Source organism: Cygnus olor, chromosome 18 (assembly GCF_009769625.2).
Source record: "Cygnus olor isolate bCygOlo1 chromosome 18, bCygOlo1.pri.v2, whole genome shotgun sequence".
Taxonomy (NCBI): domain Eukaryota; kingdom Metazoa; phylum Chordata; class Aves; order Anseriformes; family Anatidae; genus Cygnus; species Cygnus olor.
In genome coordinates, this window is record NC_049186.1 from 2,756,001 (window position 1) to 3,044,358 (window position 288,358).

At 47.5% G+C, this 288,358-nt stretch overlaps 2 protein-coding genes and 4 long non-coding RNA genes across 9 annotated transcripts; 2 read left to right on the plus strand and 4 right to left on the minus strand.

Moving 5' to 3' along the window:
* The first annotated feature begins 31,237 nt into the window (after positions 1 to 31,237).
* On the plus strand, positions 31,238 to 35,158 carry LOC121056958. Its single transcript, XR_005813576.1, has 4 exons — positions 31,238 to 31,997; positions 33,010 to 33,166; positions 34,373 to 34,532; positions 34,728 to 35,158. It is a non-coding gene; the product is annotated as an uncharacterized LOC121056958 (long non-coding RNA).
* Positions 35,159 to 57,408: 22,250 nt separating this feature from the next.
* LOC121056956 lies at positions 57,409 to 59,558 on the minus strand. Of its 2 annotated transcripts, XR_005813572.1 has the most exons (4): positions 59,494 to 59,558; positions 59,270 to 59,427; positions 58,433 to 58,518; positions 57,409 to 58,251 (listed from the first exon to the last, which is right to left on the minus strand). It is a non-coding gene; the product is annotated as an uncharacterized LOC121056956 (long non-coding RNA). The 2 variants fall into 2 exon arrangements; XR_005813571.1 differs by having other exon boundaries at positions 59,270 to 59,545.
* Positions 59,559 to 64,102: 4,544 nt separating this feature from the next.
* Positions 64,103 to 87,586, minus strand: LOC121056960. The gene is made up of 4 exons (XR_005813578.1): positions 85,766 to 87,586; positions 65,884 to 66,204; positions 64,952 to 65,091; positions 64,103 to 64,232 (listed from the first exon to the last, which is right to left on the minus strand). It is a non-coding gene; the product is annotated as an uncharacterized LOC121056960 (long non-coding RNA).
* A 6,901-nt stretch (positions 87,587 to 94,487) lies between these two features.
* Positions 94,488 to 119,624, minus strand: LOC121056951 (heparan sulfate glucosamine 3-O-sulfotransferase 3B1-like). Its single transcript, XM_040530527.1, has 2 exons — positions 119,162 to 119,624; positions 94,488 to 95,184 (listed from the first exon to the last, which is right to left on the minus strand). The coding sequence occupies exons 1-2, from the start codon at positions 119,575 to 119,577 to the stop codon at positions 94,566 to 94,568; spliced, it is 1,035 nt and encodes a 344-aa protein (XP_040386461.1). The 5' UTR covers positions 119,578 to 119,624; the 3' UTR covers positions 94,488 to 94,565.
* Positions 119,625 to 121,613: 1,989 nt separating this feature from the next.
* On the plus strand, positions 121,614 to 130,320 carry LOC121056957. Of its 3 annotated transcripts, none has more exons than XR_005813574.1 (4): positions 121,614 to 125,260; positions 126,558 to 126,627; positions 127,205 to 127,294; positions 127,363 to 130,320. It is a non-coding gene; the product is annotated as an uncharacterized LOC121056957 (long non-coding RNA). The 3 variants fall into 3 exon arrangements; XR_005813575.1 differs by having other exon boundaries at positions 127,455 to 130,320; XR_005813573.1 differs by having other exon boundaries at positions 127,205 to 130,320.
* A 3,353-nt stretch (positions 130,321 to 133,673) lies between these two features.
* On the minus strand, positions 133,674 to 237,167 carry LOC121056950 (protoheme IX farnesyltransferase, mitochondrial). The gene is made up of 7 exons (XM_040530526.1): positions 237,044 to 237,167; positions 236,304 to 236,428; positions 235,182 to 235,506; positions 225,971 to 226,095; positions 167,734 to 167,804; positions 148,643 to 148,875; positions 133,674 to 135,989 (listed from the first exon to the last, which is right to left on the minus strand). Exons 1-7 carry the CDS (start codon positions 237,084 to 237,086, stop codon positions 135,547 to 135,549), a joined length of 1,365 nt encoding a protein of 454 aa, XP_040386460.1. The 5' UTR covers positions 237,087 to 237,167; the 3' UTR covers positions 133,674 to 135,546.
* Positions 237,168 to 288,358: the final 51,191 nt, after the last annotated feature.

The following is a 288,358-nucleotide window of genomic DNA, read 5'->3' on the forward strand; positions in this document are numbered from 1 at the left end:
GGCATTAAAGGACTTTCGGTATATGTGCAGTGAGGGTGACTCAATGAATAATAAATGGCTCTAGGTGACTTGTTGTTATGGCTCTGATATTGCATGATATTAACTTTTAAGGCATGCCTTCAGAACTCGGAAACTTTATGTACTGCCGTGTTTTATGATCTTGTAACCTCAAGTCCTTCATGCTGGAGACAGCACCGTTTCTGTTCCATCTCGTGATTACCAGGTAGCCGCTGGCACTGCTCCCCTGTCTGTGTCTTTCTCTCCAAATCAGCTTCCTTAATCGATGTTAGTTTTACTGGGCTGGAATCGAACCACTTTAGACCATATTTCCTCTGCCATAAAAAGTTATCTAGGGCTTTACCGTTCCTAAGTGATGTATGCACATTAGCTAATTAATTAATCTTGCTGAGTAGCATATTAATTTCTTTTAATTTCCTACCCGACTTGAAAGGTAGTATTTCCCTGAAACTAGTATGGTGGTCTAGAAAGGGATTTGTGGATTCAGACTTTCAAAGTCAGCTTGGGAGTTTTGCTCTGTGTTAAGCAGCAAAACTGCATGCACGCATGTACATTCTTACCTTCAGAGGTAGGGGTGCATCCTTTCTGCCAACAAAACCATCACTCTGCTCTAAAAGGGCCTTTTAGTGCAAGTGAGTGACATGGGAGCTCACCTCCTGTTTCCAAAGATCCTTAAAGCCTCATGCAAAAGAGGACTGAGGTGCCTCAGAGGAATTTAGATGCCGGACGTGGCACCCTGGAGGCTCTGCTTAGCCCTGGCTGGCTCCACAGAGCCCTTTTTGCAGTCCCAGCCCTGTTCCCCGGCACGTACAGAGGTGCCTACTGTGGGGCTGGAAGCAGGTATCTCTTCCAGCCAGGGCCTCCCAAAAACTCAATCCAACAGGCTGGCTGAGGGCACATCCACCCCATAGCTGGACAGGCCTACCTGCCCTTCTCTGTGTTCCTTCCTTCTCTTCCAGGAGGGACCCCAGCCCACCAGGCCCAGGGCTTCTGGAGCTGCCCTGGGGGCTGGGAAAGGGACCCCCACCTTCACGGTCACCCCACTGCAGTCAGCACAACTCTTAACGTGGAGATGGATGCTGCTGCCTCATGGTTTGGGAACTCATTTCCCCTCTGTTCTGCTGTTTTGCTCCAGCAGAAAAAAAATATACAGATGTTTCTGCTTTAATGCCTCAAGCCTGAGCATGCAACAATTCTCTTAGCTGCTCGGTGAGCGGACTATGCCAAATAACTCCCAGCCTTTGAACCCTGAAGATGCTAGTCAAGCTGGATGGTCCCCTCTGAACTGGGGAAACTCTAAGACCTGAAGTATGTTTATAATAAGGTGACAGCTGTCATCCATTTGATTTATCGGGTCATTCATCACAAATCCCATCTTCCAATGTACCACTCAGAACTCGAGGACATGCTTGGAGCTGTTTTCACCCCCAAAAGCTCCTCTGTGAACAGTTATAGAGCTACAGTAAAGGCTTACCTGCCCCAGAATCTGGCTGCACCTAATGCAGAGGCTTTTGTACCTGTTTCATGCATTTGTGCATGGGACAGGGACACACATACAGGTATAAGTATTCCAAAGGATCAAAGCAATGTAATCATACCTACTTCTGGAAATAGGCTGGGACAAGGCCACGGCATGGACACCAGAGGGCCCAGGAGCCACCCAAGGACCAGATGCCACCAACCAGACGCTACTGCTGGAGGTGAGGTTCCCAGCCCTGCAGGTGAGTTCCGCCTCGCCCTGTGTGTAATTACTGCTCCCTGTGCTGGGGCTGCTCCCCCAGCCCTGGTCCTGGTACGAGCAGGAGCTGCTGCTTGTGGGACACGCCATGGGTGCCCACCACAACCACCCAGCTTCACGGGAGGAAAACCAGCGGGGAACCATAGATCATACACCCCACTGGCCAGGCACGGCTTGGATGGCCAGTCCTAAAGCATGATTTGTGAATGTACAGCAAAAAGCACACAGGGGAGCCGCATGATTAAGAAGTCCCCGTGAACATGGGTGGTTCCTTGCCACTGATCTGGGACTGACCCCAAGGCCTTTGATTTCAAGCAGGACCTGAGAGATCCATAACCTTCACACTGGCCTGACCCCTCACGGGGACCAGCACAGATGTGCCCCAAGTTCATCAACACCTTATGCTTTTATTTCCCCCTGGAGGGGTGCGATGGCTCTTCACGGGCAAGGCATGGTCATGAGGCAGCTTCTCCGCCTCACCTCCACCCTCTTCCCAGCACTTTGCTCTCCCAGCACAGCAGTGATCGTACCCTGAAGGTCAGTGACAGCTGCAGCCTTTTTGATTTTTGCATCACTTTTCATGAAGTGTTCTTGGTGCTGCTCCAGCTCTTCCTGCCCAGCCTTCGTCTCTTCCCAAGACCTAATTACATCCGTTCGTCCTTGTCACTTGGACTGCACTAGAAATGGTGACAGGGCTGACATTCCATTGCCAGCCTTCTCAGAAACTTCTTTTTTTCTTCTTTTTTAAAAAGAAAATTCTCAGCAGTTCAGATCAGCTGTTTATATTTAAAGGTTGTCAAACTCGTTTAAGTTAGCAAGAACCTTCCCCTCTCTGAGTGGGCTGGAAGAGGGCAATGCTCCCTCTTGTCTTCCCTGTGATGTTTTTTAATTGCCTTCAGCTCACATATTCTGTAAAAAGAGGAGGAAAATAAACAAAAATACATGTGTAGTCATTTGTTAAAATAAGTTACACAGATTCATGGCTTGCTTGCTTCAGAGCTGGGCTTGATTCTGAATGAATGATCTTTCTGTAAGGGTGGACAAGACTCCTCTTCTACACCTCCAATATGGCCTGAGGCAGTGCTAGCATCATGCTGGAGTCAGTGAAATGAGGTACTCATCCTATAGAAAGTAACATTTACTTTTTCAGTTTCCTGTGGAAAGGAAGTAGTTCAGGACAAGCAAAATATTCCATTTTATTTAGGACCTCTGGGTTCATGGAGTGGGTCTTCTTTAGCTGGGCTGATGGAAGTTTGGAATCAGATCCCACTTTGAACTGAAAAATTGAGCCCTGTTGCACAGAAAGCACATATCTGGAAAAGGCTGTATGGCTTGAGAGCCCAGAAACATGTGCAGGCATAAGGAAAGGGATCTGTAACCAATATATGTTCGTGAAGTTCCTTCAGCATGGATTTGCAGAACATTTTAGCTGACCAGATTTTGCTTTTTTATGGCAAGGGAGATGAAAAAGCCATGCCATAGGAATGTCATCTAAACCTGCTTTAACCTTCCTGCTTCTGTGGTGGCAGAGGTGGGACATGGACCTGCCACAGCTCGCTTTGCTGACATAGAAAAATCCCCCCCGGATGGAGCAAACCTCTTTGATAATAGATGGTGAGGGCACTCAGGGAGAGGTGGAAAACTGGGCTCATGTAAACATGAAAAATCCAGAATTTGTTCAAAACATTTGGATAATTGCATTTTCCATTTTCCAGACAGTTTTGTTAATGGATGGTAGAGATACTTGCATGCAATGCTGTATAAAAGCAACATCTTTCCTTCAGAAAGAATGTGTATGCACATGCACATAGTGGGGGTGCAAAATAAAACAAGAAACCCAAACATGATTTTTTTTATATCGAGCTGTCTGGGTTGTCAGTTAGGGAAATTAGCCCATTTATCATACAACTTTAATTTCCCATCACTTTCCCTGAAACCTGTGGGCTTTTAAAGAAACTTCTTCATTTTTCCATCATTATTGTGTTTCTTTTTTACTTCCTCCAGTTTTTAAGTGGGAAAATCCCAGAGGATTTGCGCCTAAAAGAGAAACTTTGGAGCTTTCTGTTTCTTGCATGAGCTGAACAGGAGTAACAAGGAACATAGATTTGTTCTTTCACTGTCACAGCTTGTGAACAGGGTTGTGATGACCCAATATGATGAAATCTGTCTGGAATGGGAGGCATTTCTGAGCTTGGCTTTGGAGTGAGCAAAAGAGGAGAGAGTCCAGCAGTGAGCAACCACACTGAGGAAAGAACTGAATGCAAAAGAGCCCAAAAGCATCAGTCTCGATGGCAAAGGGATGGGTTGAGATGGACCAAGAACAGAAACTGATCGAGGAAGACCTGATTTGGGGGTCCAGGCTACTGTGATGTGCAAATGCAAGGGATAAGCATGTGCATGGGCTGGGGAGGGGAAGGTGTGATGGAGTGTGCCCAGCCTGGTATTGATGCCTGCTTTGTGTTAGAGGGTGTGCGAACACATTGTGGGATGTTTGTTTGTGCTGTCCGGGGTGTTCCATGGCCCCAGCTCCTCCACACACATTTGTTTGTGTCTGTTGGTGTTCACGGGAGGCTTATTTGTGTCAGGCTGTAGGTGTGCGTGTGCCTCGGGGTGTGTTTGGGTTGTGACCAGTCATGTAACAGATCCCTGTCCAAACCACCTGCGGATGCACGGTCCCTCACCCTCCTGATGTGTTTGCCAGCACATCTTCAGTCTCCTTTATTTGATGTTGTGGCTCCCTAGCAAATCCTTTAAGTTTCTAAATTTATAAAAATGACAGAGTAGAAAGGAAAGCTGGAACAGCTGGGGATGCCTTGGGGACGGCACTTCCTAGCCCCAAAGATTACTGCACTATCGCATTGCACTTAATTGTTCCAATGTTTAGCAAATTGCATTAATTAAAGTGGCACATCTGGCCTTTTTATCAGGGGCTGCGCAGTTCTGGTTTTGATCCTGCAGTGACAGACTCAGCCGGTATCAGCAAGCCCGGGTAAACACTCATTACACCAAGGGAAGCAGCCTTGATGCTGCGGGAGGCCTGGGACCGGCTCCCATGGAAGCGCAGGAGCCTCTCTGGGAAGCCTCCAGTGGGCCCTGGAAAGCAAACCCAGTCATTAGCAGAGTTCAGTCACCATGGCTCCATTGATAGCAACAGCTCCTCTGCCCAGAACAGCTGGAATTTCCCTCTTCCCAGTTAAATCAGCTTCCACCCACACTGTGAGGTTGCTCTCCAAGAAGTAATGGAACCAAGCGAGCAGCCAAACCAAGGTTGTGCTCACCTGGGAGCTCACCTTCCTTTTGCAGCGTGAGCGCCCTGCAGTATGTACTGCGGCCCCTTCATGGCATGGGGGTGCTCGCAAGCAAATGCATTGCTTATCTAGCTACTTCTTTTAGCTTCCTAGAGGCAAGGGAGGGAGCTGAACCTCTCCAGAAAGAATTAATGCACCCTACTTTTTCAGTTCTGAAGGCGGGTGGTGCAAATCTCATCCTATCCACTCTTTTTTTTGGGGGGAAGACCACTATTTTCAGGATAGGCACTTCATCCCTGGGTTCCCAAATCATCACTTATATACTCCCTTCTTTCATGCCAGGCATTTTTAAGAATGCATCACTTTAGTAGCACAGGTAAAAGATACTTTGGCCCCTATAACAGGAGCTATTCTTAAAATAATGGGCCATGAATGGAGCTAAATTACCTAATCGAGCCAATTATCTAAGCAGGTAACTTCTAAGCAGGTAACTTTTGGGTACCTTTTCTGTAACCAGAATCTTCATCTGCTGCTTACTTCAGCCACATTTATATCTCAGTGCATTGGGCATGGTGTTACAAACCTCATAGGTTAGAGAGAGAGGCTGAGCTTAGCAGAGGGCAGGAGAGAAGGGGAGAAAGAACTGAAGTAGCAGCACTCAGCTCAGCATGCAATGTCAAAATCAACTTAAGGAGTGGGCAAACTTGCATACAAACTCAGATAATACAAACAAGCATGTCTGGGTCACAATTAGACTAAAATTTTTAGCTTCCTAGTAAGAGTTGAGGAAAACAGCATATTGAGGGGACTTTCAGAAGACAGCTTCTGAAAACCTGCAATTTGTACGCTAATAGGGTCAGCCCCTCGCTGAGCTCTGCAGCATGGCCTAATGCAGGGCTTAGCCCCTCGCATCCCCGGGTTCCACTCTAATAGGAGAGAAATGACCTTAAATGCTACTTGTGATGGCCTGGATTGGAGAGAATGACACGGTGCCTGGGACAATTACTCCACCCCTCTGATCCCGCACTATGAGGGCAGTTCTTTCTCTGGGATGGTTGCCTTGTGCTCTGGTTCTATTAGTTTATTTATTATTTTATTTTTTCATTTTAAATTTTATTTTTATTTTATTTTTTATTTGCAGGGTGCTGCCAGCAGCAAGGTTGTGTTGTTTTGCCCAGCGCTTTGGGAGCCAATGTGCTGAACCATGGCAGATGCATGAGCATCAATCAGCCTGGGCATCGCTCCTCTGACAAACCCTTATTTGAACCAAACTTTTAGGATCTGAGTGCTTGCTGAGTTTTTTCCCAAGCAGCTGGGACAGATGCTGAGCTGACGCAGAGTGCCGGGACCCCAACGCCTGCAGCAGAGCCATGCCCGGTGCGCAGCACTGCCAGGGAGCCCCTGGCTACAGAGCCAGGAGCTGAGGGAGGCAGCAAGGGAAAACTTCAACACAGGAGCCTCAGAAAGGGTCCACTTGCACATTCAGCCCCAGCCAGGCTCCCACTGGAGGCACCGCACAGACATACCCTTGCACAAGGCTGTAGCAGATTTGCAGTTGTATGGGGTAAGTGTTTGCTTCCCTCTCTGTATAATTACTGTTACTGATATCATTACAGTGCTCCACTTGGCACATCCGTTCACTTGGCAGCTCCAGCTGCGGCACTGGGCTTTCCAGGCTTTAGAAAGCTTTGCAACGCTTCTCCTTGAGCACACGCTCTGCAGCTAAACGAGTAATTATCCAGGGGCTTTAATCAACTTTCATTCTAGATGAATTTGCCACTAAATTCATAGGAAACTCTGAAGACCCTCTGAAGCGTGAATGCCTGCTGGAGTTTTTGTGCGGGGAAGGACTTCAGTTGCTGCCTTGGTTTGAACAGAAACTTTCTGTTTCCTACAACTGCTCTCTCGCCTCGCAGCATTTCAGTGACTGGGTGCTTGGGCGCGCAGGCGACGCTGTCCCAGCAGAGCTCTGTCAGGGAACAGCTCAACATCTCCCCAAGCGTGGACGGTTTTATTTCTGTTCCTCTTGGCAAAAGAAAGGAATCCATGATGAGAAGCTGGTAGAAAAGGTGTTTCCTAACAAAAAAAGCTGAGGAGTTTGACTTCCATCCACAGTCACAGTAAAAGTTGCACAGGTGCAGAAGAACTTTGCAATGTGCGTGGTTTGTAAGGAATACATAAGCCTGCACGGGGATCCCTTCCCTTCAATGAATGGCAAGCCTGCTTAGCAGGGAGAGGAAGAAACCATGCCTGTTCTGTCCAGCCCCAAGCCCAAACCATGCATTCCCAAAACAGAGTCTCTCCTACGCTGCTACTGAGACGTGGTCGGGGCTGATGCTCTGTACACAGATGGACCCGAGCTGGATCCTGCACATTCAGCTGCCTGGCAGAGCGCTCATGCAGACACTTATGCCATCCCATATGACCCTGGTAGAACATGGGTCATAAAACATGTCCATAAAACATAAAACATTACTCAACTTTTAACCTAACGGTACGTGGCTGATCATAATTTCACTTCCAGAATTAGGAAGATTGTGTTTGCAAGCAACAGACTCCATCAGCTCTCCTGATCTCTTGTTCCACTGGTTAATTTTCCTCACTCTTAAAAATGCATGCATTACCTCTTATTTGAATATCTCTAATTTTAATTAGCAGGCATGGCTCTTATTACTAAATTAAACAGTCCTTTGCTATTAAGAGACTTTTCTTTCAGCTAGTACATATTGCACTGAGCTCCCCTTGGTAAACTAAACACACAATGATTTTAAATCTCTTGCAGTACAGTTTCCCGGGTGTTCAATAATCTCCGTGTCCCCTATCAATATAGAGATGAGCAGATTGGAAGAGCAGCACAGTGGGCAGCAGAGCCACAGCTGGGCCAGAGGATAGAGAGGGCTGGAGCCACAGGTGGAAGGACAAGGAGCTGCAGCCACAGGTCCATGGGTGGATGACACCCCACCCTCTGATATTAGTGTGCTCATTGCAGCAGTGAGACGTTTTTCTTACCCCAATACACTCTTACCATGGTGACGCCTGAGCCATCGCTCTGTTGACGAAGCCGTTTGCCTCCAATTTCACCTGGAAGTCACGTCCACGCGCCGATCGCACAGGAAGCAGCCTCCCTTCCCCTCCCCAGGTAGCCTGGCACCACGACTCCTATATTTAGCTGCCACTTCTTCCCACCTCTTGCGAAAAGCGCTCCAGATCCAACACATTCAACTTCGCAGCGCATACTTGCCAACTGGCAGGAGCAAAAGCAACTTTTTTTTTTTTTTTTTTTTGTCCTCATTCGACTCTGGCCCCCGGCCAGTCAGTATCTTCATTTATTGTAATGAATTCGTGTCATTAATATGTTGGCTATGCACAGCAATCGCAAAGTAGTACATTAGTACAAAAGCTATTGCTCTGGATGCCAGCGTTTTATTGCCGCTGCTGATTTACAGGCTGATAAGCAACTTTGCAGCTGTCCTTGAGGATGGGAAAAGGACAGGTAGCCTGGCGGAGGCGAGGAAGCCTGGCATTGTGGCGGCCGAGGGAAAGTCTGAGATTTCCCAGGCCTCGCACAGCCGGGGGTGGACTTGACGATTTCATCTTTTCTCTGGAAAACGTCTTCGCCTTAGTGTGAGCGCTCAGCCGGCCCGCAGAAACACCGCAGACAAAGCCGGTGTGAAAGTCTCAGGCAGTTGGAAAGGAGATTAAATGTGTTACAATACGGTAGGTTTGGGAGCTTCTGTGTGAGCAGCTCATAATAGAGCCATGTCATCACTTTATTGCAAAGATACGATAAAGACAGGCATTATGCGGTGTTAACATTTAACAGCCATAACTTAACTTTCAAAAGACGTCGCAGACCAAGTCACAGTGAATTGTTTCTTTCTCTGCGTTTAATCCTGGGCTCACATGCTATACAGCAAGAGCATTTACAAAAAGAGCGCTGAGCGGAGAGACAGCCAGACCTGTCTGTCTGTCAGCTCCAGAGAGTAATCCCTTGAAGAGCAACCTTAAATAAAATGATTTAGAGGGAAAGCATGAAGCAGGGAGAGCACAGACAACATAGCTGACTGTCAGAAAGAGCTGCCAAGCATCCCCTTGCTGGGAGTGATCCTGTGCCCAGCGGTGTCAGTTGTGATACCCAGGAATTAGCTTCCCTGTGTACTCAGGGCTACAAGCTATGACCGAAAGCAAAATCAGCTGGCCCTATATACAGGGAACCTGGGCACCCGGAGTTATAAAAGAGGGATGACCTGGGAGATGAGCTCTTTAGAATGGGTGCTGGAGTCTCTTGTGCTGGGACATGGCTCAGGAAGTAACTGGTGGAAGGAGGCAGGAAAAATTCCTGGTGGCTGGAGCACGGGGAGGACATTGCTGGTGCTGCAGGGCAGGGCTGGGATGAGCTCCGGACCTGGAGCAGCCCCACGTGCGCCCACCTGGCTGCAGGGGAGGGACGGACCCCCTGGGAAAACAGAGCGGGCAGTCCAGAGCGCTGTCACTCCCTGTCTTAATTAGGCCTGTCAGCTTGCCTTGCATTTAGCTAATTAATTGCTCTGCTTCAGAGCTGCATTTCTAGTTGACACCAGTGCCTGTGGACGGGACGGGGTATCGATTTCGGCAGCCCCCCTGCTCGCCTTGCTGTTTGTTTGTGCTCACAGACAAGACCCCCGCAACAGGAAACGCTGGGGGAGTGCTCAGGAAAATAATCAACAGCGTTATCTGAGAGCCATATCAAATAGGTTTGGGCCAGAAATGGACTCAGCTGCCGCAAACCTATTAGCAGCAGCTCAGGTTTCCTGCGTACCAGCAGGTTAGGGGGCAAGCACTTTAGCATTGCCCACAGCTTGTGGTTAATTACTGTTTGTAGAGTTGCAGTCTGCAGTTATGCTTGACAAAATACCCGTAAATACAAAACCAAAATGCTTGCCCATTTTGGATGGCTGCCACCTGGTCCCCCCGCCTTTCCTCCCCTCCCGGGTGCCAAAAAAATAACTGCCCAGCTTTTGTGCCTTGCCCTGGCACAGCCGTGTGATAGGGAGGGAGCTCAGAGCTGGTGCAGCAAAAAAGAGGGCTTTTCTGGCCCCAAATATTTTCCCCTTTTAGGGGCTACAGTGCAAGATCCCCCTTGGACAGGTCTCTCCTGTTGGCCTGCTCGACAGCAAGCACCAACGAGCAGGGGAAGCTGGGCTGTGCAGGGGCTTTTCAGCATGGGAGGGCCACAGGGGGATTTGGACAGCGCACGGAGCTTGGTGGCTGCTTGCTGCCTCCTCTGCTGATAAAGTCTTCAGCGGACATCAGATAATTTGACCAGGTTGTGAGTTCAGAGTGGGAAGAAGAAAGATGGTGGTGGGAAAACCACGAGGGAGAAGCAGGGTGGTGGCAGATATCTGCTGTCTCTGCATGGATTCCCCGCTCCTTCTGGCACAGACAGACCAGGAGCAGCGAGGTTTTGGGATGCCCCAAGGGGGGGGGCATTGTTTTGGTGAAGGCATCCATCCCTGAGACCTTGCTCAGGACAGCCACACCGGGACCCCAGCATTAGGCTCCTGCCTGGGAAAGGCCGAAAAGACCCAGTGGAGTAATATGTAAAGAAAAGGTGGTGGCGGCTGCAAAGGGGCAGCCAGCCCCACTATCAGCCCCCCCCCACAACACAAATCCGTGGGCCCAGCTGAGGACTTGCAGGGTTTGGGGTGGGTGATGGGCTGAGAATGATGACCTGGGCTGGGGCTGCTGGCCTGCCCTGGGGGCTGTGGCCTGAGGGCTGAGAGCACCTGATGGGGAGATTTATGCCTTGGTAATACCAGACTTGAGCAATCACTGTAATGAAATCCATGCTCTGCATTAATGAGTGGCCGAGGCAGTGGGTCCGAGCCTTGTCTTTTCCCAGAATGGGAAAAAGGAATGATCTGTGCCCAAATTTAATCCCTTCCTCACAAAAAAGGGACCAGGCAGGACTGGTGCCTGGCCATGTTTTGGGTTTGCTCCTGGACCAGCTGCAGCTCAGTGGCTGGGAATGGGAAGATGAATTGAAGTGGTGCAATGTTCATCCTCCCTGTGAGGCTCTGGGTTTTTGCTTCAGAAGGGTGGCACGACTTGTGCAAAAATGCCACCAGAGCCCAGACATAATGCTCCCATCATGTCTAAAATCATCTCAGCAGCACCATCACTTACTGGAATGTGGCTTTAGTGTAATAACTTGACTTGTCACAGTGGGGAAATGGAGGAAAAAAAGCACCTTGAGCTTTGTGTCCAAAGCTCTGCAACAGCATGGCAAGGAGGGAAACGTTGGTGAGAATTGGTTCATGGCAGCATTTTCCCAAGCAATAGGAGGATGAGGAAGCCATTCAAATGCCACTCAGCGACTGCTCCTGCCTGTCACAGGGAAACGAAGCTCTCTGGACAGACCTGCAGAAACCTGGCTGTAAAACACCAGCACTTAACTCGTGCCCGGGGACCCAGCTGAGGTTAATCCGTTGCCACTCAGGATTTAATAAGCAGAGGCGCAGCATGCCCGGGGAGCTGTGCGTGGGCACTAAAACCTGCCCACACCATCACTGCCCTCCCCTCGGTGCAGGAGCAGGAAACATCCCAGCAGCGGGGCCGTGTTTAGTCCTCTTTAACCTCCCACCCCGCTCGCTGCCCGCGTGCAATTAAGCTGGGTTCCCATGGGAGCTGTCGGAGAGGGGAACCAGAGAGGCACTGGAAGCAGAAAGCACCCCCCCCTCCCCCCCCCCCGCATCATTAGTATAAATTGTGTTTGTGCAAGTTATATTTTACGGCAAGCGTGTCAATTAGTGTGTGAAATTTAATAACCCAATTGAGCTTCCCTCGCTCAAAGCTAAATTGAAATCTGTTGCCTGTTTGGGAGGGAAGGGGCTGTCACGGATGGGAGGCTGAGCTAGTGGGTAGGGCAGGGCAGGGTAGGGGCATTTTTCATGTTGATTAAAAAAAAAGGGAAGGTTTTTGTCATCCTTCTTGGCCAGGCAACCAACACCAGCTTTGCTTGGAGAGAGCAGCCGATCTCACCATTTTTATTTATTTTTAAAAGGTGGGGTCTTTTTTGAAACAGAAGGCTTGGGAGGGAGATAGGGAATAATATTTATATTATTATTTTTTATTATGTTTCTAGGTGGGGGGGAATAGCACAACTAATGATTGCAGCACTGAAGTTCCCAGCACCTGAAGCCTGCAGCCTCAGTGTGAGGAGGAGGAGGAGGAGGAGGCACCAGTCCCATCCCATGGCAATGGGTGCCTGCCAAAATCCCACCTGGCACAGGCACCAGAGCTGGAACACACAGGCTGGTGGGGCCAATACTTAGATCGCAAAGCAATCAGCCCCCAGAGATGTTTTCCATCCCTGGAGACTGGAAGGACAAGATCTAAAACATGAGAAACGTAGACATGTAGAAACCAGGTGACAAATCCCCATGGTACAGTGTGAATTACATTAAAGGTGATAAACCTTCCAGGTCTATATTTAACTCATTTTGGGTCTCGTCTGCCTGTTTGGGGTTGGCCAGTCTCATGCAGAAATGGCAATGCCCTTCATACCAAATACATATTTTCCATCTGCAGACAAATCCCTTGTTCTAAGTTGCAGTTACCCAAATACCCTGCTGCTTTTCAAGGTGGGGTAGTAGACGCTGCCTAGAGAGGAGCCACAGCTTTCTTTTGTCTGTCTCACTGCTCTTCCTCCCCCAGCCCAGGACTCCAGCCCCTTACTCCTACCCAACAGTGACGTGAGTTCTTGCATTTCTCCCCTGCATGTCCAAGGAGACAACATCTAGCAGTGAAAATGTCCCTCTCCAGTCTCCTGCCCAGGCTGTTTTGCTGAGATCTCTTCCCTCCTCGTGGCAGATACTCTGCAGCCAGGCTCCGTTTCAAATCTCTCCTGGGCTGCTGGTTTGAAAGCTCTCCAAAGAGACCCTCTATCCAGGAGACATGTCTAGGACTGCTGGGTTTTCCTGGAAGAAAGCAGCACAAAGGATGGTTTTGTGGTAGCATCTTTTAACCAAGCCCTGCTGAAAATGGAGGCAGTGAGCTGGAAGAAGCAAAGAAATGTTTATGAAATTGCTTTCATGGGCACTGCACATGTGGTGATAGGTTTGTAAATTAGGTCATGCCATTTCCTGAAATATATGTGCAATGTTCTGGATATTTAATGACATAAAGATGTAATTAGCTACAGCTTTTTAATGCTTTGGAAAACAACATCACCTTGGTTTGAAGGGAACTGTTAAATAAGATTGAGTTACAACGCTGAGCAACTCAGTGCAAAGATAGAATCTGAGGAGGGAACCTGACCTCACCAGGATTTCCTCTGCAGTGTGTTTGCATTGTATCTGCATCTAATCTGGAGCACATATCTACACTTCTCTGTGTGCCATTCAGACCAAAAAAAAAAAAAAAAAAAAAAAAGCTAAGTAGCTTCACTGAATGCTAAAAAAAAAAAAAAAAAAAGAAATTTGCTACAGGAAGGAAATTTTAAGGTTATGTTCTGCATCATCCAAGGTGCATTTTTAAAGCATGTGAAATGTTAGAGGTCTCCTATGCTCTCTAAAAACCCTGAGAAGAAAGGGAAAATACTGCATATCAAAGGCCTTTAGGAAGGGTTGCAATAGGAAAAAGATTAAACATGAGATTTGGGGTCCCAGTGACCTGTACATGTTTTCCAGTCAACAGCAAAATACCATGAAAGAATTCAGTTCCCTTCATGTCACCAGCCAGTAGCAAAGCCTGAGGTACCCTGAGATACTAAATCCACTCTGCTGCTTCTTAACTAGCCAACTATTTATCCCCAGTTCTTATCTGTTGACCAACAAGGCTTAGTTTTCAGAGGAAGGGAATGCAATATTTTAAAAGGATAAGTCAAGGCTGATGAGAATTTTGTGGGTGATGCGGAAGAGTGGCCCTCAGCCTGAGGTCCTGAGCACCCCAGGTGGGTGCTGAAGACTACACACAATGATGGCTACACACAATACAGATGTGTTTTAAGACATCAAAATCAGCAGAAGTGCTAAGAAACAGGGCAATTCAAGCAGGTAACTCATTGCATTGCCCGCTTCCCAACCCTGGGCTGACAATAACCTTCTACCCTTCCAGGAAATAAAACCTACAACTAAACATCTGAGAAATGAATTTGAAACATAATGAAAGATTGGTTGGTTTGGGGGGGGCATGGGGAGGGAATGTCTTTGAACCCACCACTAGAAAACACGAGGCCTGGCCATGCTCCAGCCTGCTCAAGGCAGACTCTGCCACCTGGTGAGCCAATAAGCACGGGGACCTGGAGAGGACTTACAGCATGGCCTCATCTCCATTTAGGAGCCTCATTTTTTGCTTTTAGAGAGCCTTCAGGCACCTGACTGGAGAAATATTATGTAGCACTATGGGAACGGAGCAGTTTACTATGTGGAGAAAGATGTTGACAAAAAATATTGCCTCCAAAAGAAACATTCACTATATTTTTTCAAGAGAGAAGGAAGCCAGAAAAAAAAAAAAAAAAAAAAAAAAAGGTTCAGAAAAAAAAAAAAAAGAAAAAGAAAAATCTTTGGTTTGTAATATTTGAAAATAACTCCCAGGAGTCAAGGAAAATAACAATAAAAATGAGAAATGTTGAAAATGGGAAGAAGGAGGGACGGTTGCCTGAGCCGCTCGACTTGTGAAGGAGGGAGAGGCCAGGGTGCAGCCTTGCAGGAGGAGCTGCAATTACTTGTCAGAAAATGAGGGGCCTGTAGAATTTGTGGGGTGTTTTGTTTTGTGGTCTTCAGGCCGGAGAACTTCCCCTGAACCACATCCCCACGGTGAAACCTTCTGTCTCCCCCCTACAAAGCACGGGCTCCTGAGAAGCACTGTCTCGTTCTCCCTCTCTCCTTTCCATCCATCTTAATATCAGTGTTCTCAAGCTGCCTGATGTCCCGTTTATGACAGAAATAACCTGTCTTGGCACCGACACTCGAATTTCACTTAAGGTTCGTCGCATTATTAATGGCAAGATCAATATTACCGAAGACGCAAGAAGAGCTCTTACCGTTCATCCACCTCCCGCCCTCCCCTGCCAAGGCACCCCGTGTTTCTCCATCTCTTTTCAAGGATACTGGGCTCAGCTCGGGAAGGAGACTCGCCCACTGCCGGGGACACTTCGTGCAGTCCTTGGCAGCTGCCCTGACGTGTTTCTCTCCAGCCTTGAGAGCTGAGTGATGAGGCTCGGGAGCGGGATAACCCACAGACTCTGTCTAATCAGAGCGGCTGCGGTGGCCTTGCTGAACTCTGCCAGCACAATTAGGTGATCACGCTGGCAGACAAGCCTGATTCATGTCGTTTTACCATCAGCGAAGTGATATCTATCACCCCTGCGACAGACCCGTTATTGCCGCAAACCACTTCAGCCTACCCGGTTAAAAACCCTTTGTAAAAGCAAAAAAAGGGGCTTGGACATATTTTATGGCAAATTAACTTTTAACATATTCTTTCCTGCCTAGCATTAAAATCACATTCGCAGCTGACACTTGCAGTAATGTCTGTGCTCCTCTCCAGCTGCAAGGGTGGCGTGGGCGAGGGCTGCAGCTCTCCGAGGGCACTGGGGGGATTTAGGACGACCTGGCGGGGTGAGTTGTCCTCTCTTGGTGCTCATCGCTCCCCACTGACTCCAGAGGGAGGCAATTGGGGTGAGATTAGTTGAATTAGGGGGCCTGAACGCTACCCCTAGGATGAAAACTTGCCTGAGAATGCCAAGGCAAAGACACCCAAACTCAAACTGAAGCCTCCAGGCTGTCGATACCGAACTCCTTTGGCTCTGCTCCTGCTGGACCTCCTATGGAAGTCATTGAAGACAGCAAGGAAACTTCATCATTTCAAACAAGCTTTGGATCAGACCTTCGGAACACCCTGGAAATTAAGCCACATTCCCTCATTTCTACCCAGCGCAGCCACACAGTCAGGCCAGGAAAGGATGGGGGGTTCAGCATGAGCGCCAGCAGGCAGGAAAGTCTGCCCTGCTCCTCATCCAACAGGCCCTGAAGTCCCGTCCTCTAATTCTTTGTTTTATTGCTATTCTGGAAATGTGGTCTGGCCCTGCAGACTCGCAGTCCTCTGCCCAGTTCGAAGCACATGGAGCTTTCCAGTGGACCCCACAGCCCCCCACGGTGCTGAGCCTTGATGGGGACTTCTCCCACCTGAATGCAGACAGGGCTGCACTCAGGCACTGCGTTTCTGTTGCTTTTCTCTAAGTAAATGTCCCACAAACGCAGAGCAATTGCGATCTGCATCTTTATCATCTGGGAACATACATATTTTCAGTATATTTTCTTTCAATTCTGATTTTTTTCCAGAACCAGCTAATCCATTTCTTCTGGACTTGAACCTTAAGAAAGCCAAGACCTGCCGTAACAAAGTGCAGCCAAGCCATTCCAGAAAAATACCTTCACTACAGAACATGCACTTCCCATTATAGAGGCTGCATATGTGCACTGATTGATCCCTAAACTGGCATTTCAATTTATTTCCCACTGGAGGACTCATTCATTACAGAGAAATAAGACTATTAAATGCATGATAAAGCACATGCATCAATAGACAGGGCTGGTGGTTACTTTACTGTACCTATCTAAACAATAGCTGGTACATAAATCTATTTGTGATCACACAGGACCTTTAAAAATGAATAAAGAAACAGTAATGTCCTCATTATTAAGCAGCTGATTAAAAAAAATAGAACTGCTTGCAAGCATTAACACCACACGCACACACACTTTGCTGTTGCATCCGTGACCGCGGGGCAGAGGCGGCTCGGGTGCACGGACTGCGAGCAAACCCCTGCAGAGCTGCCCCAAGTCCCCATCCAGCTGCACGTGGCTGAGTGTGGGCTGGTGTGCCTACGTGGGGGCAGCACCGGGGAAAGGCACCCAGAGGAGACTGTGCAAGCTGGTTTTGTCAAGAATTTGAATTTCTATCCTCTTTTTCCTTTTTCTTTAACTGGTTTTCCACCCAACCAGCCTTGCAGTGCAGGTGTAGCTTTCTTTTGCAATATATATACATATATATATAATTGTTATTTATATTATTTTTATTGTATACTATAATATTATTTTATATTTATATTTATATATATATAATTTTTATACTGAAGAAAAATCAACAACAAAAAAAAATCTGAGCAGGTCCACAATATTAAAAAGTTCCCTAAATCATGGCCTTTTTCACATGGTCAGTGCCCCTCTGGTCTCTAGCTCCTCATCTTCTCTTCCCCCCGTTGCCTTGCAGGATCTCCCTCCCAGCACCACTGCTTCCTATTGCCCCACCGTCTCCCCCAGTCCTGTTATGGGTGCTCATCGCTGGGTGACTGCAGAGGACCTGGAGCAGCTCAGCACCCCTGCTGGGCTCAGCAGTGCTGCGGAGGGCTTCAACATGGAGACAGGAAGGACAGAGGTGGCAGAGAAAGACAAGACACAGGGAAAGGAAAAGGAAGAGGAAGGGAGAAGTGGAGCTTTGTGAAAATCAAGAAATACATGTCCAAAAAGACTCAGAAATGGGACATACAAAGCATCAGTGGCCAGAGTGGACTTTCTGTGAAGCTGTTGTGCAAACCCAACCAGGCTGGTCCTTTCTCTGCCCATTTCTGAGGACACTGAACAATCCTTCAGCTGCTGCAACAATCCCATAAACATTTATGTCCAGAATCCCCATCCCCCACTTTTTTTTTTTTTTTTTAATAAAAAAGGGAACTAAAAAAAAACAACCACCACACCTCAATTCCCCCTTAGCCATGTTCTTAGACCTCCAAGAATCCAATGCCAGGCTAAATAGACGTGACATAACTCAGCAGATTTTCCCAAGCTCTAATTGAATTATAAGCCATTACTTTATGGCCGCATGTAAAAAGCTTGCATATTCCCTGCCCGGCAGAGCGTGATTTACTGGGCACAGGCAGCCAATGGCAGGGTTGGTGGGCAGGGTGACCTACGGACCCTCCAGGGACCACCTTTGGCTGTGGTGGCCAAGCCACATCTCACCCCTGCAGGCTGGAGCTGCTGGGTCTGGGTCAGCACCCGAGGACAGACTCAGATCTGCAACCAAACGCCCTCACGTGCTGGTTTCAGTGAAACAGAGGGGGGAACCAGTGACACACAAACGGCCGTTTTGGTCTCCATCCCCAGATAAATCACTTATCTGTTTTTTCTCACTGCGCACAGCAATGGCAGTTTATGAAGCAGCTGTCTGAAAGGAAATTTACTGGACAATTAAAAGTGCTGACTTTCAAGCAGTGCTCTCGAGGTGGAGTCTAAAATTATTGGGTGTGAAATGCAAATAGATTTAACAGTTTTACTGCTATTTATATGACATTCACCCATTCCCAGCCATTTTTCCTCCCCCCCCTATTTTTTTCTCTGATTTTACATGGTCCCAACTTTCACAGGTTTTAACACTCTCAGACATGTAGTAAAACCTGAAGCACGTTCCAAGGCTGAACAAACCCAGATCAGTGGTGTGTGCGGCGAAGGAGGATGGGAGAAAGCAAGCTGTATCCCAAACCCTTAACAAAATATTAATTTAGAAATAAGCCGGTAATTACATTCAGCTTTGGGTCTGCCCCACAGTCCTCTGAGGCGGTTCTTATTCAATCAGCTTTTGGCCAGCACCCAACAAACCGCCTACTCGAATAATCACAAATTGACCAAACGAGCTGCTCCCCTGCTCTTAGAAACCCCTCCCCGAGGAGGGATGTGGGAAACTCAGCATGGCCGTGGGTCAAGTCCCAGAGAAATCTCCTTCCCATGGGCATGCCCATGAAGCACCCATGGCCCAGACGTTCCCTGGAGGTTCAGCATGATCTATTGGAGCAAGGATGGAGTTTATATGAGGCTTCATTCCTTCCTGCTACATTACATTAATGACCAAAACAGTCCATAGCTTAATTAAAGATTAACTGTTAAGATCAGTAAAGCAAGATTGCTTCTCCTGCTGTTACTCATCCCGAGGCTCTGCCTGGACAATCTGAGACAACGTGAAGCAACTTCTCCAGAGCCTCCAGCACTGTGCAGACTGAAGGTTTTCGTGCCTTTTGGCTCATCTGATTTCTTCATTTAACTGAGGGCAGGCATCTACTGTTCCTGCTTACCTCCTCCCGGACCTCACGTCATAAAATGTGCCACTGGAAGCTTTGCTACGCTGAGGGATTTCTGGGCTACTGGTTATGGGTTTCTTGTACCTATAGTCTCTGGTGCTGTACGATTTACCAGTGCCGACGAGAAATATTTGCTTCTCAGATATTTTAGGCTGCTGCGTGAGCTCCGTTGTACCAAAACAACTCTAATCTCAGCCTGGTTCAGAGCCAACTCTACACATTTACTGTTTAGCTTACTGTGTCTGTGCTCATGACCTTCACTATCTTTTGTGAAGCAGATCAGCAGCCTCCCCAGCAAACTCTTCCATCCCTGTGTTGTCTGTGAAATGGTATTTGTTGCTGCGTAAAAAATGCCACAGCTGAATTCACAAATTACGTTTGTGGGTGAAGTGACTGTTGTTACCATGGTCAGATAGGCACACCTACCCATCTGTCCACCTGTCCATCTGTCCTGCCATCACCATGACTTCAGTTCTGCACAATTAGCTCCAATAAATAGATGCATCTACCTCCAAGCCTGTGGAAACTCACCCATTTGGTTTGATTTAGTCTCACCAAGGAGTTCACTTACCAGCATCCCTCCTGTGCCCTAGACACCCCCAGCCACGGGAGGACATGAAATACCCTTCTGGGTACCGCAGATACCATGCATCTGAACCAAAAGCAAGTTGTAAGACATACACCCTTAGCCACCTCTCTACGATTACGATACCATATGACCATACAACAGAGACGAGGTGCCTGAGCAGCTACGCTGTGGCCCCAGGCGCTGTCTCAGGATCAACACCTACTTGCCATGGTCAAGGTGGGCTCAGCAACCTCCTCCCAGGCTGGGACTGGGGCTGAGCAGAGAGCACAGCCTTCATTGGGTCTCCATCCCTCTCCTCCTCCTCCTCCAATCCCCCATGCAGGGAACGTGACCCACTACCCTTTGTTCACAGCTGCAGTTATAGGATATGTTCAGGCTTTTCTCCATTTCTCTTTCTACAGAAATTAAATCAGATGTGGAGAAAGTAGAGCACTGTCTTGAATGTCAATGTCTCTCCCTTCACCCTCCCATTCCTGTAACTCACCCATCAAGACAAACCCCCCAAGATCCTTCCTTGCAATCTAATAAATAATAATAACCATTCTACCAACTCATATTTCTGCAAGCTGGCAGTGATTTATTTTTTTGGCTCTTGCATCTGAAATAACTAAAAATATTCAATGGCATAATGAAAAATCTTGCTTTTAATTCTGAAGTGAGGTTTGCCAACCTGGAAGGTCTTTAATAATGATTTTCTGATGAACACATATTCACTGGTTCTCCACTTGGCAGCTACATTATGGTGAAATCCCTCTATATCTGTATATCATGTATGTAAATGTAATTATAATCAGCTGGGGGGGCAAAACCAGTACAAATTCAGGGATCCAGTCAAGAAGCTTTGACTTGGAAGAAATTGTGCTCCCAATACAAATACATAGGGCAGTTCAGGGAAAACCATGCTTGTGTCAAGGCAATTTTGCCCCTGACACAGAGCAGAGTGGGACTGCTCACGTGCAGTGTTATCGAACTTCTGTCTGGGGTTTCCCTGCTGGAAATGTCTGTGCTTGCACCATATAGCTCATGGGCAACAAGCCTGGTTCCTCCAAGAAGCATCACAATCACTACTCTGCCTCTACAGATGGGCTGTAACCTATGTGCATTCGTGCTGTATGGGTGTCTTGCACATGAGCTACTAGCCTTAAAGACCACGTACTGAAGGTCTGATGTTCCCAGCCAAGAGGACGTGTCCAGGAATATCCAGCTGGAGGTGGTGACCTGTCAGTTAAGGATTAAGTTAAATGCTTTCTGCATGCACTGGAGTTCCTGGATTTACCTGTATCTCCTCCAGCACGCACAGGACCCACAAAGGGGTGAAGGACTGGAGCTTGCCCACAATACCTGAGATAACACCCTGGGAGAGGGTCAGCACCATGGGGCTGCAGCTGACAGGCACCATTGGGTGCAGCTCTCAAAATTCAGAGCTTTCCCAGGTCAGTGCAAGCCCTGAGCCAAGCTGCAGAGCTCACCTTGGGCTCCTGAGGTGGTGGGACACAGCTCTGTCTTAGCAATTCACAGTCCCAGGAGCCAAGTGCCTGAACCTCATGCTCCTCAGGTGAGGCTCTGCACATCTTTTGAGTGCTAGACATGATGCAAATGATGCTTTAAGGATGAGTCTAGTGGCATGGAGATTTGGTGGAAATGACTTCAACAGGGACTAAGCAGAGCAGACAGTGTTAAGAGCAATGCTCTTGTTTTCAAGCATGCTCTTACACCCTATTGACCCCACCAAGTAGCAGCTATGGGCCTTTCTGCAGCACTGTGATAACCCCAAATCTTTTGTGGTACGTCCCAAACAGGGCTGCCGTTACCAGATCCCCAAATAAGTCAGGGGAACCTGAAGAATATTTGAAATTACAGGATGGTCAGCATAAATAATTGCCAGGCCTGGAGCCCCTCCTGTACACCACGGAACCTCTGGATTCACTCCCGTGGACACTTGTGGTGGTGCAAAGCCAGTGCAAATGAAGAGAGCTGAGCTCCTGAGGAACACACACGTACATCAACATAGATATAAAAATATATACATATATTATAATTTTGCTATGAAATGGTGATCTTTAATTCCTTGTCTACGTTTCCTAGCCTCCTGCCCAGCAAGACCAGATTGTAATATATCCCCTATTGGTTTATTAAAATAAAATAAAATAACAGTCTTTACTTTATCATTTCCTGTTCTGCATTTCCCAAGAACCATTTGCAAAATAAAATCACTTTTGGGCTGCATGCAATTTTCTATTAACCAGAACAAATGAATACAAACTCCAGGTCACGGTCCAAATAATGAAGAAGGGAAAAGAAAGGAAGGCCTGAGCAGAGCTAAATGGTTGCCTAGGGCAAGTGATTTTGTAGCTGCTAAAATATCAAATGTATGAGGCTGTTCCATGGAGTGGGGAGACGTACTTTAGGATGGGCTTGTAGACTCAGAGGTGATTTCTAGATGGGATTTCATGGAAGATGGAAAATCTAGACCAACATACAAGAAATATTTTTAATAATAATAATAATAATAATAATAATACACATAGAGTTTGGGGGAAGAAAGTAGGGATGGGGGCTCAGGAGGGACAGGAAATAATGCATTAGGTTGTGTTTGAGCTTTCTGGATCAGCATTTACTAGGAAGAAGTCCGGGCACTACCGGCTCTCCAGTCTGAGCTGTGGGCTAGCTGTGCTTCAACATAGAAAACAGAAAAAGAGACAGCTCCTCATCTCTAACCTATTTCTCCAGTAATTTGAGATGAAGTTCAAGAGAGATCCATACATGCTTCTCTAAGGAAAGTGATGTAACTGTGGTCAGTGCTGAGCTGACCTTCTTATCAAATGTGTCCACTGGAGCAAACAAAGTCTGGCCACCACATCTGGAATGAAACCTCTGAAAACCAAGCGAGAGTGGAAGGGGGAGCAGGATGGGTAGAAACTCTTCCATAAGGCTATTTCATTTCAACAATGTCAAAAGATTTTGTTTCAAATGTCATCTTGATTCATTTCATTTTGACTTTTGTATTAAAACACTAATTGTATTATATATAAATGTTGACATTCTATGAATATATTAATACATTAATATTGTGGTATAATATAACAGTACGGACAAAATGAATGGAAATGACAGTGCACATACCAGATGTGTGAGCCCTGTCAAAAACGCAACTTTTCACAGCCCCAAACATTTTCAGATTTTCTTTTTACCTCGTATTTCAAATGTTCCTCCCACACTGGGTCAACCCAGATTGTCTAAGAAGGAGCTGCAAGGAAGACAGAGCTTGCAGATTGGCTTCTAGCAATTTTACAGCCTGTACGGGTTCCTGTGTCCTCACATATCCCACAGCAGGACACCACAGGCAGAGGACCTATGTCCTCAGTCTCATTTTAAACATGTGCCCCTTTTGTCATCCTCTTCCTCTAGATTTTGGCTCCAGGTTCACGTGGGACCTTCTTCCCTGCTCCCTCCAGCCCATCACAGCCAACACAGCTCTGTGAGCACAATGGTCCACGCTCATTCCCCTGCCAACATTGCTGAGAGGAGCAGGAGAAGAGCAACTGCTCAGGTACTGGGATGAGAAACAGGAAATATTTAACCTTCAACAAAGCTCAGTGAATCTGTGAAAAGGTTTGATTTTCGACCAAAATACTTCTGGAAACAGTCACTGTCTTTTCATGTGACGTGACGGAGCTTTGCTGTGGTTTAGTACCCACTGACGCTCGTTTTTTGCGTGCATCCAGAGATGGTTTGGAAAGAGTGTCCCCTCTTTCACAGGGAAAATATGGTCACAAACTATTTTTCCTTAATATTTAAACAAAATTAAAAAGAAAAATAAAAGTATTTGGGCCTCTTGGTTTTTGAAAACAAAAACTTATTTTTTTCAGTTGAATTCTTAAAATCTTTTGCCAAAACCCCAAAGCTTTTGGATTTTTGTCCAAAAAATAATACAATTGGGTTTTGAGGTATTCTTCTGGCAAGAAAACAACATTCTGAGGAGAGCAGATGCTTTCTGTAGAAAAATTTCATCTTGTCAAAAGCACAATCTTCCATCCTAAAGAACGTTCATGCCAGAAAGCATTCAATCAGCTCTCCCAGAATCCCGTATCCCCTTTCAGGGATAAGCGACATGGTGGCTGTCTTTTAACAAGATGAGCCTTCTAAGAATAGTTACTGAGGAATCATGAATTTCTGATCGTATCAGGGCTTGGTACACAGGATTACAAAAGGAGCCACTCTTATGTTCCAAACCATAGGATCCACCTATAGCATGGCGTGCAATTGCTGTTAATAAAATGACTCCATCCTTAAATACAATTCCTCTGTTGTATAAATATATATTTCCTCGGCGGGACATTGTGGTTACTTTAAGAAGCTGGAAGACATCAGAGCATCACGTTCCAAGCTTGGCATTGAACAAGAAGCCACCAGAATTAAATCAAAGTTCTTCTTTCTGGCAAGCAAAGCAAGTGTAATGAAAATTCCAGCCTTGATCCTCTGCCAGTGGTAGGCAGCAAATTGAGTGCATGCCTACCACTCCCAAACTGAAGTCCTTCAGTCTTGCCCAGGATGCCAACTACCAGAAGTACAAAAGATGAAAACAGTCTGCCAGACACAGCAAACCAAAGCACTCTCTTCATTAAGAGGAGCTTATTACTTTCTTCCAGCTCCACCCATGAGCAAATTCACCCTGCTCGATCTTGCTGGGACTGATGAATGGAGGTTGATTGCTTGTGGTGAACTTGGTATTCCAGGAAAGCATTTGAGGTGCCTCCTCCAGTCACCAGCACCTGCCTGGATTCCCACTCAAAAGATGCACATTCTTTCCAATTGCAAAGTGTAACACCAACATGGTTATAAAGGCAATATCGAGTGAGGCAGGCTGGAGAACAGAGTAGATACATCACCAGGAGAGAAGACTGACTTTGGAGAGGAGGCAGGTTTACCTGGCTGGGTTGCTTTCTCTCAAAGATCTGAGTAATATCAATTATTAAGAGGAAGTGAAGCTGCTTTTCTTCAAAGCACAACTATTTCACCCGCGGTATGCGGCACATTCATGGCAGTCGGTGCCGTGGGGCCACGCCAGGCTGTCTGCTGCGCTGACTCGGGCTGGCCTCCACTGATGACAGAGGCAGTCATGGCCCTGCCACTCCAGACAGCAAGGAGCCTGAAACGGCCGCCTTCCTCCTCGGAACAGAGGCATCACAGTAGGCACAGAAATTAAATGAGGAATTTGTGGTTGAGAGCAGCACCCAGATCACCCACCCATTAGCAGTCACACGCTGGGATTTCTTGTCTCACTGGTGAGTGCCCACCACCCTGGCCTCCTCTCATCCTCCATCTGCCTGAAAACCCTTTGTACCCGTGCAGCAGTGCTCGTCCCACCAGCCACTGCTGTGCTGGGCACCTGCACCAAGCTGATGGAAGACGGGTGAAGGCAAAATCTTCAGTTAGAGGATTGTCTTTTGCCTTCCTAAGACTTGTGCTTCCAGAGCACATCCACTGAAGCCACAGAATTGTTTCAAATTAATAGAAATGAGACTATAAAGAGAGCTTTTCCTGCCGGCCTGACGTAGCTGCCCTTAAAAGCCTAGGAATATTGCTACAGTGCTGGATTCAGGGAGCAAGGGAGGGGGATTTTTGAAATGCTCAGCCTATTTTCTTAGGGACTGCAGTGAGAAGAAGGTTAGATCAACACCGATACTTTTGAAGGTGCTGTCCTACACTGAAGAAGAAAGCAAAGCTTTGAAAATATTGAACAAAAAAGAAGCCTTTGAGACTTCTTATTTGAAAGCTGTAAGAACGGTATATCCCGATTAGTGACCGCCTCCTTTAGAAAACACCAGCTGCTGTCTTTATCTATACGTTTATTTCAAGAAACGTGGCCATTTAATAATTAATGTGTATAAGTGCCTAACTATGAAAATACAGAATGAAATATTAAATAGACCTGGTACCAAATGGGAGGACATCTGAAAGAGAAGGAATGAGAGCAATGTCATTCCCTATTCCCAGGGAACAGCCCCAAGCATCTGGAGCAGAATGAATCCAGGTGGATGAATACAAAGCGCTCAGCAGGAGAAGAGCAGGTGGGTTACTGATATTATTGTTGGAAGCCCTGGCCCCTCGCAAAGTGGGACAATCAGGAGACAAATTTCTAACAGCAGCTCCTGCCTTGCTTCCTGAGCCAAACATGGCCCGAATGTGACCAGGCACATGCAGAGCATCTTCTCAGGGCCACAAAATGGTGAGTGCTACAGCTGAGTATGAATAACGGAGAGTGCAGCTCATGGAGCTGGCAGCACAGGCTGAGAAGCATGGTTAAGCTCCCTCCCCATCCTTTGGTAAGCTCCCGATCTACTTCTGGGAGAGAGGATGCTTTGGAGTGACCTGAGGGTAATCAGTTTGAAGTTGGACAGAGCTATTTCTGTTATCACTGCTGGCGAGAGCCAAGGTTATTGATTGTCTCGGGACAGAGAGAACTTGGGTAGGATGTTGATACAGATATCAGCAGTATTTAGTGTAATAAACAGCTTGGAAGTAAAGTTAAACCTCACACTACAGAGCTCAAACAAATCACTGCCAGAAACCAAGCTGAAATGACTGTGGGTTACAGATAACCGCCCTTCTGCCTTCACTGGGAGTTTTATGTCTTTGTCTGGCAGAAGCAGCAGTTTGGGGAAGGCTAATTTGTCCAGGTTTTCCTGGACATTTCTACTCAGATATTTGGGGGTTACCTGTATTTCTGGTTTTCCAGGATTCCTTATTGGAGCAGATGTGTAGCATCTCCAGCCAGGCTGATGAATAGAAAGGCATGTGCAAACCCAACAAACGGTGCATTTGTGGTAGCTCCTACACTTTCGGTAATCACTGACCTTTCCGCAAGTGTTCCTCAGTGGTGCTGGGTGAACATCAGCCTCCAGAAACACTGGGCACAGGCCCCACAGCTCACATCTGTCTAGGAAACCCGCAACAAATACACAGAAATGCTGGGTACTGGCAATCAGATGCAAAATGCTGTGTTTGACAGCTCTGTTCCCATGTCCAGACTTTTCTCCGTGCTCTCACAAAGTGCTGCTCCATGGGATGTGAGTACAGCAGTGTTCCTATCCCACCATGGGGGCACCTTGGTTTCCATCACCCCACGGTAAGACTGTCCCGCCTCCAAGAAGAAGAGGGCCTGCCAGCAAATAATCCCAGCAGATGGGTGCTACAGTGCTGCATGGGGAGGGATGGAGCAAGCAGAGTCGTGCAGAGCCCAAGGAGGAGTCTGCAGAACAGAAAGAGGTGGCTCAGAGGTGGCAAGCGCCGCAGCCATTGACCACAAGCAGAAAAAGGAACCAGCTCCTAGCCCAGGGCACTTCGCCCATATCTGAGCTTTACAGTCCAATTTCAGACGTCAGAAAGTGCTTCCCTGGGAGTAAGAGACTCTGGAATCTCATTGAATAACACAGGGGCACATTTTCAGCTGGCTGAAATCTCCATAAGCCCAACCCAGCAAATTTACAACGAGCTCAGATATGTCCTGTTCAGCCTGAAAACGAGAACCCCCTCCATATGTTTGCCCTCCAATTCCTCACAATGAAGGAAAGCATGAAGACTCTGAATCATCCCCAGCCAACTGTATATTTGTTATTTTCTGTATTTACTTCCAACTCCAGGATTAAGAAAATGACTCCAGCACTATGACATCCATACAATTAAATGTATCATTTTCCCATCTACTGGCTGGCTGTGCCAAGCCGGGCAGCTCGGATGCCGTCGCCATATGGAAAGCATCTCTGCCTGCACAAGACTCAAACGTGACAATTAGAAACGGGCTGGGTTCCGCCCCAGCCACGAGCAACAAAGCACTCTGGAAGCACTTAGTGGGGTTGAGAGGACCTCATCGTGCCAGCAGAGCAAAGGGTATCTGACAGGCCTTTCCACTGCGACCGAGCTGTGAGCTTACACTGGTAGCCCCCAGGGGAGGTGATGTGCTCAAGTTTTCCTGCCCCAGACGGGTCCAACAGCCCTGGGAAATTCAGAGTAGCTCCTAGGACCCTGCCCAATATCTCCCCTCCAGGACATTCTGGCAGAAAACATTATACAAAGACCCAAAACGTGAACAGTTTTGGAGCAGCCAGTCCTCATGGCCACTTGTCTGGGGCTTTCCTAGACACCTACTGGAGGTGAGGGGAATCCTGACTCTTAAAGCACCACAACAGCTCCAATTCAAAGAGTACAACTCCCCAAAACACCAAAACCAGTACCAGCCTTTGCTGCCTATCCCCTCTGTTAAAACAGAAGGTGTTCTCCGGTCTGACAGTACCATGAAGGTCTGGTTGCAGGGCACGTGTTGGCACCATGCACAGCACACCAAGAGACCGCTCCTTTCCAGAGCCGCTGCAGACCCTGCTCGTCTCGTGCCCCTCTCCCAGCGGCAGGTCTTGGGGACTCTGCAGTGCCGTGCTGCCAAGGCTGAGCGATCACAGTTACTTTCACAGACATGGACACGACGGAGGAATTAACCTGAGCTGCTCCGCACTTGCTGAACCAGACCTGACCCTCTCCTCTGCAGCCTCCTGAGATGACCTTGATCTTACTCACGTTCCCTCTGCTCCTGAGGTTGGGTTACACCCATGGTTCTGGACTCTGTTTTAAGTCTCCCATGAATAACAGTGTCAGATCTTCACGCAGCTATCTCAGGAATGTGGCCAGGCTGATCTCCATGCTTACTCAAGGTGACATTGATTCATTTTCCCTCTTACTGGCCAGATTACATTATGGAAATGTGCTCCGTAACATCCTTGCCTATCCACCACCACCACCCAGCTCCCATCCCTGACCTCCACCTTTGGCAGCCCCTGCTCTGGGATTTGGGGTTTTCTCATCAGCAGAACACACACCCAGAGGCACTTAGGGCTTGGAAAAAGGCTGGGAGATCACATTTAGAGAAGCATCAGAGGCCAGGTTTCACATTGAGGTACTGTCCCTAAACCGTAATCATTTCGTATTTACGCAGCAGTGCATAAATCAGGTGTAACTCCAAGAAGGGCAGAAGAGTTGGGGATAGGAAGACCATCCCCAGCTTCAGACCCCAAGATGAAGCCAGACGTAAAGAATTTCACATTAAGTGATTCACAAAAAATTGTTTTCCTTTCCAAACTCCCCATATGGGACTGCACCCCAGTACCTGTTCATGGCCTGGACCCACATCACCTCCCTGACTGTGCTCAAGGCAGTGCTGAAAAAGAGGCATTTCTTCTTGACCACAGAGGTGATCTATCTACGTAACATGTGGCTGAACAATGTTTAGGCAAGGGACTGGGGTTTGTGAATCACATCCAGGTCTTTGTTTTATTCCAGGCTTCTGGGGAGAGTTTAAATAAAGGATTCAGCACTGAGGAAAATAAATAAATAAAAATATAAATAACAAAGAATAAAAAGACAGACAGACATCTGGAGTGTGGCACAGGGCCCTCTGCTCGGGCTGACCTAGTTACTGGGAGAGCATCGCAGGGAGATCCTGTTCAGCAGGAGGAACAAGCAGCCGAGGGCTGAATTCAGGCTCAGGGTAAACAAACCCAGCTCTCACCACGTGAGCGCTGCATGTTTCCACCACGTCTCCGTGTGATCACGATCATCCAGAGCTGCAGCCATCCCATCTGGCACAGAAGTGGCAGCAAGGAGCGAGGACTCCTGCCCACTGCAACGCCGGGATACAGCATCCCCGCAGCTCAGTCCTGTGCCCACGGGGAGGAGGGCAGCTCTGCCCTGTGGCTCCCCATGCACAAACAATGGGGAGGACAAAAAAAAACCCGAAGTGCCTCTGCCAAAGGAAACAGCAGCTGCACCTCTTCATGTTGTGTGTGTGGCCGCAGGGACATGAGGGCCTGGTAGTGCCAAGCCACGCTGCAGCCCATGCTCGAGTCAGAGAGACTGGGGCAAAGCCCTGCTCCCTCCGGCATGTCCAGCTCTTGCCATGGGTACAACACTACTTCACTGTATGGCACTGGTCAGGGAAATGCACCTCCTTCAGCTTGCCCCAGAGAAACCACTCTAACCCCAGCAAAACTTCTAGGGTGGAGCAGAGAAAACACCCCAACACCCCGGGAATGAACTCAAACTCTTGCCCACGTTCTCCCATCTGCTTGCACTGGGGCCCACCTGCAAGTGAAATAACTGCTGAAATGTCTGCCCATCTCCTGCTAATCAATCCTATTTTTCAAGTTTTAAAAATAGGCAGTAAAATGGTGCCCACAGGACTTTCTGTGCAGGTTGAACTCCATGCACAGGTTGCCCTGGACAAGCTGGGGCAAAGTGCAGGTTTGATGAGACATCTCCAAACAAAACCACTGGCAGTTTCTGATACTCGACCTTCTATCTTTCAGCTTGCTATTAATAACCTTTTACCAAAACTGATTTCAATTTAAAACCAGGCTGTTTACAGGAAAAGATGTCAGTGTGAACGTTCCTGAGATCTGGCTTTTGTTCCCCTGAAAACACATTTACTTCTAAAAGACAGCGTTTGGTAAAGCAAGTGGCTCGAGGTGTTTTGGCAGGAAGCCTCCCAGTTCTGACTGAGGGCAATGCAGACAGCACCAAGGCAAGATAAACAAAAAGGGAGGTTTGGAAACGTGGGTTTAAATCAGTGTTTTGGCCATCACACTGGCTCACAGCTGAGTCGTGCAGCTCTTGCCCGAAGCACAACCACCCAGGGAAGCTCAGCTCTGACAAAAAAGTCGGAGCCATGAATTTCCGAACTGAGAGAGAAGCCAAGGTGAAGCCGCTGGATGTTCAGGAGGGGTCAAAGAGGAGAAAGCAGGTTAGCCACAGACAAAACAACCCCAACATCCCTATCAGCAAGGCCAGGGAGAGACGCCGGCCCTGTAAGCGCCCCCCTCCCAGGTCAGCGTCCCTCGGGGCAGGGGAGGCGCCCTCTGGGCCCAGTGCAGCGCCCCTGGGAGCTGCCTCCCCTTCCTGATAAGAGCTGACCTTGGGACCGTCCCATTGGCCTCCCAAACAAAGCAGACCTCCTGCTAGTCCTCACCAGCACCCTGATTATTTTCTGTCATGTCTCAAGGCAGTTCAGAAGCTCCTCTGCTAAAAGACTGCAGCAGAGATGTCATGCCAGACCAAAGCCCCATTTCGATCAGTAATCCCACACTCCAACAACAGCCTCCTCCCCTCCCCAAAACAAAACAACAAGAAAGAAAAAAAAAAAGCTCAATTTTTCTTCATTATAAGCACAGAAAAACCTGGTCTAAGAAACGTAAAGCCTGAGGAACAAAGGCAGGACTTCTCTTCAGATCTGAGCACTCCCCAAGATCCTCCAGAGTCCTTGGCACCCTTCAAACCCTGTCCAGATCTGGTGCTCTTTGGGGTTAGCTCTGCAGCAGCTCCCTGGGATAGTGCAATTTTCAGCAAAGAAAGGAAAAAGAAAAGCTAAAAATCCCAGTTACTCATTGCACCAAAATAAAAACAGATTCCTTCTCTTTTAACAAAACCTCATTATGGTAGACAAAAAATGAAAGTTTGGGGAGAAAATGTGCCGCCTGCTGATAAGAAGGTTTTTTTTTTTTTTTTTTTTTTATTATTAAAACAAATCTACAAGGCTGGATTTAAACTTCCCAGCCTTTGCTGCATTTCCCTTTGCTGCTCCACTCAAGACTGCATCCACACAGTTTGAACTCCCCAGTCTGAGAAGCTGCAGATGATTTGCTAAATAGGCCTTCAAGCTGTGCCCACTCCCCTCTCACCAATGTCCCCACCCCATGTTTGTGGGGCAGTGGAGATCTTAAAGATTCTCCTTCAGAGATGCCCCGTGCTGTGTGCGCTCACGCACTTGGCACCCATGTCATGCTCTGGCAGCACCCACTGTGGGCTCCCCTCTCCCTGCTGCCACCCAGAGCTGGACCCAGATGACTGCTTGCTCTGCCAAAAAGCCACGTCCGCAGCCATGGGGTGGGCAGGGCCCATTTGCTTTCAACGAGGGCCTTAAAGACAACCCCCGGCTGCAGCACAGAGCTGTGGGGTCCTCATGGTGCAGCCTGATGCTGGGGGCTGCGACTGACTTTGGTGTAAGGTCTGAGGTGTGGGTGCCCGCACCCATCACAAGCCCAAGCGCAGATAAAAACAAGGCACAGCAGTGACAGGGGTCAACCAGGTCAACCAGGACAACTTGTGATGTCAAGGGACATCACAAACAACATAACCTTGATGTGCAGCCCCCTTTCTCCTACTGCCTTGAACATGGTGGCCACAACCCAAGCAGCAAACGTCACCCATGAGGCAGCTGTGCTGTGCCAGGGGACTGTGCCTGGGGTATGGCTGTGCTTTCCTGAGAGGGTCCCTGGGAAAGGCAGTTCCTTTCTGCTGGCCACGAACAAGGGGTTCATCCACTCTGTGCTGTCAAAGATAGCTCTGGGAATCAGAAAAGGCTGGGTTTTTGCTTCAGGGTGATCGCTTGGAAAAGGAGAGTCGGCTTTTCTTTAGGCCAAGCGGGAACACGTAACAGAGCCTTTCTCTACTGGGATGCTAAAAGCCGACAGCGACTTTCCCCAGAACAAAACACAGCAATGACCAAAGGCTGCTGCAGACCTGACCCTCACAGGCAGCACAGCACCCACTGGGAGCGAGCCAGCACTGATCTGACTGAGGGAATGGGCACGGAACAACTCACACAGGGGGCACGTGGGCACTTTCTGCTGCAGTCATTGTTTTCTGATGGGAAATTATGTTTCCACAACAGTGAAAAATACATTGTGGAAAACGGTCTTTTTTTCCCAATCAAATTGAATTTTTTCATCTGGTAAATCAAAATGAAACATTTCCTTTTAGACTAGCTTAAGCTGGACAGGAATGTTTCATTTCAGTGGAATTATCTGAACTGCTCTATTTTAGAACAGCTCTCACCATTCCACCCCCATCTCCTTGTCAGCACATGGCCTTACGGGGAGCTCCCTCTCCCCCGTGCTCCATTTTCCCACCTGGGACCGATCCTGCTGGAAAATGACTTTTCCCACCAGACCCCACTCCCATGCCCCTGGGGTTGTTCTGGGGGGGGGGGGGGGGGCACGACCCAGCGCTGCCGATTTCCAAATGAACCCCTCCGCCACTCAGCACAGCAAAACAGAAACCGTGACCCACGTTTCCAGTGTCCTCTGTGCCCCAAACCTACCTTCCCAGTTATATCTAATGTTAGCTTAAAAAGATTTCAGCTTCATTAATAATCAGAACAGATACCGGGAGCATAATTAGCAGGGTAAATGGAGAGCACAGATAGGCACGTGCTCAGGCAAGAATGGCAGCAAATATTTCATCAGCAGGAGAGCAGGAGCAAGCAAAGAAGAAACCCTCATCTGCACCAAGGACCTGGCTTTATCATTGATTTATTGCAAGGCCTCAGCCACACCAACAGAGCCTCAGCAGAGAGCAGCATGCGGCCACAACAAGAAGTAGCCAGGCCAAAGACCACCTAACCCCTCGGCTTCGTGAGCAAGGATTTTATACGCGTATACATTAATGTCACGTCCCACCTGCTGCCTAAAACAATTTTCCAAATGGCTTTCCAATTCCTACGGCACTGGGAGGGGTGGGGGTTAATTATATAAGAGTTTCCAGAAGTTTCAGTTATGTCATGTACGTGTCACACAAATGCAGAGCACAGGAAATAGCTGAATTTCAACACCTAAAATTAAAAATTTTCCAGGGTAGCATTCCCCTTCGCAGCCTGAAGGAAAACATCCCCTTGTTTCACTCCGTGAGGTTAGCGTTAGGTGAGAAATCCTGCTGGAGATGGCAGGGTCCCCGTAGCATGAATCTCCTATGGCATTGAGGGCTCTCTTTGCCACTAAAAACTCATGCACACATACATCTCTATCAGTACCTAATTACAGTTAAAATTATTATTATACTGTAAATATGTTTTGGGCTTTACTAATACTTAAGCGTGCTCAAAAATCAGAATTTCCATTTCACTGCCCATTTTGGCCAGCTCAGCATCTAACTGTGCCCACAGGGGTAGCGATGCCTCCTGCCTGGTGTCCCCTCTGAGCCAGGTGTCCCACCCAGGGCATGTCCCTGCTGTCCTCGTGCAGCCACAACCAGCACAGTCCTTGGGGACGTGTCCTGGGTCAGGGGCCAGTTTGCAGGCACTGGACGTGAATTGCTCTTGAACTGAAGTTTTTCCATTTTGTATGAGAAACAAACTGATTCACTAAACCCAAGCAAGTGCCGGTATATTTTTTTCCCCAGTGCTAATCTGCTTTTTAATCAGTGTTCTGATTTTGTGAGAAGCATGAAGGCCTTTCAGCACAAAACTCCTTAGCAAGCCTCGCTGCTGGCTATTATATCAAGACTATGTTTGACTGATTTAGAAGAGGCCACAGCCTTGGGAACACCACATGGCATTCACGGTACCACGCATGCTGCAGTGTTGTGGAAGGGCTGACAAGCGCCTTGTGCAAAAATGCGTTGCCTTATTAAAAGCTTTATTGAATGCAAGTGCTCTGCCAGACCATGCTCGCTCCTTCTCAGGGGTGTGCATGACTTCCGTGGACCTGCTCTGGGGCTTAAAGGATAATAATTAGCACAACACATCTTCACTGGGTAGTTGAACACATCCTGGCAAAAATATATTTATTTAACAAATACTTTTTTTTTTTTTTTTTGGTACAAACCCCATGTCTGTGATGCAGGCAGTCCAGCTGGTCATAGGTTCACAGCACTTTTGGCTCCGGAGCTGGGCAGTGCCACTCTCCGCTGAGATGCAAAAACCCCCATGCGCTCTGACAGCCCCTCCTGAAGCCCATCAGCATCTCCTCGCCAGGGTTTTGGGCTGCACGGACACAAGTCCAGGTAGGATTTCTGCTGATTCCTCCCATTTACAAACACAGCAAAGGCAGCCCTGCAAAGAGCACTGTAATGTGTCTGCCTCTAGCTGCTGCTCTGGGGGAGCTGAGAAGTGCCCAGCTGTAAATACTGTTAGGTCTTGTGACATTTTCCAGCCCTTTCTAAACAAATCCAGTTTTGTTTTGTTTTGTTTTTTTGCAGAAGTCCTTCCTTGCTGCCCTGGGAGACATTTCCCTCTCCCACATTAGCAAGTTTCCTTTTGCAAGACCAGAGCCATTTCCAGTCCATCCCAGCTCTGCAAGGGTGCTCTGCAGTGTGACAGCTCTTGGCGGGGACAGCCCCGTGGTGGCTTCAGTCCCCCTCACACAGCCCTCTTGTGCCTTCGTGCCCAGCGGTGCTACAGATGTGCAGAGTCTGTTCTGTGTTCCCTGGGCAGGACGGCATGAAAAGAGCCAGATGCTTTGGTTAAAAAAAAAAAATTAAAAAGAAAGAAAAAAAATAATAAAAATCAGTGCCCAATTTCACATCTGCAGCTCCAGAAAGCCAACAAGAAACAATGGTCCAGAGCAGGGCTGGGTGTGTGCTGGTGGAAACCCAGACCTGCTGATCCTCGTGTGAACGGCACCAGCCCCGAAATCCCCAGGCCAGCCCTGCAGGCAGCGGGGCTCAGCCAGAAACAGCCCCTGGCTCTGCGGGTCTGGGGCTGGTCCCCGCAGGCGGCACAGGCACAGCCGGTTCCTGAGCTCGCCCCAGCTCCCCATCAGCACCGGTTGCTGATCTTGTCACCAAAGCAAAGCCAGCAGATGAAGCCTCCAAACTCCCTTTTTGCATTGCTTTGAGCTTGAGATACAGGAAGGGAAATTAATCTGAATGCAGAGCTTACTCTGTGCCTTCCAACAAGAGTGACCTTGACTTTTAACCATTGCTTTTCCTTTCCTACCCCTGAGGCTCTCATGCCCGGAGCAAATCAGCCCCAAGGGAATCAGTCAGCCCTGCCTCTGCCTCAGTCTTGAGGTCTGCTTTCCTGTACATAGTAATGTGCAGCAGCTCTCGGGATTGTGTAAATACGGTCTGAGAAGCACAACTGTGCAACAGCAACAACATTTGGCACAAACACGTTCCTCCGCCACTGAGCTGTGCCATGGCACGCAGAGCCATTAACAGCCATGTGGGTCTTCCCAAAAAACCTTGTCACCGGGAGCTGGGGACCAGGTGAATCCAGGCTGGAAGGCGCAAACACAGTCAGATGGATGCAATCTCAGCTCTCGGGTGACTCTTACAAACAGCTAATTTGCAGCAGAAAGTCAAGAAACGGAGCCACCCGATCTGCTGTCCCCTCTCCCAGCATCTCCTTGTTGCCGGAGGTGAGGGGAGCAGCTCACCGGCTGGAAGGGTGGGGAGCACCCGCACGGTTATTCTCAGTAATAAGATGCCTGTCAACATATAGACCAATTAGGTGCAGCTTTTGTGCTCGTAATAAGGCTGGGCAAAATGCTCTCTCTGAGCAAGTGCTTTCAAGTGAAAAATAGCTTCTGAAAGAATCTGACAGTTTGCACATGAGGTTTCAGTTTGCTCGGGGTTTGGGTTGTTTTAATTCAAGTAATGAAAATTCTCACATTGTTTCAAACCAAGAAGCTGTGTCTAGGTTTTCAAGAGTTTTTTCTACACTCAATTTTAGATTGTCTTCCTTTTTCCTTTTTTTTTTTTTTTCCCATGAGAGGAAGAAAGAAAAGAAAAAGGAAGAAAGTGTTTGAGATGTAAACATTGGAAATAATTATTTTCTGCACTTTAATCAAATAAACTTATTTCAAACCAGTATTTGTGTGTGTTTCCACATACTACCAAGCGAGATCCAAATTTTGGGGTGGGAAACAGTTATCATTTTAGTTCATTTTCCAATTATCTGTAAACCACTGGCATCACAGTTTAGCCCTTATCTTAAAGATAAACCCTGAATTCTGGCTGAAATCAGGAAAAAGGAAATACCGGCACTCTTGTATTTTGCAAGTGACTACAGCTACCCCCCAAAACTGTTTTTGTCCTAGGTGGAAGTGCTGAAGAACAAAAAATTAGTCATATGCATCATATCACTTTTCAGAGGACAGCAAAAACAAGTCCCATTTAGTCTAAATGGAGGCATCAACCAAGTTTTGTATTTGAACTTCAAGCCCGGGGGCTGTAAGTGAGGCTGCGTGACTTATATTAATAAAAAGAAAAAACAAGATGTTCCTCAAAATGAGGTCCCATCAGTCCTGACCCCTGAGAGTGACTTTAGCCTCATCCCAGCCATGCAGCTGCACAGGCTAATTGCTGTTTCTTGCAGATAACATGAGAATCACAAATATTGAGTCATTATCATCTCCCTCTAGCGGTTACCTCGGCTCTCCCGACCCCGGACCCAGGCTCTGCGCTGCAGAAAGGCAGCGGTGCTCGCAGAGAATTGCTAGCAGAAAGGAGGAGCTGCAGAGAAAGCTGAGTTTGCAGCGAGCCGCCTGCACAGAGCCCCGTTTGCACGGCTCGGGGATTAAATGCAGCCTTTCAATCTGGCTGGCTAAGCACCCGAGCTCTCCTCCTCCCTGCGATGCCGCAGGTGACCCTAAACCACCAGGCAGCACCTCTAAATAGCTCGAGTTATTTATTCTTTGCAAGCAGGCTACACAGGAGCCATCGGCACCATGTTACAAAGACGTCAGCAACATCGCCTGTGTCGTCCCCACAGCACCAGCTCTGCCCTGTGACTTGCTGGGGACCCATCGCTGTCCGTGCACATACAGGGCTTGCAGGAAAGGGAGACGGGGGTGGGGTGGCAGAGATCACCTTGAGAAAAACGGGAGTTTTTCTACTACTTTGGAGCAGCTGGCCAGAGGGCTACCAAAGACCTGTTCTGTAATCAAAGGCAAAATCACCCCCCAGCACCCTCAATCCCTGTTCAATAGATTCTGAAGTTGCAGAAGTGCATTTCCTATGGAAAGCTGCTTTTAGAGAGGGAAGAGCCAAGGGACAGAACCGGCAGTGGCAGCTTGCACCAGGATCCGGCCTTGCACACCCCGCAGAGCCATGCTCTGCCCGCAGCCCACCTGCCGCAGCTGGAGGGGCTTTGTTCAACCTTTGTTCCCCTGAGAAACAGGGGGAGGGAGACGTGAAACCTACCCAAACGTTGAAAAGAAAGGAAAACCCTCCGTCACAACAAACAGCCAGCCTCACAACATGTGCAAAAGCGATTTCCAGAAACAAGGGAAGGGAATCCAGTTCCCTTTTGTACAACGGCAACGAGGAGATGCAATAGCAGCAGCACAGGGAGGCACAAGGAGTCAGAACACTCAGGACCAGCTAATTCCCAGGGTGGAAATTGCTCATGCTTTATTTTTACAAAGCAGCCCCAGCTCTGTGGCACATACCTGGAGCCTTCGCCTCCCATCGTAGGAGGCTCCATGCTCAAACACCAGCCCAACAAGCATCACTCAAGCATCAAGCTCACAGTGTCCCTCTACGCAGGACCAGCAAGGCACAATCAGACACAGCAATTCCTGCTCAGGCTTATCTCAGCAAGATTTTTCAACTCTGCATGAAAAAAGAGCAAGTGGGAAGAGAGGAGCCAAAGGGCTGAGAACAATATGTACCTATGTACGGGAACAAAGAGATTCCAATTAAAAAGGGGAATCAGCAAAGCCCTGTGAAGTATGAATTAGCTGGTGCACTCCCAAGGGCTGCTTTGAAATCTGAAGTGTTGTATTTTGAAATGGACACAGACCTTAGCGGGAAGTGGGGGAGCAGACAGTAATGGTTTAATAGACTGTGGAATGGCTATAAAAAAAAAGGGGGGGGAGAAAAAAAGAAAAAGCAGATGGCAGCCCCTTTGCAGGAGCCATAAAATTTCATGGTGTATTTTCTATCCATGGCTTCACTGTAATTCAAGCCTTGGGGGCCAGCTTTCTCTGGCAGTGGTCCCTGAGGGGCCTTGGAGGGCAGCGCCAGAGGAGCAGAGGCTGGGCACATCCTGGGCCCACTGACCACAGGCTCCCGCTGGGGCTGGAATGGGAAATACAGAGAAGTCGTGTAGGAGAAACGCCTGGGAGGCTGCCCAGAGGCAGCTTTGCAGGGGCAGGTCAGAGCCCCAGGAGCAAGAGGCTCAGGGAAGACATGTGGCCAGGGCCGCGTCTGACAAGGAAGCCTCTGCGACCTCCACCTTCCCCTCCTGGCGGAGGCTTTTGTGCTGCCCCAGTCCAGGTACCTGCCTCTGAACCTGATCTAGGCAAGGTTCAGCTCAAAACCACGTCTGGGGTTGACTTTGGCTTTTTGTCATTTGAAGCAAGCTCCCGGATGCGAACACAAATAAAACAGTGCAGAGGTAAATGTGCAGATGTTTCAGTTCCATCGGCAGGCACGAGCAGCGCCCTGCACTTCAATGACTGGGTTTGTGCCAGTTCTGGTGGTATTTCAGGTTCTCACTTTGTCTGTTCCCCAAGTCCACCCTTGATGCTGTTGTTTTTTAGTTTCACACCACGTCACACAGCGCTGTGTGCGCGGAGCACCCAGTGAATGCCCGTACAGGACAGGCCCGCACCACACACTCATCATCTCCGCAGGTACGGAAGCAGAGCGTCACCAAACCCAGAAATGCGATGATCCTTCCACTATTCCATTCTCTCCTGTCCCATGCATGGCCATTTAGGCTATGAACACAAGGCATGAGATGAAGTGAAAATCTATCCATAATATATAAATACAGCAGAACAATTGCTATGCTGGAAGAAAAAAGGAGAGGAATTATTTCAGTTTAACCTTTTTTGACACATTAGTTCAAAGACAAAGCATTCCAAACCCATTAGAGATAAAAAGCAATAACTGGAGATGAATGCAATGAAAACTCAAGTTTTCTTCCACCTGTTCCTCACTTGAACTATTGCTACATTGAGCATAAGGAGGAGAGAAAGGAATGGAAAAATAAGCCTCATGAAGCCGTGTGCTTCACTTCCATTTATTCCAACTATTCCAAGATCTAAGAGGTTTACAAAAGCATTTGTTTCCAAATGATATCAAAACCACTTTGGACAAGAAATACTTTCTCTGGTATTCTTGAAGTTCAAAAATAAAAAGCTTCATCCATGTTATAGAGGGGTATACATTACACATGGACATTATATAGGATATATAACAGCAGAGGGAACACGGGAAGGATGCTGAGGGTGAAGAGTGCAGAAATGCATCAGAGCATGTGTGCTTGGGTACCACTTTCTCCTGCAAAGCAGCCGGCCCTGTGCTCCACCTTGGAGAGCCAGGAACACTGCACTGCCTCCCAGTGCCATGAGATCTGCGTTTTGGTGGGTGGAAATAGAAATAATGGAGACCCAGTGGTGTTGGTGATGATGCAGTTGGAGGGGGGCAGAAACAATTCTCCCTCCACTTGTACAAGGAATGAAAGCAGCTGGAGACACAGCAGGCAAAGACAGAGCAAAACAGGACTTCTGTTCTCTGCTAGGATGGAGATTCCCACACAAATTGGGCAGGAGCAAAAAAAAGCATCATTTTGCTGGTAGCACAGTATAAAAAGATCAATCTTCTCAGAGCAGGAGGAGGGAAGAAGAAGCAAAAGTGGGTTTCCCACTCCCTGAGCATCACCAAGATCCCTTCCATAAAGAAACCCAGAGATGCAATTCCTCACAAAATTACTTATTCCAGCTATTTCTTTAGAAAGCTCTCCCAGGTATACATCACTGCAGGGCACCAAGGGTCTGTTCTTGCTGTTTCAGCACTGTCAGTGTCTGTAGAGTCCTGCCCAGCCACGGGGAAGGTGGCAGCGTCCTCCTGAGTGCACCAGCCAGCAGCACCGCTTCCCACTAATGAGCAATTCCTCAGGAAGGTTAAAGAAGAGTCAAGGTTTTCATTAAGGGCTTGAGCCATTTAACTGGTCTGTTCTGACTAATGCAATAATATTTGTGGAAAGGCCAGGCAGATAAAGGAAAAAGTAAACAAGGTCAGCAGTGCCCACGTGAAACGAACCCTTGACCGCGTGGCTGGAAAACCACTACTGCCACCAAAGGGGATGCTTGACCTTATCCCGCTTGCTAGAGTTGGCACGCGGGGTTAAGCTGCTTCTTGTTTCTATTGAAGAATTTGCCTTAGGAATGAGCAGGTTTGTGCTGAATTAACGCAAGATTTGTGCTGAATTAACACAAGGTTCGCGCACACAGCCTGCATAAATGGTGCCCCAGTGATCCTTTGCCCTGTTTGGATGGGTAGGAGTGGAAACTTGCCTTCAATAAAATAAAATAATAAAAAGCATTGGATGTGTCTCCAGGAAATGAAACTTTCTAAGAAAGTAAAGCCAAAAAAAAAAAAAATCTTTCTACACTTTTGCTTCCGCTAAAGTTTCCTATTTCCACTTCTTTAAGAAAGGAAATTGCCACCAAAAAAAAAAAAAGAGGTGAAAGAAGTGTGGCTATTAGAAATTTTCAGTATAATATGAAGAAGCAGAAAATCTGATGATAGAGTGGAGGACACTATCCTGCCCCATCTCTGGTGAACTTCACCCTGTTACCACCAGCATTTTAGGGCTGTCCCAGTTCCTTCTGGAGCCCCCTCCCCGGTATCATCCCCAAATTGCTCTGCAGTCCACGGGATGCTCGTCAGACACACGGCACCCGGGAAGATGAAACGTGAAATGTTCAAAACAGACCAAAGGAAGCATTTCTAATGTGAGTAATTATCCTGTGGCGCTTCCTGCCATGCGATACAAGAGAAGCAAATAATGCAGAATAATTCCTCAAAGACTCAGTTACCGAGTTGAATAACAGCATCAGCTGCAGTTTTGCTGCCGTGGTCCAGCATTATGAAGACTCCTGGTCCTTGTGCTTCAAGCTAATCCCCTGCTGGGATTAGAAAAGTAAACAATATCTCGGTATCAATGACACTCACAAGTTCAGGTAATGAGCAGGGCTCAAGTGTTGCTTCTGGGGGCTGGCTGGCAGAGGAGATAAAGGATTGGTTTTGCTTCCATCTTCTCTCGTGCACCCGTTTAGTTTTCCTGTATTGTTTTGCAAACAGAGTAGAGGAAGCCTTTCTTTAACGGAGATGCCTCTCCATTGCTTAAAACCGACTACGTAAAAAGTATAAAACACCATACAAGCACAAGGAACCTGCATTTTTCTGCACAAGCCAGCACGTTTGGCTGCAGGGAGAGTCACATTCACGCTCGCCATCTGCCAGCACCTCCCAGGCACATCCAGGTCTACACAGGGTTTGTCACAGTGGCTCCCCACCCCAGCTTTTCAGGTGCTGAGTTCCTGTGTCCCAGCCCAATGCAGGGAACACGTTTCTCAAGAGCCAAGCATCCCATTCACACATGGGATGAGCGGTCATGCTGCGTGCCGGGCTCGGAGGAACCACGGCTTTCACGCTTGGGTTGGCGTGGCCGTGGCTCCCCGGGCAGGTGCCCGTCGGCTCGCGGTGTCATTAGGAAGTGGCTGTTTCATGTCCTTACACAGTAACCTCGGTGCTGCTACATGAGTAAACGATGAAGTTACACATTAGGTCGTAACATTTCAGGACCTATTAGGAACAAAAGTGCCTTTGTGAACACACGGGTTACTGAATAACCTCCTCCATCGCCGTAAAAAGCAGCAAGGGGTTTCAAGCTTTTTTCTTCTTTTTAAGCAAGATCTGGTTTACACGCAAGATGGGATCTTGAGGCTCCTTTTTTCATCTCTACAGCTTGCCTGCCTTGCTCTGAGCCTAACAGCCATCCACAGAGCAGAATTGAAGTAGGACTGAGCTCTAAAACAGCTTTTGGGGCCCCAATACTAAGGGCTCAGTGATCTGCCGTTTTAGGGCAGGACCAACAGTACCTCTGAAACACCCAAAGCCCACCCATCCTTGGGTGCATTACGCCTGCTTCATCTGGCCCTGGAAGGCTAGTGGAAGAACAAAACAGGTTTTTTATTTATATATACACACACACACACATATATATATATATATATAAAAGCAGGGCCACCCTATGGTGAAAGACCCTATGGGGAAAGAGGGAGAAAGAAAACAGTCCACATGCACATGTGCTCATGCTGCAGCTCACCTACAGGCACAAGGTACCAAAGTTAACAACCTCAGCTCTTCCAGCCCCTTGTGCTTGGATACGGGTGCTGCCGGAGCACCTGTAGCTGCTGCCTGGCCCAGCAGCAAGGTGGGAAGCCGTGCAGACCCTCCTGGTGCTTTCCTGCCCTCCACCAGCTGTCTGGCACATCCCTGTTCGGTGACTTGATGTGACTGTTTGTTACAGGAACGTTTCTCAATCACCTTCATACCCACTGGAGAGGGGCCAGAACTGCTGGAAGTGCCAGACCGTGGATGCTGCCCTGCAGGCCTTCCTGGAGCACAGCTGAGTGCAGGAAAGCTGCTCGCCCCCCTGCTGCTTTCCCATCTGCCATCTCCTCTAAGCTACCTCCTATCCAACTTTCTCCATCTCTGCACTAGCCATATTTCTTTTGGGATTGGCCATAATGGAGACAACAGTGTGCACCAAGCCCCATTATTTTTCCAAGCTTTCTGTAGCCCTTCCTAACACAGATCCAGCCCGCAAACTGAGCACGGTGGGAGCCCTGGTCCGACAGGCACTACCTGAGCTCGGGTGGTGTTTTCCCAGAGAAGTTCATCACAGATGCTGAAATGACCCTCTGCTCCCTGCTCCTGCACCAACCCAACCTGTTCTCTTTTCCTACCAACAAGCCCTTCCTTCAGACAGGCCCCTCTGGGTCCTCTCCCTTCCGCCAAGATCTCCTGCTCGAAATCCCCCTGCGTGGACCCCTGGGAACCCAGCAGCTTGGTGCTCTCTGACCTTCATTTCCTCTTCTGAGCCAGAGAACGACTGTCCGACAACCTGATTTCCCAGACCTCACACTCGAAGGAACATTAATGTTGCTGTAACTCTGATTACATTACATGCATTTAAACCAACTGACATTTCCCACCACCTGCAACGGGGAGAGCCCAGGGCAACGCTGGGATGCTCAGGCTGCAACATCCAGCGGTGCTTCTGCCATCGAACACTTGACCAAAACCACAATGGGGCAGCAGCAAAGCCAGCACAGGACCTCTCGTATCACGATTTGCAAACCAGCACCCGAACCACTGGGTAATGCACTTAAAAGCACATCTATAAACAAACTTGTGCTTTATAGAGACCCAATTAGAATACACTGGCAAATTATCCAAGGGGGCTGGCAGACACATACTTTACTTCAGGTGTCAGCCACAGGAGAGTGTTATGGGTTTCACATTACAGGGAATGCATTGTGACTTTGAGTTATATTGCACTTAGCCTGTAAGTGAAACAATAACAGCTTGGTCTATGGAGATAACACCCCAGATCAGCTCCCTACAATAAATTAGTGAAACATTCCACTCCCCAGCACTGCAGTCTCACACCTCTAAATATCAGCTCAAACTCTGAAGGTTTGATGGAAAAAATGGTGTTAAGTCTCATGGTGTTTGAGGAATTTCCCAATATGCACTAAATTAATTTTCTGGCTGCACTAAACAGAGCAGGAGAAAACAGCCCCATCAGAGACAGATGCAAGGCAAGAGATCCAAGCAGCTGTTTTGCACATGAAATCAGATTGAGATTAACACTTAACCTTGGAGTTCTCACTCTGGGGGGACAATATAGCTTCAGGTACCCCCCGTTCAAAAAGACCCTCAGTTTCTTCAGCAGACTAGGATGAATTAGGAATTGGAAATCTCCAGACCACGTCTCCCACAAGAAGTCAAAGGAAGAAAATCTCTCTCCATCAGCAACAGCATCAACTTACGTTCATCCTCTTTGTTTCCTCTAGACTGGCATTTTAAGGATTTGGCCCAAATCTTTGAAGTGCAGTTCATCAGATTCAGCTGGAGAAAACCCCTCATCACAACACACTTTGTATTGTCAGAGGACCAAGGCAGACACAAAGCATGATTAACAACAGACATGAGGTTCTGTACAAAGCAGCAATGTCTCTTCGAGGCGTAAACAGGTGGAAGAAAGGCTTTCATGGATACAACCTCACAAAGACTTGTGCACTGGAGAGCCTGGCTGTGCTTTTTTTTTTTCCTTCACATTTGCTGATATTTACATAAATTCAAAAATCCTGGAGGAGAGAGAGGGAATAGTCCAGGTGCTGACCAGCCTGAACCAAAGCCATTAGAATCTCCTGGATCTTCCCCCTTCCCTGGTTAAAAGAGAGCATCCCCTGGAGCCTGGCTGCACTTCCCAAAGGACGCAGCTCATTTAGGCCACTCTGCAGATAACACGAGTTTGTTTTCAGGGAGGCAAAGCAATCTGTCCATAAGGATTTCTCACGCTTCATACGACAGCCCCGGTCAGGGAAATACAACATTAACTACATTGAAAGAAATCGTTGAATGAATAAATTATAAAAGCATTCAGGGCCCCTATCTGGGGGATTATTTTACACACTGGTGTTGAGCAGGTTAAAGGAGCATGTTTGGCTGTTATTGCATTCCCAGCAGCATTCGCAAGGCCTCAGCATCGCTGTGAAAGTGAGACTATGGACAAGAGCTCAGCAGAGCTGAGGACATAGCACAGCAGGGCAAGATGCTGGGTTTGCTAATGTCACCTCACCTTTAAAAGCAGCCCAAGCACTAATCCTACCAGCATCAAAGAAAAGCCCTCCAGGTCCAGCTGAGCACAAGTCCATCAAAACAAGCCCTCAAACTGCAGTTTTGCAGCGGAGCACAGACCCTGCCCTTTAATTCCCACCCTCCTCCTCCTCACCGCACAGCACATCAGCACCTTGCTTAGCCAGCATCCAGCGCCACCAGACACGCCGTTCGTGCACGTACCTACCACTCCACGTCGGAGGATTTCAAAGAGCTTTGCAAATATTATACAATTAAGTCTCCCAGCCCTTGTGTGGATGGACTGGGTATTATTCATCAGTTTCTCAGCCATTGAAGGAGAGACAGAGCCATTAAGTGATTTATCTAGTATCACACAGAAATCCTACAAGAGAATTAGGATTATCACCTAGATCTCTGGATTACCAAGCCCTTTTTAATGCAATTTACTCCTGATCAAAACCATACAGTCCACTTTGTGGCTTTGCTCATGGGAAGATTCCTAACCAGGCAGAATTTATACAGTTGGATTTTTTAATGCAGGAACTTTCATTTATACAGATGCTTTTTAACTCAAGATGATGAAAAAAAAAAAAAGGAAGAAAAATGAACTAGCTACCATTTCAACCAGCAAACGTGCAAAGTTCATACCTTTGCATTTAAGAACAGTCATCAATGGGCTTTTGATATAAAGTTAGCTGAAAATTATAGGGAGGAGCACTCAGAAGTGTGGGTGCTGATCCCCGCATGACCTTGTCTGCAGACACCCAGCCTCTGCCTGGCAAGCAGAGGGCAAGAGCCTTGCTCCCTGGGAGCAGCAGGACCGCTGCCATCCCAGCCAGTGGGGCCAGGTTCTTGCTCGGGGTGGTTACTGGGTGAACACTGTTGCCTTTGGCATGAAAGACCTCCCCAGGTCATTGTAAATTATAACGAAATGGTATTAATTTTGGCCTTTTACCCAAAGAAATAAATGCCTTTTCGGGAATAAAGCCTACCCACACAGAGGCTACGAGCTTCAGCCAGGGGAGAAAAAGGGCAGCATGGAGCCAGAGGCAAAAGAAGGGATCTGCTGCTGCCTCGTCGATTTCAGACCCACAGCTCATCACAAAAGGTTTTCATTTGGCCCCTGCTGTACACCCACAGTCCCTGTTGGGCTGATCTCCCCAGGCAAGCAGTAAATTACGTGCCCCCACAGCCAGCCCCTCCGCTCCCCTGCCCATATGGTGACCCTCAGCGCTGGTGAGCGGGGCTCAGGTGAGCCCAGGCTCTTGCTCTGAACATCCCCGCGTCAGCTCCGTGGGTGATTTCAAGGTACATCATCACCGTTGCCTCCCAGAAGTGTTATTTGCCATCTGGAGCTGGGCACGCATTTCAGATGAAGACATTAGCCATCAGCAGGAATACTTCTCGGCAGACTCCAGTTGTTTACATTTGAAATGTAGTTTGGTCGCAAAGAGTGCCATAAAATAAAAATAGTGGTGCTTTCAAAACAAAATACTTCAGTTTTCTTTTGAAACAGTGTCCAGAAGTGAGAACAAGCTTCATTTATAGAAGGAATTTGAAAGGATTAAAAACTTAAAGCCAACAGAATATTTTCTGACTGACTCAGGACCAGATGGCTGAATAAGAAAAAATTTTAAATCAAATCAACCCCATGGCCTTCATTTCCTTCTTTTCATATCCAAAACAATTCAGATCGATCCTGTCCAGATTCAGTAAGTCCCACTAAAAACAAAATCCCACCTTCCCACTCCCCCCTTACCAACAGAGCTGTGGATCAGATCCGGTTTGTGTAAGGGACCTCAGCCGAGGTGCTCTCAAATCCCATTTTTCCCTCCCAGGTGCCCCATGGCTGATACTTGCAGAGCAGCGACACAGTTCCCACTGCTTCCATTTCCTTCTGTCTGGTGCTACGTGGTCTAAAACACATTTGGCCCTGAGTTTTGGGGGAAAACCCAGCATTTTACTCCAGGCTAATCTACTCCCTTTGCATGGAACACAACTGCTGTACAAGGGTCTGATATCTATCCTAAAAGCCTTCCTGGCCCATTAGCCCTGATGTTGACCACCCTCTCTCCAAAAATAAGCTTTGCAAGGACCTAGCTTACAGCTGGGCTTCCCTGCAAGCCACTCTAGAGCCTGCAGAAGCCCAGCCCATTGTACCCGCACCCTGAGCAAACCTTCCCAGCACTCAGCAAATCACTGCAGAGCGGGTGCTCCAAGACAGGGAACGCATGCATGTTGCGACTACAGTTTGAGACTTTTTTTCTTCATTTTCTACAAAATGAAATAATTTTGACTCCAGGCTCTTTACAGCTGTCACATCTGAAACATATTTTGCCACTTTTGTGTCCAAAGGCTGCCTTTGCAAAAGGAGACATAACATAAAAATCCCTAATAATGAGGAGGCAAATCATTTGTAAATTGAGCCATAGTATCTTTGGTTGTGTGACATTAATTCAATTTTCTAACTGCCACAATTAGGCAGAAACTTCCCCTACCTAGCTAGTGATCATAGAAAAAATCAGTAATAAACATATAACAGGAAACCCCAGAAACAAATAATACCGGCCTTTTGCAGGGATTGTGTTTTGGAGCATTTGCATTTCAATGGGACAAAAAGCATTATTTCTCAACTGTGCTTTGCCAAACTCTCTAGAGCACCCTTTTCTTTCTGTTTGATTAATCATTTCATGCTCAGAGTCTTTAAAAACACTGCTGCTTCTAGCGACCTGGTAAGTGTACATCTCTTCAGATAAATGCTGAACATTAAGGCTCTACTCTGGCTAGTTCTTTTCCTATTCTAGCTACTTCAGCTCCTAAACCAGCAAACATACAACACATTTTCTACCTGGGTACAAAATGTAGTGGATTTGAAGGACTAAAGCAATGGAGGTCCCCCTGCCTCAACTGGGGCTGGGAAATTATGAAAGCGCATCTAATAAAAAGGTGAATTTTTCCAAGTGTGCAGCATGATTAAAAATCAGCCAATTAAAGTTTTGATTCAATATAAAACCTGAATGTTTCCAAACGCATAAAGCAGTTGACACCAGCCTGACATCTGCCCTTTCCCTGCAGCTCTCCATATGGAAAAGATATCGACCTGCCTTCCCTGTGCTGCTCTATAGCAGAGGAGCTGGGACTAAGCTAAACCAAACTCACCAGCAAAGTCTTTGCCCCAGGCTCGGCTCCAACACGCAGACCTCCTTTGCTTCTGCACAACTTCTGAGGCTGCTTCATAGCACATAAAAATACTGTACTGGGTCAAACCATCTCATCCTATATATTCATCTGTCTCTGACAGTGACAACAGATGTTTGGTAAGAACATGAGCCCGGCCACTTTCTGCAGTCCCTTCTTTTTGTACCAACAAAGTGTCCACAAACACCGAGCATGGGATGCTAGAAGCACACCCATGCCCCATTGTTTTAGTGTCTGTTTATGGTGCTGCTACACATGACTTTAAAATTTTTTCCCCCTTTGAACCTGTTCAATTCACCACTTCCATTAGACTTCCTTTTGTTCTTACAACATGCTGCTTTACTGACCTCCACACTTTGTGAGAAAGGCGATTCTCACACGTCTACTAACCAGATTAACTTGAGTCTGCACAAATATTCATTTGCAAAGCCCACAGGAACTGCTGTTGTTTTTCAGGAAACCCTCTGGGGTTTGCAATTCTCATCAGTTTGGACAGCAGCATGGGAACGTTGCCATCCCAGCAAGTTACCCAGGAGCTGTGCAGAGGAAAAATTTCTGTAGGAAGAGGTCTCTTAACAGACACAACGTGAAACAAACTGCTATTCCATTCCATGTCCTTCTCCAGCAACCCCTTGCAGGTCTTCACCACGCTGGGTAGGTAGGACACGAGGAGCACCTGCACCACCCTGGCACATAATACACCTCTGTCATTCCCAGGGTCTTCCTGCCCTTCCTTTGAGGGGATTCTAGGTCTGTTCTGGCTGAGCAGCATTTCCTGAAGCACCTGAACATCCAAGCACAAGGTCTCACTTCTTACATAACTGAACACACCAATGACTATATTCTTTAAATAGTTAACAGAAAATTCACACTAGGAGAGGAACAAGAGAACACAGATGGAAGGTGTTAGTCCTGCAGCCTAAAGGCAGCCCAGTAGGCATGATTCAGCACTGAGAGCGTCCCCAGGATGGGAGATTGCTGCTGCAGGAGGAAGAGACATGCATGTATTCCTCCACCCTCTTCTGTAGCTCATCCCATAGGAAGCTCTGTAAGTCTGTCCTCCTTGGAAAAGGGAACTGGAGAAACAGGTCCATCTTGATGCTCTTTTATCTTGGACAACCCAAAGAGCTGGTACACCAAAGGCACTACACATCTCATTTTTAATGAGGCCATTGATTCAGCTCCAAAAAGATATGTACGAATTTTATTTTTAAAACTCAGAACTGTTTCTGCCTTCACTTTTGTTGCTTTGATCTTGACTGAAATGTATTACAAGAAGAGCATTTCATAGAGAGCAGTGAGTGAAGCCCAACTCAAGGGAAACCCATATCTCTTTACAAGCAAACACCAACCATCCTCTTTCAAACACACCAGATTCCTTGTGCGGGGATGAGTGCTGGGAGCTGCACTCCTCACCTGCACACGAGCCTTCAGTTGTAAGGAAGTTGGATAACAGGGGCCAAAACTCTGCATAAAGCAGACCTACTCTTCTGGAGCATGCACAATTTATATGTGCAAAGAACTGCTATAATACATGGTAATAACAATTGTATTGCAGTCTGGTATTATTTTCATCATAAGCCTGTTTTATAGTATTTTACATCCAGGTGAGCTCTAATGACCTATTTCTCACGGAGTAGCTATATCCCACTCTTAGTGAAACCTTTTCTGTTTAACATCCATGCTGCAGGTTAATAAATGCCACAGTGTCATTTCCTCTACTTGCTGGTTTTAGCAAATGTCAAAGGGCAACCTCATAGCAAAAAACAAGCATAGAAAAGGGAAACAGGAGCTACCAATAATCTCAGAAAGGTTTACCATTCTTCATCCAAGTTCTTTTAGGTTTACTTTGTGTTTATGTTTACTTTGAAGAAATTAGAATTTATTATCACTGTCCATACCCACCTTGCACTGAACACCCCAGTGGCAACTTGCTGAACTACCAAATCCAGAAGAAATCCCTCATTTTTGACACCCCAAAGAATCAGATAGCCTCCCCCTTTTCTGTAGACATACTATAATAGGAGTAGAAAAGTCAGTTTGATTCAAAGCTTGCCTTGAGAAATTCATAGGTCCGTCTGGCATTTCTTTAAAAAAAAAAAAAGCTACTATTTTCAGTAGCATTAAAAAAAATAAAAAAGAAACTCTTAATTAACCATAATTCTCAGGTTACTGAGAGATTTATATAGGGAACATGAACTGTCCTTCCTCTCCTGCACTTTAGTCAAAACAGTATTATTAAAAAAATACATTACGTGCATTAACGAGGCATTGCATCCAAGGCAACACACTGCAGGGTGACTGGGTTTTTGGAGTGAAAAGTTGAATGGGCAGAGATGTTAGCAAAATTGCATTCATCCTAAAATAATTTAGGCTGAAGTACATCTGGGTGACTAATCACTGCCCCAAACCATACGAGCCCTACACACCGCAGTACATGGCAGGGGTGAGCAGACACAGCATCAGCCCACAGGTCCACGCAGCACCACAAAGGCCTCCATCCTCATGTAGGAGGATCGTACATTTCTGGAAGCATTGCTACTCAGGGAATTGTTCTACACATACTTTCAAAGCAAAAATCCAAACGGACTGTTTGAATCACTCAGCTCCTATTGCAGGGTCCCACTTTGGGGCCATCCCTGCCAAGGACGCAAGTCCATGTACTGACCAACACTGCCTGAACATTTTGTAACTACAATTTCAGTGGGAGATGGCTGGTTGGAAAACAGTAGCAAGTCAGGCAGCACAGAAGGGAGGAGATAAGGCTCCACGGTGATAAACTGGCCCTGAAGCTAGGGCATCCCATGAGGCTGCTCCACCTACGCCCTCTCAGTTGTCCACCCCGCCTGCAGGAAGGCAGCACCAAGACAAATGGGTGCAATGCAATCTCATGCAAGAGATAGGGGTTTTGCCCATTTTCCGTCCTGTATCCATTGTGGCAATGGACTGAGGCGGGTGATGGATGCTGCCCTGACCTAACAGCAGAGAGTCCTCCAGGCCTCGACCCACACAGGTCCCAATTAGCCAAAATTAGCCAGCTGCAGCCAGGATTCATCTTCCCTTAAACCCCTAACTGTGTGAAAGCAACAGCCCCTTTCTCCAAGTTGCCCACTCAAGCCTTTGTGGCTGTACACCCTTCCCAGGCAGCCTCCTCCGCTTTTATTATTATTGTACGAGCCGTGCCAATCATTAAAGTCTTAGCAGCCCCATTATCATCCTGGGCAATTCTTAACTTAACTCATTAAGCTTTAAAGTTGTTGGACTGCAGGAGGAGGAAAAAAAAAAACACAAAAAAACACAAACCAAGCAAATGCTTAAGCACAATAAAAGGATGTTAATGTTTTACCCCACTGACAATGACTGAATCTGTAGGACAATTATTATGGATATTTCCATGGGTTTAGTGTTACTTTTTACTGGCATGAGGTCTGCTGTGCAGCGACTAATTAAAAATGGAGTTTAATCTGCAGCCAATCTCAGAGGTTGATTTGAATTCTCCCACTGTGAACTTTCAAACATGGGAGCACGTCTGTTTGCACCGACAGGATCCAATATCCTGCCTTTGCAATGGACATTTTACATTTTGGCAGGCTGCATGCCTATGATTATGCCAGACTGTGGCATTAATAATTCACCACCTGAACTAATCTTTCAGCATGAAACACAAGTAAAGACGACATTAAGTGCTGCTTGGATTCCCTTCCTCTGCTGTTCCCCTATTGTGTCTTCAGATTGTGCTTAATCTAGTGGGAATTTAGTACTAAATTAACAAAAAAAGACTTCTTAAGGGGTCAAATCCACATCAATTGCTCAAGAGAGAAAGCAGTCTTTCCTGCTGAGTTTACATTAATACCATGATCTTTATTTTTATTTGAATCTCTGCATCAGAAAGAGAAATTGTGTTTAGATTATGATGCAGGACAGGACAGAAAATTTTAACCACTTCCTAGTGTTCAGCTTACTAACATTTTCCCCTTCTTCCCCCTGCTCATGTGAAAAAGCAGGTTACCTGCAGAGATGAGAGGACATCCCCCTCAAGCACAAGAGTAACACTTTCTAGTTCAAAAGTAGTTTCTGCAGTGAAACAGAAGAGAAACCTCCTCTAGGAAACAAAATCATGCTGAAATATTTTTATATGGTTAAAAATAGCCGGGACCATTTCAGCATGCTCAGATAACTGCCAGCCCCATGTTCAGTTGGATGGGCTCAAGCAAAGGAGCCATAGAGCAGGTTCTCCTGAAGGCTTTCTGCAGTAGCACAGCTTCTGACACCCGCGTCCTCTGAATCTCAAGTAATTTAGAAGCTTTAGCAAGCTGCACACATTCCAGGTCTTCCCCTTCTTAGGGATCCTTATTTTCTAATTTTAAGTAAAAAGAAAAAAGTAAGGGAGTAAAGGAAGATACTTTTGTCAAAACCGGTTATCTTTCAGAGCGTTTTGTAGAACATGTAGTTTTTCCACATAGCCCTGCATGCCTCCCCTTGCAGCCTTAATTGTTGCATCCCAAAAGCTATTACAAGGAAGGGAAAATACTGTGCTTTCTATCCCAAAATAGCCTGTGTTGCTATTTTACACATATCCACCGTTCTGGTGCTGTTATCACATTAACACGTTGAGATTCCAAATAAGGTCAGCACCTTCGTCAGCCTTTGTACAGTCAAGAGACAGTCCTTGCCCCAAAGACCTTAAAATATAAATAGATAAGACGGACAAAGGGAGAAAGAAAGAGAACATTTCTGTCGTTGTCACAGATAGGAAAAAGAAAGATAAAATGGTTTGCTGAAGGTTAGTGACACAGAGCTGAGGAAAGAACACTCTCAAGTCTCTGCCAGGCATCTTTACCCATGAAGCTGTCCAAAAAGAAAAAAAAAGGCTCCATTTCCTCCAGTGTTTCATTCAGGTTCTGTAGTGATGCCCAGAAAGGGGAGCTGTAAGGAACCTTTGCAGACTCTCAGAGATGCTGAGTTTTCAAGAACTCCTGGAAGGGGTCCTAGCAGCACTGCCCGAAGTTTGCACAAACCCAGGCCCAGAACCAGAGGCTCAATATCCCAAGTTTGGACCCGGACCCTAGGAACACCAAAACCCAAGGAAAACACAGCCCCAGAGCTGCTCCTCAGTGCCCATCAGCAGAAGAAATGGGATGCAGGGTTCAAGAAGTCATCCTCCAAGCAACGGGGGCAAGAAAATATGAAAGCAGGTTGGAGAGGGTGCAATAGACTAAATTGACCTGCCTTGTGTCAACTACAGCACTATGATGGGGAGAAGGTGCTTAGCTTAGGTTTTAATATATCAGCTTTTCTGGAACATGTAAAAGACAGGCTTTTCCAACAGGAAGGATTAAGTTCACTGCTATCCTTTTCACTTTGATAGACAGTCAGGAAAAAAAAAGCAGACCTTATGGCATAAGCCATTCTGCAGAATAGTTTGTTCTTCAGCCCCATTTAGCGGCTGGTGTATGCCCTGTCATCTTACATTTCCCATCTTTTATTCGTTTTTTCTGGATGTCAGAGAAAAAGCTCTCTCACAAGCTTCACGTCCCTGCATATCCCATGGCAGCTGGCTCTGTGATTAACTGCACTGTGTGGTGGCTCTCATCCCTGGCTAGGACATGCCAAGCAGGTAATATTAGAAGTCTTATGTTGAAAGAGAGTTTAAAAGTGTGTTTAGTTAACCCAGGTTACAGTCTGCAGTTTCTCTCTGCTTTCTCTGCCTCCCCCCAAGCATAACCGGGCACAGAAATTTTCAGGTTTTTGGTTTTCTTTTCTTTTTGAAGCCTTTGTCTTCACATAGCTGTTAGATACACCACAGCAGGGACCTGTGCTGTAACACAAAATAAGCAGCAGTGCAGAAAAAACTTGCAGCTATATCACTAATGGCTTTCCACGTGGGATCTACACAGCATTGTTGCAGGACTGTCTGCTTTGACCCAGGTAAAGAAGCTTCATTGTAGAGTCAGACTGCAGTGAGCATCCTGGCCCACACGGCCATGAGAGCCGGTCCCAGCTCAGGCTCTAGGTTCATCCCTGGCCCATAACACTCACACAGCGATGCTCTGACCTATAACAGCATCTTTAATTGCCACTATACCCCAGGTGACCAGAAGAGCCCATGTTTTATCCAAGCCTCTGACCCTTTCCAGTCCTACAACGCACAAATCACCTTGACTTTGCCCCCAAGCTTCCCTTTGGAAACCAACACCTCCCCTGCTGTCTCACCAAACCCAGTCCTTCCTGTAAACAACTGAGCACTGACTGTTGACGTAGCTCCTGCAACCATCCAGAGCCATTACTAATGTTTAAAGAAAGCTTGAATTACTGACGGATGGGACACTCCAGCTCACAGTTGCCTTTGCTGCTGGTTAGTGCGTGGCTGTAATTCTGCTTGCACAGCCCCTGGAGGGTTGTGCTCAGCTATTCCAGGAAGAATACAGAGCTACAGAGATCCTTGGTCTTTCCAGGGGGAAGGATCCTTCCAACACGCATGTGCGAGACCCAACCAAGACTGAGAAATAAGAAAGCTAAGAGAAACCAGTGCAGAGCCAAGATCAGAAATACAGCCTGCCTAAACAGGACTGATGTGTTGCCTACTACCAAATTGTCCATTCTTTACCCAGGTTTTGGAACACTTCACCTGTTTTCGTTCCTCACATCTATTACTTTCTGCTCCACACTTCCCATAGATAACAATGTCTTCCAGTTCCTTCCTCTCACATTTCTCTCCCCAAACACCCACGGCCAAGCTGGGCAGGTAACAGCAGCCCCACTAATCGGAACAGTCACGGGGATAGCTCATCTTGCAAACCCACAGAGCAGCAGGTTCTTGGCACCCCGTCCTGCCTGCAGACCCACACCTGTCCTTTGTCACAGCTGGGCTGCCCAGACCTGGAATCTAATCCCAGGAGGGAGGTTATTTTATCTTCAGAGAAAGGCAAACAGGATGGGCACTCATCGATCTTGAGAAAGAAACATTAGCCAAGGCAAACACACTGGGGTCTGAAGCAGCAGGATGTCCATGAGGTAATGCCCGGATTCACCTTGCCATCTCCTTTTACACTAAGGTTAGACTTGGAGGGAAAGCAAAGAAGTATGAGCACAGGACACTGAATCACTATACATTGACCAAACCTCTTCTAAATCAGCACTGGTTCCTCACATCACAGAGCTCAGACGTAGTACTGGCAGTCATCACACAGCACTGTCAGACCTAGGAACCTACCACCAGCTGTCCAGGTTGTCTACCCAAACTGGGTCCCCACATATCATGTGCTGTCTTCTACTGCTTTGAGCCATTCAGCCATGCACCAGGGTGCTTTCCCAGGGCCCACTGTAAGAAGGTTTCCCTCTTATTTATTCTGTGGTAGTTTCCCCAGTGAGATGGAGATCTGACTGAGAGAAGAGCCCAGGCATCTCCAGTTGCAGCCAGCTGTGGCTCAGCACGAGCCAAGACAAAGGCACCTTGGCAGGAGAGAGGAACAGCAGGACACCAACTCTCACCCACATCACATGTGATTTTGTTCTAGAACTGATGCAAGAACTCCAGCAGAGAAGCTCCTGCCAACAAGCTTACCTTTATCCAAGGCTGTGAGACTGTATTTTTAGTCATTGGCTCAGACCCTCTCACTTCTGGCCAAAGAGCAAGCAGGAGGCAAACCAGAAAGCCTGTGGTAACCAGCCTCGTGCTGTCCCCTTCTGGAGCCAGCTGACAGCCGTCCCAGATCGGAGTTTGGTCAGAGCAGCAAGAGGATGACACAGGGACAGCAGGAAATGAAGTGCTCCAGGCTCAGCCACAAGGCCATCTATCAGGGGCTGAGAAGTTACTTTGCCCTTAAGAATGTTCTTTAGATAGGTGCTGTTCAAAACAGCCTTTCAACACTGGTCTTGGCTTCCCAGTCCCATATCACAACACGTAGTGGCCAGCACACTCGAACTAAGGAAACCGCTGTGACTGCAAACCCCAGCGTGCAGTGGCCTGGCTTGCAAGTACTCATGGAGAGCCCAGGGGCCTCCGTTAGGATTACAATCAACTGAAGCATTTCTGCCCCTGATGAAGGCTTACACCATTCCAAACCCAGTTGCCTAGCAAAACAAAAGACGACCCATTACTCTTCTGCAAAACATAGCTGCCAAGGGGCAGACAAAGAGCTCTCACGAGCAGTCAGAAGAAAGGCTCTGACGTCTAGGTCACACCGCCCTGGGAGCAGCTTCAGCATTTTGAAGTCTCGGGTGCTTCCCAGGTCTAACTGGCATAGATGGTACCAGGAGGAACCGTGGACCTTCCCCCCTGGAGCCAGTTTCTCTCGTCAGAGAAATGGGAAGAACAGACATAATTAAAGAGCACTGGGGGGAGAACTTAATAGAAAGTCAGTAAAATGGGCGGTGGCTTTGTTTGAGCTGCAAGTCAAAGTTCTGTTTGATCTGCTCATTTACCAGAGCTAGTTCAGAGAGCTAACTACTGGCATGGACCTCAAAAGTTTATTTCCTTGCCAGTATTCCCAGGCTTGTATTACCTCCTTTAACAATAACACCATAAAATTAGAGCTTCATTAATGCCGAATTCCACATTAATCCACAGAAGACAGCAAACAGACCTAATGCGACCATCCAGGCGTTGACTAAAACAAATACCTCAGAGGATGCTGTAAGAAAGACATTTAACAGTGCTCACCATCAGAGACATGTCATTTTGTAATGATTTGCCTCATTAAGCCCAGCACGACAAACCTGCCATCCCTGCTCAGATGCTTCCTGACACCCAAAATGGGTGCAGGTGGGAGGCAGCACGCATCCCACTGAGGCTCCCCTTGACCCAGCCTGCCTCCTGTTTCTGGTTAAGAACTTTCAGCAATTATTTTTTATGCCAAAACACAATGTTTCACAGCTGATAGGAGATCTGAACTATTCCAATGGGAAATTAGAATTTGTTTTAGAGGGCTTTTGCTGGAAGTACGCATTCAGCAAGTGGGGGGTCTTCCCACCTCTCGTCTTTCCTGAAGAAGCAGAAGTTCATATTTCCCTTGGAAGTTTTAATTCTTTCAAGAAAATATAGTTTGTTTTTAAGCTGGAGGTTTCAGCTGATTTGGCTGAAGTAGCATGTTGCTACCTCTTGGGCTTTAATAGTTTAATTTTACTTTTTTGAAAAAAATATTAGAAGAAAGCTTACTTAAATGGGAGCCTTTGTTAGAAAAGGTCATTAAAAGTTTTGGAGAAACTTTTGTCTAATTGCAAATTGTTCTTAATAACACTGCATTCCATTTCAGATTTTATTTCTCACTATTTTATTTACTTTCTGCACCACAATCCCTAGTAGGAAATTTGAGCTAATCCCAACTTTGGAGATATTAACAGCCCCTTTTTTTGAACATGCTATCAGAAATCTGTGAGCATCAGCTTTGATTTAACAGACCTCTGAAGTGCAAGTCTTTTAAATGGAAGAGCTCTCAAAAAAATCTGTTTAGGATCAGCTCCTGGTAAGTCTGCATTATCACTATTGATTCTGACAATTCTTCACATTTCTATTGAAAGTGGAAAGCATTTCTCAGCAATTATCAAGAAATATTTTTAAAAATAAACAAGTTTATGGAAGCGTATCTGATTCTTTTTTGTATATATATTTTTAAACAGGCCCACTTTTCCCTTTAGAGTCCACAGAAGGTGGACTGACACAAAGATTCCCACCCCAAAGCCATCCCATAGTGATTTTCCATTTCTGACCGGCTCTAGCAGCCGCTCAAACCTAGCTGCACAGAGAAAAACAGAAAAGCTGTTCCAAGCCAGTGCCCCGGCCCACCTCTGCACCCCACAGCGCCCGATCCCATTGCTGCCTGGGCTGAGCAAGAAGCCATGGGACTCTGGCTTGGCTTAGCACAGTAGGAAGAAAAAAAAAGTCTTTCCTTTAGAACTTCTGTTTTTTCATAGCCTGCAAAAAAATAAAGACCTGAAATCAACCTAGCAATCCGACAGCAGCCAGCCTTACACTTTATTCACGTGCCACGGTGGAACCAGCCCAAGTGTAGCACCAGAGAGAAGGAGCCAGGAGTAATTCTCTGTGTTTATTTTCCCTTGGTGTGTGAAGCCAGCTGCCAGGCAGAATCACTTACCTCATGGGCATACGGCACCACTGTGAGCTGGGCTGGGGGCAGAGGGGAAGGCTCCAGCCTTTGATGTTCAGGGGTCTTGTGCCTTCCTTATAGTAGGAGGAAAAAAACAACAATTTAGGTTTCCGGCTGAAAAAAAATCATAACAATAGCTACCAAAATCAGTGCTTCTCGCCCCTGTGGCTCTGAAGAGAAGCACGATATCAAGTATAACAAATTTCTCCCACAATGACCTATTTCCACTCAAAACGACATGCCCTATTAGAAGCCCTGGCATATCATCAGGCACTGCAGTGACTACAAAGGCTTCAATTCAGACACAGCTCTGAATAGCAGCCACATTTTGGAGGCCTGCAAAGGCTGTAGCAAGGCTCAGCATGCCATCCTCTTCCCCCTTGGCAGCTCCACGGCAGCCACCTACAGGGCCTGAGCAATGGAGAAGGGCTGCTGACCACCACCCACCTCCCAGCAGGGGAAATCACCCCTCCTGCACAGCTCAGAGCAACCAGCACCAGCCCACAGGAGCAGCAGACATCCACAGGGAGGTCCTGTGCCCCCCCCCCCCAAGTCCTTCCCCAGCCATCACCCACTGACTGCTCTGCAGAGAGGGAAGGCAAATAAACTGCAGTAGCCATTAAGATTTACTTTATTGCCATCAGCTGATTAAAGTGCCCAGCCCCTCAGTCTAGTGCCCCCAGGGAGCATCCTCACCTTACCCCAGCCTCCTCGGGCACCATGCCCCCAGGGGTCAACAGACCCTCCCTTTGCAGGGCCAGGACCCCCCCTCCCCAGGACCTTCTGCAGGGTTTGGCTGCTCAGAGCTCCTTGCTTCATCCTCACCTCCACAAGCTGCTGGTTCTCCCTCCTGGAGGGGCCCAAAAGAGGTTTCTCAAGTGCCTTTTGAAAGGCAGGCTGCTGAAGGGGCTTAGAGGCTCCTACAGCCAGCTCCAGGACATGACACTGGTTGGTTTTTAGCGCAGGTTTTCTGCAAATCCATCCTAGAGAAAGAGATGAAGAATTAGAGGCTGGTAAAGGGGGAAAAAGCCCTTTACCTGACAGAGCACCTCAGCAGAGGCTCAAAAACCTGTTCTGTGCAAGAACTGCAAACCCCAGGTCAGCCCCTCTGGCAGGTGGGCTTTTAGGAATGCAATCGCTGGTGGAAATGGGAACACCTGCATAGAGAGAGGTGCCCTGCAGCTGGGCTGGGGACAGCTCACCAGTGCTAAAGCTCTGTGAAACTCACCTATTTTAATACTCCCACCTTTACCAGTGCCACAGCCCCAGTGGCACTGATGTGCCCCCTGCCACCCTGCAGTGCCCCACAGCTCCTTAGGCACCTGCCTGGCTTTTCCCTCAAACAGCAGAGGCAGAAGCCCTGAAGAAGATGATGACCTGCTAATTCCTTCATCTCACCCGTTGTTTTTTCACTTTTACTGTTATTGCAGAGCTTGCAAGTGCTCTGGGACTTGTGCTCCTAGCAATCGCCTGCACTGTCACATGGATGGGCTTTGGCTCCATGATGAAATGGCTGAAGGGGAGCTGCGGCACTTCTCATCCAGCAGCACCTTCCCCAGTATCACACTGATCCGCCTCCACTTCAGTCTTCTATCAGTGAAAAAAATACATTGTGTGAGTGACATTAAAAACCTCCAGAGCCGATTGAGGCTCCCCCACCTGCTTCCCTGCAGCACGGGGACAGCAGCTGGCCCCAGCCAAAGCAATGCCCCCGTCCTGCAGCAGCGGCGGTTCTGTGGGATGGAGGCTGGACAGAGGTGCTGGGGTGCTGCTGGATGGGGGTCTTGCAGAGGGAAGAGGTGTCCACGTGCCCTTCCTTCCTCTCCAGTCAGCGCTTTTCATCCCAGCCTCTTTTTCAATGTAGAACATCTCACTGTCACAAGAAAACTTTTCTTTTTTTTTTCCCCGACAATGGTACTTGAAAGCCCTCAAAGCTGCCACTTTTCTGTGCTTTGGTTTTGTTCCCTTTCTTCTCCTGCTGGCTCTCTGTCCTGCCCTGCAGATGAGATGCCTGTTCTCCCCCTTTAGCTTCCCCACTTGCCTCTGAAAAAGGAAGAAGAAAAAAGCAGAAGAGAAGAACCCGAGAAAAGAAAAGCAGAAAAAAGACAGGATGATTAAAAAAAAAAAAAAGGGGGACAACTTGGGGCCAGGTTCCTTTTCCTAGTGTTATTCTTCCTCAAAACATTAGTATTTTTTATCACTTTTTTTTTCTTTGACAATTAATTTTGTCAGCTCTATCTAAGTTTGTTAAAGATGTAAATGGGGAACTAAGGCGTGGGCTGGCCAAAAAAAGAAAACCATATTTTTTAAAATTTCCATTTTCAGAACCAATCTCCGTCCTCACAACCAAGCGATGCTTCACAATCCTTTCACTCTGAGATTTCTCCTAGGTGTTGGGGTCTCTGCTACATTTCTGTGACTTTTGTTAACTGCATTTATTTTCCTGTTCACATATGTTAGGGTTCCCTTTACCTGGATGCAGAACTGATCTCACACACAAACCCCAGCCCACGGCCACCCTGCTGACCACAGCCAGGCTGCCAACGATGATCAGAGACCTGGTCTTCAAGAGGGCTGCAAATACTCCCCTAAGCAGCTAAATCACCTGCTCCAAGCCAGAGGAAGCCAGCCAGATTTAGCTCATTGGTTTATTGTGATCATAAGAAACCCTGCAAGGAGGCAGGACAGTGGTAGGATGCAGGGCAGGGCATTTTCAGGCCAGCCCAGGATGCCCACACTGGCTGGGAAGAGGCTCCTGAGCTTCCTGGGCTGCCCACAGAGCCTTCGAGTGCTCTAACCCAGAGTGCTGGGGTATTTGAGATCTCAATTATTTATGTGTTCATGCTGTGGGTTAATGCTGACTGACACTAAAACACTGCCTAGATTTAGCTTCATAAAATTTTTATCCCCACTATGAACTGCAAGTCTTTCTCCAATTTCATTTAAAGGAAACAGACTATTGAAAAGCCTACTGAGGAATTCATGAGCAACCAGCTACAACCTCACTATTCCTCCTAGCCAAATCCTGGGACTTGATTACCATGGCAACATATCATGATTTTAATTCCCTTCCTGATTGACCCTGCACAGAGACTAGTACATCTGCTTGCTTTCCTAGGAGCTTGCCATGCACTTTGGGTGTAAGGTGCATGGTACTTGCTCCTTAGGGCCCGTGAGGGATCCAGAAACAGATGCCTTGTCCTTTTAGGGGTGAAACAACCAGAAAAGGTCAATAAAATTCAGCAAACCCAATGCAGTCAATGCTGTTGATGCGCTGACCTTCGAGCATCACAGACATGCAGGTGTAGCCAGATCAATGGGAGCTCCTGGATGGAACAAGTCTGGGGTATTTTGTGGGGTTTTACTTATTGCAGCAATGAGTGGCAGCTTCCACCACTGTGATGAGAACTGGATGAGGAGTGTCTACAAAGATGCAGCTTCTCCAGGGTTGACAAGTCTTTGCTTTGAGATTTGTCTTATTTCAGCAATCACTGCACTCAAAGGAATTTACAGGATTATTTTCTCCATTTGTCCCACTAGAGCTGGTTGCAAGCACTGGAGATGCCTTTCCCAATCCATTCGCTGTACCTGCATGAATACAGCATCATCGCTGAGAATGGACAAAGCTCGGTGTGTGCCCAAGTCGGTGTCACCCTCCAAAAGATGATTTCAAGCACATAAAATTAATGCCTTGAAGTGGAAAACCCTTGTTCAGACTCAGAGCCCATCAAGGAGCCCTGTTGTCACAGACATTTGAGTGCTCACTTCAATGCACTTCATGCATGGAAAAAAATAATCAGAATTCTGATTCTCGCATTAATACCTCCAAATAATAAAAGAAGTGTGGGCACACACTTCTTATGAAGCAGACACACAAACCCTTGTGATCAGCACTGACAAAGCAGCTTTGTGCATCAGTCACTTGTCACTGCCCATGGAGAGCACTCTCGTAGTTTGGACCTGCCCGCTGAACTCCCTTAACCTGCATTATACATCCACATATTTATTTATTAGTATATTATATGAGATATATATATATATATATAATGCCCAATTTTGTTGCAGACACCCGGAGACTCACAACTCATTTAAGCACAGACAATACACAGGAGATTCACCTTTCTCTAAGCCCAGGAATGAAAGCTCCATTGAAAGGAGCAGATTGAAATCTTAGCAGTCCGGATGTAGCTACCAGACGGTGTGTTCCTCCACCTCGAGAGATCCAGCCCTTCCTCCTGCTGAAGGGTTAAAAATTTGAACAGAAACCACAGTATTTTCCTTCTTTCTCTGAGCTATTTTATTTAGTTACCCTTTCATTATTGTTTTCCTTCTTCTAAAATAAAAATAATCTAGGTAATCAAAATCATAAAATGGATGTGAGCAAAATGGGTACTGCGGGGTTTATAAAATACAAATTTCCCTTTTCTGGGAAATACGGTCTCTTCTGCACTTAAACTTTTCAAGTCCTGCCCAGCTCCTAAGGTGGCACAGACCCCATAAGGCTCGTAAGCCCCCGAAGAGGAAATCACTTAAATATCCAGCCCTCCTCAGGGCCCGCTTCAGCGCATGCAGGGGAGCTGCAGCCTGGTTTAAGCGTGGGCTTCAGCACTGCCTTGAACAGGGATGCTTTCTGCATGGGAGCAGGAAAAGACCATCATTAAGAATAAATTAATGAATGTCTAATAGATGAGCTGGGTACCGCTGAGCCTGCACAGCGATGCTGTCAGCAGGGGCGAATCGTGCAGCTCAGCTAAATGTGCTCGAGCCGAGGGACTGCCACCGGGCTGAAAATCTGACCTGCATGAGGTAACCCAGACACAAGCAGGAATCAGCTCCTTCACCAACAAAGGAGCCCATTGGGTTTGGGTTTTCCTTACCCCTTTTTTTTTTTCCCTTTTTTTTTTTTTTTTTTAAACTCTTCTGAAAATGACCCAAGAAAAACCTTCCTTGATGTCAGCCAAGCAGTTACTGGCAAAATTTCACTGACGTGAAAACAAGGAATCTTTCTTACAGGTTGAATGTATCCAAATTGCTCCAACCCAGTCAAGCCCTCTTTTATTTGTTTCCATTCCTTTATTTATTTTTGAACTGATAACTGTTCTGTGCATTTAAGTCAGCCAGAAAGGGGGAATTCCACTTTGATTTAGGAAAGGAAAACACCAGTTATTAGCCTGAGACATCATGTAATCTCCTTTAGAAATTAACTGCTATTTCCAAATGACTGGAAAATCCTCAGAGAAGGGCAGGTCTGAATTCTGGGTCTCCTAACCCCAGAGAAGCTCCTCGATACCCTGTGTAGTGGCAGGTAAACAGCTCAGAGTCTGCATTTATGTTGAAAAGCTTCTTTCATTGTCTGTTTTCCACATTAGTGCTGGGGCTTGAACTACATAGGAGGTGGCTGTGTTTGCAAATGAGGTATCCCAGATCCTCTTCAGTGTCTGAAATAGAATCCAGTACACCCCAAATAATTACCTTAATGGTTTTTCAGGTGTATGGACCCCAACTTTTGCTGTAGATCCTTCCAGAGCTGTTATTTCGCCCAGAAAAATCAAGATTTTGGGGGGAAGATGCTGCTTTATAACCACTGATTTCATCAACAGCAAGAAGGAAATTCTCATTATTTTAAGTGAATCTAGCTCATTTTAAAAAGTCCCATATTATTTACAAACTGGCAGATCTACCTTTATTTGTCACTGCTTCATAGAAATGGGGAGATGGGCAAAAGTTCAGGTTTTACCCTTCTGATCCTGCCCGGCGTGGGACGCTCTGGTTTCACACAGACAGCCACCTGCGTATGAAGGTAACAAGCTCTGGGTTATATGACGAACTTCCAGCCATAAATACTTACATCTCTGCTGCCTGATGTAGCCTCACAGTGCGATTGTTGGTATCTCCCCATGTGTGTGCAAAGCCACGGAGACGTTGCATGGTGCGTGGTGGGCACCCAGTACATGTACACACGCAAAAACACGTGGGAAGGCATCTGTGCAAGGCCCTGCAGCAACCCAGGCTGAGCCCAGTCCCTAATTTTGCAGGTGTACCCATATCACTGAGGCTTGTGGAAGCTTCCTCTCCCTGTTTTCTTGTGTTCAGAGCAGCTTTGACCGAGCTGCAGAAAGGCAGGCTGATGGAGGGGCTTGGACTCGGTGCCGGTCATGGACAGGGCAGTCACTAACGAACACGCTAACCCATAGGGCTCGGCTTCATCTTCATCTCTGCAGGGCTGCTCCTCCACAGCCCGGCCGTGTGACTGGGGCACATGGCTGGGCTGGGGATCCTCTCAAGAAGCCTCACTGATGCTGCAGAGATGGCAGTGCAAGCCTGAGCTGTCGCCATGGACTCCTTGCAGTCAGGGCAGAGAAACTGCCACTGCCAGAAGATGGTACGGTTCACACTAATGTAGCTGCCCAAAGCAGAAAAATTTCCATCCTACCTTACACACCACTGAAATTCAGAGTCTACATCTACAGAAATCCCACCTTGACCTTTCCCTGTACCTGAGCTCACCTGCTGGCTGCGGGCTTCCCCCCTTGGGTCCCTCCATCCTGGCTCGGGGCGAGGGTCAGCCTTGTCTGACACGGGACAAGTGGCCTCACTGCAGGCAACAGCAGTTCCCTTCCAGGAAAGGATGCAGCCCCCTGCCAGTGCTAGAAGGAAGGTAAGACACATTTCTGTGACCACGGCACCTTGATGGGTCTTTGCTAAATGGATCTGTTATCTGGTTTTCTCCCCATATTGACCCAAATCCACAGCCAAGTGCAGGATCGACTCCTGCACGCGCACTTGTTGCAGACCTTGGTGAAACTCTGGGAAGACAGATGTACTGCTGGCGGCCCTGTACGATGATGTACATTTTTATGCTAAGTCCTTTTTTTTTTTTTTTAATGTGCTGATTTTTTGGCAATGTGACAGCAAAGTTAATCAGACCTTTCATTGCTTTAACCAGTTTTAAAGGATTTGTAATATTATACTCACTTATTAGAGAGCAGAAGGAAATTGTTTGTCTGATTCAGAATCCGTTATTTATTGTGCAGTAAGAGCACAATCACCTAATGCAGTCAACAGCAGGATATTTTATCTGAGTTTTAGGGAGGTGGGAGTGGAAACCCACTATCCCATCCTACCAAGTGACATAAACCTACTGTGATCTCAGAAGCCACCTCCTGAATACTAAAGAGCTGGGACATAATGGCTTTTAAAGAATATAGTTTCCAATTAGGTCATTGGTTTCAAACACAGGGTGTACTAAATTAGTAACATTTGGTGGTAAATTTCTTTGAAGTTCTCATTAATCTTGGTCTTGGATTTGAACTTTTCTTGGCCATGTTCCTTATAGAATTTGGATCCCGGTTATGTCAAAACAACTGATTAGCCCCACAGTTTGAAGGCAAGGGGGATTAGGTAGGGCGGGTGTTAGATTTCATGAAAGGCCTATTTACCTAGCCGTTTAGCATGACCAAATGGGAGGGCAGCCAACAGGGGCGACGTGCTGGAAGAATTCCAGCGTTCCTGGCTCATTAGAGATCTCTGCAGCAAATGGTAGCGTTGCACTTGTGATAGCAGCCACTGTTCACATCCAGCTGCCTGCTGGGCCCAGGCGAGGGCCGAGGATTTCCCCTGCCCTGCGAGGGCCCTGCTGCCTGGTCAGGCCGCCCGCTTCTTCAGCTCTTGGGAGATCAGAGGAAAGCAGGAAGCACTTCCCAGGAACATCTTCAGGCATCGTTGCTTCTTCTTCATGAATGGCCCAAAGCAAACTTCACCTAAAAAATCTGTTGAACTCTTTCCGTCAATTCTAACACATTCAAAGTCAGGCTTCTGAATAGATCAGTCACCAAACCCAAGAACTGTTAAGAAACTCGTGGTAATGTTCTAACGTGGCCTTTATCTGAAGGAGCAATAAGTTTAATTCCTGAATTAATGAACCACAGCCCAGAGAAGAAAATACACGGTGAGTCATGGCAGCGGCAAAGCTTGGTAAGTTCTCAATAGGACATGCTACAGTGAATCCAACCTGCAGCACACTTGTGTCCACGGTGCACATCTCCTTCCTGAGGGCTCCAATTAGTCAAGGAACAAAGGAGTACACCCGGAGGCCTTTCCGAGAGATCACAGCCCGGTGACAGGGACCAGACAAGCAGAATACTCAGAAGTTTCACGAAGAAAAGTGCTCTCACTGGAGCATTCAGCGACTGAGAGCAGACTGAGAGCCAAGCTACTGTCTGTCCCCAGGGGACATCTGATCTTGAGCCAAGACAGAGTGCCAGCCCCGGAGGGTGCAAGGCCAACGTCACTTCCAGGTCAGGTGGATGCATGCTGGCTTGGCACAGCTTCAAGCCCCCGTCATCTTGTGCAGTTACCGCTCACTTCCATGGGACCAGAATGGGCAGAACGGCATTTCCAGGTGGTAAAGCTGCACGAGACACGAGCCAGCCTTCACACTGCTTGGCTGCTATCAGCAGTGCCCTGTGAGCAATGCTTCTCCTGTTTGTCCTGCAAAATAGACCTGGTAGCCAGCATGACTGCGTGGCTTTGCAGCTGAAATGCACTGGGAAATAGAAACTGGTGCAGCAGTGGCAGTGCTTGCTGAGAAGGACAGCACAAGTACTCAGCCCCAATGGCACGGTGTAAAACTAAGTACAACTCGTCTTCTTCTTGGAAGGAAAAAATAATCTTGAGATTGTGATTTCACTTGAGAAAATGACTGGTTCAGCCCTAATTTTACGTGAAACTCTTGCTTCCATCTCTAAACAATCTACCTAAAACGCTTCATCAGTGCTCAGAAAGTCCTCTCTCACACCAAAACGCCACGATTGTCTAAACTCAGACCTCGTTCTCATCAGCACCTAATACACATACTCAGCTTTCAGCATGGGTTCAGCCTCCTTGACTCCAGCAGGGACTCTTCTAACATAAATAACATTCCTACATATGCCGAGGTGTTTGCAGGATCATGGCCACACAATTAATACAGAACTAACTTTAATAAGCCTAATTAGGGTCATTCCACAATGGTGCGAAAAGTAGCACTGATACCTTACTGGCTGGGGAGGGAGAAATCACAAGTCTGATCGACCACGTGTTACTTCCCACAACTTGGTGACCTCAGGGTAGGACTTCAGAAATCCTTCCTATAAAACTGGAGCTACACAAAAGCGACCTGGCTGCATTTAGATGGAGCCATGAAAAACACTCTTTTATTTTTTTTTCTCAGCAGTACACCTTGGCTCAGAACCATTTCTTCCACAGTTAGGAGCTCAGTAATATCCCTCACATAATGATGTCAAAGTATGGGAAAAAAAGCAAAGGGGGAGAACCAGTGTGTAAGAGGCTTTTTGGAAGGACCATATCCTAAAGAAGCGGAGCTTTTTAGTGGTGTTTAGTAAAAGTTACACAAGGAAGAAAGAGAACTCCGATGTGGCACTTGTTTTCCTGGGTCCTCCCCAGTGAACCCACAAGACCTTGAGCTGTCCCTGAGCTTTCAAAGGAGGGGCTGGCAGAAAGCTGGTGGGGTACCCACACCTCGGGGAAGGAGGAGACATGTCCTGTCCCAGTGTGGTCACTGGTGCTCCGACACCCTTGGACACTGCACAGCCAGAACAAGCAGGCAGCGAACGCACGTGCTCTGCAAGAGGAGCTTGGAGTTTTCCAGGGGAAAGCATTTCCTCTGGTTCTTCTCCAATTAAAAATCACTCAGTGGCCTACAGCAGCTTCTCATCTGGCATATCGTGAAACCACTATTTCAGCACAATTTACAGCCTTTTGGGGAGGGGAGAACGTGGTTATTTAGTAACTTCCCTGCTCGCCCCTAGGAAGGTCAGATCCTTTTGTTCCTTGCCAGAACAGTGAAAGCCGTAAACTGCAGGAGGGAGAGCACGCTGGGAGCCTGTGCTGCGAGTGCATGCACCTGGATAACCCTGCAAACAGCCGTGCACTGCAGGCAGGTCACGCTTGGAGAAGCAGAATATTATGGGACCGAAGCACCAGAGCACGGTACGCAGCAGCAGTGCTGGAGGGCAGTTTAAGAGCCAAGTGCTAGAACACAAAGTGCATGGATTAGGTGCATTTTATTGAGATTTGGATGAAATCTGCCACTTGTAGCCAAGCGTTCAGTGGACACCAGGAGAGGCTGATCCCCATTAATTTCCCCTCATCAGCCTTTTTCCTGTTAGGAGACAGAAAATAGCAAAGCAAGATTCAGCCTTTCATCCCCACTGCTGCTGGCACCTCTAAAGCATGGTGTGGTGCCCAACTCTGCTGTCAGCGGCTCCCTCAACTTGCAGAGTAGTGCGATGCTCATATGGGCTTATGGAAGGTTAAAACAATAAAACAAAAAAGAAATGAAACAAAACAACAATAAGGCATAATAAGGAACAATAAAGCATAATAAGGAATGAGAATAACTTGCCAAGAAGCCCCTCCTAAAAGAGAATATTTGCTAATAATTTTTAAAATAATAAGGATTTTTAAGGGGGAAAAAGCTAGCAACATTATTTCCATGTTATTTTTAGTACTCAAAATTCTGTGAGTATTTAATTATTGTTATTTTCAGACACCCCAGGCAGGCTCGCATGACACAGATGCCGCTCTCTGGGGGAGAAGCCACCTGAACAGGCAGAACATTGTTACACTATGTTTTCCCACAACTTCTCTGAGCTTCCAGACAGTGGTTTGGGGAATAAGGTTAAAAAGTCCTCAGGGCGCAGAAAATCCACCAGTGAGAGAAGGAAACACCTTCCATTGTCACTACACATTTGTTAACATTTCATTTCACAAGAAATCGATACAGACCAAGCTGTTTCTGCCAAAACCACAAAGGAACAATGGTCCAGTCACCCCACCCCAAGTTTTGTCACCCCACCGAAGTATAAAACAAACACTTTTCCCCTGCCTCCCCTGTTTACTCTGAAAAATATTTGTCCAGGAAGAGCCAAAACTTATCTTCAGGAAGCTTGCAGAGGAAAGATAGCAGATGAGAAAATCAAGAGAAGCGTTTTGAATAGTCCAGGCAAAGAAGGTGAAGCAGTGTTTCCCAGCATCATCTTCATCTCAGCTTGCTTGCTCAGCCTGACAATCAACATCTTATTATGCAGTCCTAACATTTCTCTGCAATTTAAACACGGCATCAGGAATGGTGTGTGATCTTCAAGGTCACTTTCTGAAGAGCTGTCTTTAGCCCAGTGGTCGCTAGCTATTTAGGAATAAAAATGACAATTTCGCTAAAGCAAATTACATCCTAGAAGTGTAATACACTTCAGCAAGTGCAATGGAAATGATCAGATGGAGGATCTGGCTTGGAATGCATTAGCTCTCATGTGTATAAAGCAGGTTTCTGGTATCCAGAAACATTTCAGTGTAGTCTTCAGAAAAAAAACGTGTCCCCCTTTTTTTTTTATCTCCAGGTACATTGATTTATAATTATAGGCCATTTAAAAAAAGCAATCCCTTGCTATTGTATATGCATGCACCAGCCTATCTAACATGCATTTCCTTGGATATCCTTTACCTTGAAAAACAAAAAAAGACTTTATCCCTGCCACACACAGGCAAATACTACATCTTGCACATGAAAAGCTCCTTTAACCTGTCGTGCCATTTATTTATTTTTCCATGCTCTTATCTGAAGAGAATCTTTTTCTTCCCTCCATACAGCAATGTGATCCTTCTGCTTTAGCCAGAAATTGTTTGGGCATCACCGTAGTTCCTGTAATGGTCAACTGATGTCACCGAGGCTGGGCTGTGACATCACAGACCAAGCAGGTTCCTTTTGAGAATGGGTGGATTTACCTACTCATGTTTAGGCAGTGTTGGCAAGGCCACATGGTGTATATTCACCAAACCCATAAGGAAGATTTTCTCACCTCATAGTGGAAGAAAGGACAAACTGAGGTTGGGGAAAAGGGAGAAGGTTTGACAATGCACGTTCAGACCAACCTGAAGTGAATGCTTGGAGAAGATGGTGGCCTTACCTACGGTGAGGAAAAGGCCTGGTGGTGAGGGAATTGCATGGAACAAGGTCCTGTAAAGCCCTGTACATTTGATTGAGGAGGTAACTCAGCTAATATACATTACATACCATGATGCATTTACCGGGAAATTCTGAAATTTTCATGAAAGTAATTGCCAAGGACATGTGTTTGCAACTTGATATCCCTCCTCTGTTTCTTGGATTCACTTGAAGTCTTCAGGTCTGCTGATATTTTTGATCAAAGCGTTCCTCTCTCACAGGAGAAGCCAGAACACTGCCACCTTTAAACGTAAGTTTTAATTTAAGTCACTCTATTTACCTCAATCTGATCTCTCCTTGATGTGATACCCATAGAGAATGGTGGAGCCACTGCCTTGACACTGAGGAGGGAAACTTTCCACAAACCAAATAAGTTGGATCAAGTCTAGCAGCCAGCAGTACAGAGCAGTTTTCACGCAGGAGGAGCAGGGGAGACACGCTCTGCACTGTAAGCTCTGGGTAGGTCCTGTTCCCCGTTACGGGTGAGGCCACCCATGTCCTCGTAGCTGGCAGAGGAGCCCCAAGGCACCCAAGGGGCATCTGGGAGAAGTAGAGCAAACACTAGTGGCAATAAGCACTGTGACCAAGAGAACGAGCAGCTCGTAGGATGTCTATGGTGACTACGTACCGGTGGCCATACTCTGCCAGCCTAACCACCATGGCGGATAATGTCAATTGTTTCCAATCGACTGTTCTTAAACCTTTAGAGCCAACTGACCAGCAGGAAACACATGGTTCAGGTGTGTCACTGTGATTTAAATCATCTTAATATGTCCCTAAATCTTCACGTTCTGCCCGTTTTTATGGTGTCAACTGTCCCCGCACTTTGAAAAATTCAAACATCCCAAAGCTGGGAACAGGACCAATTTGCCAAGAGCTCACAGACACGAGATTAAAACCTAAAACATTAAGAGCCTTCTGGGGTTTGGGTTCCCCCCCACTTCCTCTCTCACCGAAATCAGGAAGTGCAAAGAAGCAACTGTGAAAATAAAACTTAGTTTCTTTTCAGAAAGTTACTTGAACTTTTTGAACCTTCTGTTCCATTTCCATTTAGGGCAAAAATCCAAGATAGTTATTCCTGTATTTAAGCCAGGTTCGGTCATCCTTAGCAATTAAGGGCACTAGATCAAAAATGAAATTTAATGTACCAGTAACACAACCACAATGGACCTTCATAAAACTTAACCACATGGAGAAGTGGGTTGCCTGAGATCTGCCATTCAAGCAGGCTTTATTGCCTTTATATATAGAATCATGAAAAATAAATTAAGAATGGGGATGACCCTTTGTCTGCCTAGGGGCCCAGAAAAGATGTTTGCCTCTGATACAGTTTGAAAATTAGCATTTTATAGGGCCTGGGATGCCGCCTGACACAAAGTACTTTAAAATTCTGTAAATAATGTAAGTAAATTAACAAGAGATAGTGACTACAATGAATAAAATATAAGTTAAGTACCTTTCTGTTTCCCCTGAAACCTGGAGGAAAAAAGTGACTAGATTCAGCTCTTTGGGAAAAAAATTGCAAGTACTCATAGTGCTGGGAGGAGAATACACAGATAATTTAGAGAAACACTGAAAAGTCACTCCGAAGCATCTTCGATTCAAGTCTGAGGAAAGACAGACTCTTACGGCAAAGACAAGTCCCTTGGGGTGAGCGTTTGCTGCCTGCAGGACAGGCTGGCCCTACAGCCCTGAGGGCTCAAGATGGCCACCAGGGCCTGGCCTTCCCCCTCTTCTTCATCCCCCTGCTCCCCTGCTGGGGTCTTTGGCAGATGCCTCTCCTCGGGAGGTCCTTCCTCTGAAGGTGAATGCTCCCGAGAGCTGCTCTCCAAGTCCAGCACCCTGCCTGTCCCTCTGGGAGGCTAAGCACAGCTCAGGGGCGTCCTCACCACAAAGTCCTCTGCTGTCACCGCAGCAAGTCAGAGCTCAGAGGGGCAGGGAAGAGCAGGGAAGCCCAGGGTTGGTGCTTCTTGCCCTGTTGTAATGGATGTGACTGTAGCTGACGTGCTTCAGGCTGAAGACCAAGACCACCACCAGTCCCAAGCCACTTCCCGTGTTAGCCCAGGGCTTCCCCTGCTTCACGAAGTCCACCTGAGAGCCTAGACACAACTGAGCAGTTCTAGCAGGGCTCTGCAGCACGGCATGGGGTTGTTGTGTAGACTGTCCAGGGACAGAGGAGAGCTGGGCCCTCTCTTCACACTGACTGATGTACAGATGGGGCTGCCCACTTGCTTGCACAGCCCCCTACGTCCTTTTAAAAAGAGAATCTCTTTTGGTATGACTTTGGACAAGAAAATGAGTTGCCTATTTGTGAAACAAAGCACGTGTCTCAAAGGAGATCTATGAGGTCAAATGCATTACAATCGGTGAGGCATTTGGTTTCACGACTCATATATTTGCATTTACACTTTGGATCTGGCCTTGAAGGCCTAACCCGACGTCCCTGGCTAAGCCAGGGCAGGAATCATGCAGCAGCACGCCTGCTCGGAGGCGCAAGCCTTATCAGATGGGCTAGAAATATGACGGCAAAAGCCTCTCCCAGGATGTTTTGGCTTGTGATCCGAGATGAACACCTGGAAGCAAACAGGAGCCTGGAACAGATTAAATGAATTGGCCAGACTTTCTCATCTTGTTAGCATGCTCCAGGCTTCATTTATGTTTTGGACAGGGTTTCAGAGTGCTTCTTTATTTGATTCAAACCAGATAGCCCATCACAAATCTAAAACTCCTGCTTGTATCAGCATCACCCAGATACTGTCCCTGCAGAAAAAGGTGTTTGTGACAAAGGCATATCTAACAGATTCAAATGGCACACGCAGACTGGGGCATTGCTGCAGATAAAAGCTAACAGAACGTTCCACTTTGTCTCCTCCACCTTTTTCATCTCACTTCTTTGCTTCTAGTTTCACTGCCCCAGATCACAGGAAGATTCAAACTGTGACAGCTTCCAGAGCCTGCATTAAGACATCCAGCTGCAACCGGTAAAAGGACAAAAAATAACATCTCCTCGGAGAGCCCCAGCCACAGCCACACCATGTGCCATGGTTGGGATGCAGCTGGTGCACTGCATCCCACCAACCCAGCCAACAGCTTTTATTAATTTTCCTCTTGAGCAGCAACTTTCCTATCTCCCTATTTATGGAAGTGACTCAGAGGTCCCTGTGGAGATGAGGTTTTTGTAGCCATCTCCTGTCTTTAGGAGATGCACAGCAAGGACAAGGATGCCCAGATGACACAAGCGATGACGTACACACACTGCCATAACACTCTGCTCTGAGCCACCAGCTCCGTTCCATCCCCAGCTCTCATAAAAACTTTCAGGCAACACGACGTCTTGTAAGATTTAAGTGGATCAAAAATGTAGTTGGGTGCCAATAATCAACCAAGGAAAGCATAATGCAGTGGAGGACCCAAGACCGCAACAGCACTGGCATGAGAAAGACAAGGGTCGTTGGCCCCAAAGGTCTTCATTTACGCTGCTCCTAGACCAAGGGGTTTCACCACCGGGGGAATCCCAGCCTGCCTTTTTGCATCTGCAGGTAACAGGAGCAAAATCCTTCAAGAGAAATGCAGCAGCTTCTCTTCCCCTTGCTGCTGCTGAGGACCCAACATCTCATCGATCGTTTCCACATGGTTTGTGCTGACAGTATGAAGCCATGCTCTGCACAGGCATTAAACTGCTAACATCAATTACCAAATCAAGAAAATGGAAGGATTTTATCAAGCACCGTTACTGTCAGATCTGCCTGTGTGCAAGGCCTCCCAACAAGCATATAAATCATTGAGTTAAACTGTAGGGGGGTGCACTTGGCCCTGTGGTGGGGAGAGCTTTGCTCACAGGCAAGGGAAACAGTCCAGAGCCTGCACCCAACCAGCCCCTGGGGTCCTCTCAAGTCCTGCACTGCCCTGGGCTTGAAGCAGGAAGAATTTGGGTTCTACCCCAGACTTTATCATTGATTCATTGTCTGATCTGGGGCAAGGTACAACCCCATTTTGTGCCTTGATTCTTCTAATTTAAAATGGAAATGAGTCCAGACAGCTTCTGAGAACTGCTTCAATCCATGGGGAAAGAAGAAACAACAACAATAACAGAAACAAACAAGCGAAGGTCTTACAGATGCCACAGTATCAGGAACTGACAACTGATTGTATTTCCTCTGCAAGAGCAGAAATCTACTCATTTCCCTATTCCATGACTTTTGGTCAGAGTAGCCACTGCTTAGGAGCTTTTCTCAGAGGATGCCAGAATTTAAAGCTCATGGCTTTACAAGCAGGCAGAATGGTTTTGCTGTTAAAACCAGTTTACATTGAAAAATGCCCAAAACATTTGCCTTCTGTACCCTCTTATCATTCCCCTGCCTTCACATACCAACACTATCAATTTAGCTGTAGCTTTGTTCAAACGCTATAGAGCACCAGGCAGAAAGTTTCATCTGTGTCAGAAGTCCCCCACCTTTCAATATTTTTTTTAGGGAATTTGCAATTTCATACAAATCAAACCTGCCTCCCCTTGGCTGAGGGCTGGCTTGGATACTGGCTGGACAAATTGGGGTTAGCTGCTTGCACACTCTAAATGAAGCAGAGCTGGACAGGGCTGCTCAGAAGAGTAATTTGCCATTCCTGGGGCACAACCAGGCTGATCTACACCAGAAGCAGCTCCTGCAAGGGACCTGGCCTTCAGACACATCTGCAAAGCACCTGATGCTGCACAAGGGACTGCAGGAACTGCGGGACCCGGAGGACAAGGTGGTGCATGGGAGAGAATTAATCAGAGAATTAATCTTAAATTAAAAATTTAAGAACCCGTGGCCTGGCAGTTTCCTCCTGGGGAGTGTTACAGCACAGCTGGAGGAGAGGCAGAGCTTTCCCTTTGCACATGTACTGCACAGAGGCTGTACCACCTCTGCGACTTTCCTAAAAAAATTGCTGTTTTACTCGCCACATGTCCTTTCCTCTCTCCAGAAAGGAAACAACTAAAAGATAAGGAAACCTTGCCTTTTCAGTTGACATTTTTGCTGAGTCTGAACTCACGTTACTGCAGCACCCCAGCCTGAGCTAATCCCACTGCATCTCTCTTGTGCAGTGTCAGCATTAGCTACCCTGATTTTGTAGGGAAGAGGCTAAATTAGAGCATTTACTAGCCCTGGCATCCTTCCCTGTAGAACAGCCAACTCCCTGACCAAGGAGACTGCATAGTTATAGAAAGGAGAAGCAGCTCCTTTTCTTTGGGATTTCTCCTCTTTCCAACAGTTGGAGCGGGTGGGAGCATCGCCCTCCTCGTGGCTCCATTCCCTGCAGGTAAGGCAGGGACAGTGCAGACATTGTACAGATATGTGCGCTCGGAGCCGGCAGCAGGAACCACGCAAGATGAGCAGACAGCGGCTGTATTCTCCCACCCTGCCAGCCAGGAGACCAGGCTGTCCCCTCCGCCACCTCAGGACACGGGCAAGGCTCCCCGGGGAGCCCTGGCACCAGCCCCACTCCCTTGAGCACCACTGCTAAAACCCCAAGCAAACTCAACAGCGGCTTCAGAAAACAGAAACTGGGGCAGGCAGCAGCACCCGTGGAACAAGTGGGGCTTTATCCAAACATCTGCACCTCCGCTCCCATCACCCGTCAGGCCAAACAAAAACAAAGGCACAAGCTTTCCATTTTCTTCTTTTATTACCCACCTTAAAAAAATAAAACAAAACCCTGGTGAGCCCCAGGATTCCTATTTTTATGGACACCATCCTGCCAGGCTATTGCTCCACAAGGACGTCATTAATGCCATTTACAGCTCGGCTAATAACCGGCCTCTCTGCTGCTCAGTAGGCGAGAGCTGTGGAGGAATCATTACAGAGGCGATCCCAGCAAAACCTAATTCTGCCTGGCCACATGCTGGCAGGGCCAAAGCAGCAATCTCTTGGCGTCCTGGCTGTAAAATCAGATTAAATTAAAGATCCCACTTCACCAACAGCCTAATGCTAATTTGTGTAGCATTTCCATTAAACAATGCTAGCTACAGAAAACATACACGAAAGCACTTCAACAATTTAACGGGGAACATTCCAGTAGGAAACATTATTAGATTTTCCTATTAAGCTGCTCAGGGCACACACTCGCTTAATAGACGTTAATTACATTAGCACGGCTGCAAATTCAGCCCTGGTGGAATCTAAGTGACTTTTGCAAAATTGACTCAGTCCTGCAATTTCTGCTTTAATTTAAAAAAAAAAAAAAAAAAAAAAAAAAACACCTTTTGTCACTACAGAGAGAAAATTGGAACCAAGCCACTGTGTCACCACTTTTTCAGCAGTGGCTTTAAACCACTTCAGCATACTGGTAGATTTTGCTTTCACATTGCCAGAGTGGAATTTTGACTAATTTCCCTGCTTGGCAAAATAATCGGAGAAAGCTCATGATATTTGATTAATGGCTTTTTTTTTTTTTTTTTTTGCCAGCAGAAAGAATAGTTAATGTTAGAAAAAAAAAAAAAAAGTTATTTCAGTTAGTATTTTTGTGAAGCCACTAAAGTATTTCATATTTCTTCTAAATGTGTTTGTGTTCTATTATGTTCAATGGGGATTTAAATATACGCTTTCAGTTAACAAGGCATATAATGATTAGCTTAAATCAAGATCTAATTACAGAAGACTGTTGACAAATGGTTTCAGACAACATGTAAACGCAAGCCAAAGAGCACTCTGCTTGCACCCAACAGAATTATTCTGTTCAAGATAATTAACTTTGGCCTGGACATATCATCCCTAGCATTTGGGCCTGTGCTCCAGACGGCTAACCTCAGCCACTTTTTGGTAGATTTGGAAAAATCTCCAGTTTTTATTGACTTCCAAGGGATCCTAAGCATGGATTTAGGCCTCCCCAGCCACATCATCAAGCCATTACTTCTGCCTTAACGCTTAATATTTTGGTGGTGCAATTTCTGTTTGGTTTCACTGTCCACCTTTACACCTAGCTTTTATTAATGAAAAAAAGCCAAGAGCCTTGAAAAGCTGTGCAACAGCCTCAAAACTGACTCCGGTTGCTGGGAGTAGGCCACTGGCCAAGGCCAGGGCTGGAAGGTGCTCCCAGACCCCCAGCCCCACGTGCACCTTAACCCCCGAGGGGATTTATGTCCCTACAAGCACAGGAAGGGCACTCCCACATGCAGTGCAATCTCCTAAATCTAAATTAGTCCTGCTGTATTTTAAATTCAATAAAGAGCTGATTACTCCAGGCCCTGAAACAGCCTTTCTGTTCACTTAAACTTTTCACTATTAGAAATAGTAAACACAGTAGGCACTTTAAATATATCCGAAGCCTTATCCTAATCCCTTCCCTTACTCTAAGCCTATATGATTTCTAACACGTGTTACATTAATAATTAAGATGAATTTAAAGGAAGATTAGGCCTAAATGCAAGACATGGGAGGTGCTGGAGCTAAGCACAGTGGCACAGGAAGGTAAGGGCCCCACCTGAGCCATGGTTGCCCTACCCCTCCTGGAGGACACCCTCTCTATTTACCCACACCTCAGTGCTGTTGCTCCTGGTTTAGGATCTCAAGGGAGCTTTCTCAGCCTCCAGAGGGGGAGATCAGCCCAGAGGTTTCATTAGCTGCCAACCTGCTGCTTCTGCAGCACCTGGGACCTGAAGCTCAGTGCTTGCCGAGGGCTCCATGGTGCTAGGCCTCCGCTTCCCACCTGCGGCACAGCGTGACAGCCTCAGCACTGCACGGGTGCTGTAGCAGGAATCCTCCAAAAGCAGGGCCCTGGGTGAGCATCCTGAAAGAGCATTCCTGCTCCTTCAGGGACTGGTGAACCTCCATATCTCGTTACTGTAAATTAAACCCAGCACGGGGGCACCTCCCAGCCCAGCTCAGCCAGTGACAGAGCAGTGTGGATGGAGCAGCTGGTGCTGCCCTGCTCCTCCTCTCTTCAAAAGAAAGAGAGAAACAAAGACCTGCATTTTGTTTTTGGAGTAACAAAGACCTGCGTTTTCCCCAGCTGTGCATCTCCAAGACCCATTCCTTCCTAGCCACCAGTCTCAGCAGACAGGAGTAACCACCTCTCCCCAAGCTCTCACAGTCCCTCTCCTCCAAAGGGCACTAAGCCCGGATCTTCTTGTGCACAAAGGTGCCTCATTTTGAGCTCTTCCAACGTAAAACCAGCAGGGTTTAACCCCCAAGGAGAATTTTGAAGCTGAGGTGCTGCTCTCTGCATGCCCGGCCACTTTGCTGCAGGATAACCCCACGTCCAGCAAGGAAGGACTCACGGTGCTAACTCCTGACCAGCTGGGTGGAGGTGGAAAACCACGGAGGGGAAGGAGAAGGTGTCCTATCATGGCAGTACTGGGTAGACCTAAGGTTTGAGGGAGTTTGGGGTAACTTTTCTCCACTCAGTCCCTTGCAGCTTGCTCTGAACCCTCACCAAGGGCTCCAGCTCCATGTCCCGGCGGCAGATTCACATTTGCACCTTTCTGAGCACACCAGAGAGGAACAGACATTTCTCTTCAGTGCACCAAGGAGGTGGAAACAAGACACTGCTTGTCTCGACATAGGATTTCTGACAGCTTTAAAGCAGACAGACACAAACTGAAAGCTCCCATTAGCAATCCGTCACCTAGGCAATTGCTCATGTTCTGTCATTTTGGCTAAACTGTCATTTACAATAATTGGCCTTTTTCAAAGGCCAAATACTATTCATGAACCCTCCCTTAAAACTACATACAGCCAATAACATCTCCAGCATGAAGTCTTTTGGGCTTAAAACATCTGATTAAGCAGATGATAACATCAACACAACTTCTGCTCCACTCCAGGAGCTGTCAACACACAGGACTGACTATTTTTTTGCAGTTTTTATCATGAGATCCATTATATCTGGCATTTCTCTTACATCCCTAGCACAAGGACTCATATGGTTATATATGCAACTCTCAGCTCTTTAATTTAACTCCATTTTCAGCATTAATGCTTGCAAGAAAAAAAAGAAAAGACTCTAAAAGTCATGACCCAAGTGTAATTGAGGCTTCAGAAGTAGAATCTATTTCAAAGCAAAACAGAACCCCTCCCTGCCATCATGCCCTCATTTATGACAGCAAAGCTAGATTCAGAATCACTTAAGATATTACTCAGCTCAAGTGATGCATCAGGAACAAGGCTGCAGCTAATCCGCTGAAAGCATCACTAAAACCCCAAAAGCACAGAGGGACCTCATCCCATCTCCCACGTCCTCCTGCGTGCTGGGGCAGCTGAGCTTGGCTGAAGCCCTCCTCCAAGGAGACTGGTTGACTGCAATGATGCCAGGTGTTTTATCCATTGCCCCAAAAATAAGCATTAGGCAGGAAATGCACAGGCTTGGGCGCGCTGCTGTAGCAGCAGGGCAAAGGACTGGAAAGGAGAGAGAACTAGATGGGAGACAAGGCTGAGCAAGTTTTCCTGAGTAGCCTTCTGTGATGGGAAAGAAATCTTATTGAGTAGCTGGTGGTGCTGGGGATGGCAGAAGACAAATGCAGAAAGGAAAACACTTTGAAGTGCAGCTAAACAGCACAAGTGCTCTGCTCAGCCCAGGGAAAGCCTCAAGCCAAGCGCAGCCAGCGGCAAGCACGGGAGGGAAATTCAAGCCTGAAGAGGATGTTTAGTTTGGGACAGCAGATTTGTTTTCCCCCAGCTGCAACCCAGACACTGTTTTTCACATTGCAAGATGTTTTCAGCTCTGCTCACGGCATACACAGACGAGGGACTTTGGACTGATGGCAATGGCCTCCTGCTAAGGACAATTCCACCATTTTAAGGGCACTGAAGGCACAACTGAGGCTACTTTTCTGTAGAAGGGACTATAGCTGAAATATTGCTTCTTCACCTCAGGAAAGGCATTTGCATCTATTCACCTCTAAATCCCCAAACCAAAGAGTCTCCTCCTGTAGATCAGGCAGATTCAAAGCCCACATCTGGTCATCTTACAGGCTGCTCTCTTCTCGCTCTTACAAAGACAGGTCTTTCTTCCAGCAGGTAGCCCCATCTGAAACTGCTTTAACACCGTGAAAACTTGCTTCTGCCTTCCTTCTTAGTAAAAACCCTTCCAAAATTTGCTGCACCTTTGGCTCGTTCCTGGGAACAGCACCATTCTACATTTGTTTGTGTTTATGCTCTTGGCCTGCCAAGAAGCAACTCTGACACCTTTCTGCCAGTCAGCACCCCATAAAATATTGGAGCATATCACAACCTCCAGCAACAGAAGCCATTGCTAACCCACATGCAGCGCACACACCAATTTTTGTCGTTGGGTCCAGGATTTCAGGACTATCCTGGGGATGTTGGTGACCTGCCCATCGTTCCCTCTGCTTTCAGATGTCAGGTACCAGTGAAGAGCAAGGCCAGATGCTCACCTCCCCGGCACGGAGCCCCATTAGCATAACCATCCCCATGCTTATATTCAGCCGAGGGCTGAACTCACCCGACCTCACTTGGCGTATGAGATCCCAGCCCAGAAAGGTATGGCTGCAGGCCAGTAAGAAAACAGATGTCTGCTGTAGACACCACTTATTGATACTTTACTCCCATTTATTATTTATCCAATACAGACTCCAGGTCAATTAGGGTTCTGTTATTGTGAACTCTCTACTAACATTTTTAGAAACAAGGTCTGACTAAGAATAGCTGCTCAAGAGATGGAGAAATTCGCTTGCCAAGGGACATGCTGACTCTCGGTAGTTTCCTGCAGGAGGAAGATTGTCTCAGTGGCAAAGCTCACCAGGAGCTCAGTGCAAGTCCAGAGCGAGTTCAGTCTTCAGGATCAATAGAAGCTGACAAATAGATTATGTGCCCAAGTATTAGCTTTCCGGGTACAGCACAGGGATGTTCTGAAGTCGGCCATTTTGGCTGTTTCTAAGCCAGCTTTGCCACCTTCTGAAGATCTTAACAAGCAAGTTTTCTTCAATTACAGTGGAGGGAAACAATCAAAAAAATAATAGAAAACACGCAAATAAAAAACAATTGTGCTTTTAAGATCATAAAAGGATCTAAGAAGCCAGTGCAAAGATTGACCATTATGAATATACAAGTAACAGTTGGCAGAATGGAAAAGAAAAAGAAGTCACCCCATGGGAGCAGGGAAGGCTTCAGCCATTGTTGCGAGCCCTCTCCATAGGGAAAAGCAAGGCTGGTGACCATATTGCCATGTTTTACTAAGAAGACAGAGATGTTGAATTGGCTGTGGTCTTCTGACCAAGAGAGAAGCAGTTCTCACATACATGCAACCAGAGCAGCTCTCGAATTACTCTTGTTTTGCAGCAAGAAGGAAGTTTCTTGATTGCTTTATCAGATCTGCCTTGGAAGGAGAGATCAGCCATAAGGATATTTTGTTTCAGGTTCACCTCGATCCCACGAGATGCCCAAGGCAGGGATCTGACCTGAGTCCCCTCCACAGCTGCTGGCCAGAGCAAAGCGTCCGGACACTTCTGCACCAATTCAGTGTGTTGGGGAGGTCTAGGCTGGGGGAAATAGTGTTTTATTCCCTCCGTGTTGCATACAGTAACTATACTTGCCCGAAATAATTTATAGCAGCTCCCCAGAGATGCCCAATGGAAACCAAAATCAGCAGAGTTGTGCCCCAGATCCCTTTCCTTCACTGCAATGCAGAGGTAAGGGCCAGGGATCAGCCTGTGCAAATGCAGCCACAGGAGTATTATCAAATGACATTTTCCTTTACCCAGAGATAATTGATGATCAGGCCATTAGAACAAAGATTAATGTCAAAGGGTCACAGAAGATAGTCTAGAAGGGACCTTGAGGTCATCTAAATCCACTCAACTGTCCCACAAAAGGTTCATGTGTGACAGATATTTGACCCCTTCAAAGTAAGTGGGAAGCTTCTGACCAATATTTTAAACAAAAATATTCCTTGGCCAACTATAAAATACTTCATTTTTCTCAGATGGGAAAAAACTCTTAAGGCACTTTTTTCCAGGTATTTTCAAAACAGAGTCAAACTCTTAAGCGTGCCCATCAAATGAGGCACTTCTGAATTCCAGATTGTTTCTAGCAAAATAATTCATCTTGGGGTAAACAGAACTCCGGAGGATTATTCTTCTTCCTGCCAAGAACTTCAAGCTGTTTTCATTAAAAAAAAAAAAAAAAAAAAAAAAAAAAAAAAAGATTAAAATTGCCAGAGGAAAAAAAAACAAAAACACACACACCAAAAACACCAACAACACAAAACACACAGTTTTTTGCACAAATCCAAGGATCATTCATTAAGGACAAGAGCTGATATGGGGATGTGCTGTTGCACAATACCCAGGTCTGCCTCCCGTGAGGCCGTAAGGACACTCAGGGAACTTGGTCAGAAAAGTTTTGGTGCAGTGACCTCTCTCCTGCACACTTTTCCCTTGCCTTATTTCTGTCTTGGTGCCTTCCTGTGCTGAGCCGGGAGGAGATTTGCCTGTTAGCAGCGGGGGAAGAGGGGGTTAATGGACCTTCATCACCACTCTGCTGAACTTGACCGAAGGGTGCCACCTGAGCGTGCAGCTCTTGGAAGACGGATGTGAGAGTGCAATGCAGTGTTTCCCTCCCATAATTAGAATTTCATCATGTAATAATAATAGGTAGTGATTGATCGTGGCCCTTCACCGCTGCAGGATGTTGGTCGTTAGGAGGAACTGATTGATCACTGGAGCTGCTGCCATTTGGCCACGCAGAGCCCTTCCACTGCCTTTTAGAAGGGGAATGGAAGTCTCTTTAAATAAATAAAACTTTAGGAGATCCCAGATCACTATCAGGAGACTCTTAGCCCCTTCCTGCACTCATTGTCAGAGGCAGCAGAGCAGGAGGTTGCCAGAGGGCTGCCATAGAAAGGCATCATTTGGGTGCTGTGAGCCAACAGAGATCCCTTATCCCCAAAGTCATCCTTCAGCTGGAGTGACACCGAGGCGGAGGACAGCAAGGACCATCCCCTTGGCCATCAGAAGAGCTCTTTTAGCTGATGGCCCTGGCACAGGGACAGACTTTCTGCTCTCTGAGCACCCAGAAGAGCAGAGGTCCAGCCCTCAGCTGGGATTTTATCTGCTTGAATGCTGCAAACAAGCCGTGGGCTGAAGGGGCAGGAACCCACCTCGGGTTACCAGCTTTGCCACAGGCTTTCTGCCTGTCCTTGGGTAAATGTGTGTCCCTGGCTAAATCGTTTCACCTCTTTGCGCAGCTAGGATGAAACTTCTGGGGTCTGAGCAGCACGGCTTCTGGGGACAAGGACTGACCAGGAGGCTGGGATGCTGCCCTTCCATCCCACGGGGTCTCAGTGGGGCTGGAGACCTCCTGGGACCTCCTGCACCAGCCACAGAGACCTCAGCTCGAGGCTGTGTCCCTTTCCATCCCCTTGAGAAACTCAGCGCTTTCCCAGGTGACTTTAAGCACTGCTTGATGGCAGTACATTAATAAACAGAGAGATCTGCCGTCTGACAGGGATACAGCACCCGTACCCTGCTAGCATCTGCCAGCAGTGTTGTCAAGCACCTAACTGCCTGTAATTGAGCTCTCAGAAGTATCTGCCCTGAGGTGAGCTGCGGAGAAATTTTACAAATGAAGATAATGGATGTTCATGTCACACACACGCAATGAGAAGCGGCAAGCTCCGATCTCCCACTTGATAAATTCACCTTCAGCAGCGGCTGCAGCAGCTCTGTCTGCAGCTGAATCGGGGTGTCTCCAGCAGCATCCAGTGCCTCACCAAGAGGAGTGAGACTGCTTGCTGAGCCGTGCCCAGAGCCAGGCACAGTCATCCGTGTAACACCATCTCTAACATCTTTATCCCACAAATATTCACAGATTTCTAGACAGGATTCATTATCTGCAAGCATTCATCAGAACATCTGGAGAAACAGGGCCAGCCGCATCGCTAATGTTAATCAATACAGCTCCCTTGAAGTCAACACAGCTATGCCAGCTTGCCCTTGCCAAGAATTAGTCAATCTTTTCCAACATACAAGCTCTTCCTGAACGTATTGTTTATTCCCAGGACACATCATTATTTACACTTTCAAATAAGAGAGTGAAGGTGGTGAGCAGCAAGAGAGCTGCACGTGCACCCAGCTGCAATAGCCAAGCGCTGCCCCAGAATTAACGACGTCGGCAGGGCAAGCTAAGGCGATGCCGGGAGCTCTCTCCTGCTTTCAGGAGAGAAACAAAACGCAGGCGTGCAGGCAGGGTAAGCAGCTTGCCAAAAATCATCCAAACAATTCAGCAACAAGAACCAGACCTCCCAAAATGTGGGATTTTGTTTCCTCTTTTTAGATGACCTTCTAACAGGGTCGTGGACTTGTGAAGAACTGGAGGAACGAACAAAGCACCTGGAGTTTAAATGACTGAGGTAACGCTTTCAGAAGTGAGCAGTCCCGAAGCCCAGATTCCAGCTAGGCATCTAATTGCCAGCTGCGTTACCGTGAGTAAATCACTTTTATATTTTCAAGATAGGGGCAGGCCACAGGAACCTGGTTCCCATCAGCTTTCCATAGGTGCCCAAGTCGCTTTTGAAAATGTGATTGTGCAGAACTGGGGGGAGGTGGGAAAAGCTTCATTGTAAATCTTTTAGAGTTCCCGTGAAAAGCCGAGTGACACCCAGAAGATCAAAGTCTCCCATTGTTATCCTGCCTTGAGAAAGGCAGAAAGTGAAGCTGAGACCCTGAAAGCATTGCAGCTTCTGAACATGGCTTTCTCCACCTGCAGCAACCTCTTGGCTTGGACATCCACGCAGACCCACGTAGGGTCTGTTGGCTTCATCTCTGAAGAGCTACAAGTGGGACAGTGTTTGGCTCTTCCACCGGTGGCTCTTCGTGGGCTCTGCCACCAAGAGCACACAGACACTTGGGGACACTTGGCCAGAATTTCAGGCACTCCCCTCCCTCAGTGATTCCAGTCCTTGCACCCCAGCACCCCGCATGTCAGCCCCCTTGCTCCAAGAAGTCCCATGCAAGGCCCCTCACCCCAAGCACCCCATACCGCTGTGTGCTTGAACGACATCCCTCGGATTGTCTGCAGGCAGTTATTCACTGTTGATACACAAATACAGTATATTTTCCAGCACAACAGCTGAGTTTCCAAGCATGCTCTCAAACAAAGCACTATAAAGCAAATATACACAGAGGAAGTGTAATGAGATCCCTGTGCTGTTACCCCTCCAGGGCTGGATAATGCTAGCCCCACACATGGCACATGAATTTCCCGAAGCCTGACAGCCTGCTGGATTTCTTGTGCAACCTCTGTGGCCAGGCCAAGGTAGATGGAATACGAATCAAACCCCACCAGTTGCACAGGGCTGCTCAGGATGGAGCAGCAGGAAAGTACCTGCCCGCCCAGGAACTCCCTGCTGCCTTCTGAAGACTTGTACTTCCCCTTGAAGCAGATCCCACCCCGCTGCTGAAGCCCTGTTGCTCCAGTGAAGACTCAGCTGCAGTGTGTGGAGCGAGGCTGGTATGCACCAAGCTGAGCATCTGGTCCTCCGCCCTGGAATTTGGTGACAGAATAAAGCATTACTCTATGCTGACCCTGAACTGGGCATGTCCCAGGACCCCCGGAGCAGCAGGCAGCCCGCATTGCAGCTGGAGATGCAGCACACCCACAGCTGCCCGTGGCTGCAGACCCAGCTTTTGGGGCAGCATCTGCTAACTCAGACACTGCACTTCAGTGGAGCTGCCCTCCACGGGCTTGCTTGGGGCTGCTGGGCCCTAGGAGATCTGTGCTTTGGAGCTTCCCATAGCAAAGCTGCATCTGGACTTGGCTTGAAGTTCACTTTTTCCATCGTTCTTGTGATTAAAGAAATCACAGTGCAGCCTGACACGTCTGCAGTCGATGCTGGGTTAGTTCATCTCCAAACAGCAGTGACCACAGGTTTGGACACAGCCCAGGGGTGACAGCACATCTCCATACCTGCCTGGTAGACCTTCAGCTGCCAGCCATCAGCGGGGTCAGGGGGCTGTCACCTCCCTGCCTGCTGCAAGGACACAGCCAGCCCTCCAGGTCCTCGCTCTGATCCCCACCGCCCCATCTGGCTGCCTTATGCTGGGTCAGGATTAGCAGAAGTATTAGTGCCACTCAATTTTCCAAGAAGTTGTTTTCTTAGTTTTTAGCTACACAGAAGATTCTGCAAAGCTGCGTTTTCCATAGGAAACAATGAACATGCAGGGAGAAGTGAGTCACAAAATCTCCTTTGGGTTCTAGGGGATTTTTGCTTGTCAGGCTTAAAAAAAAAAGTTTCATTTTGGTTTAGGAGGAGGGGGGAATAAGACACACACTGGAGCAGCTCTGCCTCTTCTACAGCAGGTCATTCACACCATGGTCTCTCTTGAGCCCACCTTAAGATGTGCGTCCCTGGGTCCAGACCAGGTTGTCTGGAGCCTTTTCCAATTCTTAGCAGTGAAATCACGTGCCAGAGCCCTCCGGCTTTGTGGTCTGAAGCCACACGAACATGATGAACCTGCTCCCTTTTCCCTCCTGCTCCTTTGTGAGCTCAGCTCATGGAACTCCGCACGGGAGCCTGGCTGATCATCCAAGAGGACAGAGGTGAGAGGAAGAATATGGGAAACCCACACCAGCTGTATCCATATTCCACTTGAAGGCTGTTGGTGAAGCCGTGGGGAAATGCTGAGCTGCAGGTCACTTCTTTTACCCCAAAGCAGCCAGAAGTGCTTTTTCAGTCCTGATGAGAGCTTCTGAGCTAGATATGGTTGACTAGCCAGAACTCTTGATTATGCACCGTCTTAGTAAGCATGACCCACTGGGTTTCAGAAATATTCTTGCGTATGAAATACCTCTAAGCAACTGCAGCCCGTGCACAGGGCACAGAAAGACAGTATCTGCAGCATCCCTTACCCGTTCTCCGTATCACTCCCCAGCGATCTGTTTATTGCCTCCAGCTTCCTCCCCAGCTCACCCTTTGAAGGCAGTGGAGCTCCGCCAGCTGAGGCCCTGCCTGCCCAGCCTTCCTGGCTGCACGCTCCCTCCTGCTCTCCCCGAGGGGTCGGAGCAGCGCTCGCTGTCTGCCCGGGTCATCTGCCAGCCAAGTTACCTTACAGCAACCCGGCCTGGCTGCACACTGCTGTTCCTCCCACGGGAGACAGATGCAGGGGGATTGCTCTCAGTGATTGGGGGTAGCTTTGCACTGCTTGGAAACAAAGGAGGTTTGTTTTTTTTTTTTTTTTTTAGGTTCAGGGCTGTACACATAAAGCACCCAATAATTGGTTGCCTTTCTAGATTACCTAAGTTTCCTTTGATCTGCAGCTGGGATTGGATGTTTCATAAGAAGGGGTATTTACTCATCACTTCAGGTTATGTTCTAGGTGTGCCTTGACAAGGGAAAGGACCCTAATGCACAGCTGAAGAAAGGCCAAGCAGAACACCTCCTCTAAATTACAGATTTTTCTGTTCACTTGGGAGCAGCAGACCAGAAAAGTCAATCTCCAGCTCCTTGTTCTTGGAGCTCTCTGGGGTCAGAGATGGGATGCTGGCTGCAAACTACATGTCTGATACAGTCTAAGGAAGTACTGAATGGGAGCATCCTATGGAAATGGCCTCAGGCTGTACCAGGCGGTTGGATGTTAGGGAAATTCTTCACTGAAAGTGTTGTTAAGCATTGGAACAGGCTGCCCAGCGAAGTGGTTGAGTCACCATCCCTGGAGGTATTTAAAAGACGTGTAGGTGCGGTGCTTTAGGGACACAGTTTAGTGACAGGCTTGGCAGTGCTAGGTTAGTTGTTGGACTTCATTATCTTAAAGGTCTCTTCCAACCTAAGTGACTCTATTATCTTAAGAGATTGCTCCAGGGACTTGGAAATAAGCTAAGCTTCAGATAACAAATCATTAATAATAAAATAATATCAAAATGTGAACCAATGCAGTAAACCAGGAAGACCAACACTTTGAATAACCAGGACACACATGCCTGGGACAGAGCTACACACAACAGGTGGAGGAACCGAACTTAAAGCCTCTGCAACAGCCAGCATCTATGGGACGAGTTGGGGATGTGTGGGAAACAGTGAGGAGTCAGGTGGTCTGTGAGAGGCGTATGACAAAATTCCCTGCAAACTGCAGAAAAATGCCTTTAAAACAAACAACAACACAGCCTGTGGACCCAGCTTTGTGCCAGAAGAAGAGACAGGGGAGACCTAAGGGAGCAGGGACAAGCTGGGGTCCTGAGGAAGATGTGGGACAAAGCCTACCAGGGCTGCTGGGGAGGAAGGCTACAGTCCTGCCACGAAATCCTGGCTGGACTCCCTGCCCCTCTCAAAGTGTAATGCAGAACTATCCAGGGATGCTGGATATTAAAAGAAAAAGAAAATCCTTTGCTTCAGTGCCAAAGACTTACATAAAAAATAATTCATGGTCAGATTAATGAGAGAGAAAAAGTCATTAGAAATCAAAAATGAGATAGTTCTGCTGTAGACATGAGTGATGGTGAGAAATAAATTATATTTGGCTGACATTACTTAATTAGTTGGAAACATGGTGCTTTCTTAAATTCGCTTCAGTGAAGCTTTTAAGCTTTTGACACATAAATTCCCAGCTAAATAACCTACATGTCAAGGCAGCCAGTTGCATCTCCTCTGCCAAGCCATTTTTGATCATATTACTTTAAAATTTCACTCCTTTGTTCAGCGTTTGGGATGCTACTAGGGCATGGCACATAATTTCTGTCAGGAGCCCAACACCCAGCTCTGACTTTGTTCCTGAGGACAGCTGGTACTGATGTCTTCCCAGCCACTCCTGGTGGATAGGGGAAAAGATCAATCCAAGACAAATGGTGACGGTTTCATTGCTGCAAACAGCTTGAACAACAAGAAATACTTTGCGTTGCTGCAGTGCTTCTCATTAAGCACCTCAGAAGACTTTAATGAGCATGAATTAACTCACAATTATAGCTGACAGTATAAATGGTTGCAAATAATATTCCTCAAGGATGCTCTTCAGTTCTTAACTGAATAGATGCAGAGATTGCAGCTGACTTCTGCAATCCTATTTATAAGTCCTTTCTCAGAAGGAAGGGGAAACTGTGGAGGCAGAAGTCTGGATCCAAAAGTCATGCAAGACCGGATCGTGGTCTGTTGGAAAATAAAGGAAAGCAGCAACAAACAGGGCACATAGCATAGCAAGAAGAGTTTAGAAACAGGAAGGTAAACCAGCCTACTGCATCTCTGGTACCAGTCATTCCCTTCCCATGAATCAGCGTGTAGGGCCCTGCAGTTATCTGGAATAGTTGCCTTAAAATAATTATAACCCTCACACGGGGGACTCCTGGTTGGCAGGAAGCTCTGAGGACTCGCAGAGGCCATGAAGTTTTATCCTAGCTGGAGGTACCAACACTAACATTTGACACAGGAATTCCTCTCTCTAATAAAGAGGCCATTAAACAAGGTGCTAAACACTTGTCTTCCATAGAAGTCTTTGAATGATTTATAACTAGTTCATCATTATTATTACCTTTTTGAATATATGCATTAAGAAAAGAGTTAACACCATGATTCTTAACCACAGAGAGAAATTGGAGGATAATAAAATGTAGCTTTAAATAAAGCTATTAATGGACAGATCTCATACCCAAGATTTTTTCTTTTTTCCTTTTTGAAGGGGAAAAAACAAAGAACAAACAAACAAAAAAAACATAATTTAGAAAGAGAAGCAAAGCAATTCCTATCACAATATCCTGGTGGCTAGGGAACCAGGACCACCAAGGGCAAAGTCAGTTGGGAATGGGAGATACACAGCATACACCACTCTCAAGGAAAACATACAAAAATCTCTTCCTGAAGCCATGCCCATAGCTTCCGCAAGCTTCAGGGTTACTTCCAGAACATCCCTGTAGTCCAAAACCCAATAAGCACGAGCCACCTACAAAGCCCACCAACATTTTCAGTGGCTTTGTTGAAGCGGACTCAACTCTACGAGTTCTACCAGCACCTTTTTGCCTCGGCAGGGCCTGCCCAGCTCTTTCCCTGGCTGCCTGGCCCTCCACACCATGCTTGCAGAGGTAGCCCAGTCCCTTACAGCCCAGTTCCTCCCTGCTCTGTACATTCCCACCCTGGCACCCATGCCTTCTCAAGGTGGCACTCCTGTGGAAGGCTTTCTGAGCTCCAGACCCCAAACACCTTCACTAGGAAGGCAGCGTTAGTGTACAACCTGGGGGCCTAGCTGATTGTTTCAGCGGAAAGCTCACCACCTTTCTCCCACCCTCAGCCTGTTCTCACCTAGAGATAAAGTAAATCTACCCTAGTACTCAACACCACTAGCAGCATCCTTCCAACAGCTGCCTCAGCCTCACCAGCCTCTCCACCAAACCATCTGAGGTCTTCCAGAGCCTCCTCTTTTAGTGGAGGCTCCCAGAGTCACCAGCAGACACTTCAGCCCATCTGCATAGCAAATGCTTCTCTGATCCAGAACCCAACCCCAGAAACCACACAGAAACCCTTACTTATCTTTTAGACACTGTCACCAGAACAGCAGCTTGGGATAGGGCCCAGCCCAAAGCAAGCAGGGAAATACATCCCAATACCACAGGCTCAGCTACAACTGGGAAGAGCCCACGGGGAGATGCAGGGCAGGAAACAAGCCCCATGTCACAGGGACTGACCTTCACCTTCTGGCACACCAGCCCCCCATTAAGGAAAAGAACCCACGCTCCTACCCCAGAAGCGAGCCGTTCCTGCACGATACAAGAGGGGCAACACGCTATAGCTGCTACAAAACCAGGCCCAAAGGCCAGGCCTACAGGCCCCAGCTCTGAACGCCATCAAGGCGAGGCCCCAGCGAGGTAACAAGTCACCCGTGGCCTCATCAAGCCCAGGTCAGCTCACCACATCCAGCTGCACCACTTCATAGCTACAGGGGAGCTCTAAACTAAACTCTGCGTATATACATATGTATTTTAAAAATGAGTCACCTGTAGAGTTTAAGTGTTGCTGGAGTTTGGGTTAAAATCCTGGTTAAAATCCTGACAAGCTGGAGGCACCTGGGTCAAATTCATCCCTAATTGCTACATCGCACCTTGTGCTCGGTTCTGCCTCCTGTTCTAGGTCTCTGAAAAACGGGCAGAGAGATTCCCATCAATTTCTCCGCACCGGATGCAAGACTTGCTGAGAAAAATTAAAGTATTTTAATTCAGTTTAGTTAAGTGGCAATTGCTATGTTACATAAATCTGCAAAGCTCTCTAGGTGCTACTTTGTATAGCACTGGCCTGGGACTCTTCTGAATTTAATGAGAATGAATTTTTACGTCGTAAGCACTGAGTGTGTAGGGAGCAGTGGCGACCGCTGTCCCCAGAAGTTTGGAGAAGCATCACTGTAGGAAGTGCAACAATTTTGGAAAGAAGCTTGGCACTGGAGAGGTTCCCCACCTTTGGGAAGGACCAAACTCATCCTCTGGCATCCTGACACAGGAGGACGCTGTCACCGACCACCAAACCCACCCAGTTCCCACTGTGGGGCCGAGGGCCAGCCCCCAGGTCCCCCTCCCCAGCACGGTGTTTGACAAGGGCGTGTTGGGTGGGCCGCACGCTGCCCTGCCTCCAGCTTCGGGGCTTTGCCACAGGCCCGGCACCACCAAACCCTGGGTGCCTGGGGAGGCACCCAAACCTCTGCCCCCGCGCCTGCAATGAATACAACCATGCCCATCGCTTGGTAAAATATACTTTTTATTTGTTCATACAAATAGTATGAATTATCAGAATTCCATTTTCCTAGAAACATCTTTCTCTGTGTAAAATTAATTTGTGTTGTTCATACCACAAAATATTTGATTTACATTTTTTTCAGGCTTTTTTTTTTCTTTCCATTTTGTTCTTTTTTTTTTTTTTTAAAACAAATTAGCTACTCTACAGTACCATGTTACAGACAACACATCACTAATACCTGTACTGCACTTCTGAATAGAGGACTGAATGAAACTCAGCCATAAATTAATGTAACAATGTGAAGGAAAAACAAAATTGAAAAAAAAAAAAGGAACTTCTAATCACACCTCCAAACTTAACTTAGAAAAAAAAAAAGTTTTTTTTTTTTTTTAATGATGACAATAGAACTGATTCCGGTATTAGCAACCAGATGTACGCCACGGGGAATTCACCTTTGTTGTCACATTGTTAGGTAAGGCCTTCATATTAGATGAAGTCTGCTACAGACTTCATTACAAAGGCCTAACGATTTGCTTAAGGTTAGAAGAGTTATTATTCACCCTCTGTGTTTCTACTCTTCAACAAGATTGCTTCATGAGGGCTTTCTGCAGCAGGGCTTGATTATACAAATTAAGCCCACGCTCTGCCATACAGCTGAGGAAGGCATCAGGACATGAAAAAGCTGTTTCCAGGAGGAGAGGGGGGATGCTCAATGGTCCAGCATTAAACACCAGGCACGCACACGTGCCCCAGAGGGACCCGCGGGCAAGGAAGCCACCAAAGTGGTGACTGCATGGAAGGACGTGGCCAGCGCAGCCACGGCTGGGAGCTTGCCCTGGGTCGGGTGGAGAGGACGAGTGTCTTCCACACGTTGCATAGCAGGAAGACTGAGGGTTTGAGAACCCCAAGTCACTCTTTTCCACCAGGAAGCATTTACTTACCACCCCACCCAACCCCTGCAGTGCGTTCTCCTGGGCCACCCAATGCCACAGCGTTTTGTGATGTGCTCGGGTATCCATCACCTGCCCAGGGAGCGGGGCCAGGGGCCTGGCTGGGCACCAAAGACCCCAAACGTGCATAGATCCAACCACCCTGGGTTCCCAGCTGCATTTTGCAGGACAGGGTGGTGTGCATGCTCCCTCAACCTGCACAGCACAGCAGGTCCCACGCTCACGTTGGTGACCTCTGGCAGCAGGACCATGTCGGTCCTAAGCGTTGCTTTGGTGCTAGAAATGGCTCGGGGTACAAAGGAGAGGATTTGCCCCACTTTCTTTTTGTAGGAAGACATGTTTGGAGGCAAAGCCCAAGGAGGGAGCTGATCCAGCTCACAGCAGGTTTACTACGAGGCTCAGCCTCATCGTGCTCAGCATCTCCCGTTCCTCGAGGGCACACCGGTGCTCAGCACCCCACTGTGAGCCCACGCACACCTCACCAGCACTGCCGGGTGCCGGGTGGGCCGAGCCGAGCTGAGCCCGGAGTCCTGAGGTTCAACCAAAGCCCCAAAGGGCAGCACTCTGCCTGCACACCTCTGCAGCAGCTGGGTCTGCTCCGGGCTGTATGCACCTGAGCAGGACCAGGACCAGACCCAGACCAGCTCCAAAGAACCTTTTCACCACCAAACAGCCACAGCGAACAGCTCCAATGGGCTGGCAGGAGCAAGGAAGCTGCAGAAGTAAATGAACTACCTGGGAAATCTCAGCACGTGTGCAGGCACCGCTGGAGCAACGCCGATTGCAACCGGCACGGAGCGCGGCACCTACACACACACACATTTTCACATTTGTCCTGCAGTAAAGATTTAAAATGCATAGACGGGTTGTGGGAAAGAGCCTCCTTGCCACCAGGCAAGGAGAAGCAGGCTGAGGGGCCGGCTCTGCCCACACCACAGGCTCTGGGGCCTCTCCGCAAGGCAAAGAGCCCCGCAGAGCCCGGGACACCGAGCAGGGGCTGTATGGCTTGGGGTGCCTCACGCAGGCACCCGGGCTGCAGGGAGGTGCACGGCCGCCCCCCACCCGCCCCACGGAACCCACCCGGGACGAGGGAGCAGAGACCGGGACACCGGAATAGGGAAAGCAAGTGTTTATAAAGGCCAGATACCCGTAACAAAAATAAATTTGTGCTTTCCCTCCCCTCCCACCCTTTCTTTTTTTTTTTCTTTTTTTTTTTTTCCGATTTTTTAAATACAAATATTCTTTAGGAAAAATGGAAGCACCGTCTGTTACAAACCAAACCAAAAAGAGGAGAAAATGGGAGGAAAAAAAAAGAAAGGAAAGACATATTAGAATTAAACAGGGTGGAATGTTAAACAGGTTACGGGCTACCATTCTAGCCAGTGCGGTTAGGCAGCTTAGTGAATTAATTGCTTAAGAATTAAAAATAAATTATTATAAAATAGATTTCTGTACATTTTACATACATATATATCTCTTTATATACGCAAACCGTGCTGGGCAAGTAACTACAGGGGACTTTCCCACACCAGCCTCAGTCCCAGCCGAAGTCCTGCCCCGTCATCTGGTAGAACTTCATGTTGAAAGGCCGGTAGAAGTCCCGCAGCCTCTGCACCACCTCCTGGTCGATGTCGGGGTGGGTCCTGCCTTTCGTTTTCCCCAGGCAGTGGGGTTTGCTGCTGCCCTCCGCCTTCTTCAGGCAGGGGAAGCCCTTGGTTTTGTTGAAGTAGAAGTGTTTGTCGGTGATGATCCTCTTGAGGCCCAGAAAGTCCTGGACCCTGCCCAGCTCCCCCGCGGGGTCGCTGATCAGCCTCTCCCCGCTGACGAAGAGGATCTGCCCGATGGGGAAGTAGAGGAGCCAGTTCTCCAGGTGCTTGGCGTAGATGCCGATCTGGATGGCGCTCCACGAGGTGTCGATCAGGCCCGTAGTCCTGTTTTTGAAGGTCAGGCTCTCAAAGGTGGGGATATCGGGCTTCTTGGAGAGCGTCTGGGTGTAGTCCGAGATGGCTCTGGTCACGGGGTCCCGCACCACCACGATGAGCTTCGTGCCCTTGGACATGGAGGAGATGCGGGCCGGGGCCTCCTTGGTGACAAAGTAGCTGGGGGTCTTCTCCATGGTGATCTGCCCCTCCAGGGTCCTGGGCATGAGGTCCCTGCCGGCAGAACAGACGCACAGGTTACAACAGGGAACAGCAGGGAAAACACGCATACATACAAACACGCATACTCAAGCACAGATACACAAGAATTTTCCTCCCTAAAATGCCTACGTGGGTTATTCAGCTTGTACTGATAAATCCATTTTCCAATGATTTAGAGGCTGGGGAGGGATTATTATTATTAAAGGCTACTGTTAGAAATCCAGCTGAGCAATCTCCCAGGGCTGGATGAGTCAGGCCACACGTACGTGGCTGCATGTACCATGCCAGTTCCCAGCTGGTCAGGATGAGGCCACGGCAGCATTTCGCGTGGCTCAGGTCAACAGCAGAGAGCCCCCGGCCCAGAGCTCATTTTCCCCACGGTAATGAAAAGAAGGGCTTAGCAGAAGCCAGGAGCTCACCGAAGCACATCCACGCTGCTTTCCCTTAGCATCCCAAATGTGGTATTTTTCCCAATTCAGGCGAGAGGGTGCAATTTGTCCCCAGCATATGCCTAGCTTGTCACCCAGCTACATTGGTCCCCTGCACCCAGCAGAGTTTTTCCCTAAGAAGCACGAGAAGGAGCATCAAGAGCTGCTGGTGGCATCTTCAGCACATCCCAGTCCTGCACCCAGCGAGGACAACCTCTCTCCGCCGCCACCACGCTGGCTGCAGCTAGTTGGAATACGGCATACAAGCATGGAAAACTCAGCTCCCAGGCATGATGCACCCTCACAAAACACCCTTGAAGCCCAAATCCTTGAGCAATTCCACCACATTGCCCTGGCTATTTCTAATTAACCACACGGGGAAAAACTGGAGATCTTGCAGAAACGGCGGAAGTGGCTCAAAGCAAAAAGAGTCATTTTTTCCTAACATTCACGGACAAGCCTAAATATTTTAGACCTTCTGCCAGTTCTTTCCCTTTATACCCAATGGGGCTCATTTGCTGTGAGACGGTTAAAAAAGGCAAGAGGAGAGTCTGTCACAAAATTAAAACTATAAAACTTGATTAAGTTCTCAAAGCATCCACCCATCGCAGAGAAGTGACCGGTGAGCGTGTGATCTGCCAGCCTCAAAGAGCGTTTCCCTTGGCCGCGCTGCACACAGCGGCTGCTTGTTCCCCTTGGCTTTTATGCATCTGCAGCAAAGATCACTGCGGGCCCTTGCGATTCAAAACACCGCTGGTATCTGTGCTGATTCCAGCGGTTGCCCTGAATAAGAAGCCAAGGGGGAAAAAATACGACCCATCTGATCTGAGGGCAAATAATAGGAAATTCCAGAATGAGTGGTTTGATTGAACCATAAAGTGTTGCGTGCCTATGGTATTTAGACAGTAGCTGTTTATGCACCTGCTGTTTGATGTAGGTTGCACCTGGTATTCTGCTTCGTCTCCTGGCATTATCTTTATGCAGTGTCCTTACCGGCAAGGGCCCGGTGACTACGCACCCCTCCGTCCCCTGCATCACGCAGGAGGGGAGCTCTGCGCAGCCCAGACTCCCCTTGTGCACAGGACCCTGGTGGGCGATGACCCCCACACCAGCTCCGCCTGGGTGACCAAGAGAGGTGGTGGCGGACCCCAGGCAAAGGGGCCCCAGGGGTGGCAGCATCCCCTAGGGCTGCTGTTTCAAGGCACACAAGTGGAACATCACACGCAGACACAACTTGTGTCCGGTCCACCAGGCTCATGGGGCATGAGAGCTTCTGGAAACCAGGAGCTGGCACATGCTGGCAAGCAGTGACCGAAATAAAACTGACAGATCCCTTGCCTTTCTGGAGAATTTGGCAAACTGGTCGCGCCTTCGCAGACAGTGCCAGTCATTAATGCTTAGAGAGCAACTCTTAAATCTAACGTGGGCTGACGTGGATTTTGACAGACTACTCCTTAAGCCGTGTCTCTTTTTATGGCCACATTAAATCTGAGCGGTACATCCTGCGTTGGCCACTGAGCGCTCCCCAGCTTGATTTAAGCGGTTGTCAACCCATGAAGTCCTTCAGGGCCTGGGACCTGCCAGGAGAGGCGAGCGCTCCCCGGGACGTGCCCGGGACGGTCACGCTGCACCCTTAGCAGCAGCAGGTCCACCGTACAGGCCCCGAACATCGCGACCGACTTCCCCTCCAGGGCTGCTGCACCCAGCATTTACCAGTCTCCTGGGAATGACGCAAGGCTTAGGTTTTTTTCTCCTTGCACAAGAGAGGCCATGGGTAGGGCTGGGCCCCAGAGCCCTGGGAAAGAGGAGGAAATCACTGGGGGTGGAGGTGCGGAGTCAGGCGATCTGGTTGGGAAACTCTTAATTAGCGCTTCGGGAACCCAGAGGAGCCAGAAGAGGAAGACAGGAGGGAGCAGCTCCTCGTCTAGGAGGCATCCACCAGCCCCATGGCAGTGTCCTCGCAGAGCCACCAGCGCCTGAAGCCCCGCTCCTGATCTGTGCCTGAGGCCAACCAAGGTGTCTTGTTGCCGACAAGCTGAGCGTACTCGGTTCTGTCCATCTCCAGCCCTCCCAGAAGTGGTGTTTTTGGAGAGGAGCTCAATTCCTGGCATGTGCAGAACATGTGAACATTCCATGGCACGTGCAGAGCTGGTGACCCACCAGGGCGAGAGAAGCCAAAGCACACTGACACTGCTACCGCCCTCCGGCCAGCACGGGCTAAGAGGAGCAGAGATAGAAACGGGGCCTTCAACCCCAAAATGAGAACAGGATCCATCAAACCCGGCCCCTCCAGCACTCTCCTTCCTCCATGCAGACGGGTGCGGGGCAGAGCCCACCGTTAAGGTCCTGGGGACTGCCTTGGCCACCGCCTTGCTGGAAACGTGGCTGCCCAACAGCTGGAGAGCAGAGAGCGAAGCCAAATGCTGTGGCCCGTGGACATGGTTTGAACCCCTGACAGCATCACAGCCAGGAAGGCAAAGTTTCACTGCACGGGCCTGTCTGCAGCGCGGAGCTTTCCCAGGGCTCCCGAAATCTCCCACAGAGGCAGCACCCGTCGTGCTGGCAGCCAGAGGCAGCAGAGCCTCGGGGACAGGAGGAACGGGTAGGTTTGCTGCTCTGAACTCACGCAGGCGGAAAAGTCACCACAAGGGGTTTGTTCCCATTCACGCCACACCTGGAGAAGGGCAAATGGGCCCGGGCAGAGCGCTGCAGCTCCGGCACAACGTGCCCGGTGCAGGCGGTGCTGGGAGCAGAAGCAGGCTCCAGCCCGGAACACGTCTGCTCCTGCGGCTGCCAGACACCAAGGGCAGTGCCAAAGGAAGGGGAAAACAGAGCCGTAACAGCTGGAGGAGCTGCAGCCACGGAGAGAGGAGCAGGATCAGCAAGATCCCAGCACGGTGCAGGACCCCCGTGCATTCCGCCCCGGGGCAGCTCCTGAGCGCTGCGGGGCCCCTGGTTTCCACGGAGGCTTCACGGACACGTTACAGACCCGGCGGCTTCATGGTGCAAGGCAGGGTGCTGAGACGCAGCCGCTGCCCATACGGGAGAGGAAAGGGAGGCGAGGAGGGAGTTGGGCTGTGGGAAGCGGCCACCTGAGCGCAGACAAAGCTGCGGCACCGGTCGGGACGGCGCTGGATGGAGACGAGCTGCAGCGGGTAGCAGGGTGGAAAATGAAGACGGCATGAGAAGCTTGGCACGCGGTCCCTGCTGCCTTGTTATCCTCCTGCCTTGTTATCCTCCTGCCTTCTGGCAATCTGGGATTCAAAAACCTCTGGAGCCAGCGCGTGCACCCAAATCATCCTATTTCAGATTGACTGGGAACTGTCTGAGCCTTTTAAGCCCTTTCAGCCTTGAGAACACCCCAGAGCAGAGAGTCCCAGCGCCGAAGCCCTGCCTTTGAACCCTCTCCCTGCGTCCCTGCTCGGGAAGGGATGAGCTGCTGCTCTGTGGGCGCAGGAGAGGAACGCCAGGATGCCAAGCAGCAAACCCCTGCATCCCTGAGCACTGCACACAGCGCCTGGGGTCCCAGGGGAGGACGGAGAGGCGGTGGGATCACAGCCATGAACTTCCCCCAGGCAGGGAACTCCGAGCTACGACCACACTAAGAGAGACAGAGGAAAAGCTTTTCCCCTAATGAGTATTTCCCCCGCGAAGCCTGCACCCTTCGTAGGCGCAGTGATAGGCTTAGCCTAAAGATGGATTGGCCTACTTTACCTGTTAACCACTTAGGGTAACCCAATAAAGGCTCTCCCCGTTCAAACAGCCCTAATCCCCAGCCCTGCGCAGCTCCAAAGCCCACAACAGGACGGGATGCTAAGATAAACCCTGCCCGGCTCAGAGGGGCTCAGGGTGGGGGTGGTGGGGGTTATTTTTTTAAGTGCAAACTTCTCTAATGTGAAAACCGGACTCTGAGCAAGATAAATTTACAGAGTGGGGTTGACAGGTGGCCCCGGGGTAATCCAATCCCGCAGTCTAATGCCCTTGGTGGCAGCTTTTGTCTGCGCAGAGGGGCTGCGGGCTAATCTGCGGCCGCCTCTCCGCCAGCAGCGGCGGGGCGTCGCGGGCGGCAGGTAGGGCAGGCGGGCAGGCAGGACAGACGGACGTGCAGGACAGACCGCAGCCTCCCGGGGAGGGGAGCAGCACTGCGGGGGACATGCTGGTGCCCAGCAGGACCAGTAGCATCGCCCAACCGGGAATCCTACCCTGGGGAGGGACGGCCGGTCCCCTACACCTGCCCGCATTGCAGTGAGCCACCTCTGCTACCTGTCGGCATGGCTATGACTATTTGTGCCCCCAGGGATGTCGGTCACCTGCTGCCACCCGAAAACATCCCCGTGGGGGCTGTGGGAGCCCTATGCCCCGCGGTGTGGCCGCGCTGGCCCAGCCTGGGGGCAGAGGTGTCCCCCCCAGCCACCCGCCCGTCCGGAGGTCACCGTCAGGCCGCCCAGCAGGGACCTGGCGTGCCCAGGTGCTCCTGCCCCCAGCCACCAGTCCCGGAGCCAAGAGGATTATGAATTTCCCTTCCTGAGGAGGGCTTGGCGCTGGATATGTCCTTTGTGCTACCCAGGAACCGGAGGCACCCAGCACTGTCACAGCATCACTCTGGGAGCCGCGTGGACGCCGTGCTTGGCGAGGAAGCGAGCACTGTCCCCACATCCCGCGCTGCCCCAAACCTCCCTGGCACAGGAGCTGCCCCCCCTCAAAACAGTGCCCACAGCACCCCAGCAAAACAAAGCAGGGGGCAGAGGGGGGGTACAAGGCTCCCCGTGCACCGGTGGGGCTCAAGTGGGGGTGCCCCGTGCTGCAGCGAAGGCTCGCTCCGGTCTCAAAGTGCCCCCACCCCCAGACCCCCCCCATCCCCCTGAGCTGCCTCAGTTTCCCTCTGCAAGGACAACAAAACCTCACTCCAAAGGGAGAGGGCTAGCTGTGCGCAGGGAATTCTACACCCATGAGAAGCATCATTGAAGTTAGGGCAGATCACCAAAATTTCGGGATGCCAACAAGTTCCCTGCAGACTACGGGGCAGACCAGGCAGCGTTTGCAACAAGCCATGTGGCAGATACAGCAAGACCAGCTTTTTGTGCAGGATTTTTAGACTTTCCCTCCCAGCTGTGCCTTAGAAGCAAGGAAAATAGAGGAAAGGTGGGGAAAAAAAGCAAATCGAACTATTTTGGACACCAGCCACGTTTACACCGAGCTCAGCCCTGTAATCCAGGAGCATTTGCTTGGCCGCACAGCGGTGCGCACGCAGAGCATCCAGCCTATTTCTGGCCACGTCCTACCCAAATTCCTGACGGGTGTTTCGAGAAAAGAAAAAGTCATTTCTTCCCAGAAAACCAAAATTTGGAAACCTGACAGTTTCTGGAGAAAGTGCCCCCAAATCCTCGCAACAGGCAGTCTGAAAAACCACACGGATTAGTCCAAAAGTGTATGGCAAGAAGGTGAACGGAAAGGGAAAAAGCAAGCACAAAAAACTCTTCTCCCAGCCTGGAAGGAGACTTTTAGCCCCCAGGTGAGGTGAGCAGCCGAGGCAGCCCAGCACACACGGTGAGACAATTTGGAGCAACTGATGAACTTGGCGTGGCGTTTGTCGCTTTTCTAACTTGCAGGTTGCCTGGGACGCTGAAAGCAAACAAGCCTGATGGCACCAGGTCAGAAAATCTTTACAGAAACAAATATAGAAGATGAGGCAGGACGAAGACTCCCACGCTGATGCTCTGCAGCCCACGCACGCTCTCCCATCCCACCCCTGTTCCCCAGGGCTGTTTGGGTCCCCGGCCCCACTCAGCTCAGGGTACCCCCAAAGCCCCAGTCCATCTGCCTGCTGCCTTAAACCAAAGATGCTTTTGAGAAAGGCTTCACTGCCGTTCCCCTTGCAATTCCCATTTTGTATCCCCCGGCTTCTCTGCCCCCTATAAATAAATAAATTCAGGCCAAGCGAGATCGATCAGAGCTGCAGACAGGCAGGAAGGGATGGGGCTGGCAGCGAGCAGCTCTGCCTTCAGCCGCCCTGCCAGGCCAATGCTCAGTTAGTGCCAATCTCTGTCAGAAAGCAGGAAAAACACAGCGGTGAGCGGAGCAAGGGCTGCATTAACACCGCTGGCTTCAGCCCCCTGTCAGCACCTGATAGCAAGCGAAGGTCTAGGAAGCAAAAACCCCGAGCATCACCAGCATCGGGTCCCAAGGCCACCACGCTGGACCCGTCCTGGTCCCATTCTGCCCCTCTCAGCAGTGCTCAGCACCAGCAGAGCTGCTCCCGTCCCAGTCCCAGGGGGATGCAGCACGGGAGGGCTTCGAAGGCTCCGTCCCCAGCTCCCTCCGTGGGGTACCGCAGCACCCAGACGCCATCGGCCGGTATTTACCCCTGGCTTTCAACTGGCTTTGTGGAGCTTAAACTATGTGCCGCTATCTCCGTTATCACTGGAAAGCAAACCCCCTTATACTGGTTACAAGAAAGCAAAAGCCGAAAGGAGCAGGATTATCGTGAGGCTCTTTAAAGCCCAGGCTGAGCTTTGCAGAAGATAGGAACAGCGCCGAGATAAGAGCCCGGTCCTGAGCATGCAGGGACAAACGGCAGGGCTGAGCCTCCCCACGAGAGTCTGAGCCTTTATGGCTGCTTTTCCCTAAAGCTCGACCATAAAATCATCAAGTCCCAGAAATACTGCTCTAAAGCAAGGACCCGACAAGCCCGGGGAAAGAACGTAGGAGTAATAAAGCTTTTTAATGGCATCACGGAGCCTGCCACCGGCAGCGAGGCGCGCTGGCTTCGACACTCGGCTTGCTGGTGCCAGCAGATCCGGCCGGGAAAGGAGGAAGATGACGGAGAGGAAGAAACCAAGAGAGGAGAGGCAACAGCAAACGCCTGTTCGAGGGCGGGAGCACTTGCTGGTTTATTATTTGCCACATCTGATTTTTCTCAGCCCGATTTCCCCGTCTCGGGCTGCCCTCTCCTCCCGCCGCCGCACCAAGGAGCGGTACGGTAGCACGCGGCCTCTCCTCTTTTTATTAGCAGCGGTGAGAGCAACATGTGCGCCTTTGTCTCGAGCGGGGAGCCCGATGTTTGGGTTGGCAAATTATACAACAATAAAAGGGAACGGCTGCAAACCAGCCCCGGCCTTTTTGAAACGGGTGTAACTCTATCCAGCTCCGTCAAACACTCGCCACGACGCTTACACAAACCAGATGATGGGAATTAATGAACTTCGGGGGTGAGAAAGGGGGAGATAAAGGAGAAGGGAAAGGGGAAAATAATACGAGGGCATGAAAGCTGTGTTTTTCTCACCCTCCGCGCTCCCTGCCCCCAGATCTCTCAGGTCCCCGTCACCTGTTGCAGATTCTGGGCATTAGGGGAGGAGAGGAAGCACGTGAAGGCTCCCCAGCGAGAAGCTCCCTCCATGGGCTCCGATGGGATGGAGAGCTGGTGTCCTCACGTCCCGGTGTCCACCACCGCCTGGGAACAGGCTCCAGCCACGGAGTCTGACCTCAATTCCTTTGATGAGGATGAAAACCCCATCAAATGCTGGGGGGAGAGGGGGAAAAGGGGGCACCAGCAGCTGGTCCTTCCCACTGCATGCAGAGCCCTGAGGAGGGGACGGGGCGATGCGTACCGCACCGTATAGCTGAAGACTACAGGGGAGGGAATGACTTAGGGCAGCGCTGCATCGGCAGTCTTATCTGCACCAGGACAGTTTGTGCTCTCACTGGAGAGCCAAAGTGCCACAAAGACTCCTTGAGGATGACGAGGACATGCCCATCCTTGGCAATGGGCACAAAAAAAAATGCCCATCCTACCACAGCGTTGAGAGGAAGGCTCAAGGGGATGGGGACCAGCGGCCTGAAACCTTGGGAGGGACACACGGGAGAAGGTCCCTCCTGCTGGCCAGGGTGCCCACGCGCTGCTGCTGCCCAGGTACTCGCAGGGAACAGGGGCAGCACGACAGCTCCTGGGCAGGGACAAAGCCGCTGTGGCCTCGAACCCTGGCCACGGGAGGGCTCGGGCTGCCACCAAGCAGTGCTCCTGCCTCCACCAAACTCAGCTCAGGACCTTCCCGGCCCTGGAGCAGTTTGTCTATGCTTTGGCAGCTCTCTCACCCATCACACAGACTTGCAGGGAGCACAGCCCGCCCCGGCTCCTTGCTTGCTCTTCGTGCACCAGCACCCGGTCTCGTGCCCCAGCCCTGCATCCCGGTTACAAACGCTCCCCAAGAACTTTCCCTCCGCCTTTGCTGGAGCCAGGCAAGATATTCATCAAGTCCGCCAGTTCATTATATAGGTTCTGCTCTTTATATAAACAGCAAAGCCTCTTTCTGTCCCCATTCGTACTTAAAAGCTCTGAACTTCCACTAAATAATGATCTTCGCTGAGGGAAGGGGGCGGCGCTTTACATATCAAAGGGCTGCTTTGGAGGGATTTACAATAATTTAAGATGAAGTGGTAAATATTCCATTCACTTCACTTTATCTCCAGTAATAATTATAATCCTATTAGCAAAGTCCCAAGAAAGTGATTGCATTATCAACTAGCGAGCATCTATGTGCATTTCTTCGAGGGGCAAGGCCATAGGCAGGGAGAGGAGTAAAAGCAACAAAAGATGCAATTGCCAGCACCTCCCTTCCCCCAGCAGGATTTGGTCTCCATTGTCCCGACACCTCAATAGTGCTTTACTCTGAAAATAAGAGCTTTTGAGTGCAGAAAGGGGGTGGGGCTGAAATGAGCATCTTACTCCTCCCGGTCAAGCCCGGTCCCTTTCAGGGCCACCAGGTCCCCCCGCTGCCGCCCGGGGCACAAAGAGCTCCGGTTCCTCTTCCTGGCGGGCACGGCGCCCCCATTAAAAGCTAATTGCTGTTTCTGGGTGAGTTCTTCAGAATATTGCACAGCAGCACCGGACTTCGCTGCCCACTGCTCGAGTCATGTGAGATTAGAGTAATCTGTCTCCATTTCAAAAAAAAAAAAGAAAAAGGAAAACACTGTTTTTGTTTAAAAGAAGAGCAGGGAGGGGGCAGTTCTGTGAAACGTGTGATTTAAGGGGGAAAAACAACTCCAAACCCAGCAGGAAACACGACTGAGCTAACTGGCAAACTGGGACAGGAGGCTTTATTGCAGCAGACTGCAGGCCAGCTGCCCCCAGCCAAGTATTTTACTCCTGCGTGATGTTCCCTCTAGGCACACCCCACCGAAAGGTTTAAACGCAATTTATCCCGGCACAAGTGCTCCAGCTGCACCCGTGCAGCCTCCTTCCCTCTCCTCGGGCACCATGAGGCCTCCCTGCCTCCACCAGCAGCTCCTTCGCCCAGCGCACGGGGGGCTCAGGTCCGCAGCCCAACAGAGCTGCGCAGGCACAGGTCTGGAATGAGCCAAGGTTCCCTTCATGGTGCCCAGGAGTTCGGTGCAAAGCAGCAGTAACACTTCCTTCTATAAATTAGGCAATAAGGGAGGAAAAGGAGGCAGGGTTTTAGGCATCTGCAGAGACTCAGCACTCACAACGCACTCCCTGGGTAAGCACTTCTCCCAGCTGCCCCTGCCCGACTTCTGGCTCTCACACAGTGCCAACCAGAAGGACCAGCCACTTCCCTTCCCTCAGAGATTTACAGCCCTGAGCTGCGTTATGTTTACTGAGCTTCTGCGATACAAAGGATCGGTGGATCCACTTACGCATTCACAGCAACACAACGATGCTCTTGGAGCATCGCAGGGACCGCTGGTTTAACACAGCCTGGTACCGCGACGCTGCTTCGTGAGCGCGGCTATTTGGGAAGCGGAGATCCCCCCGCCTCCGCGGGACGCTGCAACCAGTACCTGCTGAGCTGCAGGAACCAAACGTCCCCGTCCAAAACAAGGCTGGCCCAGAGAAGCAAGCAGCAGCTCCCCAGCAGGTAACCCCAGCACTTCTGCTCCCCTCCGTGGAGCCCGCAGTGGAAGTGGCGGCTCTCGGGAGATGCTCTGCGCGCCCCCAGGAGATGCGGGGTGACAGAGGCCGTGGGTTTGATGGCCAGCGTCTCCTCGTGGCAGCAGCCCCTCAGACATCAATGCAGCTGCCTGGGCTGCCCTCCGAGCTCAGCCACCACCGGTGTCATGGAGGGAAGCAGCAGCCAGAACTGCTGGTGTCCAGCCCTCAGCAGCGTGGGCACCAGCCCAGCACGGAGCCCATAGTCCCAGGCTGCTCCCCTCTACGGCCCCAGGCTGCTCCCCCACTCACTCATTTCCTCTCCTCATTCACAGTAACAGCCCTGATCCTCTCCAAGACGTTGAAGCCCCACAGGCGCTGCTCCTCACTTGTCCTTCAGGCACCTCTCCTTGTTCCTGGAGAAGCACGTCCCTGCAGCAAAGGGATCAGCCTCTATAGGGTTAAGCCCCATGCACACGAGGATTTGGGGGATCACAGTTTGGCTTTCAGCTGGTGCCCCTGAAGCCCCAGGTCTTTCAAGAATTTGATGCCCAACCCAAGCAGCACGGTGACTACCACAAGAGCCCAACGTCCCTCCATGGCTGGCAGAGCAGCGCATCCTCCTGGCCGCCCCAAAGGGATGTGCTTGGGGCCAGACCCCAAGCCTTGTCCCCAGCACGGGGCCTCCTGTCCCCTGCTAGGATACCCGGAGGAATTTCCTATCCCCACCACATCCCTATAACCCCATAAGCCCATGGGAGGTTATCGACCAGCCTCATCCTTAAAGGCCTTCTCCAGGAACCTGTCATGCTGGTGGTGGGGAGCCCAGCGAGCACAGCACGTCTCGTTTTGGACCCAAGAGGCACGGCTTGTGTATTTAATGCCGGAGAAAAGGGTCACGTCATGTAACCCCCTGGCATTGCAGGGCCCCTACACACCGTGGCAGCATTTCTGCAGGCACGCTGCAACAGGGAGCGCTTCCCCAGAACAGAAGAGCTTGGTTCAAGAGAGGCAACACCTGCGTGGGTCCATCTTGGGGCGGCAGTCTGTAGGGTTTACATGGAGATGGATTTTTATGCTTGTAAATCCACTTTCTAAATACAAGCGCCTGCTGAACAAGAACACACCAGCAAGCACTGCAGCAGCCTCCAACAACCAAAGGCAGCTGGATGTGGGTGGCTGTTCCCACATGGCTTTAGGACATCGTGGCTGCGGGCTCAGCAACATCTCATGAGGTTCCAGCCAGGACAGGAGCACAAGGAGACAACTCACAGCAGGCTGACAGCCAACTGGGACGTGCAAAGCTCAAGCACTGCATCCCAGGGATGAGCTATGGCACAGGGGACGCCAATGCTTCTGCACCCCTTCCCCTTCCCACACCTTCCCTCTCCCTGGAACAGCCAGGGCGCCACGTTTCACCTGCTCTGATTTCACTACAGAGAGGAAAAAACTAAAGCCCACAAACCGCAGAGCCACCCCCTAACTGAACACTGCACAAGTCAAAAGCCACCGAACAAAACCAACGCAGCGAGATACGGGCAGGACCCGCGCTCCCCTCTCGCCACGTTCATAAATCACAGCCCCGCTGAGAGGTCTTTTGTGTTTCTCCCCCAGGACCTAAATTAATGTCCTAATCTGCGTGCCTGCACAGGCAGGTAACAAGTCACACCGATAATGCCGCCTTTTGTTCAGCGCCCGTGCGAGCGGCCTCCCATTTGCACAGGGAGGGCTCTCCTTGCCTCCTCGACACACACGGCCCGACGAAGCCCAGCCCTCCTGCGATTAGGAGCAAAGCCCCTGATAAAGCCCCTTGCTGCCCGAGGGAGGCACCCTCAGTGATCCGTCTGCCCGTGGTGTGGGACACACTGGATGGGGTGGGAAAAGAGCCCTGAAAGGGATGGGTGCTGGTGGCAGCTGTGTGAGCTCTGCTCCTCTTCCTCACCGTGGGGACAGCAGAGCAGGGAGGGGAGCGGAGAAACTGCTCTGTTCATCCAGCAGAGCTCTCCTCCAAGCACGGGGAGTCCTCGAAGCATCCTCCGTGGAGCGGCTCAGCCCCTGTGCAGCCTGCAGGAATGGAGCTCTCGGGGTGGCAAGGCCAGGGCAGGCTTCAGAGAAGCCTGGAGACAGATACACATCTACCTAAAGGGCTGCAGGTCTTTAAAAAGCTGCATGTCATCTCCAGGAATCCACCTTCAGCACCTAAATGGATACTTTGGGCAAAAGGTAAGCGACCGGCACTGCCTGAACAGCAGAGGCCTTGGAAATGACAGTTCACAAAGCAGCCAGCTTTCCATTTGCACCATCAACCCCTTCAAAAAGTTATTTTTTTCTGTCCTTTTTGATACGAGCCACGTATGGATGTGTGCTTGTAACACGGCCCGAGCGATGCCGGGAAGCTGCTGCCAGCCCCGAGCTGTGTGCCTCCGCCTGGCTCTTCAGCAGCACCCGAACCACCTGTGGCTGGCACTGGGGATCCCCCACGACTGCTTCAAAGGTAACAGGACAAAGGTAACGGGACTGCTTCAAAGGTAATGGGACCCCCTCTGACCGTCAGAGGACAGGTTAACGTCCCGGTGGTACCGCAGCGATGAACAAACTCAGGAGGAGCAGCTGCATGGGGCAGTGCCAACCAAGCAAGCACACCCCACACTCACACGGCCCAGCTCTCCTGCTCCCTGCTGTACAGCAAAAACTCACATTTCTAACACGCTTTGACGTCCTCACGTAGAAGGCTTAGACCTGCTGCTAAACCAAGCATTTCTACCTTGCAGCAGATGGGGACAGCGCGGCGCAGGCCCCACGGCTCCAGCTGGCCGCTCGTAGCCCTCACCAGCCCGTTGAGTCCTTCAGGAACCCTAAATTGGTTTAGACTTACTCCACACCGAGCCACCCGAGTCACTTCCCGAGGTCTCCTGCCTCCATCCCAGCCCGAGCAGATGTTCCTTGCTAAAGAAGGTGACACATGCACCGGGCACACGGCGGGCGGCATCAACGTGACCACAACCGGCAGCCATCTGGCCATGGGCCTGGTCCGCACGGCCCACCTCGGGACGAGCTGTATTTGCCACCCACTGGAACAACAGGCCTGGATCACACCGGTGATCCTCTCAGCACTGATCCCTAAATGCATCTGAACACAAATGGGATTGCTGCCCCACCTCATTCATTAATGGATTTGCCATTACAGCCATTAAGGTGTAGCCGGGGCCTGGGAAATGAAGATCTGTTGTAAACAGACCAGGTTGTGAGGGACAACACGTGTCCAGAGTGGGATCCTCCTCCCACAGCATCTCCAGTCAGGCCAGTAGGGCCCTCCTCAGTGCCCCCTCACCCCTGTTACCCCCCACAGCAAACATCGGAGACAAAAAATGAAATTAAATTCCAGGCTGAAAGAGGAACGTGCCCACGGAGGCAACGGAGGCGGCGGTGCCACCGTGCCACGAGGTGGGTCCCAGCGGCGCTGCGGAGCCCAGGGCAGAGCAGAAGGAAACACAAACAGCCCTGGGAAGGAGCGAGATTCCCAGCGGAGGAGGGAGACAGGCTCCAATTAGGGGAACAAGAAGGAGCAGGTCTGGGTGCAGCCGCCCCTCCTGCCCCAGTCATTACGTGGGATCGAGATTGGTCACCAGCAGGCAGCCAAACGCAGTCAAGGGCTCTTTAAAGAGCAGACTCAGCTGGTGGAGATGCTCTGCTGCAAGTACAGCAGATGCAAAGCACTACTTCTAATTAAAAAGGTATTCCCATAATTAGAGACTGCGCGTTGCCATACCGATAATTTGATCTAGTCCAACACACTCGCTCGGGCTGTGTTTGGGAGGGTTCTCCCTGCTGAGAGCTTGGGTCCTTGCCTTGTAACCCTGCCCACTTTGCACCCTGCCGGCTCCAAGGGCAGGTCCGAGGCTATGGTGGTGAGCAGAAAGGACCTCGTGGAGCAAAATCACCGTGCCAAAACCCAACGTCTGCCTCCAGTGTTCCCACCGGTAGCAGGTCCACCCCAACAGCAAGGTCTTGGAGAAATGCATTCACAAACCAACCCTGGCCCTTGCTGCCGAGAGACCTCCTTCTGAAGCCGGCTGCAGGGCTGAATTATCCCCTGGTCCGCCAGCCCCTCGGCACAAAGAGCCCAGTGCGCTGGTATGCTGAGGCCTTGGAGCACAACCCAAGTGAAATGACTTTTCCCTGAACACCGAGGAGTCTGAATGAGCGCCATTGTCATTCAGATGAAACCGAGTGTCAGATTAACAAATCAATGGGCATAAGAGATATAAAATGGGTTACCATTGAAGCCTTTCAAATACCCAAACATATGGATGAACCAAATGTGAATTGTAATTGACTCACTCGCACCTTTGATCTCTACACCCTTGGGTTCCCAAAGAGACAGCCGGGCCCCCTCCGACCAGGACTGAAGTAATTCGGGACTCCATTGTGAGCCCTCACAAAGCCTCTTCTCTCTGCCTCCAGCTCCTGGAGGTAGACACATCCCAGTGCCTGCAAACTGAGACAAGTCACTTCTGTCCCAGAGAGCCACGGAGCTGGGGAAGGGCAACCTCAGCACCCAAATGCAACCTCTTGCATGGAGCCCATCACCCTGGGCACCTCTTCCCACCGGCCCCTAGCCCCAGTGGCGGCCATCAGCACACGGGTCCACGTGGTCATGCACCAGTAGGTGCCGTGGTGCAGCAGCAGAAGGGAAGCAAGGCGTGCAGCGATGCTGCTGCCCCACTCCTGGAGCCGCCTGTGGGGTCTGCTGGGGTTTTCCAAAGATTCCCCTATACAAAGCCAAGGATCAGACTTGGTAGATGTGTGTGGTGTACTCATGCTCTTCAAAACCCAGCCTGATCTGCACGTGCTGAAAGCTGCTCTGCTCTTCTCCGACAGTCTCAGCACCTGACAGCACAGACCGCCTCTGCCTGATGAAGAGATACAGCTTGTAGTTTTCCTGGGATGTTTCTGCAGCTCCATCAAAAGTAACCTGCAGTATGAACTAAGCCTTACCCCTAAATGTTTACTTTTGGGGTTTGCAATGAGTTTTGACCCATTTTGGATAGATGCAAGGGTTTAAAAATAAAAAGAGCATCGGTTTTGATACTGTCCAAATCTCAGCTCTGCAGGAATCACCCCGCAAGCATTTGTTTGGCTCCAATTTCATGCCTTGTTACAAACTTTAGATTGCTGTAGCTTTTCCAGGAAACCCAGCCTGGCTTACTCATCCACCTCCATGCTCCAAACCCCACGGAAACCAGCTTTCCACGGAGCGCTTCTCCCACCACCACAGGGGCAAATAAAAAATTACGCAGCTGGGTTATTGCTATGCAGGAGTCCTGCGATGCCTGTTGCTGAAGGCGAATCCCAGCATCCTTCCCAGTACCGGGCATGGATGGGGAAGGCAGAGATACCACACGTTCCTTCCTCCAGCACCACAAGAAGACTGGGATCAATGGGGGGAACTGGGCGAGGCGGGGAGCCCAGGAGCAGGCAGGCTTTGCTCTGCCCCCATGGTTTTTCGGCTCAGCCCCAGCCCTGCAGCTGCTCACCACAACTGGTGACCCATGCTGGGCCGGCCGAGTGTGACAACTGCAGGGCTCGACGCGGAGAAACCGAGCGAGGAAACGGCCACGGGGAGGAAGGCGGGCGAGAGGAAACTCCCGCGCTCCTAATCTGCTTTAGGACCGCGTGAGCTTGCTGTTTATATATAGCTTAATTAATTATTACACTGCATTTAGCAGCCTGACCTTGAAACCGTCTCTGGGGGGAGCCACGGTGCAGCGAGGGCGGGTGGCCGAGGCGTCGGGGTGCGCCGAGACACCGGGACGGGACGCTCCTCCCCGCGCCGAGCTGGCCGGGCAGCGCCGCGCCAGCCTGTAATTAAGAGGCTTCGAAGCAGACAGCAGCTCCCGGCCCCTCTCGGCTCACAGCAAACCCAGCATGAAACACTAACCTGCTATTCCACTTCTGCTTTGGCACGGCCCGTATCTTCTCCCAAGGCTTCGCTCGCTGCTCAGCACCCCCTGCTAGCTATTCCCTCCGCTTTACAAAACACCATGCAGACAGCCCAGGGCTTGTTAGATACCAGACCTGCTAAGGAGGGAATTAAAAAAACAGGAACTACTACAAGCTTTGCGTTAAGTTGCAGCAAGCTCATGAGCAGCCCTGGTGAAGATGGCAGGAGGTGGGCTTTGCTGATCCCTCGTGCCCATCCACCTTGAGCAGGGGTGATGCTCCGGCTGCTTGGCTTCTGCACGGCTCAGCTCACAGTGATCCCACCCAGAGCCACGGCGATGCCAGGGCAAATGCTCAGGGATGTTCAGATGCCCATCACTGGGCTGCTCTGGTGCAGAGGATGGGGACAGTGGTGAGGCTCCAATTTGTGGGCACGGGGACACGGGGCAGGGGGAGCTGCTGGGGCCCCTGCAGCTCCCCCAGCCTCACAAACGAGCCAGCTCGGGACACCGCTGGCACTGACGGGCTGCGACACACCTGCTGTTTACTCCAACACCCCCCGCGCTCCTTCCAAGCCTAATACATCTTTAAAATATAAGCTGCGTGCGTGCCAGAGCTGCAGGCCGTGCCAGTTTTTAAACAAATATTTAATAGCCCGATGAAGAGGCAGGGAACTTGATGAACACAGCGCCGGGGTTTTGTCCTCCCCCTAGTGACAGGAAGGTCTTGGCACCGACCGTGGCAGCGCCAGGCTCAGCCCCCTGCACGTCAACAGGACGAACCCAAAAATCCTGCTGCGATCCCAACCTCAGCGCCGTGCCAACACGCTCTGCTTTTCCTGCCTTCAGTCGTCCTCCCACCACCTCTCAGCACTTTTCCAACGACTTCCTCCGCCTCCACCGGCGCGTCGCCGGCTGTCCCGTTTTCCGACAAGTTTGGATTCGGTGCCTCGGAGGGGCCGGAACGCAGAGCTGCTTTCTGGGGGCTTTAGCAAAGTTAATCACTGGGATGGATTTTGCCCAAGAGGACGCGCGTGCTGCTGGAGAAATGTTTTCTGAATTCGCCATCACATGGATGCACGCCGGGGGCCTGATCCTGTTTGGACAGCATCGAACACAGGGAAATTTCAAAACTCAATTCCTGCAGAGCAGCAGCTCCTGCCCAGGCCACCAGCACGGGGCTGAGGTCCCACCCCCTCCCTAGAGCCAGATCCAGGCAGGAGAAGCACACTTTGTACCAGGACCAGCGTTCCCACTCCAGCTGCGCTCGGTGCCGCAGGACCACTGCTGCAGCAGCGCAGGATTTGGCCTCACATTTACATTCAGCGGGGGATGTATAAAATATATACGTCTTCCTATAATGCTGTGCACAGGCACATAAAATAAAATCCCGTGCACAACCCTCGCTCTCTGCTCACGCCGGCAGGAACGGGCCTGCCAGCCCCCAGGAGAGGCTCCTGTGCACCAAGCTGGGCACTGCGGTGGGTTTTCAGAAGCCCCCCGCAGCACCCCCCGAGCTGGCTGGCTGGGTTACAGCCCCGACCTCGTGAATTTTAGCAGCAAGAGACCTACAGGGTGGCCCCGAGCCGCCCTTATGAGTGGGCGTCATTGCCCCAAGCTGTACAAAGTCACCTGGAGAACAGGGGTGACCGGCAGCCACAAAATCATTTTGGGGTCAGATGCTCCACTGCCGTGATGCCCTTCAGGGCAGTGCTCAATCAGTGTCCCTCAGCGGGGACATTCCCATCTCCATCCCTTTTCCGCAGGAGAGGAAAAAACCAAACAGATTCTGAACATGACTGGTTCCAGGGCACTTCTGAGGAGGATTTAGCAGAACACAACATTATTTTTCTTTAAGTCACGTTCTCCCCTCCCCTGCTGCCCGCCAAGGGGACAGGGCACCACCATGCTCACACACCGCAACAGCAGAAATACAAAGTGAAATATTCAGTTACTCGAAGTCAGCGTGAGGTCTTCTTGCCAGCACTTTTACATCTATTTTCCTCAAACACTCCCAGCAGCAGCACCAAAATCCCCAGCCACCCAAACCTCTGAGCCTCTCCACACAACTCCTGAAGGAGCCCATGTGCTGGCAGGGCCAGGACAGAAGATTTGGGACGCCAGCCATCGAGGAGACCAGCTCAGAGCTCCCCGCACCTCGAGGTCCCTCGCCGCCTCCCAGCACGAGCACAGCGCACACAACACCGCAGCACCCCGTATTCTCCCCCTTGGTCCTCAGAGCTGTTACGAAGAGCAGAAGCCACCCCAGGGAACGTTTGAAGCCAACGTGGCACCAGCGGAGGTTGTGTCCCTCCTGTAACCTTCAGGACCGAGCTAAAATCCACGGCACATCACATGCCGCAGGCAGAAGGAGCTCAGAGGGACCCTTTGCTGCCCCGTGGCAGCAAACCCAACAGCGACCAGCATCACCCCCGGCCCCACACCAACCCCACCGATGCATTTCCCCACCGGAGCCCTCCTCCCCTTCACGTTAGCCCAGACGAGGGCCACATTGACTCAGTCGCCTCCCGGCCGCCGCTGGTGACAGCCGCCGGGCTGCGCTCCTCTCCGACGCGCTCGGCGTTGCTCACGAGCTAATTAAGAAACTCCCCACCAGCTGCTGAAAGACCTGAAATTGCACCGGCGTGGGCAAGCCCGGCACACTCATCGGCAGCAAGCCCCAACCCGGCGCAGCACTTAGTCACTCCCCGCCGAGGAAGAGGCGTCCCCTCCGGTCACTGCCCACGTGGTGACAACAGGTAGCGCCGATAGCCCCTGACCCCCTAATTACACCGCTGCAATAACGAGCCCTGCTGTTTGTTGTTGGAGCCCACGTGTGAAGTGTCCCCGCAGCGCCCCGGCCCATTCATTATCCCCGTGACCCATCGATCACCCACGGTCACACCGGCAGAAGAGGTGAACGCTGGCGCTGAAAGATCGCTTAATTAGGCTTCTTGCCACTCGGGACGGATTAATAGCACCGAATCCAGGCTCGGGCAGACAGAGCAGTTTAGCAAGCGAGGCCTGACGGTGAGACAAGTTCAGGACCTGGGCAGGTCTGAAACGCAGCTCGGAAGAGCGGCAGTTTAGGTCGAGTTTTTAGAGCCACCGCATCTGGGGCTCGCTGGATGCTTTTAAAAGCAAAGCCTTCACTGGAAGCGCCCGGAGGTATCCAAAGCACAGCACATTACAGAGATCTGCCCACTTTAACAAGAAAAAAAATAATTTAAAAATCCCAAAGCCGGAGCCCAGCCCGTGGGTTTTTCTTCCCACCATTCTCACGCCAAGAAGGAGCAGAGCGCTCCCCGGCACGGCGCTGCGCTAACACGATTAGCCAAGCAGATCCACCAGCCAAATAAGTCGCCCCCAACGCATGGCCAACGTTGAAAAGTTCAGCAGCTCAACAGGTGAGGCCATGAAACCCGATCGCGGCAGACAATGTCGTCCCCCCCAGCGTCGTGCTGGGAAGAACTTGTCACGTGCGTCATATCGGGCAACATGCTTGAAACGGAGCGGCGCGCTGAAACCCCAGCAACACGAATAATCTTCGCCATCTGTTTGAACAACTCAACCCTCCTCAGATCTGGAGGAATGAGCCCATGCAAACACAAGGGCCTTGCTGACTGATTATAGCAGCCCAGCCCTTCTTTTTGGGGCCGTTTGCTTCCGAACTTGGCCCGGCGACCAAAGGCGATGGTGGTGGGAGCGGCCGAGGGGGCACAGCCGGCCCCGCTCCTGGGCGCGGGTCAAGGGGGACCACGAAAAGTCAGCACGGCACAAGGCACAGTCAATCGTTTGCTTTTTCTATGATATATTTTTACATCAAGTAGATAAAAGCTCAGTGGGACACTGCTTGGCAAAGCCACCCTGGAGAGCACAACTGTCCCTTGGGACGCGCTGGTTCCAACCCCAGGCAGCTCCTGGGAGCGCGCTGGAGGAACAGGTCCTCAATCAGCCACGGGGGCTTTTACACGGAGCTCCCCTGGGAGAAGTGGGCCCGTTCCCGAGCTTCCTGGGGCCAAGGAGACGCGGGACACCCCGTGGAAATAACGTGGGGAGCTTGCAAACACCGGGCTGTGGTGGGACAGGAGGCACGCAGGGTGGTGTGCTCGTGGTGGCAAGCGAGACATGGGTGTTCAACTTGCTGCCACCGTGAATTCGGGATTTACAGACAACGGCCAAACACTGGGGTAAAATTCTGCCTCTCTCAAGATTTACCCTTGGTTCAGCAGAGCTTTCACCCCTCCTAGCCATCAGCTGCCTTATCCTTCCTCCGCTCCCAGCAACGCATTGCTCAGCCCCACCTCGGGGCAAAAAGGAGGCTCCTGGGGGGAAAAAAAAAACAAAACAAACAAAAAAAAACAAATACAAAAACACCCCCCCCCCCAAAAACAACAAATAAGGACGTTTTTCCCTACTTCAACAATTGCCACGAAGCAGCGCTTTCCACTTTAAGGTCCCCTCTGCTTATTTAGGTGGCTGGGGAGCGTAAGAAACGCACGCCTGAAGCTGCTCACTGCTCACAGCCGGACCTGATCCTGCTGACCCTACCCAGCCATGCGTTTCGGCACAGAGAAGGAAGGAAAAAAAAAGGAAAAAAAAAAAAAGAGAAAGCAGTCTGCGCCCTGCAGCCGGCGGAGCCGGGGCCAGCGCCGCGACTGACCCAGAGCCGGCGTGCCCGGGGGTCCTGGCGGAGGGCGCAGACTCGTCGATAAATCAGCGAGGGGGAGCGGGGCTGGGAACGCTCAGCCGCGGCAGGACTGGGTGCCACAGCCCACCGGGCCCGAAGTGAGAAATAAAGGAAAAAAAAAAATCCTAAACACGTAACCCTAATGACACCATGGTTTTTTTTTTTTTTCCCCCCCTCACGTTAATTACAGGACAAAAGGCTTTCATGTCCCGACTGTATTAAAAGCGCATCACTACTGCGCGAAACGGGAGGAAATCAAAAGAAAAGCCGAACGACTTACTTCCCAGGCTGGGGAGAAGCAAATCTCCCCCCCAGCCCCTCCAGCAGCTTCCTCGGGGCTGTCAGGGGCCGCTCGTCCGCGCAGACGGGCACACACACGGCTGAGCTGCCGCAGCCTCACTGCTGCGCAGAGAAACTTCGTTAGTGCCCCAAATCCCCGGCGCTACTTACAATTAGTTTGCAGTAGGGGCTGGATCCCTTTCTCCTCTGTCATGGTAAATATTTTCACTCCAAGCAGTTAACATGCTGCATTCATTACCGGGGGGGCAACCCCGCAACGTGCGGACCGAGGTCGTTTCCACTGGATTCCCAGCTAACTCGCTATCGAAAATCTATTTAATTTTTCCTTCTTCTCCCTTCGCTTTTTAGGAACAGCAGTCAGCACCCCTCGATGCTGTTTTGCCTTCCACACAAACAGGGAAAAATAAATTCTACTTTAAACTCCTCCACTTAGCGGCAAATGGAGCAAGAAAAAAAGTCTGCAGTCCCTCCTTCAAAAGTTACTTACTGTACGTGAAAGCTTTAGCACGGCACAGTACTTACATCGCTATGGGTAGTCACAAATACCCCCGAACACCAGCTTTCATCAAGCCCAACAAGCAAATTTGAGATGATTCTGTCTCTCATAAATCTGCAGAAACTTTCCTTTGGGATACGTTGTTGCATGGCAGCAACAACTTTTTAAAGAGGCAAAAAAAAAAAAAATCAACCCAAGAAAGCCTCCTAGCAGATCTGACCAGATTTAGCCAGAAGCCCGTGGAATAAAATCTCCTTTCCACGAGGCGTGGATCAAAACTTGCATCTTCGTCTTTTCCAAGCCAGGCAATGGGGTTAAACTGCAACAACCGGGCACTCACACTGCCCCAGGTCCAAAGTTCAGCCGAGCCAATTTGTGCAAAAGCATCTGAAAAACGGGGACGAGGGGGACGAGGCTCGCCCAGCTCGGTGCACGGCTACTGGCACGGCAGATATTTTACAGCATTTTTTTAATCGGATTTTATTGGGCCATTAACAAGCAAACACAAACGCTTCTCCGTTTTGACATTAAGATAATAAATAAAAGCCTCGCTGGGGCTCGTGGAAATCGGCGTGCTCTCGAGGAGCGCTGCGAAGCCGATTCACTGGAGTCAGGAGGAGTTTGGGGCTAGGCAGCACCCGATTTCTAACGCTGAAATTCAGAGAAACAAACTCCTGCGTCTAATTCATAGCAAAGCTACAAATAACGCAAGCACTCGTCCGTTGATTTGGGCAAATTCCTCCCCCCGTGTGTCGGGTGCTAGGACATTTATTTAGCCTCCCTCGCTCCCCGATCCCGGTGCCGCAGGCAGGCGGACGGCGCTGCCGGGTGGTCACCGGGGGCTCGGACCTGAAGAGCGGCCAGGTTCTGGGGAGAGCAGCCCTCCGCAGAGCCTCTGCTCAGCCCTGGGGCTGGGGAAATAGGGCCCGTGCTGCTCCGATCGGGGCAGCTCAGCCCGAGGAGCGGTTTAAGAAGTTACGGGCAACTTCGATGGCAGCTTCTCCGAACGTAAGCACGAGGGGTGTCCTCCGAACCGGGACTGGCAGCCGCTGCGCCTGGGATAACAGATTGATGCGATCATAAGCATTATTCCCCCCTTCTCCCCTTCCACCTCCTTCTTGTAAAAGATTAATCAACCATTTTACGGTCTAATTTAGGTGCCTAATTAAAAACAGAGTTCAACACCTACAACACCATTTCGCTAATAAATCCTGACAGCTCCTCAGCTCTGCAACATACAAGCCCTCCTTTCAAAACCCCAAAGAAACATTTTTGCAGGGAAATATTATTTTTTTTTTTACCAAAACGCACCAAGATTTCCCCTCAGCTGCTCCAGGACGACCCGCCGCATCCTCCACCCAAATCCTACAGTTTCCTAAAACGAAAGCGCTCCCAGAAACGCCTCCTGCCCGGCCAGATCCCAACCTGCACCCCCTCGACCACGAGCCGAGGGCTGGCACCGTCCGAAACCCGCCGCAAAACCTCGGAGGGTGGCAGCTCCCCTCCCCGCTACCGGGGCGCTGGGGCTCAGCACCGCCCGGCTGCCTCCCGGGCACAAGGTTTGGGTCGCTGCCCCCTGCACACAGCCAGCAGAGGCCGAATTAAAGCCGAATTAAAGCCGAATTAAAGCACGGAGGCGCCTAGGGGATACGGGAAGGAGCTGCCGTCGGGGCTGCGCATCCCCCCCGCACCCTGCGGGCTCCCGCACGGGGGCATCTGCGGGAAGCGGTGCCGCGATTTTTGAGCTTTCTTTTTAATGCTTTTTATGCTTTTAATAATGCTTTTAACGCCTCGCACGCTGCCGGCCGCTTCCCCGGCCCCTTCTCCCGTCCCCTCTATGAACTTGCCCCCCCCGAGGGTCCCGCCCCGGCCGCGCTCCGAGGGTGCGGGAAACAGAGGCGCCGGCAAATAAATAATGAAAATCATAAAAAATAAAGGCCCGGGAGCTCAGCGAGATGAGCGGCGGGGAAGAAAAGAAAATAGTATTTATGTATTATTTTAAGATTAAATGCGCGCTGCCGAGCGCGAACTCCGCACCGCTGCGGCGGCCGCCGAGGGTAACGGGGAAAGCGGGCTTCGCGCGGGGCCGAGGGCGGGATTTGGGTCTTTTTTTCGGATTTCGGGGTTTTTCTTGGAGGTGGGGGGGGGGGGGGGTGCCTGCGGCGGAACATCGCTGTGGGGGGGAATAAAAGGGCAGAGGAGGGGGCGCCCCGTCACCCCCCCCCCCCCCCCCCCCGTGCCGTGCCGTACCTGTACCAGGCGAGGCCCCGCTCGTAGTTGCGGTCGAAGAAATGGGGCTCGGCGCCGACGGCGCGCACGTCGGGGTGCACCCGCAGGAACTCCAGCAGCGCCCGCGTCCCCCCCTTCTTCACGCCGATGATGACGGCCTGCGGCAGCCGCTTGCTGCCGGTGCCGTCGGCGAGGCTGGAGATGGGGCGGGCGGCCTCGGGCAGCCCCGGGGGGGGCGGGGGGGGCAGGCCGCCCCCCGACGGACCCCGCGGCGCCGGGGAGCCCCCGGGGGCCGCCAGCCCGGCGCAGGAGCCGCCGCACGAGTAGAAGAGGCAGAGCCAGAGGCCGAGCATGGCGCCCAGCAGCAGCAGCCGCCGCCGCAGCACCGAGGGCACCGCGCCGGGCACGTCGAGGCGCCGCTTCAGGGGCTGCCCCATGTGCCCGCGGCCGCGCACGGCTGCATGGCTGGGGCGGCTCGGCTCGGCTCGGGGCCGCCCGGCTCGGCTCGGCTCGGCTCGGCTCGGCCCGGCCCGGCCCGGCCTCAGCGCGGCCCCGCGGCCGCCGCCCGCCCCCTCGGCGCCCCCCGCCCGGCCCCGGCCCCGGCCCCGCTCTCGGCGGCGCCGCCGCGGGCAGCGCGGAGCCAAGGCGGAGGGGCGGGGGGGGGGTAGGGGAGGCGGGTGACGGGCGGCGGGCGCGGCCAATCGGCGCCGCGCTCCGCCGCTTCTCCAGCCCGGCCGCTGGGAGGAGCGGCCAATGAGAGGGAAGGGGCGGGGTGAGGGGAGGGAGAGGGGGGGGAGGCGAGGCGCTGATTGGCTGCGGCGCGCTGAGGGGAGCCGCGCCCGGGGCTGCCTCAGGAGCGGCCGCGGGTGCGGAGCGGGGACGGGGACGCGGGGCGGCACGGCGACAGGGCGACAGGGCGACACGCTGTCGCGACGGGCGAGGCCCCGCCGGTCCCGGTCCCTTCCCTTCCTCCGTCCCCGTCACGGACCCGGGGAGCGCCCGGCGAACGCCAGACGTGGCCGTGGGTCCCGGCGGGGCTCGCGCGCAGCCCTCCCGCCGCGTCAGCCCGCACCGGCCTCGCGCCGCTCCCCCGGGGCGGGCGTTTCCCAGCGCCCGTAACGGCACCGGCGCTGTAACCGCCCGCGGCCCCTGCGGGAGGACGCGCGGGCTGCTGTGCCGCGGGGATAACGCGCGTAAATCCACAGATAACGCCGCCGTGCCGCGGGGAAAGCCTCCATAGATTCGCAGGGCCGCGAGGGATCGGTTCCCATGCCCCGATCCGGCCCCGCGCTGCCGAGCCCCGCCGCTTCTCCACCGGGACCGCAGCTTCGCACCGCACACACGAGCCGGGCCGCGGAGCCTCCCAGCTCCGCACATCGCTCCCTGGTTTATTTCGGTTCCCCCAGCACCTTGTTCCTAGCCAAATTCACGCCTTCTCTCTGGCCAAATTCAGTTTCAGGCTTTGGATCTCTCGAGGCCCTTTCCGATACAGGTGCTGTCTGAAACATCTTCCCCGAAATAGCACATTTCCCAGCTTTCCTGAGAGCTCCCACAGAAAAGCCGAGAGGAGGCGTGAGTAACGGCAGGTATCAGCTGGGGTACAGCACGGAGACCAACAGAGACCTCGGTGTCTCCGTGCCGCCTTGTCCCCCAAGGCAGTGCCCTCATCTCAGCCTGAGGCAGTATTACAGGGGTCTCCAAACCAATAGTCTCCCCTTTCCAGAAGGAGGAGCAGCTTCACGTGCAAGCTTTGTACCTGTGATGCTCAGGTCCTGTCCTCAGCTCGCTCTGCTGGCTCCCAGGCCCCAAAACAAAAGCCCCTTTGGGTGCTGGGGTCTGCACCCTGCCTCCGCCACGTCTCCAGCCCTGCAGCAGGGGATCCTCAGCCTCCCGAGCGCTGTTCCTTCCACTCTGACCACGCAGACCCCAAGTAGCAGAGCCCCCAAGCCCTGCTGTGGATGGGGAAAAGGTCACCCTTTCCTGCTGCCCTGCCCCAGTCCGGTGGCACCCACTGGTAATCTGGCACGGGCTGAAACAGCACCACGGAGGGACCCGCCCGTGGATTATCCTGCCCGCCGTGGATTATCCTGCCCGCTGTGGATTATCCTATCCAGCGCACTGATCAGAATAACATACTTCTACTTTTCAGCTCCTCGTCGAGCTCAGAAGCCCTTTGTGATGTTTTTGCTCAGTGGCTGTGTCTCAGGGCTGGGTGATGTGCTCCCATGGAGCTGTGGTCTCCACCTCACCTAGTGCTGTAAACTACAAAGAAAAGGAGATTTAAGGGGATTTCAGTTCAGAGACCATGGCTGGGATCTCAGGGCATGAGACTTCTCCCCGTCCCGGCGCGCCAGGCCCCCGACCCACGTGGGGAGCACCCTGGCTCCAGCAGCCTGGCCGAGACACCCCGTGCCTGGGCCGTCCCCCGGGGCTTTCACACAAGAATGTTAACCAGAGTCGCCTTTATCCCTAAACAAGATTTAATGACAAAATACTAAGTTTAATTGCTAGACTAAAGATGTGGGTTCAGAGGTCTCTCTACTGTACAGACACAAAAGAGAGCCATAAGACAAGATAATGCAGTTTGGGATTATACCTGTCAATCCACATTTCCCTCGGTTCCTTTAGTGTCTCGGCTGGCTGAGGAGGACGCAGCCCGGCCTTCCCACGGCAGGGCATGGCCCCGAGCGCTCACAGCTGCACAGCTCTGATTGCTCGTCCCTCCTCTGGGGGCTCCAGTTCTCCTGCAGGCCCTCGGCCAGGCTGGGATTCACAGAACCCCAGAACCACCTAGGCTGGGAAAGACCTTCAAGAGCATCACGTCCAACCACCAGCCTGACCTACCGAGTCCATCACTAAATCACGTCCCCGTGTTCCTCACTCCCCGGCGCTCACTGCTGCAGGGACTTGCCAGCTGGGGCTTGATGGCACATAGTGGCACTGGGGACATCTCTGCCATCGCCTCCTCCTCCTCCTCCCCAAAGCATTCGGATGTGTGAGAAACAAAGCTGTTTTTGCAGAAGAATGTGTTTTCGCAGTGATCGTTTCCCACAGATGTGCCTATTCTGTGGCTTTTTGATGAGCCGCCCTTCCAAGGCACTGTATTTCATGAAGTCCCTGGCTCTCCACAAACACCCTGTGAGTTTTCTCACTGTCCGTGTACCGGGAGCAGCAGAGGCCAGGCAGCAGCCTGTGAAAGCAGAATTCGAGCATCTGGCAGGGCCGACTGCGGCAGCGCTGGGAGCCTCCATTCCAGGACCAGGTCACGCTGGTGTTTTCCAAAGAGCCTGCGGGAGCTTTGCACACACCACGGATGTGCCCAATGTGACACTCATCCAACAAGCACGTAGCCTGGCAGCTTCGGTGCATGTTCAATGCAGCTTTTCTGTCATGTTGTTATTAAAGACACAGAAAATACTGTACTGAATGAGTCTGATTTCAGAGCTCTGTTGCTTTGAGGGAATAGCGAAGCTTTGCTGAAACCTCTGCCTTTTTTAACTTTTGGCACCAAACTGTTGCAGAACAACAGGCAAATCTTATACCCACCATGGGCCTTGATCTTCTTGTGTGTCAGAAGTGACGGTGTGATGCCAACTCCTTCATATATCAGCTTTACTCCTTCATATATCAGCTTTACATCAGCTCTTGAAAAGCCCTGTGCAAGAGCTGATTGTTCTGATCACGCCGGGTGTTGTACTATCGTCTTTTAAAATTATCCCTGCTACAAAGAGTTATGAACTAATTAAACCAGACAGATTGAAGAGGGGAAATAAGACCCTGAGAAGTGTGTGACTTCTCCAGGAGTTTCCCAGAGGGCTTACAACAGAGCTAAGAGTGCTCGGGCCACCCGAACCCCACCAGGAGCAGTGCCAGGGGCACCATCCTGCCTGGGACCAGGTGTGTGCGAAGCAGGCGTTGGGAGCACACCGGGAGATCTGCGCTTCAGCTCCGGAGCCAAACAGCAAGGCATTTCAAAGCACTCCTCTGCTGCGAGCTAAAATAGACGGCGTTGCTGGGCTGGCTGGGGTATGGAGGGTGACGTGAAGCAAGCAGTGATGAGAGGCAGCCGCAGGAGGAATCGTTTTCTAGTTCCTCTGCACGCTGGTAAAGCTCTGCCAGCCGGCCCAGCCGGGTAATTGGGAACAGAATTAAACAGGAGATGTCCAGGCCAGGGCTGAGTCACAGCCGCGGGTAGCAACGGGCCGGCAGGTGGCACAGGCTGGCTCTGCTGGACCCAGACGCGCTCACCTCTCTGCCCAGCGCTTCCTACAGACCTAGAGCCTGCTGCTTCCACGCACGGGTTGCTCCCTACAGCCACAGGAAAAGAGGAAAACCCTTCGGATGGAGTAATTCTTCTTGTTCCTTACGTCTACCAGCACCAGCCAGGCTAACATCAACAAATGTCACAGAAAGTTTGGTTTAAGCTCTTAATATATGTCAGCTGTAGCTTGTAAAAGCTGCATTGGCTTTTTAAGCAAAATAGCCCCAAGATAGGTTTTACTGTAATTGTATCTTCTACAGTTGGCCTTCAGTTTTCTTCCTAGGACTGCCAAACAGGTAAGGTACCAGAAACAGCGTCCGAGCAGAGGAACTGAGGCTGCTGGGCTGCCCACGGAGCAGGGGCAGGCGGGGAACCTCGGGGGCTGTGGCCAGATCCACCTGGAGCAGGGCTCCAGCAGGGCTCACGCGCCTGCTCCCGGCTCCTGCAGTTTGTTACCGTGCCACCTGCAGCAGCTGGGCCGGAGCGCGGGGGTCCTGCCCTGCAGGTGAGAGCAACTGGGGCTGCATCGGGAAGCAGGCAGCATCGGGAAGGAAGGGGCACAAAGAAATGCAAGGCTGGGTTTGCTCTGTGCTGCTGCCCTTGGATCATGGTAGTAGCACATCACTGCTCAGCCCCTAATGCCGAGCTTCTTCTTGCTTTGTTTTTCCCCAGATAGAAAATCCGTGTGTCCTTTTGGCAAAAGATACTTTCCTGCCACTGAAAAGGCCAGTTCTGAAACGCTAAGTGTCCTCTTCTTTTTTTTTTCTGAAGGAGGACAACTTTTATGTTCACGACAGGGCGCACACAGCTCTTCAAAGGACTGCAGGAGCAGCTGGTCCTGCCCGGGGAGAGAAATGGGAGCAGGTACCCGAAATCAAGCCAGGGTGCTCCTGGTCCCACTCCAGACAGGGTGCAGTTTTCCTGATGTGGTCTGAAGCACCTCACTGTTTTGTCTGGGAACAGTCATCAACATTTGATGATGTTAATCAGGTGCGTGTTGGTAGGGAAATGAGGTATTTGGAGCGAGTAACCCGGGAGTGCTGTGGCATGCAGTGACCTGGCCAGAGAGGAGGTGGCCAGCCCAAACCACCTCCTGCTGGGGACTGTACAGCACCTATAGCACAACGAGAGGTAGGGCTTGGTCTGCGGCTTCTGCATGCTATTGCATGCCCTTTTACACACACGTATCCGTCTATAATGGTTTTACTTCCATGGTCTTTTACAGAGCGCTGAGATGTCCCTAAGTCACCGGGCCATTTCCCCAGCCCTCGCCCCTGTGTGGGGTCCCAGGGAAGAGAGCTCCTGCACACGTTTATTCCATTTCTTCCACGCTGAGCAGCCCGCGGTGCTGTCCTCTCTTCCTCTCTGCCACGTGTGCCCTCTGCAGGGTGTGCTGCGGTCTGGTGCACTGCCGCGATTTTGGAGCAAGAGGAGGGGAGCTGGGACACCCGGTGTGTGTCGTCTGTACCCCAGCAGCTCCGTCACTGCCCACATCTGCTGCACTCATTCTGATGTCACAGTAGTGAGGTAACAGCCAGGGAAGAGGGCCTAGGGCATTTTTCTCCCGAAAAACACGTGCTTTAGTATTAACCCAGGGGGCACAGCCTGCCGAGAGCGCTACCTCGACTGGGACTGCTGGCACAGCAGCCAGTGCCCACCCCAGGGGGGTGCCAGGGCTTTACGTGGTCCCTCTGCACGTACGCCCCAGTGCCACAGGCTGCCCCCAAGCTCCCAGACATGGCTTCAGAACCACGTCAGTGCCCGGGGACATCCCGGGGACGTCGCTGCCTCTCGCAGCAGCTCAGCACGGAGGCCCGGGCGTGCTCCAGCCGGGCAGCGGGCAGCACCACTGTACAGATGTAAGAGGAGATCTTGTTTCTCTCAACCTGAAACCATTTCCTTTCCCCCGCTGCCCTCCCTCCCCTCCCTCCCTAATTTGTCCCCGAGGGTTTAATATCTATTTCTCCAAGTGCCATGGGCCAAATTTACTGCTCGCATAACTCCACCGACTTCAATGGAGAAGAGCGTTTAGGGTGCTCCAAGGAGGCGTAAGTAGGAGTGATGTGATGGAATTGAGTAAAGGAAAATATAGCCTGATTGTCAAGAAGAGTTTTCTACCAGTGAAATCTATAGACTGTGGAAGTTTCCCATGGGAACAGGCAGAAACCAAGTTGCTGAAGTCATTTTAAAACAGCACAAGAGAATAGGAAATCAGCCCAGCGACTGGCCAAAAGGAAAGGCGAGATGACATAATGCTACTTCTCCTTCTCTCGTTTCTGTGGCTGCATTGCTTTGTCCGTGGAATTATTTTCATGCAACTGGATTTCTCCTTGTTTTCTGAGTGATGTGACGGCCCTTGCTGCTCCTGCAGATGTTTGAATTCCTTTGCTAAATTCTGTCCTGGATTACAGAAATACCCACTGCAGCCCCCGCTGGTCCTCCTGTTTGTCCTGCTGAGCGCAAACCTCCTCTGGGGTCTCTCCAGGTTTCTTCCCTGCCTTACCTGAGTCTTTGGCTCCTGTATTTATGAGGCTGTACAAAATCAGTCAGCCTAATTTGGGAATAATGGCAGGGCTCGTTCAGGCTGACACAGGCTACGGATGCTACCGATGTGTATCTGCAACTTACTGGCAAGCAGAGGAGAGACCAGGGCTGGAAATCTTCCTATCTCCACGGGTCCTTCAGGCAGATTCCTGGTAGATCATCTGCTGGAAAATCATAAAGGCAATTAGCACATCGGGAACACTCCTTCCCCTGGTGACTACTGGGTCCGACAACTATCGCCTGCCTATTTTGGGCTCAGTACAGGAAACCAGGTCTGCACACGCCGTGGGCATGCGCAGCTACGACCCGGTGGCTTTTGCAATCTCTTGCACATGGCACTTTCTAATGTATTTATTAATGACTTAACATTCGCTCATCGTCTCAACATTGGCAACTTAAAGCCTTGCTGCTCGCAGCCTCCTACCTCGCACAGATAATTACAGATTAGAACCGGCTAATTTTTATTTTTGTAAAGCTGTCAGAGATCTATGTTTGTTATTATTGTCTCCTAGGTTGCCAGTTGCATAAATACATATGTAAAAACCCCTTTGATCTCTAAGTATAATGACACAGATTTATCAAATGTTTGCCTTTTTCTGTCTCTTTGAAAAGCCTGATTTATGGAGTGCAGTCCCTACCTCCCTTCCTCTCTTGAAATATGAAGTGTTTGTGAGCAGCCAAGGTAATATTTAATATCCTGCCAAGAATCCTTTGCACTTCCTAACAAATGAACTACAACCTAACCAAATGGTTCACATCTGTTTAGCCTCTTCTCCTTTTTAACTAAACAAATTAGCATTAGAATACCTGGGAGGCACACAAAGTCCCTTTCTAGATGACAGAACACAGACAATTATCAGCAAGGGGAGTAACTGTACTGAAAGGAGCCGGCATGGACCTAGCAGATGTTTTCGCATCTCCTGTAGTGTCCATGAATGACCCGCACCGCGGCTGACATGCTGCCGTGGCCTTTTGAAGGGGGTGAGGAGTCCATTCACAGCCCCCTCTGAATGCAATTAACGGCAGCGGCCCCTGCTAGTTAAATCATGCTGCATTTCATCGCAGCAAAGGTAAATTTTGGTGTTTTTCCCCCCCCCCAAATGGCTGAAATAAAGAGCATCGCCCCGTTCCTGCCACCTTGGAGCCAGCTGTCCTGCTCGGAGGGAGAGCGTTCCCCATGCTTCAGACAGGGAATGGGCAATTCTGGGGTTATTTCTGGTCTTGCCAGTGGCTTCTCATCCCAGTTTCCATCTGACCAGCCAGCTTCATTGCCATTCCCCGCTGTGAAAGAAGGAACAACGGTTGTTTGGCTTCAGGAGAATGGCAAGGTGTAACTGCACATCTGCAAGGTAAGTTTGGGACTATCACGGGCTTCTCCTGCCGACACACTGGCAAGTACAGATCCACACTCCTCCAGCCATGTGGGGCCTGTCAAGCACCCCTGTTCCTGCCGGAGTCTCCAACACCTTTTAATCAGATGTTTATGATTGGATTTTGGGGCTGTGGCAGGACAGGATGCAGTGGGATGAACTCTGCCGAGCGCTCACTTAATTGGATTCATCGCTGAAGAAGGGAGCCAAATGAAACACACGTTTTATTAGGGCTAACGCTCAGCTTTTGTTGTAAATGTTTTGAAAAAGAAAACACTTTAAAGCCTCGCAGAGATACTGCTATTAATATATCATCCAAATAACAAGTGATTAAAACCAACAACAGCTACTACGAAAATGTGGCTTTGTAGCACTGGACCGCATGGGATGCAGCAGGGAAAATCATTATGAGCACACCAGCAGGGTGCAATTAGAAATAAAACCAGCTCTGTACAGGCTACAAAAGCAGCAATAATCGGTCCGGTCTGTGGCTTAGTAAGGGCTGAAGCCATTAACCGACGGTGCTATTTATTACCAGAGACAGGGACACGACTGGATTACGGGGTGCAACTTCAGGATAAGTCAACAGAGGGAGTTCAGTGCCACCGCGGCCAGGCGAGGCGCAGCCTGCGCATCCCAGCGAGTGGCTGCCCGCTGCCTCTCCATCTGTCCGTCTGTCCGTCTGTCTGTCCGTCCATCCAGCGTGGCCTTCCTGCAGCCCCCATTACAGCATGTGAAGGGCTGCTGGCGTTGGAGCAGGCTCCTTGGCTCTGAGCTGCGGGCTCGGATGGAGTCTCTTTGGTGCTGCCCTGTGGACAGACCCAGCAAGGCTGAGCTCTGCTGGGCTTTGGCACGGGTTTAGCAGCGGGGTTAGTTGGGCTTTGCCCAGCGGGTGCCTCCCCAGCTCACCCAGCAGTCTGCAAACGGCCTCACGGAGCAGCCCGTGCAGCGAGCACAGCCAGGCGGCTCCCGAGCAGCAGCCGCGGGATGCAGCACAAATGCCCCTGCAGATGCTTGGTGACCGCTGGGGACCAGACGTAGCGGGCAGCACACAGAACAGACCCCTTCCCATCCCCAGACAGGAGCATCTCCTGCAAGCACTTCTACCTGCAAGCACTTCTCTTCCCACCGCTCATTTTTAAAGCCAGGAGGGCTGATCACGATCAATCCTGACGTATCGCCAGCTCCTGCCACCCCTCGGCTCAGTTACAAACGAAGCACACGCAACAAGCTTCAGACAGGGGAGAAGACATCTCAGTTCCTCCCCCTGCCACAGGGTGACCGTGTGGTCCCGGGCATCTCGCTTCCCCCGGCTTGCCTCAGTTTCCCCCTGCGCTGGCTGGGAGTTGCTGCTGACGGGTGGCGCGTCCACCAGCGAGCCCTTGGCTGCTCCGGTACGAACCTCGGAGCGAAGCTGATAAACTCAGCCTGTTCCTTTCCCCGGTCTGGATGCCGTCCAGCAGCTCCCCTGGAAGCAAGGCGGAAATGCCTTAATCACCTCGTTTGCATCCCCGTTTCAAGTTTAATTTGATACAGTGCCTTCTCTCCGCAGCCAAAAAATCCCAAACATCTCCCAGCCTTTGTTAGCACCGCAAATCTTGATCTTTTTCATTGCTCAGAAAACAAAAGCCGAGTCCCCGTGCCAGGCACGTCCTGCCAAATGAGCTCCCACTGCCGTGTGCTGGGCTCTGTCCCGGCAGCCAGCTCCCCCCTGGCAGAGGATGACCCATGGCAGAGCCCCCCCTGCCCGGCTCCTGTAGGGTCCATCCCACCCGGGCTCCATGCTCTGGTCTCTATCTCTTCCCTGACCCAGGGGCTCCCATTTTCCCCATCCCCTTTTTGGAGGAGGACGATGGGCAGCTCCGTAGGGTCCCAGTTTAGGCAGGCTGGGAGAAAGACTTTGTTTTCAGTCTCTCAGGGCAATTCCCTCAGGTCTGTGTTTCTGTTTAAGGAAAAGACAGTCTGGCTACACCTGCAGTTTATCCTGGTACGAGCGGTGTATTTTGTGGCACATAATTCACGAAAAATATATATCCAAGGAAAGCCAGTTACAGTAGAAGGTGGTGAAAAAGTGAGCGGTCACCAGGACGGACCTTGCCACGCGCCTTGGGCAGCACTGCGTGAAGTGCAGCAAAACCAGGGGGACAAAACGATTCCCCAAGCTGCCCTGGTGGTCTCTGGGGCTGCACACTTCTGAGACGCACCGAGACACCCTTTGGGTATTGCACTCCGCCTCACTTGATCATGGTATCATGGAATGGTTTGGGTTGGAAGGGATTGCCTTGGGCACTGCCAGGGATGGGGCACCCCCAGCTCCTCGGGCAGCCTGCGCCAGGGCCTCACCGCCCTCTGAGTACAGCATTTCTTTCTAACATCTAATCTAAATCTCCCTTTTATACTTTCAAACCAACCCCTCGTGTCCTATTGCTATCTGCCCGTTGCTCTCCACCTTTTCTATAAGCTCAAGTACCAAAAAGCCGCTACAAGGTCTCCCCGGTGCCTTCTCTGTTCCAGCCTGCCCAGCCCCAGCCCTCCACCGAGAGGTGCTCCAGCCTCTGAGCGTCCTCGTGGCCTCCCCTGGCCCCGCTCCAGCACCCCCCTGTCCTTGTGCTGGGGGCCCCCAGGCTGGATGCAGTGCTGCAGAGGGGGAGAACCCCCTCCGGTGGTGACGGATGACGCAGGGCTCCTAGAGAAATGGTACTAAAGGCATAAATTAAATAAAGCTTCTGCAGCTCGGGGGGCAGAGGCAGGTGTCTCCCTCTCCGGGCACCCCTTTTTAGCTCCCGGGCTTCACTAAAGCAGAGGGACCGCGGCAGCAGCTCCCCACCAGCTCCCCAGCCGGCTCCGTGCCTGCCACGCTCAGAGCACCGGCTGCATCCCTTTGGAGCCATCAGCAGCAGTGCTCAAACAAGCGTTTGCAAACAAAAACTCGCGGAGGCTCAGGGAACACGCAGGATCGTCACAGAGCGGTTGAACGCACCGACCTGAGCCCGCAGAGCCCGCTGCCAAAGCGTCAGTTCTCGTTCCAAGGCCTGGAGGTGCCAGAGCTGGTTAGGAGCAGAAGGAAAAACATCTCCGCATTGTGGGAAAACAGCTCGTTTTGCCAGCCTTGTCCTGCGAAACAGTCAAATTGTGCCTTTTGAAACACTGGAAACTAAAAACCAGCCCGGGGCACTGACCTCGGCTGGAAAATCTGCAGCACAAACAGTTAACGCTGGCAGCAGAACACCAGAGGTGGCGGAAAGCGAACGAGGCAAAGCCAACGGGAGATGCTCCAGCCAGCCCCGTTACACACACGCGTGTCTGATGGCAACCTACGTGGTCTGGGGCGCTGCACACGCTGAGCTGCGACCACCTCCTGCTGTTCGGGCCGGGGACGCTGTGACCGCGCGGGGCCGGGCAGCGGCCGTGCGGAGGCGCGGGGCTCCTTGCAAGCCCAGCCAAAGCGAGCTCCAGCAGGGCACAGCGATCGTCTCGCTTCCGAGAAATACTTCCCGCCGGGCTGACAAAGTTTGGAAGGCAGCTCCCAAGCTTGCTGAACTGTGTCACAGCCCTAAAAGCCCGTGGTACTGTTTTATTTCATAGGGTCCTAAAGAATATCAGTGGGAAGCATCCAGCAAGTCTGATGGACGCTCGCAGAGGAGTTTCTGCCCTCCCACCTCAGTTGTTACCTCTGCCCCCAAATTACCAAATTTCTCTTTGGTACGATGGGGACGCAGCTGCGGGGCAGCGGCCCTGCCCTGCAGACGGACGCTCCCCATAGGCAATGACCGGGAGAAGGAAAAGCAGCACCGCACGGTGACCGGCCGAGCCATGGCCATGCGGCAGCACGGGTGGCACGCTGCGTCCCCTGAGCCCCCGCCGGGGCCGGCTCTTCCCATGGTTAAGAAATACCAGGACTAGAAACGCCTGCCACGGGGCTGCTAGTGTTACCACCACCAACCGGGCTGCTTGGTAGGAAAACAGCGCTGCTATTTCTGTTTTAAAAGCAAAGCCTCCCGTAGACAGCACTTCTAAGGGGGGATATCTAACCACCTCTGGAGAGCAACCTGGATAACATGCTTTCTATCTGTAACCATAATGATTTCTAATAGTATCCCTCTGTTTCCATCCCGTCCTCGTGGGACCGCCGGAGCTGAAAAGACCGTGTGTGTTTTGTGTAAGCCTTGAAATGCCGCAGCCGGGCCGAGCGAGAAACGCTGCTGGAGCCAGGGGAGTGTGAATGTGCTACTCTGCTGGGGCAGATTATATCGGAGACTGATACAGGAAGCGAGAGAAAAACATGTGGGGAAAGCAGAAGGGAGGGAGCTGTGTGCACAGGGATTGGGTTTCCTCACTCATGCTGGAACAAAGCGGGGACCCCCACCGACCGGTCGCTTGCGGGGACGCCTGTCCCGCCAAGGTGCCGCAGGCGCTGCGTGGATTCGTGCCGCAGCCCTGGCTCCTGGCGAGTGCTGGAGCTCGGGGCAGTCTGAGATCACGGAGCTGGGTTTCCCAATCCTCGTGCCTGCTGTACCGAGGTTAAGCGATCTGCTGAAGATCAGAGCAAGGAGCAGAAGCGCAGGGGGACGCAAGAGGCAGCTCTCCACAGTGCCGCTCAAACGCCAGCGCTCTCCTCCAAGGGCCGTGAAGAACAACGGGCAAGGGGCTGACAAAACATGGGCTATCGAGCTGTTCCCTTGTCCAAGCAGGCTAAATATTATCATTCCTACTTTACAGATGGACTGCATTTCCTCAGCAGAAATCTGGAAAGAATGAAGATCGCCAGAGCCTTAGGGCTACTGTTTTATCCACAAAACCATACTTGGAGTCACACAAAAGGTTTAAAGTTCACATAGACTAAAACAAGCTTCGTCTTCTCCAGTCACTGGCCCAGATTCCTCCGTCAGCCTCAGCACAGGCTTCAGGAGGTGCACTGCTGCCAGCAAAGGATTTCCTTTGCAAAATGCCGTAAGAGCAACCCCCACAAGGGACCACCTCAGCACCAGCAGGGCCCGGGGCTGGAGGGAAACAGCACATCGCTGCTGCTTTTTTACTTCCACACCAAGCAGGTCTGCCCCATGAGGGCCAAACCACAGGGAGACCCTGAGTAACCAGGATAACGGGATGCCAAAGAACCCATACTCAAGTCCTCTACATGGGACAACAGAACACCATTGCAGTTCTGTGTAGAAACCATCGCCTTGGATCTACGGAGCAGTGCAAAGCAACCCAGTGCTTGCAGGGTCCGGGACAGAGATGCAGGAAGCCCGACTTTAGCCCCTGGCACTTACAATCACAGCAAGTCACCGGCATGCCCCTCACCTGCTCTTTCCTTGCAGCATTTAGGTGCTAACATCAGAAGTGCTGGAGCAGGGAGAGCTGTGTTAATCCTGGATGCTGGGTCACAGCAATCACAAACACCTTGGGATGTGGGCAGGCAGCTTTAGTACCTGTCTCATTTCCACAGTGGCACCCCAAATGCTGAAATGGACATCTGACACGCCTACCGCGCTGTCTGTACGTAGCTGAGATTTCAGTTTGGCAAACTTTTCATTTTCACAGTATGAGCAAGAGCAAAAATTCCTGAAGGCGGTTAAATGTCTTCATCCATACCTGATACGTGGCCATTTTACAGCATGGCGCAGAACACCTCCTGGCTGAAAAAAGACAGTTTTTTTCTCCTACCAATAAATAAATAAATAAATGGTATTTCTTACCTGTAAATTCCAGATCCATGCATTCTAGGAAGATGCTCTCTCTTCAGGCCAGACTGACCAGGTGTGGAGATGGTGGTGCAATTTCGTGACCTGCATTTTGCAGACGCTCAGCGATGATTACAAAGCTCATGTCTGGCCTGAAAACCCGTGAATGTTACACATTTTGGCCCAAGAAATGAAGATGTCCACTCTTGAAAACTGAACCACAGGCATGTCCTCAGGTCCTTTAATCAAAATCGACTGTCAGGACAGCACCCCGTACTTGCAGGCCATCCTGAGGCCGGGCTCAATCATGACTTAGGAGAAAACCACAACCCTCCTGTTTCAGCACTGCTTTCTGCCTCTGGGAGCCAATCCTGCCGTTTTTGTGAGCCATCTGCTATTTTCAGGTTCCTCTCCCAGCTAAAGGTTCACCAAATTCTTTGGTTTTGCTCAAACTCTTTCCACTCACATGCAACCTACTTGCAGTGTGCTTTTTGCACAATAACCCAGTATTTTGCAAGCCATCCTCGCTCTTGCAAAGATCAAGAAGAATACTGGTGCAGGGAGAAATGCCACAAAACTATCATCAAATACCTTTGCAATTAACTGAACAGTACCGGAGTTGCAATTATACATCAGTTGTTTAAAAACAGCTTTCGAGCACTCCTCTCTATTTGTACAGTATGCACTTTATTGCAGAGAAGACTGAATGCACTTTTAAAACAAATTAAGAAGTTGTACAGTTGTACAGTTTCCAGATACTTTCACGAAGCGTTCCCCCCAGTAACTTGAGAATGATGGAGATGCCCAGAAACAGGGAACTCAATCCTGTCATCTGCAATCACTTGAGAGAGTCAGGAAATCTTGCAACCGATTAGTTAAGAGCCATGTAAAACAGGTGGCTCTGCTCCTGCGGAGCACCTCCGCCAGCAGCACAGAGGTTACCGGTGTCACTCCTGATTTACACCGGCGTAACTGAGACCAGAAGTTGGGCTTGGAGCATTAAAGCCGCCAGGGAAGATTTTACGGCAGCTTGATACACACATGGTGGCAGATTTGTGACGTCTCTTGAAGGGCTTTCTTTGGGTTCGGATTAGGGAACTGTCTCCCGTTTCAGATATTGCTGCATCTCTGGGTCGAGGTACAACTGTGCTGCCCAGTCCTCCCCACATGGGAAAGAAATCTTGGCATGGAAACGCATCAAGTCATAACAGGCATTAACTACCACAATAAACTGGAGCACGGCCTGTCTACACGGGATGCCGGCGTGTTTGGAAGCATCCCAGCCGCTCGCAGCCAGCCCCAGGTATGCTGAGGGTAAGCCACAGCCCCGGACTGGCATCACAACCACGTTACGCTGTGACTAGGAACGCATTTCATCGCATCATTTAACAAAGACAATGCATTTTCCTAATAAGACTATCCCCAACCGTTCTTTTGAGAGACACTGGCTGCATCAGCAATTTGAACAGTACAATATTAGACAAAAATCCTAAACGTTTTTTTTTCCTATAAAATGTGTTTCCGTACTGATGACAAACCCCAAGCGAGACCTTTTCTCTGAGCCACCGTGGTGGGCTACCAGACACAGTTCAAATTCTTGATGCAAGTCCAGAGCTCTTTCGAGGACACTGAGACTGAACGGGCTGGCACAGGACACATCAGCACAGAAACGCCTTACAACTACCAGACGCTGAGATCTGTTCCCCTCCTCATACACCTTTCAAAGCTTGCAATGGCAGTTTTTACCAGCCGAAGATCTGGCACACAGGGCTCAAACCTTAATGATGTAAAACCACATGGGAGCTGGAAATTCACCGTGATGGATGTAGTAGAAAAATGGCTAAGAGTGTGTTCAAGTATATGCTACAGAATAGCTGCTCATCTGGAGGTTGTTTAAATGCTGATGTGTAGTGTGCTGAAAGACAGTTTTCTTAACTCGTTTAGCATCGTGAAAGCTTTGTGAAAGCTATGTGAAAGCTACAAATATCCTAGGGTGCATGGAAAATCTTGGGAAAAGTAACTGATAGGAAAAAGGCTCAGAAACTGAAGGTTTCTGTGTAATAACAGAGCAGGGACGGCATAGACTGAGACAGTACAAGCTCACCCAGCCCATCATGAGCCTTAAAGCTTAATTTGGAAAGGATGCTTGGGGCAGGGGTGATAAATCATTCATTTGTCGCTTCCTGACTTCTTCGCCAAGGCTGCCAGTGCTGGCGGTCAGTGAGTGTGCGCTTGTGACTTGCTAAGTGAAGACCCATCCACGAGATGAGAGATCAAGACTCACAAAGGCCGTGGAAGGCCATCCGAAAGTGTGTGCTTCTGACACAGGCGAAATTTTAATCTGTGGTGAGTGAATGAATGGGCCTGCGGCCCGTGAATGCTCAAAGCTCTCCTGTCTATTCCCTTTAAGAAGAAAATAGAAAATTATCACATGAAGTGGTCACTAGGCACAAATGATTCTTCTTCAAACAAATCCCACAGGTTTCCCCCTTGTAACTACTAAAATACACTACCTGATGTGTCATGAGGATGACAAATAACTGACATTTAAGGCAATCTGATTTCCATAGCCCTCCCGTGATTTCCACCGTGCAGATCGCCTTTTTCTTCCTTCTCCAGCAAAGACTTCTTGCAGGAGAACATGACGAGCAGCAGCATTGGCAAATGCCACAGACTGCAGAAGAAGAGCTTCCTGGAGCTGCTGCGGTCTGCATCCCTGTAGAACCGAAAGCCGAGGTAGGAGATGTAGAGGTTAATAGGGAGTGAAATGATGGGGAAAGTCCACGTGGTGATGTCGAGAACGGGAGCCACCGTGGAGAGTCCAATTAAGGCCACGCAGTGACGCAGAGCCACCCGCCTGCACAGCCCCGGGTGGGTCACGGACATCATACAGTAACCTCCTCGGGAGTAATCTTCCCGCAGCCCCCAGCTCAGGGCGTTGAAATGTGGGAACTGCCAGGAGTAGAGGATTCCTCCCAGCAGTAACGCACCTGCAGTGGGACAGAGAGAAGGAAAACACGCATTAGAGGGCCCAGCTGGGCCACCGCAAGTGCTGCAGGAAGACCTCAGCAGAGACAGGGCTTGTTTGCAAAAAGTCAGTGCTACAAACCTGCTCCACGCTCCCTGCAGAAGACAAGGCATGCTCTGCAGAACGAGGCATGCTCTGCTTTTAACAGCACTTACATAGAGTCATGCATGGTGGTTCTTCTGTTTTTGGCACACTTAATCTGCAAATCATTTCAACAAGCTGCTTCTTCCCAATGAACCATCGCTGATCATCTCTGCACCAATTCGTTCTCTACCTGAGAATGTCGATGAAGCAAAGGGGGGCAAGAGACCAAGAGACTGGTTTCCTTCACAGCCTCTCGCTCCCACTCGTGTTCCCAAGTTGGTGCACCCAGAGGAAGCCAAGGGGCCCAGCGCTGCGTCACGGCTGTGCTCCTGCCCAGAAATGGGGGCCCTGCTCAGTGAGAGCAGAAGAGGAGGAGAAGCTCATTTCCTCCAGAGAACCGGGCAAATGCCAGCACCCCCAGTGCCTGTCTGCTGCATGACAGGAGGAGATTGCACACAGCACGGCAGTGCTTCGACCACGGACCTCGGGGCAGCAGAACTGGCACAAGTGGCTAACACGGTGACAGCAGATGGAGAACCGGCCTCCAGACCAGTTCTGGTAATGTGCAAATAATCTGAGCAAGTAACAGTTGACAGTGACTAGCTACTTTTACATTTCAAAAGCAGCTATGAGCACACAGCTCTTTTCAGCACTGTTCCAGCTATCCCCAGGACGCGATACAGGTCTTATCAAGGCAGAAGGAGCCTATGCTGATTTCAGTGAGCTTCAAGGAGGCCCTCAGACTAAACTCTGATCACAAGTTTTGTCTGAAGACACCAAAATCCCCCAAGGCTGTTGCACATTATGAGCATTCCTGGATTTTCCTCCCATTTCCTCAGCTCCCAAACACTCCGCTCCAGCATTAACACTTTCTTTGCATCTTCCTGCCTCCACGAGTTCATCCTCTACGGAAACTACTTCTCGCTTGGAGCTGCAAATCTATCATTTTCTTAATGAGTCGACAGAAATGGCACTGCTCTGAGGTTCGTCCTCTCTCTGGCTGTTTTGGCTGCATGTTCCTTGGGGCTGGGCACATCCAGCTCTTGTCTTAAGCAGCACACCATGCGGTGATGTTGCTGTGCAAATAATGATAACAGTAATTTGATTTGGAAGAAAAAGTTTTTCTTTCTTTTTTGCCCTGCTTTATTAACAAGTGAAGGAACAGAATCCTAGAATCATTAAGGTTGGAAAAGACCTTCAAGATCATCTGGTCCAACCATCACCCTACTACCAACATCACCATTAGACCTCATGCAGGTTTCCAGTTGCCTACAAGACGCAGCAGTGGTGTAGAAGACCTGGCTCATCCCTTTTAAAAATGAGTAACCAACAGCTCCGCTAGGTTAGTGCATGCCTCTGAAAGTTGACTGCCTTAAGCACGGAGATAAAGATGTAGTGAGCATGCAGCTTTCAGAACAACGCTGCCTGATACGAATTACAGGTGATTTCCTGGCCTATGGCCAAAAACATTTGCAGATCCTGCCATCTGACCCTCCTAAAACCTTAATCCCAGGGGACAGACGCTTAGCGCTGCCTCTAAATCAGAACTCCGTAAGATGGTTCAAATGGTGCACCCCAAAGTCACCATTAATTTCATGGCCAATGCCAACAACAGCAATCTTGACCCGAACAAGACAGGATTTGGTTCAGTTCTACTGAAACCTAACGGAGTAGGCTCCACTCAAATAAACTGAAATAAAACTTCCTCGAGGAGCACCTCAGTTTCACCCTACTCCAGGAGAAATCACGGGGAAAATATTCCTGCAATATATCATTCTTTAGCTTTTTCCTGCTCTTGTAAAACATATCACCAGAGGCAAGATCCTGAACGTGATAAAACTACGATGGGAATACTTGTCAAGTCTCACATCCGAGGTGCTTCAGGGACATCAGCCTGGCGGTTTGCACAGCGCTGGGAACGGTAAGCTGCAGTTACCCACCAGCAGAGGAAACGTGTGGGGACGGAGCCAGGGCCAGGATTCGCAGGCGGAGGCTGCCCCCACTTCCCACGGCCGCGGACGAGCCCGCCTTCACCCGGCACGGGCTGCGAGGCCGCCTTCCTTGCTCAGTTCTCCAAACGCCGTCTGCAGCCAAGCTCAAAACACACCCTAAACCTCAAGCACACAAAACCCTTTTACGGTTCTCAAACTGTAACACCATTAACAAAATAGTCATCTGGAGAAACTTTTAAACACAAACAGAGCAACTCAACTACTTGGGGCTGGGCTCCCATTTACAAAGCTCTGGTTTTTACATGCAAGCCTTTGGAATTTAATTGCTTTGATTACATTACAACCATTGAGATAATTGATATTTTACAGAGAAGCTGAACAGTAAAACAATTTAATAGCCCATTATGAAGATTTTAACTGGCCTGAACTTTTTGTTAGTTTCCCATGTGCCTTGGACATCCTGCAATTTCCTTTGCCCGGGCTGGGATTGCCAGGCTGTCGGAGACTTCCAAGTGTCACCTAAGACCGATGACTTGCAAAGCACAGCACACGGTGAAGGACGATTCAGCAACAAATAAGCCCCAAGCAGGAGTCCTGTCAAGCCCAGAGCAGACATGGTAATACTCACAAATTACTAGATGCATGTTAACTATGTCATAATTAGGTCAGTCATGTTTTTAAGCAATACTGTAGTGAGACCGACTCTGGAGAATTACCTGGTTCAAAATCCTGCAGTCTACTGTTTCTTCCGAGTAGTTCCCAACAGTTTGGGAACTCGGTTTAATCAAGGCAAATCTCTTTTTTCTCCACAGAGCTTATAATTAAGTGAAGACCAGGCGAGGTCGTTCACAGCAGATACACGTGGAGCTCAGGATTTGGATCCAGACTTCACATCCCCAAGCTCCCCTGGCTCCTCCGTGGCACATGAAACTCCTGAGCACACACCAGTCAGCATGAAACACTCCTAAGATCTCCAGCTCTCCCTCAGTGGTTATGCACTGCAAGACCTCAGGGATATCCCAAACTCTTTTGTCTTTTTGGCTGAATTTTGAATAGCTGCAAGTTTAGCCCATTTATCACCACTTCCAGACTCTTTGCTTCCCCGAGTGTGAGAGCTGCAAGCAGCCCCGTACAAACCCTGGTTACTTGGCAGAGGAGTCCTGTTTGATCTCCGAAACCAAACAAAGTCTATTTAGGGAGACAGGACCCGGTATTCTTTCACTGTTAGGTGCAAAATAGCCATGAAGTGTTTTCACTTGAGTTCCCATTGTTTAATTGGCTTGTACTAGCTAAAATCATCTGGCAAGTCCGTCTTGCAAAGAACCAGGTATGTCCCTATAGCATGGGCAGAGTTAAAGAACAGATTTTACCATTCATCATGAATTTTAAGGTTAAGCTATTATTTTTTTTCTTAAATTCTTTTAAAAGTACTTAAATAGTAATAATAGATCTTCTTTTTAATAAACAAGAACAAGCTGAGATTTTTATTTTATTTTAATATCTAAGATAAAGCCAAAATGTCAACGGGAGTTGAAGAAGGTGGAAAATCGTTATTTCTTTCTGTAAATATATTTTTATCTAGTAAAATACTGAAGCTCTATAAATCGCACCTTTCCTAAAACAAACAAGAGACTAAATTCCACAGACATTGGGAAACTGCTTGGCAAGACATTTTAAGGTTCAACAAATTTGAGTAAGAGTTGGAAATAACAGTGAGGTGACTTCCAAGAGCAACTAGTGATGCTGGGCTTTCAAGCTGCAGTAGGTGACAGTCTAATTCTCAAAACACAAGAACAAGAAGCGTCCACCTCTGAAGTTATGCTCTTCATGGTGTCAAGAAGGCCTTGCAGTACATCTAAACTTTGATTAAAATTTCATGCTTTATTCCTTTTAAAGCACTTCATGGTGACCTCCTCTGCAGGATGTCCTGAATCCCAGGCTAGGGAGTGCCTGTGCCTGCTCCGTCCCTGGCTCTCTGCTAAGAGCACAGCGGAGATCAGGGAAATAAATGGGAGATGGTTCTCAGGGTGTGAGCCCTGGCCACCGGCTGACACGGGGACAGGAGGGCAAGCATGCAGCAACAGCTTCTTGCTGGTGAGGGGTCTGGAGAACAAGTCTTACGAGGAGCGGCTGAGGGAGCTGGGATTGTTCAGCCTGGAAAAGAGAAGGCTCAGGGGCAACCTTATCACGCTCTATAGGTACCTTAAAGGAGGCTGTAGCGAGGTGGGGGTTGGTCTGTTCTCCCACGTGCCTGGTGACAGGATGAGGGGAATAGGCTCAAGTTGCGCCAGGGGAGGTTTAGGTTGGATATTAGGAAGAACTTCTTTACTGAAAGGGTTGTTAGGCATTGGAATGGGCTGCCCAGGGAAGTGGTTGAGTCACCATCCCTGGAGGTCTTTAAAAGACATTTAGACGTAGAGCTTAGTGATGTGGTTTAGTGGAGGACTTGTTAGTGCTAGGTCAGAGGTTGGACTCTGTGATCTTGGAGGTCTCTTCCAACCTAGATGATTCTGTGATTCTGTGATTCTGTCCGCCCCGGCATTGCCAGGGATGCTCCGGTCCCTAGCGCGGTCCCCCAAATCCCTAGCGCAGTCCCCCAAATCGCTAGCACAGTCCCTCAAATCGCTAGCGCAGTCCCTCAAATCGCTAGTGCAGTCCCCCAAGCTCCTCATGCCCTGTGAAGGACCCAGAGTCTGTTCAAACCCAAACGTCTGCTGAAGAAACGGTGGGCACATTCCCTGCTGAGCAACAGTGCCAAGAGAAATCTTGCTGGAAGCATTGATCTGAACAGTTTCCTTCACGTAAAGCAACCTGAGGACTGCAAACCTCTTTCCTCAACCACTGCAGGGCAGAAGTAACCTCTGGCTCCTGCCGACTGCCCCACGCCGAGGACACCGCTCTCTGAAGCCCTCGTTTGAGCAGGGCTCCTGCTCGCAAGCAGTGCCTCCCACCGTCACGGCTCCTTCTGCAGCATACAGCCGACACGTGGAGCAGCACGATGATTTCACACACAGCTGAATTAGTTCAGTTTTTCCACTTTATAACAAGGTACAAGACTTTGGGATGATCTGATTGAAATTCTCTGCAAAATTCCTGCAGGCGAGTTGTTCCAGGGCAGAACGGGACCGAAGCAAGATGGGGGGCAGAGGTTGGAGCCCCGGGCACAAGCTCGGCGCCTCGGGCTGGAGTCCTGCCAGCACGGCTGTGCCTGCACACGCTGGGGCAAACATGCCCAAGGTTATCTGCAGGGACGCCGCTGTGCCGACACCGTGTTCCTGAAAACACCCAGATGAGCAGCTTATTCTGTCCTCTTATCCTTCTCGCTGCTCTTTAGGGCACACACGGCGCCTTCTGTTCTCACCCAGGGATCTGCAAAGCTCTGCTATCGCTTGCAAGCTCTAGGCAGGACAAACAGCCAGATACTTAACCAGGACAATAAACCAACAAAAAAAAGAAAAAAAAAAGAAACAGAAAGAAGGAGGAGTCGATGTGTAGCATCAGTTCAAGAATGGACTCGCTCCTTCTGTCTTTTCTTTGGTGCTGTGTATGTATGACTGGGAACTGGCCAACCAGGCATTAAAATAAACACAGAATGGTTAAAATATCAGCTCCAAAACAGATGTTGAAATCTTATTGCATTTCCCAAAGCTGGTGTTTACTGCCTTGGCAACCTAAGAATGCTGTTTTGCTTAAAGCACATTTTTAGTAATTCTTCTGCCTTGAATAATGCAAAGGAATTTTCAAATTATTTCCAGACCTCGGTAGCTCCCTGCCTTATTAGAGGGAAGCACCGGCCTTTTGTCTCTAGGAAACTGCTCCGAGTTTGGCTCCTGTCAGGAGGGGAAGGCTTTGGTAGCCTAAGCTTCGCCTCTTAATGGACTGTAGTCAGGAAACAACCACACACCGTTTTACTTGATAGCACACAACTGGCTCTCCTCAGCTAAGAGATGTCGAACAAATTGCTCCTCTTTAAGCCAGACAAGGTAGATTAGAGCTCCGAGCCTTGAACTGCGCCAGCTGTATCCACCTGCTCGGAGCAACCATGCTGTCTCCAACTGCATTTTTCACCTTTTCTACAGGAAATTTGACATAACCGGTCCAAAAGTTTTCACTGTGGTTCTGCAGGATTTTTACAGGATGTCACACCGGCAGGAAACGTACTTGATACATCCCTGAAGCTTTTATTTTCTGGCTTCCAAGCGCGTTCACAACAGGTCTAACACAGCAGTCTTCCCCGGAGATTTCTAACTATGCAGCAATTACACGTGTAAAGGAAGATTGTGAAAGCTCATCGTAACCGTGCTGCCCACAGCAGGTACAACGACACACCAAATACCCCCAGCGTTATCTGGGGGAGGTGGGACAAACACTCAGCACCCATAGCACCGCTGTCCCATCCCGCTGTAGGGAGGCTGCTTCACAAAGCTGGAGGCAGCATCTTCTGTTTGTGCAGCACTCGGAGCACGCACTAATTGGGATCTTTCCTTCAGCTTGTTTCAGTGATGGAAAATAACTATTAGGGTAAATCAATTGGCCTCAGATTACACGTGTTCAAGATACTGCCCTGATAAAATCTCCCCGAGGAAACATTTTACCTACTATTTAATTTTTACCATTGTCTTCGGGAGCAGAAATGGGATTAGCTCTACAAAATTTATATCTTAATTCGTGATTACGAAACATTCTCAACCACAAAGGCATTTGGGAATTATCTGCTCACAAACCTTAACCAAACTGAGACAAATTCCCCCGTACTTTACCACGGCGGTGTTCCCTACATCAGCAGCAGAGCAAGACAACAACCGGCACTTCTGCTTCCACGGGGAAACAAAAGCACATGCTGTTGCTTGCGCCAGATGACACACGAGTGGCTAAGCAGCCTTGAGAAAAAAAAAAGGAAACGTATCGCTTCCAAAGCCTCGCACAAGGTCCCTCCGGTGCGGACAATGGGGCGGGCTGCGGCGCTCAGCCGTCATTGTGCACCTCAAGGCTGTGCGGTCCCCCAAACGCGGGGCACGGGGGAGAGCACGGCAACGCTACAAAGCTTCATGGTCATGGGTTTCTATGGCTGCTTCTTTTGAAGGGTGGCACAAAAGGCTTGCGGAGCAGGACCGTCTCTGGGCTGCAGAAGACTTCTCTGTGGGAGCAGATAAAGGGGAGGGGTGCTGGGGTGTGCGCAGTCTGTTGGCAGAACAAGAGGAGCACCCTCGGTGTCCACCACGAATAGGAAATGAGGTTGGCAGTGGGGTTTCTCACCTCCAGGGAACGTTGCTGGCCACTGGCTTTAGCAGGAGGAAACCAGATGTCCTCAGGTGTGCTCGCCATGGGGAGAAAGATAGCTGCCGTGTGCAGATACTGCGTTCAGGTAAAGATATCGCATACAGGTACATGCAGGCACGCACAGTTTTTGTGCAACACACAACAGGTTATTGCTGCTGACAGCTCCGCAGGGAAACACCTTTCATTATACAGCCACGGTTGCGTAAAACAATGCCCTGCATAACTCGTCTCAGCTACCCCAGCAACATAACACCACAAAAAATGCAAGCCTGTTGGTTAAGATGGAATTACCAGAGCATTCATTTGTGCAAATACGTTCAGGAAGCATTTGCCAAAGTTTGTCAAAGGACCGGGTTCAGCAGAGGACGGCAAACCTGCACAGCCACGCGGGGGCTCCTCATTGACAGCCTCTTCCAGACTCCTTTGGGGCTCCAAAGTGGGAGCCTCTCCTGCAGACCTCCGCTGGTGCCTTCTCCTGGGGGTGCTGTGCGCCACCCAAGGCACCTCCTGGGGGTGCTGTGTGGCACCCGGGGCCCCTGTGCACCTCCTGGGGGTGCTGTGTGCCACTGTGCGCGGGGCAGGGATGTGGGTACTGGTGTGCAGCCTGTGAATTCCTGGGGACAGTTCCCCCAGGTGCCCCACTGCTGGAGCTGCTGCTCGTCTCTTTTGAAGATGGAAAGAATAAAAAAAGCTCACTAGCTTTTGTCCTAAATTCAGACCAGCTGCTTACTAGTACTGTCCCTCCACCCCAGTTCTTACAGTTTCTACCCACACAAAGCACACTCCTGGCCCCCAGCTTCCAATTCTCAGATGTTGATAACATGAATATCCCCGCTTCCCCTGGAACAGACCACAGATCCCATTGTCTTTCGTCTGAGAAGTGAAACCCTGTGCAGCTGATGTTGCTGGAGGGAGCTCGTGGCTGGAGCCCCCTCCCGCACGGCAGCTCCCAACTCAAGGGGCTCGGAAAGCTCAGTGCCCAGCTAGAAAGGATGGGACACCGAGATGCCCACGCTTATTTTGCATGCAATTAAGCTGTTGCTTTGCTCTCCCTCCTCCTGGCAGCCAAGTGCTACATCAGGGAAGGTATCGGAGACCCCAGCCACTGACAGGTTGGGCCACAGCCCCCCCGTGCCCTGTTTTCTTTTTTTTGTTCCTGAAACTATCCATCTGCCAAATGTCACTAGCTGATAAGAACTGCCCGTTATTAAATCCCCATTTGTAAATAGATGTTGCCTGACATAATTAATGTCTACCATACAACATAATTTGAATTACAAAGTAAAGGCAATTTAAAAATCAGCCTCCAAATGATTACAATTGATACGCAGCCTATAAATTCCGTAGCCCCCAGGAATTATTTAAATTTCTGAAAATGAATGAAAATCAGTACAAGATGTCTTTCAGGAAAACGAGGCCAGAAGTGGAGCATCTGAGATAAACTAAATAGTCTCTTGAGATAAACACTCTTTGGTGCAGTAATACCTATGGCTCCAGGCCACCGCGGGTCTGTAACGTCTGCTATACTGTCAAGGCTGTTATCTGCTGTGCCACTGCCACCTACTCAGAATAAATCCCTTTAACTGATAAGCACATTATGTTGAGGACCCCTGCCTGTCACTTCCGTCCAACTGGGTGGTTCACACCAACGCCGTGGCACTGAACTGCTCCGTTCCGAGGCACCGACACCGCAGGCTGGGACCGAGCCGCCACTGTACGAGCGCAGGGAGGTAAACGGAAGAAGTGTGAAACGTGGAGAACAAAACACGGGCTGTTGCGCTTGGAAATGTTTACCGCAGATTTATTCGTCTGTTAACTAAAAATAACAAGTTAAGATGGGCAACAAGCACTGTTAACAAGCAAGCAGCAGCGTTAGGCTGGGGAGGAAGAACAGCAACGCGAGGGTAATTTAAAGCGCACATACGTATGCCCCTTGCATGCCAAGATAAATAGCTCTGATACTTCCTACAGACATCTGCACTACAGAATCGCACAGGCTCAACAGCAGCACGGCACCCACAGGAGCACTGCAGAACCCGGACCTTGCACGCAGCAGGGCTCTGCTGAGCTTTGCCTCTTTCTCCTGTCTTTATGCTCTCACTTAGGGCTTTAAGTGCGTTTCATTATATTCCTGCTAGTCCTTCCTTCAAAAAATCAGAAGAAATAATTTGAGGGAGTCTAGATTTACTAGAAAAACAAATATCTTCATAAATAAATAGTACCACAAAGGAGCAATGAAGTCTGCTTTCAAGGAAGCAAACGTGCTGCTGCAAATCACAGGCTGGCAGTTAAGTTCTGCATAAATACAGCAGATATGTGGTAGTGATATCTATGTGATAAATTACATTTATCACGCACCTTTGACCATCTCACCTGCACTCGGATCACCCAGCGAGGAAATGTTAACATTCCCGATCTTTCATCAGTTTCAAACAGCTGCCATTAAAAAAAAAAAACACACACAGAAAACCCCCAAACCCACAACAAAGAATTCCACATCCTCCCAGAGATAACCTTATCTTTCTCTTTTGAAATGTGAGGTTTTCCCTAAATTGTGTTGGCACAAAATCCAGGGTTGGGGGCAGGATGCTCAATCAGGCTTAAGAGCATATAATTAAAGACCTATCAGGGACAGAAAGGGAAGCAAGCATCACTGGGAATCACCAGATCTGCAGCAGATACATAGTGTAAGAAATGTAAGTACTTATTTGCATCATTGGAGATAGAAGGTCTCAGATTTTTATCTGCATATATGCAGTATTTGTTTCTTCTGCAAGAATCTGTCGAGGAATTACCTTTGAAATAAGAGAGTTACAAATAAAATGAGGACAAATGAAAACCAGGCTGCTCAAATCTGAGACATTTTCTTATTATCTCTGGAATCAGAAACCAGGAATCGCCTTCAGCTCTATCAGATGGCAAGATCATCTCGCAGCACCGCCACCAAGCCCTGGACATCGAGAAGGGTGCAGGAGGGGCTGTGCTAGGCTACGAACTGGTGTGGTGTAACACTTGGCTACCCCCCTCAAACAGTAATGAAAGGTCTACACTTAAATACTGTTTTCCCTACAACCAGCACCATGTACAACGATGTGGCTGCTGTGAGAAGATTACAAGGAGAGAAAATCCATAATGAAATGTAAACTCAAAAAAGGCCAGTTAAGCCGGGAGCACCTTCCTTCTCGTTAGTTTTCTAACTCCCTTCCTTCACATTCCTCTTTCTTATTCAGTGGAATAATCAATCTTTTTTTTTTTTTTTTTCTTTTTAAACGAGGTGCAAATGCATTTTCACACCTCTACTTAAAACTAGGTTAAGTCTCCAAGCTAATTACACATTATTAATGAGCTCAACAACTGTGGGTAGGCTGGTGAGAGAAGGGATGCAGGTCTGCACGTCACACGTGTGTGCATGAGGATGTACATTTGTGCTCCAGGTGGGATGGAGTCTTCCAGGCGCTGAACTCTTATTTTGTAGTAGCAAAATGCTTAAAATTTCTTTCATTATTAACCAAGCTGCCTGGCCCTGCTGACACGGACAGAGATGACTGCAGAAAGTTTTAGCTACCCAGAACAAACAATACAACAGCAGGTTACGCACCAGCACAGATCATCGTGTTCTGGCAAAGTCTGCTTTAAAAAGTTGTCATCTTCCACTGACTGCATCAGTGCCAGAGATTATCCCCTCTGCAGCACAGCATGTGCACACCATTAGCTGCCAACAGATAGGAAAAGCTTGCATGGGACACGGATGGTGCTCTCTGCTGCTTGCTGCACAGGGACAGAGTAGCTCTTGAAATAGATCTTGAAGAGCAAGTTCTAACTTGATGATAAAAGATAATTAAAGATAGCAAACACCACTGCCAGTTTCCTTTAATGAGGTGGGCTCTAATGGCAGCGGTTTAGCTCTAAAGAAACGCCTCCCAGTGAGCCGCAGCTCTTCGCTCCCGGCTGGACTTTGCAGGAGAAGCATGGGCACAAGAGAGACATCTTACAGGATCAGCTCTGCAATGAGATGCCAAAACCAACACAGGAATTCCTAAACGTCCTCAGATCCAGGGTCTACGCCACAGCAGCCAGAATGATATAGCTCTTAAAAATATGCGTTCATTTTGCTTTTAATTCATTCTCTTTTTAGAAATACAGAGCTTCTAACGATGTTTGTTACGCACTCCTTAACGTGAGACACTACACATGCACATACATATCATTTATATGTCTAAATATAAAAAAAAAGATGATTTTCAGAGACGTAAATGTTTGTACAGAAGTAGTACACACAACTATCAAAACAAACAACCCCCTTCATCCTAGCTCTGGATTAGATCTGTATCGGAACATGTGTACACAAAGCCAGTACAGCCTGATGTTTATAGCAAGCATGCAGCATAAACGAAGAATGGCGTGCTATGGATCTTGCACAGATTCAGATAACTTGTGGTTAAAAGCCTTCTTGTTGAAAGTATTATTCAAACCTTAAATATGCCACGCTGTGGGATGAGTGTGTGCTAAAAAACTCTTAACAGACCTGCTAATTGAACTTCATGAGTTTCTTCAGAATACAACTATGCAGAATATAACTATAACCACTTTGATTCTTTAGTTTCTAGCTGGCAGGAAAAACAAGCCCTAATTGTGTCAGAGTTTAGCTGCTGAAGAGATCAGTGTTTTATGAGGGATGTAAAAATGGTTCACAGTTACTAAAATAGAATTTTTTGTTTGCTTTTGAAGGAGGGGGGAAAGGAACATTTATAACTTAAGAGTCTAAAAGTGGGCAATTAAAAAATACACCAATAAATTAGTCTTCCTAGGATATTTTCTGGCTTGGGGAAAGACAGTAGTAAACACATCTGGGAATTTTCCTGCTGAAAGCTCCTGACTTGTAAGTCAGATCTAAGTGGGTATGGTTTTAATCCCAAAATTACATGTTTTCTTCCATGCAAACCCCACTTGCAAAGACGCTACTTTCCTTCTAGATTTTCTTTTCAATGTGACCTAAACGCACATTTTATAGGACATATTCTCCTATCAGCTCATACTTACCCCTAAAATGCCCCCATAAGGAGAATGATGCCATCATGTCTACTTCTTCAGCCCTCCCGGTACTGTGCTGCACGAGTTTATATTCCACCGCAAACAGTGGAACAGATCTACTTTTGAAGCAGAGTCAGGCCAACAAGCATCAAGAATGGGACTTGGTAAAAATCATTACTTACTGCCTTTCGTGTAGGTACATTTAGGTATCCCAAAGACAATACTGACAACGGCTTCCCCCCGACGCGAGCGTGGATTTTGCACTTACCAGCATCAAGACTACCAGTAGCTGCAGTCCAGCCCATGACGGGGGGAATGGCACCGACGACAGCTCCCACCCACGTGTTGGCAATGCTCATCCTCTTCATGGGTGTGTAGCAGCATGTGTACAGGAAGATGTTGAAGGCTCCCAGGGCGCCGGTGAGAGGGTTGACTCCCAGCGTCAGCAGGGCGATCCCCGGCACCCCGCAGGAGGCAGCGAAGCACACGGCGAGCAGGGGGCTGCGGGAGGAGAGCCGGGGCACACGCTTAGCACAGGAGCCTGTCTTAAAGAGTTATTAGTGCCCCCCTCCCCTCGCTCTTCCTCCCACTCCTCCAGAAAGCTAAGATCAGATTTGGGTTCTTTTTTAGGGATTTTTATTACTCTTCCAACTCCAATTTTCACATCTGTCCCCCATCCCAAGGCAAGCCTTTCTAAACAGTCAAGGCAATCTTGCCATAGGTTTGCAACGATAGGTGATTCTTATCCTTGTGACCAAATTAATTTAAGCTACGCAGGTCAATAGCCTGCCTGTAGAATCGGTGCTTCCAGCATATCATTTTCTTCTATCCTAATAGTAGTATGTTTTGACCTCTGGAAAAGGCACTCCGTGTTTAGAGTGAATGAGCACGGTTGCAGCCTGCCAGATTTTTAACTGATTGAAATTTTCCAAGGGATCTTTTGGATGAAATACAACAGGGTTAGACAAAAAATTAGGAAGCATTTAAGAGGAAAAGAGTACATTCAATCATTTTGAAATTATGCTAACAGAAATAAAGTATTTTTTGGCTTTTCAGAAAACAGCTGAATTCTTCATTCATTCCATTCTCCCATTTAGCTTGCACACTCTGCTAAGCAAGGGTAGCACACCAAAGCAATTCTGGTAACAAAACCAAAATTAAAACTCATCTGCTAAGTGTAACTGGAATTAACTGAAGATATTTTAGGTTTGCCTGAAAGAACCAAACAATAAAGATGCTAATCACTTCTGCTGATTTCTACAGCACAAGAGCCGAGCGAAGGCTGGAAATTCCTGTTAAAATCTGTAAGAAAGTGGCTGAAGCTGTGTAAACTTCTGCTCATAAGTTCCACAATAAACACCCAAATACGATGAACAAGGATTTTTTGTTCAGCTACCAAACCCACACTTTGCGGGCAGCAAGCACCATGATGCAACCCGAAGGAAGCCTTATTTCTGTTCCATTGCCCCCTATCAACATGTTTGCTGCTGTGGAAATATCTTCACCTGTGCTTGTTCAAGGGCATTTGGTAAAATGGGAAGAGAACCAAATGCCACTAAGAGAAATAATGTGGTGTGAGAGACCTGAGGAAAATGCCATTAACTGTGTCGCATTAAATAACCCATGCAGCTAAATACACACTTTTAGTCCTACATATAACAGCAAAAAACACACGTGCTCGCAGCAATGTCTCTGCGTTAACTTTAGCTTTACACGTTTTGTCTAATTTTAAACTATGCAGCCTTTGTATTCTACCATTACCCTGCCCTCTGGCTGAATCTTTAACCTTAAATACGTGTTGCAAGCACTGCTCCAACCCTCGTAAGGAAAATTTGCTGGTGGGGATGAATTTTATGTGAGTTTTATCAGCAAAAAAATCCTCCCGTTCCAATTTTTATTTTTAAAACCTTCATCAAACCAATACTGTATGGAAATCCTAAATAACCACAAGAACTAAAACAAGCAAATCTCACACCAAAGATCTGCCTTCAATTTAAATTAAATTGCCTGAGTCGACACATCCCAACATTTTATCCAGCTTTTCAAATCCATCGCTGGATTTCAGGTTACAGAGCACGTTCACACTCTGTGGGCAGCTTTGGGGTCACGAAGGCAGCCCGGATCGAGGCCGGGCCCCGCCGTGCTGACCAACGACAAAGCCATGTACCCAATCTGAGAACGTTTCCATGAAGGCCCTGTGAAAGGAGCCAGATGGAGCTGTGCCCTTTGGGTTTACAGCTAGCGGTGCTCTTTTGGGGAAAGGCAGCAAAACATCATGTGCACAGTAAGCTGCCTCAGCACTGCCTACCAGTGCTATACTTTCCAGACGTTCCCCCTCTACAGTGAAAGCCTGACTGGGTTTGGTTAAACAAATCTATCTTGACTGATTCCTGACTAAAATACCATCAGGCACACAGATGAACACCAGGCTGGCACAATATGTGCTCCAGAGGCGACAAAAGACCAGCCTGACCCTGCGAGGCCCGGTGCCCACATCTGCTCCTATGGGGTGCGCAGCCCTCAGTGAGGACACAGCGTGACCTAAGGCAGCGAGCACTTTTCTCGTTAATCAAGTGAAGACCCATCTGCATCTCTCCAAATCAAAGGGGCGCCAGGCACCACGAGCCACTGACGGAGCAGCGGACACCAGCATTTCATCTCTCCTTGGGAGAGGGAAGGAGGAGGCCAGGCCCTCCATGGGGGATCCAGTCACCGCGGCCTTCCCTGTTGCAGGAGCCCCGCAGGGCCAGCCCTGGCACCACTGCTGTCGGAGCCGACCAATGGATCAGAAAAACCCCACTACAAAATGCATCTTTATAGAAAGGGAAGGGTGAAGTTACGTGATTGAGACCTCCAGAAAAGGTGTGATGAAAACACATTTTTGTTTCTTGGTTTCTTCATTTTTGCTTCTTTAAAAGGAAGCTCCTAAAGGCAGTTTGATCGTGTCTGTATGTGTCTGTACACAGTCCCACGGATCTCAGGGGAGGGCATCAAGTCAGCGATGGCTGTTCTTCACAAGCAGTCAAAGTGTATTACCTTTAGACATCTAGAAAGTATCCCATTTTCTACTTCTCTCCAGTGTTTCCTTAAAAAACAAGGAACTGTAAAATTCTTCTAGAAGAGTAATTGTGTGACTGACAAGGACCTGCATCAGAAACTCCAGCTGAGATCAGAAACTCAGACTGTGGTCTGCTGATTCCGCTTTGTTATTTCTGCCCCGTAAAACTCTTCCACATTTCAAAGACACTGCAGTCAGAAATTAGGACCCTGCTTTCTTGGTGAGATATGAGGCAGAGGAGAATTCAACTCAGTCTCTCAGAAATATGTCATCTTTATAAGGTCTAGGAGAAGTATAAGCAACTCCTTATTGGGAAAGAGACAATATTTGAGGAAAAGGTACAGAGCTTTCAGTTACTGATGCAGTTTTTACTGCTTCAGTGACTTGCAGGATTTTAGGAAGGAAAGACTTACCACAGGTTTCAATCTCAGCAGTGTAAGGGTATTCTGATTTCTAATAGCTTATGGTCTCCTAGGGACCATGATGTACCTCCATGCCTACGTAAGCTCTGTGAAATCTCACAGATGTGGTGTGGTGCTCATCGATTTGATGCATGCTCCCTTCTGTGCCTGTGTCTCTCAGGAGATCAGGATCCCAGTCTGGAGCAGGAGAAAGGCCACGACGCTGAGCTGTCACCAGATTCACCCACCACCTACAGTCCACAACGTGTCCCCCACTACAGCCTTGTGCCATAAGGCAGCGCAGTGCACATCGCAGGAACACAGGTAGCGGAGAGCCCAGCACCTGGGAATTCTCATGTGGTGGTCAAAAGTGGCTGCGGGGTCTCTGCTGGTTTTCTTCATCCCGAAACCATCCATACAGTAAGTGCAGGCTGATGACAGATGCTGGTGCATAAGCCTCATTTCACTTGGGCGTTCACTTAGGCTGAGGGAATCACTCCCATGGGAAAAAAAAGGGCAATCTTCCATTGGAAAATTGGCCAAGAAGCTAGCTGGGAAAGCAAACATATTGAGTAAGAAACTAGGTTTTATGATGAATTCTTGGGAGGAGTTGGTTTCAGTTATTTGGCTGATTAAAATCAGGCTCTGGAAAAATACTACAAGTGCCAAATGAGTTCTCTTCAAATTTCAATGCTAAAATACCCAAGTATGTCACCACATAGGACACCTCCTACAGGAAAACCAAAAACTGGTAGTTCTGCCTCATCCCTCTCTTCTCCTTTATTGAGAATGCGTATGTCAAAGTCTGCCCAAGGATACCTCTAAAAGACTTGCACGTTCAGCTAGAAGCTCGGGAGAGAACTTCAGCTTGAACAGTGAACAATCAAACCCTTATGAATTCAAAGAAAATCTGATGAGATTTCATTCCTGTTCAGTTTGAAGAGGAGAAGGAGGAGAAGGAAGAGAAGAGGCAGAGGAGCATGGCTCAAGGGCAGCCCAGAGCTGCTGTGGGGAGCGGGGCACAGGCAGGAGGAACCCCTCGCACACACCACCCCGAGGGACCCATGCGAACCCTCACTCATCATACAGCTGATGGTGACTTCAGGACATAGCAGCCTGTTTTTATTCATGTGCTACGGCATCATCTTTGAATCTAGGTGCCACTTACAGATGAGTTGGTTATACATATATAATGATCTCGCACGTGTGCATGCAGCATATTTATTTAATAGGCTCCAGAGCCATGGGTAATAGTACTTATTGACTCACAGCATTACTTGGAAAAAATGAAAGGGGAAAACAAATTAAAGCATTTGCCCATCTATAAAATAAATGTAGTATTTTACCTATTTCACAGCAGCATTAGCAAGCTTAATGTCTATAAAGATCAATAGCCTCACTACTATGCATGCTCTTCTACGCTATCCTTGGCATCTTGTGACGATCACTATCAAAGTACAGACAAAGCTACAATTAAAAAAAACAGTATAAAAAAGGTGATAAGGAGTTTAAAAGCAAATTGTATTTGGAAAAAAATATCTAGAAACTACACAAAATTTCCCCTTAAAACATATCAATATTCAGAAATATGAAAAATTCCAGTATCAGCATCTAACACTTCGACCTAGCTCTGTGAATATACTGACACTCATATACAAATACAGGCACAAAGCCCCTATGAATTCTGAATAGGTGCATTCAAGCAATCAGCAGTTGTATGCAATTCATGTTCAGATGTTATGTAAATACATAAGAAACTTAATTTGTGACCTTGTGTTAATGGGAAATTGGGCACGCAAAACATATTTGCATAAAAGCTTAAGCTTGAATCTAAGTGTCCATTTAAGATTGCCTGCATATTTTTCAGGTGAAGCGTAAGTGCTTATATTTGAAAATTAGATTCAAAGCCCAATACAGAAGATAATAAAACAAATTCTCTCTTCTCCCTGTCTGTCAAAAACCTTTTATGGAAACATCACCACTTCTAAAAAGGCAAACTGAAAAAAACCCACCCAAACAACAAAACAACAGCGCCCTTTTGTTCTGCTGCAGCATGCATAGAGTACCTTAATGGACTGAAACATTTAAATTCCTGGTTGGTATTTTGTATTAGACATTATTATTGACAACAGTTCCTCGAGCCACAAGGCCAGGGATGCGTTCTGCCAAATGCAGGATGCAGAGCTAAAATCTATGGGATGGGGACGGTGAAGAACAAAGCGTGGGGGGCAAAGGCTGGGCTTTGGTGGGGCAGGGGCAGGGGCAGCACCTCTGCTCCCCGGCCACCCCCAGCCGGGTTTTGCCTCCTGAAGGCGATCACGTCCTTTGCATCCCAGGATGGGTTTCCCATTTCCTCCAAGATGCAGGCTCAGCAACACCACTGCGCTTCTCCCCTTGCTTGTTTGCTGCAGCTGCCCACAGAAACGGGGCTGCCTGAGCACTGGCTTCAGCATCTCCCCTCGTGACAGGTAAATGAGATGATCAAGGTGAGATTGATGCCTCAGATTGATCTCAATATTGCCACTATGGACGTAAATTTCATCTGCATATAGTGTCAAAACAATTTGTCGTAATAAGAAGAGGAAGAGCCTGAACCAGCCTAGCACACAGTTGGGTTGAAACTACTGGGAGCTCTGCAGTTCTTTGGCAGAACAAGAGCACAAGTGTGATTTGCATCTCTGCAACTCCATTTTGCCATCACAGTCTGAGATACGAGTCCAGTGCACGAACACTGTTCCAAAGCCATAATTAAAATCAGATTTTGGGAATAATCATCATAAATTGCTTATTATTACTGGAATCTGTAGGTACTAAAAATGTCCCCCGACTACCCGCCTGTATGAGGCTGCCAGAGGAAGCCCCCTCTTTCTAACTTCTTCCAGGTCAGCAAGAAATTATTAAGGCTTCCGAAGCCATTTCCAAGCTCAGACAAAAGCTGCAGACTGAGATTTTTGCATTTTTCCAGCAGCGACGAGAGGCGACACAAACCAAAGCAGAATTCGCTTCTCTTCAATTCCTTCTGCAGCCAGGAAAGCTCGTTTCAAGAGGGGAGGATGTCCACAGAAATCTCCAGTACAAACCATCACGCTCCGCAGCTGCTGATTTAGTTGTGCTCATCTCTTGGCATCTTCTTGGCTCCTGTGGCCAGACAACACCAAGAGTTGCCAAAAGCCAGTCCCCGGGTGGGAGCTGAGCCTGGATCACCACGACTGTCAGGCGGTACTGAGCTATGGCTCGGCCACCTCCCGCAGCTGGAGGAGCACCAGCAGGGGATTTTCTTTTTCTTTTTAAAGGATCAGCACCCGAAAACTGCTGAGCCCTCAGCAGTTTTAAAACTTTAAAACCTTCTGAGATCCAGCAGGAAAATTAAGGAAGGCCATCGAGCCTGGCAGTTACCCTGGCATTCCCATCCCGCTTGGAAGGGCAACGAGGAGCTGAGGATGTTACGCACTGCAACAACACATGACTGTATGAAGTCTTCCTGCTCCTAGGACTTAGGTAATGGGGAAGAAAGACCATCTCCTTCCAGCACACATCTGGACTGTGTTTGCATAATTCCCAGCTCTGCTTCCCCAGATGGAGAGATGCCTGAAACCGGCAGTGGGGTTGTCTTCTGGCACAAGTGCCGCAGTCAGCTGACAGCAAAAAATGAGCCAGAAAGCTGTAAAAGGCACATTTTGCCCTCAATAGCAACGGTAGCTTCCCTGAAACGATTTTGATGGGAGGCTAAAAAAAACACTCCGACAGTTTCTAAGCTCAAAGTAAGGAACAGATCATTCAAACCCAATCAGTAATCATGGCAGACAACTGAATGATGGCAATCTACCAACAGTGAAATTGAATTTTAACTTTCCACACAAATCCTTTCAGGCTGCATATTTATATATTTAGTAATAAAAACCATATTCATGACCATTGTCGGCTGTAAAAGTTATATAGTAATAACAACAATGCTAATGGAAACTGAAACTGGAACAACATTGTCTGGATCAGTAGCTTCATCACTGATGATTTTTCTAAAACGATTCTAATTTTTTGCAAAAGATATTAAAGCCCAGAAGGGTCCTCCAGATAGATTGGGCTGCAACGATAGGAAAAACATTCACACTCTGGGCTGAGATTTTAAGTCAGAGCGGTTACATGGGGATGCACGATGGCCCCTAGTCAGCACAGCCTTGAGACAGCACATCTTTTTTACATACAGCACTTATAGCATGACTAGCAAAATGTTTTTATACTCAACTACAGCTTTCAATTACAGATTTGATTAGTTTCAAGGAATAGTATTTCTTTCCAACTAAAAGGAAAAATAGCTTTAGCACTGGCAGAATGCATGTGTTGCTAGACCCCATCTCTCTTTCATACAGATCCGACTCCGCATCAGCCAGCTTTACCAAACGCAAGCAACCTGCACTCTCCCTTGTGTGATACCATCTTCCCTGGGTACATTGTGGCTGAACATCATGAAAGGCCCCCAAACCTGCTGATTAAGCGTAACTTGCAAAGTGCCAAAATTACATTAAACTGAACTGTATCTATCAGAGATAAACTTGAACTTACTTAAGAGAAAAACATAGAAAAAGCTGTTAATACACATTCATTTATTCTCTCTCAGTCATGCAAGAGATGATGTCGTGGCTCATGACAAGGGCTGGAGGATGACTGATTTTTAAACTAAAATATGAAACTTTTAATTGGGAAGTCATTTTTTCCCCATTAGCTCCAAGCACCAGAATATGGGCTTGTCTGTCATTTACTACCAAAGACTGACAAGATGTCCTTTAGGAGGCACAAACAAGTGGGAGCCTTGTAAGCCTCTTTTTGTTGTTTCCTTAACGAATTACTTAACGTTGTCTTTACAGGTACAGAGCAGAATCTTCATTCCGCCGGGGTTCAGCCTCTGGTCTGAGCTGTGAGCAAACTTTGGCCTGGTGTCCCATCCCAGAGGATGTGCTCCTGCGGCAAATCAGGTTCTGCAAGCACTACAAGAATTGGATATCAAATTCCCTTTACCTGGGTATAACACTACCCCAGATTTTAAGATAACGTAACAGATAACGTAAGATAACGTAATTCTGCCTGCTAATTTGTTTTTGTTGGTTTTGTATCTGGCCAGTTTTTGTAACTGGATTTTTGTAATTCAGTTTCTGGTAATAACTATGACAAAGATGTTGATAACCTCAAATTGGACTGTACTTTTCCCCAAATGTAACAATAAAATAAGGTAAAATAATATATATATAAAAATATATACATGTAGAGTTCTACAAGTGCCTTGTAACACAAACTCTGAGCTGCGGAGGAATGATGTCTCGCTGTCTCGAGGGGAGGTAGGAAACTTGCACAGTGCTCCTAAGGAGCTGGGTTAGTGGGCAGCATTTAGGCACTCTCAGATGAGGAGCTCAGCCTGCCCTTACAGCACTGCCTCTCCTGATAAAGAGTTTACAGCCCTGAATTTCCAATGCACCTCTTTAAAATGCAAATCCCTTCGAAAGGAGCTGCCCCTTTTGGAGGCGCTAGGACATGTCCTTTGTCCCAGGGTCAGGCCAGGCCCATCAGCACCAAGCTGGTGGCGTTGCGCTGGGCATCTGACCGAGAGCAGGGCGACCAGGCAGGATTCAACCCTGAGCGATCCCTAAAGATTCCAAGGAAAGCAACACAGCGAGAATTTGGCATATAAAGAGCTCAGTGCTGGGTAAACTCATAGAGCTGGCTGGATGCTGTCAGGGAGCTGCTTTCTGGAGCTCTGGCACTAAATTGCCGACCACGCTCTGGCTTTGCTATCCAATATACTCATTCAGAAGTCTACTTAGTGTAAATAAATACAAACCAGGATAAAATATCCTGTGTCTGTGTCAATTCATTTCTCTCCCAATGAAGAAACAACCCATGCATGGAGCCCAAGCCTCCCTGTCAGGGCCGTGCATCGCTATTGTTTAAAGGAGTAATTGACACTGTATTTTAACCAAATTGGAGGCAATTAGCTTCCCTCGCTCCTCAAGAATCTGAGCTGCAGATGTTCTGTCTCCCTTGCCAGAGCCAGGGACTTTAAAACTATCATAAACAAACAGGGCTAATTTAAAAGAATCATTTCATCTTGAAAGGGACACATCTCTCTTTTTTACACTTGCATAAATCAAAATTGGCTCAATTGATTTTGCTGGAAGTTTCCACAACGATGCTACGTTTATGCTGAGACGAGGTAAAAGAGTTTTCAACTCAATTGCAAAAAGAGAAACTGGAGTCCCACACCTGGTATGGAGCTTTTTCCTAAGCACATCCTGCTCTCACTTTACCGCCGTAGCTCCATGCCAATGATGCCAGGATCTGTTTTTTTGCTGCTCACAGGTTCAAGTGTCTGCAGGAGGACTTGGACCAAGGCAAACATAGCACTGGGATGAGACAGCCTAGCAAACCTGGGGACACTTGCAGTTTGTTAACACCATGTTAGCTAATATTCAATGTTTGCTAACATTCAAAGTGAAATAAAACTTTTTATGCTGCCCTTTGTTATTAAGCAGAAACTTCAGTTGGGCCCCGTCATTTCACTCGAGGTAAAAAAAATTAAAAACGAAGAGGACCCGTACTTACAAAATGTTTATGCTCTCATTACATTCGCTATACACACCAGAATGCTAATCATAACAACCCTGAGCAACCCTGCCGAGCGTTAGCGCGCCCCTTGTTGTATGTCTTTGTTAGGTAGGAGTGAAAGGGTGACTAATAATATTCACAGCTTCCCCGCAGTCATGAAAATGTAAATATTTTTTTAAAGTGCTTACAAGACAAACCTACAGTAAATTTGAAAAATGTGCCCCATAATATTTAAACTAAATCCTCCTCTTTAACCTAACAAACCTAACCTTACAACATGGCAGTTAAGTGATCCATTCATTTTATTTCAAAATCTCAATTCTCTCTTCATGTAAGAACTGGAGGCCAGCTGACAAACAGAATGCATAATATGTTCTCTCCAGAAACATTTTTCTGTGATTTAGAGTGATTAAACCTAACACATGCTTCTGCTGAGCCTTCAGCCAACGCTCAGAAAGTAGCGAGTAAAGAAGTCTCAGGCCCGTTCTCAGTCTCGTTGAGATAGGGAAAACTGAAGTTTTAGAGGATTTATCAAATTAGTCTTCAAAAAAAAATGTGAAAAGTTAGCCCAGCCATTCTTGTTTGTGAAGTAGAGGATCACAAACTCTAAATACATTCCTGGGAGCAATGAAAGTAAAGGAAATAAGTTATTCACTGCATCCAGAGACAGCAGGACAAGAAGCAGTGGTCTGCAGCACGAGGACCCAGGCTGTAGACACCACTATTTGGAAGAGCACCTGAGCAGATGAGCCTGTCCAAGTGCAGGTTAGGCGAGATCCTGCCTGTCTGTCTGCAGTTCCCTCTCCAACACTGTAAGCACGCATTCAATGTTCATTGATCATTTTAAGACACTATAACACGCTCTTAAGTACTTGCCATGTACCACCTGAGACACGAGCACTACACATTCTGGTGGCCACTGCTACCATGGAGAACTTCTTCTAAGTCAGTAATTCCTTTGCTCAAAAACAAAACCTGTGTTTACCCTTCCAAGCTACCCTCTCTTTGCTAGTTATAATCTAGGTATGGTTAGACTCTGGCAACTGCCAGAAGTTGTCACTGACAACTGCTGAAGTTGTCACCGTCCCATTTTCAACCTATGCCGGTTAGGATCAGTGGCTATCAATTCTGCTAGGATCAATGGTACCGAGAATGTAAAAGACAGTAACAAAAAATACCTTTGTGGTCCCTCAGAAAAAGACATGGGTACCTCACTGTGAGAGTACTGGAACCAGGGCTTACATTGCTATTTGCCAGGAGCCCAGGAAAAGCAGCACGAACCGACTCTCCAAGAACGCAGGGACATTGGGCACAAATTACGGATGGGCAGCGTGACTCAGTTCCAGGGCTGGCCACCAAGAACCAAACCCTCGGATCCTTCCTTTCTCCTCTTTCCTACAGCAAAATTGAACACACAATGCTTTTGGGAAAATGAATTAAAACCAGAATCTCATCTCTAAAAGCAAACTGACCCTAGAGCAGGGCAGCCCACAAACACCATCTTGGAAATGAGCACTGCCACACCCAGCACGCAGCAGGCACCACGGCAAAGCTGCTGCTTTCCCAGACTAGAAGAGGATGAGACTGGTTGTGTTCTGGGATTCCTGCATTATTATTTCGGTGTGTTGTCTACTATGGTTAGCATCTGGAGTTATATTTTACAAACGTTCAGAAGAATAAACAAAAAAAACTCATATACCCTCAAAGTGCACGAATATAACAGAATATTGTCACACGCCGGCAGCAATACAAGTCACTGTGGCTCACACTCCTTTTCAGCGTGATTTATAATATAATATTCCTGTGATTCTAGGACCCTAGCAGAAAAAATCAAATAAAACATATCAAAGAGGTCAAACATATCACATCTTAACCTCAGGAATGCTGCTTTTCTAGACATAAAGACTGAAGAGCAAGCGCCCGTGTTAGCGAAGCTAATTAAAGTATAAGAAAAACCTTTCGTATATCTGCCTTGCGAAGTTGATAACATAAATTATAACTTGCATAAGACATGATAAACTCTGTCCTTCACAGAAAGAAATGCACTTCTAACATGACTTACTGTAAACAGATCTCAGGGCATAGCAGCTTCTAATCAGAGGCAGCTCTGTAATGGACTTGTTGAGCAGTGACATCTCCTACAACACTTGGCACACGGTGAATAATGATGCTGTTGTGGTTAAACCAGATAAGGTTCAATACTAATACAGGGAACAAAGTGGGGGGATTTTGACTGCATTAAGCCAAAATTTACAAACATGAACCTGAAATGTTTGACAGCCACGAGGAGAAAACTGTGCGCGACTTGGAGATAGGATCCTGGGCTTGAAACTACATTTTTGCTTGTTTGTGCAACATCAGAGAAAAAACTCTCTTTAACATCACTTTTGAAGAAAACTACTCACCACAAGTCAGTTAAAGGAATAAAAATCAAGGGCTAAAGCCAACGTCCAAAAGGCCCATCCACAGCGGGCACAACACTGAAGGATTAGTATACAATAGTTCGGCTGCCTCCAGCTAACGGGGCTCTACCCCCCGGCGAGGAGCTGACATGAGAGGATAAGACAACTCCATTAGGAGCCCGTATCACTTCTCTGCAGTGTTCCCCACGAGCAGATGGAGCAGCTATTTAGCCAAATGCACCGTGACTCCTGGTTTATACATGAGCATCTGGGATGTTTCCTAACGTGAGGCGATGCACAATGTACGCCGATTTATCAACTGCCCCATGTGCAATTAAGGATTCTGATAAATAATTTGGCGGTAAAGGCCCCTCAGCTGAACTGAAAAGCAGCAAGGCGTGAGGGGTCAAGTGTTTCTGCAGGATTTATATCCAACAAACAGAGCTGCCTACAAAGGAATGTCTCCATTGAGCGGCTGCAGAATCACGGTGGGGCAGGAGGAGTCTGCTGAAGGCGCGAGCTGGAGCGCGAGCGATGCCTTCGCTTCAACTGAAATGAATCTGAATGTAATGTTAGTTATTAGAACAACCCTTTTTAGTGCCTTAAGAAACAAAATATAGATGTAGTTAGAGCTATGTAATTTTCTGCTAATACACATTTTGATCTAAGGATAATGTGCAGAATCACCACTTTTCTGTGAATTCTACAAAAAGACCCTAATACCTTAGAACCATTTAATCAACATCCTATGCAGGCAGTGAATAGATAATTGAAATATAAGTACTGTCATCCATATCCCCTTTGGGAAAGTGACACAATAAGCATTATATCATTCCATTAGTCCATCCTTTGATGTGGGTTTTATTCTCATTAAACTATGTTTTAGCCTCAAGGTTTCTCCCCCCACTTCTTCATGACGTGGCCATGCCAGAAAAAAAAAATACCCTGCTGCTCAAAACACGGCGACTACATTTTTACAAGTACTTGTACATGTCAAAAATATAAAGCTGCCTTTCTAATTTCTTGTTTACCAAATACAGTCAATGACAGCTTCTAGAAAACAGGGTGAAAAAAAAAAGGCAGCCAGGAGGGTGGTGGTGGGGCTGGAATGCATTTACTTGTTTTCAAATAATAAAGGTTGAATACAAGCGGGATAAAAAATGCTTGAAAAGGCTGCTCTGGTGGTGTCTGCTTTGAATTGTGCCCTGTTTAAACAAGAGGAAAGCCTCCCACTGAAAAAAGAAACATTTTTATCATTCAGAAAGATCTCAGGGCAGCCCCTTTAAAATGAGGTATTTTCTAAACAAAATATTGGAATGTTTCCCTGCAGGGAACGAGCATCTGATGTCTTAAAAATGATTATTCTTGAACTGTAGATTTATGGAGTTTTTGTTTTATTTGTTTTAACTTAAATACAATGAAACCTGTCTGAAATGACCACCCAAGGGAGCAGACCAATCAGCTAAGTAGAGGCTGATCTTTAAATGGAACCAAAGTTGTACCGAAACCCTTGGGGAGATTTTAAACTGCTGGTTTAAAACCCAGGGCTGGCTAAATGCTTAATGCGGGTCTCAGCCCTAAGCTGAGGACATGGATTTCCTCTCACTTACATCAATGTAACTCCACCAACTTCAGGAGAAACGTTCCTGATTTACATTAGTGTTAGCAAGCAAAGAATCAAGCTAATTACGCTGAGTTATCAACAGTGATTACAGGAGATTTTTTCTTTTTTAATGCACGTGCACTTCCTCAGCACAGCAGCAGCAGGTCTGCTACAAGCAACTGAGTAGAAAACTCAGCTTTTACACGCTGCCAGAAAGAACCAGACCTGAGTCTCAATGAATTTTTGAGTAAATAAGGGAAGTCTGACATGCTGCAATTTCCTATCAGAGAGCGAATCGTCTAGTTATGTATTTGCAGTTGGGACTACAGCTCATAAACACAAGCCATCAGTCAGAAATATTCCTGCCTTCAGAGCTCTTTTTGGGCTGATTCTTCAAGAGTTTGTCTTAGAGTTTAAACTGACCAAAGTCAACACTGCACTCAGAAACGTCAACAAGTAGGAAAAGTATTAACGTCTGCATTAATTATGGCAATAATTAAAAGTGGCCATAAGAACCAGGAGGCCCATACACAGAACACCGATGAGGTTAATGGGATTCCAGGAAAAAAATATTTACCAAACAAAACGAAGACTTATTTCTTTTGAAGCATCCAAGGCATTACCTGTGTTGTGCCTTCTGCCAAGTGAACAGACTTAAACTTCTTAATTGCACACGGAAAAGGAGAGCGAAAATATTTTGCATAAGGAGAGCACCGTTAAATTCCACAGCGTATTAGTCACATGTTGAAGGTTTTTTAGACGAGACTGGATAAAACCCGGAGTAACCTGGTGTGACCTCCCAGCTGACCCTGCTGGGAGCAGGAGATGGGACCACAGCTCTGCGAGGTCCCCTCCAGCCCCTGCCACCCTCCGATGCTGCCCGCTACGACCAAGGGCCGTAGGACTGGGTCCCCAGAATAGCTGCGAGCTGCAAAACACTGCAGGGGCAGGACTGAAGGGGGTCTATACGGCCGTGAATTAGTCAGCTATTTAGAGCATGCTGTTTGATGACTGATGCGGAAATTTCCCACTTTTTGTTTTTCTGTTTTTAAGACGAAAACTGTTCTTGTACAACTATTAAGTTTTTATGAGTGCTTAGCACAGCAGATCCAGCAGCACTGTAAGTTCATAAAAACAGGCGCTTTTTAACAAGTGGGTATGCAGCTCCACGTGGAAGGGCAATCAAAACTGTCACTTGTACAATATAATGGAGCAGGACACTTGTCACACGAGAGGCTAAGCTCACTCAGCTACTGCAGCTAATACTGGAGATTTATTTAAATTAATCTCCAGGAAAATTAAATCCCTTACTTTAAGAAGCGAGGGAATAAATCATACCCAACAGGAAACTAGGAAAAGCTGCTGCCATTTCAGTCAAATCTCGGGAAGCATGAGCACACCAAATTTTTTCTCGTCAATGACATAAAAACAACTCATAGCAGGAAAAATAATATCAGCTGTTGTTGTAATGCAAAACACAAATAGCCTTGATGAGTTTAACACTGCAACCGAAGTATGAAGAACATCTTAAGCTGTTTGTATTTCCAAACAAGACTCGAGGGGTCAGAGGAGGGAGGAGGACGTGTGGGCAGGCTGGAATGACGGATGGTGTTTAGTGGCATGCTGTGTTTGGGTCTACTCTTGTTATTTTTGCAACAGGATGTCTCTGATTACTCTCTGAAGAGAGAATAAGGATGGTTACGTCTCATTGCTCAAAGGGGAATTTTTTCAGAGCCTTACAAATTAAATAGGACGTCAGAAAGCAAGCAGTCAATGAACCATCAGGTGCTGTTTGTCACAAATCTAGCAAGAGCGTCAGAAGGTTCCCTGGGGGCATCAGCAGCGGGTTTGGGGCAGGCAAAAAGCTATACGGACTCTTTTCCTATGTACAGGAGACCCCAGCTCTGCAGAGTCCTTCGGTGTCATTGCCTGTACGGTTTGCCTGGTGTCAGAGCCAGAAGATTTCACAGCAGGGGCACACTGAGCCTCTAGGTAACTCTTTCAGCCACGAAGTTGATGATACAATATGTGGAGGACTTCACAAAGGATGGAAGACAATTGCTTTCCTGAATTGCATCTTGCTAGAGATTTTTGCAGAACTGGCTCCTGGCTCACAGGGCGCTGCTGCCTGGTGTGATGGTCGGGCTAAAGCTGCCTCGTGTAAATACCTTTTAAGAGCGAACAGACACTCTCTGTCCTCACTTGAACCTCAGAGGCTCTGGTGACACAGACACCTCACAGCGCAGCCCTGTTTCCTTGAAAGCTACTCAGGTACACTGATGCCAAAGCAAATTGCAGCGATTTGAACAAAAGGCTCAGTCATGGGGACCTCAAACCCTGTGAACATGAACGCAGGTAAAATGAACACACAAAAGCATTGCCTAGACAGTTTGTTTTGTTTTGTTTTCTCAAAGCAAAGGCTTCAGACAGAAAGGACAGAATCACAGAAATATACAGGCTGTAAACACTTCCAGGGGTGGGGCATCCACAGCACCCAAATGCCTTACCTTCTGAGTGAAGAATTTCTTCCTTATATCTAACCTTAATCTCCCCTCTTTAAAGTCATAAATGGGGGATGGGGAGAAACTTCACAAGTCAGGTCAGTTAAATGGACAGCTTTTCTTAAACCTCACTAAACCTACCTAAACTTTGCTGAAGCTGCAAATGGAGGCCACAAAGCAAAACACATGGGAGTAATTTCCCTACTAGAGCCTAACATTTCTGAGGAGCCAACCCCGTAAGTTAGCTTATTGGCAAGAAAGACGTGCGCTCACCCAGGGCCTGGAGGAGTCAGGGAGACGCAGGACCTCTCACTGGGGCGTACCAGTGTGATTCTGGCCCAGGTCCCAAGCATCTAAGAACTGTCACCGATTGTGACAAGAGTTGTTGTAATTGTGATGCAACAGCCTCTATGAAGGAAGTCCCTGGTTTCTGCGCAGTTTCTTGGTGGGCAGAAGTTCGCATCGAAGCCACCACTGAAAGCCCTTCCAAGGAGGTGCAGTGTGAGTAACTCCCCTCTCTTCAAAAGGGGTCTCAAGCTCAACTGGACCGTACAAAAACTGGTATCATCCTGCTACCCATACTGTCCTGGTTCTCTAACAAGACCTATGCAAACTAACTAGGGTGAATAAATCAAAAGGAAAGGAAGAATGAAAAATTAAGGAAATCATGTTATGTTTATGAGCAGTGACAAAGAAGGTGGATTGTAAAATGATGCACTAGATATCACAGATGTTATAACACAAAATAGTTTAAAAAGCACCCAACATCTCAGGATATGAAGCAGCTAAAGAGAAGAAAACGTCAAAACTCAACTGTCAGACACATTTTGGACAAGAACTCTGCATGTACCCCAAGCTCTCTGGATTCTTTCCCAGAGCTGAGATACCAGTTTACCTACAATTTATCCAGCCCTGTCCAGTCTGTTTTTGACTTATTATAGCATAAACATTTAAGGGTTTTATTTAATCAGCCAGAACAAACGAGTTCAAAGAACACCAGGGAATATGTGTCAAAAAACAACAAGGTTAGATCACTTGCACTGGATTATTCTCCTCTGGCACATCGCAGAAGAAATAACCCCAGTCATGGTCTGTGTGTTCAAAAGTCTACAGGGAATTAGGTCAGCATTATTCAAGGTAAGTGACACTTTAAAGAACTTTAAATTAGCTGTTGACAGTCAGGTAGATAGATTGATGAGTGATTACACAAAGTCCCCAACATTGCCATTTTGTGGTGAAAGCAAATATGAAACGGGAGAAAAGAGTAAGAAAATATGTTAAGATGGTTTTGCCAACCTGGGATGCAGTTGGTTCATTTAAGGACACTGGGAACTTCTAAAACTAATTGTTTCCTCTAAATCAAAAGTTGTCAGAAAGTTTCCTAGCAGAATCACTGGAAGCAGTGCAAGTCAACTACATAAGAAAGAAAGAGGGAAAGAGGGAGAGAGCTTTCCTTATCATCTTTCTTCCTAGCTGGCTGGAAGGGAGCAAGCCAGTGCTTCTGTTGCTGAAGGTCCACATTTAAGGAGAGCAGAAGCGCAGAGCCCCTGAGCTGCACAACTCATGCGGGCTTACTGCATGCACAACACATGTCCTTACTGCAGTGGTCCCTAAAATACATTTTTAAATAAAATTAACTCAACTCAGGAATCTGTAATTAGCACCATCTTTGAGAACAAATCAGAACAAGTTTATTGAGGCGCTCTAACTATTTACAATGCGAGCAAATTTACCCTCAAGGTTCACTTCACTATTTTGTCTCAATTTTCTTGTAATTTCATCCATCACATTTTTTTCAGTCCTCCAAAGGTGATGGATAAAACACAGAAATAAATAGGACCAACTGTTCGCAGAAGCCTAAGGGAAAACAGAATTTTGTTATAAATAATCCTTGGCACAAATCATGGAAATGCAATACTAAAATTGTTTGTTGAATCATTTATGAATTGGGCCTTCAGTTTTAGTTTGCAAATAAGTTACAGTTTTTGTTGATGTTCTTTTTCACTTTGCTTTTTTAGCTGGAAAACGGCCTTTGAGAAACTGAACTGGTATATAATCCAGAAAACACAGTGACTGATGGACTTTTTTAAGGGAATCCCTGTGCTAATACAGGACTCTTTTATGATTTCAAGATAGATGACAAGAACCTAAAGGACGACCAACTTTTACAAGACTTTCTTAAGATGCTGCCATTTTGGGTTTTCATTTCAGCTTTATGCTAAACACATAGAAAAGGCAAAAACAACATGGTGCCTTACAAAAACACTAAAACAAAAAGATTTTCCACATAGGCAATTTTTAGCAGCACCTCTATAGGACAGTTTCTAGAACTGTTCAGGAAATGACTTCCCAATACCTCTCCCAGGAGATTCAAATGAATGCATGTGATCCAACAGATAAATGTGAATGCTAAAAATACGACACAATCTTGTGTTCGTTCCAAGATGGGAGATTTTGAAGATTTGTTGTTACAAACTAATGCAAACCTTCAAGGGAACATAATGGTGTGCTGCCATGCTGCGCATGTAGTCCTGTCACACATGCAGAAATCCACAAAGGCATGGAAATTTTGCTTTCTTGAGGATTTCGGTATTTTAGGGGACAGCTGATTACCCAAACTCCTCACATGAAAGTTATAAACATGAAAAAATATCAAAGAACAGAGAGATGCATTTCTTTCTTAGACTTTTGTCTGTAAATTGCTATTTTTCCTCACCTGAAGAAAGAGAGACGCTTGGAGACAGATAAAAGCAACGTAAGACCATTTCTCATTAGCTGGAGCAGGTGTGCTCAGCCTTACCTGATCTGTCCTCGCACCAGTGGTCTGTTTTTTGTCCTGTTCATATTCGAGTCAAACGGAACCTCAAAGAACTGTAAGAAAAAAAAAAAAAGGAAGAACCAAAATGAAAGGATGCCGGAAATCATGCCATGCGTGGAATGTGCCGGCTGCATCTGCAGGTGCTTTCATCTCCAGTTTTGAAGGTTCAGAAATACAACTGAAATGGCAATCTCCTTTTACTGAACTTTGATAAGTTTGCATTAATACTTTTGGCATCCCCTTAGAAAGAAAATCACCTGGAGGACAAAAATAGTTTGCACAAGTCCCCAAAAGTTAATCATTTGAAGTAGAGCCTGATTCCAAGCTCTGTTCTTGACAGCTTTGACGCAGCTTTTATACACAACAATTATATATAGACATCCATGCACATATACCTCTGCCCCCGGTTTTATATTAATACAAACAGTCCTTACAAATGCTGTGCTTCTGGTATTTTAAAGACAAATGCCATAAATTTTTTTCAAGATCTAACTTCTGAGAACCTATAACCCACCCAAAAATCAATCAACTCTTGTAAAATGCTACTGAAACTGCACTGAGCATCTAGTTCTAGCAGCAGGGAATGAACACACCATATGGTGTTATTTAATGTCACAACCCAATCTGACTTTAAACACTGCCTATGGGAAAATTCAGGCGGCACTATCATCACGCTACGAATTCCTGCAGACTTTTGTACGAGCCGCTTTTTAAAGAATGTTACTGGAAAAGCTGAGTGCAGTTTTCCATGCAGCAAGCGTAAAGCTGTTCCACTTTACATGCACAAAACAAGAGTAAAAATGAAAAAACAAAAACAAACAGAAAAACCCCAACCACCATAGTTAGAGATTCACCAAAACTTATTTAGAGGCAGAGTAATGTGTATTTATAGAAAGAATATTTTCTACTGACGTTATGTCTGAGGTTTTGGGGTAGGATCTCAGTTATAGCGAATATGTAGGACAAGTAGCATAACAAATCATAATTTCAAACAATCAGACTGACAATATGTTGAGCAGTCAAACTGCAGACAGATTTAAGATGACTACATGATAAGATCTATTCTATTTCATCAAGCTGATGCATCCTTTTACACAACAAAAGACAAAATTAGCAAACATCCTCGTTCTGACAGTGCCACATTGCTCGCACTTAATGGGGATGCATTCCCCAGTGCAAAGTGGAAATGTTCATCGAAATCTGTGCAAAAAAAACCTAAATATTCGTGGATTTTTTAAATCTGTACATTGCAAAATTCAACAGATTTCATACATTTATCCACGCAGCCTCTTCCACATGCCGAACACTCCGCGAGGGCAGCAGGGACCAGAGCGGAGCCCATCAGGGAAACTTCCCGCACCAGCATGCCGAGAGGACAGCACCCACCTTTCCCACTGATTGCTTTCAAGTAATTACTGCGTAACAATTTGGGAACCTCTGCTGTTGCTCCTAAGTACTGCAAGCACAGCGGGGAGCAGACACCCATGGATCATCCTGCCCACAGCAATCTCCCTTTGTGGTGCAGTTTTTAATAGTGAAAGGCCCGGGCAGAATCACCTTCCTGGCAGTTTTGGCCATTCCCAAGATCAATGGTTGGAAGAAATCCTGCCTGTGTATGAGTGAGAGAGCACAGACGTGCTCAAGCCCACGTGCTACATTTTTTCTGTTTAAACAAGACTTGCCAACAATACGCTCTAAAAACAAAGTTTGGCAGTAGGCATCACCTCCACATTTTGTGATGCTGATGAAACCGCCCAAATTTGGGAAAGAACGAAGCTGAGGGAAGAGGAGACAAGGGCTGAGCAGCAGCGGGGCACCCCCGGACGCTACTCTGCCAGCCCCCCGGAAAAGCGGTGGCCTCATCCCCCCTCTGGCGGCTGGCCATGGCGCATTAAGCGACTGCTGCTGAAGGCTCTGCTGCACGCTCACGTCCTCAGCGTGTCCGCGACGGGTCTGAAAGCTGCCAGGGCCAGCACAGGAGGAATCCTGCACTTGCTGGGTGCCCTTACAAAGCGGCCTCCCCAGCCAGGGGCCACTCACCTGGAGGAGGACGGGACTTCATGGAGGAAGAGGGCTGTTTTCTAAGCCTCGTCCTCTGTGATGAGTCTGGAGATGCTGCTCCAGGAGCACTGAGAGGTCCCGAGGGTGTGCACCACACACCACTGGGTGCAGACGGACTGGGTGCTGGTGTGAGGCCGGGGTGGCAGCGCTGGGTGTCACACAAAGAGCCTCTGTACACAGCGGCAACAAGTACGTTCCGGGAAGAGAAAGCACTCTGCTTGGATGTGAGACCAGTGATTGCATCTGACAGCTCAGCATTTTGCTAATGTGTTGTTTCACTGTTACATTTCAGAGACAATTATGTTAAATGAAGAAAAAATGTCATTTGACATCCGACTGGTAGAGCAATACAAGGGAAAATTCTATAGAGCTGAAGTCTTCTCTTTCACTTCTCCTGAAAATATTTTGGGCTATGTGCAGTTTGGGTTTGTCTTAAAGGCCCGGTCTTCCCTTTACTGGTATTTGCAAAGTCTGACTTCCCAGCTTTCGTCTAGTTTAAACTCGTGCTCCTGAGGAGATTCTGGCTGTTAAATACTCTCGGCTAAAGGTACTCAGTGTGCGATGGGTAAAACCAAAATAATGCGTACGTTTTAAACTCCATGCTTTTCAAATGTAACAGGGCTGAAATGAAGAACAGTTGGATGCTCAACACTGTTGAGAGAATTGGAATTAGGCAATCGGTATAACCTGACAATACCATAATCAGTGTATGAAATATTTCCATATATTTGACACAGCAGTTAACCCCCGAACATAACTTATTTTGAACAAGAAACTTCTCTGGTAAGTTAAGTAGCCCAAAAATGCCAGTCTCTGCTCTACTGTGTGACATGGCTGCTCCTGAAAGATTACTGCCTGCCTTAGGTCTTCTTTGCTTTTCTAAGTCGAAGTGACAATCTGAATAATCTATTACTGTCAACTGCATGCAAGAAATTACATATCTGATTGAACTAGAGTTAAGAAAAATCCTTTTATTTGCAATACCCCAGATTCTTTCACTGAGCAAGTTGCAATTACGTCAGCAAGATGCCATTTGTCAAACTTTTTACATTTTGTTCCCAGATGTTCAACAAAATTCTCCTTCCACTTGAAATTATTTCCCCCTGATATTCTAGAAAAATGAAAAAAATGTGCATCTCAAATATCATTCCATACGAATGAGAGAGTGAACTCAAACATACTATCTCAGGCCAGGCCAACACAGTACTGCCTGCTTTAGCAAACAGTAAATTCAGAGAGATGAATCCTGGATAAATAAATATTTCAGAAGCTCTCATGAGACTATTTCTTCAGGAATGCATCAGTCCAGCCAGACAAGGCAGAATATTTTCTCCCCCAGGTATTTGGGAGGCTAGCCACCAAAAGGACAGACAGAGGGTTAAATCTACAGCATCTAAAATCCCCAAGTGACAAAACTTGGCAATGGCTTTCAAGACCCTAACCTAAATTTTAATCAGTACGCACGAACATTTAAAATACAATGTCAGAAAAAAATAAATCAGGCCAGCTAGTACTTTGTGGTTTATTTCTCTGGCAGACTCATCAGACTCTTTGTGTAGATCCCATCTAGTTAATATACAGTAATTATATCTTAAACACGTAACAAATCTTAGATTAGCTGTCACATTACTGCTTACAGTTATTTACAGTCGTGTTTTTGCTTTCCTGAGCTGCTTCATATTGGTTTCCTCTTTGTTTCTAAGAGAAACGTTACGGATTGCTTCGTTTCTTTAAGACACCTCCTGGCCTAGCAGCCAAGCGCTGGGCGCGGGGCAGCCGATGGCTGGCGCTGGCTGAGGGCCTCCCGTTAATGCCGGCGTCCAGGCGAAGCCAGGCCTCACACATCACCCCCAGAGGCACACAGCGCGGCACCCACCCTCTACCTGCACAGGACGCCCGCTCGCTCTTTCAGTATCACCACCGAGGAGCTGATTTGTAGTTACAGACAGACAGCACCTATTGAGCTCTCAGGCAGAGCGGCCTGACTGCTCGCGGTTAATTAGGCCCGCTTGAGGGGATGGAAAGCCCTGAGCACGAGCCGTTTGCCTCTGCGGGCGTCCCTGCGGGAACGATTTCAGCTGCTGAATTATGACAATTCAATACCTTGATTCCTGTTAACACGCAAACGTAAATAGAGCACGTTAAGAGGAACAACATGTCATGCAGTTTCTCAAACGGCTCGCCCACGCGGAGGCTAGGAGACCTTGTTCATACACCTCGCCGGATTTAGAGCGCAGCCAGGCCCAGCCTGGCCCCCGTCCAGGGCCTGCTCTAATGTGGGACATGTGGTGGAAACAGCACCGCTGAGGTGGGCACAGCTCTGCCGTGTATTGACATAACATTTTGCTCTAATGCTAAACACATATTTACATCAGAACTGATAATCCCACGGGTCCAAAGACGCAGCGTATCCCTGCTATTAAAAGACAATTTAATTGGAGGCGACCCAGAGACCTTCCTGCTGAGAAACCAACCCTGTGCCCGAGCAGGTTCCAACAAACTCCCGGGCAGCAGCCCCACTGCTGAGGTGTCACCCCGGCCTCCCACCCCAGCCACGGTCCTCTCGCCCACCGGGACACCCCCAGATAAGCTTCTACGTAAAGCTCTGTGCTCACAAGGAGCACAGGAACTTCAGCCTGATCCTAAGGAGACAAAATTACGTGCTGTTCCCAGCACCTCACCCCAGACCTACAATATGAACCTAGTGCAAGCAACTTACAGATAAATTGCAATTAAAACACGGCAGATCAAGTTTCAGTGCAAGCAGGTGGGCTTCGAGTCATCCTACTTAACGCTGGGGACTTAACTAAGGCGCCGAGGCGAGGCGTGTTTTCCCCATGGCTCCCTGTGTATTTAACACAGAAAAGAAAAGCTGAACAGCCCGCGGGCGCTTCAGGAGCTGCGCTGCCCTCGGGGTGGATTTCTTTCTCTCCCAAGCCCGCAAGAGGATCCAAGGGCAGTTCATGTGAGTTGGTGGCACAGATGAGGGCCAGACAATGTGGGGCTGTTGCCAAAGGACCTTCACCTCCAGCTCCGCAGTGCTACGGTCCCCAACCCCCCCGCACCCTGCACTGCACCGTGGGGTGAGACCGAGCCATGCAGATGGGTGGCAGCAAAGCCTCTCCTCGGCTAGCATCTCTTGCTCCAGACCCAAGCCAACATTTGTAACACAGTGCAAATAATGATGAGTACAACGAGACTCTCCGTGTCACCAAATGTCTGAAGCTGGGCTGACACTGGGCTGCACGTCCGGTGTGCACTCGTCTTGCTGCATGGGAGGCTTCTTGCGTCCTGTGACTTCCCTGGGCTAGAGTAAGCTCGGATCCTCTTTGGGGTTGCTTGGTATCGCCAAGGAGCAAATAGCTAACCAGAAATGCCATTGAAACACACACTGGAAACTAAAAAGGTACTGGGATCGGGGAGGCATGGGTAGAGCAGAACCAGGTGGAGCGTGTGGCAGAAGAGCCGAGGCCGGGCACCTGGACAGCACCCAGAGCTCTCCTGAGAGGGGGACGTCGAGGGAGCTGATCCTCCGCCAGCCATGCCGCCTCCAAATTCAGCAGGTTGAGCACCAGCCCTTTCCTGTAAGGTCTGCTGCATTTCTCACGTGCTCAGGGAACAGTTGCTACAATAAGCGCTGGGAATGCATCAGACTCCCAAGGTTCCAGCTCCTCCTTTGAGGTCTCTTCCCCTCCACAGTATCTGGTTATTTCTACTCTGCATGTTTTCAGTGATTTATCTTATATTGTGATAAAGTAACATATAATTACATAAAAGGAAAAGAAAAACCTAACATATAATTTATGGTAAATAAGATCAAAGTCAAGTTTATTACTATAGGTTTTCTTCTGGTTTCCTTTCAATCACTTCTATATGAAAACAACAAAGAATAATTAAAGTATATTACAAAGGTCTTTTTATTCAATTGTACACAGATGTTTTTTTTAAAAAAAAAGCGAAGGGAAGGATTTTCAAAAGCACTCATGTACTGGTCTAACACTATTCTCACTGAAGTCAGTGGCAGTTTGACTTCAATGAGAGCACAGACAGACCAATACTGAGTGATTCTGAAAATCCCACCCTAATTGTACAAACAAGAGAAGGCTTTAGAGATTGCTGGCTTGGAGATTGTATATTTGAGAATCATAAAGGGCACACAGCACCTGTTTGTCTTCAAGATATGAAAATAAAGCAAGGCAAATATTTTAAGGATTAGAAATGACTTTTTTTTTTTCTTTTTCTCTTTTTTTAAAGCAGTATCTGAAAACCCTCTGGCTCTGCAGTTTCCAGTCTAGCTATAGATCTGCTTTAATATTTTCAATTTCAAAGAGGATTCTGATTAAAAATGAGATTGATGCAAGCCTGAACAATGTTACCAACAGACAGAGAAGGGCAGCTAACCCCCAAACTGTCATTTCCCAGCGAACCCAAGAAAGGCTGCTAGGTAAAGCAGCTGCCACAGTTTGATTTTTTTTTAAAGACGCATTCCTCATGCTAGCCAGTGTTTAGAAGCCCATTGCTGCATACAGGGAAGAGGACAGGAGGTAACTGCAAAGAAAATGTTGAGATCTGTCACTTCAGAAGTGTATTTTCAGGACTGAGGACGCAAAGACCTACAGACTTCAATTAGCACTTATTTGGCCCGTAAGGTTAACGACATGCCACGCAGGCTGGCCGTTTAGGTGCTCAAGAGATGACATGCTGCTACCTCCCTGGCCACTTCCAGGTGCATGACTTTGTAAGGATGCTCAGACATCCACTGCCCCCCAGCCCAAGACACCTTTTATGTTCTGTTGTACTTAAACACCAGGTACCCTTACTGGGAAGTGTCCCCAGGCTCTGTGGCACGCCGGGGACTTGTTTTGCTGCCCCCCAGGTGCCTTCTGATGCAGTGACATCCTTCTGCTCCCACCACCCCAGCCACTCCGCTCCGAAACCAAACGAATCCCCACCCAAACTGCTTCCAGAAGAGAGACAGCGAGTACTCGGGCAGCCGAAACCTCCGAAACCTCCATGCCGTCCTTCACCTGGCTTCTTGAAACAAGGCAGCGCCAGCAGAGAGGTGTGCCTGCTCTCTGTTTGTTGTCAGCTCATCCAAACCCCATTAGTGGGTCTGACCAACAACACAAGCACTCATTAGAGTCTTGCGGCTTGCCGGCCTCTTCGTCAACGCTTTTGCCAAGCGATTTCCTCTGGTGATACCACAAACACTGCTACAAGGAGCTTGAAAAGCATGGAACTGTGATAACACTCAGGAGGGACAAAGGGACACGGCCCAAACACCAGCATGCCTCATTACTGCTGCTCTGTCTGCAGGTCCCGTGGTGATGACAGACGCGTCCTAAAGCACGAAGCCCGTGGCTGCTGAAGTGTGGCTCAAGGGGCTGCTGCCACTGCAGGTGGGATGCGTTTGGGGCTCCACCTGGGCTAAGGGAACAAGGATGGAGCACAAGGCCCTGGGCACACACGGCGTGCCCAAGCAAGGCACTGATGAAGCAGAAGATAACTGAAACTACACATGGTCTTCAGTTGTATGAATAACTTGCCATGGGGTGTTTGCACCAAATGTCATTTATCTACTCCATCTTTGAATCAAATTTACTAGCATCAATGCATAAAAAAATGAAGCTTGTTCCATCTCATTGTTCTCAATGCACAAGAAGTTCAAGACTTGAGAATGGGATTTAAAAAAAAAGAATCTCCTGTTTTGGTGCTCCTGGGGAACCACTGAGGAGCCCAGCTCTTCCCACTAAAATCACATTTTGCTTAGAAGATTTTCTAATGACAAAAAAAACAGTAACAAAAATAAAACCATAAACTTATTTTAAAAGCTACTCAATCCTGAGAACTGCTGACAGCATGGGCCACCGAAACAGCGTGTTCGGGAGGCTGGGCGGAGGTCGGCCACAGCCTCAGGGGCAAGGCGAGCTGGGTACCGCAGCCAGACGCTCACCTGCTGCGATCCACCCAGGAGAAATAACCTTCCTGGGAAGAAAGACTGGTTTCTGGCCCGCTGCCAAAGGCTTCTAATAATATTAAATATTTACCACCAACAAGTTCTTTTTATTTAGCACACAACGAACGTGTCCGCAAACAAACGCTCCCTGCTCCAAGCCTCGCCCTGGCCCCGCTTGCGGGAGGGGGCTGCACGGTCACTTGCCCATCACCATCTTCAGCCTCCTTGAAATGAAAGAAGCTATTTCCTAGTGCAGCACGGGCTGCACCGAGTGCTTTCCCATCCCTTCCTTCCTTTTAGGCACGGACTTGGTCACCACTGTGCTCCTCCTTTACACCTTGCAAAGGAAAGTGCTATAAATGTGTTTCACAGGTCTGAGCTCCCTGGTTAGATGAACACCTCGTGCTCTTCCCTTGTGCCAGCTCACCAAATGACCTCATCTGGCCAAAAGTAACAAATTTCCCAGTTGATTTTTCCCCCTGGATCATTTTTTCATCTATTTCACCGGATCAGGTCACCCTGGGTGAGAACACAGGAGAGGCTGGGGCTGAAACTGTGACTCGGCTCCATCGGGGATCCCCGAGTGCGGGCACCTGCGCAGAAGCAGCCACACAGCAGTGGCTCTTGCCTCCAGGGGCTGAACTGCTCTCTCTGTGCAGACTCTTGGGATAAGGCAATGAAGGAACGTTCAACTCCATCCATTGTGTTTCCCTGCAATAATAAGGGAAAACTTAACCTACACATACAAAATTCAACAACTGGACTGTGGTCAGCCACAATCAGCTAGCTATTCACGCAGGATTTGTGTAAGTTTGTAAATGATGAATTAGAAGTGGATGCCTGATGCAGAGGCACATACTTTCCATTCTTTGAGAACTATTTAATTCCTACACATCTCAGGAACAACTATTAGAGCTGAAGAAAAGCACCACCTTTGTGCCTACCAAAATGCATTCAATCACTTTGCAGTGCCATGCTCCCAAAGAGATTCCTTTGCATTAAATCATATTTGTCACGATGCCAGCATGCCATAAGTGCAACGTATAATTTAAAAAACAAACAAAACTTCAAATAACAATCTCTTTGCTGAAGATAGGAATTGTACAAGGTCAGTATCTGGTTTAAGTTACTATATGTCCTAAAATACATGAGGCCAGGTCCTCTGGACACAGTGCAGCTGCTTTGAGCAATACTGCAGATAAAATCCGATACTGAAGATGGCTTAGACAAATTCCTGTGGTGGAATAAAGTTGTTACTCAGGAACTCTTGGGGAAGTATTTCTGCTCCCCAGTGCAACTGTTAAGTCAAGCAGGAGCCCCAGAGTCAACTGGAAGGCACAAGTCTCCTCCAGATGACAACTGAGAGCAAACAGAGGCAGCAGCTTACCTAACGCCTGACCAAGACACAAAGCCTTTGTTTCTCTTTAGTAACCCAGTACACAGGGATCCTGAGCTCCCAGCTTCGGCCAGGGCAGTTGTAAAAGGGGCAGGTAACTAGACAGCCCTCCACAATATCAGTATCAGCTGTTTTCAGTCCCTCATGGCTACTACAGAGCGCTATAAAATAAAGCAGCCTTGCTGCTGCTCTGTTCTTGCCCAGGAGATTAGAGCAAGGAAGTGTAAAGGTGAGATTTAAATCACTTCCACACATCCCCTGGCTCCTACCCGTGTGTCCAGGATCCAGGTCATTTTAATCAGCTTTTTATAATTTGTCACTCCGATGGTAAGAATACTAATCCACCACAATGTGCTTCCTGCCAGGCACCTGAATATTAATCCATAAACTGCTCTCTTATATCATATGTAAATGTGTTCATTTTAACTACTTGTGTCTGGCACGGCCTGTTAGCATTGCTTTTTTTTCTTACAATACAGACAAAAGTAGCACTGCAGCAGGTTTGCCTACTTTTGGCCATAGCAAGGTTATGCATTTATTTGCATACACATGGCTTACTTACCCAAAACACCTTTTAGTTTTGGAAATATAAAATTAATTTTTTTTTTTTTTACTTGAAGTCACTGGCATATGAGAAAAAATAATTTGCTTTGGTTTGTCTGTATTTGGCAAAAGAAGAGCCTTCAGCTCCTTTAGGAAAAAATACCTCGAAAGCTCGCCAACAGTAAAAAAAATAAAATTAAATTAAAATCCCACACCAAAAAACAAGGAACAAAATCTGGGCACAAGATTCTAAGTGTGAACAAGGGTGTAAAACGGCATTAACATTTACTAACATGCCTCAGAAAAACAGAATGATAACTTTGCCCAACTGTTGCAAGACTGATCTGCTGGACTTACAGCAGCTCAGACTTCTTAATATTAATAAAATCATTCCTCAAGATTTATTGCTTTAAAGTACTGAAGAGTTGATAGCAGGAAGAGTTTTAAATCACATTCTTACATATGGCATATTTAGGGAATCTACTGAGTCTACTGGAGATAATTTCAAGTATATCCTTCAACCAAAAGTAAATAAATAAATAAAACAATTTTTTCTGTTGTTCAGATGTCTGAAAAAAAAGAGCAAGAAATATCTGCAGGGGATTTCATGAGTTACATTTAACCGGCAAGAGAACTTGCTTCCAAAAGGCATCTACTTTCTTCTGTTCTGCAGAGCTGTAAATGTTGAAAGGCAGCATCAAAGGCACCTTGATGAGTGCAACACTAACTTCATTTGTATGATGCTGGTTTTATTTTTTAAAATAGCTTGGCAGTAAAGCAAATTACAAAAAAACAAACCACCCTGTCTCCCATGTGAACAGAAATTAACTGAGAGCTCTCAATATCCTCATAATACATATTTTTTTCTTACTGATTTGACAGACCACAAAGGAAAGCTGTATCTCTGCTGAAGAACTCAGTAAAATGCAAAACTTACAAAAAGCCTACAGCTAAAGATAGATGATATACTTTCATGAACAGCAGGATTCAGCCAAGGGTCATCAGACTGCATGGAAGAGGTCTGTGAAAGCCTACCCAGAAAAGCAAGGTACACACGCAACGTGGCAGGCTACACATGGGGCAGTTTAAAGGCATTCTCTCCTCTGTGAAGCCATCACAGCTCTGCTGATCAAAAGACACAGAAGAGTTGCTCACCAAACTATATGAAAAATTTCTGTTCAAGCCTAAGGATTTTTCCCATAGTAAATAAGTTTTGGTAAGGACTCTATCTTCAAAATACCATGTAGAACATGTAGACCTGCCAAATATGGTAAGTAAGTACAATAAAATAACCCATATACAATATATATTTAACCAATTAGCTCCAGCTTTGCAGGTAAAACCTAGTACTTTTTTTTTTTCTTTTTATAAAGCATCACGAACAAACTGGGACCTTTAAATGAGGGTGGCCATCATTATGCTCTTCTGTTAAGAGCTGGATGACAAACCTCCACACCAAGAATTCAAGTTACAAAGACATCCTGGACTAATAAACAGGCCTCACCTTTTCTTCCCCTTCATTAAGAAGAAAGTGAAGCAACAGGCTTCCAAGGACCCATCAGAAAGCACAAACACCCAAACCTGTTGCAGGGGCATCACATCATCCATCTTTCTAAAGCTGTCAAGAAATGTTTGTCATTCCAGTACTGCTTGCATCTCCCCAACACTAAGATAACACGCCCATCAATCTCAGCTAGAGTTAAAAGAGGAGTTGAAAAATAAATAGTTCTGAGTCATGTTACTAAGAGGGATTCCACACACTATTAATTTAAGCTTGGAAACCAATTAAGACACCAAATTAGCATTACTTCCCCCCATTTTGAAGGTACAATGACCTATTCGCTTTCCGAAATTATTTACTTTATGACAGCGATCCTTTCAAATGCTTAAGGAGCTTAAACAACAATAGTTCTACTCCTGGCTTCTGGCAACAGGAGAATTTTGGCAAAAGGGGGTCAAAGATACGGCTGAGATAGTGGGATTCTCTCTATTTCAGTAGGCGACACTTAATACGAGAGAACAATAATGAGTGTAATGGCATCAAGGGGGGGGGAATAAACCAGTTTCTATGCAAAACCTGGGACATTCTTTGTCCCTTTTGACCCAAGCGTGGCTCCTTGCTGCCCAGTGCCCCTCTCCAGCAGCAGGCCCGCACCCTGTGCAGCACCCTCTGGAACTGACGCGAGGCCTCAGCCATCCCCTGGGGCTGCACAACCCGCACAGTGCTCCTACAAAATGGCTGCCAGAGGGGAGCTCGTGGCCCACCTGAGTGAGAGAAGGCCTCCTCCAGACTCCTGCAGCCCACGCTGTGGATATCGCCTCAAACCAGCCCTGAACTTGCAGTGTCTTTTTAATATTGACATGCAAATGCCACTCTTGGCAGATCTGTCTGCCAGGTGCCTCAAATGTCACGTGTGTTTGCTAAGTGTTAGTCCCATATGACGTTTCCTGAGTGCCTATGGAAAAAGGAAAGCAGCCCTGCCCCTCGGTGGTCCCGCTTTCCCTGGGTGCCGGCACCCAGGGGTGGGGACCCTCTGCGGCCTGCGCAGGCTCGCGGGGCAGGAAGCCTGGACCGAGCTGAGCCGTGCATGAGGCAAGGTGCCAGCGCGCCATGAGGATTCAACAGGAGGGCTGGCTGACTGGGGGTCTCCGTACGAGGGGTTAAAGCCAGGCTCTGCTTTGTGGACATGTCTGGCACTGGTTTTATTTTCCGCAGAACTAAACCCACAAGCATGAGGCGTCTTTCTGTAACAATGAAGTGCACCACAGTGTCCGATGGGGGACCAAAACCTCAATGTCTTTATTCAGGAAAGTAGGAATATGTGTGGGAGAAGACAAATGATCAGAAGTCCAGCACCAAGGTTCTGCTGATTCGAGCAGGCTTCCATTGCTGGCAAGAATAAGATAAACCAAAAACTTTAATTTGCTTGTCTCAGAGCCCAGGGTAGTTTATGATGCCATCCACCCCACAGTACCTGTGTGCAAGCGTAAAAATTAAAAAATAGAAACTTATCAGGTCTTTTCAAGAGAGAACTGTAAAATCAAAATAGTCCCTCATGGAAACACTCAGAATTTAAAATACAATAAAATAAAATCACTACAAACTGGAATGAAAATGGACACTATAGTATTTCTATGATAAAAAAATATATATATCTGTTGAAAGATCTACTTTTGGACCAGGTTCAAAATTCTTCAGTGAAGGAAGTATATGTATTTGTGACACACCAACTTCACCATTCAAAAACAAGTTTGCAACAAAAAGTTCTTATTCCAAAATAAAAGTAACCATAAAAAACATTCCCGAGGAAAAAAAATGCTTTAAAATTCACATCCCACTAAAATTCAAATGAATTTCCCTAGGTAGGCAAGTCCTTAAATGTATACCTCGATTTAATTACACTGCAGTTCCTGTGTAGACAAGTCCCAAGATGCACTTACATGATAATCATTAAATATGAAGTGGTGAAATGAATTGCAACATTTAGTAATGCTTCTTATGAACTAAGATTTATAGAGGAAGCATGAAATAAAACTGAGAAAGCACATGGTTACAATGTCTGCATGTTGCACTGAACACAAAAGGGCAGATATGAAAACAGCCATTGAAAATTCAGAATGGCCAGGCACAGGCATCTTCCCAAGAGCTGTGCTGCAGAAGCTTACGCTCAGCCCACCTACCTATTTAATCCATGTAATAGGAGTATTAAAATTTGAATGCAATCTAATTACATTTTACAAGTCATTTAAACACGTCGTGAAAATAATCTGCAGAATTGTGCTATTTAGTAAATAGCATTTTTTGCTTAGATCTGCACTTTAGCACTTGTTTAAACTGAGCGGTGGAAAGTTCAGGTATAACTCTCAGTTCCACTATATAAAAATCAGAAAAAAATCTGGTTTTGCAAAGCAATCATCTGTTCATGACTGCAGAAATGACATAAGTGCAAAATATATCAAATTGTGCTTCCAGCAAGAAAAAAAAAAAGAACAAAATAACAGCAATCAGATAAAAGAAACTCTGAATGCAAGTGTCTTGTTGCAGGGAAACGCAGCTGGGCATCAAACTCCTTTATGCACCTTGGCAATTTCTGTCTAAACATCCACCCGTACAAATAAAGGTTTAAGATCTATTTTCTCCACTAAAATATACACAAAACAGGTTTGGAGGATTGCTCATATGGCTTACAAGCACTTCATTTCCACACAAGCATATGCATTCACTATATAAATATTTATAGTTTGGCAGTTCATTCTCCAAATCTGCACGGGTTTTCTCTGTTGGGTTTAACCAGTGATATTTCCTCTGAATTTCCACATTTCCAGATGCTTTGCTCATGCAGCCTTGATGGAGAACAGTTGTGCCTATTAGCAGACAAGCTGCTGACAACTAAGCCCAGCTTCTAAAAGCTGGCAGAGAGATAATCTGGCACCAAGATCTGATAAGCTAAAAGAGAAGAGGCACCATGGCCTGCAAACAGTGGGAAGTCAGAGGAAAACTGGTCAAGCCCCGAGCCTTTCCTTAGGGTGCTTCTCATCTCAGTCCAGAGCGCTGCAGTCAAAGCGAGGAAAAATCTTGTCCTAGTCGAGCAGTCTGCTGGCCAGCACTGCTCCTTTCTCAGCAACCGCAGCCTCTCACACAAAGGAAAGGGAGCATTGCTTCACAAAATGTAAAGGAATTTACTACAGACATATTTAAAAGAGCTGTTTCTCCTCCTTAGTAGTGTAAAATATGATGAAGGTAGGAAAAAAACCCTCTGCTTTATGTTGCTATAAATCCTCTTGCATTGCCTTTCTGCAAATAAGAAGTATAAATTTCATTTTAGAAAAGACATTATTTTGGGGGAAGAAAAAAGGAAAATGCATCTGGGAGACTGGCGATGTTTACTACAAGTATTCTCGCCTTTTCTGAAACTACCTGAACACTGGCAGTGCTGTCACCACTGAGTGCTGGTACCAAAGGGCACTAGCAGAGCAAGTCCAAGCAGCTATGACAGCAGAGCAGCCCTGCACTTCCCTCTCAGCTGCTCACTTCCCAAACTCCTTTCTTGCACGGTTTTCAGCAGCCCATCAGCCACCACACACAGCAAGATCTGCAGAAACGCCCCAGCCAGGGCTTCTATTTGCGTCCTTGCGCCTCACCCCCTCCGTTTCCATTTTCTTAATCCCCTGGCTGCCTGTCTGCAAGGTGGCCGCGGGTATCACGGGGGACCTCAGACTCAGCCTGCCAGGGCGAGCAAGGGGCCAGAGCTCAGCCGGCTTGGCCCCAGCGAAGACAAGTTGCTGCGAGGCTGCTCCGTCCGCCCGAGCAGCAAGTCATCCCCATTTCCCGATGGGAGATGTGCACCAGCGCGTCCCAGCACCACGCCAGACGGAACGGTGACTGTGTTTAGGCAGTACTGGAGTCTTTCCAGGGCAGATAATTTCTTTTTTTTTTTTTTTTTCTCCATGCAGAGAACAAAAAACCTCATCAAAAATCCAAGACCTCATTTAGACTCTTATACTCCTCCTCAGGCATTCATTTTTGGCCACTGTTGAGAGACAGGATTTCTTTGTTTTGTCCCAGAATGACTTTCCCAAAGCATCTTCCAGGTGAAGGGAATTCCCTCCCTCTCCCTGCTGCCGCCCTCCCACCCGCTCCTTAATTAAAGTCGGTACCAACAGAAACCCTGTTACAGACTAAAAGAGCACAAAAAACACATATGGGGATAGGTCTGAGAAAACAGGCCGCTAGCAATTATTTCAGCATTTATTTATAATCTTTCAACTGTTTAAAAATAGATAATGAGGATTATTGCAATTTAACAATAAAGAGGAGGAGAAAAGCAGAAGGAAATGTGTTCTTCATTTCTGAACTTACGCCAGGGAACAGGGATCTCTTTAAGAATGTAACTAATTAAAAAATACCTTTTCCAAAGTAACAGGGCAAATGGAAGCGATGCTTAACCCGAACTATCGGAGTTCAAAGCACCAAGAGAAGCCCCACCAGCTCCGTGTTTTGGCTGGGAGCACACGGGGGCTTGCCGCCCTCGCAGACATCAAGGCCTTACCAGAGAGCTGAGCTGCCTTCACGGTCAGGTTCATCCAAATACCTTTTCCATGAACTAATCAAACAGGCATTTATCAGCCGAAAGAGGAATACGCAAACCGAAGGGGTTTATGTAGGAGTTTTTCCCTTCATAAAGACTCCCGAAACTTCCAGTCCAGAAGGTCTTAGATTATCACGGCACAGCCAGACCCACACAAAGCATCCTTGAAGTCTAGACCAAATGAAAAGATTAGCGGGTCTGCTTCCGTGCTGATTACACCAGACTCATACTGTTTTTCCAGCGGATGCTTTCATAATTAAATATCAAGTAACAGGAGGCACTAACATTTATGTCACCTTCACCTATGAAAATAATAAAAAAAAAAGTTTTTGCATTGAGAAATCTAAAGTATTAAAAATCAGTCTGTAGCTGTAACAGCGACCTGTCAAGCTGCAAAGAGAAATCTCGATTCCAGAGAAGAGCGTCCCTTGGGAAGGGCCCGGCAGCACCGCGTATTGGCAAAGCAGAATACCAATCACATTATGCCTGTAACTAATATGAACAAAGTGGAATGAGTAATAAAAGCCAACAAAAAACAACTTTTACTCTGATTAGTGATCGCAGACTAATAGGCTTCAATCGCAATTTAAAATTAGGTGGCACCATCAATCACTCAGAGCGCTCCGAGCAGCGGGCCTGTGAAAGGAGGCAAGGGGCCACCTTCGAGCAGGATTTCCACTCTCACGGCTGCCGCAGACCGAGGTTCCTCGAATTTAGCAATTGGGTTAATTTGGAAGAGCAGCAGAGCCTGCAACAGGAGCCCGAGCACAAGAACGGGCCTCAGGGGTAGATTCTCCAAGCTCTCCATTTATTATTCTTTTGTAAAGGCACCAGACTCAGTCCAGACACAGCCATCGACTCCTCGGGATGAAGAGAGGTGACAGATTTTTGATGGTTTGAGAAGCCGTTGTTCTGCACCATGCAAATATATCGCATTGTCAATTCAGACAGGGCCTTCACCAGGAGAGAGAAAAAAAGGTTTTAAAAAACAGATTTCCAAATGGAATGAGCATTTACTAGGGAAGTAAACAGCCAGAAAGAAATCTGATAAATAACGTTCATACTTTCTCGGTATTTTCATCAAAACACACGAAGACAGGCCGGGCTTTATAGCGGTGCTTTGTTTTAAGGAGCTGGGTGCATGTCCTGAACAAATCACTCAGCCCCATGCCGAACAAAGTCCCCTCGCTGAACGAAGCTGCTGGGGCCGAGTTGTCTCTGACATGAAGGCATCCATGCCGTATGAAAGGGATTCCCATTTTATTAATTGCTAGAGGTTTACGATGGTTGGAAACCTCCATCTAATTTACGCCCATTTGGTTTTTCTGCCAACATGATTCTCCTGTTTGACCACGTCCTTTCCTCCCTGGCATCCCCCGGTGTATTTGCAGAGCCATCGCCTCCCCATCAGCGTCATTCTGCCCGGCTACGCAGCCGAGCTCTTCCAGACCCACACCCCAGCGGGGCCTTTTCAGCACCCGTTCCCCTTCGAATCATTTCTTCTTGCACACAGGAGACCAGGCCGGTACACGGTTTTCCAGATGACTGTCTGCTAATGGCATTAGTAGCTCCTTATCTCTGTGGAAATGCAGGATCGCCTTTGCCTTTTTCACACTACTGCTCAGTCATGCTCTGATTAAGCAAATTAGTTGTTTTGTTTTTTTCTTTTCCTTTTTCAGTTCTCTCTGCCTGAGAAGCCTTCAGGCTTGATCCCAGAGCAGATAATATTCCGAATGAGAAAGCAAAAAACCTGGCTATTAACCTAGGTCAGGTATTAACAGCCCACAGAGCGATCCTGAAGAAGTCACTCAATGTTTCCACGTTCCCCTTTTCATTCCCACACTTGCCTATTTAAACCCGTAACTCATTTAGGACAGGAATCACCTCATAATCTAAATTCAGTGCCTCTCAAGGATCCTGCTCAAGACTGGAAAAATCCTCATGTCCCCCAGGTCGGAAAGTTTCACGGAGCAGTCGAGTTCTCAGGTTTTGTGACTGGCTTGTCATCGGTCGGAGAGACCCTAGTGTAAATGCACACACACACACGTAGGTGTAGGATGTGGCTGTGTGTGTAAACAGGAGAGCTGCTGACGGCACTGAATCACGGCGAGTCTCAAGGCATTTCCAGGAATCTGCAACTTTGCCATGCCTTTTGTGACTGCTCCCATAAACGTCCACTGCTGAGCAATCTTTGGGGAGACTGCGACGGGTGTGAAATGTACTGAAAATGAGAAGAGAAGGGGGATTGAGGGAGACATAAATTCTCCTGGCAATTTGCAATGTACGCCGTAAAACCGGCCCTGGTGGGGCCAGCGTGGGTTAGAATTACTCTGGTCCCACAGCCTGTTCCCCCCGCCCCCATAAACATGGAATGGGGGACGGAAGATGTATCTTCTTGGGTGTTTTTCAGGAGTTTGCATAAACTAGAGAAATTGACAGTCAGGACTAACAGTCCTCATAAAGAAATATGTAAAAACTGAAATAAACATCAGTGCTAGGAAAAAACTCTTCTTTAAGGCTGTGCTGGGCAGAGGAAACCAATTCTTCCAGACGTGTCGCAGGGAAAGGAGCCCCAAGCCCTGTTATTAATACACCACCACGGTTATCAGAGACCAGCCACACACCCCAAACAGCACCCAGACAGGAACTGGATGTCTCCTAGCACTGCTTCTGCAGGTTTCATCTTACGCACACAAAAAAAGCCAAAATCCAGACAACTGCACGCCAAACGAGAACCCCACCAAACGCAGCCACTAACACTTCTAATTAAATGTGTAACGGCATAAGACGTGTAACTATATTTACCAGAATCACTTCTGATTTTAGAATCTAAGTGCTAATAACTGTGTGTTTTTTTTTTAAATTTTCCCCAATCAATTAAAAAAACAGGCTGGTGCACCAGCCAGCAGGGAGCGGGGGTGCTGCCCCCAGAACTTACCAGGGAAACCCCTCTCCACTTGCAGCAAGTCCTGGGGCGAGGTGGGAGGGCTCCCGAACAGCACGCTGACCACGGAGTGCGTGGGGAAAAAGCTTTTACCTTATTATCACAGCAAAATCAGATCCCGCGTGATGCTCGCTGAATTTTGAATGGCTCAGACCATAGGTGCAGACCCCCTCATGGGCTCGGCTCAGACACACGGGCGGGTGGGAGCGGAGGAAGGTGGCAGCAGCGTGGGGAGGTCTCTGACGGTGCTAATGGGGGCCACGTCCCGCACCCAGCCCGACCCGCGCATGCTCGAGGGCTGTGGTGCCTTTGTGGCGGCCATGCAAAGCTCCTGTCTGGCTGGAACACTTTGAGAGGAGCTCATGAGGAGACTTTGGAGTGTCTCGCTCCAGCCAGGGCAATGGCTGCCTCTGGTCCTCACTTATTGCCATCACAAACCTCACATTTCACACTCACGCCGTTACGCTGCCCTGGTGCTGTGCCCCCGTGGAAGGCCTGTTTTACTATAAAGGACACTTTGGCTCCAAGATCTCTGCCTCCAGAACCCAAACGCTTGAAACATTTATTTAAAAATAAACCAAAAAAAGATTATCTGGTTCTCTCCACTTCTTGTCTTTGTGGCTCATCTCATCCTGAGCACTTGTAAGCAAACCAGGCGCGCGTTCACAGCTGTTAGTGAAGGGCCACGTGAGAGGAAAGCTTGGTGGGAAACCAACGCTGATCTGTGGAAATAACCGCAGGGAAGCCAGCAGACCCCTGTAGGTGCACCCGACAGGGCAGCCCAACCCAGGTAAAGCAGCTGAAAGCTTAGAAACCTACCGGTGGTGAAATATTAGGAATTAATCATGCTGGAGAACCAGTGATGGTTTGAGCATCGGCTCCCAACCCTGCTGGCTTGCTGGGGCACCCAGGGCTGAGCACCAGCAGGGTCGCTGCCTGCGGGGCTTTGGGGAGCCAGGCAAAGCCGAAACCTCCCCAGGGGCTGCCAGGAGGCCGCTGGTGGACCAGGACCCACCCGACCACCCCAAGCCCATCCACAGGGCCAGCACGCGGCTCTGCTTCCCGTGGGTAAAACATGTGTGTTGGTGCTTTGGGTATCATAGATTCTCATGGCAAAACTCAGCCGGGTGCCTCTCCCCGTTCTCTACACGACCTGAAGATAAACGCATTGTGCTGAGCGCCCCGGCCGGGTGCGGGACCGCCGCCTGCGCGAGCTGCTCCTCCGAACCCCGGCCTTCTTCTCAAGGCGCACGCAGGCACAACAACCATGAAACGTTCTGTCATGAGTACTAGCAACGCTTTAAGGAAATTATTTTTATCCCTCATTATAGAGAAGATTACCTGAGAGGTTGCTATTATTATTATTATTAACTGCAATTAGCACCGCACAGCAATTCCTATTTTCCAGACCCAGACACAAACATTAGCAGAGTATCTGCCAGTAGAAAGCCATGTTTTCCCCATTGCGTGGGAAACAAATTATAGAATTCAGGCGATTTGCGTCTTTACAATTGAGTTGGGAAGCTCGTACAAGACTTATCATGCAAACGGTACATCAGGGATAGTTTCAGGAGACTACAAATTATTCTGAGACTCTCTGAATCACTCACAAGCTAAATATTCTTCTTCTGAACTCTCTTACAGGCAGACTGTACTACAAAGCAAGAAAAGCTTAAGAAACCACTCAGAAGAAAACACTAATAAAACGTTATAAAGAAAAATCACTTGTAAAACCATCATTATTAAGAATTATATTTGGACTCCGGGCTGAGAACTCAGCTGATGTAAATCTATCCTAATGCCATTTAATTGAGTTATATAGATGCAAACCGCAAAAGAATCCGCTCCCAAGCCTACCAGGAAAACAATCTCTGCTCGCATTCTTTGCAAATGTTGGTCACTATAAATACATCCTGAACATGCAAGGATGAGCCACACACCCGCAGGCTTCGGATAAAGGAATATTATGTACTCTTAAAGAGATTTAAAAGGCATATATAACGCTCAGGGAAATGGATGCATCTCCGCATCGGAGATCAAACTTGCTGGGGAGCCCCGTTTCTGACCTCGCCGTGCGGACAGGAGCTTTTTGGAACTGTTCGGAGTGGAAGAAACCACGGAAATCCTCCAGGGGCTGGGCACAACGCCGGGCTGGCAGCAGTGGCAGACCCCAACACACCACCCAACGCGCCCTCGTGTGCTGCTTCTGCCACACCAGAAAGTCACAGGCTATCGGGGAGCTGGGAAAAGGGGTTATTTTAACACTAATCTATCACAATGCTTCCAGTAAGTGGCAGCTCAAACAACACTTTTCAGACAGAAACAAAACATCTGACATTTTGTCTCCTTGAATCACTACAGAAAAGCTGAATTTCAGAGGACGGAAGAGCTACGAACCTCACAAACGAAGAATAAGGGAAAAAAAACACGTACCAAGGGATTTCTCAGCAAAAGAATGATATGCTAGACAAAAATAAAAGGATATACCATATGTCAAGTAATAAAATTGGCAAACCTAGTAAGGTTCAAATACTGCTATTCCACACATCTGGGCAAAACGGGAAAAAAATCATTAAGCAATCTGAGAACCCCCAAACAAAGAAACTGTAAAATTCTGAACTGTAAAGCAAAGGAAACACACTTAATCCCCCGGGAGTTTAAGTATGTATTTCAACTGGGCTATCCCAGCCCTCGCACGGCCACGGAGGCGCACCAAGAGCCACAGACACAATATAGGCACTGTGAGCCTGCGGGCAGGCAGCCAGCTGCCCGCCGGACCCAGCGCCCAGGCACCTGTTGGGTTCATCATCGGCAAATGCGTTACCTCTGCGGGGCACGCAGGGAAGAAAAACACTCTCTGAAGTGCCCGGTTGCTGGCAAAAGCGCACGGCCGTGCACTGGGAACGCTTTAAATTGGGATTTCCACCCGCAAAACGAGCCCCCTTGGAGGCTGACGGAGCGGGGACTTGGGCGCATTCCCGGGTGGCGTGCGGGAACACAAGCAGGCAGCACATAACCCAATCCTGCCCTCACGAAACTCCATCTCATCCCCAACCACAGACGGAACCTCCTCCCCAGCCTCCCCGGAGGCTGATTTCTTTATGAACGTTCCCATTAAAAATAGGACCACGCATAGGAGCTTCCTTTCCAGCGGGCAGAGGGGAGGCAGGATGAAGGCAGTTTGATGCACAAACGCCTCGTGGCAATGAACGCACTCCTCGTGGCAATGCACAAACGCCTCGTGGCAGGACACCCCCGCGCAGGGTGCTTTGCCACCAGGCTGAGCACGCCGCCGTCTCTGCCGGTCTCTCGGTATGCCCCGGTACCAGAGCCCCACACAGTGCCACGTGCTTTGGGCGGGTTTGCTTTTCCAAAGGCGATCCAAAACTCTGCGGCCACACCGTAAATTTGGAAGGAAATTGCACAGAAGCAAGCTGCTACTATTGCTTCGGATTTCAGCATTAAAAATACATTTATATAAATATCTATATATATTTAATAGAATCTAATACAACGTCAATACAAATTGCATTTTTTTTTTGTTTCTCTATTTTTTTGACAGAGTTCTCAAGATTCGTGGCATTACCCTGCCTTACCTGTTACAAAAAGGGAGGAGAGGGCTTTGCCCCAGCGGGGTGTCAGCTGGGCATGGATGGCCCCAGGTTGCGTGGACAGTGCCGGGGCAGTTTTTATGGCTCACTTGAAATTGCACTCAGATAAAAGGGTTTTGGGGGCATCGGGCTAGGAGAAGGAGAAAGAGAGGGAGCGTGGCTGCCTGCAGGACTGGGATACTTTCTGGAACACAAGGGATGACGTGATTTAAAAAAAAAGCAAAAAAAGAAAAATGCAAGAGCAAGAGAAACACGAAAAAGGCTTGGAACAGTAGCACTGCGCGAGGGGAGGAAACGAAACAGAGATGCCTTTGAATGCTGAGCGCACAGAAAGGAAAATCTCTGCCATGCTTTTCATCCCCAAGACCAGCGACTCCTGTTCGGGGCTTCTGGAAAAGCACGTGGTGGATTTGGAAAAGTCTCCAGCCATGGCAAATGACCACGATGGAAGATCTTCATGCAGGGGATGGCCTGGCGAGAGCCTGACAGCTTTCAGCAGCTGTCCTCTGAGTCCCCGCCGCCCGCGGCCGCTCCGCCGGCGGCTGCGATCGCCCTCGCTCCCTGCCTGTCATTCCCAGCCCATATCAAATGAAAGAGAGATGGGGCAACCTTGGCAGCCTGCGTGACGGACGGGCAGGAGTGGGACCACAGGAGGAGCTGCTGAAAGGTCTGAACTCGCTGATGTGTCCCGCAGCATGAAGGACACTTGCCATGCATAATGGATAGGATGCTGACTATTTTCCCAGTATCCCAGTTGGCCTGCGTACCACTTGCTGCCTGCTGCTCAGAAAGGAGGAGGGGGGAAAAAAAGAAAAGAAAATGAAAAACCAACGCTGTGAAATTCTCTGATGTGGTTATCACAGAATGGCTTCGGGGTTTTGAAAGACTTGTTTGTACACCGCCTCTTTGCAGAAGGCTGCTGGACTGGGCTGCGGGCAGGCAGGACAGGGGAAGGGCAGGGCAGGGCAGACAGGGGAGGGCAGGCAGCTGTGGCTCCAAAAAATGCCCGGGGTTCTGCCCACGGGGAGCAGGGTGGAGGCAGCCGTCGGTCCCCAGCCTGAGCTGGGCAGCGCTGGGACAAGATGGAGCTCAGTCAGTGCCCTAAAATAAGCCACCCATGTTTTTGAGGTAACCTGCATGAAAATAGCAACAAAGCAAAATATAAAATAATAATTAAAAAAAAAAAAAAAAACAAGGACCGAGAAAAAAATGCCAACAGAGCAGAAGACGGTTTACAGCTTGAAAACCAACATCTAAAACAACTTGAACAGTCCAAGATGCTGGATGTCCCCTGAGCCCTGGACTTTACCATTCATTCAGGATCTCAGCGATTCAGTGCACTGACCCAAAGCTTTTCTGGTACTCACAGTGGATTGGAAAGGAAAAACCTTAAAACAACAAAAAACAGACTTCAGCTTCTGTGGGGTGCGGGTGCTGCACTCGCATTTGGCTTTTACTTAAACCCACCCCGGCAGCCTCAAGCAGGCTGCCGCAGCCTTCTGCCTGCCATTCCCAAAGTAAAACACGCAGAGCTGAGAAATGAAGGCACCGTTTTTTACATCCAAGATCCCAGATATTTCCTTCAAACCGTATTTCAAGTCGTGCTCGTACGTAAGTGCAACGCTGCTCCCACAGAGGCGCACCCCGTGGCGTATCTGGTTGCACGAGGTATCTGGTTGTACGAGGAGTGCGGGCAGGAGGGGATGCGCGGGGACGGCCCGGCCTGCGCCCGCTGCAGCATGGGCAAGGCTGTACAAACTGCGAAAAATCGATTTTACTCACTTCCCCCAAGTGTGGAAACCGGGGTTTTTTAAACCAAATTAAGTCCCAAATGTAATTAAATCCATAAAAGCTATGAGGAAATTGAGTTTGGGCTAACACTTACATAAACAGCATGAAAAAAATGCACAGGAACAAACACATTAAGGTCTATGCGCTCGTGTAACAAAGTAAGGATATTCTGTAGTGAGTTACGCTTTTATGTCGTCCAATCACCAAAACCAACATTTTGAGTTCCAGTTTTTCAAATCTATATTGGTGTAGGCAGTATCCACCAAAAAGGCTGCCAGAGCGGGGATTTGGCTGGATCGGTGTCAGAGCAGGAGCCAGAGCTGCTCCTGGAGACGCAGGAGCATAGGCAGAATTTTTGGGATGTCAAAATAATAAAAAAAAAAATGGCGATTACGTGTACTGCTGCTCACAAGATCAAAAATTAAACCAAAAAGAATAGTAAAATAGGATCAAATACGTGTGACTCTGGACAATGCTTTTTTGGTCTGTTTTTATGATGTAGAAAGAAAAACCTGATGGAATACACACTTATTCCTCACAACTCATTCCTTCATGAAAACTCATCAGAAATGACTTCGATTTTTTTAGTTAGTAGTAGCACATACAAGAGAGATCCTATATTCTGAAATAAAGTACTACACATCGTCTTAAACACACTAGGGTGCACACAAAGTGAAATCAGTTTAAGGGTAATGTATTCTTGTATTTAAACATTTAGATTATATTTAAAGATATTTTAAGGACAGCCTCATCGATTTTTCAGTTGAAACAAGGATTTCTTTTGCACATATTTTCCTAAAATGCTTCATCTAAGATATTCAAGTCTGCGTAGAGTTATTGTTCTCAAAAGGTTTCCAAGAGATGACACTTCATTCCCAGAGGTAACCTCAAAGTTGAACATCAAAGTTCACATTACTCTCCTTCATATATTTTTTTTTTCCATTTTCTTCATTTTTTACTCTCTATCATTTTGGAAGACTTTATAAAATGCAAAGAGCGCATGATCTCAGGCAACGTGAATCTTAAAAGGATTGCTAAAATACTTGATGATTGTGACCAGAAGCTAGATAACGGAATTCTACTGCAGAAAACACTTCTGGAATATTATCTCTAGAACTCTACGTAGGGAAAAGCTCGATTATTTGATCCAAATGGGGACGATCACTTAATGCAAAGCGCTGTACGTGTTTAGAGACAATAATAAAATACAGCTATTAATGTGCTCACCAGACTCCCACTTTTCAATTGCAATGAAGAAAACTTCATAGATTTCCAATATCGCGTGCAGCATAATCAGAAATCTCATTTATTAGGACTATTTCCTAGCCATTTCTTTTTATTTGAGAAAGATTTTAAGGATACCGCAAGCCAGCTCTCTCCTACGTGTTTTTTTCCAAAAGCACAAGGCACAGGAAACAAAGATTTTCGGATAAAGAGGGAGCACGCTGTCTAAACCAAATCCCCGCCGGCATTCCCCAGAACAAGAAGCATGTGAAAACTGAGAGAGAAGCGGGTCAGTTGAGAAGCCGGAGCTGCAGAGCACCGGGCAAGAGCGCAGAAGAACAAACACGCGGTTATCTGATGGCTTCAGGAAAAGGAAAGTGTAGGAGGAGGAAATATCGGGGTCACCCTGCGCGTACCTTTCGCAATCAGAGCAGGAGAGGCTGTGAAAGGAAATATCGCAGCTCCACGGGCCCCCACAGGATTATAAATCTTTTGGCTCTTGGGAGCAGGTAAAAAAAAAAAAAAAAAAAGAAAAAGCATTTCAATCATTAAATAATAAAGAACAGTGCTGAAACCTTAGCGGTGATAGCATGTGCAATCAGGTGCTGGCCAGACGGGCTGAAAGTGATTTACAGCAATGGCTGCAGTGGGGAAAGAGACTGGGCTTTGTAAATACAGAAAGATGGATTTAATTTACTCGTATTAAAAATCAACATGTAGATTTGGATAAATTCTCTAATCTCACAATTAATTTTATCATGTGGGAGTTCTTGGCCAACTCTTTGTGGTTTCTTAAATAGTTTTATGAGCCGAGGGAAAACGATGAATGAAATTTTTCATTTATAGGAACCTTTTTAATTTTAAACCTCGGTTTCCAACTAAAAAGCAATTAGGTTACACGTGGAACACCCCAACGACAGACCCGATCACTGCAATAAATATCTGAATACAACAGCGGCTTCCTCCTTAAACTCCTTCCTTTAACAAACTGGGAAACAGCCACGGATCGCCAATGGAAAATGTGGAACAAAACACGAGCAGTGTTTTTGTCTTCTGTAACTTCATTCAAAGTTAACAAGAGTCAATTAAAAGATCACTACGGACTCCTCTGGGTTGGGATTTACGCACTACAATACATTAAAAACCTAGAAAACACCCCCCAACTCTGCTCCACGTAGCGCCTTCCCAGCACAGTCCCCTACATACAATCATTACAGTGAAATAAAAATATACAGATATAATAAATAATTTATAACACAGCAGAACATGTGAAACATTAAGTGGCAGTTGTTAACAGGAACAGTAGATTTTCACATTTTTTTTTGAAAAATGCTGCGAGTTGCTGACAGAGAAGATACAGAACAAAATTATCCCGTTAGCTAATTGAATTCCCAGGGCTCTTTCTAAACAGGAAGGGTTTGGTTTACTTAAAACATCTCCAGCATTTACAAGTAGGCTTAATTATTATTTTTTTTCATATATGCATATACTTTAATGCACTGATAATGAATTATAATTTAGATCAAATTATTTACAATTCTAATTAAATTACACTGGAGTATAGGATTTCAGATATTGATTTAACTAATCTGGAGCTACATGATAGATGATTCAGCTGCAGGAAACAAAAACTCTAACGCTGATCTAAAGAGGCTTTATAAATTATAGGGACCCAAATCTTACAATTAAACTTTGCTCCCAGTTTTTAATCACTGTCTAAAAGAGACAAAGAGACAGCTGGGGCGATTTTCCTCCCAACAAAGAAGTGTGCTTGCAGTTCGGTAATTTTTCTGGGTTGAATTGCACTTATTTTTTTCATGATATGTTAGCACAAGACCATACTACAAGTTTTAAAAATACCCGTGATGGAGGCAAACACAGAGGAACCTTTATATCCGTGACGTAAGCACCAAGTGGGTGTAATCTATGCTTTCCCCCAGAATTTCTTAAGCCCTGCCTTGATAGAAAGGGGTGCATTGGAAAAAGAGACAAAGGGAAGAGCACTGCTCAGCAACCCCACTGGCGGTTTTGCTCTGAGATCTGTAAACTATAACTCGAAAGTATTCTGTTAGAGAAAACTAACTGAGACTATTCCCTATGGGCCAGACCAGGCCACTGGATTAAGCTGTGCTTTTATTATCTAGTTTCTTATACAAGTTTTGGGTATCAAACCGAGGTTTCTAGGTGTTTATAAAATGTCAGAACAAACTGTGGGTCATAAAACCCCACTTGCAGAAACGGGCTCTGCGTTAGGGAGACGTAAAACCCGGTGGCCTTGTTAGATCCCACCATGGGTACAGCTGCTCTGGCAGCCCTGCCCCATGCCCGCCGACCCGTTTATCGCTGCGCTTGTTTGCGGCCACTGAATGAAAGCAATTAGGCAACCTCTGCCTGCCACCACGATCCTACAACACCCCTCTGCCCACCTCAGGCAGCGTGCCACCTGCTGGAGAGGCTTCTCCATTGAGCATTTCCTAGAGGAAACGTCACGTATATCCACATGTGTGCATTTGGGTGTGGCATACGTATTTAATTTCCATAGAAAAACCATCAAAACTGGGCGGAAACGTCGGAGGGGCCCAACGATGGCAAGTCCCCAGGGGCCGGATCCTGCGGGTCCGTGCGGGCTCAGTGGCAGCGAAGCCATCCCCAGGCTCCGGGAGCCCCTCGGCAGGCAGTGGCCGGCAGGCACGGGGCATTCGACACGCAGCCGTAACATGCCGAGCACCAACCCAAATAATTAAAGAACCGAATTATTTCTACGAAATCGCTTCCTTTCCATAAAGCCTCCGGTTAGATTTACTTTGCTTTAAATCCAGCTCGCTTGCAAAATGTTAACGCAGCCCTGGCTGCATCAATTAGTGCTGTTACAGAGGGGTGACCCCCTCACCCTTCCAGGCAGTGATTAAGGTCCAGAAACGTTATTGATTTGGCTGTTCGCTCAATTTCCTTCATCTTGGTGTCTAGAAAACACTTTGTGCCACTTACTCTGCTCGCTGCCAAAGGAACTTCACCGTGTCCACTAACAGTGACTGCTTACACAATGCAAAGCTGCTCTGACATCAGTTACTCACGGAAATTCCGGAATTAATGGATGCCATTCATCTAGCAACAATTTATTAGTACAGATTTCTTAGTAAGAAGGGCACCATCCCCGGTGATGCGCGGGATGCTGCTACATGGTGATCACTCCCCAAAATGCAGGACGTTTGCCACCCTCCCCAGTGACATTACAGCCACAGTTTGTAAAGGATTTGCAAGTCCCGCTGATGCAGTACTCAGAACACAGCACACTTTTAGTAAATAACAACTTATGTCCCATCCCCAAAAATCTGAGAGTCCAAACAATGTGGGTAACACTGCCACGGTGTTCTTTTTTTTTTTTTCCCCCCTGGTGTCTCCTAATTGAGAACAATTCTTCCATGAGCCACGCGGTGGATTTAACTGGGAGCACGGTGGTTTCACCTCCCCGTGGGAGTCACAGCCGCAGCTGAAGGGGAGCAGCGCTGAAACGGCCCCCGCCTGCTTCCCAAAAATCTGCAACCACATCAGCGAAGATGGACAAAAGGCACTTTAAAAGTAACTGCGCCGTTTGGCCTAACGAGGACAGCCTTTGTGAAAAGCAGAGTGGGAAGCGTACTAGTGAGCAAAGTTAGTGAACTAACCCGATCGATGCCCACAATTAGAGTTGCCATTTTTTAAATCATCCCCATTATATATGTTTTCCCAAATAAAAGCTAGGGAAAGCAAAGGAAGAAAAAGAAAAGCAAACAAAGCCAGAAGTTGAAAAATATGAGCAGTTGTGTCAGCCAGATTAACTAAAGTTTTAAGCAAAATGTAGAAAATTGACAACTGAGGGAAAACTTTCCCTTACGCTAATTCACATTTATTTAAAAAACATTAAAAGCACTGTGCATCACCAAATGCACTTACTGAACCTCCACTCACAAGGATGCATTTCTCTTCTGTCAAGCTTCATTTTTCCTACTGAATCTAGATCTTGAATAATCCAAATATTTTTTCCCCAAGTTATCTCTCGCTCGCCTACATAAATACATTACTATCTGGAAAGAGCCCTGATGTTCTTATGGGGGCAAAGATGCTGAATAAACACCAGCTTGGTTTTTATTTATATTAATGTTTCAAATAGCTTTTAAAACATTCTAGGAAAGATGATTTTTATTTATAGCTTAGATTTTTGTGTGTCACATTTTTAAACAAAGGAGAGAGGGAAGAGAACCTCTGCTGTACCCAGGAGACGTCAGGCAGACATCAGAAAGGTGTACAATCTCAGAATCGGAGACCAAACCGTAAAAATAACATCATATTTGCTTACATTACCAATTTCTCCTCTCCCTACTATTAAAGCTGAAATCCTGTGTTGCAGAGCAGTTTTTTTGGAGGAATACACAACACTGCTGAGAAATCTGCCCGAAACCTTCGCGGCATCGCTGCAGTTCTGAGAATAAGGAATTAGAAAATGTGACATTTGACAGGCAGAGGATAACAAGGTGCAAAAACTGCAAAGTTGCTGTAGGTAGAAAGAAAGCAAAGCAATGTAGTGGAAGAAAAAATTCCTGACAGCTCTGACACATGGGACCTATTTTTCTCCTCGATGCACATGTAGTTCTCCTGCGAGAATAATGAGTTGTGCGCATATGGTGAAAAGAAAAAATCACTCCACACAGCAAACCCCCCAGCCAGCCCCCTTTAAAAATATTATGTCAAAGAAAATATAAAGATGTTTTGGGAACTTTTGAGGCAACTAACCTGTTTGCAAAGGCTTTAGGTCACTTCAAAGTAGGAGGAGGAAAAGGCAAATGTTTATAACGGCTCACCGAATGTCTAATGCCTCAAATCAATCACTTGTCTACTCCGAAGATAAGTCCTCAGATTCCAGTCCCAAAGTAACAGCTACATCAATCCAGCAGAAAGCAAGGATAAGAGGATTGATGGTAAAACGTGAGATCTCAGTGATTAAAAAATATTGTTGAATAGCTGAATTACTCAAATGCCTCCATTTAATGTTATCAATGAATTCCTCCAGGAAGGGCGATGATAGGAAACCCTTGTTACCGCCGAGAGACAATGCCAGCCTCAACGGAGAGCATCTGGAGGACAACAGCAGATCGGCTGCGACTAAAATACTCCTATCTGAAATTGCACGGAGGTTCAAGCACTGAGGCACATTATGTGGATGTGAAGGAAACATTTTGGATGGCAAACTGTGACGCCGTGATCCAAATTTTCTGCGCTGTCTGGGCAGCCCTCAGAGCGAGCTGTCACCACGAACAGACGTCCCACTGCTTCACATTGAGGGCTGCGATTTTCGGTGCTGCTCTTTGCTGCGTCCTGGCTGCGGGGCTTAGAAGCCACCCGGCAGCCACACGCGTGCCACAAACCTGGGCGTGAAGGTCGGGGGTGCGTGTGGAACAAACCTGGGCTTCCTGCAGCGCTGTGCTCCAAACGCAAATCTGGAGTCAGCTTTTTGCCTCCATCGGCAGACAGCACTAAAAAACACTTCTGTACCTCTCTTGCCTTGGAAAAGCTCGTCTCGGGCACTGCCACGCACACACTGCTCAGGGAGATGCCGTGCAGGCGACCTGCAGCCCGTCAGGCTGGCGGAGGCACCGAGGCCGGGTGCCCCGGTTCAGGGCAGGGAGCTGAAAGCCGGACTCCGAACGCGTCTCTCATCCCAACCTGCCTGCTTGGACAAAAGCAAGAACAAGATCTGCAGATCTTCACCGCAGCAGGACTGTGATAGCTCCTTCTGAAACAGCACCCTTTAGGTTAATTAATTAATTCTTAATAACTTTATCAAGAGACTGCAGAGCAGGCTGCACCTCCTAGCCAACAGCTACTGAAGAACAAAATCCGTTATCCAAACACATGCTTATACAGAATATAGGGGAGGTTGATTAAATGTGATTTCTGTTTATTTTAAAGATGTCAAAACCCAAAGTCTGAACACAGCTTTATAAGTTCCAGGATGCACCTTTTACATTTATTAAAAATGTATCCGTGTCACCCTCTTTAAAGAAGTAACAGATATTCCCCCCCCCCCCTTTTTTTTTTTAAATTTAATTCTTAGGAACATTTGTCAGCTCAAATGAAATTTCATCCTTAATAAACAATGCTTTCCAAACGAGAGGGGAAAAAAATCATCAAGGGAAAAGAAAGCCCCATGATGAGCAATAGTCTTGCAAGCTTGCCAAGGAAGTGTGAGCTCAGTCTTCAAAGTTTTTTAGAATATGAAGCAAACTCATTCTTAAAACAAGCTAACTGAACATTAACTTCAGTGTTCCCTGTCCAGCCTCTTGGCAACATTTTCCCCGAAACAGCTTCATTTTCTCACGAGGAATCACACCGAGGCAGACAAAGAGGTTCCTGCACCGCAGCCCTGGCAGGCAGGCAGGCAGGAGCACACAGCATCTGCGTGGCTCTCCGCAGGATTCATCTCTTCCCTCTCTGCTTTCAGACTCCACAAACCGTTTTGGGAATTCTCCTGCCACCAAACTGTGCATTAGCTGGCCAGAGGGCTCAGCCCAGAGTCAGCGAGCCAAGGTGTGAAAGCAGAGAAAACAGGGGGAAGAAACCAAACCATAGTAATAGCTGCTTGGAGCTGCAGAGCACTCAGTAGGATTTGTTTCAAGAGCACCCTTAGCCACTCCGGATCTGCGTTGAACCACACTCAACGAAACCTCAGGGCTGTTGGGAAACACGGAAAAGAGCAGTAAAACCGTTCAGCATCCCCAGTTTGTGAACCAGCTGGGCAGGGCCCACTTGGGCACCCCGTGGTGGAGTCAGGACCGGCCGATGGGGCAGGAACTGTTCCCCTGCCCGGCCCCACAAAGACCTCGGCTCCAGACTCGGTCTCATGCAGCTCACATAGGGGCTTCAAACCCCAAATATGCCAGCATACGCACGTGCGTGCACACACACACACTTAAAATCCCCTTTAAAACATTTGCAGAGTTCCTCCTCTCCTCGTCTGTGATTAAATGACTGAATACCTAAATATTTGTAAATTAAAACTCATAAGGATTTAATAAAATAGACAGGTATGAGAAAAGAGCTTAATAAGGATATAAACAAGGCGGCCTTTAATCTTACACTACAGTTGTAAAGAAACGTGAATGGGAAACCTAGGTGCCATCTAAAATTAAGCACGATCCCAGTGAGCAGCCAGCAGAAGCAAAACGGGAGCCTACATGATAAATATTTAGGTGCATCTTTTATGCATTAAAATCCTACCTCTCTCCAAGGAAAGTCAACTTTATAAAAGAGGCAGAGCACAGATCTTTCTCTCCTGAAACTGATAATCGATGTTGTTAATTCACTCTGTAGGCAGCTACCTATTTTTTAAGGTTTTGCAGCTTTTGTCCCTCCCAGCAGACTCAAAACCACATGCTAAGATTGTTCAAAGCTAACCATTCAAAGCACAGCCAAAGTCAGTGCAGAAATCCTACCTAAATAGCTGGCTCTTATGAAAAGTACAGACTAGTACGTAATACATAATATCCTGTTTAATATAACAGTCAAAACTTCAGGAAAATGAGAAAATGTTACCATATGTGAGGATGGGCACTTCTATAAATTAAAAGCAGAAAAAATAATTTCAAACAAAAAAAAATTGCCAGCAATACACGCCAGCACAGTCTAAAATATAACTCCGGAGGCGTCACGCAGTAACCTCGTTACCCTGAATCAAAATCTGACCCCGAGCACCAGCGGAGGTGCTCGCCCTGACCGTGTGCCACCCTCTGGTCCCCAGGCTCCTGCACCCGCCGGGGCCATCACATCGCGCCCCCGAGTGCCCGAAGGCTCAAGGCAAGACAGGCACCTGCAGGGCATAGTAGTGAAAGGGAATTTTGTGCTTAAAGACCTTCAGATGAGCTGGCTGCATCCGTGTTACGCGCCAGGTTGCTCTGCTCAGGTAGCTCCTGCTTCTTCTAGCTGGACATTGAGGCAGGCTGCTTGGTCCAGCACCTGGAGGGCTGCCAGCAGCACGGGACAATGCTTAAGCGATAACAAAATAGGCTTGCCCTAAAGCAGCAACTGCTAATTGCAGAGAAGCAATATTTAAACATATCATTCATTTAAAAAATGTATTTTGGGGAAAGAAAAATACAGAGCAGACAGTTCCGGGCAGCGAGAGGGGTGGGTTTGGTGTTCGTTTAGCTCTAAGAGGGACCCCGTGGTCACAAATGCTGCCTTCTGCCGCATGGGGTTTTCCTCTGGGGCAGCTCTCGGGGTTGGAAACCAGCAGGGCTGGGGCTGCTCAGCACCAGGAGCCCAACAAGCGAGCGCAGGATCTGTGCAGGGGCAATGCAAGGCAAAGCCCAGCCTCCCGCAGCACTGTGCTTAACCGAGGTTCCCCAACTACTCAAGAAATCACCTCTCACTCCGCCACACTCCACGCCCGAGATTTTGATCCTGAGTTCTTCTGACAGGATCCTTTTAAAGTTCTCCATGGCAGAACGGAGGGAAGCCAGGCAGATTTACATGCAGGAACTGCAAAAGCTGGGCTGTGGGCTTTTTGTCTTTGCGGTTTGCTGCCGTAATTTAAAAACCACACACGGCGCTGAAGTCTTAGACCGCTATTAGAAACGCAACTTTGGAATAAATTAAGAACACTCGTGGGAAGGAGAAGCGAACTTTCATGTGGCTTCCTGGAGGCTGTTTTGGCACTGCAGGAAAATCAGACACTACACAGTAGTGGCTTGGTAATAAACCAACCTGCGCCGGGCCTTCCAGCGGCTGTCAGGCGCTCAGCGACGCGGACAGAAAGCATCTGCAGGCTGGAGCCGTGCTCCCGTTGCACGCCGGCATGCAGCAGGAATTTTTCAGCGTGTGCATAAATACACACACCCAGACAGACAGACGTCCACGCTGCCGGGAAGGACGGACGTGAAGGTTTTCTGAGCGGGTCTCTCATTTGCATCTTTCTGACTATTATCGGTCATTTATCACGTTAAGGAAAGCTGTTTACTTTTCAGGCCCCTGTGTTCTCAAAAATAAATGTGTCATTATTCAGATAATAAATACAGAGCATATGCGTAAAACAAATAGGAAATTGGTGAGATAAAGCAGGGCTGGCCAGGCCTTCAAAACAAGAAAGAGCTTGAGCTTTGCTAGGCATAAAAATACACGCAAACTACTATTTCTCAACTAAAAGGTCTGTTTCTGGCAATTACCACACCGCTTCCTCAAGTTTTCCATCTTCTTGGGCAGACAGTGATTTAATTCATGTTTTAATTATGTTACAGAGAGATTATTACTCCGTAACAGATAAATAGCATGAAGTCAGTTAGAAGTTATTTCAGGCATTATAAAGTTACCGAGACTCCCTGCCAGCGCGGCTCCCTTCTCTTCCAGCACTGCTCTGTCCCCTGCAAATGGCAAAGACCTACACCATCGAACAGAAACCAGGGCTACGTGCCTCTCAAGGGGAAACCAAAATTGGCTACGCACCAAGCACACCAGTATTCACAGATTTTAAAGAAAAGAAAAAAAAATCAAATTAAGTTGACCGTCTCCCAGCACTCTTGATTACTCCAATTATGAAATCAAAGCCATTCCCATGTTAGCAGTGATGGCAGTGGGTGGATGAATTAAATATGCTTTCCCTAGGAGATGTCTTCTGCTGAGGCTCGCTGCCCTCCTATTTTCTGGTAGTACGTAACAATATTCATATTTAGCTCTGTAGGATAAATCCCATTCCTGTTAAAGACGGTGGAAAATCTGCTGTTGATTTCTGTCTGAGTGGAGTTTGGCTAAAGAAAAAGCAACAACGAACTAACACCGTCCCATGCGGTTAAACCTTAAGCATCAAGAAATTAATCATTTTCTAAGAACCCTTACATGAAATAATTAAATCTATGGTTTAACTTTTTTACTAAAACCTTTATTTTTGCTAATCAAAGTAGTTTTTTGTTTTGTTCCCCCTCTCCAAATCACTCATAAGAGCATAAAAGCCACTCTGCCGTTCAAAACACCAAACAGACGATGCTAGAATTTACCTTTTCAGGCAAATTTATATGATAGCATTTGAAAAACAATGTTGATTTGCTGGCAGAAAGCGGTGGGACAATTAAAACCCAACTGTTCAAGGCATGGAGGCAATTAGCTCGGATAGCACACTTCAGAAAAGTACAGAGAATCCCCCGAGATCCCCAGGAAAAAATGCGAGCGCTGGGGGCATGCTGTACCCCCACCAACCAAACACAGATGTACGATTAAAAGGGCAATTAAAGGCACATTAACCTTTAGCCAAAAATATAACAGTAGTTTAAATTAGTCAAGAAAGTCAGAACAGAATGTTATTTCAAACTCCTTTTCCTACGCATGCTTCTTTAAAGTGTTATCCATTCATTTTTGTTTTATGAGGGCAACACTGCCCATAAAACTAACATTTTTGAGGTTGACACATGGCTAACCTGGAGAAACAATGTTTTTGCAGGAACGTAAAAAAAAAATTCAAAGTGCCAGACTGCAGCGCACATCTCCAGTAAGCATTTTGTACGCTGTGAAAGCTACGGTGGCGATGTGGGCTGAAGCCAGGATTCACTTTTGATCCCATTTGTCACTAAGGTGGGTATAAACTCAGCGTGGTTTGCCACATATTGATATGTAGGAGGGAATTTTACAATAAACTAATTCTGAAGACAACCAGGATTTCCAAAGAGGCTGAAATTCAGGCATTACTCTGAGTTTGTGTTTTTTTAAACTGAAGCGAGCAGCGTTCACCCATTCACCACGCTACGTGACCAGAAGACGCATCAGCATAAAATAAACTTTGGAGCAAGGTTTAAAACGGAGACGAGCTAGCCAAACCCATCCACCTGAAGTTGCTTAAAATAACACACGATGCGTCCAGAGATGCCCAGAGCAGGAGGAGCACCGAGCCCGGCGGTGCGGCGACGAAGCACCAATTCTGCATTCGCCCGCGGTCCAGAGCCCGTGGTGCAGGCGATCGGCGGTGCTGCGTGCCCAGCTTCAGGGCGGCCGGGTGCTCCCAGAGCTGGGCGCCGAGCAGCTGTCTGCTGCCACCCAGAACATCCCATCTGAAGGCTTCTCGGAGGGCAGAGAATAGATGTGAAATCCTTTCACAAGTGGCATAAAAGAAATGCCAGTACCGCTGCGCATGTCTTCTACTCGCACAGCCCTGTGTTGTTTTTTTTTTTTCCTTTAGTATTACCAGCAACAAAATTTTCCTGTAATGCAATTTTTACCAAAAATATTTTATGGTTAGGGGTCTGTTCCACTTTGCTTAGCTCTTAAGTTTCTCTAATATGTTTTCTCTTAACTTCCCAAGTTAGAACTCTTAAAAATATTTTAATAACAGCAGTCAACATTTGTTTTTCTGTTTTTTTGTTACTGTATTAGTAGGAAAGAAAAAAAAAAAGAGTAAGCCATTCAATGAATGACTCGAAAATATTTACTTTATGTAACAGGTTAAAAAAAATACACAAAATTTGCCTTGAAAATTACTTTGACAGTATTTTGGGATTTAATGGTATACTTGCTACCATGGCTATTTAAAGTATCTGTCAAAGGGGCATTTTATTCGCCTGCATTTACTAGCAATTGATTGCCGAAAAGACTCTGAAGACAAAGCTAGATGTTAATTAAGGTTAGCTTTAAAAAACAAATCCTACCAATGTCTCCAGAGTAAATTTATCACCTGATTTTTGAAGCTGCGATCCGCGGAAATGTAGGCCACTAGCACAGCCGATGAACTTGAAATTAAACTTCAAAGGGAAAACCTGACGTTCGGAATCGGTTTAATACAACGCTAGAAAGAGACAGCTCTGAAAGTTAGTTTTATTAATTGTCGGCAGGATCCTTACAAGGGCCCTCGGCTGGCACACCGAGATAAATCTGCAGCCCCGCGCTGACAAGATGCGCTGCGCGCACGTTGCTTGCGGCGGCGCGAGGACCACCCAGCAAGAAACCCCACGAAACAGCTCTCCCCCCGCAGCACCAGCTAGCAGGGCACGCATACACTGAACGCAGTGTCTGAAGAACGAAAAGCTTGCCAGCAAGCTAAGTAGAAATCGACGAACTACACGAAGTCAAGCAGAAAATACTCACTGCTCAGCTGGCGACAGTAGGGCTGCTCAATCCTGCAACGCTTGTGCTACTCCAGTCCATCAGCAGATCCGTCCCAGTACTCTCTGGTAGAACTAATATTCCAGAACAAGAAAGGAACTTGCAATTTACGTGAATAAAAACATTTTCACGCCTTGGACAGCAGAGAAGTTGCTTTCAAGCAGCTATACATATCCAAATACTTTTGGATCAGCCAAAGCAGGAAAGCACCGTACAGTAAGCATGGCTGTCTCTCCATGATATTTACGCTTTGTTTTCACTGCATCTGTTTTAAAATATCACAGAAGACGCGGTGCTGAAAGCTACCAACCAGCCGAGCACCCTGTTCTCTCCACATTCAAGCCTCGACTCAGGCTGATGCTGAAGCATCGTTAAGGGCTCCTCAGTCCCATAAACGTGCTTTCTGTGTCTCTGCTCTTTGGGGCAGGGAGGCAAGCACACAACCCTGCAGTCTCCCAAACTGACCCACGCATTAAGCAAAAAAGCAGAAACGGGCCATCAGGCACTTCCACTACCTGCAGCTGTTACTTTGGAGCAGGAAGATTAAAATTCAGCAACTGGGCATTTTCCACATCCCGCTGCTGGGTGCTGCGGGAGCCTGATCACAAAGGCACCGAAAGCGGCTGACGGGATCGCATGAGAAAAGTAGCCGTGGACCCATATGGTTTGACTTAATATTAACTGATTAAAGGTATTTTGACTAGTTCTGCAGTTAAATTACACGCACCTGTTACACACATTAGTAGCACCTACATCCCGCTGCAAACACAAGGACGCTGGCCTGGCGATGTAAGGCTCAAGCAGATTACGTTTCACGTGCTTAGCACTGGAACAGAGTAGATTTATTCATCAATTTCACAGTTCCCTTGAAATAAACCATTTACATTAAAATAATTCCACCTAATATGCCATAAAAATAACGTTTGAATACTCTAATTTATACCTTTTTATACAAATTGTACTCTTAGTTTTATGATCTGTGCAAAAATAATTTATCAGCATCTAGTTTGCATTATGTATTTTCAGGTTTTCCAGGGCCAAACATTAAGAATCATGGGAGAAAACGTTCCAGCCCTGCTAACAGCTTTAATTTCAGTAAATAACCATAACAAATAAAGCCAGTCTATCCGACCTGTATAAACTTTTTAATGCATTAATTATTTTTGCTCTGACAGCCTTCAGCTGGTCACCACCGTGTATGTGTTTTCGCCTCCAGAAACAGGCTGCTCGTTTGGTTCACAACGGTAGCCTGGTACTGGGGAGATTCAGCTTCAGTTTTGGATCTGTTTTGGGTCCAGTTTGATAAAACAGAGAGACAAAGGGGGGTTGTGAATATAAAGCAGCTAAACTATGCCTTGCGGGTACATCTACATGGAAGAAGGTAGCTGTGTTGCATTTCTAAAATTTTCTTTTCCTTTCGGTTAGCAGAAGAGCAGACAAGATTAGCTGGGAGACAGAACACATTTTATTGGAGCAAACGATATAGTTTGGGGAAAAAAAAAAAAAAAAGATAAGCTTTTGAGCACAACAGTGAGCCTCCAGATCTGAAACAGATGCAACTGTTGGGCTGAGCTGGGCAGGGAGGAGTTACTTTCTCTTCTGAGGCTAATGAGAAAAGCAAGCTTGCCGGCGAGAAAGACGGCACGGTACAGAAATATTTGGATCCAGCCTATATGAGGGTCCTCCCCCAAAATAATCAACACACTAGGATGGGGACTAATTAGAAAGGAAAACAGTACGATGATTTGGGATGCAGTCTGATTTCAGCAGCAGAAAGCATCTTTCTGTTCAGATACACTAAGCCCATTTTGAAAGGACTCCAAAGGAGAGGACTGCCTGAGCGTCACTCGGGTGAGCCCGTACATGGTGGGTTAACGTTGAGATCCCCACTCTGAAGACTTCAGAGCCTCATTCTGTCCACATTCATCTTAAGTTCAAAAACTACGTTCCCAACTGTGTGTCCAAACGAACGCTTGAGTGATTTGAACAGCAAAAGCTTGGAGCAACTCTTGTTAGGGTTCGGCTGCATGAAGCCATCTGTATCTTCGGGAGACCTGGGCTCACACCTCTCATCAGCCAGGTGTAAGCTCAGCACAAACTGCACGTGTAACCCCTGCAAATCAGACCTCTTCCGATGTTCCTACACCAAGAATGTAGGATAGCTATGTGCTTAACTCCCACCTGACTTTAAAATACACAATACAGCAAGCCTGTCCTGGATGACACACCTGTGGTGTCCCTTTCAAAAGATGCCACTTCTTTTTCGTAGCATGAAAAGGAGGCAGCGGTGGTTGCAGAGAGCTCCGAGCTGTTCGCCCTGCGAAATGACCCCACTGGGCAGTAGGAGACAGGTCTATGGAAGTCAGCCACTATGCAGAAATTATTTTTAAAAGAAAAGAAAACAAAAGCTAGAGACACTGCACCAGAGATAGTTGATTGCTGTGATTGATTACTGTCCCAAGAGCTCTCAACTCATTTTAATTACATTAAGGAGCTGATTAATCAGATTTACTGTTCCCAGTTCTACTCACTACCAGAATGTGTGTGTGTGTGCATACACGTGCACCTGCCTGTTGATGCTGCCCTACACATACACTGCCACTGTGTAAATCCCTGCCTATACTCTCAACAGAAGATGCAGTTTGGGTCATTTTTCTCAAGGAGAAGCTCACAAACCCGGCAAAAAAGCACAAAAGCAGACAAAGGCACAGAGCAGCTTCCACACGGGTACCAAGACGAAGCAGCTTTCTTCAGCCTGGAGAAGGGCAAGCAAGGGAGAATATGAGAGGTGTCTATGAAGTGACAAGTGGCATGGAAAAGCAACAGGAAAATGTCCAGTCTTGTCTCTCCCAGTGCTAAAAATGGAGATTAGCAAATGAAACGATCAGATTCAAAACAAATAAAAGGAAAGGGCTTGTCTTGCAGCATTTAAATATATGCCTTTGCCATAGCATGCTGCCCATTCCAGCATTTTTCACAGTTTCAGTTGAAATTGGGCAAAAAGAGACAAAATGGCAGGCTGAAGGGACAATGAAAAGGAGAAGGCAAAACTCAAAAACACAAAACCAGGAAGAGCTGGGAGCAGGGACTAGCATCTCCTCCAGGAGATCCCACAGCCCCTGCAGGTACCGTGGAGCTCATGGGGCTGCCCAGCACTGCTCCACAGGGCAGGAGCATCCCATGCCGGGCTCCCTCCTCCCCATTACCTACAGGGCCAGGAAACGATGAACAAGGAGGCACTGTGACCTGATGGGCCTGAGACCGAGAGGGCATTGATGAGTCCTGTTGTAGAGAGAAGCCTTGTGTCACGCAGCCCTGCAGCCCGACCCAGGATGGCCATTGTGAAAGAGAACTACGAAAGTAAAGCTTGCTCTTGTTTTAACACAGGTGGGGAAGGCTTTTTATCCATTGCCTGTAAAAGTGCCACTTTTCCACATCTCCGAGCAAGCACTCAGAAGCTGTACTTGAGCTGCTCCTTCCCATTTTTTCCTTTGGGAACGTGGAACAAAGCAGCCCCACGGCATCCCATTGCCCACCTGGGATGATGACAGATCCTCAGCTCCAGGGACGTGCTGCAGACCCCGGAGTTAATGCTAGTGACATCTCAAGCCATAAAAACAGACTTATGGAAACACAGGGGCGCGCTCTGCACCCTGCCGTCCCAATCCGTTCTGAACAGCTCAGCTGTCTGGGATCTATGTGCTGCATGAGTTCGTCTGCCCTCAAACGTAGAAACGGATTCATAAATAAGTCAGAACCCATCACAATTAAGCTACTCTCAGTATTCAAGATGATAATCAAAATCAAAGAGATGATTTACTCTGAAGATTTCAGATGACATCTGCTGAAATAAAAATATAGTTTGGAAAAAGATTGTAAAAAGATGACTACGTTATTACCAATAACTTTTACATCTGTCATTAATTTTCGCTTGGTTTTATCTGCTCTCCTAGTCTGCATCCAATTTCACATTGACTTGTGTTTTATTACAATCCCAATGCGGATCCCATCAACTGAAAAGACTAATAATTGCCTATGAAATGCCTATGAAATGCAGCAAATAGTAAGGATATTGTTTCCCTGTCCGTAGCAAACCGTATGGTCTTCAGGCCACTTGCACAAAGGAGCATCGACAGTCCTTAAACTCTGCCTTTCCCCAACATACAAGAGGATACGAATACATGTGTATAAACCAGCATTTTTTCCTCTGCAACCTGGAAAGGGTTAATTAAGTTACACTTCTTGAACTGGTTAGTGAATGACGTTGAAATGGCACAGAAACGTTTTCTGGCACAGCCTACCCTAGACAAACTTCCCCCGGTGACCATAATTTAAGGCTACTTTTTAAAGGGCCTTTTAAAGCTCAGCATTACAGAGAACTGCGAGGCCTGTAACAGTATCTCTCTCGCCTTCCTTCCCTGAAAATTCACCTAACTCAAAAGTATACATTTAACACCCAAGGGTCTTACCTGTCTTTAAGGAATCTTTATAAAGTAGATGGTTACCTCGGGCTATTTAAGTACTTTGTAGTAAGACATCAATGGCATGTACAGAGATATTCCTTTGATCATTATACCACTGGGGAAAAAAATAAAAAAAACAACCCCTAACTCCTCACCATACAAATTTACACTTGGAATTCAGCTACGTAAGCATCATCATGCTACAAAACCACAAATAGCATTCAGTTTATTCTCTGTGTTCTTGCTAATATGATAGCCTTTGATATTCTGCAGGATGAAAAATGAATACATTTTACTACAAAGATGCTTTCTGAACAAAGCCCTTTCTAATTTCAGTTTTCCACTGAAGAACAAAAAGAAAAAAAAAAAGTTTTAAGGGTGAAATCAATAGCTAGGCCAATTATTAAACCCAACCAACGATAAATGAATGAAATTGAGATTTTCTCTTTTGCAATTTCTAGCAACATGTTTTTTGCTGGTTTGTTTTTCAGTTCAGTATTCAAATCAGGATACGAGGCAGAATTCAAACGGTTTGCATTTACATTGCCTGCACTGGAGATACACTACTGTCTTCCTGTAGCTGTATAATGAAAAGCTCAAACAAAAAAACCCAACAAGTTACAGAAGTTTTATTTTAAGGATGGCTCTTGAAGAGCAGGAGGATGTGAACATCTGTGAAAAACAAGTGCAGAAAGAAAACTAAGATATGTAGATAAATCATTAGTTATATTAAGATATGAAACAGACACCCAAAGAATGGCATAAAATGTAAATGAACTTTGGGATCTGGTCTCTTAATTTGACAGCTGTTTGACAACTGCAAAATGGAAAACTGACCTCAGACAACTGTGTATAAATGAGACTATTAAGCAGAAGAATTTCACATGGAATGATACAATATACACTGCAGTAACTCCTCACATGGGAATAGATAAATGCAGTCTGGAATTTTTATTGTCTTTGAAGGTGGTGATGTTAAAAAGACTTGAATTTCACAAAGACGAGCTGTACGCTACATTATCACAATTAATGGCACTCTCTGAAATACGACGACTGTCGCACACAGAAGTACAGTCACACACAACTAGCGGGCATTTATAAAGATGAAGCTGCTCAGGAAACACAGAAGAAAATGTATCTTCTGCTTTGGAGATGCAAATCTGAAGCCAGCAGAAGTATACAGTGGCTAGGTCGTGGGTAACTGATTTGAGGGTTTCTTTGGAAGTTACAGGCGGTGACAATCACAGGTGGCTCCAGCAAAGCACCAGGACAAGCAGACACCGATCCGTGCAGAGAATGGCTCGGAAATATTCTGCAATTGTGGCCCCTATGGGGGAGCCTTCTTGGAAACAGGGGTGAGACAGCAAGGGGGAAACTTCTGCTGTGACTGCCTGAAGCAGGGTTTAAATCTGATAGTCTCATCAGTATCAGAAAATTAAACAGAGAAGAGGGAGAAACCCTACTTTTAGATGTATCCAACCATTTCTACTCATAGTTCTGCTCCAGATCCCAGTGAATCAGGGCAGATCTTGCAGGAGCATCCCCAAGCACTACTTCTTCACGTTCCCTAGCAGTGCAAAGAGCTATTTGTGATAAATACGTTTCATTCCAAAGCAGTTAAGAACACTGCTGTTTCCTTTATCCTCTCTTTGGGACAAATACTTAAAATCAACCTTACCTTTGCTTTTTAACCACAAAAGCGGCAGACGTACAACCTGTACCACAAGAGGCAAAAAACCACCCAAGCACTCGCAATGAAATCCAGACTTAAAACAAAACATTACATCTCCAAGCACAAAAGGTTAGCAATAACAGCAGCAGAAGCAAAGCAGCTTTTCGAGGTCAACTGAAACCAAAGAGTGGGGTTTGGGGTAAGAAAGCAATTTACTGTGCAACTTCTTTAAGTTTCAGTGGAAGCTTTGTTTAAAACCTCATGCCCAGCTGTATGTCTCAATATTGCTCAATTTGTAATGAAAATGAAGCTAGAAAATAAACGCAGCAAATCCCAAAGATGCAAAAGAAATGAGCACCAGCACCAAAGCCTTTACCATCCAAACCTCCTGCAGCAAGGAGTCCTGCAGTTCAACTGCACGCTGGGTGAAGAACAGGCTCCTTTTGTCCTTTTTAACCAGCTTTTTGCTAAAAGATGACATTCTTTCAAGAGGCAGTAAATAAGTGTTTCCTAATCTTCTCCTCCCTGCCACTTGTGCTTTTACACACCTTCACCACTCTCTGCCTCACTGCCGCCTACTTGATCCTATTCAGAAATCAATTATGGCATCGTATTAATACCATTGATTTATTCTTACACAATGCTGGCACAAAGACAGCTCTCAGAATCCAGGCTGAGTAGTTTCTAGTTAGCACCAGAGCTACAGAACTACAGCTGCAGGATGACTTGAAGAAAGTTTGTGTTTTATAGGTTATCCTTTTCTCTAACTCCAGCAGTACTTCTAATAAAATATTTAAACTCTTCCTACAAAAGCTGCCCTGCTTATAAGCATCTGCATCACCTCTTGGCCCCACTTCAAAAGAAACTTTAGAAACACCTGAATCAGGAGGGAGTTAAAGACAACCATCGTCTTCCAGAGGAGGCACGAATGATTTCCACCAGGAGTGGTCCTCGCTCTGCAGACTTTAATCAAGGACGAAGAATGTGAGCCCAACGCACAGGCTGAGTTTAAAATTCCCCCGTTCTGGCTGAAGCTCCGCCAGACGATATTCTGCATTTGTTCCTTCCAGACACCACTCCGCTACTTATCCACAAGCTAGCAGGAACATTCCTCGGAGTGAGAAAAACTCCACCGACCCTGAGCTGAGACAGGCAGGATTAGGCAGGCTGTCCTCTGCCACGCGTGCTTCCGACGCCGGGAAGCTGCCGAAGACGATGGCAGAAACGCATCAGGAATCGAGCTGTAAGTGGCACAAGCAGCAAGTTAACCAGGGCAGAGACCTTAACTTCATCCCAGCTTTATTTCCTGTTACCAGTTCGGTTGCCTCTCTGTCTAAGACCATTTCAGACAAACATTTTTATAAAGGATGCCCTTCAAAGATAATATTTTGGTTTTTTTGCTCTTTAATAAACACAAGACATGCTAAGTCTTAATGCATCCTGTAAAAGATTATTATTTTTAAAAGCATCTAATTTCAGAACATAAAAATGAGTTTGAAGCTGCATCTACTCAGCTTGCTTTCAAATGCCATCACCTTTATGATGCTCTCTGAAGTTAAAACGGATTGTCATGTCTCCGTTACGAGCATCAACATAAATCTCGACCGTAATAAGAAACAAGTCTTAAAAGGAGGATTACAGGGACAGATTTTCATCTTCTAGAAGTCTGTTTTACTTCAAAAATTTACATAATCTATACAGATCCTGACAGAGTTAGCCTTTACAGTGACCTGAGAATACCAAAGCTCAGAGATTTGCAAACGTGTTTGGTTTAAAGTCAAAGCTTGTATTATTAAGCTGCTACAACTTTTATATTTCCATGCACATGTCCCATTTTATTTCTTGTCCAAGTTTAATGATACTTTCAACATGCCTCATGCTTTTTAATCTGAATGATGCACCTAATGATTTTGGTATTGAAAACTAACCTCTCCTTTGGTTTCCATACAGATGTCATAAAACCCAGAAGAAATGGATTACTGCCCAGGGCTGTGGTTTACTCCTTCATTAAACAGCTTACGCTTAGAATCCTCTTAAAAAGTCACTTAGTGGTAAATGGCTATTCGACACTACAAATAAAAATGTTTTAAAGAATTTACTACAGCTTTCTATTCATACCAACGTTATAAACCCACTGGGGGTACTGCTGGCGTCTGTGGTGCAGTGGGGCTGCCCATTTCCCCGTGGAGTTGCAGGCACCAGGGAGCAATCCGGATCCGGCACCTTCCCAAGAAGCATGTCAGACACCCACCTACTTAAAGCACAACAAATTTCAAGAGAAACAAAAATCCAACTATCAGCAATTGTGGGCGGAAAAGATCTTTCAGGATAACTGACGAACGCCCCAGGAGCTGGCAGCATCGCTATGGCACATGCCACGTTTGCTCATCCCACCATAAATCAGGCGGATGACAGACTGGAAACCTCCTGAACAGAGCAGGCAGGCTTCCAAGAACCAGGCAACCTGTGAGTAGAAATATTGGGAAAAACTAGAAAGCATTTCAGGAGTAAGAATTTTAATCAGCATAAATCAACTCTCAACGACTCTCCTGTTTCTTTTAGGATGCGACATGCCTTGGGTTTTGGTAAACTCTGGGTTGACACTAGTGAACAGCCTGCTCGACAAACATGAGCTTTGACAAATCTCAGTACTTCCTTCACCCCTTCCAAGGTCCAGCGAAGTCACATGCAGAAAGAAGATGGATAGACCCTGAGTTTGACACGCTGAATTCGGCTTGTTTTCATTCAAGATTACAACTCCTATGACGACAGCTACCTTCCTTGATTCCTACAGACCTCCCTTCAGCCTTCCCTCCGTGCTTCCCTGAAAAGCTGAAGGAGGTGACTCAGAGAAATGGGTTTGGTTTCGTAAAGGCACACACACAAACTTTCCTGCTCTGTAGCTTCCCAGACTGCGAACTCTGCGGGACACACAGCCTTATCTTAACCTCCAACACCACTTAACTCTCAAGACACCGTTGCAATAAAATAAATAAATACAATTCTGTACTAACACCAAGAAATTGAGAAGTAAAGATATGAATGAAGGGATCCTCTGTAAGTCGCATCCGCCCTGACCCGCAGACTCTGCTTCAGTGCCTTCAAAACTAAATGCCGAAGTAGTAACACCCCAGCAGATGACTGCTATTACACATGACGGGGAGTTTTCAAAAATGGAACGGAATCCATCTATCGGTGCCTCACTTATGTCAGAGAGAGCTTGATCATGTTCTCAGCGACCTGCTACCCTGCCAATCCCAGAAGTGCTTTTCGAACAAAGTACTGACGGAGCGTGAAGGAAAAATCAAAAGAATTATGTCACTGCGGTACCTGTGCCAAACTACCAGGACAGTTAAATTCCCTATAAATGCAACAAAAAAAAGGATCAACGTGACCAAGGAAAGAAGAGGGGAAATAATTAAGCACTTCATGCAACTTTATCACCAGTCTTTCTAATACTAGTTTTCGCATTGGTTACAGAGATATTCACCCAAGCATGCACTACACATGTGTGTGTTTACACCAGACCCCTACTGAAACAGAAATGGTTACTCTGAGCTTCCCAATATACCCATGAAAAGAAGATTCCCTGGGACACCCACCTGCCCCCAAACCACTACCGAGCTTTGGAAAGGCTTTACTGCAAAATCTCGCAGCTTTGGGAAAAAAATGAGTCAAGAGCAATGTTAAGATAATGTAACTTAACATCTTGCAACCCATCTAAACAAGAATGTTACAAGTGCTTGCTCCAGCCCCATGTGCCTTTGCCAATGCTACCAGGCAGCGTTCTGCTAGTGGGCTTTGCAAAGCGCCTGGTGTAACGTGGACAAAGCAGAGTAAGCCTTGGTACAAACAGCAGCAGCAGTCATGCAGAATTAAAGAGAGGGGACTTTTAGTGTTTTACTGCACATAAATCAAATCCAACGCTATGAAGACACAGAAGAATCTGAATTCCTGGCATTTACATAATATTTCTCAACAACAGAAACTGAAAGGGAAAACCCAAGGATCATTCAATAGGAAAGGGACCGTTAGAATGCTCTGGGTTTGTGTTTCAATGAGCTATTCCCTAAAGAAACGGTACTGGGAGGCTGCATCAGGGAACCAGGAAACACTTTTCCTTAACCCTTGCGAGTCAAACTTCACGGTGTGCTCGGAGTTTTTCGTGCAGCGCAGCACAAACCGTACTGGATTGCCACCGTTGTCAGCAGCCTGACTCAAGGCAAAAAGAAAAGAACACAGTTTACGTCACAAAAAGATGACGACACTTCAGTAATTATCTGATCGGGTTAGAATTTAATATTTGCATTACTAGAGAAACTCTTATCGATTTGGAAAATGTCAAAACCTCTTTAAATACTGACAAATAATATTGACTAATTATTTCCACTTTTCCTTTTTTAAGCTTAGAAAGGCAATAATACCGCTATGGATCAAAAAGCCAGATAAATCTTATTAAGTACTATATTTCCCCTTTTGTCTACTTCTCTCTCCACATTCCATCATTTTGGTCCTTTGAAATTCCTTTGTTCTGCCTGTGATCAGGGTTTCCAGGGGAAATCTGGCACTGGATCTAAAGGGAACCCCACACCACTGAAGTACTCCTGACAATTAATCATTTAGTAAATTATTTCTTTCCCCCTACTTCACTTGCCTCCAGGATTATCAGGGAACATTTCTGTACAGCGCTAACGAGACAAAGCCTCCCGAAGCACCAAGATGCGGGCTACCTCGAGGGTTCATTCATGCGCCGAAGTTAAGCGGTGCCTGCAGAAACCACCCAGACGTTCCCGTCTGTCAGGCTGGCGTTTCAGAATAAGGACAGGATTTGTCTTTAGAGCCACTCTCAGACTGCACACATCACCAAAAAGTATCCGTACGGAAGAGCTGCTTCAGATGGAGAGAAGGAAAACAAAAAGGGCAGGGTGGCTTCCCCACGTGTGTCCTGGTGGCGTGGAAGAGCCCAACGTCCCCTCAACCACATCTTCTTAATTCATTCACCTGCCCACTGCCCCATGCTTGTCTCGGGCATGAGCTGCTCACCGGTGAATGTGAACAGGGAGAGAAGGTGAGCACCCAGCACTTACATGTTAACTAAATAACAAGCAGTGGGACGAACTTATTTTGCGTTCCTACTTATTCTGCGCTCTCTTTATCAAATCCGGAAGCACAGCAATCTGGAAAAAAAGGGACATGGCATTAAAAACAGCTTCATACCCACTCCTTATGCTTCGTTTGTTTTTTTCTTTTTCTTTTTTTTTTTTTAATATATGAAATGTAACACAAGGAAAAGAACCCAAATAAAACATTTTCATCTAAACTTTGCTAAAATCCGAAGCTTTATGCTAATGCATGAATGCCACAGTGGGAGGCAAAGTAGTAAAAAACGATGTTGTTTTATTTATTTTCATTGCCTTTGTTGAAGATTATGCTTTGCTACAGGGGTCTAAGTGTCCCCTCTCGCCAGGGCCATGGGAAGCCATCCAGTTTCTTTCAAAGCCTCTTCATGCGCAATAGTCACGCAATATGCATACGAGGAGAGAGAATTTCTTCCAACAACGGTATGCATTAATTTATAACATTTTTCCAAGATCCTTTATCAAGTTTCAGTTGTAGGTCAAATAATTTATGCTTCGGAAAGATAATCTCTGCATTTAAAATTTATCGTTCCTTCAGAGGTTGGTTCTCATTAGCGCTCATCATTTTCCCTGCTCATGAAATACATCTTCACGAGCCGAGCCATTCCACTTGATATCAAGGATTCCTGCGCGCTAACTCGATCTAACTGTTGCAATTACCGATCATCTGACGGAGCCGTAAGTTACGATCCTCGATGACCACTAATGAAGGCTGCCCAGCAGTTAAAATATCAAAGCAGCATATATCAGCACGCTTTGGAGCGCAAGATAGACTTCCAGTGTTGCACTTCTCTTGTATTTATTGTACACTGTAAATTACATCGCAGGCTGCCTCCAACACGGACCGTCCCGCGCTGCAGTCAGACACCAGGTTTTAATAAACCACTCCTGACAATCTTTTGATCGCTGGGGGGGGCAGATGAAAGGCAAGGCCGCCTGCTGCAGGCAATCTGCTCAGTCAAAACAAAGGAAACTTCAGAGGGAGACAGAGATGCATCAGGTGTTAATCTCCACCGAGCAAGGGGTGCGGGCTGATTGACTCGCTCCCCACTCCGAGCCGGGAACGGGGAGCGCCTGCAAGTGGGCTCAGTCAGGATGCGCGCAGGAAAGGAGAGGTGCTAATACCTGGGCGTGAAACGCTTTGATTTGAGAACTCAAAGCCTCAGAAAGTCATCTTAGGGTCCTTCTAAATTACTTTAAACTGGTCACTTGACTATCTGATGTTTCAAATGCGCTGTGTGGAACAAATCCTTTTTTTTCTTTTTTTCTTTTTTTTTTTTTTTTTTGCATTGAGAACAAGTTCTCTTATTCAAAAAATGACAGTGTAATAATCTGCTAGAGGAAGAAGCAAAATATAAGTATTCAGAGCATTTAAAAAAGTGGACAAGACAGAACATTGGAGAGATGACTTGGGAAAAATCTCCTGCATGGAGCGAAGGTGGGCTGAATGATCTAGTAGAGGTCATCTCCACTAAGTTGGGTCTGAATGAGAGCATGTGAATAATGCTGGTGGCATTATAAATCAAAGTTCTCACTACATGCCCTCAGACACGTATTTGGTAAGAAAAGTTTAGGCATGAGGAGACAACGCCAAAAAAACAGCCTTGGTTTGGGACTATAAAAAGAACGACTGCTGCTCTCTCTTTAGTGTTCAATTTCTTTGTGGGGAAATAAAGAGAAAGAGGTCTGGGGGACTGCGAGACTTCTGCAATTTCTCTTTGCTTCAGTAATCCAAGCATCTATCACTAACCATCGTTTTCTGTGCATTACTTTAACCCTTGCTCTATTTTTTTCCATCGCTTCAATCCTTTTAAGAGATTTCTCTGTAGAGCTGTTCAGAAACCACAACAGGTCTGAAAGGAATACAACAACTAACGTCACATCACTTGAAATCATTTCTTCCAGGCACTGAAAGCAAATAGTTTACTCAATGTCTAGTCTAAAGTGAAACATTTTAACTTCAACGGTCAAAAATCTTGCCATAAACATCTCTCAGATGGGAAAACTTTGAAGCAAGAAGTTTTGCAGAGCATCTCATCACAGTATACCTAGAGTATTTACAAAGCTTTCATAAACAAATGAAGATGCAAGTGAAAAAGCCCAGTGCCAGCAAGAGCCTGCCACATACAAACCTCCCAGGTGCCTGCTCACTCACAAAAGCTGTTTCATGGGGCCAGGGAAAAAAGGGCTGAGTTAATACTTAGAAAAAAAAAATCAGACACTGCGTCTAATTCACATAAAGTTATGACTGTTACCGCTTGACAGCCCTGAAACAAAATGTGAAGTTGATAAGCAGAAGACTCCTCTCCGTCCTGGAAGCTGGCAGCACATCTCCCACCGCCTTCCTCCTCCCCACGGTGCACATGTTTGGGATAACTGATTCCTCATGGGCTTTTTTCTTGCCTTTAAAAATGAATTACATTTTTAACTGGCCAAGCAAGCTAAAACAGTTACAGCCCATAGATCTTGAGAGAGGAACAAGGTGTTGGACTCCATGCATTCCTTCATAACATTTTCTTCAAAATTAAAAAAAAAAAAAAAAGCCACCCTCAAACTTACTTTTTCCTACTCCTTTCATCCAATTATGAGATGTTAAGCAGAAAACTACAAACAGACAACAGGCATCAAGTCGCTGTCTGAGCCCTGGACTGCAAGTCCATTAGTGCAGCTCCTGCTGATTATGTTGTTGTCTGGCCATCCTGGTACGAACTGTTCACCTGTTTTTGCCCGTTTTCTTTCCTGAACTCCAAGTACCGTTCAATAACCCATTTTTGCAAAAACAATCGTAAGAATGTTGACTTCAGACCATCACTCCAGCAAACCACGGCATCATCTGCAGGCAACGGAGACATGAGCAAGACTTCAAACCACTGCTGGACTTGCGAGCCTCCCAGAGCGACCGCGCTGTAGGTGCCTGAACACCTTAATCATTGGTACTCCAGAAGGCTAGCAGGACCTCCTGCTCATACTCCCTCACGAAACTTAAAGAAATTTGCAAAAAGTCTATGAAGCAAGATAAAACAAGAATATTTCCAGTGCCAGTGGAAGGCCTTAACCAGTACAATAAGCACCTGTAATAAAAAATACTGTATCTGCTCACTGCAGTCGACTTTCTCTGGAAGACAGTGCAATAGTCGCTTATCTAAGTAGGCTAATTAATTTTTTAGCATTTGTTAGGCTGCTTTTTGAATACTGGTCAATCAAGTTGTTACAGAATAGCAAAATAACGTCAAAGGTGAAAACCACAACTATCCCTCTGACAACGCAGAGGTGGGAGCGGATTACAAATGGGAGGAAAGGTAGCTCTATTCTGATTTTGGTCTGGGATCCGTCACTGTAGTATCCAAACGACCATCACGGTTTGTATTAATACAAAAGATCACACGCAGGGTCCACAAGCTGGCAACTGAACTCAGATCCTGCATTTCACTCCATTATTTTAGCACCGAGCCCATCCTTCCTGCCCATTAAAGCCGCACTTCTAAGGGATCGCTGCTGCCAAGAGAGGCTGTTGTTAAAAGGTGAACGCAGCCATCAGATCAGACCCCGAAGGGACAGGGATGTGAGCTGTCCTCAGATTTGTTCCCTCATTCTGATTAACACACTTACTACGGTTCTCATTTCTGGCTCTCCAACCTTTGCTAAGACACTCAGTCCAGTCTGCTTCCTTTTCAAGGTGCTATCAGTCAAATCCAACCACATCGTTTTTGCTCTCAGTTACTAAATTCAAACCATTTTAAACATCCTGCTTTCATCTTTATAGCTCTCTCCCACTTTTTAACCGTGCTGCAGTTACAGAAGAATGTACTTGACATATAAAACGTGCACATGATTCTTTTAACATTTTAATGCCATGTATTGTGTTGTAAACATCTCTTCATGTTTTATCTCCTTCCCCATAAATCAGAGGCTAGTATCTTAGAAGTCTCGAAAATGACATGTTTTCTCCATAATATAAATGTAAGGCTCTACTCCTTGAAACTTGAGTCAGCTTTCAAAAATCATCAAAAAACAGAACTAGGAAACAGCAGAAGATTATCAGCTAAGTTAAAATTATTTTTTTCCCACTCCATTAGCACGACAGCATGATCATAACATGCAAACAAATATGTTAGGAGATAGGTCTTCACCAGGCTATCAGAAAACCAATGTTTTGATTATTCTTTGTTGTCACTTCGCTGGAGCACCGCTAAAGTGAAATACCTTCCTTTGTACCCAGACCAGTGAACGATGCTGGAAGAGTCAGGAAAGTAGACATTTAAAAAATAAGTGATATGCTAGGAATAATTATTTGGTTAATTCACAATTAACATGCAGCATTTACTACATTAAACCCCAAAACAGATTTCCATTTTCCTTACCGTAGCTGCAATTAGTAAGACTGATCTCTTATAATGAGATTTTCTGGTGCATTTGGCTGACTTAGCAGTGTTACAGTGAAAATGTGTCTCAATCTATTCCTTGGTAAATACATTAGTATTTTATTTTATTTTTTAAAATTAAAACCATTGTAAAATACTTATTCTTTTGAAAAGAAAGAACGCCAATCGAAAACACCTGTCCAAAATAATTTTAAGTTACTTCAATGCTGGAAAAAGAAAAAAGAAGAAAAAAAGGAAAGCGGTTTTAGCAGGTGGGACTGAAAAGTGGTGACATGTTGTAGTACAATACTGAAGGGCTGAAGGATGTAACACGGTGTTGCATGATGTGGAAGAGAACGAGGGACCACTGGATTAGCACGCCACTAAAATGCTAGATGAGGTGAGAAGTACAACTCTGAAGTATTGTGATACAAAGGAGTGAGGCAGAGGCAAAACTGCTGGTAGAGGACAAGAGAAACAAAACACGATCTTCTCCTGGCACCTTCCAGCAGGAATTAACTCTCGCACAGGCCACAGCACGACGCTTGATTCTCAACACTCGACACTGATTCTATAGAAACACCCAAGGATCCTCCAATATCTATATGGATCACCAGAATTCATACATTTTTCTACAGGCCTATTTCTACCAAAATGCTGTCTAACACGAATTACTGCAATTACTCTTGCAATTTGGACACAAACATTTCTGGAATGACTTTACCGCACATTACCTGCTAATGCAAGCCCAAGTCAGGTAATCTTTATCTGTATTTTTCAGGATATTTTCAAACAACTTTTTCACTGTCATTTGTCAAAAATATATATATAAATAAAATAGTCTCTTAAAAATCATTACCCAGTTTCAGAGAATTGTCATAAAAATATATTATTTCTACTTACCACCAAAAAGCACAGCTAGAATTTATGGTTGTGAAGGGAACATGTTTGTAAATACATGCTTTTGGTTGATAAATATCCAAACTGCACTTCTATAAACAATGGAAAAACACAGTGCTGCTAACTCCCATCCTTTTTTATTATTGCTTAAGGACAGTGAAGGTGGAGTGAGAAGCTCCACTCTGGTAAATTGTTGTAACACGCTAGCTCTTGTGGTTAGGAAAAAAGAGAAGTTTCAAGTATCACAGCAATCTGAAATCAATAGAATCATAGAATCATAGAATATCCCGAGTTGGAAGGGACCCATAAGGATCATCAAGTCCAACTCCTGGCACTACACAGGTCTGCCCAAAAGTTTAGACCATGTGACTAAGAGCACAGTCCAAATGCTTCTTAAATTCAGACAGGCTTGGTGCAGTGACTGCTTCACTGGGGAGCCTGTTCCAGTGTGCTACCACCCTCTCGGTGAAGAACCTCTTCCTGATGTCCAGCCTAAACTTCCCCTGCCTCAGCTTCACACCGTTCCCTCAGGTCCTGTCACTGGTGATAACAGAGAATAGGTCCCCTGCCTCAGCTTCACACCGTTCCCTCAGGTCCTATCACTGGTGATAACAGAGAATAGGTCCCCTGCCTCAGCTTCACACCGTTCCCTCGGGTCCTGTCACTGGTGATAACAGAGAATAGGTCCCCTGCCTCTCCACTCCCTCTCGCGAGGAAGTTATAGACTGCGATGAGGTCCCCCCTCAGCCTCCTCTTCTCCAGGCTGAACAGGCCCAGTGACCTCAGCCGCTCCTCATACGTCTTACCCTCTAGGCCCTTCACCATCTTTGTCGCCCTCCTCTGGACGCTCTCCAACAGCTTAATGTCCTTCTTGTACTGTGGTGCCCAGAACTGCACACAGTACTCGAGGTGAGGCCGCACCAGCGTGGAGTAGAGCGGGACAATCACTTCCCTCGACCGACTAGAGATGCCGTGCTTGATGCACCCCAGGATACGGTTGGCCCTCCTGGCTGCCAGGGCACACTGCTGGCTCATATTCAACTTGCTGTCGACCACAACCCCCAGATCCCTCTCTGCGGGGCTGCCCTCCAGCGTCTCGTCGCCCAGTCTGTACGTACAGCCAGGGTTGCCCAGTCCCAGGTGCAGGACCCGGCACTTACTTGCTTTTGTTAAACTTCATGTGGTTGGTGATCGCCCAGCTCTCCAATCTGTCCAGAATGGGGCAAGTGATAACTAAAAGATTATTTTAGACCAATTTTAGACCAATTTTAGACCAATTTCCTAAAGCAGCAAAGTATGGCTTTGTGGTCCCTCTGCCTTACTCCGTGCAGCAGTTTGGAGCAAGCCAGCCAACTTCACCCCATGTTGACAGCGCTGACCTGGCCCCAGCTCCCTCCGGATCATTGTGATGTGGTCGAGAGATGGAAAAAACAAAAGAAGCCACAGAATTTGAACGTTTAGAAGTTTGTAACCACACTTCTGGAATATTACAGAATCTCTATTACATTTTCACAGGATCAAGTTCTTCACATCCTGTCCTAAATCACGGGGAGGAATCTGACACGATCAACGCCTTACCTTCCCACGGTATATTTGAGGGCTGTAAATTGCGAACGCAGATTTGTCAGGGAAATGAGGGGTGGGAAAGACGAGTTGCCCTTAAAGATGCACAGATTTATAGCAATATGGGAAGCGGAAAGACGGTTATCATATAAAAAGGTCCTTGAGGGCCAGCAAGGAGAACCAAGGGAAACATGAGTCATGAGCTGCCAGGGAAGAGGATGTGCGCTGGGAGCAATGGACAGAGCAAAGTAGCAATAAAAGGAAGTTCCAAGTCAAATGTGCTCCTTCCCAAAGGTCAAGACAGATACCGAGCTTACAGTATTTATTGAAAATTAAATTCCCAGCCAATTCAGACACAAACAGCACCAATAGCAACATCGGAAAACGGATAATCATCGACTGAAAGGGTCTATTGATAAACAAGGTCATAAACCACAGCTGTTTTCTTCTGCTTTGTTACCAACTCTGCTTTATTTTCCTTAATAAGAATAGTTGCCTTGAAGGTCTGCCTATACAGGCGACTAACAAACTAAAGAAGAATGAGAGTGCAAATTTAAAGCACTCAGCCCTGCTTGTGCAAAAGAGTTTTACACTTCAAGAGGCTGCAGTAAGCCTCTCTTTAAGGGCACAGTAACAGCTGTTCCTATGGTGAGATAGCAGCGAATAAATCAATCGTGCACTATGAACCCAAACACAAGGTTACTGCACTCTTAACTTTCCTTTCCCTTCTCAGCAAGCCTCAAAAGCACCAAACTCCAAATTATGGTGCAGGATTCCTGGTACTCCCGAGTGTCTCAAGAGTTTAAAAAACACCACTTTAAAAAGCAGCTCCCAGGAGTTGAAAAGGCACGTGCTTTTGAGACAAAACACAACATCACGCAACACATAGAAGCTGAAGACAAAGAAAACCAGTTATTTGTGCATGAATATCACCTCGAGGAAGATATATCAGAATCTCAAAACAGACACGTTACACAAGAGTCTCTGAACAAGAAATAATTAATTCTCTTTTGAGTCTAGTAGTACCCATGTCAAAAGGGAAGGCAAATATGACAGTAAATACTTAAAAGCATTGACAGGTCATGAAACAAATTCTTAAATATTAAAAAAAAACAGTAGATAGAGAGGAAAAAGCATCTCTCTGAAATTATATCAAAGCCAAGAAAGCTCCACCTTTTGGTGCTCCTCCAGTTACAAAGCTCCTCCTCCAGTTACAACAGCTTCTTTATCCAGACCTTCCTTTATAGAAAAATACGTGCAAATGTATACTTTTTTTTTCAAGGCTAAGTGCTTTCACCTAAATATTTCCATGGAATTCACAAAAACGCAGCATTCCTTCTATTTTACAAAGAAAACAGACACCAAGTTAGCTGCTGAGCCCAAGTCCAAGCTCAGTGAAAACAAGCAGCACCACCTGCGCTCACATGAGCCTGAACAAGGTGTGCTTATGGGTGCAATCCCAAAGAACACATGAGGTGCTGGCAACTGAGCTGTTAAGAGGCTTAAGCACAGAGAGCCTGACCCAATCAAGGTGTCTCCAGGATGCAGATCACAGCAAAGCTCCATGACCTGCTCCATCAGCAGTGTCCTAGGACTCAGGCCCCCACTGCCCAGACGACTGCTGAAACCACAAAGTGCTATCAAAGGCACTGCCACTTGTTTCAGCTCGTATTTACAGCTTAAAGTGACTGTGGCTACCACGCTTTGTAAGTCCGTTCCACCCTGCATGTTACCTGCTCACTAGTTTGTCTCTCCTTTGGGACTTAAGAAGAGCCTAAGAGCAACTTTGCTTCACAGCTGGATTGATTGCAGGAGGGCTAAGAGATCAGCATCAAGCCCCGCAGAAACTCTCACACATGCAGGGAAGCTCAAGTTCAGGCACCTACAACTTTTGGAGCATGAGACACAGCTACCCCACAGCTGAGATTTCCAGTGTGTTTAACAAATGCACGGGAGATATCCTGATTCCAGACGCACTAACCCCCCCAACGCCCCACTCATTTAGAAAACTGCTCCAAGCGTCTCCTCAGACAGACCCGACAAGGTCAGGCAATAAAGCGCCCGAAGAGCCAGGCCCGTAAGGCTGGAGCCCTGCTGGCTCTTCTGGTACTCCAATTACACAGTTCTTCCTGTGTCATTTTCAGTGATCCATGCTCGGTATTATCAAGACAAACATTATTATTGGGAGGCTTAAAACCTCATCAGCTCAATTCTGAACAAACACACTGTGCCCAGAGACTCTAATTCACAGACGGTCCTTCCGTGGCGTCGGTTTTAGCGGCCCAGAGCTCGCGCTGCGGCTGCAGGCACCGCACGTCCTGCCGCTCGCTCGCTCCCGGCAGCGTTTCCGACGGCAGGACATCAACAGCTCGCAGTAGAGCCGTGGCACTGACCTGATTGATGGAGTTGGCAGCGCAGGAAGCCAGTCCCGTTCCCAGCGAGGCGAGCAGGAAACAAGTCAGGTCAAAAGGGACCGGGGCCATGGCAAACCCAGCGGACGCCGTGCACACAACCAGAGCTGCAACACAAGAGCACAGGTTAAGGAACCAGCAAGAAACCATCTCCTTCATACGTATCACTAGAGTTAAGGTTTTAAAACCCTGTAAGAACTACAGCACAGATTAACTTTTTACTGGTTTTTGGATCAAAGTAGCCCCAAGAACAGAGTACAAGCAACGCTAACTGCATAACAAAGGCAAAGATGGAAAGGACAACTGCCAGGGATGAGACACCCAGAAGCAACAGAACTTAGGCAGAAGAGGTGAGAATAAAACTTATGGCACTGTATTCTCTATTCTATGGATTGCTACAGGATCAAGCTGCCTCATACAACAGGTGCCTGAGATACTTTTTTTTCCCCCCTGTAACCCACATGCCATTGCAAAGTCTACCATGGAAGAAAAACAGTTGGGAAAAATCCTGAACCGAGAGAGGGAAATTCTATCAAAATATAGCAGAAACTTCAGCAGGGCAAAAAAACAAAGCAAACAAAAATTTAAAAAAAAAGGAAAAAAACAAGGCTACGCAGACTACACCTGGTGAAGCCAGTAACTTCACCGTAAAAGCATCTGCTCGCACTGTTTCCATTTGACATGCCCACTTCAGGCAGAAGGTACAATCACATCACGACATGGACCTCGTAACACTTAATCCACTCAAATTTGGAAGTCTTTAACAAAAATCCATTTCAGTTTTGTCATCCAAAATTATAACTTTAGTACAGTACTGCTAATCACATGCTTAAAAAGAAAGTTACCCTAGTCTCAATCCTAATACTGCAATTACCCAAATAATAGGTTACATGAAACTCGCATTTGGCAAGAAATACTATAAAATAAAAATTTCTTATACTATAAAAGTTAGGACTTACTGAGTTTCTTGCTCATGACCTTGAAACTGACAATTGAAAATTAATAGTTTTTAAATAATTTAAAAATGTCTTGTGCGTAATTACATGTTCCAGATCTCAAATTAAAAGTATGCATCAAAGAATCAAAATGTTCTCATCTTCCTGATTCCTACAAAGCCTCCTATGTGTCTAAAGTTAAGTGACAAATAAATAACCTTTGCTGATATATCTGGATTATCTGCTGGGTAGTGTTACTGGAGATGGAAGAAGTAAATGTCACGGCAGAGACCCGTCAGCAAGGACGTACATGCAAAGCACTCGTTTCAAGAGCTGTGCCTACATAAGGACCTTAGGATTTAATCATAAAAAGACAGTGAAGATGACATGCTGCTCAGCGAAACTTTCCGCTAAGTATTAAATCTGTTGGCTGATGAATATTATTATAATAATGTATTTCACATTGTCATAAACGTAACTTATTTAGCCTCGTGGATTCACGGGGTGCTGCACGGATGGCTGGGACACAAGTCTCCGAGAGCACAAGGTTTGTTCCACGCTAAGCCCACAGCTTCACCTCTCGTGACAGCACTTGGCTCCTTCAGCTGCTTCCAGAACACCTCGAACCTGCACGGAGCCTTACCCTTACCTGCAGACATGCAAGTACTGATCACTGCGAAAAGACTGGACCCCAGCTATTCAGAACTCAGGGACAGAGCATCCTGGTTTCAAACTTGGATCCTTCTTCATAGAGAATAATCAAGAGATAATGTCAAGATTATAATTTCAAGAAAATATGAAATTCCCTGGTTTACAGCTGATAGAGTTAAAAATACACCCAAAAGATGGTGAAGCAGTGGTGTTTGCATTTCTAAGAATTATTACATTCATCTTTTGGCATAATAAATCACCCTTCCACTTCTAGACAAGAGTTTAATTAAAACTTATCTTAGAGAGCACTTTACGCCAATTTATTATGGGAAAACACCAACTCATTTACTGAAGAAGAAAGGTGGAGCAGATTGGCAAACAGTCTATGTAACCTTACCATCACACTGACCTCAAAGAAATCCTAATACAGCATAGCTACAGCACTAATTAAAGTCCCCATTGATTTCTCTGGATTAATTTCAGCCCGTCATTTCAGAGTGACTTAGCAGGATCTCGTTAAAAAAAGGCCATAGTACATCCTCTTACTTATCCAATTGAAACAGGTATTTTGGGTTGCTTGGCAGAGCTCTCAACACAAGGTTTTCCCTGCTTGTCTCATCACCCTGCAATTCAAATGCGACATGTTAAGAGTAAATAGGAAAACGTTCCCTTTGGATTGGGAAGTTTATTTGCTTTTCCTGGGAAGCAATAATTTACTCTTCTGCTTTTTTTCATGGAGGAAAAGTATATATAATTGAAATCACATCAAGGGAATGAGGTCACAGATTGTTTGTTTTTTAATCCCTGTTAGTTTAGTGCTTTTGGGGTCAAATTCACTTCACCTTATAGAAAAATGGAACTGATCCTTTCAAGATTTGTTGATGAGAGCCGGCATTATCTTCAAAAAGAAGCCAGGATTTAAACTTATGATCTCAACCTAAACCTAATTTTGTCTTTTAAACATCTTTAGCTTTAACAGAAATTAAGAAGGGACACTTGTCTACAATTTCAACGTCAATGAAAAATAAAACGCTAATGCACTGGTGGGGGGAAGAAAAAAAGTGAATAATGTTATTTCCAGCACAAGAACATGTTCGAAAGGACTACAGTGCATAGTATGCTCTGCATTCCTGTTCGGCTTCATTGTAATCTGCCTTTATAAATCTTTGTATTTGTACCGTGCGAATCACCACACTATATTTTGTTTAGCTCCTATTAGAAAGTAGCCAAGCCAAAGTCGAGGGGAAGAAACCCAAAGCAAACCACTTCAGCTTTAGATTTCCTTTCTGTTCCCGTACTGATTATGTATCAGTACATATGGAAGAACAAAAGCAATTGTATTCCTATTTTAATTTAAGAAGCTATTTTACCGTTTTATTACAAGTGTTTTTGTACTCCTTTAAAGGAAACTGGTTTTCCAAGAGCTGATGGAACTTCTCTTCCTGAGTTTTCACTCTTTGCTTTCTGGAAAGACAAATACAGCCTCAACATTGGTGCTGTGGGTCTGACAAACGTTTTCTTCGTAAACTTAGTTTTTTCTGGGGCAGGTGCATCTCGGTTTTGTTGTAGATTGTAACCTGCACACTGAATACGGCCAAACTCCTGAAGCAAATTTAAATCTGGGACAGTAATTTGAAGCAAGTCTTCATATAATCTCATATAAAATTCAAGTGCAGTAACACAAACGGAGCAAACAGCAATAATCTCTTCTACTGTTGAAGAATTTTTAAATGCTTTGCAAAAAATAAACTGTAATAATAGTTTGTTTTTCTTTCATTAGTTTTCTTTGTAGCATGGAAAACAAATTGCTAGCAAACTATCACTATGAAGCTTTGTCTCTTTGATAGGATAATAGTTACTGATTTAATAACCACAAAATGAGAACTACTTTGACAGGCCTATAAACTATATTTAGGACTGGAGAATGCGTGTAGACTAGTAACAATCTATACAAGGAACACTGATAAATCTTTGTCAAAGTTTCTGGCTATATTAAAGCCACAATTTAAAAGAATAAATTCTGCTCTCAGTTGAAGTGGAAATGTACTGGAACTCCAAGCAAATGGATTTTTTTTTTCACTAGAGCAGCTGTTAGCAGATTTTTGCCCATGCACACACAAGCACCTTATTTAGTGATTGATGCCACATTACTTAGCAGTTCAGCAACACTCAGAGTCATTATGCAAAGCTGGATAACCATCATCTTCATTTCACAATGGATGCAGGGATGAGGCAGGGTGTTAACGATCACACTGCAAGCCAGTAGCAAATGTCTCACGCTTCTCATTTCCACTTCAATACGTCTGCGCTAGATGATCACCAGCGCACAGACAAATTCAGACGTAAGCAATACATCTGATGAACTTGGGTTGTTTTTTTCTAATAAAGAAAATGGAATTATTTTCTTAAAAGTGTGCATAAGAAAAAATGCCCTACTTTTAGTCTCCAAACCTGAAAATGCTCATAAATATTATTTGTCCATTTTTCAAAATTTAAATATAGCTCAGTACATCCGTGATGTAGAAGCTATAGGTATTTTTGCAGCATGCAGTCTCTGCTCCTAGGATGCTGTCTGACATTGTCTAGCCACATCAGAGAGCAGTTCCGACTTGGAAAGGATTTCAGGCGATCGCCTAGTCCAACCCCTTGCTGAAACGAGGGTCAGTGCTGAATTCAGGCCGGGTCCCTTGGGGCTTTTACATCTCCAGGGACAGAAATTTCACATCATCTCTGTACAACCTGCTCCGAAGTTTGACTGTCCTCATTGCAAAACCGCTTTTCCCTTAGGTCAAGTCAGAACCTCCCCTGATACAATTTATGAAACATTTTTCTCTACGCCAAGATTCACAGCATATTTAAAAAAAAAGAGGACAATCCTCTTTTCTTCCAATCCTCTTTTTAAAAGAATTTTGGCATCTGACTGGAGAATGTCCAAATCTTTCTTCCTGTGGAAGAAGCTACTAATGATCAGATAGCAGCAGAACGACACACAAATCTTTACCTTAAAAACAAACGTCAAATAAATGCATGGGCCTCCTCAGAGAACTGATTCCACCAGTCCTGGGATTCAGCCTGTAACCTGCACAACACTTTGGCGAGGAAAAAGCATTAAAAAAAAATAGGTTTGATTCTGATCTGACCATGGTAAATCCTGGAATGACTCTATTAAAGATGACAAATGACTCCAGCTTTACTGAGGTATAAACACCCCAGGCTGGCCTATTTTAGCTCTCTCCAAAGGCTGATCACGACAAGAGCAGAGAGAATTTACTCCCGACTATTCTTAACATAACATTAACAGGATTCTGGGCTGAACTCTCTGAGAGCTAGATATAACCAAACAATGTCTCATATCCAAATGAGAGATACACAGAAAAACAAACTTTGGAGAAAGTTTCCAGATTTCGTAGTGCTTAGAGAAACAGCAATACACTTAAATCGAAGCAACGGGGTTTTTTGTTATATCCACCATGAAGCTTTTCAGCAGAGAGGACAGTAACACACTGCAGCAGGTTGCACAGGGAAGCTGTATATTCTCTGCCCTTGGATGGTTTTTAGAACAAACAGAGCACCATGAAGTCAGGGATGATATACCTAAGGTTGGTCCTGCCTGGGGGAAAAAACAGATTAGATGACCTTCTGAAGTGTCACCTTGAGGTCCCTGCGATTCTGTGGATGCTGCACACACGGAACCAAAGCAAGTCACCCAGCAGAGAAGTCTCTCCAATGAGATCTGAAACAGGGCTTCAGTAATCAGAACAGAAAAGAATATTCATCATGCTTTAGCAGATTAACTGTTGACCTGTATTTTGGAAAAATACTACCAAAATTCTAAAGCGGCTTCAAAGATTTGGAAGTTACAAGTGCTTTGCAATGAGATAATGTAAAAGAATATAAAGATTTTGGGTGAAAGACTGCAACTTTGCACAGGATCTCTGGGTAAACAGCAATCAAATGAACAACCATGTATAAACAAGAATCATTAGATGCAAATTAATGTGTTTATGAAGACAACTGAAAATGTTCACTGTAGTATACTAAAATACAGGACAAAGGAAAGACAGGGAAATGCCCACAACATGTGGACATTAATGTGCCCTTCTTCAAGAAACTGAAGGTTTGTATTACAGTAGCCAGAAGGAGAAACAAGAGTCGGGATTCAACTCTTACAGGCACAGCAGAGAGAGAAAAGCTAAAGACACCGTCCCTTCCTCAGTGAGCTTGCAATTTAGATTAGGAAAACTACAGCAGTTCAGAAATTAGCAATTAAGTTTACACCTTACTCATGTTTACACATCCACTTCCCAGACGTGTGCTACGTAACGTGCTGTGCCTCTGGCTGGTCACTGTCACCACAACATATGCACAAGGCATCCTTTAGTGCAGGAGCAGCAATGACTTTATGTTCACAAACCGTAGCAAAGTCGCTAAGGAGAACACCCAGCACTTTGCACACCGTGCCTTCGCTGCGCTTCCCCCAAACCAAAACCAGGCATTTCTTTCCTGTGTTTTTCCACGCAGCTCATCTTAGTTTTCATCTGTGATCACTGGCAAAAGCATGAAGTTTAAGAAGATGAGACCGCCTGATATTCTTAACGATGTGTATGCATTATAAATTACTAGGATTTCCTCCTATCACCATACCTCACAATTCCTTTTCCTATTTTCAACTACACATGAACTTTGGGATAAAGTTGAAGACAATGACATTTATAATTCTGAAGACTTATCAGGCAGATGCATTAGCTTTCCAAGTGCCAGGATGGTACGATGCAGCTGTTCAGGCAGCAGCCAACAGAGAAAGGAAAGGATGGAAATCGAACCCGAAAAGGTGGATTATGCAACAAGTAATTAAAAATTCCCTAATCACTTTTTACGGCAAAAGAATATAAACAGTTCTTTTTTTCTCTTCTGTTGGAAAGGCAGAGTTTCTCATGGCAGACTCATAAGAGCTATAGTTTACATGAAGCAGGAGGGTATGGTAATAGCTAAACTCATTTCCTTTCAAAGGTGAATTGCAGTTCAGAACACAAACAAACATCTCTTTACTTCAGCAGCGGGAAGAGAAGAGGGCATAAGGAAGTCTCATTTCAGCATAATGCACAGTTTGTTTTTTTGTTATTTTATACCCTAAAAAGTATAAATAAAGAGCCTGCCAAAATAAACACATAGGATATGAGATCTATCAGAACTTCATGGGTGGAAGGAATTGAGTTGCGTGTCATTTGTAGAGTAAAAGTGACCTCAGAGAATCTATTTTTTCTTTAGTAAAATAAATAAATAAATCAAAGAACTACACCACCATACTCTTTACAGAATTTGTATTTTTCCACATGATCGCACAGCTTGGAAAAAGAGCTCAATCGACTTCCTTGCTCTGCACGCCGCACTGAGTATTTTTCCTGCTCGCCTCCTACACTGTCCTTTGACCAAAAAGACCAGCAACAGAGCTCCCTCCTGCAAACCTCTCTTCATCCAAAATCCAACTCGTGCTTTTATATTTTCTCATTTCAATACAATCTCCCTGCCAAATACACAAAGATTGCACCAAGAAGAGGGATTCACTTTTTTCTATATCTCTACGCCTTCTCAACAGATGCAAAGTTTATCACCTTGTCTCCAGAACAGCACATCTGAAAACGCACACTTGTACAAAACAGCCAGTCTTGAACCAAATGAAATTCCGTAACCTTTGCCTTCTACAGCTTTCAGGTAACATTATGCTTTAAAAACAGAGTGGTACTTTCTTGCCTGCAATGTTGTTTTTTTCCATTTCAACAAGAGCTACTAGAAGCCGTTCAGAATTTTGGCACCAACAGTGAGGCCACATGAAGAAAATAACACACAAAATTATTTTCCCCCGAAAGAGATACTCTTCCGTCTTGGTGAAGTTCTTCAAACTCCTGTTTTGAGAAGCAACAATAATGGTCAGATGCGGTACTGAGCTTACCCTTAAGGACTATCAGCAAATTTAACACATTTAAAGTGTTTAAAACAAGAGCTGATTCTCTCCCTTTCTCCACCTTTCTCTTCCCCCTCACCCCATTTAAACTGATCACTTAATCACAGAACTTTAACTTTTTATTTCTGGATCTATTGAGTTTTTTTAATTTAATTCTATTTCAATAACCAGCATAGGCTTCAAGCTCACATTAAAGAGCCACTTAAATAAAACCACCTAGTTGAAAATATGCCAAAAGAGTTAATTGTTCATATAGCACTTAAACATTATCTGTGGTGAGCACTAGAGAAACAAAATACTGCTAAAAACTTAACAGCATGAGGAGGAAAACCAGATCAGCTCCACACAAAGAGAAGAGGCAATAATTTAGGTTGTATGTCACAAAGCTTTTGCAAACCTGGGAGTGCAATAATTCTGATAACTGATAAATGTGCCAGTAAGAGTTTTATATGCCTAAATTTGAAATTATCAGGGCTAACAAATAAAAGGGAATCATTAAAGTATCAAAAACACATGATTTTTCATCCATCAAGTCTACTAACTCAACTCTTGACCAGCACAAAATAAATACATCTTGACGTTTTTTTAAATAACAAGGAGGAACATTTGGACATACAGACAAGATCGGTTTTGCAAGTCCAAAACATGAGATGTCTCACCAACACTGAGAACTAGAAGGCCTGTTTATTTAAGAAAAAATTAAATGACCATTGTACATTGCATGTGGCCAGTACAATTTTTCCACGGAAAACAAAGAGGGAAAACATATATACTGCAAGACAAAAGTTTCAGAAAACAAACTGAATTCGGGATTTTTATTATAACAAGTTGTTATAGCATAGAATAACAGTTTTATTACTGATTTTTTTTTAAACCAGAAAAATTCACCCACTGGAGAGAGCACCACAGTAGGGACTTCAAATAATTGTACTTCTGTTCTTGGCCCTGATACCGACAAAATCTAAGTCTTCGGTCAGATCATTACAGCTTCCTTAGACATAAAGCATACTTAACACTACTGCTTGGCAAAGAAGCAATTTCTAGTTGTTATGTATTACTATTAGAATAAAGGAAATGTAGTTAGGCTGCAAAGCAATTGCTTAAACTGCTGGTTGGAAGGTACAACTCTGTTAACAACTACAAAAGGAAACTATACCTCATTTCAGAAACTTTAATTGGTCATACCTAAAACTTCTCCTTCATAAATTTTGAAATTATTCTGATTATCTTTTGTTGGTGCTCTTAATATGAATTTGAAAAGAAGTAGTATTAAAATGAAAGGTAAATGAGATAGAACGTTGGTAAACTTAAGCAAAAAGGTTTTAACTTAATGCAAGGTTTATAAAATCTCTTCCTATTCCAGTTTTACCTCAAAGTATTTTTTTTGTACAAACTCTTGCTTATGATCCCCAAAAGCTAACTGACAATATGGTGCAAGCAATGATGATTCTAAACAAATTTAATAGGCGAAGAAATAACTTTTATAAAACTATTTTTTTCCAGCACACGTTTGATGGAATTGACCCAGGTACTTTGTGTCACTGAAGTGGGAATTATCACACAAAAACCTATCTGTACCATTAGCACGTTAGAGAACTCTAATATCACACAGAATACACAGAAGTGAAAAAACAACCAGTAATACCTGTAAGCTTAATTTTGGACAAACGTGCCAAAATTCCCGGCAAATCATCCAGCCGTAGCTTCATTTCTTTCCATTGTCTTTCTTCTTTGGATTCTGCTCTAAGCGGTGTGGCTGAGCCTCCAATTTCTGCAGCTAACTTCATTTCTCCCAGCTCATTTCTGTTTGATGTCTTAGACAAAGGTTGATGAACAGGTGAAATTGGTATAATCTTGTGTATAACTTTCTTTTCTTGATCCAATTGTTGACTCTCACGAAAAGGAGATGCAACTGAATCTGACTTAGGTTTTGCTCGTTGGCTGAGGTCTTTGTTGTACTGTGTTACATACTAAATAGAATGATAAATTTTAAGATGATTAGCTAAGAAGATGTTTTCATCCATTTTATGTTGTTATTAATGCCAAAATTATTGCTACATTATTCTTCTTATCAGGTTTACTTCCTATAGCGACACGACTGAGTTAGTCTTCTTTCAAACACTTATTTCATGCACAAAGTTTCTGAAGTTGGACAACATACAACGAAGGCAGTTTTCCATTTCACAATTGCCTCAATGGCATTTACTTAATCTTGAAGAACTGTTTCTGAACAAAATATAACTTCCCTTGTAGTTTTGACAGCAAACTTTACTTAATTCATCTTCAAAACTACCAGGCAATATCACTTAATTTATAAGTGATTAATTCAACCATAAACAAACAGGTACGCATAGGTCCATAACAACTCCAATCTCTAAAAACAGAAACTCAACTTTTTGCATCTTTATAAGATATGAGTGATTTTCGTACTAGCACTTTAATGAATAATAAATGCAAAAGTAATTTAGTTTCATGTTTCCCAGCAGGAGATGAGCACTCCACTTCAAAGGCACGGAAAGCTCTGTCTGGAAGAGGACACGCCGCGGCACAAGGCATTATCTGTGCTAAAGCGGCCTTCCTCCAACCTCAACTGTTTCAGATCCCATGTGCTTAACTCTGATGCAACGCACAAAAGGAGATGCTTGGACTTGCCTGAGCTTGCCAGATAGGAAATTTTGTTTTTTCAACCAATCTCCAATTTGACTCGCCACGAGGCAAAGTTAATTAAGGAATGAGAAACATGGGATAACCGCATTCCTTGACTTACCATTCGTTTGAGAAAGTTAAAGTACTGAAACGTGATCAATCTGTCATTGGCTACTCTGCACAGATGCACAAACTGGCATGGTACTTGCCGTATTCCTGTTTTCTTCAAGTGCCAAATAAATAAACCTATTTAAAGAAAAAAGGAGAACATTAGGTTCCAGCTCTGCCCCCGGATTCACCTGTAATTCAGCCTACAATGTCTGTTGTCTGCTGGGACGTGACACCACCACAAATGGGAACCTGGATGGGGGGAGACCCATTTGCACAGTCCTATTGAATAAACCGAAAGTGCAGGTTGCTCTAATGGTTTGGAGTTTTTCTTCCTAATTTCCCAGCTCCCTACAAACATGCTTTTTTAAGCTTGTCTTCCTCCTCCACGAGCCCACAGCTTTATCAAGTAAGAGCATCTCGGCCACACAGCATAAGCAGCGCTTAAAGGAAGCAGCTGCCACAGGGCTGCAAGATCACACCAAGGCCACCCGTGCCTGATATGACATCTATGCTCCTTTATTTTATTTTAAGAAGAAAACACCGCTACAAATCAACGACCCCACAACACTACACGACCCTGAAGGGCACCCTCAGCCCCAGCACGCCCCGCGGGGACACCCCTCACAGGAGCCGGCCATGCCCGGGGACACCCGGCGTGCGCTCCCCACCCAGCGCCCCAACAAAACCGACCGGCCCCGCTGCCCCCAGGGCTGTCCCAGCGACGGCCCGGCCCGGCCCGGCCCGCGGTACCTGCCAGCGCCCGGGGCGGGCTGCAGCGGCGGGCGGCGCTCATGGCGCTGCGCTGCTCCCGCCGCCCTCTCCCCTCAGCGCCTGGGCGCCGCCATCTTGCGCGGCCCGACCTCGGGACGCCATCCGGGTCGGCGCTTCCGCCGGCGGCTGAGGGGAGCCCGGCCCCGGGGACGGGAGGGGACAGAGGGGACGTGGGGACTGCACGTTTCTACCCCGCGGGTGCCGAGAAGCAGCTCAGACCCTTGCAGGGGTACCCAATACTCTTGTTTCTGGCGCTGGTTATTAAAATTCGCTTTTTTTCTGGATCGCAGCGTTTTTATTAAAAATCGCGGGCTTAGCGCAGTGGCTGTTACAGGAGGAGGGTGCCGTGGAGTTCGCGGGGGGGGGGGGGGGGGGGCGTCACAAAATGCTTGTGAAACAGCCGAGTGAGGGCTAAGAAAAAAGGTAAATGAGGCAGCCAGGTCGGTGAGGACAGGGAGTCTCATTCCCCAAACTACCTGAGTATTAAAGATCTCAACGCTTGGTTAAAAACAAACAACAAAAACACTTGTGTTCACCTGCCAAAGTCACTTTTGGAATTAGTTTTCTAAATTCTAATTTCACATTGGAATTAGTTTTCTAAACCGCTTGGTTTCAGTTACACGCTGCAGGAGGTCGGATTTAGAAGATGGATGCTGCCCAGAGAGGTCCTCACCGAAGGCTCATCCTCCCTTGCACCAGTGCTGGTGCTCGCTGGATCCATCTCCAAGCAGATTCAACTTGCTAACCTGAAGGGAAAATGTACTTATTTTGCTGGGTTAACTGTTTGAACCCATCCTGTGCAGGGTCAGATAGGCTGAAAGCTGGTACGAGGCACGGAGGAGGGGGCCTCTGCTGTGCTCCGACCAGAAAGGCAGGGGAATGGTTAGGACTGCTCAAGCTGTAAAGCGTAATTGCACCCCCAGGCACCTTTAAAATGTTTTCTCTTAAGAGTTTAAGTTCAGGAGATGTAGGCTATAAGTCACTTAAATGCTTTAGAAAATCATTCTCAATATTTTAACATGGAAATCTGCCTCAGACCCATCTTCCTCCCGGGCTTTCATTTCTTTATAGTGCTTAAATTCATGCAAAAGTCATCTTAAATCATTATTAGGAAGATAAAATGAAAACACTCACTTTAATTCACCAAGAATATCCTACTTTGAAGCATTTATTTCCACTCTGCTTCTACTTGGGGAGCTGGGGAGAAATTAGGACTTCACATTTCTTACAATTAATAACCTGTTTTACTCTGAGTTCTCATCACTCAGCATATATCACTTTGCAGTTCCTGTTTGCATCTCCAGTTTTTGTAACTACCACAGATTCGATCTCAAGTTAAATTTACACCTGCAAAAACAAAATAAACATCACGTAGCAAACACACAATGGCTACATAGAGGGCTGGAATGGCTGGTTGGTTTTAGGGCACTTCGGGTCACAGAGAAAAAGGTTGAGGTAGCCAAAGGTTCCGTGTCAGGGCTGAGATTTAAGGTTTGGTGATTTTCATTGCCTTTCACTTGGGCAATAAATTGCACCCCTGTAGAGAGGGGGTAAAACACTACTTTTCTAATTAAGGAGAATGTTATCCATGGGCCTCAAGGCAGAAAAATGCCTCCTTATGAAACAATAATGATGATTTAAGGAACACGGAATGTCACATACCCATTTGGGTTTAACCACTAAAGCTACTCCTTGAAAAAAAAAGAAAAGAAAAGAAAAAAGAAAAAGGGATTTTTAGTGAACACAAGTATCCAAATGTCAGAGTTACATTTCAGCCTAAAATGGCTGCACGGGCTTTGGGTCTTGTTAGCAAGGCTTTGGGTCTGCAGAGTGCTGGTTCTGCAGAATCTGCCTCCACGAAGTACTGAACGCTCCAGCAAGCACCAAGCACCGTAACAAATCATTAAAAAGCACACGTGGCACTTCCAGGGAGCTCTCAGCACCTTGCTCGCTCAGGTCCTGCCGTCTCGCCCCCGGGCAGCAGTGCGGCAGGACTACCTGCAGGAGCAGCACCCTGCCTGTCTCAGGGCTCCAAGGCCAAGCACTGCTCGGGCGCAGTGATTCCTGAGTTATCTCTGCGAATTGCTAAGATGGGCAATTGCTCCGTATCTATTGCTACTTCTCCGCGGTTATAAAATAAACACCGCACCTAGAGGTCCGTTTTCAGGGTGATGCAAGGGGTGTTTAACCACGCGACTCCCATTAATGTTAATTACAGAGCACATATTAACAGCATTATACAATCCTTTTTCCTATTAGCACTATCATAAATCTGATTGGTGGGGCTTAATTAGATCTCAGCAGCATAATGCAATAGTCTGATACACGAAAGGGCAAATTCATGGAGACAGCATACTATTATTATACTTTAATCTCAAAATCTCTCCTTCTCTTACTCATAACACCAACAAGGCTTCTTGTAAGATTGATTTGTTGTCAGAAAATGATTTAAAGACCGACTGTAAAAATATTATATTTTCCTTGCTTCATAGAATGCAGCATTGATGTTAGAGCTCCACAGAGACTCGATGTACTTTCAGATAGGGAACTTTAAAAGCCAAGTGCAAAATAAATAAGATGGCATCCTGCTGTTATTGTGGTAACCTTTACAGATCATTTCAGAGCTATGACTGTTGTGGAGTTCAGTAATACAACATGTGGGAAGCTGTAGCTTTGTGCAGTTCTACCCCCTTTAGCTTAAGCCCCACTGTATTTGCTTTGTTGTGGCCCAGCTGTGGTATGTAGCAGAAGGAACGGTGTCCAAAGTGAAGGGCACAAGATTATATAACTATATTCTCCCTGCTGAGGTCTCCTTGAGTCAGAGCTGGTCCCAAACTCACTGGCTGAGAAACTCCCCGTGACGCTGATGGCCATTTAAGTAGTTCATTGTGTCACCCATAATGGGATAGATTTGTGATTTTCCATAAATAAGCATTTGTGGTGCACAAGCTTTACATTGATGCATAGATGTGTTTTGGGCCTGAATGAAGAAACCTCTCCACCAGAAGCAAAACGTACTGGTTTCAGCCGAGAGCCTGAAACATACCTGTTCCTTGCTATTAAAGCCTTGTGCTCAGCAAGTAACTCTAAGTGGTGTGTAGCGGGTTAAAAACTGTAATAAATCAAAAACCCTAACCCCTCCCTCCACCCCAGTCCCAGTGCTCTGGAGTAGCTGAAGCTTCCAAGAGCAAATGAAAGAGTAGTCCTGGTAGATCAGGGCTCAGTAGCCTTTCCGAAGGGGCATGCCAGACTGGTTTCTTTCCCAAAGCAGAGTTCAAACATACCGTAGGAAATCAGCAGAAGCTCAAAACTGCTGCCTCTTCCCAGCTGTCAAAGGTGGCCTCGTGCTGACCCTGTGGTATGCCGTTTTTGGCAAGCCTGTATGGCTTGCTCACCACCTGCAACGGACTCTGAGCTGTAATTGCTTCCTTCAGTTAAAGGACTTCCAGCCTTTCCTTAGGTAGAGCTTCGCCAGGCGTCTGGTGTAAGCTTGGCTCTGATCCAGTTCGGAGTTGATGTCAAGCCTGGTGCAAACCTGTAGGCAATGGGAAGCAAGCTGTGTGGGGATGAACCGTGCCGAGGGAATCATCCCTAAAGCATGGCGAGATGTGAGAACATAAAATAGTTCAGCTGGAAGGGACCTTCAAAGATCATCAAGTCCCACTGCCTGGTCACTTCAGGGCTAACCAAAGGTTAAAGCATATTACCGAGGGCAGTATCCAAACGTCTCCTGAACACTGATGGACACAGGGCATCAACAGCCTTTACTGATTCCTGTTCCGGTGTCTGACCACCCTCGCAGTAAATAAATTTTTCCTAACACTTAGTCTGAACCTCTCCTGGCACAACTTTGTGCCTTTCCCTCATGTTCTGTTACTGGTTACCTGCCGTCCGGCAGCAGAAACAAGCCACCGTTCACAAAGGAGCTACACAGCCCCCCACGACCTCCCGTTCCATCAGCCAGCCCCTCCTAACTCACCCAGACATTGCCGTTCCTGACAGGCAGCAATGCCCCTTAAAGTTCTCAGCCAGCATCAACAATAGATTTTTCCAGCAACCCTTTGCCCAGAAAATAACCCTCTGAAGAAAAGAACCTGTGTCCTGTGCTCTTTCAGCTGAGAATTGCTGCCTGAATATCTCCAGACCCTGCTGCTTTTTTTTTTTTTTCATACCTCCTTTCAGAGGTCTTTCTTTTCCTGGAAAATCTATGTGAAATTCCCAAGCTGCCTAGGACTCAAAAGATCTAATAAAAATAAGATTTATTAAGAGCAGAGGGAGGAAATCAGATTAAAACTGAAGAAACAGCTTGCATAACTGATCTCTTATACTCAGCAAATGCTCAGGAAGTGCTCGGTGCACACACATTAACCGTTTTGTGGAAGCCCTCTCCAGCCCGGCAGCCAGGCAAGGCGGGCAGCGGGCTGCAGCGTGTGTCTCCTCCGCAGACATGGCCATTAGCTGCACAAAGCCCACCAGAGCATGCTCGCAGCTTCTCAGCACCAGATGCAAAGCTGGGTTTTGCTGACCCACAATTAACCCATTCCGCCTCCTGTGCAGGAGGTCCCGGCCGCAGGACCCCAGGCGATGCCGTCGCTCACTGGTGCAGGCTCTGAGACCTTTTGGATTCCTGCCTCTCCTCCCTCTGCCCATCGCTCTTTTCTTCTCACCCCAGGTCATGCTTTGCTACCCCATCAGCCCACTGCCCTACCCAGGTCCTGCTTTGGCTTGGCTTAAACCCCTCCACTTTGCAGGACTCCTCTTCTGACTCGTTTTTCTCCCTCGGCAGCATTTTGCCCAGGTAGACAGCGCTGCCCCCGCAGCACTTGCCTTCAGGGACACGACAGCAGCACCCACCTGTGAGCGCCTGCCTCCAGTCCCTCTGCTGGGGCTACCTGAGCGTGATGATGCCCCATGAGCCAGGCTCCAGGAAATGGAGCTTCAGCTTCCTCCTCATTCCAAAAGGTGCCTAAACAGTCCTCAGATCAAACAATGTGGGCTCCAGCTCCTGGAGGCAGTTTTTATGCTCTACTATCCTCATTTGGATGCTTTTGCATCCTCGAATGAAGATTTTGGACTGGCTGGCTCCACCAGCCCCATTAACCAGGCACCTCCCTGCTTACCTGTTGGTGAACCCAAGCAGGACATGTCTCTTTCTCTTCCACCGATGTAGTGTCTCTACCTATGGTTTCTTCTGCTTCACCTCTCACCTTGCCTAGCTTGATGGGCTGCTACTTCACTAAAATCTTCATAGCTTCTTCTGGTTATTTTTCCTATTCTTCCTCCAGCATAAAACGAAGAGGGAGCAAATGGATTTTGTCTGACATCTCAGTGCACACCCTATGTGATGGATGCAGTTTTGCTCCGTGTTTGTTGCCACCCCAGCCAGGTGGGCAGGGATGCTTGTGCTTGGATGGTTGGGCATGGAGATGGCCACCACGAGACGAGCGCTGAGAAACGTTCTGCAGCATGCCAGTGGCTGTGAACCCTGGCCCTACACGTGCAGGAGCCTGTGTGGCCGGCTCCCCCTCACCCAGCAGTGTAGGAGCGTAGTTGTCCTCAGGCACCTTGTCCTCTGAACCAACTGGTGTAGGTCCTTCAGGCATCTGCCGTTCCCAGGTCAGGGACGGACAATTTGCACTGCCTGAACTACTGCCCGACCCAGTATGGGAGAAGGCAGCAAAACCACACCAGGATATTTACAAATTATGTTTTATAATTATATGTCGATGTGGATTCTGGACTTTTAAATAATTCAGCTGAACTCCGAACCGCTCGTATTTCTGCGCGTCTGCATGCTTCGTCTTGAAACGTAAGCCCCGAACTGGCTGTTACTGAAATCAATCGATACATGCCATCATTGACTTACACAGGAGCTGAATCAGACCCAGCGCTAGCGCTCGCGCATCCCTAATGAAGTGTCGCCACACCGCTGGGGTGAGCAGGGATCTCCTCGGTGGGAATGAAGCCCCACTGGACACCTCATCCCTACCCACAGGGGGTTTCGGTGGGTGCGTGGCACACGTCCTGTCCTGCGGGACCCACAGCTCGAACGCCCGTAACAGCAGCACAGCCGGCTCAGCAGCTCGCCTCATTCGTCTCAGCCTTCACAGCTTTCCAGCAAATTTCCCGTTCTGCGTGACTTCCCTCTGCCCTGCACTATTTCAAGCCTTTATGTAAGAGGCATCGCAAGCCACCTAACGCTAGTTTGTTTGGACAGTTGTTCTACAGCAGAGTTTGTTGGATTCAGCAGAAATGCCTTCTGCTGTCATAGCAGCACCAAACACGTAAGTGCAAATGACTGACTCGCAAGGGTAACGGCACTCCGGAGCCCTGCAATTATGCACGGCGCTGCTATTATATAATTGATCCGGGGATTTCATAAATTATTCTTTTTATAGTTTCTGAGAACACCCAAAGTCAGGTTAGGGAGAGCTTTAATGCCCACTTTCCTTGCCAAAAGGACATTGCTTTGTCTCATGACCTGGTGGCTCCAGGAGCAGCCTTGCTCTTGCCGAAAGCTTCCTGTTAGCCGGGATGTCTGACTGGCAGCGCTTCTGCCTACCTCATCCTCGCCTCAAAGAATTGCGGGTGCAGTGACAGCAGATCCTGGTAGAAATAACATAATCCTGGCTACAGATGCCATTTATTTCTTAAAAGGGCGTGAGACGGAGCTGCCAGCCGGAGGGCGTGCAGCAGGCGAGGGCTCGGTCCCCTCCGTGTCACTGATGCTTGCCCTGCCCTGCGTGGCATGCAGCCAGGCTCATCACGCCATCTTCTCACATGGAAGCGGAAGCAGTCAAGCGAAGTTCAGCCTCCTTATTGCGTGGATCGAGCCCTCAGGATAACCTGTGGTGCTGCAAGAAGCACCCTGGTGATTCAGGCTTTGCTGCTTTTCCCTTTGGGTCAGGGCTGCACCACTGGACCCGGCACAGTCTGAGCACGGCGTGGCAGCCGGCGCTGCCCTCCAGGCGTGGGACATCACCGAGCCATAGCCCTCGTTGGCTCTTCTCCCCCAGCACTGCTGGACAAGCCACAGCCCCAGGGCAGCAGCGATTCCTTGCAGGCAGGAGGTCAACCTGCCTTCCCTCCCTCTCCTGGGTGAGAAGCCAGACAAGTCCCTCCTAGGAGGAGGGTGAGAACCTCCAGTGCTTCCCTCACTGTGAAGAAACCAATGGCTCACGTTTTTCTTCATTAGTGTGTGGATCAATTTAGTTTCTGAGCCCCCAGTAAGAACTGGGGAAGGGAGGTGTGGGAGAGACCCCTCAGCCCTGCTGCCCCCAGCAGTGACCTGCAGCCTCCCCCAGCATCTTGCAGCCTGGGATGCCAGGTGGCCAAAAGAAATGATAACCTCACTCGTGTTTCCAGTTAATCTTTACATCATAAAATGCATCTAAAACACAGCAAAACTCTTTTGCAGAGAAATACTGTGGGTGTCCTGTTGACTGCAAACTCCACAGGCTCCACAAGACCAGGGGCCAGAGCAGCCTCCTGAACTTGATGAAACAAAGGAAATGAGAGCAAGAGGATGTCTTGATTACAGAAAAGCAAAATTCACAGCCTCCTTATTTATGAAGGAGACGTTTAGAGAGTCAGAGTTGTTATAAATCATGCAGCCAAGCAGTCATTTTTTGTGAAGCTCTCACATCCCAGACCAACTAACCATGCTCATATTAGCCTCAGCAGTTGACAACCATAGCAAAGAACTCGCAGAAGGGATAACATTTATGAACATATCAAAATGATTCATAATGGGCTATTAAAAATAGCAAGAGATGAAAGAGGCAGCCTACAGATAAGCCATTCTGAGATCCCCAGTAATTCAGAGCACTGTTTTAAGAAGTCAAGTTTTAGCTATCACAGACCTGTCCCTGCTGCTCTGCAGATAACAAGGTGGGCTGTTCCCAGCAGGGCGAGGGCTCTCCTCCACCCAAGGCTCTTTATTTCACTCTGGCAGCTATCACACAGCTATTGAAAAAAGCTGTGCATAACTCACACCCACCTTCCATTTCCCGTGCTCTGCCAAGTGACAAGCCTGAGCACACATCGCGCTCAGCCTTATTTTCCGTAGGCTGGCTCTGCGCAGCGCTGACATATTCCAAGGGTTAATTTTGGCAACCCAGGGTAGCTGGTGAAGTACAGCGCGCGCACTCCCTGGGCAGTTTTCGTAGTCTGTCAGGCACTTGTTAACACACTAACCCATTCTTTTTTTTTTTTTTTTTGATGAATTTGTGGCATGTTGGACAAGAGCCAGAGGCTGAGCCGGGAACAATATTTATTTATATCTACACACAATAATTCATGTCTGCCCAAATCACGGACTTTCCCTAATCCGCTGTATTTCAAAACATTTGCAGTTCTCTCAGCCGATTAGCGGTGGCTTTGCTTGGCCCGATCTAGTGGAAAGAAACGTAAGACAGCAAATGCAGCTGAATGCTTTGATTCACTGATAGAGGCTGACGTTCGGCCCCGGCTGCTCCACCAGTCCCTAAATTAAAGATTCTCCTAGGTGTTAAGAGCCACGTTTTGTGCCATGATAAGGCACACTGAGCATCCAGTCCTTGTCCCAGTCCTTTGCTATGCTGTAGCAAACACAAAACACGGTGTTTGGGATGAGGAGGGCAGCAGGGCATGGAGCTACTGAAGGTAAAAAATGCCCTGCATACATGTAAAAGCAAAAAGGGATTAAGAAAAGGAGGAAACAAAAGAGGATTCAGAGGTTTGTTAGGCAGGTTTCCAAATTATTTGGGGAAAATGCAGCTTGGATGCAAACAGGTTTAGTGTCAAGCGTAACCGGAATGAGACAAGCCTGCTGAAACCAACCCCACGTTTGGGTATGACCACAACAGGATGCTGTCCCTGGACGGAGAGATCGGCAACTGTGTAATGGGAAGAGCAGCTTCTGAATCAGCCCAGGCCTTTCACGGCCTTTGGAAGATCAGTGGCATCAACACCAGCATGCAGGGAGGGGAATGAAGCACAGAGAGGGGACAGGCTTGCTCTGATACACCCAAAACACCATGAAGAAACCTCCGTGCCCTGTCCACTAGACCATTTGCCCAAATGTAAGTGCCTGGGCTTAGGGCCGAGGAATCAGAGAGAGATCAGGAATCAGAGGAATCAGAGGGCTGCCCCGACGGAGCTCGGAGAGGGGCCGGACCCCCCTCGCAGGGTGCTGTCACCCAGAGGGGAGCTGGAGCAACCCCGCAGGGTTTCACAGAGGAAGATCTGTACTTTTCACTTGCCTACAGCAAATGTGGGGACTGAGTTAAATCGGCCCGGCCAGTCTCACTTCTTAACCAGCCTTACATTCGTTTGTCAAGGCAGCGTTTGTTTTCAAAACAGCCAACATGACTTATTTATATGTGGTGGTAGCCCGGGTCCTTTTGGTCACATATTCACCTTCAGGAGACCTTTGTAATTTTCCGGGCAGTCCAAACAGTCCATCTTTGGTATTCCCAAACCGATTCTTTCTTATTGCTGCAAAAATGAGTGGAGTTTAAGCCTGATTTTTTTTATATTTATATTTTTACATGGGGAAACTTGAAGGGGTTGCATCATTAACAGCAACTTTATCTGACCTGAATTTGGCTACTGCATAGTTTAAATCCCTTAGGGGACCTTCATTACTACAGCATTAAGGAAGCTTTCGGAGTTTTAAAAATCCTCGTAAATGTTCTTCTCAGAACTACACTATAAATTCAGTTTTTTATCACAAACTTTTCCCCTCCCCAAATAAAAAACTCTCAACTTATTTCACTCTATTTCATGACAGTGTTTTAAAATAGAATTTAATACTCATGAAGTGCTCTGCAAATCAAAGTTTCACGTATGTGGGCTGTACCAAGGGGGGATGGTCTGAATTTGGCCAGGGCTTCTTTTTCTTTTTTTTTTTCCTTTTCTTTTTTTCTATTCTCACTCCATATTATTTGAATTAAACTCCATATGTATGCCAGCAGAGATCAAGATCGGCTGGCACTAGGTGCTATAGAAATACAGCATAAGGCACGGCCCAGTCTATAGGTAACTAAAATCGAGGAGATAAAGCCAAGGGAGGGAGGGAAGCGCTCCTGTCACCACTGTGCACACTGGGAGCAAGGGCACGAAGGAAGGAGTACCCACAAGAATTATCTCCAGCACTGGTGCAGGAGCCTGGGTGCGGGTGCAGGTCCCTCCTGGCAGTAGGTGCTCCCAGGGCAGGGGAGCACGCATCCGGAGCCTGAAGGAGGGGACATGGGACAAGACCCCGGTGATGGAAGGAAGCTGCCTCCATCTCATGATCCCTCCAGGTGGGTAATTGCCCTGGTTTTGGGCTCAGTGGAGAGCCAGTGCTGGACCTGCAATAACCAGCAGTTTGTCTCGTTAAGGCACCGGTGCCAGCTACGTGGGCTGGCGTTGGGCTGGAGAGGGAGCGTGAGGCTGGTGCAAGATGTGCTGCTTGCACTAACATGCCCGTGAGCCCCAGAGAGATGGGGTTTGTTGAGAGAAGAGTTGTTAATTACAGGTATTCTTAGATGACATCTAGTCTGAGATACCTGTATCCCCGAGAAACTGACATGATGCTTATCCCAATTAGAAGCAGGGCAGCCCGTCGCCTCTGAAATGAGGGAACAGAAGCTGCTTTGTGAGAACAGAGGAGAGATTTGGGCCCCCAAAGGTCTCCAAGGAGAAACAAATTGCAAGAGCAAACCGGTCCGTTTCTTTGCTGGAGAGCACGGACACAGCTTCGCCCTGCTGCACAAGCCTGGTGCAAGGCATGCACACGAGGGCATCAGGAAAGGACCCCGAGTCAGCTGGGGGATGCAGAAAGACCTCTCTGATTTTTAATCCGAGGAGTTAAAACTCAGCTTTCTTTTCATTTCTTCACCCCCGTCCTTTACATACACTTGTAATTGTTTCTCTATTCTAGACACTATGAATAAAACTAGTCAACCAGGCATGCAGAGTTTGGTTCTATATTGAATAACTGTAATAGGAACTGATTATTTCCCCATGCAGTAGCGCCAAAGGTCACCTCTGTTTACATTTTTCTCCTCTGCAAAGTCCATGGGTGTAAGCTCGCTCAGTTACAAGCTCCCTTCATGCACACTGTGCTGCTGACCTGGCACCCATCGCCCCGTCCCCTGGGCTCCCCCAGGCTCGGCCGTGGCTGCTGCGTGTCACACGGGGACCGTGTGCGACAGCCCCAACCTCTCCACCAGCGGCTCCAGGGGGACACAGCGTGGACAAAACCTGGTGACCCAACCACACGGGTCTCTGGTTTGGAGGCTGCTCAGCTCTCAGGGTTTGTTCAATGGCTTGGAGGTTTTTTCCTATTAAAGAGACAATGTGAGTGCTCTGCTGAGAGCTCCCTGGGACAGCTGGGGACATCGTGCAGTGCCACCACTCGCAGGCTCTGCAAGGAGAACTCCTAATGAATCGCCCGCACCGTGCCTCTGCCCCTTTTTTTTCTTGCTAACAACTGTTTTTTAAAAAGGAAGCTCAGCAGCTCAGCCATCTCAGAGCCACCATTAATTTAATCTTCCCCCTTTTTTATCGATGGAGCTCCTTTCTCCCTTGCCTTTTGTGTCCCCATGATATATTCCTAAAAGCCGGCCGGTGCCCGTGGGAGCAGTCTCTCACCCGCTGCCCTCCCCAGCTCCCCGCCAGCCCCACGCGTGGTCCTGTGCCCGCTCCCCTCCCTGCCACAAAGCTCCGGCTGTGTCCGGCCATCCCAGCGCCTCCCTCTTCTGCTTTGTTTGCTGCTCCTCATGCGCTGCATTTTCCTCTTTCCATGTAAAAACACATTCGAGGCAGGGAGCGCTCCAGTACCAAACGGTGCAGCCCCTTCCCATGGGGTCGGGCTCCCTGGCATCAGCTCTGCTCTGTCCTACTTTCTCTGCCCCACCACTCGCTCCTCCAGTTGGAAAAATCGCCCTTCCTAGCACACCGTGTTCACCAGACTCCTTGGTTTGAGATCTAAAAGCTTCTTTTACACCTGTATTACAGTGTTGTAACAGTTGCGTTCATTTAGTATTAATTAGCATTACTGCAATTTAGCTCAGTCCTCGAGGACCCCATCACGGCCCAGTTCTGGCAGCGGTGGCACATCGGCACAGCAGGAGGCAGCCCCTGCCCCAGAGCCTGCGCTCTGCAGATGAGTCAGGAGGGAAATATCTTTCTCCCATTATACCAGGGGAAGTAAAGCGCGCAGAGATTTGCGGGGGAGTTCGCAATCACCTCTAATGGTTAAGCTCCCACGCCGAGCCCAGCTCCGTTAATCCTGCCCAGGTGGGTGGCGCAGAGAGGTGCAGGTGCTACGGGGCACCCGCATCATTTCTCATCCCATCGGTGCCCCAGGGCCCTCAGCTTGGTCCCGGGCAGCAGCCACCGGCTGCAGGGCCCCCACTGCTCGCACGTTCCCTACCAGCACCCGCAGGGAGAGGGACTGCCTGTGCCAGCGTGGCAAGGATTTCCCAAATGCAAGAAAGGTTTCGGTTTGCTTAACTTTTAGATTTCTCTTTCGGATCCACTCCCCATCCTGCTGAATTATTTCGTCCTTTCTGAACCAAACTGCCTCCCTGCTCAGTGACTTTCAGTTAGGACAAGGTGTCCCACGGCTCACACAGAAATCCCAGCAGCAAACGGACAGTGGCTGAATTCCTCTTTGCTGTACAAGATAAGCTGTAGGCCAGAGCCAGAGAATATTAATACCTGCTCCAGACGGAACAGGAGGTTGTTTCTTAAGTGGGTAAAAATGGGTTCAAACATGTGGGTGTGTGGCCAGGTGGGCTGGGTGTGCTGGGAGCACACGCTTGCTATAGAAACTTAAATATTTTCTTTAAGGCGCAGCAACTATTCATTTCAAAAAATAATGCCATCGGGTTTCTGAATCTAAACAGGAACACAGAACAGTACATAATGGTCAGTACCTGCAGCTGCAGGAAGTGCCTCGGCAGCGCTTGCGGTCCTACACAGCACGTCCCCCCGCGCGCCCCCCCAGCCACGACTGGGAGGCAGGAGGTTGTTGGTGACATTTGGCTTCTTACATGTCTTTGTGAAAGAGGTTTCTTTACGGTGGTGTTTTTGTGGGGAGAGGAATGGGCTGGAAAACGTTGCTGCTGGAATAGGGCCGGTCCCAACTCTCCCCAGCTGGAGCAGGGTGGGAGGAGGACAGCTTCCCCACATCCCAGCCCAGAGACCCCACAAGGAGCGGGCACTCCAGCTTGGCTTTGAGCACAGGGTTGCAACGCAAAGCTGCTTCCATACAATGTGCTGGGAAAGCTTTCACTTCATCCCAACGGGGAAGAAATATAAATAAAGCAGCCTCAAAAAGTGCTGGGAAAGGCAAGTCGCTCGCTGGCACCTCCAGGCGTGACAAGGGGAGCGCGCGGTTCCCTGCCCTCCTCATGTACCAGGAGCATTCATTTCCCCTGGGTGAACGTGAGCAACCAAATGGGGTAGAAACCAACACCGAATTGGGGCTGGGTCTGATCTCCATAGCACAGACCCTTTTGCTGAGGTCGACGGAGTTTCAGCACTGACAAGGATTACCGCAGATAACCCAACACACTCTATCTGCAGTAATGTCAGTGCCATGAAAAAAAGTGCAGGAAATCTAGATGGAGCCAATTCTTGATGGTTTATTGCATCATCAAGGCTGAGCTGGAGCTATAACAATTGGGGACGTGGAGCTCACAGCGATGCACTCGGACTGGCCGAGCTCTTTGGATGTCCCTTTGTTGCTCAGCTTGCAAATCAGGCTGTGAGTTTGGGAGCCTGACTTTGGATACTCATTTTTAAAAATAATGGCCTTCATTTCTACCAGAGGCAGAGAAAAAAGAAATTGTCTGCCCTGGAAAACAGCCATTCAGAAACAATTTCCCCTAAAATTCTCACTAAGGGTGATGAAAATCCAAAGCAAAGGGGGGGGAGGGGGGAGGAAAAAGAAGCTAGATGAATTAATGCTCTTTTAAAAAACTTTTTACAACTGATTTCTAATGAGGCATGGCCAATGTTGTTGACACGCAATTGGATCAGCTTCAACTGCTGGGACGACTGCTTGATGAATGGGCAAATTCCAGGGCTGGAGACAAACGCTGCCTTCCTCTCCCACAACTCAGCACTTCTCCCACAGACTACTTAAACCTCCACCAGAAACGACTCGACTCTATATTAGTAGTTTAATTAAAAGTTTCCATATGCAAGTTGCCTTTGCTCTCACCAGCTTCTGAATGGGGAAATTAAATGCACAGCAACAGGGAAAGGCTTTGAGCTGGTTTTATGGGGAAAGCTGCTAACCCGCTCCCCTGACGCTTACAAGACACTGACTGTACCCTGCCTGGCCAAAAGACTGCGGCCAGCAAAGGGGCTGTGCCTACATAAAGCAGCTTTCTGTAAGCTCAGCTGCAAATATATGTATTTTTATCCTAAGATGTTGCAACAAAATGTAAAAACAAGAGGGGCATTAATGGCAGGAGCTGCTGCTCTTATTAAAGTCACCGGTATTTGCAGATAAGACACCAGGTGTGCTTTCTGGGGAAAAGACCAAAAGTTTGGGACATTTGCATGCCCATTTCCCAGGGGGCCATCACTTCTTTCTAGCAGCAGAGCCGGGTGCTCCCCGTGCCCGGGGGGCTGCAGGCAGGCACGGCTCCTGCTCTCAGCCCAGCTCTTGGCTGGATGTAACCAAAGCCCAAGTTCAGAGCTTCTCTTCTGAGCCAATCCACCAAGGATGCGTGGCTGTGAGATGCCCTGGCCAGCTCCTTCTAGGAAAAAAAAAAAAAAATGGCTCTTTTGGGGCACTGGAACAAAAGTAAATGAAATGCAAATCTAGCTTCAAAGGACTGTGGGAAACAGAGGGTGGTTTTGCAACATCCCAAGGGTTCAGGCTGCTCGCTGGGGGCGTGGGCAGCCCCAGCTCAGCTATTGTGAGCCCCAGAGGTCTGCACCATGCTGTAACACAGTCCCTACCTAGCAGGCTATGGGGTCAGCCCCATCCTCTTGGCCTTGCCTCGCAACTAGAAACATATTTGGTAATAGGCGGAACAGGTCCCACTGATGGGATGGATGGAGCTTGCCTGAGCATGCGTTAATGGTCGTCTTGTTGGAGCCCTTGTGTGGGAGGAGAGGCCCCAAAGTGCCCTGGCAGCTGTGGGAGCTGCATTTGATCACCCACAGCCTCCTCAGCTGCTTCCTAATCTGCTGGAGGGAAATGAGAGATCCCCCACGGCAGGGCTCCCGACCTTCCTTCCCTAAGCAGAACTCTGAGCTCTGGGGACACAGTTGAAGCCACACAGCTTTTGTAGGTTTCTCTTTAAATAACACTAGCTGTGTCCTCACCCCAAGCCACGGGAGGCCAACCAAAGCACTGATGTCCATCCAAGGTCCTCAGCTCCCCAAGGCACCAGCAGTGGTCCCGATTCATGCTGAGAGCGGGCAGCGCTTGCTGTGCCGGGCCAGGGGAAAGTCAGGTGGCTCCTTTCAGCCCCTAAAGTGATTTAAGATTCGCATAGGCAGCCTGTTTCAAAACTCTTGGCTATAGTCTGTAGTGCCATCAACCATGCACCTTTTATGAGCATTTTATTCATTTCAGAAAGTCATCTGAGTGGAAAAAAAATTATACATATATAAACATGATACAGGGAGCGAGCACCTTACAAATGGGAGCTGGGGCGAAATAAAACCTACTGCAGCGCTTAAAGACTATTCTAAATAGATTCACACCAAGCTTTGCTATTTCATAAAACATTGAAGGGTTTAAATGACTTTAAATACATCTGTAGAAATACAGGCCATATTTTATTAGAGGTGCCAGGTCTGTCTAATCTCTCCTGTGTAAGATGTTCATTTCGCAGTAGCAAAGGCACAGAGATCATTAAGTCCATCTCCAGTGCTAGCGAAGGCAGCCTTTGCCAGCTACCAAACCCTCTCCTCATTAATATTTTAACATTTGAGGTAATGCTGAGGAACTTTCCTTTGTCACAGACACCGGAGAGATTAGCAGTAAATCTTTTCAAAGAGAACCTCGGCATCCTCAGCACCCAGGGACTAGAATTTAAAACTGCACTGGTTCCTGCGCGACCTGCGGGGCAGACACGGCACTGTAGTGGGATACAGCCACCAAAGGTGTGCTTGGCACCCACCAACAGGGGGTACCGAGCCTATAAATGCAGATTTGGGGGTTCTTACAGCTCTGAAGCCTCCAGTGCCAGACAGGATGGGTGAGACAGACCCCAGACGGACCCAGCACGAAAAATTTGCACTTCTGGAAGGCAGCACTGTGAAGCCCGGGGGACAAGCAGGGTACAGAGGGAGCCCTGAGGACAGCCCGGGAACAGTCACCTCCTGTTAGGGATAAATCTGACCCAGTGCCTGCAGAAAGCAAACACCAAAACCTCCAGCTTTAAGAGCAGGAGCAGTGGGGAGGGAGAGTGTCAAAACGCAGAGAGCATTCGAGAGGTGACAAAATCGGCCCAGCAGGCGATGGGGACACCCGGCCGTCCTCGTGCCTGCCTTGCTGGGGACAGCAGAGACATGCCACCACAGAGCTGCGGGAGCGCTGCGGTGCCACTCTCCCTCACCTGGGGCCACCCGCTCCCCCAAATGTCAAGGCTAGGTCCCGTCTGCCCCCTCTGCTTTGTGCTGAAGCATTTTTTAGGGAATTTTGAGGGAGAGGCACTGAAGGAGCTGACTGTCTGAGCAAGGCAGCAGCAGGCTTCATGCAAACCATATCCAAGGGGAAAGTGAAAACCCATTGAAAAACTCAACGAAGAACCAGACCGAGATCCTGCTGCCAGGATAACGTAGTGCTGGAGCTCACACCGGCACTGCTGGATGGAAGGATGATTTGGGGTGAGGAAATGAGAACTGGGGATCCTGGTCCTGTTTCTGATCGCCACAGGCATCTCGTGGCTGCTATGGGGCAAATAAGTTCTCTGCACCTCAATTTTCCTGATCTCTGACATAGGAAAAGGAATTCTCCTCCCAAAGGTCGTGCCTCCCATATGTGCTGGCACGAGTCCTTCCCTGCTTGGTTAAACGGACAAGTTGGAAAAGGAAATAAGGCAAACATCTTGCATTTGGAGGTGTGAGGTCTAGAGAGGACCCTTGATCTCTCAAGCACTGATAAGATGGGAGGGTCAAACAAAACAATGAGGCTTAGAGGTGCTGAAATGGGACAGAGGGAGGCAACCCAGTGACAAAGGGTGACAAACCCTGGGGAACATCGAAAGGCAGAGAGCAGAACCACTACACCAGCATCATGCAGGCACCTCTTGAGAGGCACCAAGGCAATGGGAGGACAGCAAGTGATGAGACAACAGATGTTCTGCCACAAGGACAGCAGAGGGGAAAAAAGCAATTACATGCTAAGATGGCACTCCAGTGCTTGTACGCGTGGCTTTGAAAACAAAGCGAAAACAAACAAAAAAGTCCCACAACACTGGATCTGAAATGTTTTGGCATGCGATGTTGTAATGAATTTCCTCCCCGTGCACGTTTTATGACCTAGTTCATTTGCTGTTTGCGAGCTGCAGCTAATGGGCACGCTGTTGCTGCGGGGCTAGGCAAGGTGTGCTGCTGCACGCACAGGAAGAAGAGAAAGCAAAAAAAACACCAACGCAGACTGAAAAGCATTTGAGTGAAGCAAAATATGTAAATGGAAAGGCAAGCAAGGAAGCCCACAGACTGCAAATGAGTAAGCTCTAGGAGCTATGCAGAAAAGAGGTGCGGAAATACCACCGACCATCAGCATCGCTAAGTGAGAGCGTTTTGGGAGCGGGGCTGGGGTCCTGCACGAGTGCCTGGCCAGTGGGGGCACGTTGATGCCACTCAGCAGGGACCAGGGCTGCTGCAGGGCTTAGAGGAGAAAGTTATTGGCCTTATTTTGCTGGCCTAGTGGGTCAGCCTGTCAGCTGAACCGTTTTATACTGCCCTGAAGTGAATGGTGTTGGCATTTGGCCACCAATTCAGCAGCAGCCTTGAACTCCGCTTTCTCTTCCACTTCAGGTGAGGCAGATTTATTCGCAACTTACCACAGATTTGCAATTCAGTATTTATTTGCAGGATGCCTGGTTCCTTGGGCAGCGATGCTGGGAGCACCAAAGGTTTGTTTTGGATCCCATGTTTATTGCAAAGGAAGGGTTGGTTGCGTCAGATTCCTTCTGGTCACATTTGCTGTGTGGTATACACAAGAAGTGTCTGTTAGGAGTCAATGAAAATACCACTGAGGTTGCATTAACATAGCTAATAGCTGTGTTAATAAATGCCATATAAGAAAATGAGAAGGAATATTTTCAGCCAGGTCTGAAGCTATGTGAAAAATGCATTTGATTAATGAGATCCATTTCTGCCTGAATGGGACCTTTATAATCATCTGACAAACTATCTGTGTCCTATTCTTGCTGGGTAAGTATTTGCAGCTCAGCTTTTTAGAATATATTTCAGAAGATCTGCTGTCTGCTTGGCCTCTCTCACAGACTGCTTGGCAGGAGATGCTGGAGGATATTTGCAGCCTCTGTCCCCTTTGGAGATGGGAACAACAAACTGAAGCCACCAGCAGCTAACACAAGGTGTGTGCGTGGGGGCTCACTCCGTCCCTGTTTGTAAATTATTGGAGCATCAAAAGAAATGCACTTTGCACTGGTGTAAGTAGATGTAAGCAGCCTATTTCTTTCCGATAGGAAGGAATGATATTTGCAGGACAGCAACAGCCCGGGCAGTGCCACAGCTGCTCTGGGATACACACGACCAAACCGCTGGTTTTTCTGTTTTTTGTATCAGAATGTCAGATGCATAAATGAGTCCCCAAATTTTGATCCACACAGGCTGACTCTGTTTCCCTGTACCTTGTAAAGGCTGGTCATCATACACTTGCATATTCCCAAACAGACAGCTACAATTTCATCCAGTGGCCTGAAGACAAAAGTTTTCTGCAGTATCGCATTCTGTGTACTGGAGTGGCCAAGGTGGGAAGGGGGAGGTATTTATTATATATCCCAATGGGAAGTATTCTTGCTATTAGAGAGAGAACAAACAAACAACAAAAAAGCAAACTTGTTGATTAAATCTGAGGTAACCTATTAAAAGTAGGTTTATGTGCCTCTTACCGTGTACTAGTTTGAACGGTATCAATTCATATTGGGGATTCTGCTGGCCATTCATGTGCTGGCCAGATGCTTTTATTGGAGCAGCAGCAAATCGCTGCTGCTGTGATCTGCTAATTGTTTTGACACCAGGGGAGTTGAAAAGCGCTGGCGAACACTTGGCTCGACTGAAATGTGTGTTTTAGTTAAATGACCCCAGGGATGATCAGAGTCAATTTTCCTGCTTATGTCTGCTGCCCTGGCGCTTGAGGTGGTTCTGGTCAGTGCTATAGAAAACAAGCTAGTATTTGGTTAGTTCCTTCTGCATAACATGTGAAGAATAGGAGTGCCTGTTCAAAGCCAGAGGCTCCAACTCAAGGAGCCACTTAAGCATATGCCCTAATCAGGACAGCACTTGAGTGCATTCATGCTTATCTGTAAGCACGTGCTTGAGTTTCACTGGCCTGCATGGGGTTCACACCCAGGTCTAAGCGTCAGCACATACTGAAGTGCTTTCCCAAGATGTTTTCCAGAACCAGGACCTAAGTGAGAAAAATGAGCGTGTCACATCTGGCCACATTTGAATATATCACTGCTGGTTTTGCAACTGTGAGGAAATCCTGACAAACTTCATTTCCCTTAAGGTCAGATAAATTATTTTCCACTTATCCCCTTGCTCCGTCCTCAGACACACGAGGAGGCAGAGGACTTTTGCTGTAGAAGACAACCTCAGTTCTCTGCTCATTCGGGTGCGAGCTGGAGAACAGAAGAATGTTGGCTCTTGGAAAGAATTTGTTTCAGACTCATCCATTAAAATCAGTGTGTTGATTCTTCCACAGTTGACTTGTAATGGCTCCCAGGAGTTTCTGTCCCAGAAGTGAGGTCAAACATATTGACTTTTCTTTCCTTCCTCGCAGCTTTTCAACACTGGACAAATGATTGCTTTGATAATTAAACTTTCACAAATCCAAGGCACAGTGATAGTAAGGAAGGACTATGCCACTAGCAGCAAGCACCCCTGCTTGATGAACTTGCAGCCTTTTAGAGACTAAGTATCCTTCACAAGCAGAAAAGTTGTTGATTGGGGATATTTTCAGTTTAAAGACAAAAATGGTGAATTCATGAAATTACCCTGCCTAATCCGCTACCTTGATCTCACTCTTGCTGAGCTACTTGCTGCAGAAGTCATGCTGTACCTAATGATGGCACGGTGGAATCAGCACATGGAGAAGTCTTCCGCAAGATCAAGGGAACGGACTGCCCAGATTTCAAATCAAGGTATATTAATGTCAGCCAGAGAAAATACGGTAAAGATAGGAAAACAAGGATTTAGAGGGATGCAGCTTCTTACAGTGGCAAGACATCAACAAATTACAGATGTAGTTAGGAACACCTTCCCTGCAGCTGTGAAAAACCTGGATGCAGCCATCTCAGGAAGAACCCAAGCTTGCATTTTCATAGGACCTGGGGCTATTTTGCACTAAAGATGAAGCACAAGAAGTCCTCTTTCTGCTCTTGCCTCTGTTACTCCACCTTGGCAGGCAGGACTCAAGCAGGTTCACCATGCAACCACCCTGAGAAGGTCTGTCCCATTTGTAGAATCCCATCCCCATCCCCTCCACTTCTCTCCCTCCTAACTCACAGCACAAGACTTCCTACACCCCTTCACTGGGACAGATAATTCTCACCCCTTCCTTCATGACAGTTGCACTTCAGCTGCCCTCTAACCAAGGGGGTGTCGAGTCCCACAAGCCAGGAAATCCTCACTTCCCTCCCCAGTAGGGCTACCTCCTCCTGCAGAGGCTTCACCTTTTATAACCCCATCCATCAAGTTAATCGGACCTCTCAAGTGAGGGTTACCTGACCAATATGATCCATTTCAACCTCTCCATCCTGGTAATGGAGGAAAATCTACTCAACCACAATCACCCTAAGGCATTTATAGCTGCTCTCCCCAGGTGGCCTGAAAGCTGAAGCTAAACAAATGTAGATGTGCTTTTTTTTTTTTTCTCCTCTCCTTTTTCCCCCCTCCTAGTAGTGACCCTAATTAATCTTTGGAAGAACTTACAAAAATTCTGGTAGTTGCAAAAATTATGGTAGATTTTTCCATTGCTAGAAGTTTTGAGGTCAGGATGGGATGCTCTTCCATGCTGTGGTTCAAACAGCAATAAGTCCAGGCAAGTCCTAGAGGCTAGGAATATGAGACCAGACGATCGTAACGAACCCTTAATGTTTATGAGACCACATCAGTGCTGACCTTGAGGAGGATACACCAAAGTCATCCCAGGTTTGAATCCAGAAGATGGGCTCTGGCATCGTAAGATGCAGCTGCAACAGGCTCCCAGAGGCAGGGACTGCAGGGTGGATGCAGCAGAACACGTCCTGTTCAGCACTTGGCCCTTCCTAAGTCAACAAGGCTCTCTCCAGACCTTTGGGACCAGATAGGTCCCAAGCAGCATTGATGCTAATTAAAGGTTTTAAATAAGCTAACAAGCTCATCATCCTTAGGCCTATTATTAGTATTTACTAACTTACTTCAGCTGTTTCTTTTCAGAAGGTTAAAGAGGTAAAGCATTTTCTTCCATGCCCCAAGCAGACCTCCTATCTCCATCTTGCCCTCCCTCACGCATACACACAGTATTTGAGCATTTAATCCCTAATTTTATCAGGAACTAGGGAGAGCCTGATGTTATTGCCTGAGACGAGGAAGAACTGAAACATACAGCCTGAGGAGATGATGACTCAGAGGCTGGTTTACCAGCAATTTCAGTAAACACGTGTTTACAGACATCCCTTTCAACCCCACCGGCTGCTGTGGGTTTTCCTGGCACGACGGAAGGTGACACTAAATGAAAGAGTCTCAGTTGCACAGGAAGAAACCCAAGATCTCTTGTGATGCGAGGACAGATTAAAAGAAAGTGCCCACATTGTCTGAGCAGGATATCCTTTACGTGGAGAGCTATAAATGAACGAGGACACCTTGTTCTGAATGAATCACACCTCTGTTCTCACTTTGCTGCCCCTGTGCTCTAGCCTCATGGAAACATTTTTCCTCAAAGACCTCCTGACATTGTCACTAGCTTTGCAGACTGCTCGTGCTTTGTACACAGGAAAAGTCACTTTTGGAGGAGCATTTAGGTGAAAGAAGATGGACTTTTCTACACCGAGGAATAACTCCTCATAAATCTGCCAGAGCACATTCATCTGTCTTGCAAGCCTGCCTCGAGCCCCCAGTATCATTCCTCATCAAGGTCACATCTGTTTAAACGTGCACAGGGAGGCTGAGCCAGCCACTGGGGAAACATTGATTTGTGATCCTGTATTGCAACAGCCTGAGCAATTAATATGATCAAAACATCCCATTCCATGTCATTATTATAGACCTCGAGATATTTATTTTCATTACCTAGGACTTAAAGATGAAAAGGGCAGCAGTGGCTCTAGGGTATGGCTGTAGGTGGGAGAACCCTAACTTGTCTCAGCTGCCTACACACCCAAAAATGAACAGTTCTGATAGCCCAGAGCAGAGGCTGACGGATATTTCAGCAAAGTCTTGAGGTCAACGTTGGGAGTTTCCAGCTGAAACATAGGTGACATAGGTCAGGGCTTCACAACAGCTGCTCTTGCATGGATCAAGGAGACAGAAACACACCACCATGAAGCCTGGTACGGTGGGGATTCTGACTTTATTTTCCTGCTATTTTCCAACTGAAGAAAGTGTTACTCCAGCAAAAGAGCTGCCTTTGAAGAGATGAAGTTGTCTCAGCCCCCTTGCTCTCAGCAGCACTGCGGGGAACACCATCCTCTTGGACACCCGCGCAGATCCGCGTCTGTCCTTCCCAGCTGTGCCCAGTGAAAAATGCTCTTGGCAAAGGCTCTCCAATAAACCTAAGCCCCACAGTGGTCCTGCTCCAAGGAGCATCCTGATCCCGTGAATGGTCCAGCAGCTCCCTCCATCCTCAGGGTTTCTCTGGCCAGCTCTTTCTCCGAGCTAAGCAATACGAGTGAAATATGGAAGCAGACGGAGAGGAAGTGTAGTTAGCATTCATTCATTGCTTATGTTGTACAAGCTGTCAGAACTAATGAAATTTTATGACAGACGGGCAGCGATCAGCTCCTCGGTGTTATTTATCTTTCTCACTCCTGGCTCTACACCCCGGGTAATTCTTCATTCGTCTTTAAAAACGGCAGGATGACTAAGCGCAGGATCCACCTACCCTGAAAACTAGCAAATTGTGTCAATGTGTGGGGATAATTAATAATCACCTGGCTCGAGTGATGAGCGACTGCAAGGCAAAATATTCCCTCTCTCTCTCATTGATTTCCCCTGCCCCACTTCCTCTCTCCTACCGAGCTCCCAAAAACTCCAAGAACATCCATTAGTGGGGATTTTCCCTTCCCCCTTCTGCCATCTCTCCTCGAGCTCCAACAGATGTTTGAGGAGACATTCCTCAGGCTGAAGGTGCTGGTGGATGGCGCAGTGGGCACAGGCTCCCGATCCGCATCATTTATCCTGAGAGGTGCCAGCTAGGCTTGACAGATTCATTTGTAATAGCTTTGTAGTAGATGATGCAAATTGATGCAAAACATATGAGTGAAGCCAGCTTCATTCGCCACCTGTTAATGGCAGGAGCGCGGTGCGGGGGGAGGAAACGTATTGCTGTGCCTTCACGGAAACTGCCTCACCTGCTGACATGGTGAAGGTCGCCCATGCTCAGGATGAAAGTAGTGGAAGGAGAAGCAGAGGAACGTACAAAATAAATGTTTTTTTGTCTCCAAATGGAAGGATGCACCTTCTTATGGAAGCAATACTCTGTGCAGGCAGGAAAATCAGTTTTGCTCTGGGGCTACCATGTAAAGGTGGAGTCCTTGGTGCATTCAGCACTCCGAGATGTTCCCCCGCATCTGTCAACAAATCCTGATTTTCACTTAGCTGTGTATCGAACTGAGGCTGATTACCTGTAAAATTCTTCCTTAAAACATCATCTATAGGCTTCAGAGTTAGGACTGAGATGAATGAGGCATTCAGCCCTCCCTGGAGCTACAGACCGGGGCTGCCTGCGGGGCTGGGTGAGCCGCCCTGCTTTGCTTAAATGTGGTTCACATCCAGCCCCAAAGGGCAGGACGGGAGAGCCAGATTCTCCGTGTTACTCCAAGCAGGGACTTCTGCCACTGATTTTGGACCATTCATTCAAAATCAGCCGTATTTAGGCACAAACAGTGAAGAGAGAGAAAGTTATAATAAGAGAGCAGAAATGTGCTTCTAAACTTCTCTGGGATTTGTAGCTTCTGTATGTGTTTGTGATTGCTCTGTTTTTTTCTGTAAAGGGGATTATGATGCAGCGAACATTCACACGGGTGAAAGAAAATAACCCAAACAGCTGCCTCCACTTAACCACCAGATTTTTCAGAGGCTTTTGGGAAGGGCAGAAATCTGGGACTTTAGACACCAAGCCAGCCTGGTTTGAGGTAGCTACGAAAGAAAAAGAAAAAAAATACTATTAAAGAAAGGTGATAAATCTACTTCTAAAGATCGTACAAAGATAGGAAAGATTATGAGGGAACATGCCCAGTATAATGAGATATTGAAAAAAATGAGTCTGCTTCTGCCTTCTGGGGGGTGATTCCCAAAAAGCAATCTCTGTGCTCCTAATAGACTGCTTAAATGCAAGAGGTTGGAGTAAAAGATTGCAGGAGAGTGATAGACCTAGAACTCCTCGTCATGCTTCCTCCGGATCCAGACTGTCCACGTGGACCAGCCGGAGCAGCAGCACAGGGTGTGCTGCAGGGCCCCAGGCCTTCTTCAAAACCTCCGATTTCTGCTGTTTATTTCCCCCCCCCTTTTTTTTTTTTTTTTTTTAGCCAGGCAATAACCTTCTGGCAGGACACAAATCAAGAATCTTGCTCGAGCAAGCCTTATCTTCAAGAGGCATTTTCAATTAACTTTAACTCAGAAACAAAGTGACTAAATGGAGAGTCCTGTTCCCTTCGAGCTCCGTCGCCAATGCCGTGTGGCAGTGGGAGATGCGCGGTGCCCTCTGGCAGACCAGAAGGGTGCAGTCCCCAAAGTGAGGCACCGGCTGTCCGCGGGGCCGTGACAGCATCGCTGCAAGAGATGGACAGAGCTTTCTGCTCTGGCCTCCAGCCCTGCAGGTGCCAGGGCACTTCTTTGCCTCTCGCTTCTGTTCTGCCCCTGCCCTGCCCAGCACAGTGCTGTGGCAGAAATTCACCAACCCCGGGGCCCGAGCAGCTGCTTTCCCTGAAATTTTGCCTCTTTGGAATAGGAGCAGAGGAGTTCAGTGACCGACAGGCTGAGCCGTGGGGAAGGAGGCCTGGAGAAGTTGAAATCCCTGGAAAACAGACACTTTTATCCCTTCCTCCCCTAAGATCTGTGGATGATGGACTTCACAGCTGCAGTCCCATGATTATTATGTTCTCCTAGGAACAAGCTGCTCCCTGGAGTGGGAACCAAGGCATGAACTCGGGGCAGGAATGGGGAGAGGCGAGCGCCTGTCCTGGCTGCAGAACTGGGTAGTTTGGGGCAGCTGGGCAGTCTGTGATGCAGCCGCATTGGGGGAGTCATCTCTTCTACAGGGGCTGCTCCGATACCTCTTGAGCTAAAGCAGCATCTCAGATGGGGAAAATACCAAGACCCTTTCAGCAGGTTAAAGAAAACAGAAGCTCCCCTTGGAGCTTTCCTTGAGGCCACGCTGTTCTTCCCCCCGGTTCGGCAAAAGAGAAAATGGAAAATCTGGGAAACCTTTTGGCAATGGGGAGACGTCTGTCTTTCCCTTCCAGCTGATGGAATGACGCAGTGGGGGCTCAGGTTTCTTCCCTCTGCTGGGGTCTCAGAGGAGGAGGATGCGATGGGAGCCACAGTGCTCAGCCCTGTCCTCCTCCATCACCCCTGCACCAGGCACCAGGTGGCACCCGCACGGGTCCCTGGGTCCCCAGGCTCGGGGCATCCCGCAGGTGCCCTGACCCAAGCAGGTGTTATCCTCTCAGACAGGAACTGTGAAATGTGAGGAAACTGGTACTGGCTCCTGCTCCAGGGTCTAATTTAATGAGCAACCTCCAATCGACTGTAATGGGTCTGGACTCTCTCACAAGCCAGAAATCTGGGTCTGGATTTAATAAGAATGTCTTCAGCACATTTTATTTTGAAGTCTGCTACAAGGAGAGAAAACTGGATGCAAAAAACAGTTTGCCCTGCATTAAGAGTAGTTCAACTCACATTTTCCACTGCAAATATTCAACCAAGCCCCATGGTCCCCTTGCTGTCCCAGCCTCAGTCCCACCCCACCATGCTCATCAACGGAGCCACACTTACCCCTAAAAGCAGAGATCCTAACAGGGAAGTTGGCCATGAGACGTGATGCCCGTCCTGCTAGCAGCATCCCTGGCTCAGCAGCACCTGTAGCGTCCTGTTTCACCATCAGCCCCCTCTCACCATGGCCACGGACATGGCCAGGATGGAATTAATCCCAGGAGGGTGCAGGGACAGCTGAGACACTCAGCCACTGGATGGGTTTGGGGACCAAGAAATTTTCTAACTCGTCTGAATTGGCCACGTGGACTAAACAGCAGATCCTGGCTGCCTGTGCTTACAAGGTTTAATTTCCTAATTGAAATTTCATGGAAAAGCTGCACCTTTCTGATTAGTCGTCCCAGCATGAGCGCTCCCTCGTAACACAGACATCTGCCCTCCGGACTAACCTTTCTAGAAGCTGCATCAACAAAGTAATGCTAATAAAAATATCCATCTGTGCTTAAAGATAAACAAAGCATTAATACACCAAACTGAGGCTTAGATTATATTAGAGTCAGCTTTAATGATATTACACATCTGTTAGGATGTATTTCCCACCCGGGCCATCTCTCTCGTGCTTTTAAAATATCTTCGGATGAAAAAACGCTTGTGTGTTTCCCCGGGAGCCCTTTGCATGCGTCACTACTGCAGCCAGCGCTGCTCTGAGTGCCCCTTCCCTGCTGGGACGGGGCCTGGGGATCGGGGTCTGCAAACTAAACAGGAATGTGTCCGAAAGCCAATGTCCCCAGCAATCCCTGCTGGGGTTTCAGAGCCTCTTCAAAGGCTCTTTGCTTCCCTTCCCTAGGCAGCGGGGGAAGAAATACTTCAAACCCCAGAATCCAGGCACTTCTGCCAGTACCTGCAGAAACGCATGCTCTGTGTGCCTGCATACACCCAGGGGGGAAACATCATCGTGGTATCCTCGTGTCCTGCTAGGCTTCCCCACTGCAGACACCAGCTCCAGGGTTTTGTGCCTGTGACATCCCCACGCGGAGTAGCTGGGATGCTGACATCCCAGGGGGACATGCTTCGGGTTTGCCCTCATTTGTTGTCATCGCCCCCCTGCCTCCCTCCCCCCCCCCAGGAAGGAGGAAAACTGATTTAACATGTTGGCAATCTTATCTGAAGAGAACTGATAAAGTTATTCTAAAAAGGTGGTATTATCCTGTTATCCATGCAAAGCTGTCTGCTGCAGATTAAAGCCTGGGATTCACGGGACTGGGATGCAATTCTGCCTCCCCCTGTTCTGCGCCTCCTGTCTGCACGTCTGTGAAATGGGAATAGCAGCCACTGCCTGTCCCCCAACCCAGCCGCGGGACAAGGGGCATTCCCATCCCACCAAGCAGTTAGAGCTGTGGCCAAAGAAGCAAAACAGAAGCATCCCTACCCTCACTGCTGGCCCTTCAGAGAAACAGCTGCTTATTCAGCACCAGAAACCCCGGTGTTAATTACAGACACATATCAGATAGTGCTGAAGAAGGGCTGTCAAACGTGAAATTGTTGACTCCACCTGCTCCATCGCCTGAAAGCATTTCCTCTTTCAAGCTCTGGGGTTGTCTGAATTTTCCTAGCTCCATCTGGGGGTAGGGGCTTGCCTGCCTGCAGCAGCAAAGTGCCCACTTGGGGCTGGTGCTCACCCATCCGCAGCACCTCCATCCCTTCTGCACAGCACGGCCACCCCTGTGTAGGGGCTCGGGATGTCACCGGGAGGTGCCTCCCCCCCCTCGTTCACCAGCCACACACCAACTGCAACTTCAGAAGAACAACAGCGCTCCTTTGGATGGATTTTTGGTGTTCCACCATGGAATTGCTAATATCTGATTCCTCGGGTGAAATATTAGGGAGAGCGACATGCTCAAGGATCGTTTGCTTCCACTGGGTGTATTCATCTGTGTTACAGGAGCACTGAGGGATGCCTGCCGTGCTCCAGGTCCCAGTGTCCAAGAGGTTGCACCAACACACAGGAGCAGCACATGCTTCCAGGGAAAGCCAGAAGCTGGAACGCTCAGGCTCAGAGCTAACAAAATATTTGGTACCTTTATTTTCACCAATACAGAATCAATATAGAAAGCTATCTATATGGATCGAGACAACACAGTCAGAGTTTGCCTCAAGTGTCTTAAAACCCATCTATATGAACTGTAGAATAGGAAAAACAGGCACAAAAAAAAAGGGGGAAATGGAACAATCAGGAATTACAGCAAATCCAATATGCTGTAGAAATACCGCAGTGTCTCACACCTTTGTGCCTGGCTTACCTGCCAGGATGCAATTTGGGGTGCTGAGATTTTAGCGTTATCTGTTATCGTTCTGTGCAGATGTTGAGATATTTGAGGAGTTCAATAGGTGCATAGAAAGATGCCTTAAGTACCTATGTGCTCTCCAGGAGGCAAGAGAAAGAGGTAGCAAATTCTCCTGTTTCTGCATATCCCTGGTTAACGCGGTGCGGGATGTTACTTTCCCATCTGGAGAGACGCCGCTCGCGTATCTCATCGTTAGCACGGAGCAGGGTGTAATGCCGGCGTGACTCGGAGGCTTCCTTCCAGCGGAGAGCTCTGGAGGGGAGACGACATCTCTCAGGAAGTGGCAGATTGAAAAACCAGAGCCATCCTGGCTAAAAACGCTGAAAACCAGAGCACCGGTTTCCATGACAGAAAATTATATTCCTCTCGTGGAGCATTATTAGCAGAGGAAACAGAGATCCTTTTGCAACACTCAGCTCGCTGAAGTTTTTCCAAGAATATTTACAAAATCGCCAAGGTATCGACAGTGATATTTGTGGTGGATGGGAGAGGGCTGCAGACTTGTGAAGCCGGGTGGGCTTGGGCCACGATGGGACGGCGCTGGGGGTGATGGGGACGGAGGGAGGAGGCCACCAAAATCCCTCGTGCCATCTCAGCGAGACTCTGCCCCGTGAGCCCTGCGGGCACTGTGGTGTAGGAAGAGTTAAGGTAGAGCTGGGAGGGAAAGCAGCCTAAAAGCAGCTCATGCATCAGGGGCAAGGTTTAGCCAGCAGAAAGAGAGCAGCCATACCCAAACCCACATCACCCACAGGTCCTCCTGCGATGCAGGGCGCAGCTCCCAGCTGTGCGGCTCAGCTTGACTCCTGTCGAACATGGGAGATGTTTAAAAGCTATGTTTCTTCAAAGGATTAATTTGTCTTTTGATGCAGCGAACACTCTGACGAATGCTACTTTCGCTATCGCATTCAAACACACACCATTTTAGAAGTTAATAAACCCATTTGCTGCCAAATAACTGTGTTTTTTTTTTTTTTTTTTTTTCCAATTTCTCTCCATCAGGATGATAAGAGGTTTAATGTCTTCGTGGCCTCTCATTCTTCTTTCAGGAGCTAAATCAGGTGTAACTATCACTGCAGAGAGCAGCACTTTTTCCCCGTTACACAACCACTGTGCCCCTTTCCTTCTCCCCAGCTGGTGTGGATGACACCGAACCCCTGCCTGCCCGAAGGGTGACGCTTCCACCGGCCACATCCTGCGGAGAGATGAGCCCAGAGCAAGTCACAGGAATGGCGCTGCTCTTGGGCCAGGAGTTGCCTTTTGTTTGAAACCCCAGCCTGAATAACAGCCCATGTAGGTACAGCCCCACTTGCGTGTCCCCCTCCGTGGCACAGCATCCTCGCAGGAGAGGATGGTGCAGCATGGGGATGCTCTCCTGCTCCATAAAACGCAGTTTGGGCTCTGGAGGAACGCTTGGGCACAAGGAATCTGCCACCCTCTTCTATCTTCGCAAATAAGAGCAAGCCAGTGTTCATACCCCGTGGGATGTTTCACCTTTGATAGTACAAGACACAGCAGGAGAGGTTCTGCTAACCCAGAGCACCACTGCTGGTGGCGGTGGGGGCGCAGCACCCACGGCCGTGCTGGGTTGCAGCCAGCAGGAGGGAAAACCGCAGGCTGGAAACACCATGGGTGCTACACGTGCTGATGTTGCAGAGCACTGATATAATTCTGGTGTGTGAGAAGACTCGGGTCTCCAAAACACAATGCAAACTATCTGGTTTGGAATAATAGGATTATTTTTTTTCTTTTCAAAGGGGACTAATTTCAGAACAAATTTCAAATTCCCCCATCAATTTAAGGAAGCTGTTTCTTTCACATTTATGCTAGCAAAATATGCAAGTATAAACAGCATCGTCTAGCTCAAAGACTAAAAGCTTGCTGAGGCCTAAACCACAGATCAGCTAAGTCAACACAAAATTTTCCATTGATTTTGCTGGGCTTTGCATCAGGCTCTAAGAGTTAAAAAAAAAAAAAAAAGTGATTAATAAGATGAGTCCAAGGAAAAAAGATATGGTTGGAGGCAGGAAAAAGGACTATGAGCAAGGGCTGTAAAACTTGAGAACCTTCTCACCACAAATGCTCAGAAACCTTAAACCGTAACCTGGCATCTGGATACAGCATCTTCCCCTGCGAGCAAAGTCTCAGCTTCCCAAGTCTACGATTCCTGGTTTCCCCCTGCCAATTTTCTTCCAGCATGCGCAGCCTTCTCATTTTTCAGCCGATGCCTGTGATGAATCCTGGAGCAGTAAGCTCTTTTTGCATGGTTTGCTTCCAAATTCTGAGCTCTGAAACCTTTTCAGTTGTCTGTGGAAAGATCACAGCCAGGCACTTGGAGCAGCACAGCAGAGTTGCATCGTAATCAAGATCTGTTCTCTTCATTTGAATGCATCAATGCTTACACCAGGAGATTCTGACTGTAAAATACACACTCTTTTTTTATCCTTTACTAATTTTAATCTTTCTTTTTCACTTGTCACTGCTGCTCACAAAGCAGGTTTTTTTTTGCTGAGGCTTTCAGCAGAATGCCTTAAAGCGAAGAGAGATAACAAGACCTAATAACCCTTTTTATCACAGAATAAATAAATAAGAGAACAACTCCTCCATTTAGGTGTTGCGGATATAATTGAATGTTCCTTTGAAAACACTTTGATCAATGTAACTTGTTAAACTTTTGCTTTTGTCTCAAATTTAGCTTCTGGTCTTTTCATGTTGGTTGAAAAGCTTGGTTACTCTACTCAGCTTTATCTCAAAGTGATTAGTGGGGTATTTTGGGAATGGTTTCTCTGTGCCTCATTCACCCTGATGACAATAGATAAAGTCCTACCAACCTGAGAGAGGAAGGCTTGCACTGAAAATGGGTGAGAAGTGGCATTTTGGCTGGCTTACTCGTCCTATCATTTCCACTTTCACCACAGTAGCACGATATTACCCACATATATTATACAGACATACTTCACTGCAGATTGCACACACGCAAAAACATAAAAGCGTGCGTGCCTCCGGGTCTTGGCGGGTTTACCAGGAAAGAAATATTTATCCTGGCGAAATCAAAGTCTGACAATAAAAAGAATTGCTGTAATATAGAATGAATACATGCTTTGTTATCTAGAGGCAGAGGCATTTCTAGCCTAGAGCAGATCACGGGTTCATCTGGCCCAGCCCCTGCCTTTGACCATGGCAATATACTGCAGAGGAAGGGGTAAGAGACGTACAGGACCTCGCTTAATTTGCTTGAGCAGATTGGTAAACAAAAGGCCCATCAAGTCAGCTTAAGATATTTCAAGATTGATTTTTAATTACTAAATTAAAGAGCTTTCCAATCTGCTCTAGGTAAACTCAAAAACCAAGCAAACAAAACAGAAATAATGAGCGAAGGGTACAAATTTCCCCAGTAATGAAGGTTTCGAGCCCAGCCCTACCTGCACACTGAGTCACCTGGCCTTTGTCAACAGCATCTGGGTGCTCACAGGGGCATGTTGGCAATAACCTGCTCATGGCTGAAATTCAGCCCGTGCTGCTTTCTGGATTCACAGGAAGGCCCATTTTCTTTTGCTGTAATAGGTGAACAGCTTCATTTTCCTGCTCTTCCCCTCAAACCCCCTTTCTTTGTCATTTTTCCTTTTGTTCCGTGACACTCTAAATTAAAAATGCGTGCCCGCTTGTCATTAATTTCTCAATAAAAATCTAAGGGATAACTTTGGAAAAAAAAATGGGTCTTGAACATAAACAGCTGATTTTAGCACCTTTCAAGGATCCTGGGCATCCTGCACAAGTACTGCACGAAGAGAGAAAGCAACGTGCTGAAATTCCCATGCAAGGTCCACCTTGGGTTAGGACGCAGCATTCCTGCACCTTTCACTCTGAAATCTCAGCCCAAGTGCACAGGCCTCCCTTACAAAAAGCATGGTCTCTCCTGTAGTTGTATTTTTAGAAAACCATTAAATGTTTGAGAAGGATCGGCTCTTTTATCCAGGGAGGTGGGGACAGGGCGGTCCCAGGGCTAGCTTGCCCACACCAGTCTCCCTTTCAATGAGGAGCGCTGCCCAGAGGGGGACACCTTCTTGAAGAACAGAAATCAGGTTTTTGTTCCTTTCTGGGGTAAAACCAAACCTTCCTGATTTCTCTGCAAAGGCAGGAGGGTGGTGAAACAGCTGCGCTCAGATTGCACTCGAGGCCTTCGATTTGCAAAGGATGAGAGAGCCGCGCTCGCGCCCCAGCTCCAGTGGTGGTGCAGGCTCAGGACCTCGCCCTGTGTGAGGCTCAGCCCGGGAAGGACAAGGCCATGGCACAGGTCCGAGCCGCTCAGGGCCATCTTCCTGACAACTTATAGGTGAGGGCTTTGTTGAGAAGTGTGCGTGTCATAAAACTTCTGAGCTGTAACTAATGGGTGAGTCCAACAAAATTTCCTTTAATGTTCTCATTTGCTACTTGAGTGGCCTATTCTCTCAGCTCACTCAATAAAAATACAGTTTCCTTAGATGTCCTGCTATCTCAGGACTTGGTACTCTGTCTTGAAGCCTTACAACTTTTTTTTTTTACTTTTTTTTTGTGCTTCTGGATGTTTGCACTTGAATAAAAAGGCTTAACGGGCATGGGGGGGGTGTTCAAAAGCTGTGTAATAAACAAGTGGTATTCAACCTAATTATGGGACCTCACTTTTTTATGTGTGTTCTCGAGAAGAGCAAATCAACAGGAATGATTTTAGAAGTACGAGAAATGGGTCAGTCTGACAGAAAGTACATTTTCTGAAACAATTTGCTTTGGAGCTAGGATTTGCTTCTTCTGTGTCAAGCCAAATTTGGGGGTTCTAACTCCAGCTTTACTCCTAGTTTACGCAGGCAGAGAGGGTTTGAGTAGAAACTTGGCAAGGCCCAGAGAACCTGGCTGAGTCCCCCTCCTTTCTGTGCTTGCTCAAAGCATCACAGAACTGTTTTCAAACCAGAGAGCTTCAAAAGCTGGCTGCCAATATTCAGATTTACAAATAGGACTTTTGTTCAACGGTTCATGATTTACATGGGATGGTTCATGTTTTCTAACACTGCCCCAGTCACATGTGGTACATCTGAAAACACAACCAGTTATTTGACAGTTTCCTTTCTGCATTTGTAATGATGCCAACACTGGCACCAAGTCTTCAGTAGCTTTTCTTTCCAGAAATAATCACACACTTTTGCATAGGGAATGGTATTCCTGGGGCTCACAGAAAAATGAGGACAGGGAATTTTTGTATCAGGAACTGGCTGATGTAGACCTGGGCTTCATCTCACTTTTATATCTTTAATTTAAAATAGGGATGTTGAGCTTGAATTTTTTAACATTCATTTAATTAATGCCTACAAAGTGAGATGTGAGCATGTCAAGGAGTGCAGGCTGTTAGAGAGGAGGCTTCTGAGCCATGCTCCCACCTCCTGCACATCACTGGCGAGAGGCACGGATGATTTCCAGCACAGGCATGGGTCAGCATAACATGTGGCTGCTCCAAGGATGTCAGCCAACGAGGGGCTTTGTTGTATCTACCCATTATAGAAATAAAGCAGCTGGCTTCTTAACCACTATCGTACCAGCACAGCTTGGCATTAATTCCTCCTCTGTGGGCTTTGTACGTGGAGGAAGCAGAGGGAAGAGAGGCAGCAAAACAATCCCACGAGAGTGGCTGCTATTGCTGAGGAAGGAGGGACAAGGTGGGGTGATGGAGAGCAGCACCTAAGGTTGTTAAATTGGATTGCTGCTAATGCACCTCAGTTTCTAGGCTGCTCTTTGCGTTGACTTTCACTCTCCAGGTCCATAAGGACCACACTAGTGAAGCCAAGAGCTTGCCATGGATTTCACAGCACCTAGCACAAACACAAGGCCGCACTCTGAAAAGCAGAAATGTGGCTGGTTTGTGCCACTCTCAGCCATTTCTTCCTAAAAGCAGAGCACAGTAAATACCGTTGAGCGTGGCCTGCCAGAAAAGCAGATGCCTTCAGGTAAATGCCAGACAAGTCCTCGGATGGGAAATCTCTTTGGAACAATCTCTAAAATCTCCCTCAGCCCCAGCTTGCACGCCTTGAAGACAAAAAACCACCTGATGAGTTGAGGCCTCTTTCTAGAGAGGACACTCAGCCTTCGGCACTTCAGCTCACCATGGTCTCTTTTTCAAGCAATGACAAAAATGCTCTCATTACAGAAGCACGCAGAATAGCTAAGGTGATGTTGGGGGACAGAGACGGGAGAGTGGCTGAGGTCTGGCCTGGGTGCAGCTAGCTCACACAGGAAATAACATCATTTTTTGCTGAGGGGAATACATAACCAGAATTCTGCCCTGCTTTTCACAGCCCCTCTACATCCTCCCTGAGTCTCTGCAGAGCAGCGACACAACGGGTGCTTTGGAGGCAAACCCCAAAGCTTACGGCTCCAGAGGAATCAGCAGAGCAACTGTTCTGTGAGACAACCCATCTCAGGAAATTCTGCTCATTATTCCCTCATAGCTGCACAAACATCATACGAATTCAGAGGGTTTTAAACAACTAAACAAATCATTCCAAAGCCCATTTCAGCAGTTTCTCTTTTGAATAAACAACTGCCACATATATTGGCTCTCTTCATGGCTCTGCAATCCCAGCTTTACACACCTGCCACAGCCTTGATTTAGTACATAATGCAGCTCCAGATGTGACTCCCCAAAGCGCTGTGTTGCTCCAGAGCTGCCGGGGATTCCTGTCCTGGCAGCGGCAGCTCCCGCTCCGTGCTAAACGTTTCCTGGGAATACAGATCTATAATCCTATGCTCGAACGCTGGTGTGCAAAGTTCAGCTCCGTGACCAATCAAGCTGCTCGGGTTCCTTGTTAAGAGATGCCCCAAAAAACACAACTGGTGTCAGCAGGGGGTAAACCCTGGTTCAGACTGGTTCAGCACACCTGGTGCAGCTGAGAGCAGGAGTGCCAGCCCATGGCCCTAGCTAACAAAGGGGCCAGCATTTTGCCCTCATTTTGCAGATAGAAGCAGAAATTAAATGACTTGATAAAGGCCTCCAGATGCATGAGGGGACCTGGTCCTTGGGACCCAGACTCTCTGATGAGTGCAAGAAAAAATCTGTGCCAAGACCATCGTGTTGCTGCTAAGGACCAAACAGCACAGCTTCGAGGCTGGTAACTTCTTTCCAGGCAGGAAGAATTACTAAGAAATGGAAGTGATAGAGACAGCAAGGACTTCCTGACTTTGTTAAAGTCAACGTGAATTACAGATGTTTACCTGAAAGATGCTTTTTTTTTTTTTAATCCGTCTTCTGACACAAAAGAGAGCTGTGAGAATATGAGACCTATTTCAGTGCATTAAACAATTCCTTTCTCAGGTAATTTTATTTGAGCTGCTCTGAAATGAAAAACTGGGAAGAAAAAGCATTTAGGGTCATTTTGCTCAATCTAAATTTTTTTTTTTTTTTTTACTTGAAAAGCGTATATTGAAGTAATTTTAATCATTAAAAATCTTTGTGAAAGGAAGTTCTGGAATATTTCACTTCCGACTGGAACATTTAGACTTTTCTAAAATCTTTTGGTTTGGCCAGGGATATTTGCCACCAAATCTGGCACAAGTTCTCAGATGGATGTTTTTGGCTTAAGTATTCCTTAATCAGCTAAAGTCACTTTTAAATATGACTTGGCCAAAGAGGAGCCAGGCAGCACTTCTGGGACGTGAGCGGCTCAGCTCCCGCGGGAGAACCAGCACGGGGCTGGTGCCGGGCCCTGGGGGGGCATTCATCGCTCTCCATGTGAAATCTGCAGCACAGGAATGTTTTTTGTCCAGGCAAGAACCAGTTCAACTACATCTCTGTCAAAACTCTTTCCAAATCAAACTTTGTTCTTTAAGGCTTGCTAGCTTTCAGCAGCACTTGGTCATACAGGCTTCTGGGTTTAAGCACGTGCATTTCTTGCACCGCCCAGTTCTGTCAAAAGCTGACATCTAGAAATAACAGAAAGGTCATTCAAATATTTTTCTAGCTAATCCTAAACACAGAGTGGTGGTGTGGGGAGAAAGGAAGAGATTTTTTACAAGAGGTACAAATCTATAAGGTTTTACACAATATATAAGCTACGGGACGTGTCGTGCATGGAACCATGAAGGAGGCCTCAGCTTCGGAGAATTCCCTTTCGTTGCGCAGCATGCTCCCCGTTGCTGAGAGAGAGGCTGCTCAGTGTGTGTTAAACAACCAGCCCAAGATTTTCAGATTTTGGATAACATTTGAGTTTTGAAATTGTTTGAGAGAGATAGAGAACATTTCTTTTCAATCCATGATGCAGGGACTGAAAACTCCCCTTGTGTGACTTCCTGAGGGCTCACCGAGAGCTACCAGCTGTCTCGGTGGCCGTATTTCCCTACAGTGAAATGCCCTTCACGGGATACACTCAACATCTTCTCCAGCCACGTCAGAGGAGCAAATGTTTCTCCTTTGGAATTACTTTCTTTCAAGAAAGAGACACACAGCTTCATGGAAACGAGGGCTAATGGGTCACCCGTGGCAGCACGTAGGAGCCTCACACAAGACCAGGCCCTGTTGAGCGCTGTGATACAAACATGGGACAAAAAAGGACGTCCCTGAAATACCAGAGTCACCTGCCATTTACCACTGCTGAGATGGCAGCTCATCCAGATACCAGAGCACAAGAACCCAAAATCTAACACAAAATGCATTTTCAGCAAGACAAACGGCCTGCAGATCACCCCCTCGCTGGATGAGCTGCCAAGCCAGCCTTTCCAACCAACTCCCCTGTACAGTGAAAAACATTTAACAAAATTAGAACAGAAAGCTCCAGGGAAAAAAAAAACATTTTCTGACTACTGTAATAATGATTTGACGCTAACCAAATACAAGCACACAGATAGATTAGTATCAGCTAATGGTCTGTTCCAGAGGCCGTTGAAATCAAAGTCAGCCTTCCCTTTGATCTTGGTATTTTCCCTAGGTCAGGTTCCAAGTTTACAAATCACATACTATAACAAAAGATGTTTCACAACACACATCCACTCATATGAAAGAAACCTGTGTCTGGAAAGATTTTTTTTCCCCGTGCTGATGCTTTAAACTTCTTCTGTAGTTGTTATTGTGCAGGTCTGAGGGAAGGGAATTCACCTACAGAGGAAGAACTTGGTCCTTTGAGCTGCTCCCCTTGCCCCACTGAGCCACCATACGTATTTCAGTGGGACGGCGATACATGGTCCCTGGAGCAGAATACTATGTCCAGTCCTTTTGTAGCTCTTAACCAAGCAACGAGTTATAGATAACCCAGCTCTGCAAAGCAAAACCTCTTGACCAGTGTTTTCAATTGCAAATTCTTGCCAAGTTAAGTTTGCTTATTGACGGTGACAGATTAGAACTATCTACATATTCCATTTATTGCTCTGCTGTCTCTGTTGTTCCATTTTGCTCTTAATACAGAACTCACAAGTTAAGCAGTGAAACAAGGAATAAAATTCAAGCAGGCTGAACAGAGCTTGCTATGCATGGGAGAATTTAGCATCCAACACCGTAAGGCCATGCTCGGATCTCTTGACTTCAGAGCTCTTATCTCTGCATTTAATTGACTGCCTTTTGTAGTCTTTGAGAGTACATGCTTGGAAACAATGTCTGCTACAGACATACCTGGCTGCCAGTGTAAAACATCCAGGTTTACACGCTACAAAGATTTGAAAGACCCTGAGCTGAGAGCTGATATAACCCTATGGCTCCTACCCCTGCAAATCTCTCCAACGTCATCGTGGCAGAACAGCTCTTCTGGGTGAAGCCTTTGATTTTCCTTTGCCTTCCTCTCTTGCCAAAGCCTAGGAGAAAAGGGTCCCAATGCTGGCACCCCCTCTGCAGCCCTGCCTCCTGCCCGTCAAACAACGAAACCATCAGAGCAGAACATTTGCTAGCTCAGATATGGTTTCTGACCCAACTGGTTCCTGGTAAAATAAAGCAGATTAGCTTAAGCTAACGCTAAGGACAGTTTTCAGAAGATAGACAGTAACTTTTACCACTTAGTTGTCTGGTGTTTTGGAAGCTTTAAGCCATTTGTTGAACAGGGACTCAGGACCCTAAGGCAATACAGTTCTACTGAAATTATTACCCAAAATCTTGGTGCAGGTCTAACACTTGAGAAGAGGCTCTGGCTGACACCTCTCCCTCCTTCAGACAGGAGGATCTGAAGCAGGAACTCCACTTCCATCACAGTTTGCACAGCTTTTCAACCCAAATCATTCATGCTGTGCAGGTGCAAGTCTTCTGTACAAGACTGACTTAAGAAGAACACAGAACGTAGAATGGCTTGGGTTGGAAAATACATTAAAGACCATTTGGTTCCAACGCCCTGCCATGGGCAGGGACACCTCCCACCAGCCCAGGATGCCCCCAGCCCCATCCAGCCTGGCCTTGGGCACTGCCAGGGATGGGGTCTGCAGCTGGGACAGGCAGGAGACCAAAGGAAACCATGTTAACTGAGCACAGAGCAGGGCACCCACAGGTATAACTTTGTTATCAATATGTCCAGATGGATAGGTCCCTGAAAGCCTTTAAGGAGTCCAGGAAAGCCAAGTTCTCAGTTCCCAGAAGCTACTTTTAATGGGCAGAGAAGCCTCCATCTCCTCCCCAAACACAGGCACAGCAAGCACAGCCTGTCCCCCTCATCCTGCCTTTCTCCTCGCATTGGCAAAGGACCACAGCAAGGTGCAGCTAACACCAGCTTTATTCAGCTCCTTCTCTTAGCCCTTTCAGCCACCACAGTCCTGCCAAGCATCACAGCAAAAGGGAATTTTGAGGAGTTCCATGAAGTGATGTGCAAATAAGGGGCAACAGCTGAGCATCGGGATGATGTCCCAGCCGTCTACCACTGCAGCAGGATGTAGGGAGTAGGGGAAAAGCCAGAAATGCCCTCAAAATTCTTCCTCTTTCATGCTGGGCACCTGCACCTTGTCTCTGGTTAGGAGGAGAGCCGCCCAACTGTCTCATGCAGCAGAGGTCGCATAAGAACAGTCTCGCAGTGCAGCATCATTGCTGACAGCATAATGAGGCAGATGGACAACGCGGTCCAAACTTGCCTTTAAGCTGGTGGCTGCGATACACATCTTTAAATCTGTTTAATTACACTCCCAGCCTAACTAGTTATCACATTCCTGGTTGGCTTCAAAGTCTCTGGGGTTGAGGCTGTAAGAGGGCGATGTATATCACTGTCTGTGCGGCTCGGGAGCTAACGCAGCCGTGATTTTGGTGTAGCAGCTCAGAGAGAGAAGGAATGAGAATTACGGGCTGCAACGGTACAAGACATTCAGGTTGTGGGTGCACAAGTCTCTTCCTGCCTATTTTGAGAAGGATGCTGCAAGATCATTACTAAGACTGTTAGAAATTGTGAATTATTTTGCATGGAAAAAAAAAGCACACATTTTTTATTCTGAATGTTTCCCTGAATTCTCTGAACTTTTCTCTGAAAGAACTGCCTGCTATCAAACAGACATAAAAGAAAAAAAAGCGATTCACACTGAAATGGATACAATAGTGATGTGATTTCTTGGGGTTTTGGATGAAAGGTGAAAAGAAAAATGTATTTTTGTGAAATTGGAAGGTGCAAATTTTAAGGGATTCTTTAAACGACCATTTAAAGTTGCACATTTCTAGTCTGCAGCAGAACAGAAAAACAGAAACAAAACAAACACCAGAGACAAAGGTGAGTCCAGCTGCAGTGATTTAAATGCGGTAGGCCCGTCACTACAGCTCTGAGGTTTCAATAGGAATCTGAAAATATTCATCCTGTGAAAAATGTTTGCTAATGAGAGAACTCTATTTGGCTGTTTCCTATCCCCTCAAATATCTTCATAAAAGCAGTCCCATTCCACAACAAGATCCATTTTTCAGGCACCGTTTGCAGCAAGCACAGAACAGTTCATACCACCACGAATTCATTACTTGTGAAATCCTGGCTTTATATTTTGTATTACAATTCATCACTTACGCCCCAGGAATCCTCAATCACAGGTAATAGGTATTTAAGCAGTTTCCACTATGAATGCAGACTAAAACATCAGAAACATTTTCAATCTGTCAACGTTTTCACAATCTACCGCTTTTCTTAATATCGCGGACAATACAAAAGAGCTGCGGCTGATCAGAAACCTGCAATTCTATTCTGCGAAACAATTTGAGGTTTTGCAAATTGTTTTCACTCGGATGCAAAAGGAAACCGAAAGGTTCAGAAACCTGTGGCTAAGGTGTGGCTCTCAGGGCCCTCTTTTAGGGTCCAGCGCTCCTAAAATACAAGCCCCCCTTTGCCTGCTTGGTGATGCAGGCAGCATCCTGACCCCCGGGTTCAGTCTATATCACACTGCAACAACAGTTTCATTTTCCTTCAGAAGCAAAGCAATTTCAAAGCCTTGAAATGTTTCTAATTACGTCTGTTGTTTATGAGTGCTACATGATCACTAGAGTATACGTGAAGAATATTTGCAGTTTCCAGGAGTTTTTGAACTTCAGCCAGAATGAGACCCATAAAGTCCCACCGCCACCTCTTTCCTCATCCAGCCACGCGGTTCTTCTGAACGTTGCCGGAGCTTCGTCCTGCTGAAACTCTGAAATGTCTGCATAATACTTCGGTTGTGATTGAAAAAAGGTCTGGTCAAAATATTTCAGCCAGATCTAATTTATTACCCACTGTAAATGCCCGTGGAGTGAACTCATCTTTCTTATTTGCCAAACTACTGACCCAATCACTTTTTGTACTGCTGGATCAATTTTAGCTTAAATTGCTTTTGTCTGCATAAATTACATCCCTTTGTGAACAGGAGGGCTCCTGCCTCTCTCCACACGCAGCGAGCAGCATCTGAAAAGTTGATCCTTTAGTTTCAGGAATCTCGGGGGGAAACGAGGTATTTTAGAGATAGCATTTAAAGGATCGAGGCCTTAAATTGTATCGCATTGACAGCATTGGGCGCACTATTAGTCTTGCTGAAACCAGTAGAACTACTCACACAAGCAGAGAGATGATTAATGCCTGCAGGAGCAGGGCACAAACGCACCATGCCTTTCCTTTGGGTGCAGTGGAAATTAGACGTCATCTTCGTGGTCAGCAACGCTTGAAACGTGGCTGCACATGGGACGCAGGGCGGCTCAGACAAGGGACCCAGCTCCGTCCGCCTTGGCAGGCTGTCAAGGCAGAAGCGGCTCTGAGCCCTGAATCACACCAAAATTTCAAAGTGACAATCAGCTGCAATTAACGGCTTCCACAGCTGCTTTCCGAAGTCCAAAATAACGCTCGAATGTGCCTGTGCCTGATTTAAATCTCGGGGGACAAACTGCACGTAGCAAGGCTGACACATGCGATAGACATAGTGTCGCCTATCATAAGCTCATTAACAAAGTAATCAAAGCCTGGATAGATCACTGTGCACTCACAGCTAATCACCTCGCCACGCACAGCCCCGCGTGATGAAGGAGAGAATTTCACTCACAGACCCAAATTCGCACCCGCTCCCCCCAAATCCGCTCCGATCTTTGATTTCACTGTAAAGCGTTTGACATCAGAAATAATGAGACACCCTTTCAAGAGTCGTTCCTTTTCATACTCTGAATGTTAATTTGAGCCCATCACTCATTAAAAAGGACAGTGTCACATCGCTGGTCCTTGCTAGATTGGGAGCCATTATACTGATGCTTAGATCAAAACCTTGAAGAACACAACGCGTGGGGCTACCTTGCAGGACCAGGACCTAAAAACCCACTCCCAGACACCCTTCAGCACGGGAGTATTTTAAAGCTGGCTCCACAGCTGTAATTTGCAGCTGCTGTTTAGATACTTTACGGAAACAGCCTGGCAATCTCATAAACAACAGCCTTATTGCAGCGTATCTGACTGTATATTTTCTTGCTCCAGTGGGAAATGCTGCAGAGGGAATCTCATCGTCACTTCTGCCCTGACGTCCAAAACTACAACGTGCAAAGAAACAGAGAAATACCAAAGCTTCTCTATCTTTCTCCAGTCAAAATCTGAGATTTGCCTGTGTCGGGCTGCAGTTTGGGTGGAAGCGTTTGCCGAACCAGCTGACCCAATAAGCTACACTTTCACACTAATTAGATTTTCGTTATCGGGATGTCTAGAAACCAGACACAGCACACAATTTATCTGCTGGCCTGTGGGACAGCTTTCACTGGATAAACGACCAGCAGCCAGCTGTGAAGGAGGCCATCCTGCCTTCTGATGGAGAAGTTACAGCTTCTGGTCATTTGAGGAACCAAGAGTGTTTTCATTTCTTGTGGCTTTTCAAATACAGTCTGCACTTATGAAATATGCAGGGGCTATACTTTCCTGCAAGTGACAACTGAAAATTAAGGCTGACATTAATCCCGACACTGCGGGGCTCTCAGTGGGGGAGGATTCTCCCTTAAATGGGAGATGATTTGTGGGTTTGCTCAAGAACCGAGACAGCGACAAGGCAAAGGCTCAGGAATTTTCCCGAACAGCACATTTAATGCCTCATCTGCTTGTTTGCAGCCCCTAAAACTTGAACAGGCCCCAGGTTCCCAGTCTCAGCACTGGCAGAAAGAAAACCCCTTTTAACCTTATTTTGGGCTACATCCCCTCCACATGGACTTGGGTGAAGCGTTTCTAGCTGCGACGCTGATTTTTCCTGATGGATTTGTCCTGCTCAGGGGCTGGTGCATAAAAGAGAAGGATGCTATAAGGGTGATCCTGATGGTAAAAAATGCATCCTGGAGGAGATGCTGCCCTGAGGTTCCCAGCAGCTGTTGGGCGTATACATGCGATGCTGACGCCGTCCTGGGAGAAATACTGGTTTCCCAAAGGTGTGAGTGGCTTTGAGATCCAGCCAGAACCCCGGGGGTCTTGCTGCGGCTGATCAAAGCCTCTTCCCTCCACCATGGTCTCACTGCTCTCTGGGCCAAGTTCTGCATCCCTGTGTGCCAACAGGAGCTCTGGGAAATGTGTCTTGGGACAGTACTGCCCCTAAAAGGAGTTATTTTGTTCTGCATCGCTTCCAGTGACATCCAGCAAAGGAGCTGCTTCTTTTACCATCTTTCTTTCCAGAACTGGAAGGCAGCAGTTGAAGCTTCCTACCATTACAGCCTGCACACCAGCCCCAACAAACGCTGCTTCAGGCACAGGTTTCCAGGCTGCAGCACTCATTTCCAGCTAGGAGCTGGCTTTAATTGCAATTAAACCCCAAGCCCAGGAGCACTAGGAAGGGTGAGCCTTTGACGATGCCGAACACTTATAATAAACTGAGTTTGGAAAGGAAGGAAAGGCATTTGCATACATTTGAGGAGGTATTCCGTTAACAGATCATTGCCAGCAGTACGACAGCATTGGTTTAAATCTCATTTGTTTGGGCAGAGGGCTGCTGCTGGTGGTGCTCGGGCTGACCCCTCATTCCCCTTTCTCTGCACACAAACTCTGCTCGCGTGATGGAGGCAGCATGGCCAGGCAGGAGTGCCAAGGGGGGGCACTTCGAAATTCTAGGTCAGGCTGAAGCCAAAGTATTTGTTAGGTCTAAGGAGGGCCCCAAGTCCTTCAAACGTGACTCTTGCTGCTGCTGACACTACCTAGTCCCAAAGGGTTACACTACCCTCAGCTTATTTTTAACTTCTGGCTTTGAAAGGAAGAAAAAGTTCTTTGGCAGCAATTTGCCCAGATTCATCCTTTGTGCTTCATGCCCAGAGCTATCGCCGGTCCCAATTTAGGTCTCAAAGGTCCTGGGGAAGCCAGCCGCCTGGTCGGGGCGGTCTGCAGCTTCAGAGCACGCTGGAAACCCGGGCAGGGGATGCTCAGACCTGGCAGGACATGAAAGGTGACCTGTGCTGCAATTAGGGGAGCGCAGCTTGTAATGAGTGGCGATTGCGGGCTGTGCTGCCCCTCTCGCTCGGCAGGACAAAGCGCTGCAGTGCTATTTTTATGAGATCATAAAATAGTTGCCTTCGGTATGTTACCGTATTTTGTAACTACATTTTTATGAACCTAAAATAGCAGCTTGCAGTTACTACTTGGGATAAATTGCTACCATATTTGCCAATCACTTTAATACCCACCGTCAAAACAACTGCTGTGAAATGCATGTAAATTATATTTTACTCTCCTCTAAGGTTAGTTACGAGACCTAAGTCCATCATTTCATCTCAGCTTTGCAAAGCACGTCCAGTGAGTTGGAAAATGGGAACTTATTTGATGCAAGAGAAGGGAGGGAGGTGATGTTCTGCAATCAATTTCAGCATTTAAACCGATTTTATTAAAGCAACATACAGTGTTGCTGGTCCCCAGTGCTCCAAAATCAAAACTACCTCAAAATAAAAAGTCTACCTTAAAAATAATGAATTTTTTAACTAAATTTGATATTCTTATTCAAATCTCATATCCAAGCTTTTCTCCTAGCCAGGAATTCACATATCCATAACAAGTACTGCTGCAGCTATAACAGCACTGCTTGCAAGCTTCACATATTGCTATGACTCCCGTAGATGGGCTCTGACTAAATAGCTGAAAAAATGTACGTACTGAATGTATATATACACTTTGATGGCCTTTCGTTTCTTTTATAGTGCTTTAGAAAACAGCAGTTATGACTGTCTAGAATGACATTGAATCAAGTCTCTTAACCAGACATCTCCAACCCCTTTTGCGTTTCTGCAACCTCTCCCAGCTCAGTGGCACCACGAGGGCTTTGTGATGTCGCTCTGCCCTTCTTGGCCTGGGCTTTTTCTTGTCTTTTTCTCCACATCTGGCATTATATCCATGTTCTCACACTGCTAGTGAATACGCTTTGCACTGACACGGGTGCTGTGGGTGCCCGCAGTGGATCATGCTGTTTATTTTGGGAGCAGTGCGCGCCATCCTGGCCCATGGCTGGCCCAGGCGAGCTCTGTGGGCTGCTCGCCCAGCCTCAGGCTCCCCGCCTGCTCTGGGGATTTTTGGCCAGGAAAAGGCGGTCATTACCCAGTGGCAGTGAACATCAAGCAGTGGCTCCTGGCCGTCCCAGAGCCTCCAGTTTCGTTTTCTCTGTTCCAAACTGGAGCAGAGAGGGACCCACACCAGTGACTGCTTGTCTGCACTTTTTCTTTCAAACTTGTGCACAAACATATTTCAGGCCTGTCGACCACAATCATGGGTGCCCACAAACATCTCATAGCTCTGATTTCCTAATTTCTCATGTCTCACCCTGCCTACACCCCCTCTCTGAATGGCCAGGTCTCCCCAAAGCATCATCCTGCACCCCAGCATCCCCTGCCTGGCACAACCAGCAGCAGGCTCAAATGAAGAGAAGGAAACAATTGCAAGCAGTATCTGGAGCCAAAGCAGAGCACTAAACACCCCAAAAGTGCTCACTGGGAAGGATGCAGATTCCAGGGGCTCCTGGACTCACCACTTATCTACTGGGCAAGACCAGGGGAGCTTGTCCAGAGCTCAGGGGATTTCTAAGTGCTTATTTGGAGCTTCTCCTCCTGGGCCAGTTGTCAGCATGCACACAGCTAGGGCTGCTTGGTGGGGTTTTTAAATGAACACAAGCCATTTCTCAGAGAAAAAGCATTTAAAAAAATCAAAACAAAACACCACCAAAAAAACCCCACCAGTTGTTCCCCAAACAGTCAGCCCAGGTGCTGCTGTCAAGATTTGATGATCAATTTAAGTGATAACCAGTGCAGATGGGGTTTCCCTTCTCCAGCTGCACATCCCTGCCTTCAGTAGCCAGCAGCACAAGCGAGGTCAGAGCCATGCCTCCATCACTGGCCAGATTTGGGGAAGGCAACACACTGTGCGTCTGGGTTTTACAAAGGTTGAATGGCTCAGCCCCGCTGCACAAAGAGTGGGGGCAGAGCTAACCCCAAGAGGGCTGCACCCCAGCCTCACCATCCCTGGCAAGGGAAGCAGGTCTGCCAGAGCCACAAAATGGCCACTTACCCCTGGGTCATGATTTGTTCTCCATTTGAACCTTTAGGTAATGGCTTTGGGTTGAGGACGACAATATTAGATTATTATTCTTATTAAACATTGGCAGAAGCTTGCAAAAATCTGACCTCATTCCAGTAACTTTGTAAAGGGCAAAGAAACCCTATTACTGGTGAAATGAAGAACTTAAAAAAAAAAAATAAAAAAAACGTTTAAGTTCTCAAATCTCCCTCATAAATTACAGGCCACTCCTGATCTCAGCTGCACTGGTATAAATCCAATTCAATTCCACTGATGCAAATTGACTTGTGGCTTATTTACTCCAAATAACTGAGGTGTCTATTTGACCTACATGGGAAACGTTTGAAATAAGGAATGGCATCTCAATGCAAAACATTTTGGTAAGCCACAACTACCTTTCCTCAGCTGCTTGTACTCGCAGAGCGCTGTCTGGCCTAGAGAGGGGAGCGTGGGGTGGGAGATGGGACGGAGGTGCAGGAGATGTGAGTCCTGCTCCAGTTCCAGGCACTGCTCTGCTGTCTGAGCTGCATCGCCCTGTAGCACTCCATCTCCTACGTCACCTTCCCCACTGCATCCTTCTGCTCACCATGAGGCCATGGTGTGTGGTGGCCTTTGTAACACCACTGCAATGTTGTCATACTCCAGCAGAGCCAGGGACCCAGAAACAGGGCATAGTCCTGCTACATGCAACCACCCATGCTCTGAACTTGTTACCACAGACTCCCCCAAATTGCTTTCGGCTTGGGGCAAACCTCCCACAGATGTAGAGCATTGTGGACAACAGGATCTGCCATACTGGCCAGGACCTCAAGGCATTGTTGCTGCAGAAATGACTGTGCCAATGCCCCAAGGATGCAAGTGTCCACTACACAGCACCTTAAACTAGAGACAACATTCATCTCACCTACACAGCGCTTAACAGCCCTATCCTGCACACCCCTAGTACAAAGCAGCATGATTTATACACCACAAGATCAGAGAGGTGCTGCAGGAAGAGGCCATTTTAAATGCCAAAAGCAGCTGTTGGCAGGACATAGATTAAGGCTGTCTCTTCAGAGATATTGTATACAGGGCACCTGACAGAGGTTCCCCAGTTTTTATTTTATTTTTTCCACAGAAAGGATTCACAGAGCTGGCAAGCCTTGTGCTTTGTGGCCCCCATACAAACGCTGCAGCACACATGTCCATGCACACCACACCAGTTGGCAGCAGGGCCATGCCGTGAGAGGTGCCCCTGCACCGATCTGCTGCTGCCTCATTCAGGCCTCTTGAGTCCCATTCCCATATCCCCTCCTCACGCTGCAATTCTCCCCCTAGCACACCCCCAAATCTGCCCCCCGGAGGAAAGCTCTGACCTACCTGAGGCACAGCACTTCTTGCCAGAGCACCAGAGCAGGAGACCACCACAGCAGCTCCACCCGGACCGTGTTCCTGTCATGCAGGGACCTCACACCTCTCCTCCACCGGCCCTGAAGTGCCACCAAAGATGAGCACAGAGCCAGGGTCCCGGTGGACTCTGTGTCCCCTGCGCATCGGGTCACCAAAGCAAGGCCTTGCCCGCGTGCTAGCGCTAGGCCCAGCCACTCCACTGCAACCATGGCACCTCCCAGCAGAGCTCTGCCTGCCCACCTGGGGACCCAGGGTCTTATGGAGCCGCCTGCCTTTGGAAGGACTTCAAAGGACACTTCCTTTCCAAAAAAAAAAAAAAAACAAAAAACACCAAAAACACGATAGATTCTGTTCTCTAGTGCCTTATCATGGATTTCAGCACAGAAATTCTACCTCTGGGGGAATCACACATCAAGGACCAACCCAAAGATCTCACAACTGGTTCCTGCAGACACCGTCCCCTAGGAGCTATTTCCATGCTCTCACAGGGCTTCCTCACCTGCCCCGAGCAAAGCACAAACCCTATATACCTACACAGGAGCCACCAGGATGCTTCTCCCAGAGCGTTTTGGGGACTCCTGCCTCCCATCCCCTGCAAGGAGGGGTGTTCGGAGCCATCCCTGGGGATAAACCTGTCACAGATGGGCGTCTTTGAAGGGGAGCGACAGCAAGTCAGGATGTGGCCCTGATTGGCATTTCCAACGGCGGAGGAGCGTGCTGCAGCTGCTGCCAGCAGCGCCTGGCACGGCCGGTGACAAGCTGCTTGTCACGTCACTCGGAGATGAGAGGCAGCGACGTCAAAAGGGACCCTCTGAACACCAACACCACAACACAAAAGCAGCAGTTCAAAGCCCCTGGTTCCCCTCCTAGGGAGGCAGCCTGGTTGGTAATGACACTAATTTATTGTCAGTTTTCTATTTTTTTTTTTTTTTTTTTTTTTTTTTTTTTTTTTTTTTTTTTTAGATTACAGTCAAAGGGTTTTGTCTTTGAATCTCTTTGGCTGGATTGATAATGACATTAAATCTTATCTGAGCGGTAATGAAGGATAGTTTAAAAAAAAAAAAAAAAAGCCTTGAATGCAAAGTTTGGGCCTTACGACTTATTTACTCTCCTGGCCACAGGCCAGATTAATTCAGGGTGTAATTTCATGGACTCCTGAATTTCATCAAGCTAAGAGGCTGACTGTATAAAATAGTTGACAGGTATCAGTGGAGGGGCGATCTTAGGTCAGCCCTAACCATCAATAGAGACACCCCCGAGGCTCTCACAGCACATTCCTCTACCCTAGCCTTGTCTGCAGAGCTTCGTTTTTTTGTTGTTGGCTGATGTTTTGCTCTGAAATCACAGCACTGCAGGAACTTTGCTGTGCACACATGTACCCAAGGGAGCTTCATGAGCTGGAAAAGCAGCAGAGAATTGCAGGGGGCTTCTTTAGATGTCCCCCTGAAACCTGGGGCTTTGGTGGCTCATCAGGTTGGTGGCCTCAGTCCCCTTTGCTACAAACACTATCTACATCGCACTTTTGGCAGCACTACTGAGGAGTTTAAAGGAAACTCAAGGAGCCCCTGAAATGGTGCTCTCAAATGCATTCCCAAAGATGAGACATGCAATTGCAACTTGAAAGATGCATCCCTGGGGCGAAGTACCACTGCTGCCTGTGAGAAGCTGTTGGTGCACCCCAAAAGCTGGTGGCTGCTTTGGTATCAGCCCAAGGAGACAAATGGTTGCTTGGCCAGAGCAGGGCTGTCTACAGTTTCTGAAAAGTTAACAGAGCTTCTTGGCTGCAACCTCAGCGTGATGTTACTCTTTATCCATACTACAGGCCTGTGTTTAAACATCGTAATGATCCTGGTAATATGTTTCCAGCTGCTCGCCACCCTGGATAGCCAGTTATTAAAAATAAACTTGCATAAACATGACATTTCTTTTGCACAGCTCATACATTTTGCCCTCTTGCTCATGCTAAGAGGTCACCAAGCTCCGTTTGTCACGTCATTGTGTGTTCCTATGGGAATGGCCGTCAGCAGGGGATTATGTCCTGTGCTGCGTCTGGGTGAAGAGCAGGGAGATAAAGTAGGCTTAAAAAGACTCTTTGTGTACATATGATTTTTCTGTATTGCTTAGAGAGCAGTGTTACTGAACATCGATCTTCAGCTTGATGATGGGTTTCAACAGTTGGTCTGCTGCCTCCTCGACATAACTAAAAGTTCATTGGGGGAGTGGAGGAAGATTAATTAAAGTGATCTGAATGGTTAGTCTTTCTATTGGAAATGATCATCTATGGAGTGGTATAGCAATATATCATTAATCTGGAAAGGTCAGTTATGAAGAAATATTGATTTCAGAAGTTTGGTTTGATTACATTGCTGTAAAGTGTGACATTAAAGTCCTGCTGTTTGTGTCTCTGGTCTGAAATCAATGGAAAATGTGGGCTTGGATTTGTTTCCAATTTTGTTTCTTTAAAAGCAAAAGACGAAGAAAAAGAAGAAAACTTCCAATGGCATTAACTACCCAGAGTAAATTGTTACTTAGTTGGGGACGACGGCTGGTTCTATTAAAAGGATACTGTCAAAATGCTTAGACCCAGCATTTATAATCTAGTTGAAGGAATTTCTTGATGATGTTGCATCAAAATGCTTTCCTGATGTCCATCAATATCAGCCAGGCTGTGACCACCAGGACAAAGCTGCCTGTGACACCTCCAGGACTGTGAGAGTTTTGAAAAGTGGGCAAGATTTCTAGTGTATTATGTGTAAATATTTCAAGGAAGCATTTGCAGACATTTCTCACTTTTTATAGCCAGTATCACAGTGTTATGATAGCTGCGAAGCTAAGCCCATTTCTAAACAAAGCCCCAGTAAAAGAGCATTATTCACTAACCACTCAACAGCAATCTTCTGCTGGGAGAAGGATTAGACCCGTCACAACCATCTTTCCCCTTGCAAACCAAAGACAGGGCACACTCCGGCTCTCACGCAAGACCATAGGCTTTCAGACACCAGACCTGCCTGCAGAAGACAGGCCTACCTGGCCTCTACTCTCTGTGTATTGGTAGTGTTCCCTGCAGACAGCATCGCAATGCCAAGGGATGCATAAAGGCACGAATCCCTTCATGTGTGTTCATTATTAGTCTGATATTGCTGATGCTTGGATTTCAATTGCAAAATCCAGAGCGAGGGCAGACCTGGGAGCACAAAGGTGGTGACGCCACCTCTTGTCCCTCTCTTTTAATTCAGTAAAACAAGTCAGGCTGTTTTACAGTGCTGCAACAGTGTGACATCCCACAGAAAAAGCTCAATTCTGCAAAGTGCTTTGCA

Coding starts and splice junctions, on each gene's coding strand:
- LOC121056951 (XM_040530527.1), bottom strand. CDS start 119,577: ATGGGGCAGCCCCTGAAGCGGCGCCTCGACGTGCCCGGCGCGGTGCCC. Junction 95,185..119,161: donor CGGGGCCTCGCCTGGTACAG/GTACGGCACGGC, acceptor TTCTGCCGGCAG/GGACCTCATGCCCAGGACCC.
- LOC121056950 (XM_040530526.1), bottom strand. CDS start 237,086: ATGAGCGCCGCCCGCCGCTGCAGCCCGCCCCGGGCGCTGGCAG. Junction 167,805..225,970: donor CTGCCAACTCCATCAATCAG/GTCAGTGCCACG, acceptor TTTTTCTTACAG/TTCTTTGAGGTTCCGTTTGA. Junction 135,990..148,642: donor TACTGGTAGTCTTGATGCTG/GTAAGTGCAAAA, acceptor GTCCCACTGCAG/GTGCGTTACTGCTGGGAGGA.